This window comes from Hyperolius riggenbachi, chromosome 3 (assembly GCF_040937935.1).
Source record: "Hyperolius riggenbachi isolate aHypRig1 chromosome 3, aHypRig1.pri, whole genome shotgun sequence".
NCBI lineage: Eukaryota > Metazoa > Chordata > Amphibia > Anura > Hyperoliidae > Hyperolius > Hyperolius riggenbachi.
In genome coordinates, this window is record NC_090648.1 from 43,939,262 (window position 1) to 44,227,619 (window position 288,358).

General features: G+C 46.8%; 1 protein-coding gene across 4 annotated transcripts; it reads left to right on the forward strand.

Moving 5' to 3' along the window:
- Window positions 1-45,049: 45,049 nt before the first annotated feature.
- On the forward strand, window positions 45,050-221,432 carry LOC137562574 (NXPE family member 3-like). 4 transcript variants are annotated; one of them, XM_068274058.1, is made up of 6 exons: window positions 45,050-45,094; window positions 170,547-171,075; window positions 191,462-191,682; window positions 192,713-192,783; window positions 193,823-194,038; window positions 219,234-221,432. In XM_068274058.1, the coding sequence occupies exons 2-6, from the start codon at window positions 170,557-170,559 to the stop codon at window positions 219,764-219,766; spliced, it is 1,560 nt and encodes a 519-aa protein (XP_068130159.1). In that variant the 5' UTR covers window positions 45,050-45,094; window positions 170,547-170,556; the 3' UTR covers window positions 219,767-221,432. The 4 variants fall into 4 exon arrangements, with proteins under 4 accessions (XP_068130159.1, XP_068130157.1, XP_068130158.1 ...); XM_068274056.1 differs by having other exon boundaries at window positions 45,054-45,094; window positions 170,536-171,075; XM_068274057.1 differs by lacking the exon at window positions 45,050-45,094 and adding an exon at window positions 63,965-64,049 and having other exon boundaries at window positions 170,536-171,075.
- Window positions 221,433-288,358: the final 66,926 nt, after the last annotated feature.

Here is a 288,358-nt window from a genome sequence, read left to right on the forward strand (position 1 = left end):
TTACTGTCTTTTATTCAGACCACATCTCCTCTACACATTTGCTATTGGGGTCAGTGATGAGCGAACAAATCAATATTCTTTTCGCATACATTTTAAATCCAATTTTTGAGTGAAAATGCCAGAGAAAATAAGCTTTGTTCATTTTTTCTCTTTTTGTGGTAAAAATATAGATTTTTCAAGTTTTTCCACTACAATTTGTTGTGGTGAAAATATAGTTTCTATGGGTGTGGTCACACATAAGAGGAGTACATTTCTGGTCCAGTCCTTTCAGTTATGTTTCAGTCTTCTATGGGTGTGGTCACACATAAAAGGTGTATAGATCCAGTCCTGTCAGGTAAAACTGATGCAAACTGGCAGGACGGGATTGGAACTGTACACCTTGTTTGGTAAACAATAGAAGTGTATCCAGCTGTGGAGTAATCTCAGCAGCAAACTGTGTTCTGCTGTCAGAACTGAAGCCAGACTGAATTAGCTGCATGCTTGTTTCAGGTGTGTGATTCAGCCACTACTGCAGCCAAATAGATCAGCAGGACTGCCAAGTAACTGGTATTGTTTAAAAGGAAACATCCATATCTATCTCTGTTAAGGTTCCCTTTAAGTCCCTCTGAATATGTGTATCGGTCTTTCTTAACTTTTTTTTGATTAGTCTGAGTTAAGATGAACTTTGAATAAAAATAAGATGCATCATGCTTGGATTCAGGGTTGTAACACTAGACCCTGCAAATGCTGCAGCTGCAGAGGGGCCCAGAAGCTGAAGGGTGCCCCGTGGGGGAAGAAGTTTCTTTTTTCTGAGAGACTGACAACACAAAAAAAGGCCTGAAAAAAAGCTTATGGCTCTCTGCACAATTGTTCTAATGGCTGACTGCTCAGCCACTGATAAGGAATCCTACAAAGTTTTGCAGACAAAGATTTGTAGACAGTCCCTATTCAGTGTACAACAGGCTTTTGTGTACAGCCCCCAGCCTCTCCTTCCCCTCCCCAAGTGCTCTGTACTGTTGTGATGCTGGAGGAGTCTGCAGAGCCAGTTCTACTCCATCAGAGGAGGACAGAGTGAGTGTAATAAGCTAAGGCTGGGAGCACACTCGTCCATAGGATTTCCGTGTGCGTTTTCTGCACGCCATGTGTGTCTGTATGTGTGAAAACATGCACATTTTATCACAGAAGCTAATGCCATTGATAGGGAAAATGCCTGCAGTGCTTCACTGCTGCCTGTTTTTATCTGCATGGGGAAAACACATTCAAATGTGCACTAGCCAATTGAATAACATTGGTTCTCAGTTTACCTGTGCAAAAGGGGGGGGAGGGGCATTCAAATTTCGCAGAGGGGCCCACTGATTTCTAGTTATGGTCCTGCTTGGATGATCTCACGGTCACCGGTTGCTCCTCGGCATCTTGGAGCAGGAGTGTAAAGGGTTAACCTTTACAGGGCTGCAGGGGAATCCGCTTCCTGTACCAGCTCTCTTCTCTTCTGGGGAGAGAAACTTGTCCCGCCTGACACAGTATATTATGTCCCTAGTACAATGTATGGTGACAATGTTTTATTTGTAAATAAATGTGTATTCTTTCTAGGTTATGTTTCTTTATTAGTGATGAGTAAACATGCTAAACATTTTTTTGCATTGTAAAACCTTGCCGCATATGGCGGCGGAACGTCAAGCCCCACACTGAGGAGCAAGCCTCTGGGTCTCGGCGAAGCTCTGATGTCAGTGGAGCGCATGGCGCTCCTTCCCTATTGGCCAAGCGGCGGACGCTTCCTCAGTACGCGCTCCGCCGCTGTAAACAGTAGCAGCATGCGTACCGGCGAGTCAGCTGACTTGCTGACACACCACAGGATGATTGGCTGTTTTGGATTCCGTTGCTTTTGATTGGTTAGTCTCAGTATAAGAGAAAGGTGAGCGCCCTCTGTCTACGCCTGTGATAGCCTATGCTGGGCTTGTAGCTGAGATTGCGCTCACACCAAGTGCCTTGTCTTGCTGCAGATTTCTGTCTGTCTCTTGACCAAGCCTCTTGCAGATCTGATCACGTGTTGCCTGACCCGGATTGTACCTGACTACGTTTCTTATGATCACCTGTTATCGACCCGGCTTGTACCTGAGCTTGCATCTACTGGACTCCCTGTTGTCAACCTCGGATTGTTAAAGGACCTTACATGAACGCTGCCTGCTCTGATCCCAGCATGCTTTGACTACGCATCTGTATTGTGACTACACTTTCGTCTGGATTGCCTCAGCCCATAGGCCTGCAGGGTATTGTAGTTTGTTATTAGGCAGGGGTTTACGCAGGTGTTAGGGCTGGGTTATAGGTCAGTCATATGAGCATACAGTCTGACCTATAGCAAGTAGCCAGACAAGCCTGACACGCATACATTTTCACAAAAATATAGTAAAATTTGATTTTCGAGTGCAAATTCCATCAAAAATAAGTTTACATATTTTTGTGAATTTTCACAGGAAAATATAGTTTCTTTTGCAATTCTTTTTGCAAATCGATCTAAATGCATTATTGGACCATTAGATCTAATGCAACTCTATGGGCCATCGATCTGCTGCCAGCAGCACATCGACCTAGATTTTCCATCCTGTCAGATAGATCAAATTGAAATCAGCTGCAAATCGATTGATCAGCTAATTCGATTGAGTCCGTTTCCGATCGATTCTATAGAATCGATCGAGGGCTGAAATCGACCAGTGTATGGGCCCCTTAACCACTTGCCGACCGCCCACAGTCGATGGGCGGCGGCAAAGTGGACGCCGAAAGGACCGCAATACGCCCATGGGCGTCGCATCCTTTCGGCATGCCGGGGAAGCGATCGCGTCACTGGTGATGCGCGCTTCCCCCGGCAACTGGCTCTGCCCACCCGTGACGACAACCCGTTCGGCCGTTGTTAACCCCACGATCGCCGCTACAAAGTGTATAATACACTTTGTAATGTATACAAAGTGTATTATACAGGCTGCCTCCTGCCCTGGTGGTCCCAGTGTCCGAGGGACCACCAGGGCAGGCTGCAGCCACCCTAGTCTGCACCCAAACACACTGATCTGCCCCCTGATCGCCCACAGCACCCCTCAGACCCCCCCTGCCCACCCCCCAGACCACTGTTTGCACCCAATCACCCCCCTAATCACCCATCAATCACTCCCTGTCACTATCTGTCAAAATAAACTGCCCCCTGGGGGCTCCTGATCACCCTCCACCCCTCAGATTCTCCCCAGACCCCCCCTGTGTACTGTATGCATCTATCCCCCCTGATCACCTATCAATCACCTGTCAATCACCCATCAATCACCCCCTGTCACTGCCACCCATCAATCAGCCCCTAACCTGCCCCTTGCAGGCAATCTGATCACCCACCCACACCATCAGATCGCCTGCAGACCCGACGTCAGATCACCTCCCAAGTGCATTGTTTACATCTGTTCTCTCCTCTAAACACCCACTAATTACCAATCAATCACCCCCTATCACCACCTGTCACTGTTACCCATCAGATTAGACCCTAATCTGCCCCTTGCGGGCACCCAATCACCCGCCCACACACTCAGATTGCCCTCAGACCCCCCTTATCAATTTGCCAGTGCATTATTTACATCTGTTCTTCCCTGTAATAACCCACTGATCACCTGTCAATCACCTGTCAATTGCCTATCAATCACCCATCAATCACCCCCTGTCACTGCCACCCATCAATCACCCCCTGTCACTGCCACCCATCAATCAGCCCCTAACCTGCCCCTTGCGGGCAATCTGATCACCCACCCACACCATCAGATCGCCTGCAGACCCGCCGTCAGATCACTTCCCAAGTGCATTGTTTACATCTGTTCTCTCCTCTAAACACCCCCCCACTAATTACCCATCAATCACCCCCTGTCACCACCTGTCACTGCTACCCATCAGATTAGACCCCTATCTGCCCCTAGGGCACCCAATCACCCGCCCACACCCTCAGAACGCCCTCAGACCCCAGCCCTGATTACCTCGCCAGTGCATTGCTCGCATCTATTCCCCCCTCTAATCACACCTTGAGACATCCATCAATCACCTCCTGTCACCCCCTAGCACACCTACCCATCAGATCAGTGTGGGCTCCTGATCACTCGGCCAAACCTTCAGATCCCCCTCAGACCCCCTTCCGATCACCTCCCCAGCGCATTGATTGCATCTATTTTCCCCTCTAACCACCCCCTGAGACACCCATCAATCACCTCCTATCACCCCTCTAGCACACCTATCCATCAGATCAGGCCCAATACAACCTGTCATCTAAAAGGCCCCCCTGCTTATGACCGGTTCCACAAAATTCGCCCCCTCATAGACCAGCTGTCATTAAAATTTGCAGATGCTTATACCCCTGAACAGTCATTTTGAGACATTTGATTTCCAGACTACTTACGGTTTTGGGCCCGTAAAATGCCAGGGCAGTATAGGAACCCCACAAGTGACCCCTTTTTAGAAAAAAGACACCCCAAGGTATTCTGTTAGGTGTATGACGAGTTCATAGAAGATTTTATTTTTTGTCAAAAGTTAGCGGAAACTGATTTTTATTGTTTTTTCACAAAGTGTCATTTTTCACTAACTTTTGACAAAAAATAAAATCTTCTATGAACTCACCATACACCTAACGGAATACCTTGGGGTGTCTTCTTTCTAAAATGGGGTCACTTGTGGGGTTCCTATACTGCCCTGGGATTTTAGGGGCCCTAAACCGTGAGGAGTAGTCTAGAAATCAAATGCCTCAAAATGACCTGTGAATAGGACGTTGGGCCCCTTAGCGCACCTAGGCTGCAAAAAAGTGTCACACATGTTGTATTGCCGTACTCAGAAGAAGTAGTATAATGTGTTTTGGGTTGTATTTTTACACATACTCATGCTGGGTGGGAGAAATCTCTCTGTAAATGGACAATTGTGTGTAAAAAAAAATCAAAAATTTGTCATTTACAGAGATATTTCTCTCACTCAGCATGGGTATATGTAAAAATACACCACAAAACAGATTATACAACTTCTTCTAAGCACGGCAGTACCACATGTGTGGCACTTTTTTGCAGCCTAACTGCGCTAAGGGGCCCAAAGTCCAATAAGTACCTTTAGGATTTCACAGGTCATTTTGCGACATTTGGGTTCAAGACTACTCCTCACGGTTTAGGGCCCCTAAAATGCCAGGGCAGTATAGGAACACCACAAATGACCCCATTTTAGAAAGAAGACACCCAAATGTATTCCGTTAGGAGTATGGTGAGTTCATAGGAGATTTTATTTTTTGTCACAAGTTAGCGGAAAATGACACTTTGTGAAAAAAAAAAAACAATTAAAATCAATTTCCACTTACTTGTGACAAAAAATAAAATCTTCTATGAACTCACCATACTCCTAACGGAATACCTTGGGGTGTCTTCTTTCTAAAATGGGGTCATTTGTGGGGTTCCTATACTGCCCTGGCATTTTAGGGGCCCTAAACCGAGAGGAGTAGTCTTGAAACCAAATGTCGCAAAATGACCTGAGAAATCCTAAATGTACTCATTGGACTTTGGGCCCCTTAGCGCAGTTAGGGTGCAAAAAAGTGCCACACATGTGTTATCGCCGTACTCAGGAGAAGTAGTATAATGTGTTTTGGGATGTATTTTTACACATACCCATGCTGAGTGGGAGAAATATCTCTGTAAATGGACAATTGTGTGTAAAAAAAATCAAAACATTGTCATTTCCAGAGATATTTCTCCCACCCAGCATGGGTATGTGGAAAAATAAACCCCAAAACACATTATACTACTTCTCCTGAGTACGGCAATACCACGTGTGGCACTTTTTTGCAGCCTAACTGCGCTAAGGGGCCCAAAGTCCAATGAGCACCTTTAAGCTTTACAGGGGTGCTTACAATTTAGCACCCCCAAAATGCCAGGACAGTAAACACACCCCACAAATGACCCCATTTTGGAAAGTAGACACTTCAAAGTATTCAGAGAGGAGCATAGTGAGTCCGTGGCAGATTTCATTTTTTTTTGTCGCAAGTTAGAAGAAATGGAAACTTTTTTTTTTTGTCACAAAGTGTCATTTTCCGCTAACTTGTGACAAAAAATAAAATCTTCTATGAACTCACCATACCTCTCAGTGAATACTTTGGGATGTCTTCTTTCCAAAATGGGGTCATTTGGGGGTATTTATACTATCCTGGAATTTTAGCACCTCATGAAACATGACAGGTGGTCAGAAAGGTCAGAGATGCTTCAAAATGGGAAAATTCACTTTTGGCACCATAGTTTGTAAACGCTATAACTTTTACCCAAACCAATAAATATACACTGAATGGATTTTTTTTTATCAAAGACATGTAGCAGAATACATTTGGACAAAAATGTATACAGAAATTTTACTTTATTTGAAAAATGTCAGCACAGAAAGTAAAAAAAAAAATCATTTTTTTGACAAAATTCATGTATTTTTTGATGAATATAATAAAAACTAAAACTCGCAGCAGCAATCAAATAGCACCAAAAGAAAGCTTTATTAGTGACAAGAAAAGGAGGTAAAATTAATTTAGGTGGTAGGTTGTATGACCGAGCAATAAACCGTGAAAGCTGCAGTGGTCTGAATGGAGAAAAAGGCTCTGGTCCTTAAAGAGGAACTCCAGTGAAAATGTAGTAAAAAAAGTGTTTCATTTTTTACCATACTTATGGATAAATGATTTAGTCAGTGTTTGCTCATTGTAAAATCTTTCCTCTCCCAGATTCACATTCTGACATGTATTACATGGTGACATTTTTACTGTGGGCAGGTTATGTAGTTGCTCCTAGCTGTTTTGGCTGTTAGAGACAGCTGTAAACAGCTAATTCCTGTCTGTGAACATTGTTACATTGTGGCAGTTTGCCCAGAGTACCGCGGTACTCAGAGCTTCTTGTGGGAGGGGTTTCAGCACAAAATCAGTCATACAGCGCCCCCTGATGGTCTGTTTGTGAAAATCATTATATTTCTCATGTAAAAGGGGGTATCAGCTACTGATTGGGCTAAAGTTCAATTCTAGGTTGGAGTTTCTCTGTAAGGGGTAGAAAGACTGTGGTCCTCAAGTGGTTAAGCATATATTGTATTGCTGAGATTTGCGGTTATCAAATCTCTGCAATACATGACATGCAATACACTACATGTTTCGAGGTGACCCCCTTAAAGGACAACTGAAGCAAAATTAAAGTAATGAAATAAACGATTGTATCTATCTCCCTTCACCTAAAAATTACTTTTTATTTAAGATATTCCACAGTATTATTTTATGTTTAAATCTACTATTTAAGTTTTAACTGTTTTATTGTTTTTGCTCAATGACACATTCATTGAAAAATGCCAGAGCTAAAATCTATGAACTATTGAACCTTTTTATCTCTTTCCAGCTCTCAGAAGCCATTTTCTGTTAGGAAAGTGTTTTATAGTAGGAATTTCTTATCAGTGAGTGTCACACTGTAGTCACTTCCTGTCTGAGTCAGGACTGAGTCAGCCACTTATATACCTGATATTTAACTCTTTCAGGCAGAGAAAGAAAAAAAGGAACACAGCATAGTTATCTGTGTGCTAGGCACTGTACATACACATGTCTATCTCATCATGTCACCTCGGGTATCCTTTAAAGGTCAGCTGCAACGTTTGGAAAAAAAAATGAGATACTCACCTAAGAGGAGGGAAGACTCTGGATCCCATAGAGCCTTCCCAGTCCTCTCTGCATCTCCTTGTTCCACCGCTGTCCCCCATTCAAATCTCCTGCCAGCTGCCTCTTCTGGCCTCCTCAGAAGGACCTGGGTCTCCAAGTACTTCTGAAGATGAGCAGCTTGTACTGTGCACACCCGAGTCTGCACTCACATGGGCAGTACGGAGCCGCTCGTCTTCAGAAGTACTCAGAGACCCAAATGTCAATAGCTGACTGTAGACCAATATTTAAAATATTTAATCCAATATCCAAAAAATGTACTCCATCATATCTGAATAAATCTTGTAAACCGCAATAGAAGGTAATATATTTGCTATTGTTCTCTTAACTTCCTTCCTGCTTGGAAGGAGGAGCTCCGCTTCACCTTCAGTCTCCCAGCGGCGATCGCCTCTTGGAGACTGTTAGACGGCGAAATTGCCGTCTTATATACCTGTACAGCGCTGCAATCTAAGGCAGCACTATACTGGGGACAGCTGTGTGACGCGGCTGTCCCCTCTGTAGTGCAGGAAGTGATTGGCTGTCATAGGCTGAAGCCCATGACAGCCGATCACGCTGATTGGCTGGCCGGGGGGAGGGAGGGATAGGAGCAAAAAAAAAATTACTAAAATTTAATAGAAAAATAATAAAAAAAATATTTATAAAAAAAAAACAAAACACATTGGGGGAGCTCTGTTGGTGGGGAGAAAGGGAAGGGGGGGGGGGGGGGGGGAGAAGGGGGGAAATCACTTGTGTACTGAGTTGTGCGGCCCTGCAGCTAGCCCTTATAGCTGCAGTGGCCAAATTTAAGAAAAATGGCCTGATCTTTAGAGGGTTTAACACCGCGGTCCTCAAGTGGTTAAAGGACAACCGAGGTGACATGTGACAGGAGATAGACATGTGTATGTACAGTGCCCAGCACACAAATAACTAGGCTGTGTTCCTTTTTTTCTTTCTCTACCTGAAAGAGTTAAAAATCAGGTATGCAAGTGACAGTTTCTGTCTGGGTCGGGACTGGGTTGGACTGGGTCAGACTATAGCATAACCCGCACTGATAAGTGATTACAGCCATAAAACACTTTTCTGTCAGTAAATGGCTTCTGAGAGCAGGAAAGAGATAAAAAGAATCATTAATTCATAGATTTTAGGTCTGACATAATTCAATGAAGGTATCATTGGGCAGAAACAATGAAGCAGTAAAAACTCAAAAAACTAGATTTAAATATAAAATAAAAAACTGTGGGATATCTAAAAAAAAAGTCCTTTTTAGCAGAAGGAGGGTGGATACAATTATTTTTCTCATCAGTTTATTTTCACCTTGAATGCCCTTTAACTCATTTCCATTTATAAAATTTACCTGCAGGGCTAATCAAACAACATCACCTGGCAATTGCTATCTCATTTGCTTACAATCCTATTTTATAAAATGTAATAAATCAAGTGTAGCCATCTTATCCAAGTCACTTCCTCCCAGATGAATAATTAGAATGTCCACACAAGGAAACGAGTCACCCATAGATATCATAACATCAATTAATCCCACCCTTGAAGGCTATCAAAATAAAAGATACCTCTAATTAAAAACTGCGCAGTTATATAAAGAAATAGCAGTAAACAAATGTTTTGGGCTTTTTTTAATATATATATATATATATATATGAATGAATATGGCCTAACGTAAAGCTTAAAATAACTTTATTCCCATCTCGCAATTCTTTAAAGAGTAACTGTCGGGCATAAAATAAAAAATCAATTCTTTATTTGTATCTGGTAAACAAGGAATAAAGATGCTAACCAGGCAATCCAAAAGTTAAAATCACTATTACTTTTCTTGTTGATTAATTATCATTCCCCAGTTTACCTGACTTATTTGGTACACAGAAAATTTGGTACACAAAAGAGAAGTTGCAGGGCATGCTGGGTTGTTTTTTTGCTTCTCTACTTCCCCTCAGACTTAACTAATGCAGCCTGATTGGTTGACGCCTCTTTCCCTCCTGTTTTCCCCTCCCACACCTCTGTTCCTCTGTGATTGGCTAAAATTTCTCATGTTGACACAATGCACTTTCTATAATGAAGGGCGGGCAAATCAGGCAGAGGAGACTAATAAGGGTGGATATTACATCAGGACTGGCTTTAAAATAGCCACAGAAAATATGGAAACTGTCTAGAATAGGATTCTCTACTTTTCCTTTACAAAATTCACAGGAATCATAACGTGGACAGTGCAATACATGTGTTATGTAAGTAGAGCACGTATTTATCTACATATATATATATTTTTTCCCTGTGATAGTATGGCTGACAGCTCCTCTTTAACCATTTACCGCCATCCTAACGTATTAAAACGTCATGCTTACCGCTATTAACAGCAACATGACGTTTTAATACGTCGCGCATTCCCGCCGCTGCTACCGCCGTGTGTCCGCCGCTACCGCCGCCATTACCGTCGGGATCCCGTGCTGGGCGATTGGGGAAGAGGACTGAACAGTCCTCTACCCAATCGCAGTGCCTGGAGTGAATGGACGTGACCGCGAACAGCGGCTACGTCCATTCACATAAACAGGAAATGTAACAGTTTAATAAAGTGTGTAAAAAAAAAAAAAAAAAAAAGTGAACACGTCCTATGAGTGTTCACTAGCGCCATCTTGTGGCCAAAAAGTATATTACATCTACAAAATACATACATTTTCAAGTATATACACATCATTAATAAAATTACACTTCCAACCCTCCCCCCCAAAAAAAACACTTGTAAAAAAAAAAATCAGCTTAAAAAAATAAATAAATAGTTGCCTTAGGGACTCAGCTTTTTTTATTCTATATTTTATGGGGGAAAATTAATTTTAATTTATTACATAGGGGCTTGTAATTATGGCCAGAACAAACAGAAAAATAACCACTTATATTTCAAAATAATATACTGTCGCCATACATTGTGGTAGGGACATAATCTAAACGGTTTAATTATCGGGACCACTGGGCAAATAAAACGTGTTTGTTTTATCCACAGGAGAATGTTTAATTTTAAAACTATAAAGGCTGAACACTGAGAAATAATGATTTTTTTTATTTTTTTTCTGTTTTTCTCATTAAAATGCATTTAGAATAAAAAAATTCTTAGCAAAATGTACTATCCACAGAAAGCCTAATTGGTGGCGAAAAAAACGAGGTATAGATCATTTTCTTGTGATAAGTAGTAATAAAGTTATTAGGGAATAAAAGGGAGGAGCGCTGACAACTGAAAATTGCTCTGGTCCGTTAGGATAAAAACCCTTGGGGGTGAACTGGTTAAAGGATACCTGCCCGAGCAAAGCTACCTAAGGTGAGCACGGATGTACCGTATTTTCCGGCCCATAAGATGCTCCTGACCATAAGACGCACCTAGGTTTAGAGGTTTTATCAGCCTCTTTCCACCTGTATCCCTGTTTTTCTCCCCCATGTGTCCGCCTGTCCCCGTTTGTCCCCATGTGTCTGCATCTGCCCCCCTTCATCCCTGATTTTGTCCCCATGTGTCCGCTTTTGACCGCCTGCATTCCCGTTTTTGTCCCCATGTGTCCACATCTGCCCCCATGTTCCAGTTTTTGTCCCCCTGTGACCTCTGCTCCCTTGTGCAATGTAATTACAAGCAGCATGTGCCTCACCTGATCTGAGGGAGCCCGTGGTGATCAGCTGCATCTTCTTTTTGTTGCTCTTACCCTAATGCTGGTGTAATGATGTGATCACAAGCGGAAGAGCGATGGAGATTAGATGCAGCTGATCGCAGCGGGCTAGAATGCAAGTTGTGTTCATTTTCACCAGTGGAAGATATTCACTTCTAAAATGGATTGCTTGCAAAAGCATTATGAACTAAACCCTTTCATCAGCGTTGAGGTTGCCTGCAAGTCAAAAGGATCCCTACTCTACACACACCGATCAGCAAATAAAGTCCATGCTCTCAAAACTGAAATTCACGCTGAGCAGGGCCGGCTCTAGTAACAATGAGGCCCCCAGGCAAAATTAAGCCATGGGCCCACTAATGCACACCCCAACCAAAAATAGCGTCAGTAGCAGACCTTGGTCAGGTCCCGTCTCTGCTAGCATGTTGCAGGGCTGGGTCCTGACAAGCAGCACTCTCGGTGTTTGGAGGCTGTACAAGCTCTACACAGTCCAGAAAATGAACCTAAATCCCCCCCATGAACTGCAAAGTGAACCTAAAGTAAACAAAACATGCCCATCTACTTACCCAGGGTGATACAAACCTGAACGGAAGAACAGGTGATGACCACAGTGTGCAGCAATACAGACACTGAAACAAGGAATAATGTGCAATAATGGTTTATTATGACCGGATTGTGCAAACAAACAGATAAATGCAAATAAGATGCAAATACTTGTGCAACACACTGTATACAGAGCAGATGCACAACACAGTATATACAGAGCAATCACCATACAAATAAATGTGCAAAACCCTATATATATATATATATATATATATATATATATATATACACATACATACATACATACACACACATATATATATATATATATATATATATATATATATATATATATATATATATATATATATATATATATATATATATATACAGTGGTGTGAAAAACTATTTGCCCCCTTCCTGGTTTCTTATTCTTTTGCATGTTTGTCACACTTAAATGTTTCTGCTCATCAAAAACCGTTAACTATTAGTCAAAGATAACATAATTGAACACAAAATGCAGTTTTAGATGATGGTCTTTATTATTTAGTGAGAAAAATAACTCAAAACCTACATGGCCCTGTGTGAAAAAGTGATTGCCCCCCTTGTTAAAAAATAACTTAACTGTGGTTTATCACACCTGAGTTCAATTTCTGTAGTCAGCCCCAGGCCTAATTACTGCCACACCTGTTTCAATCAAGAAATCAATTAAATAGGAGATATCTGACACAGAGAAGTAGACCAAAAGCACCTCAAAAGCTAGACATCATGCCAAGATCCAAAGAAATTCAGGAACAAATGAGAACAAAAGTACTGTAATTAAGATCTATCAGTCTGGTAAAGGTTATAAAGCCATTTCTAAAGCTTTGGGACTCCAGCGAACCACAGTGAGAACCATTATCCACAAATGGCAAAAACATGGAACAGTGAAGAACCTTCCCAGGAGTGGCCAGCCGACCAAAATTACCCCAAGAGTGCGGAGAAAACTCATCCGAGAGGCCGCAAAAGACCACAGGACAACATCTAAAGAGCTGCAGGCCTCACTTGCCTCAATTAAGGTCAGTGTTCACCAGGGACGGATCAAGACCAAGTTGCGCCTGGGGCAAGGTCAGGTTTTGGCGCTTAAACTGCCATTCATTTTGCCGCCTTTTTAAGAATTCAACAAACTGCGCCTGGGGCAAGATACCCGCTCGCCTCCCCCTAGATCCGTCCCTGGTGTTCACGACTCCACCATAAGAAAGAGACTGGGCAAAAACGGCCTGCATGGCAGATATCCAAGGCGCAAACCACTTTTAAGCAAAAAGAACATTAAGACTCGTCTCAATTTTGCTAAAAAACATCTCAATGATTGCCAAGACTTTTTGGAAAATAACTTGTGGACCGACGAGAAAAAAGTTGAACTTTTTGGAAGGTGCGTGTCCCATTACATCTGGTGTAGAAGTAACACAGCATTTCAGCAAAAGAACATCATACCAACAGTAAAATATGGTGGTGGTAGTGTGATGGTCTGGGGTTGTTTTGCTGCTTCAGGACCTGGAAGGCTTGCTGTGATAGATGGAACCATGAATTCTACTGTCTACCAAAAAATCCTGAAGGAGAATGTCCGGCCATCTGTTCGTCAACTCAAGCTGAAGCGATCTTGGGTGCTGCAGCAGGACAATGACCCAAAACACACCAGCAAATCCACCTCTGAATGGCTGAAGAAAAGCAAAATGAAGACTTTGGAGTGGCCTAGACAAAGTCCTGACCTGAATCCTATTGAGATGTTGTGGCATGAACTTAAAAAGGCGGTTCATGCTAGAAAACCCTCAAATAAAGCTGAATTACAACAATTCTGCAAAGATGTGTGGGCCAAAATTCCTCTAGAGCGCTGTAAAAGACTTGTTGCAAGTTATCGCAAACGCTTGATTGCAGTTATTGCTGCTAAGGGTGGCCCAACCAGTTATTAGGTTCAGGGGGCAAATTCTTTTTCACACAGGGCCATGTAGGTTTTGAGTTATTTTTCTCACTAAATAATAAAGACCATCATCTAAAACTGCATTTTGTGTTTAATTATGTTATCTTTGACTAATAGTTAACGGTTTTTGATGAGCAGAAACATTTAAGTGTGACAAACATGCAAAAGAATAAGAAATCAGGAAGGGGACAAATAGTTTTTCACACCTGTATATATATATATATATATATATATATATATATATATATATATATATATATATATATATATATATATACATATATAGAGGAATATTATACGACAATCGCGGTACAAGAGGGAGCAGGCAGAAATCAGTCAATCAGTCAGACGTAATACAAGTCAGGCAACAGACCAATCGAAGTACAGAGGAGCAGGCAGGTATCAGAGTCAGACAAGGTATACAGGGTTCAGTAACAGAAAGGCAAATATAATCTCAGGGCAAAGAAGAGGTCAGGTAGCAAGTTGTCCAGAAGCTCAAGGCTGCAAAGAACTGCTAAGCTCTGGCAACCAGTAGGAAAAGGCAGTTCTTATATAGTCCAGGTAGCAAACAGGATGCATGTGGGAATTGCTGAAGGGCTGCTCACAGTCCACAGAGCGCTCTGCTGGTGGAGGACAGAATCCCAGGGCTGCTACATGTCCATAAAGGCCCTGCTGGTGGCATAGTGCAAAGTCCAAGGAAGTCCAAGTAAACACAACCACCAGCAGGCAGGAACAAAGCAGCACACAGTTCGTAACACAGGGCTTATTTCAGCCCCCTGAAGTTCTCCTGGTCCCTCGTCGTGACTCCTTGCTCAGCCGTTTCTCCGCTGCTCCCCTCTGTTATTGACTGACGAGTTGGCCAGCCACTGCGCATGCACAGCGCCGGGCACATGTGTCCTCTATTGAGCTCCTGCAGGCAGTAACATTCTGTGCATGCGCTGTAGCAATTTTTTCTTAATGTGCAAGCCCAGAGCACTCCTGGTCATGGGAGCGCATTGGAGGGGACGAGCGGCACAGGGCTGGGAATCCAACATTGGGCGGGGCAACACAGTGACAGAAACGGCTGATGGCAGACGATGACTAGATACCTGGAAGACTTCAGGGGGATGGAAGAAGCCCCAGGTCAGTAAAGGGGCATTTTTTAATTTTAGGTCCCCTTTAATGGTGATTGAATTAAATGTTGGCTTGGCCTGAACAATATCGGCTTGATCAATTGAATGTCCAGTGAATCAAACACAGCAACACTGATTATAAATGAATAGCTAGATAGCCAGGCCTAGTAGTAAAACTGACTGGAACAATCAATTAAACAACCATAATTCGAAATGAATGGTTTGCGCATATGCAGAAGCAAAAACCGCTTGTGCATTTTTATCCATGCTTCTGGACAGGGGCGTGGCTACCAGGAAGGAGGCGGCTGCAGCCAGCAGTGGAGGGTCCCTGGAGGATGAGGGAAGCCTTTGGAGCAGGGGTCCCCAAACGTTTTCGGTCAAGGACTGGTTCAACATACTTCAGATTGCTGGGAGGCCGGAGTATACATAAAACATAAAATGATGTAGAAAACATTACACTGTACCTAGGCAGGGTAAACTATTACCTGTTAACACATACAGCCCTTATGTCTCCCATTTAACAAAAGCAGAGAGTATGCCCCCAACACAGCATGTGTAGATATTATGCCCCCAACACAGCATGTGTAGATATTATGCCCCCAACACAGCATGTGGAGATATTATGCCCCCAACACAGCATGTGGAGATATTATGCCCCCAATATAGCATCTGGAAATAGTATGACCCCCGACACAGCGTGTGCATATATTATACCCCCAACACAGCAAGCACAGATAGTATGCCCCCAACCAGTGGTGTTCCTACCATTGGGCGCAGGGGGCGTGGTGCACCAGGTGATTGACAGCCAGGGGGTGTTGCCACGACCCTCCGTGGTAGGCAGAGCAGGAGGGAAAGCAGGGCTATAAGGAGGGGCAGCGGGGACAGCGGTGGGGAGGGGGAAAGATCCCTCTCCCTCACCTGGGTCCCCTCCTTCAGCGCTCTCTCCCTGCAAAATACGGCGGAAAACAGGCAGGGTGGGCGGCGTGAGGAGAATAACTAACCTCACTTCCGCGTTCCAGCCGCTGGAACGATGCGTCGCCATCATGTGCCACTTCTGCGCCTTCAGTGCCGCCCACTGTGTTCCCTTATGAATGGAAGCACAGTGACCGCGGAGATGTGGCTTGTGACAGCGATGCATCGTTCCAGCGGCTGGAACGCGGAAGTGAGGTGAGTTATTCATTCTCCTCCCGCCCGCCCTGCCTGCCTGTTTGTTGCCACATTTTGGAGGGGGAGAGCGCTGAAGGAGGGGACCCAGGTGAGGGTGCGGGGATCTGTACCCCCCTCCCCACTGCTATCCCCGCTGCCTCTCCTTGTGCTGCCCACCCCTCCTGGGGCCACTATACTGGGGGCCACTATACTACCTACACTGGGGCAGCTATACTGGGGGCCACTATACTATCTATACTGATGGGCACTATACTACCTACACTGGGGCAGCTATACTGGGGGCCACTATACTAGCTATACTGGGGGCCACTATGCTAGCTATACTGGGGGTAGCTATACTAGCTATACTGGGGGCAGCTATACTGGGAGCCACTATACTACCTACACTGGGGGCAGCTATACTGGGAGCCACTATACTAGCTATACTGGGGGCCACTATACTAGGTATACTGGGGGCCACTATACTAGGTATACTGGGGGCCACTATGCTAGCTATACTGGGGGTAGCTATACTAGCTATACTGGGGGCAGCTATACTGTGGGCCACTATACTACCTACACTGGGGCAGCTATACTGGGGGCCACTATACTACCTACACTGAGGGCAGCTATACTGGGGGCCACTATACTAGCTATACTGGGGGCCACTATACTAGCTATACTGGGGCAGCTATACTGGGAGCCACTATACTACCTACATTGGGGAAGCTATACTGGGGGCCACTATACTACCTACACTGGGGGCAGCTATACTGGGGGCCACTTTACTAGCTATACTGGGGGGCCACTATACTAGCTATACTGGGGGCCACTATACTAGCTATACTGGGAGCAGCTATACTGTGGGCCACTATACTAGCTATACTGGGGGCTGCTATACTGGGGGCCACTATACTAGCTATATGGGGGGCAGCTATACCGGGGGCTACTATACTAGCTATACTGGGGCCACTATACTGGGGGCCACTATACTACCTACACTGGGCAGCTATACTGGGGGCTACTATAGTAGCTACACTGGTGTCACTATACTACCTACACTGGGGGCAACTATACTGGGGGCCACTATACAAGCTATACTGGGGGGCACTATACTAGCTATACTGGGGGCAGCTATACTCTGGGGCCACTATACTAGCTATACTGGGGGCAGCTATACTGGGGGCCACTATACTAGCTATACTGGAGGCCACTATACTACCTACACTGGGGCAGCTATACTGGGGGCCACTATACTAGCTATACTGAGGGCCACTATATTACCTACACTGGGGGCAGCTATACTGGGGGCCACTATACTAGCTATACTGTGGGCAGCTATACTGGGGGCCACTACACTAGCTACGCTGGGGGCAGCTATACTACCTACACTGGGGGCCACTATAGTAGCTATACTGGGGGCCACTATACTACCTACACTGGGGGCAGCTATACTACCTACACTGAGTGGCCACTATACTAGCTATATTGGGGGGCCACTATACTACCTATACTGGCGGCCACTATACTAGCCATACTGGGTGCCACTACACTAGCTATACTGCAGGCCACTATACTAGCTATACTGGGTGCCACTATACTAGGCTAGCTATACTGGCGGCCACTATACTAGCTATACTAGGGGCCACCATACTGCCTAGACTGGGAACTACTATACTGGGGGCAACTATACTACCTACACTGGGGAAACTATACTAGCTATACTGAGGGCAACTATACTACCTTCACTGGGTGCAACTATACTACTTAAACTGGGGGCAACTAGCTACCTATACTGGGGGCAACTATGCTAGCTACCTATACTGGGGGTAACTTTATTACATATAGTGGGGCAACTATATTACCTATATAAGGGGCACCTATACCTGGCATTACCTGTCGTGGCACGCTTAGTATGCCACCCAGCACCGGGTGTCACATGCCCTAGGTACACCAACTGACCCAACACAGCATGTGCAGAAATTATGTCCCCCAACACAGCATGTGCAGAAATTATGTCCCCCAACACAGCATGTGCAGACAGCATGCCACCAAAAAGTTATCCCCTCCACCTGTAAACCACTTTTCTAAGCTGCCTGAAAAACAGTCCCCCCACACACAAAACAATCAATGTTCAAAATACATTTTTAAAAGCCACCTCCCCCCAAAACTACCCCCTTTCCCCAATAATCGCATGAAGTGCATTTGGACAGCAGCGTCACCTGATGCGGAATTGGATTCAAAGCCAGCGAAAGACTGCTCGCTGGCTTCCCTGTGGATGGGTGGAACCAGCAATGCTATTTTATATACGGACCACCGATATTTAGAGATGCAGTGGACCGTATCTATAAGTAATATGATCTGTGACTGGGGGCCGGTAAGAAAGCCTCAGGGGGCCGCATTCTGCCCGTGGGCCTTAGTTTGAGGACCACTGCTTTTGGAACATCCCTCTACGGATGTAAGTATGAAACTTTTTTTTTGCAAATCTTCAGGTTTACTTTAGTCTTCCTGGCAGTAACCCTGAGTCAGGCTCGGGGTGGAAAAAAAGAAGCCAGGAGCGGTAATCCAGAGCCTGACTTCCGGTTGTTGCTAGGAGGTCTATGCAGAGCCTGAAGCGCAGTGGGCTTTTCAACTCACCTCCCCGGCACCCAGACTCTGGCAACCATTCTTCTTCTGGTCCTCGGAGGCTCTGGATCCCTCTGGTGAGATCACTGTTTGTTGTTACACTGCCACCTTGAGGATGGAGGGAGAATTGCAACGGTGGATCCAAGGGAGGTGAGTAAGTGCAGCGCTGCTGCAGATCTCACTACAATATGATTTTTTCCAGGTGTTTTCAGTCTAAAAGCATGCAAAAAAATAGACTGTGTTGCCAATCGTCAGTAAATGTACGGGCAATCCATAAATTTACATACAAATTTAGCTGCCCACCGTGAATTCTGTAAGAAATTTGCCAGTCGGCCGCCCTGTGAACATGAGGGGTGGCAACGCAGTGAAGGGGGAGCGGCGGGCACAGTGGCCACTGGCCGGGAAGGGGGGCCATCTTCCCCACCTTCCCTCACCTGGGCTTCCCCTTCCTCGCTCTCTCTTCTCCAGAATTAGGCATAGTGTCTGATTTATTGGTGATACTGCAGATCACACAATAACCAGACTTCTGTTTGCTACACCAATCGTTACAATAAGGTGAAAAATGACTGAAGGCTGAAGTGGTTAAATGCCGCCCGCTGCTGTGAAGTATCGCGACCGTGATACTTCACAATTTTAATTAATTAACACAGTTACTAACATAATAACTATGTCAAGTAACATAGTGGCGGCTACGCTAGTGAAGTACCACAGTACCACAGCAGCGGACGACATTTAAAGGAGCGCGCGTTGCTATCTAAGCAACATGCGTAACTAAGGAAGGCACGCTAAGCTGCACAACAGCACGTAACGTGCAGCCCTGGATTTAGGTCGTGCTGCTGTCATGGAGCTGGTGTTGCTATAGCAACGCAGCTTCATTAATCAAGCCCCATATCTGGCCTTCCCTTGGCTGCGTACAGTCCAGGCCTCTGCTAGAGAAACTCAGAAATAGTTAATGATTAACCAATGTTTGATGTACCATTTAATGTCTACAGGATAAAGTTTATTTCATGTAACTATAAACTCTGAACTTTGAACATCATGACGATTCATATAATATTCACCTAATATATTTTGAGGTGTTTTATAACTGTGGTACTTATGTGAAAATTAAAAAGGAGTAAAATATGAAAAACAAGTGCATTTTCTGCATTTATGCCTATTTTTCCCTTGGAAAATACCTATAGGATTAAACAAAAAAAATGTCTCACTTTGATGGCATAAGTGGTGATAAAGTTATGAATATATAAAGTCAGCGCAGGTCTATAGTAATACAGCTTTCATCATTTTTTGGTATACAGGATCTTTGAACAAAAGGGTAAAGAAGCAAGGCTTACCAGATTCCAACAACCCACATTATAAGGTTGTAAACGAGTTTGATAGGTGGTCCGCAGAACTTTCAAATGGTGTCGTTTCACCAGCGATGTTGCACACTACAGATTCCTCCGGAATATAGTAGATATCCTGAGAATGCAGAGACTCACCAAAGGGGAGTCCAGTAGGATAGTGACATGAAAGAGATGTACGGCACATCTAAGTGTAAACCGTCTTTATTACATAACAAGTAAAACAATTAAAAACAAGGATAAAAGAAAACTCACATACGGGGCCCGTGCACTGGGAACCCCGAAAAAGTAGCGCGCATAAAATGGTCAATAGAAGACCTCAAATAAAATGGTGCCGCCTGTCGCCTTCCCGACCGGTTTCGCAATCTTGCGTCATCAGGGGAGAAAGGCGACCAGGCGGCCAGCACCAACTTTATAACATTTTTTAATTAAAAAGTGGGAGTGGTTAGGCTCCACCTTATTCAGACTACACTAGTCAAAGGCAGAAAGCATCAAACATGAAATAAAACATTGTGACAAATTGCATTGTGTCAGAGAGACAGTAGCAAAAGATCTCTCAGATAGTGTGAATAAAAAGAGGTGAATGCAATATTACCTGCATATTCAATTCGTAGTAGGCTAGTTAAGGCTAAATTAAAAGCTAGATTGATTACTCTGCCCTAGGGCATATCTTTCCTATGTAAAAACTTCTTTCTAGATGAAAAGCAGGCACTTCCTGCACCAGAAGTAGTCACTGGAACTCAGGAAGTAGCCTTGCACTCCACCAGGGTCAAGTGGAGCACAAGTTCTTCCTGTGAAGGGAAAAAAAAAAAAAATCCAATGCGTATGCAATGACGCATACGATCATAAAAACGTAAAGAATGAAGCACATAGCAGTGCAGTGCGGCTATAAATATGCATGAAGTGTACTCAGGTGTGCAATGAAAAGCGCGTCTAATGTACTATACTAAGAAGGTGCATAAATCTGTATGCATAGTAAAAACAATGAAATGATAAAACAGCCTCCATGGGAGCTCCAGGGACCTTAAGTGGTGAAAGTGAAGAAAATCCATAGTGATCATGCAAGACAGATCCCATAGGTATCCGATAGATGGAAATTATGCAAAGTTATGCAAATGTATATACACAGCAGTGTAGTGCGGCTATGATTACGCATAAAGATTACTTAAGCATGCCATAAAGAGCACATCTAAAGTGAAAGCGGTCTCTACTACAATGTAGAACACGCATGCGGCGAAGCATAAAACAACAAAAAGCGCACATAGGGACAAAAATCCACTGCGAGCATCTAAACCGACATATGGAACAATAAAGAAAAATAATTGATATTATGCTGCAATAAAGTCGCATTTAGTAAAAAAAAAATAAAAAATAAAAAAAATGCAATGCGTATGCAGTGACGCATACGATCATAAAAGCGTAAACAATGAAGCACATAGCAGTGCAGTGCAACTATACATATGCATGAAGTGTGCTTAGGTGTGACATGAAAAGCACGTCTAATATACTGTACTAAGAAGGTGCATAAATCTGTATGTATAGTGGAGACAATGAAATGATAGAACAGCCTCCGTGGGAGCTCTGGGGACCTCAAGTGGTGAAAGTGAGTAGCATCCATAGTGATCATGCAAGACAGATCCCATAGGTATCCGATAAATGGAAATTATGCAAAATTATGACTGTATCAATAGTATCCCAGCTGAAATACCAGAATTGTCAGGAATCTTACAGGGATTGCGAATGGGAGATGGTTGAACAACCACAACTGAAACGTGTGTGACTAGCATTATGTGGACTGATATTCTTAAAATATCAATAAATAAAAAAAACAAACTGCAAAAGAATCTACAACAATTAATTGATTGTTTTAAAAAACAAGTGCTGCACCGCAGCAGAGCAGCTGCCTGGACATGAGGATCACGTCCGGGCGGCTGAAATGGATAAGGACCAAGAACCAGCGTACTGATTAGTATTAAGGCCGATGAGCAAGTGAATGCTCTGGTCTTTTATACCCAAAGGATAGATCCTACGCCCACCCCCAGCAAAGATAGCACCTCCTGCTAAAAAGGTGTCAGCTGATGACATCACAGCTGACACCTATGGACACGCCTTCTCAGCCTGTAAAGGCTGCTCTGTGCTGTGCAAGTCCGTCTGTTCCCACTGCGCATGCTTGCATGCCGAACCCCCGCCGCAGGGGTTCTGGGGATGCGACAGGAGGACGGCAGAGCGGAAGTCCCAGTACGCGAACGAGTCCCGCCGGAGATGCCATGGGAGACATCGCTGGACTTGCCGCTGGCAGGTAAGATTATTACATTACCTAATAAATAATCTACAAAATTTTGACATCTCTGCACATACAACATATAGAATAATTAGTTTCTGAAAGTTTTACTGTTGGAAATTGAGATACTTACATATTTGTTGTTGAAAAATTCAGAAAATTCAATTTCTTTTCATTTTTAAGCATATTATCTCTTTAAAACACAAAAAAATTCCAGATTTACTATAATTAAGTGATATCAAAAGAAACTCCTAATTTGTCCTGAAAAAGCAAGATTTAAAGAGACACTGAAGCGAAAAAAAAATGATGATATTATGATTTGTATGTGTAGTACAGCTAAGAAAAAAAACATTAAGATCAGATACATCAGTCTAATTGTTTCCAGTACAGGAAGAGTTGAGAAACTCCAGTTTTTATCTCTATGCAAACAAGCTATTAAGCTCTCCGACTAACTTAGTCGTGGAGAGGGCTGTTATCTGACTTTTATTATCTCAACTGTAATTGAACTGTTTACTTTTCCTCTGCTAGAGGAGAGTTCATTACTTCACAGACTGCTCTGAAAGACTTATTTTGAATGCTGAGTGTTGTGTAATCTGCACATATTATAGAATAATGCAATGTTAGAAAAAACACTATATACCTGAAAATAAAAATATGAGAATATTTTATTTGCTGCTAATCTTCTAGTAATTATTCATAGTACACAACCAATTCATTATATCATATTTTTTTTTCACTTCAGTGTCTCTTTAATTAATGGGCTCGATTCACAAAGCGGTGCTAACCCAGTTAGAGACTTTAGGCATGATAACCATTGCACCACGCTGGTGAAAAGCCAGTTTAGGTGTGATAAGTTTAGGTGTGATAAGTTTAGGCATGATAAGTTTAGGCATGATAAGTTTAGATAAGTTTAGATCGCGCGCAAAGTCCCGCAAGCAAAGCAGCGCCATTAAACTCTATGCGAAGTGCACCAGACTTTGCTAGGGCAAAACTTTTGATCAGCTGTGCACTGCGGTGCTAACCCAGTTGGTGCTTAAACTTATCACGCCTAAACTAATCACATCTAAACTTATCATGCCTAAACTGAGTTTAGGCGTGATAAAGGGCTTTTCACCAGCGTGCTAACTGTTAGCACCACTTTGTGAATCAGGCCCAATATGTTTGGGTAGACTAAAAATTGCCAGAGAGCTGGTAACTTAAGCAAAGACATGGCAGAATTATGAAAATTCGCTTGGTCCTGAAGTGGTTAAGTGAAAAAACAAAAAAGACAACCACAATTCATGTAAAGTCATGCATTTTAGTCATACCAATGTTCTAGCACCATAAAAAATAAATAGGAAACAGATGGGGTCATCAAACTCAGAGAAGGACTTAGGAGTACTCATCAACAACAAGTTAAATAATTGTATTCAATGCCAAGCTGCTGCAGCTAAAGCATATAACATTTTGGAATGCATCGAAAGGGAAATAAAAACTTGAGATGCTAGCATAATACTGCCCCTGTTTAAAGTGTACCTGAGATGAAGAAAAAAAAAGGATTATACATTCCTGGGGCTTTTTCCAGCCCCCTTCGGCCTGATTGCTCCCTCGACGTGTTCCTCCGCCACCTGCAGCCCCCGCAATCCAGGTCGGTAAAACGGCAAGTCAGGGTCAGTTGACGCAGTGCAGCCAAGCGTGAAAGAGGAGGAAAGGATAGAGATGCAGGAGGAAGGAAAAACAAGGGAAACAGCCAGATCAGAATGACACTGCCACAAGTAAAAGCAGGTAATCAGTAGGGGAATACATTTGTTATATTCCCCGATATTACCTGGCACAGGAAGACCCGTCTTTTGGGTTCCCCCTGCGTCAATTACCAGATGGCTGGATCATTATGTAATAACCAGTCAGATAGCTGCAATATACTACAGATAAGCCGACATGGCAGCTGCTGCTGAATGTTTTGTATCAGCGTGCCTGACTTATTGCCTATACTCTCTCGTGTGACATGCGAAGCGCCCCCACACTCTCCCTCTTTTCCTCACCCATCTTGTGCCCTCTTTCCCTTGTTTTTCCTTCCTCCCCAATCTCCATCCTTTCCTCCTCTTTCACTCTTCTTCCTTCCTCTCTCTCATCTTTCCTCTCTCCAGGGCCGGAGCTACCATAGGAAAAAATGGGCAATTGCCCCAGGACCCCAGAGCCTGTAGGGGCCCCCAAGGTATCCCTCCCCAATTTAAGCTGTTGCTCCCCAGGGACTCTGCAGAGTCTGTTAAGTAGGGAGGTGACTGGGGAGAGTCAGCAGCCAGCTCAGGGGCCCAGGAGGGAAATGTGACTGCAACAAAGGGCCTCTAATGACGCTTTTTGGTCAGGGGTATCTGTTGGGGGGCCCCCAGGCTAATTTTGCCCTAGGGCCCAATTGTTACTTGAACCGGCCCTGCCTCTCTCCCCTCTCCCACCCTTCCCTTTGCTACATCTTCTCTACCAAGCCCTCCCCTTTCCTCTACTCATTCTTTCCCTCTCTTACTCTCCCTTCCCTCTTTTCCTTTCCTTCTTTTTACCCTACTCCTCCCCTGCCTTGCGAACGCTGTTAAACAGTGCAGGCGCCACCATAGGCCATAATAGGAATTACAGCTATAACAGTGCACAGTGAATAACTTTGGCGCCGTCGGAAGATGGAGCTGAAGTTCCTTTTAAAACACTGTAATTCGTCCTCCAGAAAGAGCTGGAAGCCGAATTACATCATTTCTCAGCATCCACGTGGACCTGGAGGGGGAATAGTAATTAACGCCACCAGGACTGTGCAGGAGCAGGGTAAGCCGTATATCGTCTGTATCCTGCGCCCAAGTCTCCCGGTGGCATATTCATAGGTACACCTGCCTCGATCTTTTTCGAATCCTCCCTTTTCTGGTTCTCTCTTCACTTTCCTTGAAGGTAACTCAGCGCAATGCGCGAGCTGCCTGAGTTGGGTGCTTCAATAGCAGTAATACTACAGTGCACTCACTGCCTGTGCAAAACGGAAATCAGAATTCTGCAGAAATTCGATTTACCGCAACTCAAGCCTAATCACAGAACTCGGTAGCATTGGACCAATCAGAGAAAGCAGAACTTTTCTTGAAAATTTCAATTTTAGACCAATCAAATTTTTCCATTTTCCGTTTGTTTTAGAGGATAAGTTAGGGGATATTGGCGTGGGATTACTTCCGAGGATATTCTAGTGGGAACATTTTTTAATGGTACAAGTAAGTTCCCATTCATTTATCTAAGTCTCCGTGTGAATGACCGCCACCGTCTATGAGACGGCGCTGCCATTCACAAAGATCGCCCACGCATCACTTCCTCTTTGTGTAGTAATACTACGCAAACGGAAGTCAGCTGCAAGGACATCATGTGGCCAAATAGTAAAATTATATCTACTTTTTTTTTTAATAAAGGACCTATTTTTTTACCTTAATTCTATATTTTAAATTAACCCCTGACCTCCCATACTCCCCAGTAGTTACCAACATTTTTTTCTGTTGAAAAAAAAAAATGTACAAATAAAAAAATACATAGTTACCTTAGGGACTGATTTTTTTAAACCATTTATGCCACCTGGACGAGATGCACAGCTGCCCCTGTGCGGGTGGGTGCTCCCGCGCATGTGCATGTGGTGCCCCTCATTAGCCCTGAGATCAATGAATGGGAATATAATTCCCATTCATTAATCTAAGACCCCACAAGAAGGACAGATGGCTTGTTTTCAGAAACCGCCGTCTTTCTGAAGAAAAAAAAAAGTTTCCCGTCTTCCTCGTAAAAAAAGAGAAAATGCTCTACATCTACTTACACTTTTTAATGAAATAAACCCACATTATTACATTTAAAATTAACTGTTTACCTCCCACACCAAAAATTACCCAAATAAAATGTTTAATAAAAAAAAATTACAATTAAAAAAAAAACAAATAGTTACCTAAGGGTCTGAACTTTTTATATATGCATGTGAGGAGGGTATTTTACGAACATTTTTTAAATTATAAGCTTGTAAATAGTGATGGACGCAAATCTGAAAAAATGCACCTTTATTTCCAAATAAAATATTGGTGCCATACATTGTGATAGGGACAAAATGTAAATGGTGTAATAACCGGGACAAATGGGCAAATAAAATACATACATTTTATTTATGGTAGCATGTATTATTTTAAAGCTATAACGGCTGAAAACTGAAAAATAATGATTTTTTTTCCATTATTTTCTTAATATTCCAGTTAAAATGCATTTATAAAAAAAAAATTCTTAGCAAAATGTACCACCCAAAGAAAGCCTAAATGGTGGTGGAAAAACAAGATATAGATCAATTAATTGTGATAATTAGTAATAAAGGTATTGGCGAATAAATGGGAGGGGAAAATTGCTCTGATGCATAAGGTAAAAAATACCCGCAGGCTGAAATGTTTAACCACTTGAGGACCACAGTCTTTTCGCCCCTTAGGGACCAGAGCCTTTTTTTCCATTCAGACCACTGCAGCTTTCACGGTTTATTGCTCGGTCATACAACCTACCACCTAAATGAATTTTACCTTCTTTTCTTGTCACCAATACAGCTTTCTTTTGGTGCTATTTGATTGCTGCTGCGAGTTTTACTTTTTATTATATTCCTCAAAAAAGACATGAATTTTGTCAAAAAAATGACTTTTTTAACTTTCTGTGCTGACATTTTTCAAATAAAGTAAAATTTCCTATACATTTGAGCGCGAAAGTTATTCTGCTACATGTCTTTGATAAAAAAAAAAAAAAACATTCAGTGTATATTTATTGGATTGGGTAAAAGTTATAGCGTTTACAAACTATGGTGCCAAAAGTGAATTTTCCCATTTTCAAGCATCTTTGACTTTTCTGACCCCCTGTCATGTTTCATGAGGGGCTAGAATTCCAGGATAGTATAAATACCCCCCAAATGACCCCATTTTGGAAAGAAGACATCCCAAAGTATTCAGTGAGAGGCAAGGTGAGTTCATAAAAGATTTTATTTTTTGTCACAAGTTAGCGGAAAATGACACTTTGTGACAAAAAAAAAAAAAAGTTTCCATTTCTTCTAACTTGCGACAAAAAAAAAATGAAATCTGCCACGGACTCACTATGCTCCTCTCTGAATACCTTGAAGTGTCTACTTTCCAAAATGGGGTCATTTGTGGGGTGTGTTCACTGTCCTGGCATTTTGGGAGGTGCCTAATTGTAAGCACCCATGTAAAGCCTAAAGATGCTCATTGGACTTTGGGCCCTTTAGCGCAGTTAGGCTGCAAAAAAGTGCCACACATGTGGTATTGCCGTACTCAGGAGAAGTAGCATAATGTGTTTTGGGGTGTATTTTTACACATACCAATGCTGGGTGGGAGAAATATCTCCGTAAATGACAATTTTTTATTTTTTTTTACACACAATTGTCTATTTACAGAGATATTTCTCCCACTCAGCATGGGTATGTGTAAAAATACACCCCAAAACACATTATACTACTTCTCCTGAGTACGGCGATACCACATTTGTGGCACTTTTTTGCACCCTAACTGCGCTAAGGGGCCCAAAGTCCAATGAGTACCTTTAGGATTTCACAGGTCATTTTGCGACATTTGGTTTCAAGACTACTCCTCTCGGTTTAGGGCCCCTAAAATGCCAGGGCAGTATAGGAACCCCACAAATGACCCCATTTTAGAAAGAAGACACCCCAAGGTATTCCGTTAGGAGTATGGTGAGTTCATAGAAGATTTTTTTTTTGTCACAAGTTAGCGGAAATTGATTTTAATTGTGTTTTTCACAAAGTGTCATTTTCCGCTAACTTGTGACAAAAAATAAAATCTTCTATGAACTCACCGTACTCCTAACGGAATACCTTGGGGACATTTGATTTCAAGACTACTCCTCAGGGTTTAGGGCCCCTAAAATGCCAGGGCAGTATAGGAACCCTACAAGTGACCCCATTTTAGAAAGAAGACACCCCAAGGTATTCCGTTAGGTGTATGGTGAGTTCATAGAAGATTTTTGTTTGTCACAAGGTAGCGGAAAATGACACTTTGTGAAAAAAAAAACAATACAAATCAATTTCCGCTAACTTGTGACAAAAAATAAAATCTTCTATGAACTTGTCATACACCTAACAGAATACCTTGGGGTGTCTTCTTTCTAAAATGGGGTCACTTGTGGGGTTCCTATACTGCCCTGGCATTTTACAGGCCCAAAACCGTGAGTAGTCGGGAAACCAAATTTCTCAAAATGACTGTTCAGGGGTATAAGCATCTGCAAATTTTGATGACAGGTGGTCTATGAGGGGGAAAATTTTGTGGAACCGGTCATAAGCAGGGTGGCCTCTTAGATGACAGGTTGTATTGGGCCTGATCTGATAGTTAGGAGTGCTAGGGGGGTGACAGGAGGTGATTGATGGGTGTCTCAGGGGGTGGTTAGAGGGGAAAATAGATGCAATCAATGTACTGGGGAGGTGATCGGAAGGGGGTCTGAGGGTTTGGCTGAGTTATCAAGAGCCCACACGGGGCAAATTAGGGCCTGATCTGATGGGTAGGTGTGCTAGGGGGTGACAGGTGGTGACAGGAGGTGATTGATGGGTGTCTCAAGGTGTGATTAGAGGGGGGAAATAGATGCAAGCAGTGCACTGGCGAGGTGATCAGGGCTGGGGCCTGAGGGCGTTCTGAGGGTGTGGGCGGGTTTTTGGGTGCCCTAGGGGATAATAGGGGTCTATTCTGATGGGTATCAGTGACAGGGGCTGATTGATGGGTGAACAGATGTAAACAATGCACTTTGGAGGTGATCTGATGGTAGGTCTGGGGCAATCTGATGGTGTGGGTGGGTGATCAGATTGCCCGCAAGGGGCAGGTTAGGGGCTGATTGATGGGTGGCAGTGACAGGGGGTGATTGATGGGTGGCAGTGACAGGGGGGGATTGATGGGTGATTGACAGGTGATTGACAGGTGATCAGTGGGTTATTACAGGGAAGAACAGATGTAAATATTGCACTGGCGAATTGATAAGGGGGGGTCTGAGGGCAATCTGAGCGTGTAGGTGGGTGATTGGGTGCCCGCAAGGGGCAGATTAGGGTCTGATCTGATGGGTAACAGTGACAGGTGGTGATAGGGGGTGATTGATGGGTAATTAGTGGTAGTTTAGAGTAGAGAACAGATGTAAACACTGCACTTGGGAAGTGATCTGATGTCGGATCTGCGGGCGATCTATTGGTGTGGGTGGGTGATCAGATTGCCCGCAAGGGGCAGGTTAGGGGCTGATTGATGGGTGGCAGTGACAGGGGGTGATTGATGGGTGATTGACAGGTGATTGGCAGGTGATTGGCAGGTGATCAGGGGGGATAGATGCATACAGTACACGGGGGGGGGGGGGGGGTCTGGGGAGAATCTGAGGGGTGGGGGGTGATCAGGAGGGAGCACGGGGCAGATTAGGGTTAAAAAAAAACAGCGTTTATAGATAGTGACAGTAAGTGATTGATGGGTGATTAGGGGGGTGATTGGGTGCAAACAGGGGTCTGGGGGTGGGAAGGAGGGGCTCTGAGGGGTGCTATGGGTGATCAGAGGGAAGGGGGGGGGGCAGGATCAGTGTGCTTGGTGCAGACTAGGGTGGCTGCAGCCTGCCCTGGTGGTCCCTCGGACACTGGGACCACCAGGGCAGGAGGCAGCCAGTATAATAGGCTTTGTATACATTACAAAGCCTATTATACTGATTACATGCGGCGATCGAGGGTGCTAGTAACCCGCCGGCGCTTTCGAACGGCTGGCGGGTTACAGCGCGAGGGGGCGGAGCCAGTCGCCGGCGGCTAATCGCGCCGCCGCATAACCACGCCCGCAGCCGCCCCCGCCGATGGGCGTATTGCGGTCATTTAGACCCGGACTTTGCCGCCGCCCATCGGCTGGGGGCGGTCCTTAAGTGGTTAACATGTATGTAAAGAGGGTATATTACTCTTACTTTATAAATTATGGGCTTGTAATTAGGGATGGATGCAAAACTGAAAAAAATGTACCTTTATTTCCAAATAAAATATTGGCACCATACATTGTACAAGAGAAAAATGTTAAATGTTGCAATAACCGGGATAAATAGGCAAATAAAATGTGTGGGTTTTAATTACGTTAGCATGTATTATTTTAAAACTATAATGGCTGAAAACTGAGAAATGATTTTTTTCCATTTTTTTCTTATATTTTCTGTTAACACACTTTTAGAATAAAATAATTCAAAGCAAAAAGTATCCCCCATAGAAAGCATAATCGGTGGCGAAAAAAAACAAGGTATAGATACATTTGTTGTGATAAGTAGTAATAATGTTAAAGGCGAATAAATGGAAGGAGCATTGACAGGTGAAAATTGCTCTGAATTTTTTAAGGGGAAAATCCCTTGGAGGTGAAGTGGTTAATTGACTTCCACATTGTTGTGTTTTTATTTCACTTAACCCTTTGTGGAAATGGGTAACTGGTATACCCATTTCTATACCAATTTCTCCTGGAAGGGGGCTTCTTAAAAGGGGATATATATATATATATACATATACTGTATGTATGTATCCCGCCCGCCGCTCACGCACACCCGCCCACCGGGCCGGCCCCCTCGGCCCGACCTGCTTCTGTCTCAGGCTGTCCCTGCGGCACATGTGCAGTAGCGCAAAGTAGGAGCACACACACACATGGACAGGACACAGAGACATAGGGGTTTTATTATATAGGATATATATATATTCTATACATATATCCAATCCATACAGTAAGCTATATATATATATATATATATATATATATATATATATATATATATATGTGTAATATTAATGAAAATTATTGAAGTGTTTGTGCAGACGTAGTTTGGGCCACCCCACAACTCAGACAGCCCAGTTTTCATCCCACACACCTCCAAATATTATATATATATTTTTTTGGGGGGGGGGGGGGGGAGACACAAGAGCTATTGCAGTAACACAATAGCAACAGCAGTGGTGTGTGGCAACGGCGTAGACTGTGGACCCTATCAGTGGGAATACAGACAGCAGGAGGGAAATGAAGCAGGACGAGTAGCATGTGGCAGCAGCAGCGTAGGTTGTGGCCCCTGGTGGTGGGAGCACAGCTGTAAAAAAGACAACAACACCATGAGGTTCTGGGAAGTGGTCGTGCAGGCACAATTACAATACAATACAATAACATTTCTATAGCGCTTTTCTCACATAGGACTCAAAGCGCTTAGGCTCTCTCAGATTCAGTAATTGGTAGTAGGATGAAGTATTCACACAACAAAAGTTATAATTCTGCAAATGCCAAACTGAACAGGTGGGTTTTCAGTCTGGATTTAAACACGTCCAGGGATGGAGCTGTCCTGATCTGTAGAGGTAAGGAGTTCCAAAACGTAGGGGCAGCATGACAGAAGGCTCTGGGACCAAAAGTTTCCAAGTGGACTCTGGGTATGACTAGATTATTAGAACCTGTGGTCTGAAAATGCGGGGATTGCTACGTAGCTGCAACATATCTTTCATGTATCCAGGGCCTAGATTATTCAGGGATTTAAATGTCAGTAGGCCGATCTTGAATAGGACCCTCCATTCTATAGGTAGCCAGTGAAGGGAGTGCAGGACTGGCGTTATATGGCAGTGACGTGGTTTGTTGGTTAGCAGTCTGGCAGCAGTATTCTGTATCAGCTGTAGGCGGTACAAGACCTTTTTTGGAAGGCCACTGTAGAGAGCATTACAGTAGTCCAGTCGGGATGTGATGAAGGCATGGACTAAGGTTGGCAGATCTTCTAGGGGGATGAGGTGCTTGATTTTTGCAATGTTCTTCAGGTGAAAATAGAATGATTTTACCACAGCAGAGATTTGAGTTCTGAAGTTTAAATCCCCATCAATTAGAACTCCCAGGCTACGCACATGATCAGAGCTGCGTAGATCCGTGCCTCCTATTCCCAGTGGTGAAGACTGCAAGTTAAGTTGTTTTGTTATCATGCTCTGCCCTCCAATCAGACGGATTTCAGTTTTGTCTGCATTTAGTTTCAGCCAGTTGTCATTCATCCATTGCTGTAGTTCACATAAGCAGGCGTTTATAGTTAGAGTTGGGTCTGTCACACCAGGCTTGAAAGAAAGATATAGTTGGGTGTCGTCTGCATAGCAGTGGTATGTCAGGCCATGTTTTTGGATTAGTTTTCCCAACGGTAGCATGTAAATCGTGAAAAGCAGGGGAGAGAGGATTGAGCCCTGGGGCACCCCATACTTAAGTGTTACAGGGGTGGACAGGAAGGGCCCCATAGACACTTTGTGGGTTCTGCCACTCAAGAAGGATTGGAACCACTGAAGAACTATGCCATCAATGCCGCAGTATTCCTGTAGCCTGTTTATCAAGATGTCATGGTCAACTGTATCAAAGGCTGCAGAAAGGTCTAGCAGTATGAGGATCGAGCACTCTCCTCTGTCTCTTGCCATGAGCAGGTGGTTGCATATTTGGATGAGGGCAGTTTCAGTGCTGTGGTGTTTCCTGAAGCCAGACTGGAATGGGTCATAACTGTTATTTTGTAGGATTTTGGCTTCTAGCTGGAGGTAAACAGCTTTTTCAATTAGCTTGCCCAGAAAGGGGAGGTTAGAGACAGGTCTGTAGCTGGTCATTGCATCTGGGCCCAGGGAGGGTTTTTTGAGGAGAGGCCTGATATTTGCTTCCTTCAGTAATGCAGGAAATATCCCTGATTGTAAGGAACAGTTAACAATTTTGAGGAATACCGGTACGAACAGGTCGGGGCAGTTCAACATGAACTGTGTTGGGCCAGAATCCAGGTCACAGGTAGTTAGGCAGAGGTGAAGGAGGATGCTTGATGTGACTTCTTCATCAATTTCTTTGAAGTTTGACCAAGGTGTTACGTTGTCTCTGCTATATTAGGCTCAGATTTATTATTTATTTATTTATTTATTGTATTTATAAAGCGCCAACATATTACGCAGCGCTGAACATTAATTTAGGTTACAGACAATATTTAGGGGTGACATACAGCAATATGACAATACAGGAATACAAGAAAACCAGATCACACAGCACAGTATGAGTACAAGGTAATGCTTAGTCAGTCACTGGATGGGAGCATGGAGATTAGGCAAGTTAGGTTCACTCAGATGCATAGCATGGGTTCACAGTAATGGAGGTGCATGATCAGGTAGGACACAAAAGGAGGAGGACCCTGCCCAAAGGCTTACAATCTAGAGGGAGAGGTAAGGACACAAAAGGTAGGGGACCAGAGTTCAGCTGTGGGTTTAGAGCACTTGTGAGGGGTAGTAGGCCAGCGTGAAAAGGTGAGTTTTGAGGGCTTTCTTGAAGATGTTGAAGTAGGGGGCTGCCCTAATGGGTGGAGGTAGGGAGTTCCATAGTGTTGGAGCAGCTCTTGAGAAGTCCTGGAGGCGTGCATGGGACTGGGTGATGTGGGAGGCGAAGTTCATTGGAAGAGCGGAGTGAGCGGCTAGGTGTGTACCTCTGAGTAAGATCGGAAATGTAGGTTGAACAGGTTTTGTGGACAGATTTGTAGATCAGACAAAGTATCTTGAATCTGATTCTGGACTGGATAGGAAGCCAGTGGAGGGATTCTAGGAGGGGATCTGCCGTGGTGGAGCGATGGGAGCAGTGGATAATTTTGGCTGCCGCATTCATGATGGACTGCAGTGGGGCTGTTCGAGTCATAGGGAGACCAGACAGCAGGGCATTGCAGTAGTCAAGGCGGGAAATTATGAGGGCATGGATGAGGAGTTTGGTGGTGGCAGAGGTCAGGAAAAGGCGAATCTTACAGATGTTACGAAGGTGGAAGTTGCAGGACTTTGTGAGGTTTTGGATGTGGGGAGCGAAGGAGAGTGCAGAGTCCAGGGTGACACCCAGACAGCGGGCTTGAGAGGTAGGGCGAATGGTAGTGTGGTTAACAGTGACATGCACATCTGGGAGGTTCGTGTGGCCGGGGTGGGAAGATCATAAATTCCGTTTTGTCTAGATTTAGTTTCAGGAACCTAGCGGACATCCAGGAGGAGATGGCTGATAGGCAGGAGGAGACCTTGTCCATGGTAGTGGTGGATATGTCAGGGGTGTGGAGGTAGATCTGGGTGTTATCTGCATACAGATGATAGTTAAAACCCAAGGAGGAGATAACCTTGCCAATGGAGGATGTGTATAGGGTGAACAGTAGGGGGCGAAGGACCGAACTTTGGGTGACTCCCACCGAGAGGTGGTTGGGGGTGGACAAGGACTCATTGAAGGTGGTCGTGAAGGAGTGGTTGGAGAGGTAGGATGAAAGCCAGGACAGGGCGAGATCGTGAATGCCCAAGGACTGGAGGGACTGGAGGAGTAGAGAATGATCTACTGTGTCAAAAGCTGCTGAAAGGCCAAGGAGGAGGAGAATGGAGTATTTACCTTCAGCTTTAGCTAAGGCAAGGTCGTTGACCACTTTGGTGAGAGCAGTTTCGGTTGAGTGGGCAGGCCGAAATCCAGATTGCAGTGGGTCTAGCAGTGAGTTGGCATTGAGGTACAGATGCTGTAAGTTGGATGGCGGACCCTATAGCGGAGACTTTGTCTGTGAAGAAATGGACAAATTGGTCACAGAGGTCCTTTGAAGACTCGATAGTAAGTTTTTGACATGCCAGGTTGCAGAGTTTTTCCACTGTGCGGAACAGTTGGGCTGGTTTGTTAACTGCATTTGCAATCTCTTGTGATAGAAAGGATGATTTTTTTCCCGTGATTTCCTTTTGGTAGTTCTTCAAGTGGAGGATTAAGGCATGTTTGTCTTCTGGGGACTGAGATTTGCGCCACAGCCTCTCAAGTTTTCGGCTTTGTCTTTTCAGCTCTTTTATAGCGTTATCAAATCACAGTGCATGATGGTGTGGAGTAAGATATTTGGTGCACAGAGGAGCAATGGTCTCAAAGGTGGAGGACACACATTTGTTGTATTTAAACACCAGAGTATCAGGGTCCAAGCTGGAGTCAGTCAATTCATCAAAGCTAAGGTTATCTCGGATATATTGAGGTGTTAGCCCTTTTAAGCGGCTGTATTTTATTTGATTCTTGACCTGGTGTTTGACAGCTGGTATTGAGAGGGAGAAGTGGATAGTGTGATGGTCTGACCAGGCAACAGGATTAATTTCCACATTGGCTATTGACAGCCCAGTATGGAATATAAGGTCCAGATTGTGACCTTTCCTGTGAGTAGCAGAGCGGATTGATTGGAAGAAGCCCAGTTCATGTAAGGCACGAGGTAGCTCTATTCCAAATTGTGAAGAGGAGTCATCCACCCATGTATTGAAATCTCCAAGAACAATCCATCTGGGGTGTTCCAGTGTTAGGTTGCATAGGAGATCTACAAGTTCCTTAAGGAGGTCTGAGTATTTTTCTGGTGGGCGGTAGATCAGCAATATGTTAATGTTTTTCTCAGCTGAAAGTTGCACCCCCAAGCATTCAAACAAGTTGGTAGGTCCTACAGTAGGTGGTCTGATTTTCAAAGCTGATCTAAAGCAAAGTGCAACCCCTCCTCCCCTGCGTTCTTTCCTGTTGCAGTACATCACGGAATAGTTTGTTGGCACGGCGGCCTCCAGGGTGGGGCCAACAGGTTCAGAAAGCCAGGTTTCAGTCAGGCAGGCCAGATCAGAAGACTCTATTAGATCATGTATGATTGCTGTTTTGTTGTTTATCGATCTGACGTTACAGAGGACAGCCTTGATGGGGCTACCCTGGGAGCTGAGGTCTGCGATTGAGCACTCCAGGACAGAACAGTCTCCAGATGTGTGGCTGTCATCTCTGCTGGATTGTGCTGGAGCTATTAGGGTTGCTGCCTGGGTGTACTCTGTAGATTTTTTCACAGAGTTATTTTGGTTCTGCGGTGAAGAACGTCTTTTCCCACGTCCTCTGGATCCTCTTTTTGTCTTTCTGAAGATTCCAACAGATTTAAGTAGAATTATTGTTGATTTGTCAATTGGATAGATATTTCTTTGTTGGTATACAGTGAGAAGTGTCTTTGCTGAATATTGATGTTTACACATTAGAATGGACAAAAGAGACAGCTCAGGGCTCCTGCTGAGAGAGGCCCTATTTAGAGTCAAGGTGTGAACTTTCTCAGCTGTGGCTGGTATCCTGCAGAGATCAAAGGGCCTGTATAGACTGAATTGTCCTTACACACAGATGTTTGGATGGACAGCATGGATTTGAAAACACAGTCCTTTGTTTGAAGATATATTATATATGTAGAAAAATATAGTCTATTGAGCATAGATGCTGTAGATAATCCATGAAAGTTACTCACGGGATGGAAGAGGGCGGGCAGAAAGAGGCAGAAAGTCTTTAAGGTCTCAGGTCAATTCCAAGGAAGGTGTGCAGTGTTCAGCCGTGTGTGATACCAAGGAGGATCCAATCCATCTTAAATCTTTGCCATCCCAAGTAATCCAGATGTTCTGAAAGGTTATAGGTGTTGCTGGAGAAGTGATACATTAGAATCCACTGAAATTTCTATCCAGTCTTTCCATTAAGAGGTTTAAAGTAGCAGAAATGAGATGTAATGTCTGGAGCAGCCTTAGAGAGCAGCAGCACCAATCTGGGCGCGCTCAGTTTAGTTGGGCCACCCCAAAATTTAGACTGCACAGTTTTCATCCCAGACACCACAGCTATTGCAGTAACACAATAGCAACAGCAGTAGTGTGTGACAACAGCATAGACTGTGGACCCTAGCAGTGGGAACGCAGACAGCAGGAGGAGAAGAGTGTGGCAGTAGCAGCATATCCTGTGGCCCCTGGGGGTGGGAGCACAGCTGTAAAAACACAATAATAAAACCATGAGATTTATATAGCGCTGACATCTTCTGCAGCACTGTCGCTTAACTTGTCGCCTAACTGTACCTCAGAGAGGCTCACAATCTAATCCCTAGCATAGTCATACAGTGGGAAGCGAAAGTTTGGGCAACCTTGTTAATCGTCATGATTTTCCTGTATAAATCGTTGGTTGTTATGATAAAAAATGTCAGTTAAATATATCATATAGGAGACACACACAGTGTGTTATTGTATTATTGTATCGATATTTGAGAAGTGAAATGAAGTTTATTGGATTTACAGAAAGTGCAATAATTGTTTAAACAAAATTAAGCAGGTGCATAAATTTGGGCACTAAAAAAAAAAAAAAAATTAAATCAATATTTAGTAGATTCTCCTTTTGCAGAAATTACGGCCTCTAAACGCTTCCTGTGGGTTCCAATGAGAGTCTGGATTCAGGTTGAAGGTATTTTGGACCATTCCTCTTTACAAAACATCTCTAGCTCATTCAGGTTTGATGGCTTCCGAGCATGGACGGCTCTCTTTAACTCACACCAAAGATTTTCAATTATATACAGGTCTGGGGACTGAGATCGCCATTCCAGAAAGTTGTACTTGTTCCTCTGCATGAATGCCTGAGTGGATTTTGAGCAATGTTTACGGTTGTTGTCTTGCTGAAAGATCCAGCCCCGGCGCAGCTTCAGCTTTGTCACTGATTCCTGGACATTGGTCTCCAGAATCTGCTGATACTGAGTGGAATACATGCGTCCCTCAACTTTGACAAGATTCCCAGTCCCTGCACTGGCCACACAGCCCCACAGCATGATGGAACCACCACAATATTTTACGTAGGTAGCAGGTGTTTTTCTTGGAATGCTGTGTTCTTTTTCCTCCATGCATAACGCCCCTTGTTATGCCCAAATAACTCAATTTTAGTTTCATCAGTCCAAAGCACCTTATTCCAAAATGAAGCTGGCTTGTCCAAATGTGCTTTAGCATACCTCAAGCTGCTCTGTTTGTGTTGTGGGCGTCACTGCATCACTCTCGCATACAGCATCTCCTTGTGTAAAGTGCGCTGAATGGTTGAACGATGCACAGTTCCTCCATCTGCAGCAAGATGATATTGTAGGTCTTTGGTGCTGGTCTGGGGGTTGACTCTGACTGTTCTCACCATTTGTCGCTTCTGTCTATCTGAGATTTTTCTTGTTCTGCCACTTCAAGCCTTAACTTGAACTGAGCCTGTGGTTTCCTCAATATGTTCCTAACTGTGAAAACAGACAGCTGAGAGACAGCTCTGAGACAGCTTTCTGTATCCTTACCCTAAACCATAATAGTGAATAATCTTTGTCTTTAGGTCATTTGAGAGTTGTTTTGAGACCCCTATGTTGCTACTCTTCAGAGTATTGTTGTGTTTTTTTAACGCTGCTGCTGCCACATGTTGCTACTCTTCAGAGACAATTAAAAGAGGAGGGAAACTTACAATTGACCCCCTTAAATACTCTATCTCATAATTGGATTCACCTGTGTATGTAAGTCAGGGGTCACGGAGCTTACCAAGCCAATTTGAGTTCTAATTATTAGTTCTAAAGGTTTTGGAATCAATAACATGACAACAGTGCCCAAATTTATGCACCTGCCTAATTTTGTTTAAACCATTATTGCGCACTTTCGGTAAATCCAATAAACTTAATTTCACTTCTCAAATATCACTGTGTGCATCTCCTATATGATATATTTAACCGACATTTTTTATCGTAACAGCCAACGATTTATACAGGAAAATCATGACGATTAACAAGGTTGCTCAAACTTTCACATCCCACTGTATGTCTATGTATGTATGGTGTAATAAAATATCAAGGGGTAAACAGCACAAACCAACTTTAATGCAATTTTTTTGCAAAGCATGCCCGCAGCAGTGGAGACCCCAATCCCCACAAGAAATATATATAACATACAAAGGGGCTGCAGCACACAACAGGAAAACAGTGACAGGGGCTCTTGGTTACGCTTTAACGCGCTTAAGCTCACCAACTGCGCCAAAGTGTCCCCGATCTGGTGAGTCCTACTCTAACCATTCAATGCTAGTTTTTATCAGCAGTCTAGTGGGAACTAATCCAAAAACCCAAGAGACAACTAAATGGGAGAAAAGGAAATTAAAAACACCTCACCTTTTCACTAGCTACCAAATGAACTCTCTGAACATGTGCAATCCGCTCATTTATATGTTTAACTGTGCTAGAGGTGGGCGTGGTTATGCAGGCTCACTTGGGTGACACTACCCATACAGGAGCCAGTGACACATCTGGATAAAGTCCTCCATGAGAAAAAAGGAGGGAGGGGGTGGGGACTGCTTATTCTCCACAGAATGCTACAAACTTCCTGCTGCTGCTGCTTCATCGGCTGATTGGCTGCTTAATCCACCATTTGCTAACACTCCAATCACAGGGACAGAAACCTTTACCTCTGCCTGACAACCTCTAACCTGCCCAACTACCTGCCTTTCAAGGTAAGCTCGTGCCTGTGCACGTTACCCTCTGCACTACCTCACTGCTCCCTCTATCACTAGCTACATCTATCCCTGACTCCCTAGCACATCCATAACACCCAGAGGCTGGGCAATGGGGGGAGGACAGTCCCATGGGGCAATTGGCTAGACACTGCTGTCGCCAGTGGCGTAGCTACAAACCTCTGGGCCCCGATGCGGAATCTGGATGTGGGCCCCCCCCCCCCGGCAACAACAGCCCCCCCTCCCCCGACAACACCCGACGGATGCACACACATATCAAAATCCCTATAGCCAGCTATAGGCAGAGGTGGGACAAGGTTCTCCAGCACCCAAGGCTGAGACACCAAAGTGCGCCCCTCCATCCCTACCACCCCAGCCGTCACACACTGATTGCTATTAGAGTAAGAGGCGCCACAGGGCCCACAACCTCCCCAACACCTTAATATCTAGTTATCTGGCTTGCAGTCACTGCTATGTATCCCCTTTTCTTATTTATTTCTGTTTCAAACACAATTAGGAATGACAGCTGAATGAATTGTGTGCCCCCTCCTACACTGCGCCCTGAGGCTGGAGCCTCTCCAGCCTATGCCTCGGCCCGGCCCTGGCTATAGGTACCCCCAGTATAGGTAGTCAGGCATAGGTAAGCCAGTATAGTTGCCCCCGGTATAGGTGAGATAGGCAGGCGCCGCCGGTATAAGTTAGATAGATAGGTGCCCCCAGTACAGGTTAGCTAGGTGGATGCCTCTAATATAGGTAGCCAGAATAGTTGCCCCTAGCGTAGGTTAGATAGGTAGGTGCCCCCAGTATAGGTTAGTTAGGTAGGTGCCTCCAATATAGGTAGCCAGTTTAGTTGCCACCTGTATAGGCTAGCTAGGTGCCCCCAATACAGGTTAGATAAGTAAGTGCCCCCAGTATAGGTTAGATAGGTAGGTGCCCTCAGTATAAATTAGATTAGGTCGGTGCCCCCTAGTATAGGTTAGATTAGGTAGCTGCCCCCCAGTATAGGTTAGATTAGGTAGCTGCCCCCCAGCATAGATTAGGTAGCTGCCCCCAGGATAGATTAGGTAGGTGCCCCCCAGTATAGGTTAGATGAGGTAGCTGCCCCCCAGGATAGATTAGGTAGCTTCCCCTCAGGATAGATTAGGTAGCTGCCCCCCAGGATAGATTAGATAGCTGCCCCCCAGGATTAGGTTAGAATAGGTAGGTGCCCCCCAGGATAGATTAGGTAGCTGCCCCCCAGGATAGATTAGGTAGCTGCCCCCCAGGATTAGGTTAGATTAGGTAGCTGCCCCCCAGGATAGATTAGGTAGCTGCCCCCAGGATAGATTAGGTAGGTGCCTCCCAGTATAGGTTAGATTAGGTAGCTGCCCCCCAGAATAGATTAGGTAGCTGCCCCCCAGGATAGATTAGGTAGGTGCCCCCCAGTATAGGTTAGATTAGGTAGCTGCCCCCCCAGGATTAGGTTAGATTAGGTAGGTGCCCCCCAGGATAGATTAGGTAGCTGCCCCCAGAATAGATTAGGTAGGTGCCCCCCAGTATAGGTTAGATTAGGTAGCTGCCCCCCAGGATTAGGTTAGATTAGGTAGGTGCCCCCCAGGATAGATTAGGTAGCTGCCCCCAGGATAGATTAGGTAGGTGCCCCCCAGTATAGGTTAGATTAGGTAGCTGCCCCCCAGAATTAGGTTAGATTAGGTAGGTGCCCCCCAGGATAGATTAGGTAGCTGCCCCCAGGATAGATTAGGTAGGTGCCCCCCAGTATAGGTTAGATTAGGTAGCTGCCCCCCAGGATTAGGTTAGATTAGGTAGCTGCCCCCCAGGATAGATTAGGTAGCTGCCCCCAGGATAGATTAGGTAGGTGCCTCCCAGTATAGGTTACATTAGGTAGCTGCCCCCCAGAATAGATTAGGTAGCTGCCCCCCAGGATAGATTAGGTAGGTGCCCCCCAGTATAGGTTAGATTAGGTAGCTGCCCCCCAGGATTAGGTTAGATTAGGTAGGTGCCCCCCAGGATAGATTAGGTAGCTGCCCCCAGGATAGATTAGGTAGGTGCCCCCCAGTATAGGTTAGATTAGGTAGCTGCCCCCCAGGATTAGGTTAGGTAGGTGCCCCCCAGGATAGATTAGGTAGCTGCCCCCAGGATAGATTAGGTAGCTGCCCCCCAGTATAGGTTAGATTAGGTAGGTGCCCCCCAGGATAGATTAGGTAGCTGCCCCCCAGGATAGATTAGGTAGCTGCCCGTCCCCATAATGGAGGGGGGGGCCGCAGCCGCGGGGAGGGCAGCCCGACCTCTCCCTCGCTTCCTCTCCCCGGGGCCCCCCCTCAGATGCAGAGTAAGCGGCTAACGGAAGCGCTATAGGCAGAACTCACCTCCTTCCCTGGTTCCAATCGCCGCTGATCTCCTCTCTGGCTGGCTCTGCATAGATGCTTACACACGCAGCTTCCTGTTTAGCCGGAAGCTGCGTGTGTAACAACATCTATGCAGAGCCAGCCAGAGAGGAGATCAGCGGCGAGTGGAACGCAGGGAGGTGAGTTCTGCCTATAGCGCTTCCGTTAGCCGCTTACTCTGCATCTGAGGGGGGGCCCCGGGGAGAGGAAGGGAGGAAGAGGTCGGGCTGCCCTCCCCGCGGCTGCGGCTCCCTCCTACCAGCGCGAACGGGCGCATGGCCCTCCAAACGGAGATGGGCCCCCCGGGCCCCTCCCCCGCCTCCTCAGGAGCCGGGCCCAGTCGCCAAGGCGACCGCTGCGACCACGGGCCCTACGCCCTTGGCTGTCGCCCTAACAGCTCCACAACTGCCTCCGCCTGCCTCTCCTAAATGGCTGCAATGTCCAGAAAGTCCAAAATCACTATTCACAAATCAATAGTACAATACACTTTTTACCGATGTCCATTGCTGATTGGCTATAGATCAGCGATTTCAAGCATCCATATATAAGGTGTGACGTCTCTCCAGCGTAATCTTGCTGGATTGCCTCAGGCAGCACAAAGTATAGAACCGGCCCTGTGCATATGCACAAGTTGCAAACATATAAATGGTAGCAGCTAGCTGTAAAATAAACGAAGATAGTTTTATGTACACAACGGAGAAAGGCAGCACTTTTTAGAATAAACTCCGTACAAATAACATTGCATAGGTGTGTAGAGCCTACTTATAGACAACATGCACACGTTGCATTCAAACCAGATGCACCAAATTACCATTAAGGCCCGGTTCACATTAGCGTTCGCTGTCCGGATTCGCCGGGCCAGATCCGGACCGTATACTGTACAAACGGAACGGACGTTCGGCATAGCAATGCAAAGTCTATGCGACCGTACACACGCGTCCGTTCCGTACGGGCCGGACCGGATCCGGACTCTGGACACTTTTCCAACATGCGCTATTTTTAAGGTCCGGATCATCCGGCCGAGGCACCCGGACCGGAGCCTGACTGCACCGTCCAGCAATAGAAACCAATGGGAAACGGAAAGCACAGAACACACTGGCTATAAAAACCTGACGTTCTACCCCACTTCCTATGCGTTTTCTAGCGGCCATTTTGGATGGGGACACATGGGCACAGCATTTCTGGAGTAGAGCAGCAGTGACTTTAGTACTGGAGCTGTTGGCAGTATGTCGGGCGTGGAGGTGAGGCCCTACACAGCGGAGGACCTGATTCTACAGGTGCACCTTCTGCTGACCTCCCAGACCCCAGGAATTTATATAGTGAGTTATCTCTTTAAAAAAACGGATCCGGATCGCAGCCGTATTCATACCTGATTGAAAACGTATGCAAACGGACTGGATCCGGATAGGAACCGTACGGGTCCAGTCCGGTACGGTCCGGATCCGGTCCGGACATCCGGTCCGTTTTTCCCAAAAACGCAAGTGTGAAGTGAAGCCTTTCCAAAATAGTTTGCATGCAAAATACTCTCTACTGGACCCCTCCCGCCACGATGAGGCTATCCCCTTTTGAAGGGCCGCTAACCTTTAACTGACTTATCAAACATTCATATGCATAATCTGGGAGCGACTGGCCATATACATTTTTTCTACTTACAAAAAGGATAAAAACAGCGCATCACCAGGCTGCCTCTGAATGGGTAGCTACAGAGATCTGCTGAGCCCCCCCCAAAGACAAAATACACACCTTGGGCTCGATTCACTAAACTGTGATAACTCAAATATCGCACCTTATCAAAGATATCACACCCAGGGCCGGATTTAGGCCTAGGCCACCTAGGCCATGGCCTAGAGCACCACAGGAGCAAGGGCACCAAAACAGCAGGCTAAACTGGTGCAGCATTTGCAAGCTTGCAAATGCTGCAATGCAGGGAGATCAGGCGAGTGCCTGACTGCAGTACTCTGCTGCTAGCCGCCTGTGCAGCGGCCACCTTGCTCTCTGTGCACGTTTGCATTGTGGCTGGCTGCTATGGACTTGGGCAGTATTGGAGATGGAAAGGAAGAGAAAGCTTCTGCACTAGAGATGAGTGAAGAAATGAGTGACACAGATAGCTGCTGTGATGTGAAGGCGAGCTAGCTACCTATACTGAAAGGTGGGGGTGGGGGGTGGGAAAAGGAGGGATTAAGGGAGTCATCTGGCTACCTATACTGGAGGGAAAGGGGGAGGAGTCATCTTGCTACCTATACTGGAGGGAAAGGGGAAGGAGTCATCTGGCTACCTATACTGGAGGGAAAGCGCTACGAACCCGCAGGGGCTCAGGGCAGGACGAGTGCCATTGACAATTAGCAGGCATAAGTTTGTAGCGTTCGCTATGCTACTCTGATAACGCAAGTTAACTTTAATAAGGTGTGATATCTTTAAAGGGGTTCTTTCGCGAAAAAAGTAGGCAGTTAAAAAATGTGACAGATGACAGGTTTTGGGCCAGTCCATCTTTTTAAGGGGGATTCTCAGGGCTTTCTTTGTTTTCAACAGCATTTCCTGAACAGCAGTTTAACTGCCAAAATAGCAAGATACCAGCCGGCCTCCCTAATCACTTGCACACTATTATGTCAGTTAGATTTTGCAACTGTTGTTCAGGAAATGCTGTTGAAAACAAAGAAAGCGCTGAGAATCCCCCTTAAAAAGATGGACTGGCCCAAAACCTGTCATCTGTCACATTTTTTAACTGCCTACTTTTTTCGCGAAAGAACCCCTTTGATAAGGTGTGATATCTTTGATAAGGTCTGATATTTGAGTTATTACGGTTTAGTGAATCAAGCCCCTTGTATCCAACAGAAGTAATACATATGTACTAGTTGCACACATATAAATGGGAGCAACTTATAAATAAAAGTTTATTTCTCTGTCTGGCTGACACATCCATGAAACGACGTCACAGAGCTGCATGTGACAGGCAGAGTGTATGAGTCTGGCTCACAGGAGGAGCTCACAGCTCAGGTGTGTCAGAGTCAGGTAATAACCAGCAGCAATCAGCAGGTGACATCAGTTGCAAGGATGATGAGTTGGAAACAGTGCTGCCTCCTGCTATGCTGTGCTTTCTGCATTGGAGGGGTGAGTACAACCGAAGAATGCTATATTATGTAGATAAGGGGGTTTGCATGCTAGTAGCTAGGGTGGGGGGGCGTACGTTAAAAAGGGGAGCTGGGAAAAAAGGGCACGGGGTTTTAAACGATAAGCATAGATAACGTTTAAAAATATATTGTACTGTATTTCGTTTAAAATGAATGTTTTATAAAGTTATAAATCATTAAATAATGTGCATGAAATCGGCAATTGTAAAAACGTTAATCTTCCATTTAAAAAGTGAAACGTATAATAACGTTTAAAAAAAAATACTAAGTAACCCTCCCTGTACCTACCCCTAACCCCTAGACCCCCCTGTTGGTGCCTAAACCTAAGACCCCCCTGTTGGTGCCTAAACCTAAGACCCCCCTGTTGGTGCCTAAACCTAAGACCCCCCTGGTGGTGCCTAAACCTAAGACCCCCCTGGTGGTGCCTAAACCTAAGACCCCCCTGGTGGTGCCTAAACCTAAGACCCCCCTGGTGGTGCCTAAACCTAAGACCCTCCTTAGTAATCACATAAAATATATTACAATTTACGTTACGTACTGATTGCTTTGTTTCGTGAATAATAATGTTTTACAAACACTAAGGGCCCTTTTCCACTAGCAATCGCAATCACAAATCACAAACGCCAGCGATTGCGATTGCGATTTTTCATTAATTCTGTTATGCGATTGCGATTTGTGATTTTCATTTGTATTGCATTATCATTGTAAAAATCGCTCCAGCAAGCGATTGCGATTTGCGATTAGCGATTTCCAAATCGAATCACTGTAGTGGAAAATACTTCTCGTGATTTCTATGATAAAGTAACAACTCTAGCGATTTTAAAATCACTAGCGATTTGCGATTTTGCGATTCAGCAATCACAATCGCTCTAGTGGAAAAGGGCCCAAAGGGATAACATTTAAAATAATGTTTTATTGAAATAGAAAACGTAAATCATCACAAGCAGTTAGGGCCCTTTTCCACTAGCAATCGCTAGCGTTCACGCTGAACGCTAGCGATTGCTGAATCGCAATTACCGCCGATTCCCCGACGTTCGCGGCCGCGATTTTGCTATGCTATGCACTGCATAGCAAAATCGCGGCAAAAGTCGCTCCGCGGCGCGATCGCGATCAAGTAAAAAACGAATCGCGGTAGTGGAAATTACCTACCGCGATTCCTATGTTAAAAAGCAAACCGTAGCGATTGTAAAATCGCTAGCGGTTTGCGTTTTTGCGATTCAGCCAGCGCAAACGCGCTGGTGGAAAAGGGCCCTTATAAAGCATGAAAAATCTTCAGGCACCGTTGGAAAACGTTATTATTCTCGGGCGCCCTTTTTTCCTGTTCGGCGCCCAGTAAACGATAATTAATATGGGAGTGAATGGCGGCGCCCGATTTGTCCACTAGCCACCTGCGCCCTTTATTACCATCGTAATCACTGTTGTAATGCTGCTATATATGTAAAGATTGTATTGCAGTCTTCTTCAACTATCGATTTTTAACATAATCAAAAAGAAACTAAACACCTAGTTATTGTTTGAAATAATCTTTTCCATTCAATTAGGTTGGGTCACACTCATGAAAATGTGCAGAGCTTTGCTGCAATGCGAAAACGCAACTAATGTTTTCCTATGGGGCCACTGCGTTTCCAGGAGCCATCTGTTATTCTGTATAGAACCTGCTCAAATTTTCCACACAACGCATTCAATTCCTCATTGAAGCTTGGAAACTGCAATAAACGCAGATAAAAACACAGACAGACACATCCATGGCTACAATTAGACATCTATGGCTACAATTACTAGGTTATGCCTAATGATGTTGATCCAGGGATTTTATCTGATTGCCATCTGGAGTCAGGAAGGAATTTTTCCCTTTAGGGGCTAATTGGACCATGCCTTGTAAGGGTTTTTTCGCCTTCCTCTGGATCAACAGGGATATGTGAGGGAGCAGGCTGGTGTTGTACCTTATACTGGTTGAACTCGATGGACGTATGTCTTTTTTCAACCAAAATAACTATGTAACGTATAGTGCGGAGGTAGGCTTGCAAGGAATTGTCTACATTTACCACGGACACAAACGCGATCCCTCCCTAAGGCCCTTGTTCACATTTCATTCGGTGGTCTTTTTTTTCCGTGTTTCTGTAAGCGTTTTCTCGCTATTTTTTTAGCATTCACCCGTTTTTGTGGGCGCTTTTGCAGAGCGCTTCTGTCTTTTGATCCGGAAAAAAATCCTAAAAAAAGAAATACAAATGTATTTTTTTTTTTTTTAAAAAAAAGCTCACGCTATCGCTTGCCAAAGCGATTTTGTGAGCGTTTTTCCGATACCTTTCAAAAATGGCCCAAGCACCGCTTTACAAAGCGGATCGCAAACGGGCTGCTCTGATATGAACTCTCTCATAGAGAATCATGGCACAAGTGCTTTCAGGGCGATTTTGAAAATTGTCTGCGCTTAAAATTTTACAAAAACGCCTATAATGTGAACAAGGCCTCACATATACATTTTCTCACTTTCCCATCAGCTAAAAAAAATAGATTTAATTGATCGTTTTTTACCTTTCAATTTAGCGTAGATGCACTTCTTTCATTGGATCGGAAGTCCCTTTAAACATTTAAGATTCCTGGTCATGACTCTCATGTCCTAATCGGTAGATTCCAGGATGTGAGAGTCCTGCACTAAAAGTCGCCTGCTCGTGCGCGCTTGGGCCCCCATCATCACTGTGCGTTCACCCCATTAAAAGTGAACGATTGCTGCTGTAGCAAATAGAAGCAATCATTCATTGAAAATAAAAAAAATAAAAAATTAAGAAGCTTAAACAAAAAAATTGTCTTTTATTCCTCCCCTGTGGTTAAGTTTTAACCAGTAGCTAACTATTTAACCGTTGTGTCAACTATACTTGGACTTAAAGTGGGCTGAAAGCCAGAATATCTACTTTGCTCTAAACGATTCCTCATAGCTTGAAAGCTACTATACCAGAAATTTGTTTTAGCAGAACATCACTGAAATGGTTGAACAAAAGCACTTTGTCCTCCTATTCAGCTGCAATCTTGTGATGATCAGCAATAGCTCTAACACCACAATAGTCAGTATTTTATTTAGAGTGTAATCACACGTGATTTGGTGCACCGTAATATTCACGAGAAAGTGATAGCCCCTAGTGTTGGGGCTATCCCTAGCAGGAGAGTGGTCGTACAGGCAATGTCATCACGGATCGGTCAGTCAGAGGTAGGCCTCTTGCACACTGCAAGCAATTCAGATTCAGATTCCGCTTTTTAATCTGTTTTTACATCCGATTCCGATTCAGATTTTTAATCTTAACTGCATGCTGCGTTTTTTGATCCGTTTTTCTGTTGAATGTATTCAAGGAAAATCGGAAACGGAATCGGAATCGGAATCGGAAACGGAATCGGAATCGGAAAACGGATTTGCAGTGTGCAGGGAGCCGTACAAAGTCGTGAGGCAAAATCAGCGTGAGTATACAGGCAATAGTCGGCAACAGATCAGATTGGCAGAAGTACAGAATCGCAAGACAAGCTCAGGGTAACTATTCAGGCAGAAGTCGGCAGCAGATCAGATTGGAAAAGGTACAGAATCGTGAAGCAAAGAGTAGTCAGAGGTACAGGCAAATGGTCATACACAGTAATAAACAACAATAGAAATAATAATCCTAAACTAAGTGCGAATCCCCGGGGTATGTCGGTTCAAGCACACACGGATCTGACTAGGGTCTGAGAGCTTTCACTGCGAAGTTTCAGCAACAACAGACGAAGAGCAACTGACAAGCAGGTCCTTAAATACTGTGGAAGATTCAAACAGCGCTGCCCCAGAAGCCCAACCAATCAGAATACTGGGAATGACAGGCAGCTGTCAGCTGACCACCAAGTCAGCTGACACATCTCCTCAAGCCATAAATACGCTGGCACTCAGCGCGCACGTGAGCTTGTCGCTGCCCATGCAGCCTGGACAAACCGGACCTCCCCGATATCGGCGGGAGGCCCGGAGACGCCGCCGCGAGCACAGGCGTGACGTCAGACGCGGAAGCGGCGGTCGCGCCGCTATCAGCGTCTACAGTATTTGTTACAAATCTACAACCAAACTGTAATAACAAATCTTTGTTTACATTCCAATGTTGTTACAATGTGTGTAAACACAGTCTAACAAGTGAAAAGGAACCCTCTGTGCTTCAGACACACACACACACACACTTCAGAAATGCTCATTAGAAGATGTTAATATATAATAAAAAGCAGTTTGAATAAAATGCAATGGCAGCTTTCAGGGTACGATAAACTGTACTTTGGAAACTTGTAATTTGTAAACAGACAATATTACATATGCACAAAAGCAAATATGATAACTGTATGAGTAATAAAAAGTAGGAAAACACATTTTTATGTCGGAGTTTCAGACCACTTTAAGATTAGTGGACACCTGTAATGGCTGTCGGACACCCGTAGAGATCGGATGCAATCGCTAGGGCAACAGTTCGAGGACCCAATGCTGTATAGCTGCATCACTAGGCTATTGCCTAGCAGTGTATCTGTACAGAACTGGTGACCCCAAACTTGATATGTGGTCTAATTTTAATCTGGACAAGCCACATAATATATTTTGAGGAGTTAAAACTGTGGTACTTGAAAATTAAAAATTGTAAAATATAAAAAAGTGTATTTTCTGAAATCATTCCTATTTTTCCTTTGCAAAAGACTAGTAGGATTAAACAATTCTTGTAAAAAAATATTTCCTGAAAAAAACTTAAATTGCCCCCCCTCCCTCCCCCCAAAAAACACATAAAAATATGACTCGCTTTGATGGCATTAGTGATGATAAAGTTATGGCTGTATCAATAGTGACAGAGCTGAAATACCAGAATTGTCAGGAATCTTACTAGTATAAAATCGAACTTTATCCCAATTAGTAGCTGATACCCCCTTTTACATGAAGAATCTATTCCTTTTCACAAACAGCCCATCAGGGGGCGCTGTATGACTGATATTGTGGTGAAACCCCTCCCACAAGAAACTCTGAGGACCGTGGTACTCCTGGCAGTTTCCTGTCTGTGAACCTTGTTGCATTGTGGGAAATAGCTGTCTACAGCTGTTTCCAACTGCCATGCAGCAGCTACATCACCTGTCAACAGTAAAAATGTCACCATGTAATAAATGTGAGAATGTAAATCAGGGATTGAAAAGATTTTACAATGGGTAAACACTGACTAAATCATTTATACATAATTATTGTAAAACATGAAGCACTTTTTTATTACATTATTTTCACAGTTCCTCTTTAAACAACCTCAACTGAAACGTGTGTGTGGCTAGCATTACGTGGACAGGCTACAAATAGAGTTGATGCAATATTCTTAAACCATCAATTTAAAAAAAAAAAACTGCAAAAGAATCTAACAGAGTGATCAAGCAGCTCGGGGTGACCCAAACCACTAGGAATGTATAGGGGACTAAAAAGGAGAAGAAAAGCCCTTCTACTAAAAAGCAAGGCTTGGTGTGATTTGCCTTCTTAAAACAGAAGGAAACTTGCGATAATTCAGCTTTTAACCACTTCGCATCCAGACCTTGTTTTCCCCCAATGGACCAGAGCAGTTTTGCCGCTTTAGCGGTGTCCCTTTTTAATCACCAATAACATCATCTGTACTCGTGCCACTTAAATGATCTATATATCGTTTTTTTCAAGACAAACTAAGCTTTCATTGGGGGGTATTTGGTCCCAAATAAAATGTTCCTCTCTATGCATTTTAATGGGAAAAAGGGGGAAAAATAAAAAAATGCATTATTTCTCAATTTTGACCATTTTCTGTTTAAAAAATAAAAAGTGCGATTGACATAAAAACTGTGCCACCAGTTAAAGTCGCCCCAGTATAGATATCCAGATGTGTCCCCAGTATCACCCCCCCCCCAGTGTAGCAAGATGTGTCCCCAATATCAGCCCCCCCAGCATAGCCAGATGTGTCCCCTGTGTTTGCCACCCCCAGAATATTGACAGATGCACCCCCAGGAATAGTGCCCCTCTTTATAGCCAGATGTGTCCCCGGGATCAGGATTACCCCATTATAACCAGATGTATCCCCCAGGATTAGCGCTGCCCCCCATTATAGCCAAATGTGCCCCCAGTATTAATTTATGGCCCCCCAGGTGCCCAGTTGTGCCAAATTTTTAAACCCCCCTCCCCTTGGTTACGCAGATGTCCCCCAGTTTAACACCCCCCCCTTGACATATCTTCCCCCCCAAGAATCGATAGCCAGATGGCCCCCTGCCCCCCATCAGACGTCATCAAGCCGGGACACAGGTTTCCGGCAATATGCGGCTGAATGCAGAGCGGTGATCGGAGGCTCGGGCTTCAGGATAGTCGCAGGACCGAGGTAAGGTGAGTGAGACTGCTTGTTTGTGCATTTTTTTTTAACTATTTCTGCACGGAGGGGGACAGATGAAGGATCGCTGCAGTTTACTACTGCAGCGATCATTCATGGGAGGGGGGTGGACTAATTAGCCAAAAGGGAACATGTTCCTTTCCACCAATTAGTAATGCAGCTGACAGTGCCGGGGGGTGCGCTCTAAAGTGCACCCAATCGTGCACAGCAGGGCTGCAAACAGGTCAGTATATCTATGTTGCTGTGGCTTGGAGGGTGCCACAGCTGACGTAGATATACTGTAGTGGAGGGGAAAGTGGTTAAGCGAACATCTGTGGTTAGTTACCCACAATGCACCGCTGCTGAATATGCAAATTATCACTTTATGCCCTTGTAAAAACAATCTTTTGAATGTTTTAAAACAATAGGGTATATACACAAAGCAATGCTAAAACTGCCGTTCAATGTGCGCTGTGCAAGGGGGTGAACATATTGCTTTGCCCGACTCACGCACAGCAATTTTTATTTTGTTTTGTGGATATTTCCCAAATTATTCTGTTGAATGCACTCAACCTTTTAGGCCCGGTTCACATTAGCGGTGGCTATCCGGAATCGCCGTGCCGGAGCCGCACCGCATGCGGAACGGACGAAACGGACACACGGCATAGCAATGTAAGTCTATGCCACCGTTCACATGCGTCCGTTTCGTCCGGACCGGAGCCGGACCGGATCCGGACTCCGGCGTCCGTTCCAACATGCGCTATTTTTTGGTCCGGCTCCTCCGGCAGCCGTATCCGGGGCGGAGCCGGACTGCACCATCCGGCCAATACAAATCAATGAGAACCGGATAGCGCACAACACACTGGCTAAAAATCCGGATGTTCTACCCCACTTCCTATGAGGATTGTTGCGGCGATATTGGATCGGGGACACATGGGCAAGCATTTTGGAGTGGAGCAGCACGAGCTGGAGATGTTGGCAGCATGTTGGAGGTGGAGGTGAGTGCTAAACAGCGGAGGGCCTGATTCCACAGGTCCCCCTTCTGCTGACCTCCCAGACCCCAACATTTTTTTTGTTTTTTACGTAACTTTTGCCAAACGGATCCGGATCGCATCCTGATGAACACCTGATGCAACCTGACCGGATCCGGATCGGATCCGGATCAGAACCGTACGGTTCCGATCCGGATCCGGTCCGGATCCGGTCAGGTCATCCGGTCCGTTTGGCAGACAACCGCAAGTGTGAACGGGGCCTTACAGCTCTCCCAGTGAATAGATCTGTAGCATTTGGTCAAAAAATACAAATGCTATGGCTCTATTGGTTGGTCTGGCACCACACAAAATAAAAGGGATACAGTTGGGGACATCAAACTTGGAGAAGGACTTAGAAGTACTTAACAACAAGTTAAGCAATCGTATTTAATGCCAAGCCCCTGCAGCTAAAGCAAATACAATTTTTAGGATGCATTAAAAAGGGAAATAAAAACTTTGCAAGCATAATATTGCCTCCATTTAACTGTCTAGTAAGGCCACATCTGGAATATGGCATTCAGTTCTGGGCACCGCATTTCAGGAAAGATAATGCAGTTTTAGAGCAGGTGCAGAGACGAGCAACAAAACTGATTAGAGGGATGAAAGGTCTCACTTACCAGGAAAGGTTAGTGATTAAAATGTGGAATGCAGGAAGTAGTTATGGCAAATTCTATATCTGTGTTTAAGGGGTGCTTAGATGCTTTCCTTACGTTTACGTTTAACCCCTTATTACCGCATCACACTCCCCCAGGACTGCGTAACGGCGATTGGCGCCAAGTCCTGAGAGTTGTTTTTTTTTGCAGGAGATCGCGCACTCCGCTCCGTCATCAGTCTGCCAGTGGTGATCGCCGCTAGGAGACTGTTAGACAGTGAAAACGCTGTCTATTTACATTGCACAACGCTGCGATCTAAGGCAGCGCTGTACTGGGGACAGCCGCGTCACTCGGGAAGGCACAGGAGCAATTGGCTCTCATTGGATGATGTCTATGACAGCCGATCGCTGTCATTGGCTAGCGGGGAGGAAGGGAGGGGATAGAAAAAAAAATTAAAAAAATAGGCAAATTTATAACCCCCCCCCCCCCACAAATAAATTAAAAAAAATAAACATCCCTGCATCAATCGGAGCCCACCAACAGAAAGTTCTGTTGGTGGGCAGAAAAGTGTGCGTGTGTGTGTGTGTGTGGGGGGGGGGGGGGAACACTTTGGTGCTGAGTTGTACGGCCCTGCAACAAGCCCTTTAGGGCCCGTTTCCACTATCGCGAATCTGCATGCGTTTTCTGCATGCAGATTCCCATAACCAATACAAGTGAATGGGCCTGTTTCCACTTGTCAGGAATTCTTTGCGGTTTTCTGTGCAGGAAAAATCTGCACAGCAGAGCCATCAGAATTCGCACAACACAAGGCAGTGTGCGATTCGCATACAATGTACTTAATAGGAAATTTGCATGCGTTTTCGGTATGCGAATTCGTGTACATTTTCGCCTAAAAATCAATGTAAAAGCACAAAGGCACTCACATTGTTAAATTTGCATACTTACACAAAAACGTATGCGAATTTGCGGTAAAATTCGCTTTAAGATTCACATTAGCGTGCGAATTGGTTTTTCGCATTTTTCCAACGAATTTGCACTGTACAAGTGGAAATGGGCCCTAAAGCTGCAGAACCCTGAATTGTAAAAAATAGCCTGGTCACTAGGGGGGTGCAAGACTATGGTCCTCAAGTTGTTAACCTCCCTGGCGGTATAATTCCCGCGGCTGCTCGGCCGCGGGAGGTTTTTTTTCACTTTTTTTTTTTTAGCATGTAGCTAGCCTAGCGCTAGCTATATGCTTCCCCCCTCCCTGCGGCATTCCCCGTATCCTCCGATCGCTGCCGGTGCCGCTTGCCCATAAGGAAATCCCGTTCTGACCGGGATTTCCTTGAGGGCTTCCCCCATCGCCATGGCGATGAACGGAGTGACGTCATCGACGTCGTGACGTCACAGGGAGTCCCGATCCACCCCATAGCGCAGCCTGGTGGCGATTGGCCAGGCTGTGCAAGGGGTATGCGGGGGGGCCTGTATCGTGGCGGGTAGCGGCGCATCGGCGGCGATCAGACCAAACACGCAGCTGGCAAAGAGCGGCACCCTCCGGCGGTTTACCCCGTGTCACACACGGGGTTACCACCAAGGAGGTTAAAGACATTCATGGCAATAATTACTAGGTAATTCCTGTTGAAACAGGGCTTCCCGTTGCCTGCTGCTAGGAAGCGTAGCGCCAAAGACCCCGAGTTACATCTCCCTCCAAGTTGCAACGACTCGGAGGGTTAATAGTATTTAACATCTCCCCAAATTTGTGCAGCAGCAGGGAAAGTCGTCATTCGCTCACCCTGCACTGAAAAGCCCTGGGCCCCAGAACGCCATGTATGCAAGCCCCCTGCTAACTTATGTGAAATGCTGCCTAAACATGTTTGGGGAACATGCTGCCTAGTAATAAGCAAAAATGCTAATATTCTTTTTGCAGTAAAAATGTTTGCAAAGATGTTCAATTCAGAAAATTATGGTTATCGATTTTCGCACTCAATTTTCATGGTAAAAACATGAAATGTGAAGATAATAATTCACAAAAAGCACAAAAAAATTCGGCAAAATGATATTTTTACTACAACAATACAAGCTATTTTTTGCAGAAATTTTCTTAAAATCGAAAATAGCATTTTCAATACAAAAAAATGACTGTCGAGGGGGGCGGAGCCTGCTATGCCCGCGTGAAGACATCTTTCAAGAGGGCTCCCATTCCCACTCGCCTAAATTGAGCTAAAAAGGCACATACACTCCTGATTGTGCGGTCCCAAACAATGTCCAGGAGATCTAAGAAGGTCCAGGACACATCCCCGCTGCACAAAACTTCAAAAGCCAAGCAACCTTCGGTACTGCAGCTTCTGACGAGAAACTCTGCAACACAAACATCAGCCAAGATGGCCGCCGCTGCCTCCTCCATGGCCCCATCGCAGCAGCCCACAGAAACTGACTGCCACAACCAAGTCTCTAAACGAGATAAAAGATTACCTGCATAGCCTCGCTACAAAAGAGGATCTCTCTGACCTCGCCGACTGCATCAACTCGACCACCCGTGCAGAACTGCAGGGGATCCAGGAGACTTTAGAAGAACATGGCGGGAGAATACATGTGCTTGAAGAGGAATCCGCCGCCATGCGTGCGGAACTAACATCGATGAAAACGGAGCTCCAGGAGGCGACGGCGGAGAAAAAGCAACAGGCGGCCACTAATTCGCTACTAAGAACGGGGCTCGAAGATCTACAAAACAGGAGCTGCAGAAACAATATTCGCGTATGAGGCCTCACAGAGGAAGTCCTTCCTCAGCAACTGGGCGCAGCTCTCTTGACCATTTTCAACAACCTCCTAGAGCATCCAGATGGCCCGGAGATTAAATTTGATAGGGCACACAGGGCCCTACGACCTAAACCAGCGGAAGATGAGCCGCCCAGAGACGTCATCTGCAGGCTGCAATGCATCACTACAGCACTAAGGAGGCAATCATGGTAGCAGCACGGCAGGCAAATAGTATTGAGTACAACGGCAGTCAAGTATCCTTATACCAGGACCTGGCACCAAGCACACTAGCGCAGAGAAAAGCGCTCCAACCTCTGCTAAAGGTTCTGAGGGAAGAGGGAGCAACATATCACTGGGGCTTCCCCTTCCAGTTACACATTAAGAAGGATGACCAAAACTTCTCTCTGAAACTTCCGTCGGAGCTCCCGGAGCTTTTCCAGAAGCTGAGTATCCCTACCGTGGAACTACCAGAGTGGCAGCCGGAAAAAATGCTGCTGGGCCTACCGCAAAGAGTGAAGCGCCAGAGAAATGGGTCTCGAAACCCACAACCGGAGGTGCATTAACTGAAGAGAGTTAGTCCTGAAGTACTCTCCTGGACTCACAGATAAGTACCTGGGCGTTTCGCCCCAAAATAACACTTTGCTTACTCAAATCTTGCTAGACTTCCCCCCTGTGTGCTGATGGGACATAGACGCTCCTTCTATTTCATGCTCTTCAAGATGCACAAGCCTGCTCTCATTAACTCATATCTGAGAGACGAGAGGAGCGGGAAATGTACCTGGCATGAGGAGGGTGAAGGGGCTCTTCTCCGTTTGGGGTGGGGGGGACCTCTATGGGGGGCCCGTGAGATCCAGAACTGCCTTCCATTCGGATGCAGACAAGGTCACTACTGCAAGAAATATATCATACACGGTTCCTGACCTTCTCAGGCTGATAGCCAAAAGATGCGCCCGCAGTCTAATAAGACCTACTTATTTCTGTGCAGTCAGTCCCCGTTGATTTTATTGCAGGACGCTGCTTTTCAGCTAACTTTATGAGCCTCTATGATGCAATTTTCCTAATCTGTATGTCCTCATACGTACTTTTGCCTACAAAAGCTGTATATATATATATATATATATATATATATATATATATATATATATATATATATATGTATATATATATATGTGATGTCTAAGCTTACAACGAATGCTGGTTTCAGACAGGCGGACATATATCAGGGTGGGTCCTTCCGCACACTAGATCTCCTAGCAGCGGGCTTTATCGGGAATAAGTTATATTTCCCTATACCGACACCTCACAGGGAGGACACTCTACTGTCTGTGGACTCATATGAGATCTGTTTATTACTTGCGATAGAGTCTACGGTAGTGGTCTGTCATCCCGGTGGATATACCGAACACTGTAGATAACTGGAGAGCCAGAGTAGGGTGACCAACATGGTAGACCTGGGAGTCATATGCTCCGCCCCATCAAACTCGGTTTCAACAGAGGGGAGTCTACCCTCACCGTGGTTCATCTGAATTCGGGAGTACGGGTCCCATGGGATGCATAGGGGGGCCAGAATAACTACCCATACGAAGGGCCTTGTGTGGTGTCTAGGGGAGGTCCAGAAGGACACATCTTCAACGGAGTCAATTGTATTTTGTGTTTAAAAGTTAGTAAATCCACATGGAGCAGGCACCAGCGAGGAAAAAAGTCATCTCTTTATTGATCACATGGATTAAAATCAGCAGTGATATTACAACAACAGACCGCTGTTTCGAGCCATAGGGCTCTTTATCAAGTTGTCAAAAAAACTGCAATACAAACAATCACCTTCCACCATTCCTTATATACACAAGTAGCACCAATCGGTGGTCAGTGTTTGAATCAACGAATCACAGTGCATAAACAGCATGGAGGACCTGATGGGGAACTGTGTGATACACCAAAATGCACACCCCTTCAGATCAGACCACTCCCACCGAATATGAATATGGTAAAAAAAAGTGTTTAAAAGTTAAAATGGCGAGTGGGAAGGGAGATCCCGGTCTCACGTTCGTGGTATGGTATCTCACATCCCACATAGGTACACCCTGCAAGACAGGGGAATGCTCGTAGCGAAAGCTTATGTTGTATTTTTCTTCATGTTGAAGACAAGGATCTGGTTACAAGATCCCACTTTCCTGTATGTTTGTTTACATGGGGTTAATATGTTGGGGTTTCCTCTGGACGTAGCTCTAGGTGATAGGCAAAACAGAAACACATTAAAATGGCTCATATGAAAGTTATTTCCATTAACTCAAAGGGCCTTAAAGAGAACCCGAGGTGGGTTTGAAGAATATTATCTGCATACAGCAGCTGGATCTGCCTATACAGCCCAGCCTCTGTTGCTATCCCAAACCCCCCTAAGGTCCCCCTGCACTCTGCAATCCCTCATAAATCACAGCTGCGCTGCTGACAAACAGCTTGTCAGAGCTGGCTGTGTTTATCTCTATTGTGTCAGTCTGCTGCTCTCCCCGCCTCCTGCAGAACTCCAGTCCCCGCCTGCATCCCTTCCCTCCCTGCTGATTGGAGGGAAGGGACGGGGGCAGGGACCAGAGCTATGCAGTAGGCGGGGGAGCAGCTGAGACTGACACTACAGATGTAAACACAGCCTCACAGCACGGCTGTGATTTATGAGGGATTGCAGAGTGCAGGGGGACCTTAGTGGGATTTGGGATAGCAACAGAGGCTGGGCTGTATAGGCAGATCCAGCCTCTGTATGCAGATAACATTCTTTAACCACCCTGGTGTTCTATTAAGATCGCCAGGGCGGCTGTGGGAGGGTTTTTTATAAATTAAAAAAAAACAATTTCATGCAGCCAACTGAAAGTTGGCTGCATGAAAGCCCACTAGAGGGCGCTCCGGAGGCGTTCTTCTGATCGCCTCCGGCGGCCAAAAGTAACACGGAAGGCCGCAATGAGCGGCCTTCCGTGTTTTGCTTACTTCGTCGCCATGGCGACGAGCGGAGTGACGTCATGGACGTCAGCCGACGTCCTGACGTCAGCCGCCTCCGATCCAGCCCTTAGCGCTGGCCAGAACTATTTGTTCCGGCTGCGCAGGGCTCAGGCGGCTGGGGAGACCCTATTTCACCGCTGCTAGCGGCGGATCGCCGCAGAGCGGCGGCGATCAGGCAGCACACGCGGCTGGCAAAGTGCCGGCTGCGTGTGCTGCTTTTTATTTCAACAAAATCGGCCCAGCAGGGCCTGAGCGGCAGCCATCGGCGGTGATGGACGAGCTGAGCTCGTCCATACCGCTAAGATGGTTAAACACACCTCGGGTTTTCTTTAATATCCCTGAGAAGAATACTGCTAACAGACATGTGGAAGCAGAAAGCTAGGGATGCTCATTCCGATTCCGCGGAAATTGCATTTCCGCATCGGAATACGGAAATCGGTAATGCAAGTGCGTTAGGCGATTTCCTCCGGAAATCGCGGAAATTTCCACAGGAAATCGTGAAAATTCCGCCCGAATTTAACATTGATTTTCTCAAAAACTATAAGGTCTTTTTGAAAACTTTTTTTTGCATCTTGTTCAGGAGATTCTGTTTAATAAACCCTGAAAATTTGATGTTTCTAGGACTTACGGGGGCTTTGCTATTAACCGCTAAAGTCGGCGGATTTTTACTGCAATGTAAAATGCAGAAAATCTGCATCTTCCTATTTTCTGCATTTACATTACAGTAAAAATCCGCCGACTTTAACGGTTAATAGCAAAGCCCCCGTAAGTCCTAGAAACACCAAATTTTCAGGGTTTATTAAACCGAATCGTCTGAACAAGATGAAAAAAAAGTTTTCAAAAAGACCTTATAGTTTTTGAGAAAATCGATGTTAAAGTCGGGCGGAATTTCCACGATTTCCGGCGGAAATTCCGCACTGGAATGCGGAATTTGGTAGCGGAAAGCGGAATCGGTATTTGGCAATGGCGGAATGCGGATTTACCGCGGAATCGGAAATTGGCATTTCCGACCATCCCCACAGAAAGCACACATAGTTATGATACAAGAGACGCATTTCAAGGAAGATAATCATCCTAATTTAAAAAATAAGCACTTCCCTATCTCATACAGCAGTGCTGATTGCTGGCACACTCCCCTTCACTGAAATTGATGTCAGACGAGATAAGCAGGGTAGATTTGATCTGGTGAAAGGGCTCATAAAGGACCAAAAATACACTCTGGGCTCAGTTTATGCCCCTAATGAGGACCAAGATAAATTTATGATGAAGTTCCTTTCAGAGCTGGATAATTTCATGGAGGGCAGTGTTATTATTGGAGGGGACCTGAATGTGGCACTAAATCAGCAGGCAGACAACTCACATGGCAAATCCGCGGTGGCACCCGCAAAACTAAATAGAATTAAAAGGGCACTCCACGAGAGACAACTGGTGGACGTATGGAGGGTGACACACCCGGACGCAAGAGATTACACATACTATTCAAACGTACATAACGTGTACACAAGAATCGATTATATCCTTCTTTCACATAATCTCCTGTCTGAGCATGTGGCTGCGGACATTGGCATCATTTCATACTCGGATCATTTGCCAGTAAGCGCAGTTCTTAAAGAGTAACTGTCAGGCTGCAGAAGCTAATTTAAACCTCTATTCTCCTGTGTTAAACAGTTTAGAAGGAAGCCCAAAAGCCATTAGTGAAGATAAAAATCTCAGTTACCTTTGATGTGTGCTTATCAGCAAACTGTTAGACCTAAGCAGGACGCAAGCCGCATACTATACTGCAAAGCATTCTGGGGCCCTCCCCTCGGCTGCTAATGAGACGTTACAGCAGCTTGTGTAATCAGTCCAGCGTGTAGCACTGATAAATCTCGGGCAGAGTACACTGCAGGAGTCAGCTATTGTTCCTAGCCAGCCCACATGGCTCATTAATATTCACTGCACACTGTGTTATTTAGTACCAGCTTTTCTGTGATCAGGAAGCAGGCAGGACATGACGACACATTTGACAGAAAAACATGGAGCCTGCCATGAGCTGTCAGGAGCATCTATCTCTGCATATACTATATACAAATTCTGTGAAATCCAAACGTGGACAGTGAAATGCATATGTAATGTAAGTACAGCCAATCTTTAGCTACTGATATATGTGTTTATTTTCTCTGAGACCTTATACCTTACAGCTCCTCTTTAACTGCAAATCCAAAAGAGAGAAACCCTTTTCATGGAGGCTAAATGTCACTATGCTGCAAGATGACTGGGTTAGAGAGGCGATAAAAGAACAGATACGAAACTACTTTCATCTCAATGATGTCCAGGGTGTGTCCCCCTCCATCGTATGGGAGGCACATAAGTGCGTATTACGAGGCTTTCTGATATTCAAGGGCTACTGCAGGAAATACGCAACCTTGAGTGCAAACACAAAAACAGCTCTGGGGGAGACATCTTGATACAGCTTCAGACAGCAAGAAATAAACTCAATGCCATGTAGCGTTGGGCCGAACCTCCGATTTTAGGTTCGCGAACCGGGTTCGCGAACTTTCGCGGAAGGTTCGGTTCGCGTTAAAGTTCGCGAACCGCAATATACTTCAATGGGGATGCGAACTTTGAAAAAAAAAAATTTATGCTGGCCACAAAAGTGATGGAAAAGATGTTTCAAGGGGTCTAACACCTGGAGGCGGGCATGGCGGAGTGGGATACATGCCAAAAGTCCCCGGGAAAAATCTGGATTTGACGCAAAGCAGCGTTTTAAGGGCAGAAATCATATTGAATGCTAAATGACAGGCCTAAAGTGCTTTAAAACATCTTGCATGTGTATACATCAATCAAGTAGTGTAATTAAGGTACTGCTTCACACTGACACACCAAACTGTTCACTGAACAGAACAGGTATACAGTGGCAGGTTCACTGAACAGAACAGGTATGGTTGGAGTGCATCGTGGGAGGCAACGCGTGTCTCCCGGGTCGGATTTGAGCATCCCTGTTACATTGCCTAGGGCCTATTAGATGTTCAGATTGCACATGGAGAATGTGTAAGGCCTGGTTCAAATTAGCGTTCGCTGTCCGGATTCGCCTGATCGGATCTGGACCGTATACTGTACAAACGGAACGTACGTTCCGCATAGCAATGCAAAGTCTATGCGGACGTTCACATGCGTCTGTTCCGTACAGAACGGAGCCGGATTGGATCTGGACTCCGGACACTTTTCCAACATGCTCTATTTTTTGGGTCCGGATCATCCGGCCCACGCACCCGGACCGGAGCCTGACTGCACCATCCGAAAATAGAAAACCAATGGGAAACGGAAGCACAGAACACACTGGCTATCAAAACCAGACGTTCTACCCCACTTCCTATGCGTATTCTAGCGGCCATTTTGGATGGGGACACATGGGCCCAGCATTTCTGGAATAGAGCAGCAGTGACTTTAGTACTGGAGCTGTTGGCAGTATGTCGGAGGTGGAGGTGAGGCCCTAAACAGCGGAGGACCTGATTCTACAGGTGCAGCTTCTGCTGACCTCCCACACCCCAACAATTCTAATCGTTTATTTATCTATTTTTACCAAACGGATCTGGATGGCAGCCGTATTCATGCCTGATGCAAATGGACCGGATCCGGATCGGAACCGGTCCGGATCCGGTCCGTTTGCATCCCAGAACGCAAGTGTGAACGGGGCCTTATAGAGGAATAACCGCCTCATTCTCCTGCAGAGTATCTGCACATTCTTACATGTACTCACAGTCACATTGCCTAAGTCTATGACTAAAGAGAATAAATATGGCAGTCTCCATATCCTTCTCACTTCAGTTGTCTTTTAAAATTCCTAAGCGTTGGCAGTTAAGAGACGAATTTTGTTACATACTTTCAATCAATAAGATTGTAATATGCAAATTAGAGGAGTCGAAGTCGAGGAGTCGGTGAATTTTTGTACCGACTCCACAGCCCTGCAGAAATCTGTGACACACAAGTGCCTAGCAAAATGTGACTCTGTGAGGGAAAGGCAGGTCTGAGCATTGCATTTCAATAAAAAAAAACGCATTATTTATTTCTGGACTGGGTCAAAATGGAGCAGTAGCGTTCGGCTGCTATAGTGCGATGTTTTCCCTGCTCTCTGTAGATGCCGCCCCTCCAACCTGTGCTATAAGTGAGGCAGGTTTTCAGTGTTCTGGCCTGCCCTGAACTAATGCCTGGTACACACGATGACATTTTCCCATCAGATCGATGAATCAATCGATAAATTACAGCATGTCCAATCTGCTCATGATCGAGAAAGGGATCGATTTTGGGAAGTACTGATCTGAAGATCAGCAGAACGGACATACCAGAAATTATCAAACAACCCATCAATCTGATGGGAAAATTGCAATGCCTGCATACCTGAGAGGTTGTGGGGGCTGTGATACTGCAGGCCAGGCTACCCAGGGCCGGGCCGAGGCATAGGCTGGAGAGGCTACAGCCTCAGGGCGCAGTGTAGGAGGGGGCGCACAATTCATTCAGTTGTCATTACTTATTGTGTATGAAGCAGAAAAAAAATAAGAAAAGGGGATACATAGCAGTGACTGCAAGCCAGATAACTAGATATTAAGGTGTTGGGGAGGTTGTGGGCCCTGTGGCGCCTCTTAGTCTAATATCAATCAGTGTGTGACGGCTGGGGTGGGAGGGATGGAGGGGTGCACTTTGGTGTCTCAGCCTTGGGTGCTGGAAGACCTTGTCCCTGCTCTGAGGCTACCTGACACAGAAAAGCCTGCTTTGCCTCCAATCCACCACCAAAATAAACAAACCAGCACAGTGTGACACTCACACAGTCCACTCTCCACCTCCCGCCCCCGCCACCTCCCCCCATCCAGGTGACAGGCTTTCTCCTCAGTATAAGGGAGGGCTGCGAATTCTCCAATTCTCCGAATTCTCCGTCTGCTCCTCAGCCCTCTACAAAACAAAACATCCTCCTCCCCTCCACGCTGGCCAGGACTTGCAAAAGTTCAGCATGAGAGAGCCCATCCCCCCTCCCTGGCACTCACAGTCAGCAAGAGTCTCTGACAGACCTGCAGACCGCGCACAGGCTCAGACTGCACTCAGCACTGCTTCCCCTGCACCCGACCTCCTGAAGCTGCCCGGAGTGCTGTGCAATGATCAGCACTTTCCATTTGAAGTTCGGGCTGCTCTCCTCCGCCTCAATATAAGCAAGCTGCCAGGCACTAACAACGCTGCAGAGTAGTGATGGGTCGTTCGCGAACGAGCTGGCTCTAAAGGTGACCACACACCATACAATTTTTTAAATATCTGTTCAATTTAAGAATTGCAATCAATTTTTTCTGACTGATTGTAACATTTGGCTGGATAGTGTAGTGGTGCTCAAATACCCCTTTTTAAAATTCGAGTTTGGTCGAATTCGAATAGTAAATTATTCGAGGTCAGTCGAATATTCGAGTCGAATAAATTTTACTATTCGATTCGACCTCGGACTTCGAGCTCACTATTCGAGTCGGTATTCGAGCTCATTATTCGAGCTGACTATTCGAATTGGCCTTAAATAGCTTCCCAACACTTGTTTTGAGGGTGAATGATGCAAGAAACATATTTTTTTCCAAGTAACAACAGCAAGTGATTATGTGGGGATGTTCCTTTAAAAAAAAAAAGGTGAAAAGAGAAGTTGTGTCCAGAATTTTGTTCAGTACTGTATATACTTCTTCTTCTTCTTCTTCTTCTTTATCTTCTATATCTTCTTCTTCTTCTTCTATATCTTCTTCTTCTTCTTCTATATTGTCTTCTTCTTCTTCTTCTTCATCTTCTTCTTCTTCATCTTCTTCATCTTCATCTTCTTCATCTTCTTCTTCATCTTCTTCATCTTCATCTTCATCTTCTTCATCTTCTTCATCTTCATCTTCTTCTTCATCTTCATCTTCTTCTTCTTCTTCATCTTCTTCTTCTTCTTCTTCTTCTTCTTCTTCTTCTTCTTCTTCTTCTTCTTCTTCTTCTTCATCTTCTTCTTCTTCTTCTTCATCATCTTCTTCTTCTTCTTCTTCTTCTTCTTCTTCATCTTCTTCTTCTTCATCTTCTTCATCTTCATCTTCTTCATCTTCTTCTTCTTCATCTTCTTCATCTTCTTCTTCATCTTCATCTTCTTCATCTTCTTCATCTTCTTCTTCTTCTTCTTCTTCTTCTTCTTCTTCTTCTTCTTCTTCTTCTTCATCTTCTTCTTCTTCTTCTTCATCTTCTTCTTCTTCTTCTTCTTCTTCTTCTTCATCTTCTTCTTCTTCATCTTCATCTTCTTCTTCTTCTTCATCTTCTTCTTCTTCTTCTTCATCTTCTTCTTCTTCTTGTTCTTCTTCTTCATCTTCTTCTTCTTCTTCTTCTTCTTCATCATCTTCTTCTTCTTCTTCTTCTTCTTCTTCTTCTTCTTCTTCTTCTTCTTCTTCTTCTTCTTCTTCTTCTTCATCTTCTTCTTCTTCATCTTCTTCTTCTTCATCTTCTCCTATATCGTCTTCTTCTTCTTCACTTATTTCTCTTTTCATTTTTTTTTTTTAAAGAAATGCAGCTATTTTTGAGCGTAACAACAAATAGCTGGTGGCGCACGCATGTTGGAAGCGCCATTGTATGTGCTCCCTGGCAGTGGAAACACACAGACAGCAGGAGGTAAATTCAGCAGCAGGAGGAGGAGGATGAGTGTGTGGCAGCATGCAGTCAATGAGGCAGGCAGCGTGACATAATAGCCCTGGTACCTAGCGGTGATACCAGGGCTGTAAATAAACACAACAGGAGGTCCCAGACAGCGGTCGTGCAGCCCACATTGTGTCCAATACACAACTGGGACAACACAGTTTTCAACCCGGGCACCTCAGAAAAATTAAACCTTTTTTTGTAATGGTTTTGTAGTTTTGGTTTTACAACCAATTACACAGATATATAGCTATTTTTTGACGTAATAGCTGGTGGCAGAGTGGCAGCAGAAGGTAAATCTGTGTACCCTGGCGGTGGGAAACACAGACAGACAGCAGCAGCAGCAGGAGGAGGAATGGAGGAGTAATTATGTGAGCAGCTATTGTTTGACGTAATAGCTGGTGGCAGTGTGGCAGCAGAAGGTAATTCTGTGTACCCTGGCAGTGGGAAACACAGACAGACAGCAGCAGCAGGAGTAATGGAGGAGTAGTGTGAGTGTGGCAGCAGGTAGACAGCGTGACATAATAGCCCTGGTACCTAGCGGTGATACCAGGCCGTAAATAAACACAACAGGAGGTCCCAGACAGCGGTCGTGCAGCCCACATTGTGTCCAATACACAACTGGGACAACACAGTTTTCAACCCGGGCACCTCAGAAAAATTAAACCTTTTTTTGTAATGGTTTTGTAGTTTTGGTTTTACAACCAATTACACAGATATATAGCTATTTTTTGACGTAATAGCTGGTGGCAGAGTGGCAGCAGAAGGTAAATCTGTGTACCCTGGCGGTGGGAAACACAGACAGACAGCAGCAGCAGGAGTAATGGAGGAGTAGTGTGAGTGTGGCAGCAGGTAGACAGCGTGACATAATAGCCCTGGTACCTAGCGGTGATACCAGGCCGTAAATAAACACAACAGGAGGTCCCAGACAGCGGTCGTGCAGCCCACATTGTGTCCAATACACAACTGGGACAACACAGTTTTCAACCCGGGCACCTCAGAAAAATTAAACCTTTTTTTGTAATGGTTTTGTAGTTTTGGTTTTACAACCAATTACACAGATATATAGCTATTTTTTGACGTAATAGCTGGTGGCAGAGTGGCAGCAGAAGGTAAATCTGTGTACCCTGGCGGTGGGAAACACAGACAGACAGCAGCAGCAGCACACAGCAGCCCACTGTAGGTGTAAAATGTGTGGCTGCAGGCGACGTAATAGTCAAAGTGAACCAGGCTGGCTTAGTGAGCAGGAGCCAGGAGGTGGTAAAGGGTGGTAAGGCACATTAACGATGGTTCTTAGCCAGTTCATGTCCCCCTCTCGCCGACAACAGGGGCCAGGAACTCGCCTTCCACCCACGCCTGGTTCATCTTGAGAAACGTCAGTCTGTCCACAGACTTGTGAGACAGACGTGAGCGTTTCTCGGTGACCACGCCACCAGCTGCACTGAAGCAGCGCTCGGACAGCACGCTGGAAGGGGGGCAGGACAGCACTTCCAGGGCGTACTGCGCCAGCTCGCTCCAGATCTCCAGGCGCTTGACCCAATACTCCATGGGATCAACAGGGGCATCGCTGTCAAGCCCGCTGTAGGACCCCATGTAGTCAGCCACCATGCGGGTCAGGCGCTGGCTGTGACCGGTGGAGGATGCTGCTGCATGCACCTCCTCTCTAGTCACTGCTGCCGGAGCCTCTACAGTCCTGTAGAGCTCGTGGCTGAGAGACAGCAGGTCTGTGGGGCGCTTGCTGCTGGATGCAGGCACCTGCTGCTGCCTCTGTGCTGGCTGCTGGACAGTGGGGGTGGAAGGCTGGGGGAAGGCTTCCTCCAAGCGCTCAACAAGGGCCTGCTGCAAGCTCCTTATTTGTTGCGCTGGGTCTCCTCCTGCAGGCGGCAGGAACTGGCTCAACTTCCCCTTGAGGCGTGGGTCCAACATCATGCTGATCCAGATGTCCTCCCTCTGCTTCATCTGGATCACCCTGGGGTCTCTGCGCAGGCACGTCAGCATGTGCGCTGCCATTGGGAAGAGGCGGGCCACGTCTGCTGGCACATCGACGGCAGTGCTGCTGTCCTCATCCTCCTCCTCTGCCTCGTCAGCCTCATCCTCTCTCCACCCCCGCACCAACTCAGCTGCACTGTGCTGCTCCCCCTCATCAGCAGCAAGGTCAGGGACCTCCACCAAGTCCTCCTCCTCCTCCCCCTCAGAGGTGGACTGTGCAGCTGCTTGCCGCTCCTGCTGGTCCAAGGCTGCCGCTCCCTGTTCCAGCAAAGCATCGAGGGCCCTGTTCAGCAGACAAACCAGGGGCACCCACTCGCAGACCATAGCATGGTCCCTGCTCACCATGTTAGTGGCCTGCAGAAAGGGAGCCAGCACTAAGCACACCTGCTGCATGTGCCTCCAGTCATCATCGGGGACGATGGACGGGATGTTGCTGGTCTTGTCCCTTCTCTGAGCGGCGGAAACAGTGGCCAGGGCAAGGTACTGTTTGACAGCGCGCTTCTGTTCAACCAGACGCTCCAACATCGCCAGGGTGGAGTTCCAGCGAGTCGGAACGTCAAGGATCAGCCGATGGCGTGGCAGATCCAGCTCCTTTTGCACGTCTTCCAGGCTCGCACAGGCTGCAGCCGAGCGCCGGAAGTGACGCACAACGTTCCTTGCCGTTTCCAGCAGTTCGCCCATCCCCTGGTAGGTGCGCAAGAACTTCTGCACTACCAGGTTCAGCACGTGGGCAAGACAAGGGATGTGGGTCAGGTTTCCCCTGTCTATTGCGGCAACCAGATTGGCCCCATTGTCGGCCACCACCTCTCCGACTCTGAGGCCTCTGGGGGTCAGCCAAATCCTCTCCTGCTCCTGGAGTTTGGCCAACACATGGGTTGCCGTCAGCTTGGTCTTCCCAAGGCTGACCAAGTGCAGCAGCGCTTGGCAGTGGCGGGCCTTCACGCTGCTGCTGAGGCGGGGGGTTTGGCCAGGTGTGCCGGAGGATGGCAGAGGATCGGAGGAACCTGCTGCAGTTCCCCTGACCCTGCGGGGTGGCACCACCCACTGTGTTGCTGCTGCTGCTGTGCCCGCTGCTGCTCTCCCATCCTCACCCCCTTCCACCAAGCTGACCCAGTGGACAGTGAAGGACAGGTAGCGGCCTGTCCCGAAGCGGCTGCTCCAGGAGTCCATGGTGACGTGGACCCTTTCACCAACCGCGTGCTCCAGCCCTCGCTCCACATTGGCCATCACAAAGCGGTGCAGTGCAGGAATGGCCTTGCGGGAGAAAAAGTGTCTGCTGGGGAGCTGCCAGTCTGGGGCTGCGCAAGCAAGCAGCGCACGAATGTCGCTCCCCTCCTGCACGAGCGTGTACGGCAGGAGTTGGGAGCACATGGCCCGTGCCAGCAAGCCGTTCAGCTGCCGCACGCGACGGCTGCTGGGAGGCAGAGCCCTAACCACCCCCTGGAAGGACTCGCTCAAAAGGCTCTGGCGTGGCCTTTTGCTGGCACGGGAATCAGCAGACACAGCGGAGGAGGCCACTGAGGACTGGCTGCCAGAACAGGCCTCAGTGTCGGCGGCAGGAGTTGCAGAGGGGGGAGGAGCAGTGCGTTTCCGCACTCCTGCTGGTGCTGCTGGAGGAGCAGGAGGGCGGGTGGCTGCTGTTGCTGCTGCTGCTGAAGGCTGTGCAGTGATGGGTGTGGTGCCACTGCCAGCACCAGATGCCTTCAGCCTCTGGAACTCCTGATGCTGGTGGAAATGTTTCGCAGCAAGGTGGTTGATGAGCGAGCTGGTGCAGAACTTTAAGGGGTCTGCACCTCTGCTCAACTTCCGCTGACAGTGGTTGCAAGTGGCGTACTTGCTGTACACTGTGGGCATGGTGAAAAAGCGCCAGATTGGTGACAGAAACATCCCCCTACGGCATGGAAGCGCTGCTGCCTGTCTCCCTGTGGTGGTTGGGGGTGGGGCTTGGGGGGCTTGGGTGCGGCTGGTGGTGGTACTGGCAGATGCTGCTGCTGCTGAGCCTGAGACACCAGCAGGCTGTGGGACCTGCCTACTGCTGCTGCCAATGCTTGCAATGATGCGCCTCCTTGCAAGGCCCACAAGAGCATCCTCCTCCTCCTCCTCCTCAGAGCTGCTGAGGACGACATCCCCTGGAGGTGGTGGCACCCAGTCTCTGTCTGTCACCGGGTCATCAACATCCTCCCCCTCCTGAAACATGTCCTGCTGGGATGAGGACCCCCCAAACTCCTCTCCTGATGCATGGATGGGCTGCTTGACTGTCGCCACAGTCTTGCTGTCCAATCCCTCATCCCCCAAAGTGCCCATCAGCATCTCCTCCTCAAGATCGCCAACAACAGCAGACAATTTACTCATGATGCCTGGGGTCAAAAGACTGCTGAATGACAGGTCGGCGAGTGACGGTGAACTGGCCTCCTCCCCAGACCCTGCTGGGCGGCTGCTGCGAACAGGGGTGGTGGTGGTGGTGGTGAGGGTGGAGGCCTCAGATGCAGAGCTGATGGCGGGCTGCTCATCCTCCGTCATGAGTTGCACCACAGTGTCTGCATGCTTTTCCTCAATGGGACGTTTCCGACCCGGCTGGAGGAAAATCGGAGCAGGTGCTACACGCTGCTGCTGCTGTGTCTCTGCAGCGTGAGTTGCAGATGCTCCTGCTGGGCGGCGCCCAAGGCGTCCACGGCCAGTGGCTATGGGAGGAATGTTAGCCACTGACGCTGCTGCTGCTGCTGCGGAACTGTGCATGGTGGCGCGCCCGCGCCCGCGGCTTGCCACAATGCTGCTCCCTCTCCTCCTGATTCCCTTGCTGCCCTTCCCCTTGCCCAAACCGCGCTGGCTGCCACTTCCAGACATCTTCGATGTTTTGGGCGTATAGACAAAAGTTTTTTAAAAGGGCGGGTGAAAAGTGGGGTACTTTAATGGAGTGGGTTGGTGGGTGAGGTGACTGAGTGAGTGTCCCTAGTACAGTAAGTAAGTAGTAACAGTCAGGAAGTACAACTAGCAGTTACAATAATCAGTAATCACAAGTAAATTTAGTGTGTGTACACTACAGACAGTGAGTGCACGCAAGCGCAAACACGCGCAGGAGCTAGCCTATGAACAGTGACTGAGTGAGTGTCCCTAGTACAGTAAGTAAGTAAGTAAGTAGTAACAGTCAGTAAGTACAACTAACTAATTACAATAATCAATCAGTTATCAGAAGGAAATAGAGTGTGTGTAGTGTGTACACAGACAGTGAGTGCACACACGCAGGAGCTAGTAGCCTATGAACAGTGACTGAGTGTCCTAGACTCCTAGTACAGTAAGTAGTAACAGTAAGTACAACTAACTAATTACAATAATCAATCAGTTATCAGAAGGAAATAGAGTGTGTGTAGTGTGTACACAGACAGTGAGTGCACACACGCAGGAGCTAGTAGCCTATGAACAGTGACTGAGTGTCCTAGACTCCTAGTACAGTAAGTAGTAACAGTAAGTACAACTAACTAATTACAATAATCAATCAGTTATCAGAAGGAAATAGAGTGTGTGTAGTGTGTACACAGACAGTGAGTGCACACACGCAGGAGCTAGTAGCCTATGAACAGTGACTGAGTGTCCTAGACTCCTAGTACAGTAAGTAGTAACAGTGAGTACAACTAACTAATTACAATATTCAATTACAATAATCAATCAGTTATCAGAACTTGGAAATAGAGTGTGTGTAGTGTGTACACAGACAGTGAGTGCACACACGCAGGAGCAGCTAGTAGCCTATGAACAGTGACAGTGAGTGTCCTAGTACAGTTACAGTATATAACTACAATACTAATACAATCAGTAGTAAAGGACAGCAGAAATACTGGTATAGAATAGAGAGAAATAAACAGAGGACAGGAGGACAGCTGCCCACACAGGCAGGCCCTGAGGCCTAAAGCTGTAAGCCTGCAGCAGCTGGCCTGTCTCTATGTAACACAAAAGCCTACTAACTAAAATACAATGTCTAACTAACTAACAACAATATAGGTGTGTATAGGAGGTGTATGTGAGCAAAAACGCTAGGTAAATGACCACAATAAAGCTCTTGCTAAGCCAAAGCACAAAGGAGCAACTCTCTCTCTATGCAAGTCTCAGGCAAGGACGGAGAAACGTAACATGGTGGCCGCTATTTATAGGGTAGGGGCTGGCCAGGGTCCCCCTCTGTGATTGGCTGCCGTCAGAGGGCCTGGGAGCCCTCTGATTGGCTCTAAGGACATCAATCTGGGCTATGACGCTATTCGAGCTCGGTACCGAGCTCGAATAGCGCCGTTTGCTCGAATAGCTCGAATAGTGAATGGGCTATTCGAGTGTACGCGAATAGCCCATTCGAATAGCTACAGCTATTCGGAGCTCGAATACCGAGCTCGAATAGCTGGAAAAGAGCTCGAATATTCGAGCTACTCGAATATTCGAGCTCTGCTGAGCACCACTGGGATAGTGTACTGGTTTGAGGGCTCTGCCTTTGACATGGGAGACATGGGTTCGAATCCTGGCTCGGTCAAGTTACCTATTCAGTAAGGAGTTCAAGGCAAGACTCCCTAACACTGCAGGGTGGCCTCTTGAGCGTGTCCCAGTGGCTGCAGCTCTTGAGCGCTTTGAGTCCAACAGGAGAAAACGCTATACAAATGTTCAGATTATTATTATTATTATTATTTCAAAAATCGGACCAATGTACCACACACCTATGTTAAAGAGAATCTGTATTGTTAAAATCGCACAAAAGTAAACATACCAGTGCGTTAGGGGACATCTCCTATTACCCTCTGTCACAATTTTGCCGCTCCTCGCCGCATTAAAGTGGTTAAAAACAGTTTTAAAAAGTTTGTTTATAAACAAACAAAATGGCCACCAAAACAGGAAGTAGGTTGATGTACAGTATGTCCACACATAGAAAATACATCCATACACAAGCAGGCTGTATACACCCTTCCTTTTGTATCTCAAGAGATCATTGTGTGTTTCTTTCCCCCTTCTGCTCTCATGCACTGAAGTTTCAGGCTGCTCTTTTCTTCCTGCAAACAGCTTTGCCCTTGTCTGTAATTCCTCAGTATGTGAAAGCCCAGCCAGCTCAGCTTTATCCAGCTTGTAAAAGATAAGAGAGAAGAGAGAAGCTGCTCTAATCTAAATAATACACAGGCAGTGTGCAGAGAGGGGCCTGGAGGGGGAAGATGCATCACAGAACCCCAACACTGAAGAACTTGGCAGCCTTCCAGACACAGACCGACAAGTCTGACAAGAGAGAGAGAAGTTGATTTATTACAGAGATGGTGATAGTAGAACGTGCTGCAGTAAGCCAGAACACATTAGAGTAGCTTTTGGAACTTGTAGGATGATAAAAAACAGGATGCAATTTTTGTTACGGAGTCTCTTTAAATTTTTTCCCCAATTTTGATAAAAATGATTGGAAACTCTGAGAAAATTGCTAGGGTGTGTATATTAATAAATTGGCAATCTATCACACACCATACAATCTTTAGAAAGATTGAAGAAAAATATCTGGCATTCCGGATCAATAAAAATCGAAGAAAACGGGAAATCTGATCGGATTTTTCAGTCGAAAGAAAAAAAAGCTTTCGATTTTTTTCAGGAGATCTGATCGTTTTTATCGAATTGCCGTAAAATCGGATCATTTTATTGTATCGTGTGTGGCCACTGTAAGAGCCGGCTCTTTGCTGCGAACGACAAGAGCCGGTTCTCAGTTTCAAAAGAGCCGATGCCTCAGCCGCCCCACACAGCCCCGCTTTGGTCTGTAGTAAAGGGCGCTGAGGCATGCTGGGAGATGTAGTCCTCCTCTCGCAGCTTGTAGGAGTGTATGGAGCAGAGCAGTAGCAGGAGTGATTGCACCAGTCAGAGAAGCAGTCTGGAGTTGTCATGGAGACGGGGGCGGGGCTTTTACTCCGATTCCGAATAGTGTCTAGTGATATTTAATGAATAGCCGATTGAGAGCTCTTTAATGGGAGCCGATTCAGAAGAGCCGATTCTCTGAGAAGAGCCGGAATTCCCATCACTACTGCAGAGTGCAGACTACAGGAAGTAGTGTTGTCCGGATCATGAACGATCTTTCGTGAGTCGAATCATCAAAATGAGTGATTCGGATCACAAAGTGGGCGGGGCCAGGAGCGACACGCCCCCTCTCTCAGCGGGGTCCTGGAAGCAGAGCAGAGATGGATCGCTCTGTTGGAGGGGAGCCAGCCTTGCAGGGACAGGTAGATGAGAGAGAGGGGACATCGGTGCCACTGCCAGATATGTGTAGAGCACACATACTGGCTATAATGTGTTGCTCATTATAGGCTGTCTGTTCGGTAGTTGTGCAGTGAACAAATGGGAAACTTTTGGCTCAGAAGCACAGCTAAGTAACTTTGTAGATAGCGTGCTGGGCTAGAAGGGCAGGCACTGTGATTGCAGGGCAATATGATCCTCCTGCACTGCTCTAAACAGCTGCACCTCACTTCTTGGAATGCTTTCTTTCACTGTGCGACGTTTGCATTCAGAGTATACAGATGAACATATAGGTGAAATACATGCAAAGCATATGAGTGCAACACGTGGGTATTGTGTGCAAACAAACATTTCTGCTCCCTGCTCGTCCCTCCTCCCTTCTCTGTCCACTCCCTGTCCTCTGTCCATCTTCTCCCCTTTTCTGTGTGTCCACCCCCCTCCCCTTCTCTGTCCACCGCAGGGAAAGACCTGTCCTGATATTCATTTCACCCCCGAATGCTTCCATAGTAAAATGATCCGAGATTCGGATCAAAGATCCGGATCTTTTCAATGATCCGATTCGAATCATCCGGATCATTGAAAAGATCCGAACTTCGCATCTCTACAGACTACAGGAAGTAGTGTTGTCCGGATCATGAACGATCTTTTGTGAGTCGAATCATCAAAATGAGTGATTCGGATCACAAAGTGGGCGGGGCCAGGAGCGACACGCCCCCTTCTCTCAGCGGGCAGCGGGGTCCTGGAAGCAGAGCAGAGATGGATCGCTCTGTTGGAGGGGAGCCAGCCTTGCAGGGACAGGTAGATCAGAGAGAGGGGACATCGGTGCCACTGCCAGATATATGTAGAGCACACATACTGGCTATAACGTGCTGCTGATTATAGGCTGTCTGTTCCGTAGTTGTGCACAGTGAACAAATGGGAAACTTTTGGCTCAGAAGCACAGCTCAGTAACTTTGTAGATAGCATGCTGGGCTAGAAGGGCAGGCGCTGTGATTGCAGCGCAATATGATCCTCCTGCAATGCTCTAAACAGCTGCACTTCACTTCTGGGAATGCTTTGGGGAATGCTTTCTTTCACTGTGAGATGTTTGCATGTAAATTATACAGATGAACATATAGGTGAAATATATGTAAAGCATATGGTTGCAGCATGTGGGTATTGTGTGCAAACAAACATTTCTGCTCTCTGCTCGTCCCTCCTCCCTTCTCTGTCCACTCCCTGCCCTCTGTCCATCTTCTCCCCTTCTCTGTGTGTCCACCCCCCTCCCCTTCTCTGTCCACCGCAGGGAAAGACCTGTCCTGCTATTCATTTCACCCCCGAATGCTTCCATAGTAAAATGATCCGAGATTCAGATGAAAGATCCGGATATTTTCAATGATCCGATTCGAATCATCCGAATCATTGAAAAGATCCGAACTTCGCATCTCTAGTGCACATGTCCTTCCTTGATGACAGCGAGGACCACGTTTTTTTCCCCAAAACTACTGCTTGTGATGCTACTACCCAGAGGGCAGTGCGCACAGCTAATTAATATACTGCCGCGGGTCTAGCTCTTGAGGGGGCGTGGCTTAGCTTTTAAAGGTGCAATTCCAGCAAAATGCTGGATTTATATCAGAATATACAGGGTTTTGCCCCTATAAATGGGGTATAGGCTATCTGCTGACAATGAGTTTTTTTTACCTTACAGTACCTCTTTAAGGAATGAAGAGATAAGCTAACTCTCTCATTGTGTGGTGGTAAGTTTTCTCTTGCCCTATTATCTCCAGCGTGATCTTAGTGAATTGAGGCCAATGCATTACAGCTTTTGCCTCTGATATTTAACATGAAAAGTAGGAAAAGGTTTACACAGCTACTTAGACATGATTTGCACATTGTCATTTTAGAACACTTAGTTTTATCGCGTTCCTTTAACATACGTAGCTGATATTTTGGTGTCAATGGCATGTATCCCGGCTTTGCTATTAAACGCTAAAGTCGGCACAAAATTAAGTGAAAATAATCCAAAAATTATGCAAAATTACAGATGGATTACACAAAATCAATTGAATGTCTAAATTGTAGTTATGCATTGCTGTAATTGGAAAATTTTGTGTAACTAATTAGCAGATTACGATGATAAGTGCTAATGATGTTGTATGGTGCACACTGATGAATGTTATATTTTGGATAAACATGCTACATCATTATTGTGTGAAGGAAATTTCTGCTTAAAGTGACTCTGTAACAAAAATTGCATCCTGTTTTCTACCATCCTACAAGTTCCTAAACCTATTCTAATGTGTTCTGGCTTACTGCAGCACTTTGTACTATGACAGTCTCTGTAATAAATCAATGAATCTTTCCCCTGTCAGACTTGTCAGCCTGTGTCTGGAAGGCTGCCAACTCTTCTGTGCTGGTCTGTTCCTCTATGCACACTCCAGTGTGTGTTTTATTTACATAAGCCAGCAGCTTCTCTGCTATCTTATCAGTGATAGAAGAGAGCTGGATAAAAATCCTCCTCTGTTAGGCTGTGAAAGTAGCTGGTCTGTCACACACTGAGGAATTACAAACACAGGCACAGGCAGAGCTGTCTGCAGGAAGCCTGTAATGTTCAGTGCATGAGAGAAGAAGGGGACAGAAGGTAAACACACAAATGATCTTTTGAGATTCAAAAGGAATGCTGTATACAGCCTGCTTGTGTATGGATGTATTTTCTATGTGTGGACATATTGTACATCAATCTACTTCCTGTTTTGGTGGCCATTTTGTTTGTTTATAAACAAACTTTTAAAAACTGTTTTTGACTACTTTTAATGCGGCGAGGAGCGGCGAAATTGTGGCAGAGGGTAATAGGAGATGTCCCCTAACGCACTGGTATGTTTACTTTTGTGCGATTTTAACAATACAGATTCTCTTTAAAGAGGAACTCCAGCCTAAACACACATACAGTCATTAAGTTACATTAGTTATGTTAATTAAAATAGATAGGTAATATAATCTCTTACCCACCCTGTTTTAAAAAAGAACAGGCAAATGTTTGTGATTTCATGAGGGCAGCCATCTTTTTGGTTGAAAGGAGGTGACAGGGAGCATGAGACACAGTTCCAACAGTCCTGTGTGCTGCTCACCCCTCTCAGTTGCTAGGCAACGTGAATAACAACATAGGAAATCCCATCATGCTTTGCTCAGCATTAGGGGAAAAAAGCCCGGGCAGTTTTCTTTGATGGGGTGGAGCTTAGCTAAAAATGTGACTTCTATAAGAAAAACAAAGTTCTGATGCTGTGAAACTGTTAAAGAAACACCAAGCCTTTTCAGTGCTGCTGAGTCGATTTTTAGTCTGGAGGTTCACTTTAAATATAATCTATGAAGTGGTTGCTGTGGAAAATACCTATCTTACCAAATCTTATATGTCTATATGTCTGTTTGTACAATATTAAGGGTTCCTTTCCACTGCAAACCGCGCTATATGGAAACAAGCCGTTAGGGTAGTATTTTTTTCTTCAAGGAGAGACGGCTCACTGCTGGTAGGTTTCTGTACATTTGACTCCGCCCACAGTGTCTGATGTAGCAGCTACATCCAATAGGCTAAAATGGTAAAGATCGAATTTTTGCAAATCTTACCTTGTGCAAATTGAAGCAGTTTTGGAACCAGTTTTGCACCAGCCGTAGTGATGATCCTAATTTGCAATTACTATTACTAATTACTACTACTACTAAATTTGCATACTTTTTTGTATTTACAGCCATACATAATTCAATGAATTGTGCGGAATTTATTTGTAATTTCAATGAAATTATGTAAAATTTCATGTAATTTTGTGATGATTTTAGAGGTTAAAAGAAACGTTCCCATACATGCTATAATTGCCAAACAAAATGTCTACATATGTTAAGGAGAATAGTGGCAAAAAGACCTTGTAGTTTTGGGGAAAATCGATTTTAAAAATGCACAGGAAAAATGTTTTTTAAACCCAGAAAAATTACAATTTAAAAACTATTTTTCTTTGTATTTTCAAAACAGGTTTTCTCAAAAACTACATGGTGACTACAAGGTAATTTTGGCAACGATAGCATGTATGGGGTCTTTGCTATTAACCACTAAAGTTGGCACGAAATTAAAGGGAATCTGAAGTGAAAATAAACGTATGAAATAATAAATTGTATGTGTAGTACTGCTAAGAAATAGAGCATTAATAGCAAAGAAACAAGTCATTTGTTGTTTCCAGTACAGGAAGAGTTTAGAAACTTCAGTCAGATAAGGTTAAGTTCAAAGGGTCATAGCTCTGCAAACCACACTCCGTATTTTACTATAAAGGTCCGTACACACGCCGGACTGGAGGCAACGACGGGTCTGTCGTCACCTCCCGCTGGGCGGGTTTTCAGCAGACAGTCCGGCGTGTGTACAATCTGTCGGAGGACTGATAAGGCTGTTTCTGAGCGATCCGCCGGGTGGATCGCTCAGAAACAGCCGTATCAGTCCGCAAACAGACCGTGCACACGTCGGACTGTCACTGGAACGCCCACCCAGCGGGAGGTGACGACGGACCCGTCGTTGCCTGCAGTCAGGCGTGTGTACGGACCTTAAGACAGAGCAAACTGCAAATATGACAACAAGACGCAATGCTATAAAAAACGCTATATAACTGAAAATAAAAACATGAGGCTCTTTTCTTCGCTACCAATGTTCTAGTATTTTTCTGTACTACACATACAATTCATTATATCATAAGGTTATTTCGCTTCAGTGTCACTTTAAGTGAAAAAGTGAAACTGAATTTTGCATTCAACTGCGAATTACGACGCAAAATTACAGTTATGCGAAATGTGTGCTCATCACTATCCAACTGTGGATTCGTAATGTCCCACTTTCAAGCTGCCTACATTCAGGGCCAGTCTTAAGGTGGCCAAACATGGTACAATTTTTCATTTTTATTCGATTAGATAATTTAGTTCGATTACTCCGTTAGATCGAATATAAAGATTTTTCCAGCATGTCCGATCAGATTTTTCTCGAAAAAACGGGATAATCGTTCAAATTTCTTGAACGAAAAAATAAAGGTGGCCATACATGGTACAATTTTTCAATTAGATAATTTAGTTCGATTATTCTGTTAGATTGAATATAAAGAGTTTTCCAGCATGTCCGATCATTTTTCCCGAAAAAACGGGATAATCGTTCAGATTTCTTGATCGAAAAAAAAAATATTTTCAACTTTCATTCAATTCGATCATTTAGATCGAATAAACGGGAAAATCGAACGTTTTTATTGTATTGTGTGTGGGCACCTTTAGGTTTCACAAGCCCTGAATACATCCGTTTGCTGCACGCATTGAATAGGCTGCGGTGTGTCGTCAGGATGTTGCGGTGCGACGCTGAGTAGCGACGGTAGTAATTAATTAACCTGATGGGAAAACGCAGATTCCCGACGATAAAGTGCTCCCGAGTGTGTCGTACCGCAACGCATCGAGACGCAGCGTCGGGTGTGAAAGGTAAAATGAAAGTCTATGGACTTTCATTTTACCTTGGTCAACGCAAAGTTTCGACTTTGCATTGAAACACTGAAAAAGGGCTCCAGTGTGAAAGAGCCCTTAGCCCAGTGGCGTAGCTAGAGACTCAGTGGTCCCATAGCAAAATTTTCATGGGGTCTTAAGATCTAGGCACTCTTGAGCAATGCCTCCTGCCCCTACTCAATGGATATGAGTTTGACTGGGCAATTTCCATTTCCATGCAATGTATACTGCATATAGTCCATGGGCACTACGACAAAGTCAGAAGAGGGTAGAGAGAAATAGGAAAGGTAATAGTGAACACATCAAGTAGCATCTGGGCCACCTCATCTCTAGGGCCCCATAGCAGTTGCTAGAGATGGCCCGAATGGTTCGCATGCAAACTTAATCACGCGAACATCCCCTCGTTCACGTTCGTGATCAAATGCAAACTTTGTGCGAGTTTGACCCGCCCCCTATACTACATCATTGGGCTAAACTTTGACCCTCTACATCACAGTCAGCAGACACATGGTAGCCAATTGGGCTGCACTCCCTCCTGGAGCTCCCCCCCCCTTATATAAAGCAGCAGCATCAGCCATGTTCTCACTCTGTGTGCTGCAGCAGGGCTGTTTCTTGGGCAGTGTGGGCAGGGCGACCGCCCTGGGCGCAGACTGGCAAGAAGAAGAAGGGAGGCGCAGGCAGAAGGACATAATCGCTAGGGAGCTGGTGACACGGGGTGCAGCCAAATGAAACAAGAAAGAAGATTACCAGTCCTATCACCTTCCTTGACTCCTCCTTGGCTGCCTGCATCCAACATCAAGTCATCATCACGTCAGCACCGTGTGATGACACCTGATGCCCTGTAGCGGTACTGCAGGCTGTCAGTGCGCAGCGCCCATAGAGGAGTCAGCTTTCTTGGCTCTCTTTGCCTGTGTGTTCTCCTGGTCCCTGCTTCCTCCTGGATGAGTGGCTAGTTGCTAGTAAGTAGGCAGATCTACTTGTGAACTGTGGCTGTGTGACTGTCCCTAAAGAGTAAGGGTTCGCGAGTCCACAGGGTGGGGGGGGCGCAATTTTCACACACTCGTCCTGGGTGCAATTTAGCCTAGAAACTGCCCTGTGCTGCAGTATTAGTGAAAGAAGGGAGAGACATTGGAGAGATAAGGAAAGCGATAGTTAGGAGGTCTGTTAGCTTGATCCTTGCTGATATTTGTTGCTAAAAAGCACCCCAAAACAGCTCTTTTGAGAGCTAATGTTCTTGTGATGTGTTTTTTTTTTGTGTGGTACACTGACACTTGCATATACAGCCCTGTCTGTCGCAGCTGGCCCTTGCTAATTGCTATACTGTGCCAGGCCCAGCACATTCAGTGCCTACCTTTTCACTGCACCTGTGTGTGTGACAGTTGTACATTTGTAATACCAGTCCATGCATACCTGTTCATGTTCACTGCACCTGTGTGACAGCACGCAGTGTTATATACCAGTCACTGCATACCTGTTCGCGGTACCTGTGGGTGTGATAGCTGCACATTGTATTGATACCAGTCCGTGCATACCTGTTCACTGCACCTGTGTGACAGCACGCAGTTTTATATACCAGTGAATGCAATAATATTTTTTTCTGGTGAGTGTACATGCCTGCCTAATTTTTGTGGCTGCACTGCGGCTGCAACAACAAAACAAAAGGCATGTACATGTGTCATTTCCCCTTTGTGATCGTTACCTTGCCGTGGTGAAGGGGCTTGCGTATCACAATGACCGGCTATATGTGTTGGGGAGCACACCGAAGAGAATAAGGTTGTTGCTAGTTGCTTCATTGTGGACAGACCAAATTCGATCAGCTGGACAGTCACTGTTGTTCTGTCATTGAGCTACCTCAGCCTGGTGACCATATGGGCACGGCCGTCACTACGCAAACAGCTGTGTGCGGTGCGTTACACAGTGAGTTTGGTCTGTCAGTGTGAAGCAGTACACTAATTACACTAACTGATTGCTGAGTACACACGCAAGATGTTTTAAAGCACTTTATGCCTCCAATTTAGCAATGCATTGTGATTTCTGCCCTTAAAACCCTGCTCTGCATCAAATCCGTAATTTTCCCCGGGACTTTTGGCGGTCTGGGAGGGGGGACCCCACGTCGTTTTTTTTTTATATTTCCCACACTCAGAACGAAGTAAGTAAAACTCTTCCCACTTGGGGGAATCTATGAAAATAATACACTATTGTTACCTGTGCAAAAAAAACTGACATTTTCCGCATTTAAAAGACATTTTCGCCCTTGATACTTAAAAATCGATTTTCTCAAAAACTATAAGGTCTTTTTGAAAAAAAATTTTTTCCTCTTATTCCCACTGATCCCCTTAATATACCCTGGGAATTTGGTGTTCCTAAACTTTAAGCAGGCTTTGCTATTAACCGTTAAATTCGGCGGGTTTTTAAATGTTTACATTTTTCCTTTGAAACTTTAACATCGATTTTCTCAAAAACTATAAGGTCTTTTTGAAAAAAAAATTTTTCCTCTTATTCCTCCTGATCTCCTTAATATATTCTCCAAATTTGAGGCTCTTAGCATTTAAGGGGGCTTTGCTATTAACCCTTAAAGTCGGCGGCTTTTTTATAGTATACGGAGCGTTACGGTTTAACGCGAAATTACGGTAGCGTTTAATGCGAAATTACGGCATGATACGACTGTAATGCGAAAATTACGCGAAAATTACGCTTACGCGAAATTTCGCGAAATCCTTCTTCATTACGATTATGTACTTACGGCCATAATCGTAATTACACTAATTACGCGAAATTTCGCAAAATCGTAATTAGGTCATTACGCTCATCTCTACGCACAGCAGCGTTTTAAGGGCAGAAATCACATTGCATGCTAAATTGGAGGTCTAAAGTACTTTAATTGATTGTATACATCAATCAGGTAGTGTAATTAGTGTACTGCTTCACACTGACACATCAAACTCACTGTGTAATGCACTTCACACCAGGGATGCTCAGCAGAGCTCGAATATTCGAGTAGCTCGAATATTCGAGCTCTTTTTCAGCTATTCGAGCTCGGTATTCGAGCTCGAATAGCTGCAGCTATTCGAATGGGCTATTCGAGTGAACTTGAATAGCCCATTCACTATTCGAGCTATTCGAGCAAACAGTGGTATTCGAGCTTGAATACTGAGTTTGAATAGCGTCATAGCCCAGATTGATGTCCTTAGAGCCAATCAGAGGGCTCCCAGGCCCTCTGACAGCAGCCAATCACAGAGGGGGACCCTGGCCAGCCCCTACCCTATAAATAGCGGCCGCCATGTTAGGTTTTTCCGTCCTTGCTTGAGACTTGTACAGAGAGAGATCTGCTCCTTTGTGCTTTGGCTTAGCAAGTGCTCTATTGTGGTCAATCACCTAGCGTTTTTGCTCACATACACCTGCTATACACACCTATATTGTTGTTAGCTAGATGGTATTGTATTTTAGTTAGTAGCTTGTGTGTTACATAGAGACAGCTGCTGCTGCAGGCAAGCTTACAGCTTTAGGCCTCAGGGCCTTTCCTGTGTGGGCAGCTGTCCTCCTGTCCTCTGTTTATTTCTCATCTATACCTGTGTTTGTACGGTGTATTCTACCCTGTCTTGTCCTTTACTAGTACTGATTATTGTATTTTGTAGTTGTACTGTACTAGGGACACTCACTGTCACTGTTCATAGCTCCTGCGGGTGTGTGTGTGTGCACTGTCTGTAGTGTACAGTACACACACTCTATTTCCTTCTACTGAATCTGATTACTACTGATTATTGTATTTTCTAGTTGTACTAGTGTACTAGGGGACACACTCACTGTTCACTGTTCATACTCACTGATCACTGATTATTGTATTTTGTATTTGTACTGTACTAGTAATCACTTAGCGATCTAATCACTTAGTGATTAGTGTCACCTCACCCACCAACCCACTCCATTAAAGTACCCCACTTTTTCACCCGCCCTTTTAAAAAACTTTTTTGTTTACGCCAAAAACATCCAAGATGTCTGGAAGTGGCAGCCAGTGCGGTTTGGGCAAGGGGAAGGGCAGCAAGGGAATCAGGAGGAGAGGGAGCAGCATTGTGGCAAGCCGCGCCACCATGCACAGTTCCGCAGCAGCATCAGCTGCGTCAGTGGCTAACATTCCTCCTATAGCCACTGGCCATGGACGCCTTGGGCGCCCAGCAGGACCATCTGCAACTCATGCTGCAGAGACACAGCAGCAGCAGCGTGTAGTACCTGCTCCTATTTTCCTCCAGCCGGGTCGGAAACGTCCCATTGAGGAAAAGGATGCAGCCACTGTGATGCAACTGATGACGGAGGATGAGCAGCCCGCCATCAGCTCTGCATCCGAGGCCTCCACCCTCACCACCACCACCACCCCTGTTCGCAGCAGCCGCCCAGCAGGGCCTGGGGAGGAGGCCAGTTCACCGTCACAAGTTGGTGACCTGTCATTCAGCAGTATTTTGACCCCAGGCATCATTAGGGAATTGTCTGCTGTTGTCGATTTTGAGGAGGAGATGCTGGTGGGCACTTTGGGGGAGGAGGGATTGGACAGCAAGACTGTGGCGACAGTCAAGCAGCCCATCCATGCATCAGGAGAGGAGTTTGGGGGGTCATCATCCCAGCAGGACATGTTTCAGGAGGGGGAGGATGATGATGATGACAGGGTGACGGACAAAGACTGGGTGCCACCAGCTCGTGGGGATGTCATCATCAGCAGCTCTGAGGAGGAGGAGGAGGAGGATGCGCTTGTGGGCCTTGCAAGGAGGCGCATCATTGCAAGCATTTGCAGCAGTAGGCAGGTCCCACAGCCTGCTGGTGTCTCAGGCTCAGCAGCAGCAGCAGCAGCAGCATCTGCCAGTACCACCACCAGCCGCACCCAAGCCCCCCCCCCCCCCCCCCAACCACCACAGGGAGACAGGCAGCAGCGGCTCCAGTCCATAGGGGGGCTTTCACGTCACCAATCTGGCAATTTTTCAACATGCCCACAGTTGACAGCAAGTACGCCACTTGCAACCAATGTCAGCGGAAGCTGAGCAGAGGTGCAGACCCCTTAAAGTACAGCACCACCTCTCTTCTGAACCATCTTGCTGCTAAACATTACCACCAGCATGTGGAGTTCAAGAGGCTGAAGGCATCTGGCGCTGGCAGTGGCACCACACCCACCACTGCACAGCCTTCAGCAGCAACAGCAGCCACCCGCCCTCCTGCTCCTCCAGCACCACAAGCAGGAGTGCGGAAACGCACTGCTCCTCCCCCCTCTGCAACTCCTGCCGCCGACACTGAGACCTGTTCTGGCAGCCAATCCTCAGTGGCCTCCTCTGCTGTCTCCGCTGATTCCCGTGCTAGCAAAAGGCGATGCCAGAGCCTTTTGAGCGAGTCCTTCCAGGGGGTGGTTAGGGCTCTGCCTCCCAGCAGCCATCGCGTGCGGCAGCTGAACGGCTTGCTGGCACGGGCCATGTGCTCCCAACTCCTGCCGTACACGCTCGTGCAGGAGGGGAGCAACATGCGTGCGCTGCTTGCTTGTGCAGCCTCAGACTGGCAGCTCCTCAGCAGACACTTCTTCGCCCGCAAGGTCATGCCTGCACTGCACCGCTTTGTGATGGCCAATGTGGAGCGAGGGCTGGAGCACGCGGTTGGTGAAAGGGTCCACGTCACCATGGACTCCTGGAGCAGCCGCTTCGGGACAGGCCGCTACCTGTCCTTCACTGTCCACTGGGTCAGCTTGGTGGAAGGGGGTGAGGATGGGAGAGCAGCAGCGGGCACAGCAGCAGCAGCAACACAGTGGGTGGTGCCACCCAGCAGGGTCAGTGGAACTGCAGCAGGTTCCTCCGATCCTCTGCCATCCTCCGGCACACCTGGCCAAACCCCCTGCCTCAGCAGCAGCGTGAAGCCACGCCACTGCCAAGCGCTGCTGCAGTTGGTCAGCCTTGGGAAGACCAAACTGACGGCAACCCATGTGTTGACCAAACTCCAGGAGCAGGAGAGGAGTTGGCTGACGCCCAGAGGCCTCAGAGTCGGAGAGGTGGTGGCCGACAATGGGGCCAATCTGGTTGCCGCAATCGGCAGGGGAAACCTGACCCACATTCCCTGTCTTGCCCACGTGCTGAACCTGGTGGTGCAGAAGTTCTTGCGCACCTACCAGGGGATGGACGAACTGCTGGAAACGGCAAGGAATGTTGTGCGTCACTTCCGGCACTCGCCTGCAGCCTCTGCGAGCCTGGAAGACGTGCAAAAGGAGCTGGAGCTTCCACGCCATCGGCTGATCCTTGACGTTCCAACTCCACCCTGGCGATGTTGGAGCGTCTGGTTGAACAGAAGCACGCTGTCAACCAGTACCTTGCCCTGGCCACTGTGTCCGCCGCTCAGAAAAGGGACAAGACCAGCAACATCCTGTCCATCGTCCCCGATGACGACTGGTGGCACATGCAGCAGGTGTGCTTAGTGCTGGCTCCCTTTCTGCAGGCCACCAACATGGTGAGCAGGGACCATGCTACGGTGTGCGAGTGGGTGCCCCTGGTTTGTCTGCGGAACAGGGCCCTCGATGCTTTGCTGGAACAGGGAGCGGCAGCCTTGGCCCAGCAGGAGTGGCATGCAGCTGCACAGTCCACCTCTGAGGGGGAGGAGGAGGACTTGGTGGAGGTCCCTGACCTTGCTGCTGATGAGGGGGATCAGCACAGCGCAGCTGAGTTGGTGCGGGGGTGGAGAGAGGATGAGGCTGAGGAAGCAGAGGAGGAAGATGAGGACAGCACTGCCGTCGATGTGCCAGCACACGTGGCCCGCCTCTTCCCAATGGCAGCGCACATGCTGACGTGCCTGCGCAGGGACCCCAGGGTGATCCAGATGAAGCAGAGGGAGGACATCTGGATCAGCATGATGTTGGACCCACGCCTCAAGGGGAAGTTGAGCCAGTTCCTGCCTCCTGCAGGAGGAGACCCAGCGCAAAAAATAAGGAGCTTGCAGCAGGCCCTTGTTGAGCACTTGGAGGAAGCCTTCCCCCAGCCTTCCACCCCCACTGTCCAGCCAGCACAGAGGCAGCAGCAGGTGCCTGCATCCAGCAGCAAGTGCACCACAGACCTGCTGTCTCTCAGCAACGAGCTCTACAGGACTGTAGAGGCTCCAGCAGTGACTAGAGAGGAGGTGCATGCAGCAGCATCCTCCTCCGGTCACAGCCAGCGCCTGACCTGCATGGTGGCTGACTACATGGGGTCCTACAGCGGGCTTGACAGCGATGCCCCTGTTGATCCCATACAGTATTGGGTCAAGCGCCTGGAGATCTGGAGTGAGCTGGCGCAGTACGCCCTGGAAGTGCTGTCCTGTCCCCCTTCCAGCGTGCTGTCCGAGCGCTGCTTCAGTGCAGCTGGTGGCGTGGTCACCGAGAAACGCTCACGTCTGTCTCACAAGTCTGTGGACAGACTGACGTTTCTCAAGATGAACCAGGCGTGGGTGGAAGGCGAGTTCCTGGCCCCTGTTGTCGGCAGAGAGGGGGACATGAAGTGGCTGCCGGAACCATCGTTAATATGCCTTACCACCCTTTACCACCTCCTGGCTCCTGCTCACTAAGCCAGCCTGGTTCACTTTGACTATTACGTCGCCTGCAGTAGTGTTGGGCGAACACCTAGATGTTCGGGTTCGCGAACGTTCGCCGAACATCGCCGCGATGTTCGGGTGTTCGCGCCGAACTCCGAACATAATGGAAGTCAATGGGGACCCGAACTTTCGTGCTTTGTAAAGCTTCCTTACATGCTACATACCCCAAATTTGCAGGGTATGTGCACCTTGGGAGTGGGTACAAGAGGAAAAAAAATATTTGAAAAAGAGCTTATAGTTTTTGAGAAAATTGATTGTAAAGTTTCAAAGGAAAAACTGTCTTTTAAATGTGGAAAATGTCATGTTTCTTTGCACAGATAACATGCTTTTTGTCACCATGCAGTCATAAATGTAATACAGAGAAGAGGTTCCAGGAAAAGGGACCGGTAATGCTAACCCAGCACAAGCAGCAGAACACGTGATGGAACAGGAGGAGGCGCAGGAGGAGAAGGCCACACTTTTTGAGACACAGCATCCCAGGCCTTGCATGAGGACAAATAGCGTGTGGATATAGCAATGCTTTTTGCCGCCATGCAGTCATAAATGTAATAAAGATGAGAGGTTCAATAAACAGGGACCGGAAACGCTAACCCAGCAGCAGCAGCACACGTGATGGAACAGGAGGAGGCGCAGGAGGAGAAGGCCACGCTTTTTGAGACACAACATCCCAGGCCTTGCATGAGGACAAATAGCGTGCGGATATAGCAATGCTTTTTTCCGCCATGCAGTGATAAATGTAATAAAGATGAGAGGTTCAATAAACAGGGACCGGAAACGCTAACCCAGCAGCAGCAGCAGCAGCAGCACACGTGATGGAACAGGAGGAGGCGCAGGAGGAGAAGGCCACGCTTTTTGAGACACAACATCCCAGGCCTTGCATGAGGACAAATAGCGTGCGGATATAGCAATGCTTTTTTCCGCCATGCAGTCATAAATGTAATACAGATGAGAGGTTCAATAAACAGGGACCGGAAACGCTAACCCATCACAGATGGTCATTGTTCATGTTACTTGGTTGGGGTCCAGGAGTGTTGCGTAGTCGTTTCCAATCCAGGATTGATTCATTTTAATTTGAGTCAGACGGTCTGCATTTTCTGTGGAGAGGCGGATACGCCGATCTGTGACGATGCCTCCGGCAGCACTGAAACAGCGTTCCGACATAACGTTGGCTGCCGGGCAAGCCAGCACCTCTATTGCGTACATTGCCAGTTCGTGCCAGGTGTCTAGCTTCGATACCCAATAGTTGAAGGGTGCAGATGGATTGTTCAACACAGCTACGCCATCTGACATGTACTCCTTGACCTTCTTCTCCAGGCGATCGGTGTTGGAGGTGGATCTGCACGCTTGCTGTTCTGTGGGCTGCTGCTGCATGGGTGTCATAAAATTTGCCCACTCCAAGGACACTGCCGATACCATTCCCTTTTGGGCACTAGCTGCGGCTTGTGTTGTTTGCTGCCCTCCTGGTCGTCCTGGGTTTGCGGAAGTCAGTCTGTCGGCGTACAATTGGCTAGAGGAGGGGGAGGATGTCAATCTCCTCTCTAAAGTCTCCACAAGGGCCTGCTGGTATTCTTCCATTTTGACCTGTCTGACTCTTTCTTCAAGCAGTTTTGGAACATTGTGTTTGTACCGTGGATCCAGAAGGGTATAAACCCAGTAATTGGTGTTGTCCAGAATGCGCACAATGTGTGGGTCGCGTTCAATGCAGTCTAGCATGAATTGAGCCATGTGTGCCAGAGTCCTGCCAGAATCCTCATCATCCTCTTGTGAGCGTTGTGATAGTTGTTGTGATGCATCATAGTCGTCACCTTCTTCCTGGTCTGCTTCTGCTGACCATTCGCGCTGAATTGTGGAAGTCCAACGTGCACCGCTCTGGCCCTCGTCAGTGGTGGCCTGAAATTCCTGCTCCAACTCCAGCTGTTCCTCCTCCTCTTCTTCGTCATAGCTGCTGGGGCCAGCGTTTCCTGAGGCGGATGGCCTGATGTTGGTACCATCACGCTGATCGTTTTCTCCTTCAGATTCCCCCAGTTGCATCATGACAGCTGTTTCCTTGATTTTCAACATTGACTTCTTCAGTAAACACAGCAGTGGTATGGTAATGCTGACTGAAGAGTTGTCACTGCTCACAAGCAATGTGGATTGCTCAAAATTTTGGAGGACTTGGCAGAGGTCCAACATGTTGGCCCAATCGGATCCACAGAAGCTTGGCAGCTGTTCGGATGCGCCTCGGTACTGCGCCGTCATGTACTGGACCACTGCACTCTTCTGCTCGCAAAAACGGGCTAGCATGTGCAGTGTAGAATTCCAGCGCGTAGGGACATCACACAGCAAGCGATGGTGGGGGAGATTGAAGCGCTCTTGCATCTTGGTGAGTGCCCCCGAAGCAGTACTGGAATTTCTACAATGTTTGGCCACTCGTCGCACCTTCAACAGAAGATCGGCCACGCCTGGGTATGTCCTCAGGAACCGCTGAACTACTAGGTTCATCACGTGCGCCAGGCAAGGGATGTGTGTCAGCTTAGCCAACCTTAAAGCGCGAATGAGATTACTCCCATTATCACACACAACCATGCCCGGTTTTAGGTCCAGCAGTGCCAGCCACAAATCCGTCTGTTCCTTTATTCCCCTCCAAATTTCCTCCCCTGTGTGCTGCTTATCCCCAAGGCAGATCAGCTTCAGCAACGCTTGCTGACGCATGCCAACAGCTGTGCTGCACTGCTTCCACGATCCTACTGCTGCTGGGTTAGCGTTTCCGGATGAGGTACAGCTTTGAGATGCGTTGGAGGAGAAGGAGTCAGAGAGGTAGGTGCTGCTGTTGTTATCCAGTGGGAGGGACGGCGGTGCAGCTGTTTGCGGCGTGGGCAACACCCGCGCCGTAGCAGGTGAGGAATCGCTGCCAGGCTCCACAAGGTTCACCCAGTGCGCGGTAAGGGAGATGTATCGACCCTGGCCGAACGCACTTGTCCAGGTGTCAGTGGTGAGGTGAACCTTGCAGGCAACGGCATTCTTCAAGCTTCGGGTTATTTTGCTGACCACGTGCTCATGCAACTCAGGCACTGCAGAGCGCGCAAAGTGGTAGTGGCTGGGAACCACGTAACGTGGGATGGCCACTGACATCATGCCCTTGAAGCTGTTTGTCTCCACCACTCGATATGGCAGCATTTCGCAGGCCAGAAGCTTGGCTATGCTGGCTGTTACTGCCACGGCCCGGGGGTCATTTGCTGGCAATTTCCTCTTGCGATCAAACATCTCCGAGACAGACAACTGAATCGTAGGGCTGCACACTGAAGGGCTGTTGGTTGTTGTGTTTGATGAACACTGGGAGACCTCAAGAGCACTACTCCGGAAAGTGACAGTGTCAGCGTCTGATGTTTGTGAATGTTGTGAACCACGCAATGACTGGGCTACTGCTGCTGCTGAGGTGGGTCTGGTGGTGAGTCTGGTGACCCCAAGGGAGGCAGTGTTGCTGGTACCCTGTCCTGCCGCGTTTGCCCACAGAGTGGGATGTTTGGATAGCATGTGGCGGCTCATGCTGGTGGTGGAGAGGTTGTTAATACTTTTCCCCCTGCTCAGGCGGGTCTTGCACACCTTGCAAATTGCCATAGTACCATCCTCAGTGCAGTCTTCAAAGAAAGCCCAGACTTTGGAGCACCTGCCTTGCTGGGGATTTCTGTTTGCGCCTCTTTTGCCTCTCACTTGAACTTCCACGCTTGTGGTGCCTGAAATTGCGCGCCGCCTACCTTGTGGCACAAGGCGAACTCGTGCAGCAGTGGGTTCTTCAACAGATTCATCTGTGCTGCTGCTATGACAGCGATGTTCTCGTTCACAAACAAAATCTGGGTCTATGTCCACATTGTCCATACCCTCCTCTTCCATCTCCTCAAACTCGTCATATGTCATTGTGGGGGGCCGCCGCCGTGGAGTAGAGCTCCCCAGAACAACCTCTGCGCAGCTCACTCCAACGTCGTCTTCCAGATCTTGTCGGCCGACCTCCTGCAATTGCAACCCCTCCTGCCCAACTTGCTCTGGGATTTGGGTTTCCGAGTCCTCCTCGGACTCGCCTTGTATTTCAGTGCGCGGTGCATTTCCCACAGTTAATGGTTGTGAATCCAGGCACAACATTTCTGGCTGTTCCTCCATTGACCTTTGAAAGGTGGAAGTTTGTTGGGCTGGGAATAGCTCCTGCGAATACCCCATTGTGTCCTGAGGTAATTCATCGGACTGGTTATCTGGCAGTTGTGTGCGTGGTGTCGCTGCCGGTTGTGTCAGCTTTGTGCCCACTGGCTCCTTGTAACTGGCTGAGGACTCGGACCTCGTGCGTGATGTGCTGGTGCTGCTTAACCCACTGCTGGACGCTTGAGAGGTCATCCAAGTAATTATCTGGTCCTGTTCTTTTGGATTTGTGAGGATTGTTGTCCTGGACAATATGGGCGGTATTGAGTGGGTTTTCTTGGGTGCTCCCCTGTGGCCTGTACGTGAACCGTCAGGGGAAACACCTCTTCCCTTGCCCCTCCCTCTTTCACCGGATTTCTTCCTCATTTCACTTATCCTTAAAGTACACGCTGACTGGCAGCAGTACAGTGGCAGTACAGAAATGCTATACAGTGGTGGGTGAGCGGTGTACCACTATTCCCAGCAGCGACACAGAGCACAATGCTATACAGTGGCGGGTGAGCGGTGTACTACTGTTCCCAGCAGACACAGAGTGGCAGTAAACACAATGCTATATAGTGTGGCTGAGCAAGGTACACAGAGTGGCAGTAAACACAATGCTATATAGTGTGGCTGAGCGAGCGGTGTACTACTATTCCCAGCAGACACAGAGTGGCAGTAAACAGAATGCTATATAGTGTGGCTGAGCGAGTGGTGTACTACTATTCCCAGCAGACACAGAGTGGCAGTAAACACAATGCTATATAGTGTGGCTGAGCGAGCGGTGTACTACTATTCCCAGCAGACACAGAGTGGCAGTAAACACAATGCTATATAGTGTGGCTGAGCGAGGTACACAGAGTGGCAGTAAACAGAATGCTATATAGTGTGGCTGAGCGAGCGGTGTACTACTATTCCCAGCAGACACAGAACAGTAAACAGAATGCTATATAGTGTGGCTGAGCGAGGTACACAGAGTGGCAGTAAACAGAATGCTATATAGTGTGGCTGAGCGAGCGGTGTACTACTATTCCCAGCAGACACAGAACAGTAAACAGAATGCTATATAGTGTGGCTGAGCGAGGTACACAGAGTGGCAGTAAACAGAATGCTATATAGTGTGGCTGAGCGAGCGGTGTACTACTATTCCCAGCAGACACAGAACAGTAAACAGAATGCTATATAGTGTGGCTGAGCGAGGTACACAGAGTGGCAGTAAACAGAATGCTATATAGTGTGGCTGAGCGAGCGGTGTACTACTATTCCCAGCAGACACAGAACAGTAAACAGAATGCTATATTGTGTGGCTGAGCGAGGTACACAGAGTGGCAGTAAACAGAATGCTATATAGTGTGGCTGAGCGAGCGGTGTACTACTATTCCCAGTAGACACAGAACAGTAAACAGAATGCTATATAGTGTGGCTGAGCGAGGTACACAGAGTGGCAGTAAACAGAATGCTCTATAGTGTGGCTGAGCGAGCGGTGTACTACTATTCCCAGCAGACACAGAACAGTAAACAGAATGCTATATAGTCTGGCTGAGCGAGGTACACAGAGTGGCAGTAAACAGAATGCTATATAGTGTGGGTGAGCGAGCGGTGTACTACTATTCCCAGCAGCGACACAATGACTGGGGGGACCCTGGCTAGCGTGGCTGGAGCGCGAACTACCCTGCCTGCCTACCCAAAGCTAAACCCACAGACAAATGGCTGAGATATGACGTGGTTCGGGTATTTATTTACCCGAACCACGTGACAGTTCGGCCAATCAGTGCGCGTTCGGTTCCGAACCACGTGACCCGTTCGGCCAATCACAGCGCTAGCCGAACGTTCGGGGAACGTTCGGCCATGCGCTCTTTTTTTTTTAAAGAGAATTTTTATTGAGATTTTGCACAAAAAATACAGAACATATCCGTTAACCCCCTTCCCCCACCCCAAAATCCCTACAGCACCCAAACCCCAAAGGGCCCATACAGACATGCTAAAGATAACAACATCAGCTATATAGAAATATAAATACCAAAATATACGGGCACCAAACATATTAATGGCATAGTTTGTACCCGAACCAGAGTTGATATGCTCAACTGAATGAATGAACATTACAAATGTAAGTCTGAGACATTGACTGTGATATCCAGGTGGGGGACTACCGAGCTAGAATTCTCTACCCATAGGCCCCAGACCTTATCAAACTTAGAAGGATGGCCTCTGGTCTGGTAAGTAAGGCAGTACAGAGGTAAGTTCTGATTTACCAAGTCCTTAAAGTCATTTACGGTGGGGGCATTAGGAGATTTCCATTTGAATAGCAAGCATTTCCTTGCATAAAAGTATGCTAACCTGAGGAATAATTGTTTGTGTTTACCGCAGGTAGCGTTATCAATGATACTCAGCATTGAGGCCTTAAAGGAAAAATCCACCGGTCTTTGCAGAATTTTAGCGAGTAGCTGGGTGACCCGGTGCCAGAATCTTTGCACCGGCTCACATTCCCACACACAGTGAAAAAACCCTGCCTCCGGATGTCCGCATCTATTACACTCCGAGCTGATACCACGTCCCATTTTTGACAATTTAAGAGGGGTATAGTAGATTTGGTGCAACCACTTGATCTGGATTAATTTGTCATTAGCACTAATTACACTAGACATGTAACTAGATTCAACCTCTGACCAGTCTGCTGCATTGAGTTCGCAGAGCTCGGTCTGCCATCTAGATTTAGCGATTTCAAATCTCTGAAAACCCACTTTAAGTGATAGGGCCAAATATAATCTTGATATTTGTTTAGAAGTGTCTTTGTTTAAGATCAGGAGTTCCAGCTCGGAGGGTTCGATGCAGACCCCCGAGGTACCCATTTGAACTCTAACGGCATCCCGGAGCTGGAAGTAAAGAAATAAAGAGCGGCGCGGAAGACCCCACTCAGATCTAAGACTGGAGAATGATTTTAATTCACCCCTTTCAAAAATATGGTTAATATATTTAATCCCGTGTTTAATCCAAAAGTGACTATCCTCCATCTTGAAAAGTTCAGGTAGACGCGGATTTGCCCATAACGGAGTGCTGGGAGATATCGTGTTTTTATTAATGGGGAATATTTTAGATATGGAGGTGTAGACTTTGAGTGATGAGTTAAGCAGAGCGGAGCCTTGTTTGCAAGGGACAATACCTCTGTACATAATGTTAGACAGAGCTTCAAAAGATGTGGCAATATCTGCTTCCAAATTCATAGAAGTGTCTGTCCTGTCTGCACTCATCCATTTCTGAATATAAGTGAGTTGAGCTGCATAGTAATATAGGCGAAAGTTAGGGAGCGCCAGACCACCAAAAGCTGTTGGTAGGCGCAAAGTAGATAACGCTAAGCGTGGTGTGGAGCTACCCCAAAGAAAATTAGTCACCATTGAATCTATTTTGTTAAAAAGACGTTTTGGTATATAAATCGGTGAGGCTTGCAGAATGTATAACAATTTAGGGGCACATACCATTTTTACTATTGTAGCTTTGCCTACTAAATTGAGTGGAAGCTTGCCCCATACTTTAAATTTATCTCCCAGTGTACCCATTAAGGGGATGAGATTAAGTTGAATGAAGTCTTCTACATTCCTAGATATGATCACCCCCAGGTACCTAAAGGTGTCTGCTACCATTAATTGAGACGAGGAGTCTATAACATTCACCGCGGGTGGGTCTATGGGAAAGAGGACCGATTTGGACCAGTTTACCCTAAGGCCTGAAGCCTTCTGGAAAGCCTCATATATCTTAAAAACTTCCACCAGCGAGGGGCCCGGATCTTCCAGATAGAGGAGCACATCATCAGCATACAGTGAGATGCGCTCCTCTAATTTATGAACACGGAGGCCCCTAAGAGAGTGGGACGACCTAATATGTTCAGCAAGGGGTTCCATTGCTATGGCAAATAAGAGTGGAGATAAGGGACACCACTGCCTAGTGCCCTTATGGATTGTAAAAGGTTCTGAAAAATGTGAGTTAACCTTAATTCTAGCACGTGGACGTGCATATAAGATGTCGAACCATTTCCCGAACGTCTCGCCGAAACCCATTCTGCCCAACACCGCCCTGATGTACGGCCACTCAACCGAGTCGAAGGCTTTATGTGTGTCTAAGGACAGTATAACTCTAGAGCCCTTATTACTGTGTGGAAATTGTATGTTTGAGAACAGACGCCTGATATTGGATTTTGTAGACCTACCAGGAATGAATCCTGTTTGGTCCTCGTGGACTAGCTGAGTAATAAATTGGTTAAGCCTATTGGCTAAGACTTTCGCTAAGATTTTTGCGTCAGTGTTTATCAGGGATATGGGTCTATATGACTCACATAAATCAGGGTTTTTGTTAGGCTTAGGCAGCAGAATAATAAGTGCCTCGTATAACGAATCAGGGAATGACCCGACATCTAAAGAGTGAGCAAACATCTTGGCTAGTTTAGGGACAGAAATTGATTTGCTCTTGAGGTACCATTCGGCAGGAATACCGTCCGGTCCTGGGGTTTTACCTTTTTGAAAGATTCTATGGCTATAAAAATTTCAGACTCCGAGATGGGCAAATCCAACGCCTCTCTAGCCTCATCATCTAGACATGGGAGGTCTATTTTATCTAGAAATGAGGAAATAGCTTCCGAACAGTCACCAATTTTACTGGAATACAGGTCTGAGTAAAACGCAAAGAACTCACTGGCTATTTCAGCCGAGGTAGTACAGAGTGCGCCCGAATTTGAGAGGATTCTAGGAATGGCGCTCACTGAGTCATTTGATCTCAGCATATATGCAAGTAGCTTGCTGCACTTATTGCCGAACTCAAAGGATTGTTGTTTAAATATTACATCCCTGCGCTTTGCTCTTCTCATCACTTCCAGCTCATATGATCTCCTAGCTACTGCCCATGTCTCATAGGTGTCAGGGCCAGGGGCAAGAATCAGCTGATTTTTAGCTTCATTGGTTTTGCGCTCAATAAACTCTTGCGATGCTTGGTCGTTTTGCCTGATTATTGACATAGAAGCTCTGAACGACCCTCTTAAAACCGCCTTACTGGCGTCCCAGCAGATATTAAAATCAGCTGACCCTGTGTTCTCAACCCAAAAGTGTTCCAGCGATTCCTTGCATGGATTTAGAATTGAATGATCCTCCAACCACCAGTGGCCCATTCTCCAATAGCCTGATTGCCCCGAGTTAAAACAACGGAGGTCGCAGACCATCGGAGAGTGGTCTGAGATACCGTGGGAGAGATATTTTATCTCTTCCACTAACGGTAAAATGTCCCTGGTGCCCAGACACATGTCAACCCGCGACATGGATTTGAATTGGTCAGAATAACAGGAGAAGTCAGATCCCTCTGGGAAGCGCCATCTCCATATGTCTGTTAGTTCAAGTTTGAGCATCCATTCATTTAACGCAGGGAAAGCTCTAGAGCTTTTTGACAGTTTATCTTTCTGTGGGTCAATAACCGAGTTGAAATCACCGGCAATTAGGATAGGGTTATCCAAATTGTCACGGATTTTGTTGGTCAGGGCATCCAGGACCGAGGCAGAGAAGGGAGGGGGGACATACAGGGATACAATGGTGAGTTTTCTACCTTCAATGCTAACTGTTACCACTGTAAATCTACCTGCTGTGTCTACCTGTACATTAGATATTGAACCTGGGAAATTTTTGCTAATCAGTATTGCTGTTCCCCTTGAGAAGGAAGAGAAGTGTGAGACATGGTAACTAGCTATCCAGGGTTTCTTTAATGATAGAACTCTACCGCCAGTGAGATGTGTCTCTTGTAAACAGATTATATGGGGTGCTAGCTTTTTCAAATAGTCGAAAACCAATCTGCGCTTTATAGCGTTGTTCAAACCTCTGGTATTCCAGGTGACTACCCGTAAATTAGCCATAATCGAAACAGAGAGAACATAATTGAGCGTCTGGGCAGTAATTCAAAATAGCTGAAACATTAAGTATATCTGAGTAGAACTGTAGGGCCCCCCCCCTCCACTATACTACCTACCCCAACCCCCCTAAACCCACCCCGCTCCCTGATAATAACTCCAGGCAGCTTCATTCCCCGAACTTACTTAACTTGGGTAATTTAGGTGGCCAGCCCTCCCCACCCGCGTTAAGTAGAATATACATTAACCAGCATTGAGATGAGTTTACAACATACTGAGTAAACGACCTGACTGTGGGAGGTGTACTTCCAGGTAGACCAGGCTACTAGTGTCGCAGGGGTGACCTAAGTCGGGCATATTGAATTAGTATACTATATATGTGCGGATTAATAGTGTTATAAAGCCCGTAAACAAAGGCCTAATACCATTAGATAACTAGGTGAAATACACCCATGCCACTGTATAGCATTATGAAGTAGTAGGCTATGACTGTTTAGTAAGTAGGCATAGGTACCTGAGCGTATTAACAAACATTTTGAAAACTGAATTTGCATATAAAAGTCACATAGCACATGAGTACTTGAACAAGTAAAACAGTTCCCATTGGATTAAGCAGTTATTTTAAAGCTATAACTGTGGGCAGTGTGTTACAAGAGGCTAATAATGCCAGTCCTCCTCATCCTGGTAGGCCCTGTTCATCGAGCCATTGAGAGACTTCATCTGGTGTGAAGAAGAAATGAGCCTTATTTTCTTTCATAATTTTCAGCTTTACAGGAAACAGCATGCTATATTGCATTTGATTATCTCGCAGGCGTTTTTTAACATGGTAGAAGGTGGCTCTTTTCTTTTGAATTTCCAGTGAGAAATCTTGATAGATTGAAATTTTGACCCCGTTTATTAAAAGATCGGGGTGATTCCTGGCTTCACGCAAAATGGCGACCTTGTCCCTGTAGTTGAGAAACTTCATCACAATGGGGCGCGGGGTTGCCCCGGGTTTTGGAGGACCTCCAGGCACTCTGTGTGCCCTTTCTATGGCATATGCATGGGAAACAGTTAAATCAGGTAAGGATTCTTTAAACCAGTTTTCAAAAAATATTTCAGGTTGAGTACCTTCTGCTTTCTCAGGAACGTTCACAAGCCTAAGGTTACATCTGCGGGCCCTGTTCTCTAAATCATCAAGTTTGTCAGAGTGAGAAGTGGAGGAATTAGTCACTCGCTGAAACTTTTGTTGCATAGGAGCGACAGAATCTTCCAAATCACTGATTCTGCGTTCCACCTCTTTGGTACGATCTTTCACCTTTGATAAATCATGTTTGACAAAGGAGATATCAGTCTGGATGGAATCCAGCCTTGATGTTATGGTAGTTTGCAGAAACTTTATAGCTTCCATGATTTCTGCTCTGGAGGGCTCTTGTGCTGCTGGCGAGTCTTCCTCCATTGCATTGTCGCTTAGAGCTTCACACACTCTATTAGTCCCCATGGTTGTGGAGGGTGATTTTGAGGCTTGGGGATCGGATGGAGAGCGGGGGGAGGTGTTGTCAGCAACAAACTGCGGACTGAGGCCTGGGCTAGGAGTCCCCCCCGCGGCCTGTACTATCTCCTCCATGTCTGTCTCCTTTCTTCCTTCCCCCTCCTGCAGCGTTTTCTTCCCCTTGGGTTTATCCCCTTTGGGCAGTGGTGTAGGGGTGGTCTGAGCCTTACCAGATGGGCTCCCCGTTTTCCTGGCTGGTGGTGAAGTGGAGCACGTACCAGGGACGGAATCCGTCTTCTGCGCTGGTCCGACATGCGTGGCTGCAGAGGTGCCGGCGCCATCTTGGCCTGTGGAGCAGGCGAACCGCGCGAGTTTTTCAGCCGGCCCGGCTGCTTTCTGATTGCTCCCAGCAGCCATCCTGACGTTCCTCGGTGTACTCCTCAGCCTCTGGGACCAGACTGAGGGCAGTTTCGCTGGTTTGGACAGCAGGATACCGGCAGACTTTCGCGGGTAAGGGAGAGCTGGAGAACGATGCTTCTTCACAGCTCCATGGCTGGCCACGCCCCCCCGGCCATGCGCTCTTAGTTCGGCCATGTGGCCGAACGGTTTGGCCGAACACCCCCAGGTGTTCGGCCGAACTCGAACATCACCCGAACAGGGTGATGTTCTGCAGAACCCGAACAGTGGCGAACACTGTTCGCCCAACACTAGCCTGCAGCCACACATTTTACACCTACAGTGGGCTGCTGTGTACTGCCCTTCTGCTGTCTGTCTGTGTTTCCCACTACTAGGGTACACAGAATTACCATCTGCTGCCACTCTGCCACCAGCTATTACGTCCAACAATAGCTATATGTGTAATTTGCTGTAAAAACAAAAAAAAAAAAAGGTTTAATTTTTCTGAGGTGCCCGGGTTGAAAACTGTGTTGTCCCAGTTGTTTATTGGACATGATGTGGGCTGCACGACCGCTGTCTGGGACCTCCTGTTGTGTTTATTTACAGCCCTGGTATCACCGCTAGGTACCAGGGCTATTATGTCACGCTGCCTGCCTGCTGCCACACTCACACTACTCCTCCATTCCTCCTGCTGCTGTCTGTCTGTCTGTCTGTGTTTCCCACTGCCAGGGTACACAGAATTACCTTCTGCTGCCACTCTGCCACCAGCTATTACGGCCAACAATAGCTATATGTGTAATTTGCTGTAAAAAAAAAAATAAAATAAAAAAAAAAGGTTTAATTTTTCTGAGGTGCCCGGGTTGAAAACTGTGTTGTCCCAGTTGTGTATTGGACACGATGTGGGCTTCACGACCGCTGTCTGGAACCTCATGCTGTGTATTTACGGCCTGCTACCACCGCTAGGTACACCACAGCCTATTATGTCTCGCTGCCTGCCTCATTGACTGCCTGCTGCCACACACTCATCCTCCTCCTCCTCCTCCTGCTGCTGAATTTACCTCCTGCTGTCTGTGGGTTTAAACTGCCAGGGAGCACATACAATGGCGCTTCCACCATGCGCCACCAGCTATTTATTACGCTCAAAAATAGCTGCATTTCTTTAAAAAAAATTTTTTTATAAGAATAATAATAATAAGAGCAAGAAAAATAAAAGGAAAAAGAAAAAAGATATAGAAGAGAAAGAAGTGAAGAAGAAGAAAGAAGAAGAAGAAAAAGATATAGAAAAAGAAAAAGAAGAAGAAGATATAGAAAAAGAAGAAGAAGAAGAAGATATAGAAAAATAATAATAATAAGAAGATATAGAAAAAGAAGAAGAAGATATAGAAGAAGAAGAAGAAGAAGATATAGAAGAAGAAGAAGATATAGAAGAAGAAGAAGAAGAAGAAGATATAGAAGAAGATATAGAAGAAGAAGATATAGAAGAAGAAGACGATATAGAAGAAGAAGAAGACGATATAGAAGAAGAAGATATAGAAAAAGATATAGAAGAAGAAGAAGAAGAAGAAGAAGAAGATATAGAAGAAGAAGAAGAAGATATAGAAGAAGAAGAAGATATAGAAGATAAAGAAGAAGAAGAAGTATATACAGTACTGAACAGAACTTTCTCATTCACCTTCTCAAGACACACCTTCTCATTCAAACTGTTTTTGTTTTGTTTTTTAAAGGAACATCCCCACATAATCACTTGCTGTTGTTACTTGGAAAAAAAGGATGTTTCTTGCATCAGTCACCCCCAAAACAAGTGTTGGAAGCTATTTAAGGCCAATTCGAATAGTCAGCTCGAATAATGAGCTCAAATATCGACTCGAATAGTGAGCTCGAATACCGAGGTCGAATCGAATAGTAAAAAATATGCGACTTGAATATTCGACCTAACTCGAATAATTTACTATTCGAATTCGACCTAACTCGAATAATAATAAAAAGGGGTATCCGAGCATCCCTGCTCCACACAGGGAAATTGCCACAGGTGTTGAGGAAACATCCGGTTCTGCTGAGAATTGATCCCACAACTCTTCCTCCTGTTCCTGTAACTGTTCCTGTTCACGCTCCTCCACAGCTTGATCCACCACTCTACGCACGGCACGCTCCAGGAAAAAAGCATATGGGATCAAGTCGCTGATGGCGCCTTCACTGTGACTCACCATGTTTGTCACCGCCTCAAACGGCCGCATGAGCCTGCAGACATTTTGCATGAGTGTCCAGTACTTCGGCCAGAACATCCCCATCTCCCCAGAGCTTGTCCTTTCACTGTAGTTGCAGAGATACTGGTTGAGGGCTTTCTCCTTTTGTAGCAGGCGGTTAAACATCAGAAGCGTTGAATTCCAGCGAGTCGGGGTATCGCAAATCAAGCTCCTCACCGGCAAGTTATTTCTCCGCTGAATATCGGCCAAGCATGCCATGGCCGTGTAAGACCGCCTGAAATGCCCACACACATTCCTAGACTGCTTCAGGACGTCCTGTAAGCCTGGGTACTTATACACAGATCTCTGAATTATTAGATTCAGCAAATGTGCCATGCAGGGTACGTGTGTCAACTTTCCTAAATTCAAAGCCGAAATGAGATTGCTGCCATTGTCACACACCACGTTGCCGGTCTCCAGTTGGTGCGGGGTCAGCCACTGATCCACCTGTTTGTTCAGAGCAGCCAGGAGAGCTGCTCCAGTGTGACTCTCAGCTTTGAGACAAGACATGTCTAAGATGGCGTGACACCGTCGTACCTGGCATGCAGCATAGGCCCTGGGGAGCTGGGGCTGTGTAGCTGGAGAGGACAGAGGAGATCGCAGCACCAGTAGAGTTGCACTGCCACTTAGCCAAGGAGGAGGAGGACGACGACAGCAAAGAGGATATAGCAGGAGTATGAGGAGAAGGAGAGGAGGTGGCAGCAGGCCTGCCTGCAAGCCATGGAGGTGTCACAACTAGGTCCGCTGCACAGCAACGTACTCCTCCCTGCTTGCCAGCGGTCACCAGGTTGACCCAATGGGCTGTGTAAGTAATGTTCCTGCCCTGACCATGCTTGGCAGACCAGGCATCTGTAGTGCCACAGCTTTTATACTCCACTATTTTGTATTAGTGACGCTGTGGTAGACATCTTGTAGTATGTGAATCTTTTTATTCAGGTCTGTATCTGATCATTTGAGTCTGGTGGACTTCCCTAAACACTTGTTTACTAGAAGTTGATACCAGATGTGTGTATGACTATTATGCCTTCTGGGTCACACTAACACAAAGTAGAATTATAAGTACTGATATGGGATGAGTACTAATATAGCTCAGGGCGTATTGCCCTTGTTTAACTGATAATAAGCTTTTAAGCTAGTGATTATGTTCAAGTATGACTACTTAATTGTGTTGATAACAGAAGGATCACTTACGAGCAGGCTGTAAATCTGTCCATTGCATGGATGGCTGAGAGATGGCTTTTGCTTTGTATCCAGCTATTATGTTTTATGTAAGAATTTCAAGAGGGCTTTCTTATACTCCATGGTTTGCTATGGAGTAGGAAGGGTATAAAAACTTTGTCCTTATTTCGGACTTTGGAATTCTCTCGACTCTTGCTGGACTGGCCATCCAGCATTGACGTGACTGCCTATTCTGCCCGAGGAGCTTCTGGTCGATCGCGAGGGAAGGGTAGCTTTCGTAGGAAGATTAGAAGTTAACAGCAACCTTGAGCAGACACCTAGAAACACAAGGAGATGTGATGTGTTTATAATACTGTATTTTATTATACAGTACTCTTAATCTTTGCCTTCTTTAACCACTTAAGGACCTAGCCTTTACCCCCACTTAAGGACCAGCGCTGTATTTTCAGATCTGTGCTGGGTGGGCTCTACAGCCCCCAGCACAGATCAGCTGGCATGCAGAGCGATCAGATCGCCCCCCCCTTTTCCCCCCCTAGGGGGATGATGTGCTGGGGGGTCTGATCGCTTCTGCATGCTGTGGGTGGCGGGGGGGGGCACCTCAAAGCCCCCCTCCGCTGTGACATTCTCCCCCTCCCTCTTCTCCCTCCCTGCCCGAGAGATCGGAGGCTGCACAGGAACGGATCTGTCCTGTGCAGCCTCTAATAGGCTCCCCGCTGTCATGTGACAGCGATCCCCGGCCGCTGATTGGCCGGGGATCGCTGATCTACTACAACGCTGCTACTGTAGCAGCGTTGTAAAAATGTAAACAAAGCAGATTATTTCCGCTTGTGTTTACATTTAGCCTGCGAGCCGCGATCGGTGGCCCGCAAGCTATTCACGAAGCCCCCGCCGTGAATTGACAGGAAGCAGCCGCTCACGCGAGCGGCTGCTTCCTGATTAATTAGCCTGCAGCCGGCGACGCAGAACTGCGTCGCTGGTCCTGCAGCTGACACTTTGCCGACGCGCGGTATGAGTGCGCGGTCGGCAAGTGGTTAAGATAATTTTGTATTTTGCATCAATAAACTTGTTAACTTTGTTAATTGTGTCTGATGATTGGAGGGATCATAAAGAACCTGCAATTGCTGTCTGTTTAAGTGGTGTCACTTTTCTACAGCAATACAGCATCCGTGGTCAGATGTACCCTTGACCCAACGCTGTGTGCCAGAGATGACACCACTTGCCTTTCAACTTCACGGTACAATTTGGGTATCGCCTTTTTTGAGAAATAATTGTGGCCTGGTATCTTCCACTGCAGTGTCCCAATGGCCACAAATCTTCGGAAGGCCTCAGAGTCCACCAGATGGTATGGTAACAGCTGGCGAGCTAACAGTTCCGCCACGCCAGCTGTCAGATGCCGGGCAAGGGGGTGACTGGCAGACATTGGCTTCTTCCGCTCACAGATTTCCCTCACGGACACCTGGCTGCTACTGTGTGCAGAGGAGCAGGAACCGCTCAAGGTGAGAGGCAGAGTGGAGGAGGGTGGCTGTGATTGTGAAGGTGCAAGGGAGAAAGCGGATGAAGATGATGCACCTGAAGGAGGAAGAGGAGAAGGAGGGTGGCTTTGCTTTTGTGTGCTGCTTTTCCTCAGGTGGTCTTCCCATTGCAGACAGTTTGTGTCTTTTCTCCATGTGCTTTCGTAAGGCAGTTGTCCCTATGCGGGTGTTGACCTTTCCACGGCTCAATTTTTGCTGGCAGAGAGAGCAGATGGCATTGCTTTCATTTGAGGAAGACACACAATAAAATTCCACACAGCTGAGCCCTGGGGTGTGGGCACTATGGTGGCATCAGCAGCTGACATTGAAGGGCATGTTGGCTGGCTGTCCATAGGTGGCGATACATGGCGCCGGACACTACCTCCAGCTGTTTCTGACAACGAGCTCCCCCTGCTTCTTTCAGGAACTCATCTCCTCCTACTCCTCTCTGACCCCCCCTCTGAACTGTCCCCCTGTTCATCTCCTCTTTTGGGAACCCAGGTGACATAGGTATCATAATAATCATCATCATCATAATCATCCTCCCCAGCTTGCTTGCATCAGACACCTCCAAAACTGCACCAACAGCAGGTACTTCATCATCCTCCTTCTCACACCTTACGTCCATAGTGTCGCCTAACTCAGACATATAAGGTGGTGTAACTTGCTTAGCTCCTTCATCTTATTGTAACAATAATGGCTGTGAATCAGTGAATTCCCCACCAAATAACTCCTGTGAAGTGTCAAATGTAGTGGATGTGGTGCTTGGAGTAGATGAGGTGTTCTGCGTTAAATAATCAAAAACGTCCTGACAATCTTGGGAGTTGATGGCACGTGCCTTCTTCTGAGCACTATACTTTGGTCCAGGGCCGCACGAAATCACGTCAGCACGACCTCAAACAGATCTGCCAGGTGGCCTGCCTCTGCCTTGTGTTTTGTCCATATCGGGGGGGGGGGGGGGGGGGGGGGGATATAGTGAAATGTATGCACTGACTTGACTAATACAATGTGCAGTCACACAGGTGCAGTGAAAGGTATGCAGTGGCTGGCATTACAATACAATGTGCAGCTGTCACACAGGTGCAGTTAACAGGTATGCACGGACTGGCATTACAAATGTGCAGCTGCCATACAGACAGGTACCCTGAACAGGAATGCAGTGATTAGTATTACAAATGTACAGCTGTCACACACACACAGGTACCCTGAACAGGAATGCAGTGACTAGTATTACAAATGTGCAGCTGTCACACACACAGGTACCGTGAACAGGTGCAGTGACTGGTATATAATATAACACTGCGTGCGGTCATGTAGGTAGGTACACTGAACAGGTATGCAGTGATTGGTATTACAAATGTGCAGCTGTTACACACACACGCACAGGTACCGTGAACAGGTGCAGTGGCTGGTATATAATATAACACTGCGTGCGGTCACGCAGGTAGGTGCACTGAACAAGTATGCAGTGATTGGTATTACAAATTTGCAGCTGTCACACACACACATGCAGTGGCGGCTCCAGCTTCAGATTTTTGGGGGGGCTCAAAGGGGGCACAAGGGCTGGCAGGCGGGGCTATGGGCGTGGTCATTACATCATGTGGGCGGGGCTAACTGTAATGTAGTTGTACCAGCTAATGTAGTTACATAAACAAATATAGTAGAAGAAGAGGAAGGTCCGCACGTTGTCCTAAACGAAGTCCTTTATTATGGACGTATCCAAAAAATCAGTACACACAATCACACATCTCCAGCTGACATGTTTCAGACCAGGTGGTCCTTAATCATAGCTGAGGAAAGGTTGACACAGGAAAAGCCTATATACCCTCCTCCTGTGGGGGAGGCGGCCCTAAAACCAGGGACAACCTTCAACTCCACATGTAGAGGGGATATTAACAATAATAGGCATGTTAAAAATAATAAAATCAACTATATACGATAATAATAATACAGATAATAAAAAGAGGGAGAAAATGAAGTGGGCTCAAGTGCAAAATTAGGTAATTAAGGCCAAATCCCACCGGGAATTTAGACTGTTAGGGAGTCTCGTGCCCAACCTATAGATCCATAAGGCCTCGCGGCTTTTTAATTGTTTGATGGCATCCCCACCCCTAACACTTTGGGATATCCTCTCTAGGCCATGATAGAAAAAAGAGGACATGTCGCCATGGTGGACTTGGCGAAAATGTTTCGCCACATTCGAAACATTAGTACTCAACCAACCTGGGCCGCAGTAATGTTCCCCTATTCTGGCACGCAAAGGTCTGGTGGTGCACCCTACATATTGTATGGCACACTCACCACAGTTAACCAAATATATGACGTAACGGGTGCCACAGTTAATAAACTGTTTAATGGGGAACCTATGGCCGTTTGCCGCGGAGATAGCTTCCTGAGTTCGAGTATGGACATTACAATAGCGACATGTCCTCACCCCACATCTATATGAGCCTATCATATTAAGCCAGGTGGGATTCCCAGGCCTAGAGTTGAACAGACTTGGGGATAATGATTGAGCCAGAGTGGGAGCACGCCTGCTCGCAAAACGTACCCCCTGCTGTATAACATTACGTAAATCTTCATCCCCCTCCAAAATCGGGAGGTATTTTTTAAGGATTGAAACGATCTTGTTATACTCTACACTGTAGGTTGTCACAAAAGTGGGTCTAGGAGGTTTTGTACCACTCCGGTCTACATTCTCCAGAAGTTGGTTCCTATCCCTGGAGAGCGCCCGGGCCTTGCCCCTCTTAATCATCGATTCAGGATAACCTCTCTCCCGCAATCTATCCTCGACTTTCCCAAACTCCTCCTCGAGCCAAGCTGCCTCCGAACAATTACGACGGGCTCTAATAAACTCCCCCACAGGGACCCCGCGAATAGTATGTGTCGGATGACAGCTAGTGGCTCGAAGAGTGGTGTTACCACTACTGGGTTTCCGATAGGTCTTGGAGAGTATCTTCCCTCCAATTGGGTCACCAACCAGGGTGACATCTAAATAATCTATGGAATTTTTGTGCCAACTAAATGTAAACTGCAGATTGAGGGTGTTGGAATTGAGATAACTCAAAAATGTAGGGATACCCTCGGATGCCCCTTTCCAGATGACCAAGAGGTCGTCAATGTACCTCCCGTACCACGCAACATGCCCCAGAAGGCGGCTCCCACCCCCAAAGACGCGGCACTCCTCCCACCACCCCATATAGAGGTTGGCTAGGGACGGGGAAAATTTAGCCCCCATGGAGGCGCCACATCTCTGGAGGTAGAAGCCGCCATCGAACATGAAATAATTGCGGGCCAGGAGGTACTCGACGGCCATGCAGATAAAGGTCTGAAGATCCTCAGGATAGGCAGAATATCTAGTGAGGTGATGCTTAATGGCTTCAATGGCAAGATGGTGGGGTATACATGAATAAAGGGCCTTAACATCAATGGTGATCCAGAAATAATGTTCCTTCCAGGTAAACCCCCCCAGGCTCGAGAGAAGATGCTTGGTGTCTCTAATAAAACCCGGAAGACGTCTCACCAAGGGTTGGAGCAAAGAATCAACCCACTCACTCAGGCGCTCCCCCAGAGACCCAATGCCGGCCACAATGGGCCTACCTTCCGGGGGAACGCCCGGCTTGTGGATCTTAGGGAGATGGTGAAAAACCGGGGTCACTGGATGGGTAACACCCAAGTAATCCACCATTTTCTGATCTAAAACTCCCAAACTACGACCAAAGGATAACAGATCCAGAAGCTCCTTCTGGAACACTGTCTTGGGGTCCCCTCTTAGCTTTTGATACACGGCAGGATCATTTAGCTGTCTTAATGCTTCGGCTCTGTAACTGTCGCTATCGAGAACGACAACCGCTCCCCCCTTATCGGCACTACGAATGACAATATTAGAATTATTTTTAAGGTTACGGAGGGCCTGCCGTTCCCGGTGCGACAGATTAGAGCCACTAAAATTCCGGTTACTTTCCAGCTCGACTAGATCCCTCTCCACCAACTCCTGAAAGGTCTCAACATGATGGGTTCTACTCATTAGTGGATAGAAATCAGGGTTACGGGTCAGGACCGGCTTAACATCATCAAGGGAGATTATTCCAGTACTTTCAGACGCCAGGTGATCCAAAGCCCATCTAGCATCTGTTTCCTTAAAATCTCCAATATCAGCAACGCCAGTCCCTATCCCCTGTTCGCCCAATCCCTCCATATTAGAGTCGGAAAAATATTTTCGCAATAAGAGACTCCGCACGAACCTATTTACATCTACAATGGTGTTAAACACATCCATATGATTGGTCGGTGCAAAAGAAAGACCTCTACCTAAAATTCGTGTTTCCACTTCTGAGAGCACATAACGAGAAAGGTTGACAACACTGAGCACTTCACCCCCCACCAGTCTAGATCTACCGGTTCTATGCTTTAGTCCCGCCCGTCTAGTCTTCCTTCTCCTCCCCTCCTGTCTTTCTTGCGACCCTTTCTCTGTCTCCTGTAGTACGTGGCCTGGCCCTGAGCGTTTTTTGAGGAACCAAAAATGGCAGCAGCCTGTGTGGATCGACTGTCCCCAGTGCGATCAGAGGTGTCCGAAAATTCAGAGGCCTCTGGTGAACTGAAGCTCACTCGTCTTGGCTGCTGTCTGTGGGGCCTGTGCAGGATTGGTCTTGGTGACTTGGGGGATCTCGCCATAGATTCCCACCTACCCCACTCATATACAACATTAGATCTGTAATCCTCCACATCTCTCAGATACTTTGATCTCTTAGTTTCCGTAATGATAGATTCTAATTTAGCAATGTTCTCCTGCATTCTTTTGTTAAGAGCATCAAACTGATCAAAACTTCTAAATTTTGAAATGTTCGTTTTTAGATCTGTGATTTTAAATTTGAGATCAATGAGCTTATTTTCCTCATAAGAAGAAAAGTGTTGCCAGGCATGTTGGTAACGTGTGAGCTAGCTCTTTTTGAAAAGGAAACAAAGGTGTGGTGGGACTTAACCACCCTAAAACAGTATGTGGCTGAGAAAATTGTGCCTAGGGGCCTCCGCATTAAAAAAGTGCCGACCACAATATATTCCGAACAATTTACAGTGGAGTGGAATGCCATCCTAACGGATTGTTCTCTAGCCCTGATGAAGTTAATAATTTCTTATGAGGAAAATAAGCTCATTGATCTCAAATTTAAAATCACAGATCTAAAAACGAACATTTCAAAATTTAGAAGTTTTGATCAGTTTGATGCTCTTAACAAAAGAATGCAGGAGAACATTGCTAAATTAGAATCTATCATTACGGAAACTAAGAGATCAAAGTATCTGAGAGATGTGGAGGATTACAGATCTAATGTTGTATATGAGTGGGGTAGGTGGGAATCTATGGCGAGATCCCCCAAGTCACCAAGACCAATCCTGCACAGGCCCCACAGACAGCAGCCAAGACGAGTGAGCTTCAGTTCACCAGAGGCCTCTGAATTTTCGGACACCTCTGATCGCACTGGGGACAGTCGATCCACACAGGCTGCTGCCATTTTTGGTTCCTCAAAAAACGCTCAGGGCCAGGCCACGTACTACAGGAGACAGAGAAAGGGTCGCAAGAAAGACAGGAGGGGAGGAGAAGGAAGACTAGACGGGCGGGACTAAAGCATAGAACCGGTAGATCTAGACTGGTGGGGGGTGAAGTGCTCAGTGTTGTCAACCTTTCTCGTTATGTGCTCTCAGAAGTGGAAACACGAATTTTAGGTAGAGGTCTTTCTTTTGCACCGACCAATCATATGGATGTGTTTAACACCATTGTAGATGTAAATAGGTTCGTGCGGAGTCTCTTATTGCGAAAATATTTTTCCGACTCTAATATGGAGGGATTGGGCGAACAGGGGATAGGGACTGGCGTTGCTGATATTGGAGATTTTAAGGAAACAGATGCTAGATGGGCTTTGGATCACCTGGCGTCTGAAAGTACTGGAATAATCTCCCTTGATGATGTTAAGCCGGTCCTGACCCGTAACCCTGATTTCTATCCACTAATTGAGTAGAACCCATCATGTTGAGACCTTTCAGGAGTTGGTGGAGAGGGATCTAGTCGAGCTGGAAAGTAACCGGAATTTTAGTGGCTCTAATCTGTCGCACCGGGAATGGCAGGCCCTCCGTAACCTTAAAAATAATTCTAATATTGTCATTCGTAGTGCCGATAAGGGGGGAGCGGTTGCCGTTCTCGATAGCGACAGTTACAGAGCCGAAGCATTAAGACAGCTAAATGATCCTGCCATGTATCAAAAGCTAAGAGGGGACCCCAAGACAGTGTTCCAGAAGGAGCTTCTGGATCTGTTATCCTTTGGTCGTAGTTTGGGAGTTTTAGATCAGAAAATGGTGGATTACTTGGGTGTTACCCATCCAGTGACCCCGGTTTTTCACCATCTCCCTAAGATCCACAAGCCGGGCGTTCCCCCGGAAGGTAGGCCCATTGTGGCCGGCATTGGGTCTCTGGGGGAGCGCCTGAGTGAGTGGGTTGATTCTTTGCTCCAACCCTTGGTGAGACGTCTTCCGGGTTTTATTAGAGACACCAAGCATCTTCTCTCGAGCCTGGGGGGGTTTACCTGGAAGGAACATTATTTCTGGATCACCATTGATGTTAAGGCCCTTTATTCATGTATACCCCACCATCTTGCCATTGAAGCCATTAAGCATCACCTCACTAGATATTCTGCCTATCCTGAGGATCTTCAGACCTTTATCTGCATGGCCGTCGAGTACCTCCTGGCCCGCAATTATTTCATGTTCGATGGCGGCTTCTACCTCCAGAGATGTGGCGCCTCCATGGGGGCTAAATTTTCCCCGTCCCTAGCCAACCTCTATATGGGGTGGTGGGAGGAGTGCCGCGTCTTTGGGGGTGGGAGCCGCCTTCTGGGGCATGTTGCGTGGTACGGGAGGTACATTGACGACCTCTTGGTCATCTGGAAAGGGGCATCCGAGGGTATCCCTACATTTTTGAGTTATCTCAATTCCAACACCCTCAATCTGCAGTTTACATTTAGTTGGCACAAAAATTCCATAGATTATTTAGATGTCACCCTGGTTGGTGACCCAATTGGAGGGAAGATACTCTCCAAGACCTATCGGAAACCCAGTAGTGGTAACACCACTCTTCGAGCCACTAGCTGTCATCCGACACATACTATTCGCGGGGTCCCTGTGGGGGAGTTTATTAGAGCCCGTCGTAATTGTTCGGAGGCAGCTTGGCTCGAGGAGGAGTTTGGGAAAGTCGAGGATAGATTGCGGGAGAGAGGTTATCCTGAATCGATGATTAAGAGGGGCAAGGCCCGGGCGCTCTCCAGGGATAGGAACCAACTTCTGGAGAATGTAGACCGGAGTGGTACAAAACCTCCTAGACCCACTTTTGTGACAACCTACAGTGTAGAGTATAACAAGATCGTTTCAATCCTTAAAAAATACCTCCCGATTTTGGAGGGGGATGAAGATTTACGTAATGTTATACAGCAGGGGGTACGTTTTGCGAGCAGGCGTGCTCCCACTCTGGCTCAATCATTATCCCCAAGTCTGTTCAACTCTAGGCCTGGGAATCCCACCTGGCTTAATATGATAGGCTCATATAGATGTGGGGTGAGGACATGTCGCTATTGTAATGTCCATACTCGAACTCAGGAAGCTATCTCCGCGGCAAACGGCCATAGGTTCCCCATTAAACAGTTTATTAACTGTGGCACCCGTTACGTCATATATTTGGTTAACTGTGGTGAGTGTGCCATACAATATGTAGGGTGCACCACCAGACCTTTGCGTGCCAGAATAGGGGAACATTACTGCGGCCCAGGTTGGTTGAGTACTAATGTTTCGAATGTGGCGAAACATTTTCGCCAAGTCCACCATGGCGACATGTCCTCTTTTTCCTATCATGGCCTAGAGAGGATATCCCAAAGTGTTAGGGGTGGGGATGCCATCAAACAATTAAAAAGCCGCGAGGCCTTATGGATCTATAGGTTGGGCACGAGACTCCCTAACGGTCTAAATTCCCGGTGGGATTTGGCCTTAATTACCTAATTTTGCACTTGAGCCCACTTCATTTTCTCCCTCTTTTTATTATCTGTATTATTATTATCGTATATAGTTGATTTTATTATTTTTAACATGCCTATTATTGTTAATATCCCCTCTACATGTGGAGTTGAAGGTTGTCCCTGGTTTTAGGGCCGCCTCCCCCACAGGAGGAGGGTATATAGGCTTTTCCTGTGTCAACCTTTCCTCAGCTATGATTAAGGACCACCTGGTCTGAAACATGTCAGCTGGAGATGTGTGATTGTGTGTACTGATTTTTTGGATACGTCCATAATAAAGGACTTCGTTTAGGACAACGTGCGGACCTTCCTCTTCTTCTACTACAGTTTCAAGGATCTGGCCATCCTGGTTCCAGCACTGTCCGGTTCTGGTTGAGCGGTGTTTCCGAGTGTCCCTCTACATAAACAAATATGAAGTAAATACACATAATGACAGACAGCTTTTCACCAGTAAATGCACGTAATGAGAGACAGCATTTCCCCAGTAAATGCACGGAATGAGAGACAGTGTTTCCCCAGTAAATGCACTTAATGAGAGACAGCGTTTCACCAGTAAATGCACATAATGAGAGACAGCTTTTCACCAGTAAATGCATGTAATGACAGACAGCCTTTCACCAGTAAATGCATGTAATGAGAGACAACGTTTCACCAGTTAATGCACATAATGACAGCCAGTGTCCCCAGTATAGGTAGCCAGGAGTATAGATGTCCCCAGTATATGTAGCCAGGCGTATAGCTGTCCCCAGTATATGTAGTCAGACTGGTGGTGGTGGGCTGGGGGCCCTAGGGCAGCTCAGGCCTGGCTGGTGGTGAGCTGGAGACCTCAGGCCTGGCTGGTGGTGGGCTGGGGGCCCCAGGGCAGCTCAGGCCTGGCTGGTGGTGGGCTGGGCAGAAGGCCTCAGGCTCAGGCCTGGCTGGTGGTGGGCTGGGGGCCTCAGGCCTGGCTGGTGGTGGTGGGCTGGGGGCCACAGGGCAGTTCAGGCCTGGCTGGTGGTGGCCTGGGCGGAAGGCCTCGGGCCTGGCTGGTAGTGGTAGGCTGGGGGCCCCAGGGCAGCTCAGGGCTGGCTGGTGGTGGGCTGGTGGCCTCAGGTCTGGCTGGTGGTGGTGGGCTGAGGGACCCAGGGCAGTTCAGGCCTGGCTGGTGGTGGCCTGGGCGGAAGGCCTCAGGCTCAGGCCTGGCTCGTGGTGGGCTGGGGGCCCCAGGGAAGCTCAGGCCTGGCTGGTGGTGGGCTGGAGACCTCAGGCCTGGCTGGTGGTGGGCTGGGGGCCCCAGGGCAGTTCAGGCCTGGCTGGTGGTGGGCTGGGCGGAAGGCCTCAGGCTCAGGCCTGGCTGGTGTTGGGCTGGGGGCCCAGGGCAGCTCAGGCCCGGCTGTTGGTGAGCTGGAGGCCTCAGGCCTGGCTGGTGGTGGTGGGCTGGGGGCCACAGGGCAGTTCAGGCCTGGCTGGTGGTGGCCTGGGCGGAAGGCCTCAGGCTCAGGCCTGGCTGGTGGTGGTAGGCTGGGGGCCCCAGGGCAGCTCAGGCCTGGCTGGTGGTGGGCTGGTGGCCTCAGGTCTGGCTGGTGGTGGTGGGCTGAGGGACCCAGGGCAGTTCAGGCCTGGCTGGTGGTGGCCTGGGCGGAAGGCCTGGCTGATGGTGGTGGGCTGGGGACCCCAGGGCAGCTCAGGCCTGGCAGGTGGTGGGCTGGAGGCCTCAGGCCTGGCTCAGGTGGTGGGCAGAAGGCCTCAGGCTCAGGCCTGGCTGATGGTGGGCTGGAGGCCTCAGGCTCAGGCCTGGCTGGTGGTGGTAGTCTGGGGACCCCAGGGCAGCTCAGGCCTGGCTGGTGGTGGTGGGCTGGAAGCCCCAAGGCAGCTCAGGCCTGGCTGGTGGTGGGCTGAAGGCCTCAGGCCTGGCTGATGGTGGGGGCTGGAGGCCCCAGGACAGTATAGACCTGGCTGGTGGTGGTGGGCTGCTAGGGGCCTGAGGGCAGCATAGGCATGGCTGGTGGTGGTGGGCTGCTGGGGACTCCAGGGCAGCATAGGCCTGGCTGGTGGCGGTGGGCCCCAGGGCAGCAGAGGCTTGGCTGATGGTGGTGGGCTGGGGGCCCCAGGGCAGCATAGGCCTGGCTGGTGGTGGTGGGTTGGGGGCCCACCAGGGCAGCATAGGCCCAGCTGGTGGGCTGGGGGCCACAGGGCAGCTTAGGCTTGGCTGGTGGGCTGGAGGCCCCAGGACAGTATAGACCTGGCTGGTGGTGGTGGGCTGCTAGGGGCCCCAGGGCAGCATGGGCTTGCCTGGTGGTGGTGGGCTGCTGGGGACTCCAGGGCAGCATAGGCCTGGCTGGTGGCGGTGGGCCCCAGGGCAGCAGAGGCTTGGCTGGTGGGCTGGGGGCCCCAGGGCAGCATAGGCCTGGCTGGTGGTGGTGGGTTGGGGGCCCACCAGGGCAGCATAGGCCCGGCTGGTGGGCTGGGGGCCCCAGGGCAGCTTAGGCTTGGCTGGTGGGCTGGGGGCCCCAGGGCAGCTCAGGCCTGGCTGGTGGTGGTGGGCTGGGGGCCCCATGGCAGCTCAGGCCTGGCTGGTGCCAACATCACATGTAAAAAACATCATTAAAGTTGGCTGGCTTGGCTGCCCACCCACCTTGAGTCCTCCTCCTGCTGCTGCTGTGCTGAGCGGCTGTCAATGGCTGGCTGTCCTCCTCCTCGTCCTCGGACATAGTGTGCCGCGTGCTGGCCGTGAGTGAGTCACTCACTAGTAGTGAGTGACGCAGTCTGGTCTGGTGTGGCTGGCGGCTGCAAAGTCCCCCGGTTCTGCCTGCTGCTGTTTAACTGCTGGCCGTCGTACCAAAAGCGGCGGCAAGCCTCTCTGAAGCTGGGCGGGCAAGCGGGTCAGGCAGGCGACTGAGGCGAGGCAAGCGCATTGCACACTGTGTGCGTGTAACGTGACGGACGTCTTCACCGTCACGTGACACACAAATGTAACCGCTAGGAACGTTCCCTTGCGGGCCGCTCTAGACTGTGCCTGGCTGCGTGCGTCTTTATTACCTGGGGCGGTGTTACGTCTTATCTGACAGCCAGCAGGCCAGCCCCCCTCCAATCCTCCTTCTCTTCTTCTGAAACTACGCAAGTACAGACTTGCGGTGGCCACGGCCAGCGGGAGGGGGGGGGGCTTTAAGAGGGGCTAACAAGTTGCCAGCTGGGGCTAAAGCCTGGGCAAGCCCCAGCGTGGCGCCGCCACTGCACACATGTACCCTGAACAGGTATGCAGGGATTGGTATTACAACTGTGCAGCTGTCACACACACACACAGGTACCGTGAACAGGTGCAGTGACTGGTATATAACACTGCGTGCGGTCACGTAGGTAGGTGCACTGAACAGGTATGCAGTGATTGGAATTACAAATGTGCAGCTGTCACACACGCAGGTACCGTGAACAGGTAGTCACTGAATGTGCTGGGCCTGGCAGTGGCACAGTAGGAATTACCTAGGGGCCAAAGGCCCGCTAAGACTGACTGACAGGGCTGTATATGCAAGTGTCAGTGGGACACACACACACAAAAAAACTAGATCACAAGAACAACATTAGCTCTCAAGAGCTGTTGAGGGTGCTTTTTAGCAATAAGTATCAGCAAGGAGCAAGCTAACAAGCCTAACAAGAGCCTAACTAAGCTTTCCCTATGTCTCTGCAGCAACTCTCCCTTCTCTAATTACTGCAGCCACATGAGTGAGGGAAATCGCCGACATTGCCTGCCTTTTATAAGGGGGGGGGGGGGGGAGTGTAGCCTGATTGGCTACCATATGTCTGCTGACTGTGATGTAGAGGGTCAAAGTTGACCCTAATGATGTAGTATAGGGGGCGGGTCGAACTCGCATATAGTTCGCGTTCGATCGCGAACCACCAAAGTTTGCGTGTTCGCGTTCGCGTGAACCCAAACCCAAAGTTCACGAGAACCCAAACTTTTGCGGAAGTTCGTGTTCGAGGTTCTCAAACCTAAAATCGGAGGTTTGAGCCATCTCTAGTAGAAACACAAGAAACTCAATAGTGAATACATCAAGTACCACCTGGGCCCCCTCTGCTTCAGGGCCCCATAGTAGCTGCTATGGCTATCGCTATGCCCCTGCCTTAGCCACCCAGGTATTTTGATCCCCCCACAGGGTCATTACACAATACCGACAAATGAGCGGCAAACGTGCACATTGGGGCATATTCACCAAACAGAGGTAAAACTTCAGTGCAGTGGCGTAGCAATAGGGGGTGCAGAGGTTGCAGCTGCATCGGGGCCCATGGGCTAGAGGGGCCCTAAGGGGCCCTGCCTCAACCACAGTATTCACTCTTTATTGTTCCTATGCTGATAATAATCACTTCTAGAGATGCTTTTAATAGTAGTAATCATTAATACACTTTCCCATCCCCTACTTGCACCTCTGACACTGTAGTTGCCATTGGCAGGTTTTGGTGTGCCTTATAATTTGTTATGTATATAGCACTTGGGGGGCCCCATGTAAAACTTGTACTGGGGCCCTCAGCTTCTTAGCTACCCCCACTGCTTCAGTGTGTATGAAGAGCATGAGTAACGCTGCCTGGGCATGGCAATTTTAAGGCTATTTAGTGAATATGCCCCACTGTGCACTCATGCCCCAAACTGCCGCCCCAACAATCAATGCACAAATTCTGGAGATATTTTTGATATGGAAGTAGCAGGAAGTTGTTAATGTGTTAAAGCGGAACTGTAAAGTCCTGCAAAAAACAAACAGTGTCACTTACCTGGGGCTTCCCCAAGCCCCCAGCAGCCACCCTGTCCTGCGACGGTCCTGCACGATCCTCCGTTCTGCTGCTGCCAGCTTGTTTTATTACCGTCGACTTGTAAGTCGACGGCAACTGCGCCTGCGCGCCCCAGGGTATGCGAAACTTTCTTTGCGTTCCAGCCCGCAATAGCATCCTGGGCAGGACAGGACGGCTCCTGGGAGCTTTGGGAAGCCCCAGGTAAGTGAAACTGGTTTTTTTTTTTTTTTGCAGGACTTTATAGTTCCACTTTAAACTGTGGTTTAAATAAGAGCTCAGAGTCCCGAGCTACACCCACGACAGTGAGCCTTTGGATTTGAGGTTGTTGGGGTGTAATAATGTTAATAGGTGGGGAGCAGAGAGACAAGGTGGAAATACTTCAATCGCAATTTTACTAATGTTAACTTAGAGGAAATGGATGAATGAAGAAAAAGCCGATAAACAGAAGATCAATATAATAATGTTAACAGATTGGGAGCTAACATTTTTGGCTCTATACACAACCACAAAGGATTTGAAATGAAACGAACACAATGGACCCGATTCTATTCACTTTTTCTCATAAGTGTTCTAGGAGATCATTTTCATCTTCTTTTTAAAATAACTTCTCAGTACTTTGCAATTGAAAAAGTACCAAACTGTAGGTGAAAAAAGTACTGTTAAAATTATTCTGAGTATTTCCTTGCTTGCTGGGGGCTTAAAGGGACTCCGAGCTCTGAAAAAAAAGGAAAGTTGTACTCACCAGGGGCTTTTTCCAGCCCAGTGCTGGTCGGGAGGTCCCACGCCGGCGTCCTGGCTCCTCTCCTTCTCCCCGCTCCGGAATGGCTGGCAGGCCGCAGCCCGGGCGACACTCTCCCGAGTGTCGGGCTGCTTCTTCCGCATATGACGCGGATTACGTCACACGCCGGCCGCCTCGCGTCATCACGGCGGCCGGCGTGAAAGTACTGCGCATGCGCGAACAAAGCGCGCATGCGCAGTACTTTCACGCCGGCCGCCGTGATGACGCGAGGCGGCCGGCGTGTGACGTAATCCGCGTCATATGCGGAAGAAGCAGCCCGACACTCGGGAGAGTGTCGCCCGGGCTGCGGCCTGCCAGCCATTCCGGAGCGGGGAGAAGGAGAGGAGCCAGGACGCCGGCGTGGGACCTCCCGACCAGCACTGGGCTGGAAAAAGCCCCTGGTGAGTACAACTTTCCTTTTTTTTCAGAGCTCGGAGTCCCTTTAAAGAGACTCTGAAGCCTCTTAAAAATGCTTTTTTTTTTTAAACAATCCTGTTTAATACATTAGTCCTACCTAAATCGTCGCATTCCCGCGGCTGTACACTATCTTAATCCCCCCAAACTCCTCGGGGGGCAATCTGGGCAGTGCTTCCGTGTGAGGCAGAGCTATGAGCCGCAGCCCTGCCTCTCAGCATGTCTGTCAGCCTGGATCTTCCTTCGCTGAGAGGGGCGGGGAGAGGCGGAGATCCGCCGCTGACAGATGCGTGTGAGGCAGGGCTGCAGCTCATAGCTCTGCCTCACACATAAGAGCTTAGGGCAGCAAAATCCATGACCAAGAAAGTCGTGGATTTTGCAGGGGAGAGGGAGGGCGGGTTAGGGGGGTTTTAGTTTACAGCTGTGGGAATGTGGTGGTTTAGGTAGGGCTACTGTATTAAACAAGATTGTTTAATAAAAAAAGGATTTTTAACAGGCTTCAGAGTCTCTTTAAAAGGCATTTTATTGATAGGATATGAAATATCGCCTAGGAGAAAACGTGGAAGAAAAAGTGAATACAATCAGGCCCAATGTGCTTTAACTGCAGACTGTCAGCTTAAATTTGAGGGTATTTAAAGAGAATCTGTATTGTTAAAATCACACAAAAGTAAACATACCAGTGCGTTAGGGGACATCTCCTATTACCCTCTGTCACAATTTCGCCGCTCCTCGCCGCATTAAAAGTGGTTAAAAACAGTTTTAAAAAGTTTGTTTATAAACAAACAAAATGGCCACCAAAACAGGAAGTAGGTTGATGTACAGTATGTCCACACATAGAAAATACATCCATGCACAAGCAGGCTGTATACACCCTTCCTTTTGAATCTCAAGAGATCATTTGTGTGTTTCTTTCCCCCTGCAGCTATCTTCCACTGAAGTGGCTGTTTCTTCCTGCAGAGTGCAGACAGCTCTGCCTGTATGTAATTCCTCAGTATGTGAAAGCCCAGCCAGCTCAGAGGACGATTTATCCAGATTGTAAAAGATAATAGAGCAGAGAGAAGCTGCACTAATCTAAATAATACACAGGCAGTGTGCAGAGAGGGGCCTGGAGGGGGGAGATGCATCACAGAACCACAACACTGAAGAACTTGGCAGCCTTCCAGACACAGGCTGACAAGTCTGACAAGAGAGAGATAAGTTGATTTATTACAGAGATGGTTATAGTAGAACGAGCTGCAGTAAGCCAGAACACATTAGAATAGCTTTTGGAACTTGTAGGATGATAAAAAACAAGATGCAATTTTTGTTACGGAGTCTCTTTAAATCCAAATCAGGTGAACGGTGTAGGAATTACAACAGTTTGCATATGTGCCTCCTACTTGTTAAAGGACCAAAAGTAATGGGACAGAATAAGAGCCGTCCAATGAGTTCTGAACCATTTGGCTGAATATGAACAGATAATATTGCCAAATGCTTCAGAACTCATTGGACGGCTCTTCACAGTGCAGATGAGCAATGACCCAAAGCATACTGCAAAAGCAACCAAAGAGTTTTTGAAGGGAAATTAGTGGAATGTTATGCAATGGCCAAGTCAATCACCTGACCTGAATCCGATTGAGCATGCATTCCACTTGCTGAAGACAAAACTGAAGGAAACATGCCCCAGGTGTTCATTACCAGCATAGCACCAATGAAAAGCTAAGAAGATGGATGAAGGCGGGCCCCCCTGGCCCAAGGGCGCTGATGCAGCCGCAACCCCTGCATCCCCTATTGCTACGCCACCGTAGAGATGGCCCGAACAGTACGCTGGCAAACAGTATTCTGCGAACATCAGCTGTTTGCATTCGCAACGAACATTTGGTGTGTTCGATTCACCCCCATCATCATCATTGAACTAAACTTTGACCCCTTACCTTACAGTCAGCAGACACATGGCAGCAGGCTCGTACTGCGCCACCAAAGTGCCGGTGGTCCCATCGGTGGGCCCCGGCCGCCCCGCCTCCTGGGGGCCCCAGATGCTGAAAAGGAGGGGGCTAGCGCAGGAAGGGGGGAAAGTGGGGACAGAGTGGCGGGGAGGGGGGGAAGCCTCCCCCCTCCCTCACCTAGGGGCCCCCCCTTCCGCGCTCCCCCTCCCTCCAAAATTGCAGCCAGCCAGTGGCAGCAGTGGGGAATAGCTTACCGACTGAGAGTCAGATCCATAGCTCTGCCTGCCGCTGGCTGGTCTGGGCTTCTGCACTGACTGTCCAATCACGCTCTCGCAGTACTTCCTGTGAGAGCGTGATTGGACAGTGCAGTGCAGGAGGCCAGACCAGCCAGCGGCACGCAGAGCTATGGATCTGACTCTCGTATGGTAAGTGATTCCTGCGCTCGCTGCTGCTGCTGGCTGCTATTTTGGAGGGAGGGGGAGCCCAGAAGGGGGGGGCCCTATTTTAGGGAGGGGGGGAGGCTTCCCCGCCGATCTGTGCCCGCTGGCCGCTGCCCTCCCTTCCAAGCTGGGGGGAACTTGCATTTTGTGGGGATATCTGCCACCAACCTGATTGCAATTTGTGGGGGTATCTGCCACCAACCTGATTGCATTTTGTGGGGGTATCTGCCACCAACCTGATTGCCTTTTGTGGGGGTATCTGTCACCAACCTGATTGCATTTTGTGGGGGTATCTGCCACCAACCTGATTGCATTTTGTGGGGGTATCTGCCGCCAGCCTGATTGCATTTTGTGGGGGTATCTGCCGCCATCCTGATTGCATATTGTGGGGGTATCTGCTGCCAACCTGATTGCATTTTGTGGGGGTATCTGCCGCCAACCTGATTGCATTTTGTGGGGGTATCTGCCACCAACTTGATTGCATTTTGTGGGGGTATCTGCCGCCAGCCTGATTGCATTTTGTGGGGGTATCTGCCACCAACCTGATTGCATTTTGTGGGGGTATCTGCCGCCAACCTGATTGCATTTTGTGGGGGTATCTGCCGCCAACCTGATTACATTTTGTGGGGGTATCTGCCGCCAACCTGATTGCATTTTGTGGCGGTATCTGCCGCCAACCTGATTGTATTTTGTGGCGGTATCTGCTGCCAACCTGATTGCATTTTGTGGGGGTATCTGCCGCCAATCTTATTGCATTTTATGGGGAAATCTGCTGCCATTTGACTACTTGATGAATTATCATGAGGCATGTAACTACTTGAATATTTTATCTAAAATGCATCTGGTCGGACCCAATCTCTGTGAATAACACCGCTACTTACTTTGTGTTTTGTTTTTTTTCTCTTAAGTCTGCCCATGACTCATCATGAGCACGCCGATGTTCCAATGCGTGGTGACATTTTGCTGCGTGCGCCGCATGTGGACATATTCCTATTGGAGACTGTCCTCAGAAGTGCTCACAATCTATTCCCTACCATAAAGTCATGCAAAATTTGTAGAGTACATGTGAGCCCAAAATGGGGGGAAGGAGAGGGGAGGAGGAGAGGGGGTGGGCCCCAGGCTGAAACTTCCTTGGTGGGCCCTTAGTGTCCCAGCCCGACCCTGCATGGCAGCCAATCAGCTACCACCCCTTCCTGGACTCCCCCCATCAAAAAGCAGTTTGCAGTGGCCATATTAGATCAATTCTCTGCTGGCTGCTGACTGTTAGTGAGAGCAGGGTCAGACTTGCTGCAGAAAGGTAGGGAAAGCATTAGCTAGGCCTGTGTCATTATTCCTTACTTGCTGTGAAAGCACTCCAGACAGCCCTTTGGAGGGTTAGCACATCGGTCTCCTGTGCTTTTTTTGTGTGTGACACTCCACAGCCCACTGACACCCAGAGCTGTACATAATGTGATTCCTGCCTATTAGGGTTTAAAACAGGGGCGTAACAATAGACCCTGCAAGGGATGCAGCTGCAGGGGGACCCAGAAGCCACAGGGAGCCCCATGGGAGGAGAAGTTCCTTTTTCCTGTCCTGAGAGACTGACAACTAATGCTGGGCATACACGGTTCATTTATGCGTGTGTCACCGCTCGACCGCGCGTGCGCGCGGTTCGATTCCCGCTCATCCCTGCGGGCGCTTCTTACCAGCGCTTCATTTTTTTCTATTGTCCGCCCACGGGGATCGAGCGCGGTATCGATCCGCCGTGGTGATTGGAGAGGTTGGATCTTATCAATCGAGCCATCAGCGGCTCGATTGATAAGAACTATCTAACCGTGTATGCCCAGCATAAGGGCACAGAGAAAAAAAGGTTTCTGCTCTCTGCACTATTGTTCTAATGACTGCATCTGCTCAGCCACTGATAAGGAATCATACAAAGTTTTGCAGACAAAGATTTGTAGACCTTTCCTATTCAGTGTTCAGCAGGCTCTTGTGTACAGCCCCCAGCCCCCAACCTCTCTACCCCTCCCCAAGTGCTCTGTACTGTAGTGATGCTGGAGCAGTCTGCAGAGCCAGTTTTGCTCCAACAGAGATGGACAGAGTAAGTGTAATATGCTGAGGTTGGGAGCTCGTCTGTCGGTTTTCTGTGTGCGTTATCTACACACCATGTGTGTCTATGTGTGTGAAAACATGCACCTTTTATCACAGAAGCTAATGTAATTGATAGAGAAAATGCGTGCAGTGCTTCACTGCTGTATATTGTTATCTGCATGGGGAAAACACAGTCAGGTGTGTACTAGCCAATTGAATAACATTGGTTCTTAGTTTACATGTGCAGAAAGTGAGGGGGGGGGGGCATCCAAATTTTTGCAGGGGGGCCCAGTGATTTCTAGTTACACCCCTGGTTTAAAACCCGACTTTGCGTCAACTCCATAATTTTTGGCAAGACTATTGCCATGGATCCCCCTCCGGCATGCCCCTGTCCAGGTGTTAGACCCCTTGAAACAACTTTTTCATCACTTTTGTGGCCAGAAACAGACTTTGTAGTTTTTAAAATGCGCCTGCCCATTGAAGTCTATGGCGGTTCACCAGATTTGCCTGTTTGGGAACATTTTGCGGAAGTTCGCGTTCGCCGTTCACGAATGGAAAATTCTATGTTCGCGACATCTCTACGCCACTGCAGCTAATCTTGTCAGATTTGTCATAGACGTCTGATCTGCATGCTTGTTCAGGGTCTATGGCTTAAAATATTAGAGGCCAAGTATCAGCAGGACAGCCAGGGAATGTGCATTATTGAAAAGGAAATAAACGTGTCAGCCTCCATATCGCTATCACCTCGGGTTCCCTTTAAACCCCTAAATGAAGTTATATCCTCACCGACAGTTAAAAATCGATAGTATTCTGTGATGGCCATATCTCTGTCATGAAAGGCTTACTTTAGGGCCCTTTTCCACTAGCAATCGCAATCACAAATCACAAACGCCAGTGATTGCGATTGCGATTGCATTGCATTATCATTGTAAAAATCGCTCCAGCAAGCGATTGCGATTTGCGATTAGCGATTTCCAAATCGAATCACTGTAGTGGAAAATACTTCTCATGCTTTCTATGATAAAGTAACAACCCTAGCGATTTAAAAATCACTAGCGATTTGCGATTTTGCGATTCAGCAATCACAATCGCTCTAGTGGAAAAGGGCCTAATGTGGGAAAATCTCTAATCATCTTTTTTTACAGGGTGTGCACAACCAGAAACTGAGGGCTTGTCCTGGTATTTAGATATCTCAAACACAAGCCTGTTTTCCCACACTGGTGCCTCCCTACACGTCCGCTATTGACTATTCTATTGTACTGTGACAGGTTTGTAAAAAATATTGTAGATGGTAACATCAATATCCAGGGTGTTGTCTACTTTCCATAGAAGGTCAAAAAAAGCACTCTTTACTTAACCAGTTCTGGATCCTAGGTACGTATGTATATGCCCCTGTGTACGTCACTTGCAGATCAGGGGCGTATAGATACGCACTGTTTACTTACCGCCGCCAATCACAATCCCCACGCCATCTCCGTTTGCCTTTGCTGCATCCCCGTCCTTCTGTGATCAGGGTATGAGAATCAGCTGTTCCCAAACCTGATTGCCGTGCCTGTGATGAATGAGAGCTTGCGGCTAGAGATGGCCCGAACCTCCGATTTTCCGTTGGCGAACCGGGTTCGCGAACTTCCCCAAACCGCAATAGACTTCAATGGGGAGGCGAACTTGGACAACTAGAAAAATTTATACTGGCCACAAAAGTGATGGAAAAAATGATTCAAGGGGTCTAACATCTGAGTTTTTGCAAGGATGAGTGGGATAGACGCCAAAAGTCCCAGGGATTTGACTTAACGCAAAGCAGCGTTTTAAGGGCAGAAATCTCATTGAATGCTAAATTGCAGGCCTAAAGTGCTTTAAAACATCTTGCATGTGTATACATCAATCAGGGAGTGTAATTAGAGTACTGCTTCACACTGACACACCAAACTCACTTTGTAACGCACCGCAAACAGCTGTTTGTGTAGTGATGGCTGTGCTGGACTGGTGCGCACCATAGCGAGAGTGCTGGCAATAGCGGTTTTCAAGCCCATATGGTCGCCGGGCTGAGGTGATTGTCCAGCTGATCGAATTTGGTCTGTCCACAATGAAGCAACGACCTTATTATCTTGGGTGTGCTGTCCCCCCCGAGACACTTATATAGCCGGCGGTCATTGCTTCATTGTGATACGCAAGCCCCTTCACCGCTGCCAGGTAATGATCACGAAGGGGAATTGACACATGTACATGCCTTTTGTTTTGTTGTTGCAGCCGCAGTGCAGCCAGAAAAATTAGGCAGGCATGTACACGCAGACACGGATCTAGAAGGGTGCAGGCATGCCATGTGCCCCAGGCGACCTCCCTCTTTAAACATCAGGGGGGCGCAGTGCATTCCTGAGTCTAAGGGAGTAACAATCATCCAGCAGCCTGGCAGTCTCAGTCTTTGTCATATATCTACATTATAGGCTATTGAGAGGTGAGCTCCTAACTTTTCCCACTCTCCCTAACAGATCATGGGCCTGATTCACAAAGCGGTGATAACTCAGTTATCACGCCTAAAAGACTTTAGGCGTGATAACCTTTGCACTAGCAAAGTTATCACCGCTTTGTGCTCTAACTCGCGCGAAGCTCCCGCGCGCAAAGTTTTGCGCGCGTACGCGCGCGCGCAAAGTCCCATAGGGCTTAATGGGCACTTCGCGCGAAGCACGGTGCGCTGCGCGCGTAGCGCACCGCGCTACGAGCGCAAAACTTTGCGCGCAGGAGTTTGCGCGAATTCCTTCAGATCACGCCTAAACTAAGTTTAGGCGTGATAAAGGGCTTTTCACAGGCGTGCAAAGTGTTTGCACCGCTTTGTGAATCAGGCCCCATGTCTCAGTCCCCTGAGATAGTGGCAGATGCTCCTGGTCTAGAGGTTACAAGGTCTCCTATTAATTCTCCTCTCTGGCATTCACACATTCCTCAGCCTTATCTCAGTGTGCTGTTTACTTACTTTTATTTATGACACTCTCTGCACTTTAACCATTACCCTGCTGGAATATCTGTGACTAGTTTTAACAACGTCTCTCTTGTACAGTGTACCTCAATAGTTAAAATTCATTATATTTCTAGCTCAGTATCTATCTACTGATATTTAATAGGTTGTCAGGCTTTTCTTATGTTATAATCGTCACTGCAAATGTTTCATTGCTTTTATTCATATGAGAGTGGTGGCTGCCATATTTATTTCCCTATAATTAAACAATACCAGTGGTATGGAAATCGTGCTGATCTTTCTGGTTACCTGAAACAAGCATGCAGCTAATCTTGTCAGACGTGTTACAGACCTTTGATCTGCATGCTTGTTCAGGGTCTATGGCTAAGGCAGGGAACACACTTGCCTTTCAGTTTTCAGCTCATGTTTTTCTGCATACCAAGTGTGCTTCTATGCAGAAAAACATGTGAGTTTTTTTTCAAAACGGCTAATGTAATTGATACAGAAAACTGACAAAATGAGCAGATTATCATGCAGAGTGTCCGTTTTTTTTCTGTGCAAGAAAAACACATGGGGCTTGATTCACAAAGCGGTGCTAACTGTTAGCACGCCTGTGAAAAGCCTCTTAGCATGTCTAAACGAGCGTTTCGCGTGCAAAACTTTATGCGCGTAATACTTTACACGCGCACTGCACAGAGCGCAGGGCGCTCCGCGCGAAGTGCCCATTAAAGCCTATGGGACTTAGTGCACGCATAGGAATTTGCGCGCGTAAAACTTTACGCGCAAAACTTTGCGCGCGATCTGATTGAGAAATCTGGTGCTAACCTACTTAGCACCCTGGTTAGCACTAGTGTTGGGCGAACAGTGTTCGCCACTGTTCGGGTTCTGCAGAACATCACCCTGTTCGGGTGATGTTCGAGTTCGGCCGAACACCTGATGGTGCTCGGCCAAACCGTTCAGCCATATGGCCGAACTAAGAGCGCATGGCCGAACGTTCCCCGAACGTTCGGCTAGCGCTGTGATTGGCCGAACGGGTCACGTGGCTCGGACCCGAACGCGCTCTGATTGGCCGAACGGGTCACGTGGTTCGGGTAAATAAATACCCGAACAACGTCATATCTCCACCATTTGTCTGTGGGTTTAGCTTTGGGTAGGCAGGCAGGGTAGTTCTCTCTCTAGCCAGGCTAGCCAGGGTCCCCCGGTCATTGTGTCGCTGCTGGGAATAGTAGTACACCGCTCAGCCACACTATATAGCATTGTGTTTACTGCCACTCTGTGTGTCTGCTGGGAACAGTAGTACACCGCTCACCCTGTATAGCATTGTGCTCTGTGTCGCTGCTGGGAATAGTAGTACACCGCTCAGCCACACTATATAGCATTGTGTTTACTGCCACTCTGTGTGTCTGCTGGGAACAGTAGTGCACCGCTCACCCTGTATAGCATTGTGCTCTGTGTCGCTGCTGGGAATAGTAGTACACCGCTCACCCACACTATATAGCATTGTGTTTACTGCCACTCTGTGTGTCTGCTGGGAACAGTAGTAAACCGCTCACCCTGTATAGCATTGTGCTCTGTGTTGCTGCTGGGAATAGTAGTACACCGCTCACCCACACTATATAGCATTGTGTTTACTGCCACTCTGTGTGTCTGCTGGGAACAGTAGTGCACCGCTCACCCTGTATAGCATTGTGCTCTGTGTCGCTGCTGGGAATAGTAGTACACCGCTCACTCACACTATAAAGCATTGTGTTTACTGCCACTCTGTGTGTCTGCTGGGAACAGTAGTGCACCGCTCACCCTGTATAGCATTGTGCTCTGTGTCGCTGCTGGGAATAGTAGTACACCGCTCACCCACACTATATAGCATTGTGTTTACTGCCACTCTGTGTGTCTGCTGGGAACAGTAGTGCACCGCTCACCCTGTATAGCATTGTGCTCTGTGTCGCTGCTGGGAATAGTAGTACACCGCCCACTCACACTATATAGCATTGTGTTTACTGCCACTCTGTGTGTCTGCTGGGAACAGTAGTGCACCGCTCACCCTGTATAGCATTGTGCTCTGTGTCGCTGCTGGGAATAGTAGTACACCGCTCACCCACACTATATAGCATTGTGTTTACTGCCACTCTGTGTGTCTGCTGGGAACAGTAGTACACCGCTCACCCTGTATAGCATTGTGCTCTGTGTCGCTGCTGGGAATAGTAGTACACCGCTCACCCACACTATATAGCATTGTGTTTACTGCCACTCTGTGTGTCTGCTGGGAACAGTAGTACACCGCTCACCCTGTATAGCATTGTGCTCTGTGTCGCTGCTGGGAATAGTAGTACACCGCTCACCCACACTATATAGCATTGTGTTTACTGCCACTCTGTGTGTCTGCTGGGAACAGTAGTGCACCGCTCACCCTGTATAGCATTGTGCTCTGTGTCGCTGCTGGGAATAGTAGTACACCGCTCACCCACACTATATAGCATTGTGTTTACTGCCACTCTGTGTGTCTGCTGGGAACAGTAGTGCACCGCTCACCCTGTATAGCATTGTGCTCTGTGTCGCTGCTGGGAATAGTAGTACACCGCTCACCCACACGATATAGCATTGTGTTTACTGCCACTCTGTGTGTCTGCTGGGAACAGTAGTACACCGCTCACCCTGTATAGCATTGTGCTCTGTGTCGCTGCTGGGAATAGTAGTACACCGCTCACCCACACTATATAGCATTGTGATTACTGCCACTCTGTGTGTCTGCTGGGAACAGTAGTACACCGCTCAGCCTGTATAGCATTGTGCTCTCTGTCGCTGCTGGGAATAGTAGTACACCGCTCACCCACACTATATAGCATTGTGTTTACTGCCACTCTGTGTGTCTGCTGGGAACAGTAGTACACCGCTCACCCTGTATAGCATTGTGCTCTGTGTCGCTGCTGGGAATAGTAGTACACCGCTCACCCACACTATATAGCTTTGTGTTTACTGCCACTGTGTGTCTGCTGGGAACAGTAGTACACCGCTCACCCTGTATAGCATTGTGCTCTGTGTCGCTGCTGGGAATAGTAGTACACCGCTCACCCACACTATATAGCATTGTGTTTACTGCCACTCTGTGTCTCTGCTGGGAACAGTAGTACACCGCTCACCCACCACTGTATAGCATTGTGCTCTGTGTCGCTGCTGGGAACAGTAGTACACCGCTCAGCCACACTATATAGCATTGTGTTTACTGCCACTCTGTGTCTCTGCTGGGAACAGTAGTACACCGCTCACCCACCACTGTATAGCATTGTGCTCTGTGTCTCTGCTGGGAACAGTAGTACACCGCTCACCCACCACTGTATAGCATTGTGCTCTGTGTCGCTGCTGGGAACAGTAGTACACCGCTCAGCCACCACTGTATAGCATTGTGTTTACTGCCACTCTGTGTCTCTGCTGGGAACAGTAGTACACCGCTCAGCCACCACTGTATAGCATTGTGTTTACTGCCACTCTGTGTCTCTGCTGGGAACAGTAGTAAACCGCTTACCCACCACTGTATAGCATTGTGCTCTGTGTCTCTGCTGGGAACAGTAGTACACCGCTCACCCACCACTGTATAGCATTGTGCTCTGTGTCGCTGCTGGGAACAGTAGTACATCGCTCAGCCACCACTGTATAGCATTGTGTTTACTGCCACTCTGTGTCTCTGCTGGGAACAGTAGTACACCGCTCACCCACCACTGTATAGCATTGTGCTCTGTGTCGCTGCTGGGAACAGTAGTACACCGCTCAGCCACACTATATAGCACTGTGTTTACTGCCACTCTGTGTCTCTGCTGGGAACAGTAGTACACCGCTCACCCACCACTGTATAGCATTGTGCTCTGTGTCGCTGCTGGGAATAGTAGTACACCGCTCACCCACCACTGTATAGCATTGTGCTCTGTGTCGCTGCTGGGAATAGTAGTACACCGCTCACCCGCCACTGTATAGCATTTCTGTACTGCCACTGTACTGCTGCCAGTCAGCGTGTACTTTAAGGATAAGTGAAATGAAGAAGAAATCCTGTGAAAGAGGGAGGGGCAAGGGAAGAGGTGTTTCCCCTGATGGTTCACGTACAGGCCACAGTGGAGCACCGAAGAAAACCCACTCAATACCGCCCATGTTGTCCAGGAAATCAACCCTCACAAATCCAAAAGAACAGGACCAGATAATTAATTGGATGACCTCTCAAGCGTCCAGCAGTGGGTTAAGCAGCACCAGCACATCACGCACGAGGTCCGAGTCCTCAGCCAGTTACAAGGAGCCAGTGGGCACAAAGCTGACACAACCGGCAGCGACACCACGCACACAACTGCCAAATAACCAGTCCGAAGAATTTCCTCAGGACACAATGGGGTATTCGCAGGAGCTATTCCCAGCCCCACAAACTTCCACCTTTCAAAGGTCAATGGAACAGCCAGAAATTTTGTGCCCGGATTCACAACCATTTAGTGTGGGAAATGCACCGCGCACTGAAATGCAAGGCGAGTCCAAGGAGGACTTTGAAACCCAAATCCCAGAGCAAGTTGGGCAGGAGGGGTTTCAATTGCAGGAGGTCGGCCGAGAAGATCTTGAAGACGACGTTGGAGTGTGCTGCGCAGAGGTTGTTGTGGGGAGCTCTACTCCACGGCGGCGGCCCACAATCACATATGACGAGTTTGAGGAGATGGAAGAGGAGGAGGGTATGGACAATGTTGACAGAGACCCAGATTTTGTATGTGAAGGAGAACATCGCCGTCGTAGCAGCACAGATGAGTCTGTTGAAGAACCCACTGCTGCACCAGTTCGCCTTGTGCCACAAGGTAGGCGGCGCGAAATTTCAGGCACCACAAGCGTGGAAGTTACAGTGAGACGCAAAAGAGGCGCAAACAGAAATCCCCAGCAAGGCAGGTGCTCCAAAGTCTGGCCTTTCTTTGAAGAGTGCAGTGAGGATGGTACCATGGTGATTTGCAAGGTGTGCAAGACCCGCCTGAGCAGGGGGAAACATATTAACAACCTCTCCACCACCAGCATGACCCGCCACATGGTATCCAAACATCCCACTCTGTGGCCGCGAGGACAGGGTACCAGCAACACTGCCTCCCTTGGGGTCACCAGACTCACCACCAGACCCTCCTCAGCAGCAGCAGTAGCCCAGCCATTGCGTGGTTCACAACAACATTCACAAACATCAGACGACGCTGACACTGTCACTTTCCGGAATAGTGCTCTTGAGGTCTTCCAGTCATCAAACACAACAACCAACAGCCGTTCAGTGTGCAGCCCTATGGTTCAGTTGTCTGTCTCGGAGATGCTTGAGCGCAAGAGGAAATTGCCAGCAAATTACCCCCGGGCCGTGGCACTAACAGCCAGCATAGCCAAGCTTCTGGCCTGCGAAATGCTGCCATATCGAGTGGTGGAGACAAACAGCTTCAAGGGCATGATGTCAGTGGCCATCCCACGTTACGTGGTTCCCAGCCGCTACCACTTTGCGCGCTTTGCAGTGCCTGAGTTGCATGAGCAAGTGGTCAGCAAAATAACCCGAAGCTTGAAGAATGCCGTTGCCTGCAAGGTTCACCTCACCACTGACACCTGGACGAGTGCGTTTGTATTGCCTCTGTAGGTGGTCATGGGCTTCCCTTAGGTCCCGGTTGTTGGGGTCTCTGTGCTTTTGGTTAGAGGCTGTCCTTAGAGAATTACGTAGAGCCTTGCACTCACTGTCAAACCATTTTTGGGACTGTTTGTGGATCTCTTAAAGTTGGTCTGCTTGAGGCCAGCGAGTACTGCCATGTTATATAAGATGTTGCTGAAGTCCTTCACTGCATGGTTGACACCTTGTTGGTTTGGTTCTTATAGGTTGGTATGAAAGTTTGTCAGCAGTTCTTGGATTTTGGCAGTGTTGGTCATGTTGGTGAATTCGATGGCAGACTGTTTGGGCCATTTGAAGGATGGTGGAAGCTTGTAGAGACCGGTCTGGTGAGGCTGCTGTGTGGTTGGTTTATCGGTGGATTTCAGGTACAACAATATTTGGTTGTGGTCTGACAGGTGTGTTTCATGGGTGACTATGAGGAGAGAGTCACCCCTAGTTCGCCCATTCATTATGTGTAGGCTGAGGCTCCAACAAAGGTTCAATAGGGCTTTCCCACTTTTGTTTACTGTCTAGGGATGGTCAGAATGCCAATTTCCGATTCCGCGGTAAATCCGCATTCCGTCATGTACCGATTCCGCTTTCCGCTACCAATTTCCACACTCCAATGCGGAATTTCCACCGGAAATCGCGGAAATTCCGCCCGACTTTAACATCGATTTTCTCAAAAACTATAAGGTCTTTTTGAAAACTTTTTTTTGCAACTTGTTCAGAAGATTCTGTTTAATAAACCCTGAAAATTTGGCTTTGCTATTAACCACTAAAGTCGGCGGATTTTTACTGTAATGTAAAATGCAGGAAATAGGCAGATGCAGATTTTCTGCATTTTACATTACAGTAAAAATCCGCCGACTTTAGCGGTTAATAGCAAAGCCCCCTTAAGTCCTAGAAACACCAAATTTTCAGGGTTTATTAATCTTGTGAACAAGATGCAAAAAAAAGTTTTCAAAAAGACCTTATGTTTTTGAGAAAATCGATGTTAAAGTCGGGTGGATTTTCCGCAATTTCCGGCGGAAATTTCCGCGATTTCCGGCGGAAATCCGCCTATGGCGCTTGCATTACCGATTTCCGCATTCCGATGCGGAAATGCAATTTCCGATCGGAATTTCGGAAATTGCATTTACGCGGAATCCGAAATGAGCATCCCTACTGTCTTATCATAGCTATTTCTTGCTGTCTGCATTGGTTCCTGGTAGTAGCTCTCCCCTCCAAGTATGTATGTGTTTCCCTCAGAGGTCAGATAGTCCTTCTCTGTGCCTGTTCTGGCATTAAGGTCTCCATAGATGAGCACTCTGCCCTGAGACTGGAATTGACTGGCTTCTCCTTGTAGGACCTCATAGATGTCAGGTTTGTAGTAAGGGGACTCTGTTGGGGGGATATATGCTGCACACAGGTACATGTCGGACTGAGAGGTTAGGATGGAGCTGTTTATTTTGATCCAGATGTGGCTGTCTCCTCGTTTGATTGCTTTGATGTGCTCTGTAAGCTCCTCCTTGTACCAGATTAGTATGCCTCCTGAACAACGACCCTGTTTAACGTTCTTGTTTTTCTGTGAAGATACAGAAAATTCCCTGTATCCCATGGGTACGAAAGATTCATCCTCTGCCCGGGTCCATGTCTCCAGGAGGATTTGGATATCAATGTTTTTAAATCTCTTTTTAAAATCTGGATCATTGGTTTTGGATCCAAAAGCTGAGACGTTCAGCCCTTGGATGTTCCAGCTACTGATGATAAGGGATGTCATTTTGAATCGGTTTACCTTGCAATGAGCAGAAATTTTCATAGGACTCAGTATTTTCGGGGGGAGGGTGGAGACTATTGTGGGCGTCACCTCAATCTGCTTTGTAGGTTGATAAGCAAAGTTCCGATTTCCGCCATGATGCTACCCTCTGTTGCTTTGTGTTGCCATTGTGGGGCAGGCGGTTTCCTACATGTTTGCCATGCTTGTGGGCTCTCTCTCTGGTGTTGGGACATTGTGGTTTGCTGTCTGATTGTTGAGTTAGGACTTTCTTGGAGTCTCTGGGGTCTATTTAGCACCATGTCCTTTAGTTCCTTTGCTAGGCGGCTGACTCCTTGTTTGTCAAGGTGCTTGTTGTTGTACAGCTGGTTGGTTGTGATTGTGGTATGCTGTGCCAGTTGTATGTCTGGTGAGGATCTGAGATGGGAGGCCAGCTCTGCCCTTAGACTCAGGAATGCTGCCAGCAGCACTGCGCCCCCCCCCTGTTGTTTGAAGAGGGAGGTCGCCTGGGGCACGTGCCATGCCTGCATGCCTCCAGATACACGTCTGCATACAGGGGGCACCTATACCTGGCTACATAGCTACTTATACTGGGGGCACTTTTTTGGTTGCACGGCAACTATAGCATGTGGTTCAAATTGTTGGGTGCTGTGCGATCATTCCAAATCGGAGGGGAGCGCATCCTCACTAGTTTGCTTCAGGCTGCAAAGTCTAGTACCGGCCCTGGATGTAAGAGGTGTCTCTGATGCTGTAACCAAGAAAATTACTTTAAAAGTGGGTATGCTAATTAATTAACTGCATTCTACTATATGTCATTACAGGGCCTCTTTAAATTTATAGAGAGCCCATGTACAACATATACTTACTGTACAAAAAAAGCATGGAATGGATTTGCCATACAGGCCAGAGATAACACCATCCATTATTAATGAATTCTTCATCACTCTGGCACCTAAACAACCACAAAAGCCTCTTTAATCTACTAAGCTTCACAGCTCCAATGCAGAGACAACAAGTCATTATAGATAATTCTGATATTGTTTTACAGGGACATCACTGGTTTAACGTAACACTCTGTAATGGCCCATACTCACGAGGGACTTTTGTCGCCTCAACACGCGGCGCGCGCGTGTTGCGGCGACAGGTCGCCCGTGAGTATGGGCCGTCGCACACGCGCGCACCCCGAACTGTCGCCCGCCGCTCATGTCGCCATGCGATTGAAACTTTCAATCGCATGGCGACAGTCGCCGCTGCCCCCCCGCCGCAACTGTCGCTAGTCCGCGTGAGTACGCGGACTAGCGACAGCAACCTCCATGTAGGTACATGGAGCTTCCGGCGGGGGGAGGAGGAACGTCAGCGACAGCTTCCGCCTTGCCGCTGGTCCCTCTTCCGCGTGTGTACGCGGAGGGACCTGGCGAGAAGCTGTCGCCGGCCTGTCGCCCACACGCTCACGTGTGCTGGCGACAGGCCACATTTCTCGCCCATGAGTATGGGCCATAAGGCTGTGACCTGTTATATTATTCATAGTCTCCACTCCACTACTCCCCCTCCCCCTCCCCAGGATGCATTATAGGAAAAATGGAGAGTTGCCACACAAGCTTCTTCACTTTACATACTGTATATATGTTACGGCCAAAACCAGAAATCAGCCAATTCTAGGATTGGCCGACCGTTTTTAGAAATGGCCGATTTGACGTCGGTCAAAGTCCAAAATGGAAAATGCACAAATTTCGGATCATTAAAGAAAACCTGGAATGTCTTTTTTTTTAAAGTTTCACTTCTGCCAGCCCCCTGCAGCCACCCTGTGCCTGCGACGGTACTTGGGGATCCTCCGGTCCACCGCTGCAGCTCAGTTTCATTCACTTTTGCCAACTTGTAAGTTGATGGACACTCCGCCTGCGCTGCCCTGGCCACGTGCGTCCTCGTTCACACTCTCGTCGTCGGAAGAGTCCTGCACACGATTTTATACTGCACCTGTGAAGCACGGTAGCACGAACAAGGACGCATGCGGCCAGGATGAAACAGGCGCAGTGGCCAGCGAATGAAGAAAGCAAAACTGAGCCACAGCGGGGACCAGAGGATCATTAAGTACACACGTGGGTACAGGGCGGCTGCAGGTCGTTCCCTCTCACCTATCAAATTCCCCCCCCCCACCACCACCACCATTCTCCGTGTCCACCCCTCTTTTTTTCCCCCACCCCGTGTGTCACCTCTGCCCCTACATTGTCAGTGCTAATCCCCCCCCCCCCACACCCTTTTTATTAGATTTCATGGACCACGTGTCACCTTTGTACCCTCGGGTCCTGAGGAGGTGGAAGGTGGAGGACAAAGCAGCTGGCAGCATGGGTACTTGCAGGAGAGCGGCAGCAGAATGAAAGGCGCCCCGGGTCCTTTCAGGCCACTCTCAGAATCAGCTGGCGGCGGGCAGAGCTCAGCGGGACTTTGCAGCTGAATCAGGTGACGGCGGCAGGAGAGTTACAGAATGAGAGGAAGAGGAAGCCCGGGTCCTTTCAGGCCGCTCTCAGAATCAGCTGGCGGCGGGCAGAGCTCAGCGGGACTTTGCAGCTGAATCAGGTGACGGCGGCAGGAGAGTTACAGAATGAGAGGAAGAGGAAGCCCGGGTCCTTTCAGGCTGCTCTCGATCTTGGCTGGCAGTGGGGAGAGCTGAGTGGCAGCGGAGAGAGCACTAGCTGAGCGGAACTTAGCATAGACTGAGCATGACTTGGCCCGACAGCAGGAAGAGAAGAGCAGCTGGCGGCGGGGGAGCGGTGAGCAAAATTTCGGGACTTGGCCAGCCATGTTAAGTCACAACGCGTTCTGGTTGGCCAAAGTCCGCAATTCATGCCCTTGTATATTGGCCGAATCAGCCGGCCACTTTGCGCTTTGACCGGCCAGAACTCGAAGTGACCAGACTTCGGGTTCTGGCCGTTACATATACACTGTACAGGCGACACGGTGGCCATAGGAAAACACAGGGGGAATTACAGCTGCCCAGAATCCCCCTCAGACCAGGGCCGGTGCAGTGTCTGGGGACAGGCACAAGGTGAGACACCAGCATATCTGCAGGTATCCTGCAGCTCACAGCACAGCACTGCCCCCTTTCTCTCCATGATACAGATAATGTTGGATGAAGCAGCAGCATGTGTACAGAGCATGGAGCAGCAGCATGTGTACAGAGCATGGAGCAGCAGCATGTGTACAGAGCATGGAGCAGCAGCATGTGTACAGAGCATGGAGCAGCAGCATGTGTACAGAGCATGGAGCAGCAGCATGTGTACAGAGCATGGAGAAGCAGTGTGTGTACAGAACATGGAGCAGAAGCGTGTGTATAGAGCATGGAGCAGAATGGAGCAGCAGCGTGTGTACAGAGCATGGAGCAGCAGTGTGTGTACAGAGCATGGAACAGCAGCATGTGTACAGAGCATGGAGCAGCAGCATGTGTACAGAGCATGGAGCAGCAGCATGTGTACAGAGCATGGAGCAGCAGCGTGTGTACAGAGCATGGAGCAGCAGCATGTGTACAGAGCATGGAACGGCAGCGTGTGTACAGAGCATGGAACAGCAGCATGTGTACAGAGCATGGAGCAGCAGCATGTGTACAGAGCATGGAGCAGCAGCATGTGTACAGAGCATGGAGCAGCAGCGTGTGTACAGAGCATGGAGCAGCAGCATGTGTACAGAGCTGGAGCAGCAGTCTGTATAGAGCATGGTGGAGCAGCTGCGTGTGTACAGAGCTTGGATCAGCAGCGTGTGTACAGAGCATGGAGCAGCAGAGTGTGTACAGAGCATGGAGCAGCAGCATGTGTACAGAGCATGGAGTAGCAGCGTGTGTATAGAGCATGGAGCAGCTGCGTGTGTACAGAGCATGGAGCAGCATCATGTGTACAGAGCATGGAGCAGCATCATGTGTACAGAGCATGGACCAGCAGCATGTGTACAGAGCATGGACCAGCAGCATGTGTACAGAGCATGGAGCAGCAGCATGTGTACAGAGCTGGAGCAGCAGTCTGTATAGAGCATGGAGCAGCTGCGTGTGTACAGAGCTTGGAGCAGCAGCGTGTGTACAGAGCATGGAGCAGCAGCGTGTGTATAGAGCATGGAGAAGCAGTGTGTGTACAGAGCATGGAGCAGCAGTGTGTACAGAGCATGGAGCAGCAGCGTGTGTGCAGAGCATGGAGAAGCAGTGAGTGTACAGAGCATGGAGCAGCAGTGAATGTATAGAGCATGGAGCAACTGCGTGTGTATAGAGCATGGAGCAGCAGTGTGTGTACAGAGTATGGAGCAGCAGTGTGTGTACAGAGCATAGAGCAGCAGCGTGTGCACAGAGCATGGAGCAGCAGCGTGTGTACAGAGCATGGAGCAGCAGCATGTGTACAGAGAATGAAGCAGCAGTGTGTGTACAGAGCATGGAGCAGCAGCGTGTGTACAGAGCATGGAGCAGCAGCATGTGTACAGACAATGAAGCAGCAGTGTGTGTACAGAGCATGGAGCAGCAGCGTGTACAGAGCATGGAGCAGCAGCATGTGTACAGAGCATGGAGCAGCAGCAGCATGTGTACAGAGAATGAAGCAGCAGCGTGTGTACAGAGCATGGAGCAGCAGCGTGTGTACAGAGCATGGAGCAGCAGCATGTGTACAGAGCATGGAGCAGCAGCATGTGTACTGAGAATGGAGCAGCAGTGTGTGTAAAGAGCATGGAGCAGCAGCGTGTGCACAGAGAATGGAGCAGCAGCATGTGTACAGAGCATGGAGCAGCAGCATGTGTACAGAGAATGGAGCAGCAGTGTGTGTAAAGAGCATGGAGCAGCAGCGTGTGCACAGAGAATGGAGCAGCAGTGTGTGTACAGAGCATGGAGCAGCATTGTGTGTACAGAGCATGGAGCAACAGCGTGTGTAAAGAGCATGGAGCAGCAGCGTGTGTACAGAGCATGGAGCAGCAGTGTGTACAGAGAATGGAGCAGCAGTGTGTGTACAGAGCATGGAGCAGCAGCGTGTGCACAGAGAATGGAGCAGCAGTGTGTGTACAGAGCATGGATCAGCAGCATGTGTACAGAGAATGAAGCAGCAGTGTGTGTACAGAGCATGGAGCAGCATTGTGTGTACAGAGCATGGAGCAGCCACGTGTGTAAAGAGCATGGAGCAGCAGCGTGTGTACAGAGCATGGAGCAGCAGTGTGTACAGAGAATGGAGCAGCAGTGTGTGTACAGAGCATGGAGCAGCAGCGTGTGTACAGAGCATGAAGCAGCAGTGTGTGTACAGAGCATGGAGCAGCAGCATGTGTACAGAGAATGAAGCAGCAGTGTGTGCACAGAGATTGAAGGAGCAGTGTGTGTACAGAGCATGGAGCAGCAGCGTGTGTACAGAGCATGGAGCAGCAGCATGTGTACAGAGCATGGAGCAGCCGCGTGTGTACAGAGCATGGAGCAGCAGTGTGTGTACAGAGCATGGGGCAGCATCCGGCCCTGGCTTCTGATCGATCTCGTTGTCAGTCTGTCGGAAATTGCATGATGTGTACCCAGAATGATGTCCTACCATATTATTATACTGTGTTGTGCGTGGCTGAGGTAGACCTTTCAGGACCCCCCCCCCTCCGCCTTGAAAATCCTGGGCTTGCCCCTGGTGGCATAGTGGTTAGCTCTGCAGCACTGGCTCCCCACTCCCCAGTTCGACTCCCATCCAGGGCACTAGCTGCATGGAGTTTGTATGTTCTCCCCATTGTCTGCATTGGTTTCCTCTGGACACTCTGGTTTCCTCCCACATCCCAAAAACATACAATACAATACAATACAATAACATTTCTATAGCGCTTTTCTCCCATAGGACTCAAAGCGCTTAGGCTCTCTCAAATTCAGTAATTAGTAGGATGAAGTATTCACACAACAAAAGTTATATTTCTGCAAATGCCAGACTGAACAGGTGGGTTTTCAGTCTGGATTTAAACACGTCCAGGGATGGGGCTGTCCTGATCTGTTGAGGTAAGGAGTTCCAAAACGTAGGGGCAGCATGACAGAAGGCTCTGGGAGCAAAAGTTTCCAAGTGGACTCCGGGTATGACTAGATTATTAGAACCTGTGGATCTGAGAATGTGGGGATTGCTACGCAGCTGTAACATATCTTTCATGTATCCAGGGCCTAGATTATTCAGGGATTTAAATGTCAGTAGGCCGATCTTGAATAGGACCCTCCATTCTATAGGTAGCCAGTGAAGGGAATGCAGGACTGGCGTTATGTGGCAGTGACGGGGTTGGTTGGTTAGCAGTCTGGCAGCAGTATTCTGTATCAGCTGTAGGCGGTACAAGGCCTTTTTTGGAAGGCCAGTGTAGAGAGCATTGCAGTAGTCCAGTCGGGATGTGATGAAGGCGTGGACTAAGGTTGGCAGATCTTCTGGGGGTATTGCAATGTTCTTCAGGTGAAAATAGGATGATTTCACCACAGCAGAGATTTGAGTTCTGAAGTTTAAATCCCCATCAATTAGAACTCCCAGGCTACGCACATGATCAGAGCTGCGTAGATCCGTGCCTCCTATTCCCAGTGGTGAAGACTGCAAGTTAAGTTGTTTTGTTATCATGCTCTGCCCTCCAATCAGAAGGACTTCAGTTTTGTCTGCATTTAGTTTCAGCCAGTTGTCATTCATCCATTGCTGTAGTTCACGTAAGCAGGCGTTTATAGTTAGAGTTGGGTCTGTCACACCAGGCTTGAAGGAAAGATATAGTTGGGTGTCGTCTGCATAGCAGTGGTATGTCAGGCCATGTTTTTGGATTAGTTTTCCCAACGGTAGCATGTAAATCGTGAAAAGCAGGGGAGAGAGGATTGAGCCCTGGGGCACCCCATACTTAAGTGTTACAGGGGTGGACAGGAAGGGCCCCATAGACACTTTGTGGGTTCTGCCACTCAAGAAGGATTGGAACCACTGAAGTACTATGCCATCAATGCCGCAGTATTCCTGTAGCCTGTTTATCAAGATGTCATGGTCAACTGTGTCAAAGGCTGCAGAAAGGTCTAGCAGTATGAGGATCGAGCACTCTCCTCTGTCTCTTGCCATGAGCAGGTGGTTGCATATTTGGATGAGGGCAGTTTCAGTGCTGTGGTGTTTCCTGAAGCCAGACTGGAATGGGTCATAACTGTTATTTTGTAGGATTCTGGCTTCTAGCTGGAGGTATACAGCTTTTTCAATTAGCTTGCCCAGAAAGGGGAGGTTAGAGACAGGTCTGTAGCTGGTCATTGCATCTGGGTCTAGGGAGGGTTTTTTGAGGAGAGGCCTGATGATTGCTTCCTTCAGTAAAGCAGGAAATATCCCTGATTGTAAGGAACAGTTAACAATTTTGAGGAATACCGGTACGAACAGCTCGGGGCAGTTCAACATGAACTGTGTTGGGCCAGGATCCAGGTCACAGGTAGTTAGGCGGACGTGAAGGAGGATGCTTGATGTGACTTCTTCATCAATTTCTTTGAAGTTTGACCAAGGTGTTACGTTGTCTCTGCTAATGGTCTTCGGCGCTATATTAGGCTCAGATGCTGTAAGTTGGATGGCGGACCTTATAGCGGAGACTTTGTCTGTGAAGAAATGGGCAAATTGGTCACAGAGGTCCTTTGAAGCCTCGATATTAAGTTTTTGACATGCTGGGTTGCAGAGTTTTTCCACTGTGCGGAACAGTTGGGCTGGTTTGTTAACTGCATTTGCAATCTCTTGTGATAGAAAGGATGATTTTTTTCCCGTGATTACTTTTTGGTAGCTCTTCAAGTGGAACATTAAGGTATGTTTGTCTTCTGGGGACTGAGATTTGCGCCACAGCCTCTCAAGTTTTCGGCCTTGTCTTTTCAGCTCTTTTATAGCGTTATCAAACCACTGTGCATGATGGTGTGGAGTAAGATATTTGGTGCGCAGAGGAGCAATGGTCTCAAAGGTGGAGGACACACATTTGTTGTATTTAAACACCAGAGTATCAGGGTCCAAGCTGGAGTCAGTCAATTCATCAAAGCTAAGGTTATCTCGGATATGTTGAGGTGTTAGCCCTTTTAAGCGGTGATATTTTATTTGATTCTTGACCTGGTGTTTGACGGCTGGTATTGAGAGGGAGAAGTGGATAGTGTGATGGTCTGACCAGGCAACAGGATTAATTTCCACATTGGCTATTGACAGCCCAGTATGGAATATAAGGTCCAGAGTGTGACCTTTCCTGTGAGAAGCAGAGCTGATTGATTGGAGGAAGCCCAGTTCATGTAAGGCACGAGGTAGCTCTATTCCAAATTGTGAGGAGGAGTCGTCCACCCATGTATTGAAATCTCCAAGAACAATCCATCTGGGGTGTTCCAGTGTTAGGTTGCATAGGAGGTCTACAAGTTCCTCAAGAAGGTCTGAGTATTTTTCTGGTGGGCGGTAGATCAGCAATATGTTAATGTTTTCCTCAGCTGAAAGTTGCACCCCCAAGCATTCAAATGCGTTGGTAGGACCTACAGTAAGTAGTCTGATTTTCAAAGCTGATCTAAAGCAAAGTGCAACCCCTCCTCCCCTGCGTTCTTTCCTGTTGCAGTATATCACGGAATAGTTTGTTGGCACAGCTGCCTCCAGGGTGGGGCCAACAGGTTCAGAAAGCCAGGTTTCAGTCAGGCAGGCCAGATCAGAAGACTCTATTAGATCATGTATGATTGCTGTTTTGTTGTTTATTGATCTGACGTTGCAGAGGACAGCCTTGATGGGGCTACCGTGGGAGCTGAGGTCTGAGATTGAGGACTCCAGGAGGGAACAGTCTCTAGATGTGTGGCTGTCATCTCTGCTGGATTGTGCTGGAGCTATTAGGGTTGTTGGCTGGGTGTACTGTGTAGATTTTGTCACAGAGTTATTTTGGTTCTGCAGTGAATAACGTCTTTTCCCACGTCCCCTGGATCCTCTCTTTGTCTTTCTGTAGATTCCAACAGACTTAAGTAGAATTATTGTTGATTTGTCAATTGGATATATATTTCTTGGTTGGTATACAGCGAGAAGTGTCTGTGCTGAATATTGATGTTTACACATTAGGATGGACAAGAGACAGCTCAGGGCTCCTGCTAAGAAAGGCCCTATTTAAAGTCAAGGTGTGAACTTTCACAGCTGTGGCTGGTATCCTGCAGAGATCAAAGGGCCTGTATAGAGTGAATTGTCCTTACACAGAGATGTATGGATGGACAGCATGGATTTGAAAACACAGTCCTTTGTTTAGGAGTTTGAAGATATAATATATAATATATGTAGAAAAATATAGTCTATTGAGCATAGATGCTGTAGATAATCGATGAAAGTTACTCACAGGATGGGAGACGGCGGGCACAAAGAGGCAAAAAGTCTTTAAGGTCTCAGGTCAATTCTAAGGAAGGTGTGCAGTGTTCAGCCGTGTGTGATACCAAGGAAGATCCAATCCAGCTTAAATCTTTGCCATCCCAAGTAATCCAGGTGTTCTGAAAGGTTATAGGTGTTGCTGGAGAAGTGATACATTAGAATCCACTGAAATTTCGGTCCAGTCTTTCCATTAAGAGGTTTAAAGTAGCAGAAATGAGATGTAATGTCTGGAGCAGCCTTAGACAGCAGCAGCACCAATCTGGGCGCGCTCAGTAATCATGCAGATAAATTAATCGGCTTTCCCCTAAATTGGCCCTAGACTGTGATACAGACACTACACCATACATACTGTACATAGACATATGACTCTGGTAGGGATTACGGTAGATTGTAAGCCCCTCTAAGAGACAGTTAAGTGACAACAAGGCAATATACCCTGTACAGAGCAGCTGAAGGTGTTGGCACTATATACTTTTAATGATAATAATAATAATAATAATGTACAAAAGAAGGTAAATGACTCGCACACCAGCAATGAAAATAAATGCAGAATAGTTTTGTATTAAAAAGCTATAAAGCAGTATATAGCAGGGCCGAGGCAGAGGCAGGAGTGGCTCCAGCCTCAGGGTGCAGTGTAGGAGGGGGCGCACAACTCACTCAGCTATCATTCCCCTATTGTGTTTGCAGAGAGTAACAAGAAAAGGGGATACATGGCAGTGACTGCAAGCCAGATAACTAGAGATTAAGGGGTTGGGGGCCCTGGGGAGCCTCTTAGTCTAATAGCAATCAGTATGTGATGATTGGGGTGGGAGGGATAGAGGGGCGCACTTTGGTGTCTCAGCCTTTGGTGCTGGAGGACATTGTCCCAGCTCTGATACATACGTACATACAGTATATAGAACTAATGCAATTCAGCTCCGATCAGACACAGTGTTAATAGGAGCTGAATTGTATTAGTTCTATATAAGTACCTAAGTACTGCCAGTGCCGGATTTAGGCCTAGGCACCCGAGGCCATGGCCTAGGGCACCACAGGAGGAAGGGCACCAAAGCAGCAGGCTAAACTGGTGCAGCATTTGCAAGCTTGCAAATGCTGCAATGCATGGAGATCAGGCGAGCACCTGACCGTGGTATTCTACTGCTAGCCGCCTGTGCAGCAGCCACCTTGCTCTTTGTGCAGTTTGCATTGTAGCCGGCGGCTATAGAATTGAGCAGCACTGGAGACAGAAAGGAAGAGGAAGCTTCTGCACTGGAAATGAACGGAGAAATGAGTGGCACTGATGGCTGCAGTGGTGTGAAGGCGAGCTGGCTACCTATACTGAAAGGTGTGTGTAGGGGGGGGGGGATGAGGGATTAAGGCAGTGATCTGGCTACCTATACTGAAAGGAAAGAGGGGAGGAGTCATCTGGCTACATATACTAAAGGGCAGTGGCGGCACCAGGGGGGTGCTTGGGGGTGCTCAAGCACCCCCTAAATTTGTCCAAGCACCCCCAAAGCACCCCCTGGCGTGAACTGACTTCAGGCGTCTAAGAGACGCCGAGTCAGTTCACAGCGGCAGCCCGGAGCAGCAGGCAGGGCTACGGTAAGATGGCTGCCCGAAGCCCTGCTCTGTAGACTTGGAGTCTGCAGTGCAGGGCTTCGGGCGGCCATTTTCCCGTAGCCCTGCTCGCCGGGTAATGCAGGCTGCTGCAGGAAGGAAGAGGATCGTGGGAGCTGAGCTGCGCGCCACAAGGAGGTCGAAAGAGGAGGAGGTCGGAACAGGAGGTCTTCTGACTAGGTGATTAAATGGGTTTTTCTTTTCTTTTTCAGGTGGTGCTGCTGATTGTTGCATTGTGCATATTGGGGTCAGAACTGCTGAGCAATGTGCATATTGGGGTCAGAACTGCTGAGCATTGTGCATATTGGGGTCAGATCTGCTGTGCATTGTGCATATTGTGGTCAGATCTGCTGAGGATTGTACATATTGGGGTCATATCTGATAAGGATTGTGCATATTGGGGTCATATCTGATAACGGTTGTGCATATTGGGGTCATATCTGATAACGGTTGTGCATATTGGGGTCATATCTGATAACGGTTGTGCATATTGGGGTCATATTTGATAACGATTGTGCATATTGGGGTCATATCTGATAACGATTGTGCATATTGGGGTCATCTATATATATAAAATCGTGTGTGTGTGTGTGTGTGCCGCAATCACGCGAAAACGGAACTTGGTATACAGATCCCTTACTACCTGGGATGATATGTTCTGTGGGTCTCGCGTCCCCCCTGCACACCTGGGCGGAGCTACAAACAGCAAATCAGATTCCACCCATTCAAGTCAATGGAAAAAATGTAAAAGGCTGCCATTCTCACAGTAATCAAGCCAGAGTCCCCACACTGGCACAGTTGGTCACTTGGTGACTGAGGTTACAAATCCAGGAAAAGTAGGCGGAGCATAAAACAGCCAATCAAATTTCAGCCGTTCATTTTAAATGGGAAAATGTCAACTGCAGCCATTCTTAGACTGTTAATGGCAGGGTTCTCAAACTTGCCACACTTGGTCACTGAGTGAATGTGATTAAGATTCAAGAAAATGGGTGGAGCCTACAACAGCCAATCAAAATTCACCTATTGATTTCAAGGGGAATATTTAAACTGCTGCTATTCTTACACTGTTAATGGCAGAGGCTTCAAACTTGCTACAGTCGGTCATTGGATGACTGGGGTCCAAATTCACTAAAGGGGTGGGGCCACATACAGCCAATCAGATTTCCTTGGTGGATAAACTGCTTCCATTCACACATTTTTGATGCCAGGAACCTGACAGCTCACAAACTTGGTCATTGAGTGACTGTGTGTCAAGGTTACAAAAAGTGGGTGGAGCCAAAACAACTTTTACTGGGAAAATATAAACTGCAGCCATTCTTACACCGTTAATGGCAGGGTAACTAGGGTCCAAATTCCGGAAGGGGGTGGAACTGCAAACAGCCAGATTTGGTTATTTTTCAATGGGAATATACAAAGTATTGATACCAAGGACCCCAAAGCTGATAAACTTGATAATTGAGTGACTATGTCAAGGATAGAAAAAGTGGGCGGTGCCAACAACTTCATTTTTTACATTGCAGAGTTTCCCAAATTTTACACAATTGGCCACTGGGTGACTGGGATGAATATTCAGAAATGTGGGTGGAGCCTACAACAGCCAATCAAAATGTACCTATTGATTTTCAAGGGGAATATTCACATTGCTACCATCCTTACACTGTTAGTGGCAGAGGCCTCAAACCTGATACAGTCAGTCATTGGGTGACTGTGGTCCAAATTCACTAAATCGGTGGAGCCACAAACAGCCAATCAGATTTGTTAGATTGATTTCAGCCATTCTGTTATTGGCAGGGTTCTCAAACGTGACACAGTTGGCCACTGGGTGACTGGGACTTATATTTAGAAAAGTGGGTGGAGCCTACAGCAGCCAATCAAAATTCACCTTTTGATTTTCAAGGGGAATATTTACATTGCTGCCATTCATGCACTCTTAATGTCAGAGGCCTAACATTTGCTACAGTCAGCCACTGGGAGACTGGGGTTTAAATTCTGAAGGGGGCGGGCCAAAAACAGCCAATCAGATTTGTTTAATTTCAATGGTAAAATGCAACTTATTGATGCCAAAGACCCCAAAGCTCATAAACTTGGTCATTAAATAACTGTATGTCAAGGTTAGAAATAGTGGGCGGAGCCAAAAACAACTAACTTTTTACATGGGGAAATGTAAACTGCAGCTTTTCTTACACTGTTAATGGCAGGGTTCTCAAACTTCACACAGTTGGTCACTGGGTGACTAGGATTAATATTTGGAAAAGAAGGTGGAGCCTACAAGAGCCAATCAAAATTCACCTATTGATTTTCAAGGGGAATATTGAAACTGCAGCCATTCTCACACTGTTAATAGCAGAGGCCTCAAACCTACTACAGTCGGTCGTTAAGTGTTTGGGGTTCAAATTCAGTAAAGGGGCAGAGCCAAAAACAGCCAGATTTTTTTGCTGGATAAACTGCTTCCATTAACACAATTTTGATGCCAGGAACCCAAAAGCTCACAAACTTGGTCATTGAGTAGTGACTGTGTGTCAAAGTTACAAAAAGTGGGTGGAGTTAAAAACAGATTTTTCTGGGAAATTGTAAACTGCAGCCCTTCTTCACTGTTAATGGCAGGGTTCTCAAACTTAGCATAGCTGGTTACTGGGTGACTGGGATTAATATTCAGAAAAGTGGGTGGAGCCTAAAATGGCAATCAAAAATCTCATGTCACTTTTCAAGGAGAATATTAAAATTGCTTCCATTCTTGCACTGTTAATGGCACAAGCCTCAAACCTGGTACAGTTGGTCATTGGGTCACTGAGGTTCAAATTCAGAAAAGGGGACAGAGCCACAAACAGTGAATCAGATTTGTTTCCTTTCATGGGAAAATACAAATGATTGATGCCAAGGACCCCAACACTCACAAACTTGGGCATTGAGTAGTGACTTTGTGTCCAGGTTACAAAAAGTGGGCGGAGCCAAAAACAAATTTCACTGGGAAAGTATAAACTGCAGCCCTTCTTACACTGTTTATTTCAGGCCAGGGTTCCCAATCTTTGCCCAGATGGTCACTGAGGGACTGAGGTTAATATTCAAAGAAGTGGGTGGAGCCTATAATAGCCAATCAGAATTCACCTGTTGATTTTCAAGTGGAATATTTAAATTACTGCCATTTTTACACTGTTAATAGCAGATGCCTCAAACCTGCTACAGTTGGTCATTGAGTGACTGGGGTTCAAATGCTGGAGAGGGGTGGAGCCACAAATAGCCTATCTGATTTGTTTAATTTCTATGGGAATATACAAATTATTGATGCCAAGGGCCCCACAGCTCACAAACTTGGTCATTGAGTGTTTGTGTGTTAGGGTTAGAAAGTGGGTGGAACCAACACCATCCCAATACATACCCGGGCAACGCCGGGTCATCAGTGGGTGGAGACAAATACAAATTTCACTGGGAAAATGTAAACTGCAGCCATTCTTACACTGTTAATGGTAGGGTTCTTAAACTTTGCACAGTTGGTCACTGGGTGACTGGGATTAATATTCAGAAAAGTGGGTGGAGCCTACAAAAGTGAATCAAACTTCACCTGTTGCTTTTCAAGGGGAATATTTAATTGCTGCCATTCTTGAACTGTTAATGGCACAGGCCTCACACCTGGTACAGTTGGTTATTTGGTGACTGGGGTTCAAATTCAGAAAAGGGGGAGGAGCCACACACAGCCAATCAGATTTGTTTCATTTCAATGCAGATTATTGATACCAAAGACAGCAAAGCGCACAAACTTGGTCAGTGAGTAATTGTGTGTTAGGGTTAGAAAAAGTAGGCGGAGCCATCACCAGCCAAATACAGTTTACACTTTCCCAGTGACATTTGTTTTTGGCTCCGCCCACTTTTTGTAACCTGGACACAAAGTCACTACTCAATACCCAAGTTTGTGAGTTTTGGGGTCCTTGGCATCAATAATTTGTATTTTCCCATGAAATGAAACAAATCTGATTCACTGTTTGTGGCTCTGTCCCCTTTTCTGAATTTGAACCTCAGTGACCCAATGACCAACTGTACCAGGTTTTAGGCTTGTGCCATTAACAGTGCAGAATGGCAGCAATTTTAATATTCTCCTTGAAAAGCGACATGTGATTTTTGATTGGCATTTTTAGGCTCCACTTACTTTTCTGATTATTAATCCCAGTCACCCAGTAACCAGCTATGCTAAGTTTGAGAACCCTGCCATTAACAGTGAAGAAGGGCTGCAGTTTACAATTTCCCAGAAAAATCTGTTTTTAACTCCACCCACTTTTTGTAACCTTGACACACAGGCACTACTCAAAAGATTTTGGGTTCCTGGCATCAAAATTGTGCTAATGGAAGCAGTTTATCCAGCAAAGAAATCTGGCTGTTTTTGGCTCCGCCCCTTTACTGAATTTGAACCCCAAACACTTAACGACCGACTGTAGCAGGTTTGAGGCCTCTGCTATTAACAGTGTGAGAATGGCTGCAGTTTCAATATTCCCCTTGAAAATCAATAGGTGAATTTTGATTGGCTCTTGTAGGCTCCACCTACTTTTCCGAATATTAATCCTAGTCACCCAGTGACCAACTGTGTGAAGTTTGAGAACCCTGCCATTAACAGTGTAAGAAAAGCTGCAGTTTACATTTCCCCATGTAAAAAGTTAGTTGTTTTTGGCTCTGCCCACTATTTCTAATTTTGACATACAGTCACTTAATGACCAAGTTTATGAGCTTTGGGGTCTTTGGCATCAATAAGTTGCATTTTACCATTGAAATTAAACAAATCTGATTGGCTGTTTTTGGCCCGCTCCCTTCAGAATTTAAATTTCAGTCTCCCAGTGACTGACTGTAGCAGATGTAAGGCCTCTGCCATTAAGAGTGCATGAATGGCAGCAAAGTAAATATTCCCCTTGAAAATCAAAAGGTGAATTTTGATTGGCTGCTGTAGGCTCCACCCACTTTTCTGAATATTAGTCACAGTCACCCAGTGGCCAACTGTGTCATGTTTGAGAACCCTGGCAATAACAGAATGGCTGAAATCAATCTAGCAAATCTGATTGGCTGTTTGTGGCTCCACCCCTTTAGTGAATTTGGAACCCAGTCACCCAATGACTGACTGTATCAGGTTTGAGGCCTCTGCCACTAACAGTGTAAGAATGGTAGCAATGTGAATATTCCCCTTGAAAATTAATAGGTACATTTTGATTGGCTGTTGTAGGCTCCACCCACATTTCTGAATATTCATCCCAGTCACCCAGTGGCCAATTGTGTAAAGTTTGGGAACCCTGCAATGTAAAAAATGAAGTTGTTGGCACCGGCCACTTTTTCTAACCTTGACATACAGTCACTCAATTATCAAGTTTATCAGCTTTGGGATCCTTGGTATCAATACTTTGTATATTCCCATTGAAAAATAAACAAATCTTCCTGAATTTGCACCCTAGTCACCCAGTGACCAACTGTACCAGGTTTGAGGCATCTGCTTTTACCAGTATAAGAGAATGGTAGCAGATGAAATATTCCCTTTGAAAATCAAAAGGGGAATTTTTATTGGCTTTTTTAGGCTCCACCCACCTTCCAAAATCTTAATCTGTGACCCAATGACCAACTGTGCAAAGTTTGAGAACCCTGCCATTAACGGTGTAAGAATGGCTGCCGTTTATATTTTCCCAGTAAAAGTTGTTTTGGCTCTGCCCACTTTTCATAACCTTGACACACAGTCACTCAATGACCAAGTTTGTGAGCTGTCAGGTTCCAGGTCTCAAAAATGTGTGAATGGAAGCAGTTTATCCACCAAGGAAATCTGATTGGCTGTATGTGGCCCCGCCCCTTTAGTGAACTTTGACCCCAGTCACCCAATGACCGACTGTAGCAAGTTTGAAGCCTCTGCCATTAAAAGTGTAAGAATAGCAGCAGTTTAAATATTCCCCTTGAAAATCAATAGGTGAATTTTGATTGGCTGTTGTAGGCTCCACCCACTTTCTTGAATCTTAATCTCATTCACCGAGTGACCAACTGTGGCAAGTTTGAGAACCCTGCGATTAACAGTCTAAGAATGGCTGCAGTTTACATTTTCCCATTTAAAATGAACAGCTGAAATTTGATTGGCTGTTTTATGCTCCGCCCACTTTTCCTGGATTTGTAACCTCGGTCACCAAGTGACCAACTGTGCAAAGTGTGGGGACTCTGGCTCGATTACTGTGAGAATGGCAGCCTTTTACATTTTTTCCATTGACTTGAATGGGTGGAATCTGATTTGCTGTTTGTAGCTCCGCCCAGGTGTGCAAGGGGGCCGCGAGACCCCCAGAACATATCATCCCAGGTAGTAAGGGATCTGTGTACCAAGTTTCGTTCAAATCGGTCAAGCCGTTTTCGCGTGATCGCGGCACATACACACACACACACACACACACACACACACACACACATACATACGCGTACGTTAAAAAGGGGTGCTGGGAAAAAAGGGCGCCGGGTTTTAAACGATAAACATGGATAACGTTTAAAAATATAATGTACTATATTTCGTTTAAAAATAATGTTTTATAAAGTTAGAAATCATTAAATAATGTGCATGAAATTGGCAATTGTGAAAACGTTAATCTTCCGTTTAAAAAGTGAAACGTATAATAACGTTTAAAAAAAAATAGTAAGTAACCCTCCCTGTACCTACCCCTAACCCCTAGACCCCCGTGTTGGTGCCTAAACCTAAGACCCCCCTGGTGGTGCCTAAACCTAAGACTCCCCTGATGGTGCCTAAACCTAAGACCCCCCTGGTGGTGCCTAAACCTAAGACCCCCCTGTTGATGCCTAAACCTAAGACCCCCCTGGTGGTGCCTAAACCTAAGACCCCCCTGTGATAAGCATTAATAACGTGTGAAAAAAATATTGTGCTGTTTTTCGTTTAAAAATAATGTTTTAAAAAAGATTGTACTGTTTTTCGTTTAAAAATAATGTTTAAAAAATTATAAATCATAAAATAATGTGTAATCATGAGAAGCAGTTATAAAACAGTAAAAGTCTCCGGGCGCCGCTTATAAAACGTTATTTTTCTCCGGCGCCCTTTTTTCCTGTCGGGCGCCCATTAAACGATATTTATTATGGGAGTGAATGGCGGCGCCCGATTTGTCCACTTGCCTCAGGCGCCCGAATTTACTGTTACCCATACATACATACATACATACATACATCCGATTTTATCCTACTAATATAATAAATAGAGTTGGGCCGAACGGTTCGCCGGCGAACGTGGTTCGCGCGAACGTAGGTGGTTCGCGTGCGGGTACCGCACGCGAACCTTTTGCGGAAGAAGTTCGGTTCGCCCATATAATGCACTGAGGGTCAACTTTGACCCTCTACATCACAGTCAGCAGGCCCAGTGTAGCCAATTAGGCTACACTAGCCCCTGGAGCCCCACCCCCCCTTATATAAGGCAGGCAGCGGCGGCCATTACGGCCACTCGTTTGCCTGCATTAGTGAGAGTAGGGCGAGCTGCTGCAGTCTCTCATATAGGGAAAGATTAGTTAGGCTTAACTTCTTCCTGGCTGCATACCTGTTCTGTTCAGTGAGCCCTCAGCCCACTGCATACCTGTACTGTGATCCTGCCACTGCATACCTGTTCAGTGATCCTGCCACTGCATACCTGTTCAGTGATCCTGCCACTGCATACCTGTTCTGTTCAGTGAGCCCTCAGCCCACTGCATACCTGTACTGTGATCCTGCCACTCCATACCTGTTCAGTGATCCTGCCACTGCATACCTGTTCTGTTCAGTGAGCCCTCAGCCCACTGCATACCTGTACTGTGATCCTGCCACTGCATACCTGTTCAGTGATCCTGCCACTGCATACCTGTTCAGTGATCCTGCCACTGCATACCTGCTCTGTTCAGTGAGCCCTCAGCCCACTGCATACCTGTACTGTGATCCTGCCACTCCATACCTGTTCAGTGATCCTGCCACTGCATACCTGTTCTGTTCAGTGAGCCCTCAGCCCACTGCATACCTGTACTGTGATCCTGCCACTCCATACCTGTTCAGTGATCCTGCCACTGCATACCTGTTCAGTGATCCTGCCACTGCATACCTGTTCTGTGAACCCGCCACTGTATACCTGTTCTGTTCAGTGGACCCGCCACTGTATACCTGTTCTGTGAACCCGCCACTGTATACCTGTTCTGTTCAGTGGACCCGCCACTGTATACCTGTTCTGTTCAGTGGACCCGCCACTGTATACCTGTTCTGTTCAGTGGACCCGCCACTGTATACCTGTTCTGTTCAGTGGACCCGCCACTGTATACCTGTTCAGTGAACCCGCCACTGCATACCTGTTGTGTTCAGTGAACCTGCCACTGCATACCTGTTGTGTTCAGTGAACCTGCCACTGCATACCTGTTCTGTGAACCCGCCACTGTATACCTGTTCTGTTCAGTGGACCCACCACTGTATACCTGTTCAGTGAACCCGCCACTGTATACCTGTTCTGTTCAGTGGACCCGCCACTGTATACCTGTTTAGTGAACACGCCACTGCATACCTATTGTGTTCAGTGATCCTGCCACTGCATACCTGTTCTGTGGACCCGCCACTGTATACCTGTTCTGTTCAGTGGACCCGCCACTGTATACCTGTTCTGTTCAGTGGACCCGCCACTGTATACCTGTTCTGTTCAGTGGACCCGCCACTGTATACCTGTTCTGTGAACCCGCCACTGTATACCTGTTCTGTTCAGTGGACCCGCCACTGTATACCTGTTTAGTGAACACGCCACTGCATACCTATTGTGTTCAGTGCTCCTGCCACTGCATACCTGTTCTGTGGACCCGCCACTGTATACCTGTTCTGTTCAGTGGACCCGCCACTGTATACCTGTTCTGTTCAGTGGACCCGCCACTGTATACCTGTTCTGTTCAGTGGACCCGCCACTGTATACCTGTTCTGTTCAGTGGACCCGCCACTGTATACCTGTTCTGTGAACCCGCCACTGTATACCTGTTCTGTTCAGTGGACCCGCCACTGTATACCTGTTTAGTGAACACGCCACTGCATACCTATTGTGTTCAGTGATCCTGCCACTGCATACCTGTTCTGTGGACCCGCCACTGTATACCTGTTCTGTTCAGTGGACCCGCCACTGTATACCTGTTCTGTTCAGTGGACCCGCCACTGTATACCTGTTTAGTGAACACGCCACTGCATACCTATTGTGTTCAGTGATCCTGCCACTGCATACCTGTTCTGTGGACCCGCCACTGTATACCTGTTCTGTTCAGTGGACCCGCCACTGTATACCTGTTCTGTTCAGTGGACCCGCCACTGTATACCTGTTCTGTTCAGTGGACCCGCCACTGTATACCTGTTCTGTTCAGTGGACCCGCCACTGTATACCTGTTCTGTTCAGTGGACCCGCCACTGTATACCTGTTTAGTGAACACGCCACTGCATACCTATTGTGTTCAGTGATCCTGCCACTGCATACCTGTTCTGTGAACCCGCCACTGTATACCTGTTCTGTTCAGTGGACCCGCCACTGTATACCTGTTCTGTGAACCCGCCACTGTATACCTGTTCTGTTCAGTGGACCCGCCACTGTATACCTGTTCTGTTCAGTGGACCCGCCACTGTATACCTGTTCTGTTCAGTGGACCCGCCACTGTATACCTGTTCTGTTCAGTGGACCCGCCACTGTATACCTGTTCTGTGAACCCGCCACTGTATACCTGTTCTGTTCAGTGGACCCGCCACTGTATACCTGTTTAGTGAACACGCCACTGCATACCTATTGTGTTCAGTGATCCTGCCACTGCATTCCTGTTCTGTGAACCCGCCACTGTATACCTGTTCTGTTCAGTGAACCCACCGCATCAGTGCGCATACCTGTGCAGTTAAGTGAACCCACCTACCTACGTGAGTGTACGCAGTGTGATATACCACTCCGTGCATACCCAATATGGACAAAACAGGTAGAGGAAGAGGAAGAGGTAGTGGCAGAGGCAGAGGAAGGCCACCCGGCAGGTCTGCGCGAGGTCGTGTAAATGTAATTTCGTGTGGACCTGGCCCACAGTACAGTGCTCGGAAGAAGGCACGTCCCATCACCTCCCAAGATTGTCAGGACGTGGTTGAGTATTTAGCGACACAGAACACCTCATCTTGCTCAGCCACCAGCGCTACTACTAGCACCACTTCCGCTGCATTTGACACTTCGCAAGAATTATTTAGTGTTGAAATCACTGATGCACAGCCATTGTTGTTACAGCCAGATGAATTTTCACCAGCTAATATGTCTGAGTTACGCGGCAACACTATGGATGTAACGTGTCAGGAGGATGAAGGACCTACTGATGGTGCAAGTTTGGATTTGTCTGAGGCAAGCGAAGCTGGGCAGGATGACTACGATGATGACGGTAATAGGGATCCTCTGTATGTTCCCAATAGAGGAGATGAAGAGGGGGACAGTTCAGAGGGGGAGTCAGAGAGTAGTAGGAGGAGAGAAGTTGCTGAAAGAAGCTGGGGCAGCTCTTCGTCAGAAACAGCTGGTGGCAGAGTCCGGCACCATGTATCGCCACCTATGTACAGCCAGCCAACTTGCCCTTCAGCATCAGCTGCTGAGGTCCCCATAGTGCCCACATCCCAGGGTGGCTCAGCGGTGTGGAAATTTTTTAATGTGTGTGCCTCAGATCGGACCAAAGCCATCTGTTCGCTCTGCCAACAAAAATTGAGCCGTGGAAAGGCCAACACTCACGTAGGGACAAGTGCCTTACGAAGGCACCTGGAGAAAAGGCACAAACAGCAATGGGATGGCCACCTGAGCAAAAGCAGCAGCAGCACACAAAAGAAAAGTCACCCTCCTTCTCCTCTTCCTCCTTCAGGTGCATCATCTGCTTCTGCCGCTTTCTCCCTTGCACCTTCACAGGCACCCTCCTCCACTCCGCCTCTGCCCTTGAGCGGTTCCTGCTCCTCTGCCCACAGCAGCAGTCAGGTGTCCGTGAAGGAAATGTTTGAGCGGAAGAAGCCACTTTTGGCCAGTCACCCCCTTGCCCGGCGTCTGACAGCTGGCGTGGCGGAACTGTTAGCTCGCCAGCTGTTACCATACCGGCTGGTGGACTCTGAGGCCTTCCGTAAATTTGTGGCCATCGGAACACCGCAGTGGAAGATGCCAGGCCGCACTTATTTTTCGAGAAAGGCCATACCCCAACTGCACCGTGAAGTTGAGAGGCAAGTGGTGTCATCTCTTGCGAAGAGCGTTGGGTCAAGGGTACACCTGACCACGGATGGCTGGTCTGCCAAGCACGGGCAGGGCCGCTACATTACCTACACAGCCCATTGGGTGAACCTGGTGGTGAACGATGGCAAGCAGAAAGCGGCGGACCAAATTGTGACACCTCCACGGCTTGCAGGCAGGCCTCCTGCCACCTCCTCTCCTCCTGCTACATGCTCTTCGCTGTCCTCCTCCTCCTCCTTGGCTGAGTGGCAGTTCTCCTCTCCAGCTACACAGCCCCAGCTCCGCAGGGCCTATGCTGCATGCCAGGTACGACGGTGTCACGCCATCTTAGACATGGCTTGTCTCAAAGCGGAGAGTCACACTGGAGCAGCTCTCCTGGCTGCTCTTAAGAAACAGGTGGATGAGTGGCTGACCCCGCACCACCTGGAGATAGGCAACGTGGTGTGCGACAACGGCAGCAATCTGCTTGCCGCTTTGCATATGGGGAAGCTGACACACATACCCTGCATGGCACATGTCATGAATCTAGTGGTTCAAAGATTTGTGGCAAAGTACCCTGGCTTAGCGGATGTCCTGAAGCAGGCCAGGAAGTTCTGTGGGCATTTGAGGCGCTCTTACACAGCCATGGCACGATTTGCAGAAATTCAGCGTAAAAACAACATGCCGGTGAGACGCCTCATTTGCGATAGCCCCACTCGCTGGAACTCGACCCTGCTCATGTTCTCCCGCCTGCTAGAACAGAAGAAAGCCGTCACCCAGTACCTCTACAACTGGAGTAGAACGAAACAGTCTGGGAAGATGGGGATGTTCTGGCCCGACAACTGGACACTGATGAAAAATGCATGCAGGCTCATGCGGCCGTTTGAGGAGGTGACCAACCTGGTGAGCCGCAGTGAGGGCACCATCAGCGACTTAATTCCCTACACGTACTTCTTGGAGCGTGCTGTGCGTAGAGTGGCGGATGAAGCTGCGAATGAGCGTGACCAGGAACCGTTACGGCAGGAACAGGCATGGGACCAATTTTCATCAGACCCAGCTGTTTCCTCAACACCTGCGGCAGCACAGAGGTGGGGAGGAGGAGGAAGAAGAGAGGTCGTGTGCAGAAGACGAGTCAGACTCAGAGGATGATGAGCAAGGTGTTTCTTTGGGGGAGGAGGAGGAGGAGGAGGAGGGGACAGCGGCAGGAGAACAACCGCAGCAGGTGTCGCAGGGGGCTTGTGCTGCTCAACCTTCCCGTGGTATTGTTCGCGGCTGGGGGGAGGAGGTTGACTTACCTGACGTCACTGAGGAAGAGCAAGAGGAGATGGAGGGTACTGGATCCGACTTTGTGCAGATGTCGTCTTTTATGCTGTCCTGCCTGTTGAGGGACCCCCGTATAAAAAACCTCAAGGGGAATGAGCTGTACTGGGTGGCCACACTACTAGACCCTCGGTACAGGCACAAAGTGGCGGACCTGTTACCAACTCACCGGAAGGTGGAAAGGATGCAGCACATGCAGAACCAGCTGTCAACTATGCTTTACAATGCCTTTAAGGGTGATGTGACAGCACAACGCCAGCAAGGTACCACTGCCACTAATCCTCCTCCCGTGTCCACGCAGTCAAAGACAGGACGCTCCAGCGATCTCATGGTGATGTCGGACATGCGGACGTTCTTTAGTCCAACGCCTCGCCGTAGCCCTTCCGGATCCACCCTCCACCAACGCCTCGACCGGCAGGTAGCCGACTACCTGGCCTTAAGTGTGGATGTAGACACTGCTGTGAACAGCGATGAGGAACCCTTGAACTACTGGGTGCGCAGGCTTGACCTGTGGCCAGAGCTGTCCCAATTTGCCATCCAACTTCTCTCCTGCCCTGCCGCAAGCGTCCTCTCAGAAAGGACCTTCAGCGCAGCTGGAGGCATTGTCACAGAGAAGAGAAGTCGCCTAAGTCACAAAAGTGTTAAGTACCTCACCTTTATCAAAATGAATGAGGCATGGATCCCGGAGGGCTGCTGCCCGCCCCAAGACTAAGTCAGTCCCCGCACACACAGCATCTCTGCCTGCACGCCGTGTGACTGGCTGCCTGGCCTGCCCCAAAAAGACTAAGTCGCTCCCAGTCCCTCCACACAGCATGTCTGCCTGCAGGCCGCTTCACTACCTTCTCCGCCACCACCAACAGGGTCCGGGACTCCAGGCGGATTGCTGAATTTTTTAGGCCGCTGCTAGCAGCGGCCGCTGTAATAATTTTTATGGTGCGTGTACATGACTGCCTAATTTTTCTGGCTGCACTGAGGGCAGCTGCAACAACAAAAGAAAAGGCATGTACATGCGCCCATTCCCCTTCGTGATCATTACCTTGCCGTGGTGAAGGGGCTTGCGTATCACAATGAAGCAATGACCGGCGCCTAGATGAGTGTCTCGGGGGGCACACAAAAGATAATAAGGTCGTTGCTTCATTGTGGTCAGACCAAATTTGATCAGCTGGACAGTCACTGTTCTGTCATTCAGCTACATCAGCCAGGCCGACCATATGGGCTGTAAAGCCACCAAAACCTGCACTCTCGCCATGGTGCGCACCAGTCCAGCACGGCCGTCACTAGTACAAACAGCTGTTTGCGGTGCGTTACACGGTGAGTTTGGTGTGTCAGTGTGAAGCAGTACCTTAATTACACTACCTGATTGATGTATACACATGCAAGATGTTTTAAAGCACTTTAGGCCTGTCATTTAGCATTCAATGTGATTTCTGCCCTTAAAACGCTGCTTTGCGTCAAATCCAGATTTTTCCCGGGGACTTTTGGCGTGTATCCCACTCCGCCATGCCCCCCTCCAGGTGTTAGACCTCTTGAAACATCTTTTCCATCACTTTTGTGGCCAGCATAATTATTTTTTTTTTTCAAAGTTCGCATCCCCATTGAAGTCTATTGCGGTTCGCGAACTTTAACGCGAACCGAACGTTCCGCGAAAGTTCGCGAACCCGGTTCGCGAACCTAAAATCGGAGGTTCGGCCCAACTCTAATAATAAATGGGAAAGTTCGGATGTTTGGATGTTTGGATGTTTGGATGTTTGTTACTCGATCACGCAAAAACGGCTGAACGGATTTGAATGAAATTTGGCACACACATAGTACATTACCTGCAATAAAGTATAGGATACTTTTTATTCCCATAACCAAAAAGAGACAAATACAAATTTCACTGGAAAATGTAAACTGCAGCCATACACTGTTACACTGGAGGTGTGTTTAGCTTCTAAGGGTAGAATGGTTAATTTGCATATATTCAGCAGTGATGCTCTGGGAGACATCTCAAGCTCACTCCAACCTGAATTATCACAAATTCTTTCTGTTTTAAGAAAGCAAACGTTTGTTTTTCTTAAAGAGAACCCGAGGTGGGTTTGAAGAATATTATCTGCATACAGAGGCTGGATCTGCCTATACAGCCCAGCCTCTGTTGCTATCCCAAACCCCGCTAAGGTCCCCCTGCACTCTGCAATCCCTCATACATCACAGCCACTCTGCTGACAAACAGCTTGTCAGAGCTGGCTGTGTTTATCTCTATAGTGTCAGTCTGCTGCTCTCCCCGCCTCCTGCAGAACTCCAGTCCCCGCCTGCATCCCTTCCCTCCCTGCTGATTGGAGGGAAGGGACGGGGGCAGGGACTGGAGCTATGCAGGAGGTGGGGGAGCAGCTGAGACTGACATTACAGATGTAAACACAGCCTCACAGCACGGCTGTGATTTATGAGGGATTGCAGAGTGCAGGGGGACCTTAGTGGGGTTTGGGATAGCAACAGAGGCTGGGCTGTATAGGCAGATCCAGCCTCTGTATGCAGATGACATTCTTTAAACACACCTCAGGTTCTCTTTAACATCTTAGTAAGGGGGCTTTTAGGACCATTGTAGTCCCTTACACACTCCAATGAGTTCTGGGTCACCATGAGTTTGCTGGGTAGCATGTCCCTCTCGGTGTTACAAGCCCTTCTGCATAGAGCCAAATTAATCTATGCCATGCACTGATAAGGATCAAACAATCCAAAACAGTCTGTATGCGTGTTTTATTATGGCTCTGTGCAATTTAACAAGCTGACACATCATTGCATTCCAGCGGTTCTGGAGGTGTGTTTAGCTTCTAAGGGTAACAATGGTTAATTAGCATATTTTCAGCAGTGATGCACTGTGAGACATCTCAAGCTCACTCCAACCTGAATTATTGCAAATTCTTTCTGTTTTATGAAAGCAAACTTTTGTTTTTCTTACACTGTTAATAGTATGGTTCTCAAACTTTGCACAGTTGGTCGTTGGGTGACTGGGATTAATATTCAGAAAAGTGGTTGGAGCCTATAAAAGCCAATCAAAATTCACCTAATGATTTTCAAGGGGAATATTTACATTTCTGTCATTCTTGCACTGTTAATGGCACAAGCCTCAAACCTGGTATAGTTGATCATTGGGTGACTGGGGTTCAGTTTCAGAAAGGGGGTGGAGCCACAAATAGCCAATCAGATTTGTTTCATTCCAATGCAAATTATTGTTGCCAAACACCGCAAAGCTCACAAACTTGGTAATTGAGTAATTGATTAATTGTGTGTTAGGGTTAGGAAAGTGGGCACAGCCAACACCAGCCAAATACATAAGCGGGCAACGCCGGGTCATAAATGGGCGGAGACAAATACAAATTTTACTGGGAAAATGTAAACAGCAGCCATTCTTACACTGTTAATGGTAGGGTTCTCAAACTTTGGACAGTTGGTTACTGGGTGACTGGGGTTAATATTCAGAAAAGTGGGTGGAGCCTACAAAAAACAATCAAAAATTACCTATTGATTTTTCAGGGGAATATTTCATTGCTGCCATTCTTGCACTGTTAATGGCACAAGCCTCAAACCTGGTACAGTTGATCATTGCGTGACTGGGGTTTAAATTTATATAAGGGGGTTGAGCCCCAAACAGCCAATCTGATTTGTTTCATTTTAATGCAGGTTATTGATGCCAAAGACCGCAAAGCTCACAAACTTGGTCATTGAGTAATTGAGTAATTGTGTGTTAGGGTTAGGAAAAGTGGGCGCAGCCAACACCAGCCAAATACATAATCGGGCAATGCTGGGTCATCAGTAGGCGGAGACAAATACAAATTTCACTGAGAAAATGTAAACTGCAGCAATTCTTACACTATTAATGGTAGGGTTCTCAAACTTTGCACAGTTGGTCACTGGGAGACTGAGATTAATATTCAGGAAAGTGGGTGGAGCCTACAAAAGCCAATCAAAATCCACCTATTGATCTTTAAGGGGAATATTTAATTGATGCCATTCTTGCACTGTTAATGGCACAAGCCTCTTGCACTGTTAATCACCTGTACCTGGTACAGTTGGCCACAAACAGCCAATATGATTTGTTTCATTTTAATGCAGGTTATTGATGCCAAAGACCGCAAAGCTCACAAACTTGGTCATTGAGTAATTAATTAATTGTGTGTTCAGGTTAGGAAAAGTGGGCGCAGCCAGGACCTGTAAAATACATAATGTCGGGTCATCAGTAGGCGGAGACAGTAGGCGGTCATCCATTCTTACACTTTTAATGGTAGGGTTCTCAAACTTTGCACAATTGGTCACTGGCTGACTGGGATAAATATTTAGAGAAGTGGGTGGAGCCTACAAAAGCCAATCAAAATTCACGTATTGATTTTCAAGGGGAATATGTAATTGCTACCATTCTTGCACTGTTAATGACACAAGCCTTAAACCTGGTACAGTTGGTCATTGGGTGACATGGGTTCAGATTCAGACAAAGGGGTGGAGCCACAAACAGCCAATCAGATTGGTTTAATCTCAATGCAAATTATTGATGCCAAAGACCGCAAAGCTCACAAACTTGGTTATTGAGTAATTGTGTGTTAGGGTTAGAAATAGTGGGCGCAGCCAACACCAGCCAAATACATACCTGAACAATGTTAGGAAATAAGTGGGTGGAGAAAAATACAAATTTCATTGTGCAAATATAAACTGCAGCCATTCTTACACTGTTAATGGTAGGGTTCTCAAACTTTGCACAGTTGGTCACTGGATGACTGAGATTAATATTCAGAAAAGTGGGTGGAGCCTATAAAAGCCAATCAAAATCCACCTATTGATTTTTAAGGGGAATATTTAATTGCTGCCATTCTTGCACTGTTAATCACCTGTACCTGGTACAGTTGGCCATTGGGTGATTGGGGTTCAAATTCAGAAAAGGGGTGGGGCCACATCCAATCAGATTAATTTTATTTCATTGCAAATTATTGATGCCAAAGACCACAAAGCTCACATACTTGGTCATCAAGTAATTGTGTGTTAGGGTTAGGAAAAGTGGGCAGAGCCAACACTAGCCAAATACATACCAGGGCAACGCCGGGTGTCCAACTAGTTAACTATAAGTATCGGTGGGTGAGCGGGCGGGCAGCGGCTGTACTCTGAGACACACTGTCTCCCTCTCACTCTATGACCCGGTGAGTGTTTACAAATGACGCGCCGGGTCATAGAGTGGGAGGGAGACAGCATGTCTCAGAGTACAGCCGCTGCCCGTCCGCTCACCCGCTGGGACTAATAGGTATTTATGGCTGCTTGCAGGGCCCCGGGGAGCAGAGGGGTAATAGCGGGGGGGGGGAGCTTTGCGCTGGTTGGCCCCAAATCTATAGTTTGCCCCAGGGCCACAGGGCCCCTTAAACCGGCCCTAGCCTGACTTATAGACTGAGCACCCACTAGTACTCCTATGCTTTAGGCTGGGTGCACACTTAGCAGAAATGCTGGCGTTGTGGAAAACGCTGCATTTTTGCCGCTAATGGAAGTCTATGCGCTTTGTATGCATTTTAAAACATGCGTTTTTAAAAACGCTGGTTTTGTTGCATAGTATTTAAAAACACATAAAAAAATCACACATATCTAAAGTCAATGGGAATTAATGTATTGCGTTTTTATATGCGTTTTTTTTTAAATTATATTCTGATGTATTTCCGCTTCCTAGTGATCTGCATAAAATGCAATTGAAAAACGTATGGAAAACGAATACAAAACGCATATACGTTTGTATATGCCAACCGCAAATGCGTAAAAACGCACGCAAAAGCTAGAAAAACTCATATATGGGGAAAAACGCAAACGCACAACAAACGCACTGAAAATGCACACACAAAAAATGCACATGACAGAAAACGCAAGCTTTCACGCTCTGTTATGTGTGTACCCAGCCTCATGCATTTTATTTCTGGGTGTGCATACCTTTTAACTTAAATAATAATAATGTACTCTTACTAAAGGTGACCATACATACCGTAATACTATCAGATTGTTGAAAAATTACTGTTCACTCCTGTGGCTTTTACAATTGCTACTTATGGCTGCAGTGTAGTAGTTTAGGGTGTTCAGGTTAGGCAGGTGGTGGTGGTGGGGGGGGGGACTCAGCAGCACTGAAAAGGCTTGGTGTTTCTTTAACAGTTTCACAGCATCAGAACTTTGTTTCTCTTATACAAGCCTCATTTTTAGATGCACAGCAGAAAACTGCCCGGGCATTTTTCCACTGATGCTGTGCAAAGCATGATGGGATTTCTGATGTTGTTGCTCTCGTTCTGCTGTTTTGGTGCAAATCTTTTTTTCTTACATTTTAAATTTGACATTTGAAGCCTAGTGTGAGCAGCTGGGAGGGGTTATCAGGACACAGGACAGCTGGAACTGTGTCTCCTGCTCCTTGTCACCTCCTTTCAACCAAAAAGATGGCTGCCCCCATGACAAAGATGGCAGCCCCCATGAATCACAAACATTTGCCTGTCTTTTTAAAACAGGGCGAGTAAAAGATTATATTACCTATCTATTCTAATTAACATAACTAATGTAACTTAATGACAGTATGTTTGTTTAGGCTGAAGTTCCCCTTTAAGTGTAGAAAGGGGGAGTGGTTAAGAGTTAGGCAAGTGGGGAGGGGGGGGGGGGTTGGTTAGGGTTTGGCAGTGTTGGGAGTGGTTAAGGTTGGAGTACCAGGTGGGTTCTTAAGGCTAGGTAAAGGTAGAGGGAGTGTTCAGTGTCAGAGTAGGCAGTAACTATACACTAACTTAAAGGATTATTAGGACCACCTGTTCAATTTCTCATTAATGCAATTATCTAATCAACCAATCACATGGCAGTTGCTTCAATGCATTTAGGGGTGTGGTCCTGGTCAAGGCAATCTCCTGAACTCCAACCTGAATGTCAGAATGGGAAAGAAAGATGATTTAAGCAATTTTGAGTGTGGCATGTTGTTGGTGCCAGATGAGTATTTCACAATCTGCTCAGTTACTGGGATTTTCACGCACAACCATTTTTAGGGTTTACAAAGAATGGTGTGAAAAGGGAAAAAACATCCACTATGCGGCAGTCCTGTGGGCGAAAATGCCTTGTTGATGCTAGAGGTCAGAGGAGATGGGCCGACTGATTCAAGCTGATAGAAGAGCAACGTTGACTGAAATAGCCACTCATTACAACCGAGGTATGCAGCAAAGCATTTGTGAAGCCACAACACACACAACCTTGAGGCTGATGGGCTACAACAGCAGAAGACCCCACCGGTTACCACTCATCTCCACTACAAATAGGAAAAAGAGGCTACAATTTGCACGAGCTCACCAAAATTGGACAGTTGAAGACTGGAAAATGTTGCCTGGTCTGATGAGTCTCGATAGAGTCAGAATTTGGCGTAAACAGAATGAGTACATGTATCCATCATGCCCTGTTACCACTGTGCAGGCTGGTGGTGGTGGTGGTGTAATGGTGTGGGGGATGTTTTGTTGGTACACTTTAGGCCCCTTAGTGCCAATTGGGCATAGTTTAAATGGCACGGGCTACCTGAGCATTGTTTCTGACCATATCCATCTCTTCATGACCACCATGTACATATCCTCTGATGGCTACTTACAGCAGGATAATGCACCATGTCACAAAGCTCTAATCATTTCAAATTGGTTTCTTGAACATGACAATGAGTTCACTGTACAAAAATGGCCCCCACAGCCACCAGATCTCAACCCAATAGAGCATCTTTGGGATGTGATGAAACGGGAGCTTCGTGCCCTAGATGTGCATTCCAAAAATCTCCATCAACTGCAAGATGCTATCCTATCAATATAGGCCAACATTTCTAAAGAATGCTTTCAGCAGCTTGTTGAATCAATGCCACATAGAATTAAGGCAGTTCTGAAGGCGAAAGGGGGTCAAACACGGTATTAGTATGGTGTTCCTAATAATCCTTTAGGTGAGTGTACTTTGCTTGCTCACAGCGATCACATCTCCTCCACTTCCTGGTTATCTTGTAAGTGCCCTGCAGCCAGCCAATCACCATGCGGCTTCAGTTCCCACATGGTGATTGGTTGGCTGCAGAGGACACTTTCAAGCTAACCAGGAAGTGGGGGAGATGCGATCGTCAGGAGCAGTTAATGCACAATAGGTCATAGTAAAAAAAAAATGGTAACGGTAAAGATTACCGATATTTTACTAGAGGCATTTTCCGGCCCTATTTTTGTAATGCTAAATAGCTAAAAAATAACCCCAAAAAACCCCTGTCACAATTGCACATTAAATGCTGTATGTACACCATGCAATTTTCCCTGCACTCATTGATACTATCATGATGTATTCGTTTTATATATCTGTCCTCACAAGGCTCTTATATGATGTATTATGTTTACCTCACAGAACTTTCATTTCAATTATCAATACAGATTTGGTGACAATATTATGACTTTGCTGTTAAAGGACATCTGGGCAGGGCCGGCCTTAGGTTTCACAGCGCCCTGAGCGTAACAAGATTTTGGTGCCCCCCCCCCCCATTCATCCTCTTCATGCGCATACACACACACACACACACACACACACACACACACACACACACACACACACACACCACACACACACCACACACACACACCACTACACACACACACACCACACACATACACACACCACTACACACACACACCACACACACACACACACCACGCACGCATGCACGCACACTACACAGATCAAATATACATGTGCAGACCACACACACATGCACACACAGCTTCCCTCCCTCCAATAAAAGTGTTTTCCCCCACGCACAGCTTCCCTCCTATTAGGGCCCGGTCAGATCACAAATGCGGATGGCCACGCGTGCGGAACGCGTGCGGACCGCAACGCGTACGAACGCACGCCATTCGCGTTTGTGTGCGTTGCGTGGCTGATCCCATCACTGAAAAGTGAATGGGCCAGCCGCGCGTTTTGACAAAATCTGCGTGCAGCATGCGTTCCCGGACCGCACAGGTCCGGAACGCATGCAGTGTGAACATCAGACAGTGCACTCAATGCACTGTCTGATGTCGTGCGTGTCGGCCTTCTGCACGCGTTTCCAAAACGCGCCTGGAAACGCGTGCAGTCTGAACGGGCCCTCAATGTTCCCCCGCTCTGAGCTCTTAGTTCCCTTCCCTCCCTCCCTCCCTCCGATGTAAAGAACAGTGCAGGCAGTGGCTCTCACCGGGCATCTTGCAAACAGCAGCTCTGCTCAGCTCAGCTCCCCGGGCATTCTTCTGAATTATAATAAGGGCTTTGCTTGATGACCTCATCAAGCGAGGACCCTTAAAACTACAATTTAGAAGAATGCCGGGGGAGCTGAGCTGAGCAGAGCTGCTGTTTGCAAGATGCCCGGTGAGAGCCACTGCCTGCACTGTTCTTTACATCGGAGGGAGGGAGGGAAGGGAACTAAGAGCTCAGAACGGCGGAGCATTAATCGGAGGGAAGCCGTGCGTCAGGAAAGCATGCGCCCCCTGGAAGACGGCGCCCTGAGCGACCGCTCCGGTCGCTCAGGTCAAAGGCCGGCCATGCATCTGGGTGACTTCAATCAATGTGTCATTGAGAAGAGACAATGAAACAGCAAAAACTTAAAAAGTAGATTTAAATATAAAATAAAATTGTGTGATATCTAAAAAAAAAAGTCATTTTTAGGAGGGTGAGGACAGGTAAAATTGCATATCTCATCACTTTATTTTTACTTTGGATGCCCTTTAACTTTGGATGAGATCCAAGATTGCACCCCATAGATTGTAATGCAAAGTTGTACTTCCGATAAAATCAGATGCCAAGTCGAATAGCCAATGGTAAATACAGGTAGACCTTGGATAACGAACGAGATATTGACTGTAGGTTCGTTCTTAACCTGAATCCGTCCTTAAGTCGGGACGCTGTGCCAGCCACCTTTGCCCCCATTCTATAAGCAGAGTAAGCGCAGCGGAAGGCAGATAGGGGACATCTCACCTGTTCCACGGCAGTGTAAGGTCCCATTGTGCTGCCCGGAAGCTGCGCGGCCCGTCCTCTATCTTCGTTCACTGTCCCCCCGGGCAGCATCACATGCGTCGCATAATGATGCATCAGGAGGAGCCGCCACTAGGCAATGCAGGTGAAGCTGCCGGGGGGACAGTGAACGAAGAGAGAGGACGGGCCGCGCAGCTTCCGGGCAGCACAATGGGACCTTACACTGCCGTGGAACAGGTGAGATGTCCCCTATCTGCCTTCTGCTGCGGCTACTCTGATTTAAAAACGGCAGCAGAAGAGGTAGTCGCCAGTTGCCTGACGTCATTGCGGCGGGTCGGCGAGTGTTCGTATCGGCGGGTCGTTCGTAAGTCGGGCGTTCGTAAACCGGGGACTACCTATACAGAAATTTGACAAAAACAGAATTTGCCATTTCCGACCATGTCTACAGGAAATCGTAGGATTAAGCCTCCTTTCACAGTACGCCAATTGTGTTGTGGCGCTACAGATGATATAATAGCATCAAAATACGATGCAATTATATTTCAATGCCACTTCCACACTGCTGAGTTTGCAGGATAATGTTTTCTGTCAGGATAACGTACCACATGCAGTGCGTTCCCAGGGAATGCACGCAGTCAAGGTGCAGTGCAAGCATAAATCTACAGTATGGACTGTATGCGGACTCTATGGACTATATGTAATTAAAGAGGAACGTCAGTGAAAATAATGTTATAAAAAAGTGCTTCACTTTTACAATAGTTGTGTATAAATGATTTAGTCAGCGGTTTCCCATTGTAAAATCTTTCCTCTCCCTGATTTACATTCTGACATTTATCACATGGTGATATTTTTACTCCTGGCAGGTGATGTCACTGGAAGTAGCTGCTGCTTGCTTTCTTGACAGTTGGAAACAGCTGCAAACAGCTATTTCCCACAATGCAATGAGGTTCACAGACAGGGAACTGTCAGGACCATGGTCGTGACATCACACTGTGCGAGGGGTTTTCTGTATCAACCATACAGACTCCCCCAAAGATCCGTTTGAGAAAAGGAAAATATTTATCATGGGAAAGGGGGTATCAGCTACTGATTGGGATAAAGTTCAATTCTTGATTACGGTTTCTCTTTAAAGAAAACCTGAACTGAAAATTAACCTCCCTGCCGGTTATCCCGAGCTCAGCTCGGGGTAACCTGCCGCGGAGGATTCCTCAGGCCCTGCTGGGCCGATTTGCATATTTTTTTTTTTGTTACACGCAGCTAGCACTTTGCTAGCTGCGTGTAACTTACGATCGCCACCGCTCCGCGCCGATTCGCCGCCGCATCAGAGGGTGCCCCCCCCCCCCTCCCCGAGACCCGTGCGCTGCCTGGCCAATCAGTGCCAGGCAGCGTCGAGGGATGGTTCGGGACTCCCTCTGGTCGGTGACGTCATCGCGCCCATCGCCATGGCGACGGGGAAGCCCTCCTGGAAATCCCGTTCAGAACGGGATTTCCGGATGGGTAAATGCGCCGGCGGCGATCGGCGCATTCGGGGGGACGCCGCAGGGAGGGGGGAAGCATGTAGCTAGCGCTAGGCTAGCTACATGCTAAAAAAAAAAAAAATGCCAAAAAACACCCTCCCTGCCGTGCGCAGCAATTTTTTATAACAGCAGGGAGGTTAAAAGTCAAAATAAGCATACACAAGTCATACTTACCTTCCATGTAGTCTACTCCTCAGTGTCTTTCTCCTGTCCTGTTTGTTCACTGTGAGCAAGGGAATTTTCCGTCCTCCATTTTGAAAATGGCCATTACCCATAACAGCTTTCTGGTCAGCACACAGTTAAACTGTAACATCGCCCACTTGAGCCATAGGGAAACATGGACATTACCTGGTACATCAGTCTTCCTCTCAGCTATAACTGACAGCAACTGATATTTTACTGACAGCAACTGATATATTTCAGATCTGACAAAATATTGTCAGAACTGGATAGGAATTATTGTCAGAAGAAAATGGTGAGCTTCTGAGAGGAACTGATGGCGAGGTAACTATGTAATGTTCACTTGAAGTTACCTCATGTGTTTATTTTAAATATTTTTACTCAGTACAGGTTCTCTTTAAAGGGGAACTGAAGAGAGAGGTATATGGAGGCTGCCATGTTTATTTCCTTTTAAGCAATACCAGTTGCCTGGCAGCCTCTAATACTATTAGCCATAGCCCCTGAACAAGCATGCAGCAGATCAGGTGTTTCAGACTTTAAAGTCAGATCTGACAAGACTAGCTGCATGCTTGTTTCTGGTGTTATTCAGACACTACTGCAGAGAAATAGACCAGCAGGGCTGCCAGGCAACTGGTATTGATTAAAAGGAAATAAATATGGCAGCCTCCGTATACTTCTTACTTCAGTTCCCCTTTAACTTTTTCTCCTGAGTTATCTCCTAGGAGATAATTTTCATATTCTCTTTTAAATAACTAAAAAATGTTACAATTGAAAAAAGCCCTAAAGGCTGGTGAAAAAGTGCTATAACAATTATTTGGGCTATTTTCTTGCTCTCTGGTGGTTTAAAAGTCATTTTATGACAAGGTGTGAAAAAATATCCCCTAGGAGAAATCTCAGGAGAAAAGGTGAATTTGTATACGGGCCTATGTGTCGCATAGCATCCATCACTGTTGAAATTCAATTACATTTTTTGGGATGAATAACACAGATACAAGGGCTGATTCAGAAAGATTTTTTGTTGAATTATCTCACCTTACTTATTAACTCACAATGGCCTCAATTGGTAACAGTAAAAAAGGGCGCAGGAGGCTAGTGGACAAATCGGGCGCCGCCATTCACTCCCATAATAAATATCGTTTAATGGGCGCCCGATAGGAAAAAAGGGCGCCGGAGAAAAATAACGTTTTAAAAGCGGCGCCCGGAGCATGATTATACATTATTTAATGATTTATACATTTTTTAATATTATTTTTAAACGAAAAACAGTACAATATTTTTTTCAAACATTATTTTTAAACGAAAAATAGTACAATTTTTTTTTTTTTACATTATTTTTAAACGAAAAAACCGCACAATATGTTTTTGAAACGTTATTAATGCTTATCACAGGGGGGTCTTAGGTTTAGGCACCAACAGGGGGGTCTTAGGTTTAGGCACCAACAGGGGGGTCTTAGGTTTAGGCACCAACAGGGGGGTCTTAGGTTTAGGCACCAACAGGAGGGTCTTAGGTTTAGGCACCAACAGGGGGGTCTTAGGTTTAGGCACCAACAGGGGGGTCTTAGGTTTAGGCACCACCAGGGGGTCTTAGGTTTAGGCACCAACAGGGGGGGTCTTAGGTTTAGGCACCAACAGGGGGGTCTTAGGTTTAGGCACTAACAGGGGGGTCTAGGGGTTAGGGGTAGGTACAGGGAGGGTTACTTAGGCACCAACAGGGGGGGTCTTAGGTTTAGGCATCAACAGGGGGGTCTAGGGGTTAGGGGTAGGTACAGGGAGGGTTACTTAGTATTTTTTTTTTAAACGTTATTATACGTTTCACTATTTAAACGAAAGATTAACGTTTTTACAATTGCCGATTTAATGCACATTATTTAATGATTTATAACTTTATAAACCATTAATTTTAAACGAAATACAGTACAATACATTTTTAAACGTTATCCATGCTTATCGTTTAAAACCCCGCGCCCTTTTTTCCCAGCGCCCCTTTTTAACGTACGCGCCTCAATTCACTAATTCACTCAATTCTCCTGTCTTTAATAACGTTTCTATAGTTATCACCATGGTGATGAGGCATGTAGTATTCAGGAAACATTTTACCTCAGGCAAACCTAAAGTTAACTCTTCTGTCTTTAAGTTAACTCTTCAATCCTTAAAATAACTCCAGAGTTAGGGCTGGTTCACACGGGCGTCTGCTGAGCTTTTGCTTGGCATTGCGTTCAAACGCCAGCGTTTAAAAGCTAGCTTTTGAAAGCTTTTGAAAAGCGTTCAAGGCTAGCAGCTCTGGTCTCTGCTATTGTTTCCTCGCGTTTACTGCCTCTGAAAGCAGCATGTTGCTTTTGAGACTAGACGCAACGCTGGGATCTACTGCCAGGCTTTCATGAAAGCCTGCAAAAGCCAGCTCTAAACGCTCCCATTCACTTGCATGGGATGGCAGTAGATCCCAAAAAACGCTGCGTCTGAAACGCTGCGTTAAACGCCACAAAAACGCCCGTCTGAACCAGCCCTTAAAGACAGGCTGTTAATTAACTGCGTGTGAAAATAACTACAGAGGAGGTAATTTAACTGCAGAGGAGGTAACTTAAGGAATGAAGAGATAAGATAACTATCTTACTGTGCAGTGACAAGTTTACTCTTGCCTTATTATCTCCAGCATGATCTTAGTGAATTGAGGCCAATGTATCCCTCCTTAAAGGGGTTCTGTGGGGGGTTTTGAAAACAAAAACGGACACTTACCTGGAGCTTCTACCTGCCCCCTGCAGCTGTCATGTGCCTGTGCCATCCTCTATGATCAGTCATTCTCCACCGCTGTCACCGGTCAATTATTCGCCTAACCAGACAGTTGTGGCCGTGCGCGTCCTTGTTCCCAATCGCGTCTCCGGGAGCTTACTGCGCAGTAAGCTCCCGGAGACGCGATTGGGAACCCCTTTAAATTACTTAACTCATAATTTATCTCTCCTTAGCCCATATGCAATAAAATTGTTCTCCAGAGTTTGATGTTAATTATAACTACTTACAAATATAGTTATGGGACCATGAGGAAGTTAAATTAAATGGCCAGACTTGATTAAGTTTAAATGGAAAAAAGTGAACCTAACAAAAAAAATGTTTTAATGGTAATTATTTTAGTTTTTCAGTAGATACTCCACAATGGAAATTTTGGAAAAACTCAAGTATCCCATCCTCGAGACCTTTAGATGTCCCAGTGAAATGAACCAGTCCAGAGTGGATTTGCCTGTTGATTCAAGACTCATGGAGCCAGAAATGAAGACTGAGTCAAGAAAGGATCTCCTCAAACTGATTAATTGGCCGGAACCACCAACCATCCTGCAAAATTTTAATTTGTCAACTAGTCCTAAAAAATGTGAATACCACCTTCGGAACCCTCAGGGCACATACAAGCTTGGTGAGACGCTGGAAGTGGTCATCACAGCTCATGATCATAATGGTAGACCTAAGACATACGGAGGAGACTTCTTCCAGGCCAAGCTGCACTCTCCGGGATTGAAAGCTGGGATCACGGGACAGGTGAAGGACAACGGTAATGGCAGCTACTCAGCCACGTTCTTGCTTGCGTGGCCGGGGGAAGCTCAGGTCCACATCCGACTCATCCACTCCAGCGAGGCTGTAGATGTTTTAAAGAAGAAGAGGGAGAGCGAACCTGGGAAGGTAATTCATATGATTTTAGCCTAAAACTCAACTCAAATACTTGTATGGTCTATACATTCGAGGCATCACTTCTTCCTATTACAGTCCCTAGTATCCGGCACCAACAGGGAACGCCTGATGCTGGACACATGTGCTTGCCGGTTGCTTGAGCAACAGACGAAGAAGCAAAAACCTCCCTCTGGAAAGCCAGAAGGGAGCTGCAGGAAGGGTAGAAGATGGTGTCTGGAGGCTTTTCTGCCCTGAAAACCCCAACATCCTGTAGCTCCTAGCAGAAACCGGGCAGCTTTCTGACGTCCTCCGTGCAAGGCTACTGGTGTGTCACCTGACCCGCGTCGAGTCACATGGCATGCTGGAAGCTGCTAGCAGCCCGCTAGGAGCTACAGGACATTGCTGGAGGCTCAGTGAGTATTTTATCGCAGGCAAACCCACCAAAAACTTTCAGAAAAGCCCCTGTTATCCCCTCAGGCATGCCGGTTTCTAGTCGTGAGACATCTCTAACCCGATTTTGGCCTCCTCTTCCGATTAGACTTTCACGACAACCTGCTTTACACCAGTGGCATAAGTACCAATTGTTAAGTCTGTTAGTGCATGTGCCTGTAAAACTCTAAAGTTATTCAAAAAAAAGGTCAATACAACATTAACTTCTACTCATAAAAAGGTATTCACATAATCACTTCTCCAGTCCCCACCTTACATGGAAATTCCATTTCAGGAAGCTCAACTTTTGTTGCCATTTAAAGAATCTCTTCAGTTAGAGGGTTAGTGGGGGAATTCCAACTTTTGCTTGAAAAAATTTTTGTGCTACATAAGTCATACTGGCATTTAACCACTTAAAGCGGACCCAAACCAAACTTTTTTTAATTAAAAATATTTAGTTGTACCACTCTGACACATACAAAGATAAACAAACACTCCTTCAAGCCTATGAGCATTTCAGTGCATGCTTTTCACCCTTCTCTTTTCATAGCTAGGGTTATACTGGGGGCAGCCATTAGCAATTCCTCCATTGCCGGACAACATCTACTCCACCAGTTTGCCGGAAAAATCCCGGCAATTTGAAAGGAAGGGAGGGGTTCCTCCATAAATGTAAAATATTTTATATTGGTCATCATGCAGCTGAAAAAAGGCTGCTATTTATTATTATAATTTAGAAAATAGATTTTATTTTTGAAATCTTGTATTTTTAATTTGGGTCCACTTTAAAGAGACACTGAAGCGAGAATAACTCTCGCTTCAGAGCTCATAGTTTGCAAAAACGCCGCCATCCCGTGGCTAAACGGGGGTCCCTTCACCCCCCCCCCCCCCACGCAAAATCAACGATCAAATTGGTCGTAAATTTTGCTCTTCCTGGAGGCAGGGCTAACGGCTGCAGCCCTGCCTCTCAGCGCATCCATCAGAGGTGGAGGTACGCGTCTGATAGACGCGCGGGAGGCAGGGCTGTGGCGGTTAGCCCTGCCCCAATGCGGAAGAGATTCCGCGATGTACGGAGGGGATTTGGGGGTGAAGGGACACCTGTTAAGCCGCGGGATAGCTGCGTTTTAGCAGGGGCACACATGCCCCTGCTAACTATGAGGTCTGAAGCGAGATTTATTCTCGCTTCAGACTCTCTTTAAAGGAGTTATCAGGCTTACAAGAGCAAAATAAGGGCTACTTACCCGGGGCTTTGTCCAGCCCCAAGCTCCCAGCACGTCCCTCGCAGCTCTACCCGCAGCCGTTCGCCGCCTCTGCCTCCCGCTCCGCGGTAATGACGCGCCTGCGCGAGCGGCGCTGTCAATCACCGCCACGTGGACCGGAGCATACTACTGGATGAAGCCCCGGGTAAGTAGCACTTATTTTGCTCTTATAAGCCTGATAACTCCTTTAACCACTTGAGGACCACAGTGTTAAACCCCCCTAAAGACTGTTATTTCTGTAATTGGCCACTGCAGCTTTGAGGCCAAGCTGCAGGGCCGCACAACACAGCAGACAAGTGATTTCCCCCCCCTTTTCCCCCACCAACAGAGCTCTCTGTTGGTGGGGTCTGATCTTGCCCCATCCCCCCCCCCCAGTGTTTATTTTTTTTATATATTTATGTTATTTTTTAAAACAATCTTTTACTATTTTTTTTTTTAAACCCTCCCACGTCCCAGCTGACCAATCCTGGCGATCGGCTGTCATAGGCTTCTGCCTATGAGAGTCGATTGCTCTCGTCCCCTGCTGCCGATCGCAGCGCTGTACATGTAAATAGACAGCGATTGCGCCGTCTAACAGTCTGAGCGGCATCCTGCGCGCGATCTCCTGCAAAGTGCAGCCCCAGGACTTGACGCCAATTGGCATTAGGCGGTCCTGAGGCTGCCGCCGCAGCCACGCCCGTGGGCGTGGAGCGGTCTTAAGGTAGTTAAGGTCCCCAGGCTTAACCCCCCCTAACGACCAGGCTCTGTTTTTGCTCAGCTGGGCTGTGCAGTTTTTTCAGCCTCCTGCACAGCCCAGCTATGGAGCCCAGTGATCGGACTCACCTCGTTGTTTTGTCCCTAAGGGGACATGCCGCCGGAGGTGTCCGATCGCTGTGGCAGTTTTTTGTTTTTTTTTCAGCCTGCATGAGGCAGTTTCTCCCTCCTCCCTCCTCTTCCCTCCTCCCCTCCGTGTTCTGTATGGAACAGGATGGTAATCCATCCTGTTCCGCGACTCATAGGCATCAGCCTATGAGAGCGCGGCAATCCCGAGCCAATCAGAGGCCGGGGATCGCCGATCTCGTACAGCACTGCTGGAGACCACAGCACTGTACGGATGTAAAAAGAGGGGCTTTCTTTCCCCTTTCATTTACAAACAGCCTGCTACCTGCGATCAGCGGCTAGCAGGCTGATCACGGAGGTCTGCTCTGTGAGCCGGCAGGAGACAATCAGGCATGTCTGCGGCCGTTCCCTGGGAAACTGCAGCTCCAGGACCTGACGCCAATCTGCGTTAGGCGGTCGTGGGGCTGCCTCCACGGTCACGCCCATTGGCCGTTATGTAGGTAAAGTGATAATGACGGGAAAATAAACTTATGGGATAATGAATTGTATGCGTAGTACTGATATTGAATGGAACGTTAGCGGCAAAGAAAAGAGTCTCATATTTTTATTTTTAGTTATATAGCTTTATTAATAACATTGCATCGTTCTGTCATATTTGCAGTTTAAGAACCACACTCTGCATTTTAAGCTGTAAAACAGAGCAGAGCGTATGACCCTTTGAACTTTCCTGCAGTAAAACCTTGTCTCAAGCTGTCTTTTACTGTTTCTTGGCTGTTTAAGGTATTTAGAAAACAGGACTAAGTTTGACCAAGTCGGTCAATAGCTCAGAGAAGCTCTTTTGCAATGATATGAGAACGACTCAAGTGTTTTAACCCTTAGGTTGTGTTCCCACTAGAGCAGAGAGTAGATATATTTTGTTCTGCTTCCCGCACATCGCTAAACGGGCAGTGAATGGCTCCTATTTTATAAATAGGAGCTGGTCACACTTGTCACGCTGTAACCAGTCCGCAGGATCCGTTGCAGTAAGCGGACCGCACTTCTATACAGTCCGCGATAATCCCAGGCAGGCGGATGCGTTCCCCATATAGCCTATGGGGGACCGCATCTGCCCCAGGCTCCAGCCAGACCATCGGAGTGGATATTCACTGTCCGCTCCCGCTGATCTGCCGCAAGTGGAAACCCTTCATGTACTGGGAAACATAAGGCTTTTTTCTTTGCTACTAATGTTCTATTGGTTATCTGTACTACACATACAATTCATTATATCATAACTTTATTTTCGCTTCAGATTTGCTTTAAAGTCAATAACCTTTTGGGGACCAGCTGCAGGGTTGCCAACCCAATTTCTAATTTTTGACAGACAAAAGGCCCAAAAAGCAGGACACACAAAATTTTGGACCGACAGGGGGCGGAGTCATAAGCTCACTTTTAAGTAGAGTTGTGTGGGTGGGGCTAAGCTCTGGGCATTATTATTTGTTAGTATTTATATAGCACTGACATCCTCTGCAGCACTTTACAGAGTACATAGTCATGTCACTGACTGTCCTCAGAGGAGCTCACAATCTAATCCTACCATAGTCATAGTCTAATGTCCTACCATATTATTATTATGTATTTATATAGCACTGACATCCTCTGCAGCACTTTACAGAGTACATAGTCATGTCACTGACTGTCCTCAGAGGAGCTCACAATCTAATCCTATCATATTCATAGTCTAATGTCCTACCATATTATTATTATGTATTTATATAGCACTGACATCCTCTGCAGCACTTTACAGAGTACATAGTCATGTCACTGACTGTCCTCAGAGGAGCTCACAATCTAATCCTACCATATTCATAGTGTAATGTCCTACCATATTATTATTATGTATTTATATAGCACTGACATCCTCTGCAGCACTTTACATAGTACATAGTCATGTCACTGACTGTCCTCAGAGGAGCTCACAATCTAATCCTATCATATTCATAGTCTAATGTCCTACCATATTATTATTATGTATTTATATAGCACTGACATCCTCTGCAGCACTTTACATAGTACATAGTCATGTCACTGACTGTCCTCAGAGGAGCTCACAATCTAATCCTACCATATTCATAGTGTAATGTCCTACCATATTATTATTATGTATTTATATAGCACTGACATCCTCTGCAGCACTTTACAGAGTACATAGTCATGTCACTGACTGTCCTCAGAGGAGCTCACAATCTAATCCTACCATATTCATAGTCTAATGTCCTACCATATTATTATTATGTATTTATATAGCACTGACATCCTCTGCAGCACTTTACAGAGTACATAGTCATGTCACTGACTGTCCTCAGAGGAGCTCACAATCTAATCCCTACCATATTCATAGTCTAATGTCCTACCATATTATTATTATGTATTTATATAGCACTGACATCTTCTGCAGCACTTTACATAGTACATAGCCATGTCACTGACTGTCCTCAGAGGAACTCACAATCTAATCCTACCATAGTCATAGAGATCATCCCCTGTGCATAAATAAAGGCTTGTGGCACCCCCTAAAAACACACGGTATACGATTACCCTTAGAGAACTGTAGAGAGAGAGGTATATGGAGGCTGCCATATTTATTTCTTATTAAGCAATACCAGTTGCCTGGCTATCCTGCTGATCCTCTGCCTGTAATACTATTAGCCATAGCTCCTGAACAAGCATGCAGCAGATCAGGTGTTTGTGTCATTTTTGTCAGGTCTGACATGATTAGCTGCATGCTTGTTTCTGGTGTGATTCATACTACTGCAGGCAGATAGCTCAGCAGGACTGACAGGCAACTGGTATTGCTTAAAAGGAAATAAATATGGCAGCCTCCATATACCTCTCACTACAGTTCTCCTTTAAGGAGAGGCTTGCTTCAAATTATAGTGGTCAAGTGTGCCTGTGGGTGGGGGAGCACTACACTGTGATTGGAGGATAGGATACAGGAGCTCAGTGATGCAGACCCCAGCTTCTACAGCAAATATAACTTAATAGGAGCTTTCTGATCCAGCTGGGGGAGAAACAGCAGAGTAGTAGAGGTGATTTGATTCAGCATCAGAACAGAGGAGCAGTGCACAGCAAGCAGTGACAGGAAGAACAGGCCTGGAAGCGTAGAAAAGCGCAGTCTGGAAGGCCACACATGATAGTGTGGCCTGCATAGGAAGGATAGGGTTAATAAAACGAAGGGGGTGGTTATGGGAAGTGTGTGAGGTTGATAGGAAGTGGGGGGGCGGAGTTCTATCAGTCAGGCTCGAGGAAACGAAGCTGGCTGGACGCACCCCTTTTGCCTGCTTCATGGAGGGAATCGAGGCCTTGGTGACCAGGATTAGGGAGGAGGCGGCTTCCAGGGGGCCAGACTGGGTAGCCGAACAGATCGCCGCCATGTCCGCTGGCCCCAGCGGGCAGCAAGAGGGTGGTGGGCGGAGGGCATCCAGGCCGCCCAATCGCCTCAGCCCGGAGCCGACCGGAGGGTCGCAGAGGAGGAGCGGGAGTCCAGCACGGGATCCCCAAGCGCCCCCGGCGAAAAGGCATTCCACGGGGGGCACGGCCAAGGGGAAGCCCAGAGGCAAGAGTGGAGGATCGAGCGGCAGCGGGCGGGGGAAGACGGCGCAGAAGCCGGGAGCGGCGGCCGCTACGCAACAGGCCTCCCACGCGGCCAAGAAGTCGAGAGGCGACAGCTCCAGCCGCACGGGCACCGCCTCGTCACAAAGGGGGGCGGTGGCCCCTAGTTCACCCCAGAGAGACGCTCCGGCCACCAGAAGCAGGAGCCAGGAGGCGGTGGCAGGGAGCAGCTCGGGGAGCCTCCAGGCACAGCACGTTGCGCCCCCCACCATCCAGGGAGGGCAGGAGATCGGTCAGCAAACCGGTGCTACAGGAGGAGGCAGCAGTATGGCGACAGCAGCAGTGGGAGTGCCAGGAATCCCAACAGGATCCGGACAAGCGGTCGGGCAGGGCGCCCCCCCTGCGCCACCAGGTGAGGCCAACTCCAGCACTAATTTTACTATTATGCCTGATAATGTGGGTTTGGGATGGCAAGCGGGGAGGGCACAGGCCGCGGGAGTGATGGCAGGCAATGCACAGGCCGTGATTCTCCCTGCGCTGGAATCATTCCTAGCGGGCATGCGGTCCCTGTTGGGGGGGGTGCCAGCGGTTCAGGGGACACCAGCAGGGGTTTGGACGGGCCCAGTGCAAGCACAGGCGCCTGCGGTGCTACATTTGTCTGAGCGGCAGGCCGCCATCTCTGGTGGGGCTGTAGTCGGGGTACCTAGTCAGCAGACAGGTACGGTTAGCTCCCCGGGGGTTATGGGGGGGGCAGCAGCGCATCAGGGGCAGTCTAGGGTGACGTTGCCACTATCAGAGTTAGGAAGCTCTGAGGTGGCAGTGCAGACCAGTGAGGGCGAAGTGGAGACGGAAAAAGCAGGGGAGGCTGAGGTGATAAGGCTAGCTGATGCGTCCAAAGCTGAAATGTATGTTTGCCTCAGTGGTCCTTTAGGTGTTCATTTAAAGGCAGAGGTTCGCGAAAAAATTTGGAAGGGAGAGTTTGTTGAAATTTTCTCCCTTTTGCACCTGGCCAAGTTTAACTTGGATAAGGTGAAGTCGACCGAATCCAAAAAAGAGGAGGAAGAAAGGCGCAGATACCGTTTGATTCCGCGCACCTTTCAGAATTGGCTGCAGGCCTTTGAGATCCTGGCATGCGTCATTGGGGAGAAGAACCCAGAGTGTTGTTCAGCCCTCTTTTGCTATCAGAATGCTATAGGTGAAGCGTATAGGAGGTATGGAGGGGATGCTTGGCTGAGATACGATGAGGCATTCAGGCAGAGGAAGGCGGTTCGGCCGTCTGTGTGCTGGAACCACAAAGATATAGAACTGTGGATGAGCCTGATGATCCCATCCACCGGGCAGCAGTCCTTTCGGGGCCAAGAAAGTGCAGGGTCCTCGGGAAAATCAGCCAGTAGGACAAAAGGGTTGTGCTGGCAATTCAACGACGCCACATGTAAGTTTGGGTCATCCTGCCGGTTCAAGCACGAGTGCTCGGGCTGCGGCGGGTCCCACCCGGTGTCCAGGTGCTACAAACAGAAACGAGGAAGGACTTCGGAGGCTGGTAACAAGAGGGAGGACGCCGGTGACAGTTCTAAGGATGGAGCCCTTTCTATGTAAGTACCCGCGTACGGAGGATGCTAATTTCTTACGGTTGGGTTTCACGGACGGCTTCGTTATTCCCAGCCAATGTGCATCGCGTATTGAGGTATCGCATCGAAATTTAAAGTCGGCATGTGCATTGCCGCAAGTTGTGTCAGGTAAACTATGGAAGGAAATCAGGGCGGAAAGGGTGGCGGGTCCGTTTGAGTTATGCCCCATAGATGGCTTAATTGTTTCGCCGCTGGGGGTGGTCCCTAAGAAGGAACCAGGTTCCTTCCGCCTTATACATCACCTGTCTTTTCCAAAAGGGTCGTCAGTTAATGACGGTTTGGCGGAACAAGACGTATCTGTGGTATACACGTCATTTGACGTTGCGATCAGATGGGTGAGAAGGTTGGGGCGGGGTGCCCTCTTAGCCAAGACCGACATCGAGTCGGCTTTCAGATTGTTACCAGTTCACCCTTCTAGTTTCAGGTTATTGGGAATTTTCTGGCAAGAAAATTATTTTGTTGATTTATGCCTTCCCATGGGCTGTTCTATCTCATGTTCATTTTTTGAGAAGTTCAGTTGTTTTGTGGAGTGGACGGTGAAAGAAGTTTCTGGGGTCCGCTCGGTTATACATTACCTGGACGATTTTTTGTTCATGGGTGCAGCGGGCTCAGCTGATTGTTCTGCTGCACTACATGCGATGTATCAGGTTTGTAATGATTTTGGGATTCCGCTCGCCCTTTCTAAGACGGAGGGTCCTTCCACGTCGTTAAAATTTTTGGGGATCCAAATCAATACGGATACCATGGAATGCAGCCTTCCACTAGACAAGGTCGGTGACCTGCAGGTTAACATTCAGGCAATGGTAGGTAGGCGAAAAACCACATTGCGGGAACTCCAGTCCCTGCTGGGTAAATTGAATTTTGCCTGTAGGATCATGCCTATGGGTCGCATCTTCTGCAGACGGTTGGCGAGCGCGACGGCCGGAGTGCTTTCCCCCCATCACCGCATTCGTCTGACGGCGGACATGAGGGAGGACTTAACGGTGTGGCTCACCTTCTTGCAGGATTTTAACGGCAGGGCCTTATGGATGGAGGAGGAGGTGAGTAACTTTGCGATTGAGTTATTTACTGACGCCTCCGGTGCTCACGGATTTGGGATTTTCATGGCAGGCGAATGGTGCTCGGCCCCATGGGATCCGTCGTGGGTTCAGGCTGGTTTTACGTCTAACATGGTGTTATTGGAACTGTTCCCCATTGTGGTAGCGATTCAACTATGGGGACGGCGCTTGGCAAACAAGCGCATACGTTTCAATTGTGACAACATGGGTGTGGTATTAGCCGTGAATAAATTCTCAGCTTCCTCACCGCCAGTGATTCGTGTAATGAGACAGTTGGTTCTTTTGTGCTTGCAGTTCAATATTTGTATTTTTGCTGTGCATTTGCCTGGGGTTGACAACATCATTGCTGATGCCCTCTCTCGATTCCAGTGGGACAGGTTTCGGGAGGCAGCTCCTACAGCGGAAGAGAGTGGGGTTCCTTGTCCAGAGATGATGTGGTCGATTCCTTTCAAATGATTTCCGTGCTGATTCAGAGATCGTTGTCAGAGTCGTCATGGGCAGCGTACGCGCCGGTGTGGAAGGCGTGGGACGTTCTGGCGGCTCAGGTGGGCGATTGTACATCGGATGAAGATCGATCGTGCTTGCTCCTATACTTAGTAGGAAAGAATTTTGCGGAAGGCACGTCAGCTGCGGCCATGGCTAAAAAATTGGCGGCATTGGCTTTTATGTTTAAATCTAGGAATCAAAGGGATGTCACAAAGGATTTTAGGGTGATGCAGGCCATGAAGGGATTCAGGGCCGGAACGATATCAAGGGATTCCAGGCGCCCGGTTTCGTTTGAGATACTGGGAAAACTGGTGGCGGCGCTGCAGGGAATTTGTTATTGCCAGCAGGAGGTGGTGCTTTTTAGCACAGCATTTGTGTTAGCCTTCTTTGGGGCTTTTCGGGTAGGCGAGCTGGTCAGTAGGTCAAAAGTTCAGGTGGGGGGCATTCTCGCTGAGGACGTATCTGTGCAGGAGGAAGCGGTTTCAATAATACTCAGGAAATCTAAAACGGATCGTCTGGGAAGGGGTAAGGTGGTCACGCTTTTTAAAGTTGGGGGTCTGCTTTGCCCCAGGGAAAATGTTTTGCGTTTTCTGCCTATTCGTCCGGCCTCCTCCCCTGTTTTTCTATCTCACGCGGACGGTTTGCCGCTTACCCGATTTCAGTTTTCGGCAATTTTACGTAAATGCCTGGTTAAAGCGGGGTTTACCCCCAGCGAATTTGCCCCCCACTCTTTTCGGATTGGAGCAGCAACAGAGGCGTCGCGTTGGGGGCTCAGCGAGGAAGTAGTAAAAAGAATAGGACGTTGGGACTCCATGAGATACAGGTCTTATGTTAGAATGCATTTGTTGTAAAGTAGTTATTTTGTTGGAGACCGGTTTTCTTTTGTTCTTTTTCTCCCCCTCTTGTTGTTTTGTTTTCTTGTCTTGCAGGTCAACCAGCCCTGGTGTGGATATTCGGGCATTCTTATGTCTCTAGAGGGGCACGAAGAGCTGCGGTTCGCCCTGAAGGGCGCCAGCTGGGATTCCCGAGGCAGGAGGTCCGGATCCGGTGGCTGGGTTTTCCTGGCATGTTGTGGGCTCGGGCTTTGCCCGAAATTAGGAAATATGCTCAATGGGATAGGGCACCAGATGTATTGGTGCTACACGTAGGTGGAAATGACGTGGCAACAAAATCAACTAGGTGTATCATACGGGATATAAAGTTTGACTTCCTTAGATTTAGACGAGAGTTTCCGGCCACGGTTTTTGTATGGTCGGACGTGATTGCCAGGTCCTCTTGGAGGGGGGCTAGATCAGTGCAGAAAGTTAACAGGGCAAGAGTCAAGTTGAACAAGGAGGTGGCAAAGTTTGTGACTCAGAATGGGGGCGTGGCGATTAGGCATGTTGAGTTAGAGAGCGATCTCCATTTGCTACTTAGTAGGGATGGAGTTCATTTGAATGACATAGGAACGGATTTGTGGGCTCTAGGGATAGAAGAGGGTATTCAGAGGGCGCTGAGGGTGTGGGCCTCTCTGGCATGAGGGGTCACGCCGGTTCGTGGTGGAGGGGTAAGGGGCTCCAAAAAAGTTATCGATTCTGGGGTGATTTGCCTCAGGTGCAAATCTACCCGTGGTGATTAGCAACAAGTGAGAGTGTCTCGGTGGGCAAGCAGCTGTCCCTGAGCCGGTGACCGCGGCGGGGGCCGGTTACAGGCTGCTTGCCAGTTATCCTGATCTTCTACAGGTGGTGATTATACGGACCCCTTACCTCAGCTCTCTGAAGTGATCTGTCTTTTAGTGCTAATATTGTTAAATAAACGGGCTGCTCTGGCCTATTAAATCCAGCTGGCTATCCGTGTGTTTTATTGGGTTTATTCAGGGTGGGGGTGTTTCAATATCCAGGGAGGCTAGGCCACTGACACTATCAAGAACAGGCCTGGAAGCGTAGAAAAGCGCAGTCTGGAAGGCCACACATGATAGTGTGGCCTGCATAGGAAGGATAGGGTTAATAAAACGAAGGGGGTGGTTATGGGAAGTGTGTGAGGTTGATAGGAAGTGGGGGGGCGGAGTTCTATCAGTCAGGCTCGAGGAAACGAAGCTCCCTCCCTCCCTCCCTTATGTTATGTTTGTTCTCTACATATGTTTTCTTGCAGGTTTTTGTTCTTGTATGGACTCTTCGTCATTGCAGCCGGAGGGGTAAGGGGCTCCAAAAAAGTTATCGATTCTGGGGTGATTTGCCTCAGGTGCAAATCTACCCGTGGTGATTAGCAACAAGTGAGAGTGTCTCGGTGGGCAAGCAGCTGTCCCTGAGCCGGTGACCGCGGCGGGGGCCGGTTACAGGCTGCTTGCCAGTTATCCTGATCTTCTACAGGTGGTGATTATACGGACCCCTTACCTCAGCTCTCTGAAGTGATCTGTCTTTTAGTGCTAATATTGTTAAATAAACGGGCTGCTCTGGCCTATTAAATCCAGCTGGCTATCCGTGTGTTTTATTGGGTTTATTCAGGGTGGGGGTGTTTCAATATCCAGGGAGGCTAGGCCACTGACACTATCATGTCTCTGAGGCAGCACATATGCTCTGCTGCAGAAAGTAAAAGTGCATTGCTCTGACAGTAAATCACCTCTCCTACTCTGACTTACATGATTCCAGTTACCTGCTTCCTGGGGAAGAAGGGAGACCGAGGAAGATGGAGAAAACCTCACACATTCCCTGACTAATTGACACCCTGTCCTGACCGACTCCCTGACCCTTCCTTCATTTATCTGCAGTTCAGCATGCGTGCCACATGGGCCTGTAGACAATACCCCCCTCCCAACCCTTTAACTTGAACTAAACATAAATGACAAACAAATAAAAACTCCAGAGCTGGCATTTTAACCACCCTGGCGTTCTATTAAGATCGCCAGGGCAGCTGCATGAGGGTTTTTTTTAAATAAAAAAAAAAATATTTCATGCAGCCAACTGAAAGTTGGCTGCATGAAAGCCCACTAGATGGCGCTCCGGAGGCGTTCTTCTGATCGCCTCCGGCGCCCGGAATAAACAAGGAAGGCCGCAATGAGCGGCCTTCCTTGTTTTGCTTAGATCGTCGCCATAGCGACGAGCGGAGTGACGTCATGGACGTCAGCCGACGTCCTGACGTCTGCCGCCTCCGATCCAGCCCTTAGCGCTGGCCGGAACTATTTGTTCCGGCTGCGCAGGGCTCAGGCGGCTGGGGGGACCCTCTTTCGCCGCTGCTCGCGGCGGATCGCCGCAGAGCGGCGGCGATCGGGCAGCACACGCGGCTGGCAAAGTGCCGGCTGCGTGTGCTGCTCTTTATTTCATGTAAATCGGCCCAGCAGGGCCTGAGCGGCACCCTCTGGCGGTAATGGACGAGCTGAGCTCGTCCATACCGCTAAGGTGGTTAAAGGCCGTGGCCAATTTTATTTGGTAACCAATAAATATGATAAATTGAAATAAATAAATTGAGGTCGATAAACCAACTTTATTAAACATTGTATAAACACTCTTTATTCATATCAAACTACCACAGTTCCGATATGCTCTTCCTTATCACCAAGAAATACGACCCCAGTACTTGCCGTCAAAGTTCTCCAAATAAACGTGACCACGACGAAATCCTTAAAAGAAGGGAAGGGTGGGTGGGGAGCTCACCTATGCCACAGGGGTGACAGGCAGCTAGATGGGGAAACGGACCTCCTTTATATATACCTAACTCTTCTCTGATTGGTCGGCCTAATCTTCTCTACGGCCTAGCAACACCTGGCCAAGCATTACACCTGCCCTGTCGACCAATCAGAGCCTCATTCTGCTCCCCTGCAATGCAGTGTTCAGGCAACCAATCAGCATCCAGCTCACCTCAGAGAGGGAAACTTGAGCTGGATGCTAAGGCAAAGGCTCCTTGTAAGCCTAATAATTTACCCGCAAACCTAACTAGTGGAGATTGCCACAAGCCCATGTGTGGCCTACCTGATTGTTCGGCCCTTGTCATGGGCCTGTAGACAATACCCCCCTCCCAACCCTTTAACTTGAACTAAACATAAATGACAAATAAAAACTCCAGAGCTGGCATTTTAAAGGCCGTGGCCAATTTTATTTGGTAACCAATAAATATGATAAATTGAAATAAATAAATTGAGGTCGATAAACCAACTTTATTAAACATTGTATAAACACTCTTTATTCATATCAAACTACCACAGTTCCGATATGCTCTTCCTTATCACCAAGAAATACGACCCCAACCGCCAGGCACCTAGCCTGGCACCTACCCCACGACCATCTCAATGCAGCTCTGAAGACCCAAATTAAAAATGTCCAAACCTATCTCACTCAGATGCACACCATCCTGTCTGTACAGACCAGGAAGGCCACCTTCTAGATCAATATGCCTGTATGAAAACATTCCTAACTGCCGCAAGCACTTGGACAACTGATTATTTAGCTTCTTCCGGATCCTCTCACAGTGGGTTAAGCCAGAAGGTGCCAACCATAACAATCTGGGTACAATTTCAGAAAAAATAATCTTTGTGTGCTTGGAAAAAGCCTGAAAATTACATAAATCATCTCTAATGTTGAAAAACAGCTCCAAAGATTTCATCTTCCCAATGTCATTACCCCCAAGGTGTACGATTAAAATATCCGGAACAGGAAAAAACTTAAGTAACCTGAATAGCTCAGCCTTTAACTGGGGCCACAGCATCCCCCTACAACCATACCAATAAATGGCATACTTGCTTATGTCCAAATCCAAGTTTGACTTGTAGGGACGATTACATGTCCTTTGGTGCGCCCAAAAAATAAAAGAATGCCCCACGATCCATATCACAGATTTTTTACCTGTAAAACAAGAAAAATAATCAAACACGCACATACAGTTTATAAGCTGAAGAACTCCAACGACCCATCTTTTTAATAACCCCTTCCTCCAGGCCCAACCTAGCTGCCTCTGTGGCAGCCCCTATTCGGAAGGAATGTGCAGAAATTTTTTGATGACTATAACCTGCTTCCGAAACACAACGTTGTAACACCATGTTAAATTGAAAGCAAGTAAGAGGAGAACCCAATTGATGTTGCAGTAAAGCTCCTTTGTCTTTGCCCCTGACTGCTATATAATTATCAAAATTACCAAGTGGACAAAGTTTATTGTTAGGCCAAGCCCTTAATTCCACCTGAGTTCCCCTACCCTCCTGGTCAGTTTTTGAAAATGTTAAATGCATAGTCAGTTTTTCACCAGATCTACTAACATCCTCATATCTCAAGCCTGAAGCGTTAGACTTACTCTGAGAAATCAGCTCCGAAATACGGAAAGCTGCAAAAAACATAAGAGAAAATGCACAACGAAAAAGACATACTTCAAATTGAGACTCGCAGACCAACGCAGCTACGTCCCATAGCGCTGACAAAATTTCAAGCGTAATTGGGCTTCTACTATCTGGGACATGGGACTGTCTCCTATAACCCTTAAGAAATTGCTGAACTGAAAAATACGACTTACAATGTGGGAGATTGCGTAATTTTAAAAAGAAAGAAATGCCCGCCAAAGACTTGGAGATATGAGAATGCGAGTAACCCATCTTAACCTTGCTTATTATGAATTTCAACACTAAATTCTCTGTAATAGTCCACGGATTAACACCTAAATTTTCATTAAAACTACTCCACTCCCTCCATGAGCTGGAATAGGCCTGCCAGGTGGCTTTTGACAACGATTGCTGTATCCCGTACTGAACTAATTCCATATCATGTTCCACATAAATGCAGGAATTTCCTCCCCCACTGGGTGAGCATGTGGAGCCAGAAGCCGAAATCTCCCCATCTGAAATCGTGATAGAGAATCAGCAATGTCATTTTGTAAACCCGGAACGTGCTGTGCCTTAATCCATATATTAAATTTCAACGCATAAAGAACTAAAACTCTTAATAATTTGGGATCAGTGAATAATGGCGCACAGCGCCTATGCATAAGAATGGCGCCGCATTAAAAAGATACGCTTATCGCTATTTATCGTTAGTACTGCATAATAATGGCGCACAGGGAAAAAAGAAGAAAAACGGCACACACTAACGTTATTTATCAATAGTGGCACACACTAACGTTATTTATCAATAGTGGCACACACTAACGTTATTTTTCAATAGTGCCCTACATAAGCCAAACTGCAGACATTATTTAACTGCAAAACGGGGAATGGATTTAATGTAACACTGTCAAGGTTAGGGTTAGGCACCACTGGGGGGGGTCTTAAGGTTAGGCACCACCAGGGGGGTCTTAGGGTTAGGCACCACTATGGGGGTCTTAGGGTTAGGCACCACCAGGGGGGTCTTAGGGTTAGGCACCACCAGGGGGGTCTTAGGGTTAGGCACCACCAGGGGGATCTTAGGGTTAGGCACCACCAGGGGGATCTTAGGGTTAGGCACCACCAGGGGGGTCTTAGGGTTAGGCACCACCAGGGGGTGGTTAGGGTTAGGCACCACCAGGGGGTGGTTAGGATTAGGCACCACCAGGGGGGTTTAGGGGTTAGGGATAGGTACAGAGAGGGTTCTGTGTGTTAACGGTAAATAACAATAAGGCTTTAACGTTAAATAACAATAAGGCTTTAACGTTAAATAGCGATAAGCGGCAAACGGATTAGCGGCAACACCGTGCGCCATTATTCACAGGCGCCATTTTCAGATGGATGCTAATAATTTAACTACTAGAGGTGACTTTGAGGTCAAACAATTGAAAGCATATACTGTACCTTTATTATCAGAGTGAACAATTATTCGCCTACCTTCGAAGCTCTTTCCCCATATGAATAGCGCTGCTACTACCGGAAATAATTCAAGAAGTACCATGTTCCTCAGTATTTCAGGCTGCTGCCATGTTAAGGGCCATTTTGCAGAAAACCATCTACCTGCCCAATAAGCGCCGCAGCCCACGCTGCCGGACGCATCAGTATAAAATTCAAGTTCAGTGTCACTCATAAATTCTTTTTGCCATATAGACTTACCATTATATGAATTCAAAAATTCGGCCCACACCAGCATATCAGCCTTCAAATTTTCTGTCACTCTGATATGAGAATAAGGTGATTTTAAACCCGCCAAACAAGCAAATAACTGACGTGAAAAAATTCTGCCCATGGGTATGATCCTAGTCGCAAATGTAAGGTTACCTAATAAGGATTGCATTTCCTTCAATAAAACTTTTTTGCGACGCAAAAAGGTGGATAACATACTTTTAATTTTCTCCAATTTGGCATCTGGTAAACGAAATTCCATCAGCATCGTGTCGATCACAATGCCAAGAAATTCCAAACTTGGGCAAGGGCATACAGTTTTTTCGTTTGCTAATGGGACCCCGAAATGCTCACAGACTACTGAAAAAATTACTAAAAGTTGCTTACAAATGTCTGAACCCGGTGGACCTATAAATAAAAAATCATCCAAATAATGAATCAAAGATGACTGATTAGCTAAAAAGGAAACCACCCATTCCAAAAATGAGGAAAAACTTTCAAAGTAGTTACATGAAAGTGCGCAGCCCATTGGCAAGCATCTATCGAAGTAATACTGACCTTTAAACTGAAAACCTAACGAATTAAATGAATCGGGGTGAATTGGAAGTAACCTAAATGCTGACTTTATATCGGCTTTTGCCAATAATGCACCTTGCCCAAGTGGTCTAAGAATTTTCAAGGCGTCTTCAAACGATGCGTAAGATACCGACGCTAAGTCATCTGGAATATCATCATTTAAAGAGTGACCTGCTGGGAATGAAAGATGATGTATTAACCTATACGTGCCTGCTTCCTTCTTAGGAACAATACCTAGAGGTGAAAGCCTAAAATTATCAAAAGGCGGACTAATGAAAGGGCCTGACACTCTTCCTTCTTGCAGTTCTTTGTCAATTTTTTCTTGTACAATATCTTCTAATAAAGCAACTGACTTTAAATTGTTTACCCAGCTGCAGCCGCTCCCCTTGAAAACTGGCAAACGAAAACCAGACCTAAAACCTTCAGTTATTAGTTGAGCTCTCACCCTGTTTGGAAACAGCTGCAGCCATGGCAACATGTTTTCCAGGTTCACTGGCGTGACCGCCTTTGAGAAAAAGCTCCTTTGTGCTAGGGTGACTAGCATTCGCCTTCTTAAAGCACCTGACAATAGGATGGGATCCACCACAGAAACCGCATTCGTGTCTATATTTGCAGGTTCCTGGCCACTTACACTGGGTATCGTTAAAGGCGTAACACACCCCTTTTCTGTAACTTATGCTGGAATTGTGGTTGGACTGCTTAAAACCCAACACCTTTTGCGGCATCATCAATTCCAACCACAATCCCACATCTTTAGAGCTCCATTTCATGTTTGGGTATACTGACAGTCGCTGACGAAAAGCTTCGTCATACTGATACCATGCAAAACCGCCAAAGGATCTGTATGCCTCCAAAATAGAATCCAAATATCTAAACATGAGAGGACATTGTTCAGGATGCTTTTCGCCTAAAACACTGGCATACACGCAAAAGGCCTGCAGCCAATTGTTAAATGACTTTGATACATGCTTTTTCCTGTCCTCTTCTTTTTCATCTTTATCTTTTTTGACAGATTCTTTGGCAGCCGGAAGCAACGTCAATAACTCAATAAATTCTCCCTTCCAAATCTTTTCTTTTACATTAGTAGGAAGATGAAAACCAAGTGGTGAAATGTCACAAGACATGTTCTCTTTATAGCTGCTTTCCGCCACCCCGGGTCTACTGATTGGGACGCAGGGGTTAACAGCTGCTGCTGGGAGGGAAGGAGAAGCCACATTAGGTGTAACAGCTGAAGGGGGCACCATATCTGCATTGTTCTCAACCCTATTGCCACCCCAAACTGAGCTTGCACTGGCTACATCTGCCCTCTGTATCCCAGCCCGCTGAAAAGCCTGTGCTAACATTTGAATAAATGGTGAGATAACATCATACTCACCGACTACAGGAATATGTTGAGCAGGGGCAGGAGGTTGTCCCAGGACAGTTGCTTCAGCAGGAGCACCAGCATGAGACCATGCAGCACCCGCAGCAGCAGCAGGGCGATGAGCTTGTGACTGCCCTGAACCATAGCCATACGCTGTTGCTGCAGGCCCGCACACGTCCCCACCGCCAGGCTCACTGCACCCATCCGAAAGCGCCGAATGCGCTGGCTCCCCGCTGGCCAAGGAGCGGCGCCAATCTTGCAGCCCACTGGTCCCCGGTCCTGTTGCCGCCGGGACTGGATTGGGCGGCGATGACAGCCCAGCCGATGGTCCCGCCTCCTCTGCTCCCTGATTGGCTGGGTTCAAACTGGCCGCCGCCACCAAGCCGATGCCGCTGGATCCCTTCTTCTTGGCCGCCTTACTCTTGCTAGAGCTCCGCCGGACCCGACTGGCGTGGCGCCTCTGCCCCGATCACCGCCTCGCTGCGACCTCTGCTGCTGGGCACTTCCGCTGGCTTCGTCCGGCGAATAGGATCTCGTGGCCGTCCTCTTCCTCTTCTCCCGCAGACCAGAAGCACTTGACCCGCCGCCGCTGTTCGCCTCTTGATCCCGCTGGGCTCTTTCTTCCTCCACAATCTGCAGGCATCGGGCTAGGATTGCTTCTCCGCCAGGTTCTTCAGCTCGCCGGGCTAACTGCCGCAACACCTCCATAATGGCAAGGTAAGCGCTGTATTACAAGCTCACGTATTACAGCTCTGAGCTCACCTATGCCACAGGGGTGACAGGCAGCTAGATGGGGAAACGGACCTCCTTTATATATACCTAACTCTTCTCTGATTGGTCGGCCTAATCTTCTCTACGGCCTAGCAACACCTGGCCAAGCATTACACCTGCCCTGCCGACCAATCAGAGCCTCATTCTGCTCCCCTGCAATGCAGTGTTCAGGCAACCAATCAGCATCCAGCTCATCTCAGAGAGGGAAACTTGAGCTGGATGCTAAGGCAAAGGCTCCTTGTAAGCCTAATAATTTACCCGCAAACCTAACTAGTGGAGATTGCCACAAGCCCATGTGTGGCCTACCTGATTGTTCGGCCCTTGTCATACTTCTTCAGTTCAGACTCACAAACTTTCCGAGCTGCTATGAGTAATGGAGCCATGGAGGAGCCTACCTGAATGACTGAGTCTGAGGGGCGAGGGATGGCTGATGAGGGCGGGAATCTCTGAAACACACACGTCCCCGGGGAGAGAAGTCACAGCAGCTCCTCTTGCAGTGCAGTCTCCCTGGAGGAGTCTATACTCTCTGCACCCACAGAAACACTGGTGATTAGAGTCCGGGCTCAGCACTTTGCTGTGCTTTCTTCAGACAGGACCACAATTCACGTGCGCGCTGAGGAGCGTGTGGGGGGGTGGGCTGGCTGCACTGCCTTAATTGGCAAGGAGAGAGACGTCATGCAAGGCTGCCTGTCACTGATTGGAGGGAGCTCAGGGAGGGACAGAGCAGCTCTTCTGGCTCAGCTGCTCGGTGATCTGCGGCTTTCTAAAGCGAAATGCACATGCGCATCAGGATCATTGAGAAAATGACACATTTTAAACGGACGCCTGTTGCAAAGTACGGACAAGTTTTGGGGGTCATTAGGACGGATTGTCCGTCCAAATACGGACGCTTGGCAACCCTGACCAGCTGTCTAACCCCCCTTAACCATTTATCGACATCCTAACGTATTAAAACGTCATGCTTACCGCTATTAACAGCAACATGACGTTTTAATACATCGCACGTTCCCGCCGCTGCTACCGCCGTGTGTGCGCCGCTACTGCCGCTGTTTCCGTCGGGCTTCCGTGCTGGGTGATTGGGGAAGAAGACCGAATGGTCCTCTACCCAATCGCAGTGCCTGGAGTGAATGGACGTGACCGCGAACAGCGGCTACGTCCATTCACAAAAACAGGAAATGTAACAATGAAATAAAGTGAAGGAAAAAAAAAAGTGAACACTTTCTATAAACTTCTATATAACTTAATATAAAAAGTATATTACACCTACAAAATACATATATTTTCAAGTACATACAGATCATTAATAAAATTACACTTCCAACCCTCCCCCCCCCCCAAAAAAAAAACCACTTGTAGGTCTCCTACTACTTGGAAGTGGTAAACTTGGCCAATCGAATGTGTGTACAAAACTTAGCTATGTTTTTCTTATGTTTTGTACTTCTCAGGTCTATTTTAATGGCTATTTCCAGTTTAATGGAAGTAGTGAAACGATGGAGTGTAACCTGGAGTTAGATGGAGAGAACCTCTGCAAGTACAAAGACCCCATCAGTGGTGATTCATGGCAATGTGTCAAACCACAGAAGCTGCCCTGTGATTCGCTAATCCATCATTCCATGGGTGGCTATCGCAGAGTCACCAACACCCTGGAGGACTCCCTGCTTAGCAGGTAAGGGCCAGGGCAGGATTTCTGGACATGCAACAGAGAGCATGACTTTGAGAGCTGAAAAAGCAGAAGGGCGGCAGGACTTGGAGAGAAATAAGAGGCCACATGTATAAATCAGATGATTTGCATATTCGGGAGTGATGCATCATGGAAAACTTATCGCTAAACTGCAAGCGTCCAGGAGCTCCAAACAATGCTCAAAAGCAAACAGTTGGTGTGCCCAGGTCCTCACCCCGGTACCTGGGGGTCACAGCAATGAATATCCCACGAAGGACCGGCACCACACAAAGTAAGTATAGCTCTTTAAGGTTTTATTGATGCAGGCATGACTACAACAACAAACAGTTGTTTCGGCCTCCTCTGGCCTTTCTCAAGTTGTGAAATGGTCATATAAAACATCATACATCAAACATACATATTTATAAGAAAGATCCACCCCTCAGGTGAAGCCCCTGACCAATCACAGGAGGCAAGCAACGGAGGACCTGATGGGAGACTGTTACGTCCAAAGAGGACCAATAGATACTGCATATTTCAAAAAGAACTCACCAATCAGGTGTGCAGGAGGGAACCCCGCCGTAAGCAGCCAATGTGAGGGCAAACGGGCGCATCATAGCAGCATATCCGCCGCTTCCATCCACTGAAGCGAGCGGTCTGGCGTCAGAGTCATGTGAGAAAGTCACATGACTCGGTCAGCTGATGACCCAAGAGCCAACCCTATGCGCCCCAGCCGTCACTCAGCGCAGAAGCAGCCCGCGCATCATCACAGTAGGTGGTGCTACAGCGGCCAAAACGTTGCCATGCCAACATAGACAAAACACATAAACACAGACCGCAGCACTCACCATTGGTGCTATACTTACTTTGTGTGGTGCCGGTCCTTCGTGGGATATGGAAAACTTATCGCTGAATTATCGCAAATACCTTCTGTTCTAAGAAAGCAAATTTCCATTTTGCATCTGTAATCACTAGTGTTTGATTCTGGTGTGACGTTAGTAATATGTCTAGTCTTCTCCCCCCCCCCCCTTCATAGCCCTGTGACAGCCCAGACGATACCAGGATCAGTTCCTCCAATCACCATCGTGGCAAACAATCACTCCGCAGGTAAGATAGCCACAGTGTCTGTGATGCATTCTGGGAGAGTTTATCCTCTGTCTTTTCTCATGTCTATAAGCACATTTCTATAAGCACAGTTACAGCCAAAAGCCACATATGTATAATCAGACATGCCCCCACTATTAGGTAGTACCCTCCTCAATTATAGATAGTCAGATACTCCTCCTGGATTAGGCAGCCCCCTCCTCAAGTGTAGATAGTCAGATGTGCCCACAGTACTAGCCAGCACCCCCCCCCCCCCCTTCCCCAAATCTTTGGGTGATTTAAAATGTAGGTTAAGGTGGGGACCCTGAGAGAAGCCTGCACGTGGCATCCTTGCTAAAATGCTCTGCAGCGTGGAACTGATGTTGCCCACAAAAAGAGAAGGGTAGGGTTCATTGCATAAGTTTGCATCCATGATTAGTAGTGTGAGTTGCATTAGTTCGTATTGTACCTGTTCAACTGCAATTGAGCACAATTGTGCCTTTAAAGTAAACCTTAACCCTGGGGGGGTGTGGGAGTTTAGCTTACTTGGGGCTTCCCCAAGCCTCCTGCAGCTGTCATGTGCCTTCACAGCTCCTCAAGTGTCCTATGGTCCCAAACTGTGGCTTAATTTCCTTTTCAGCCGACTGATAGTTGGCCCCCGGCAACGCATCCTCTTCTAGTCTTCTTAGCCTTCCCCACCATCAAGCGCGTCATGAACAAAATTACACAAAAATGACTTGAAATTACTAATAGATTACACAAAATCAGTTGAATGTCAAAATCGTGATTACATATGGCTGTAATTGTTTTTCACGTAATTACACATGGCCGTAATTCCACGTAATCGTACTTAGCAGATTAGATTACGATCATCAGTATCCCACAACACCTGAACAAGGAGACAGTCCCCTTGTATTGGGGAGAAGCAGGGAAAGCAGCTCCCCCCACCCAACTTGTGATTGCTCCCTCCATAGTTACACCCTTGCTTATTACACTAGGCCAACCTTTACAAACCAATCACTGACTAGCTCACCTCTTCCTCTCTCTCCCCACCCATTGGCAGACCTCACCTCCATGCTACCACCCTGCAGGTCCGGCCAGGAGTCCAAGCAACCTTCTGGCTTCTACTACCAGGACACATGGACATCACTGATATGCTCGGCAAGACATTTCCCACAGCCAAAGGACGCTCTAGCTTGCCTGAAAGGAAAAGACATCCACATGCTCGGAGACTCCACTCTGCGTCAGTGGTTTGAATACCTGGAGAGATTCATCCCAAGTAGGCTGTCGTTTTACTCTACCACCATAACTGTGTTCCAGTAATATAGTGATGAGCAGAAATTACGCCTATGCGTAATTACGCATCCTAATTCACAATTACACATTGTAATCATAAAGTGAAATTTCGGGGAAAATCGTAATTAATTTTGTATGTAATTGTAATCAATCATAATTTTGTGTAATTTTTGCGTAGTTTAATGTAATTTTGTACTGACTTTAGCAGTTAAAGGACATCTGAGGTGAAAATAAACTGATGAATTAAACAATTCTATCTATCCTTATCCTCCAAAAAATGACTTTTTTTTTAGATATCCCAAAGTTTTTTTTATCTTTAAATCCAGTTTTTAAGTGTTTACCATTTCATTATCTCTGCTCAATGACACCTTCATTGAAGTGTGCCAGAGCTCAACTATGAACAGTTGACCCTTTTTATCTCTTTCCTGCTTTCAGAAGCCATTTATGGACAGGAAAGTGTTTTATAGCTGTAATTACTTATCAGTAATGTAGTCCGACCCAGTCCCGACCCAGGCAGAAACTGTCACTTGCATACCTGATATTTAACTCTTTCAGGCACAGAAGGAAAAAAAAGGAACACAGCCTAGTCATTTGTGTGGTTGGCACTGTACATACCCATATCTATCTCATCATGTCAAAAGTCACCTCGGTTGTCCTTTAACCTTCCTGGTGGTAAGCCCGAGCTGAGCTCAGGCTATGCCGCGCAGGAAGATATCTCAGCCCCTGGTGGGGCGATTTGGGCCATTTAAAGTGCTGTGCGCGCAGCTAGCACTTTGCTAGCCGCGCGTACAGCTTGATCGCCGCCGCTCTGCGGCGATCGCCCGCACACAGTGGCAGAAGAGGGCACCCTCCCGCCAGAGCCCTGCGCTGCCCGGACCAATGAGTTCCGGGCAGCGCTATGGGCTGGATTGGAGGCGTCTGACGTCAGGACGTCGGCTGACGTCCATGACGTCATCATTCCGATCGTCGCCATGGCGACAGGAGAAGCCAAACAGGGGAGTGTGTTATATACGTGTTCCCCTGTTTGCTATTGATGGTGGCGACGATCGCACTAGAGGGACACATGCGCCCTCTAGTGGTGTTTCATGTAGCTACCACTGGTAGCTTTACATGAAACAAAAACAAAAAAAAATTAAAAAAAAGGATTTTTGCCTATTTGGCAAAAAAAATTAACCGCCAGGGAGGTTAATAGCAAAGCCCCCAGACATGCTATTGCTACCAAATTTGCTACGTATGTTAAGAACAATAGTGGGGACAACTCAAAAGAAGAATTTTGTTCAAAAAGACCTCATAGTTTTTGTGAAAATTGATTTTAAAGCTGCAAAGAAAAATGGTTTTTAAACGGTCTTTTTTCTGAGTTTGAAAACCATTTTTCTTTGTATTTTTACAATCGATTTTCTCAAAACGACAGTCTTTTTAAACAATTATTTTCCTGTCTTGTACCCACGATTCTTCCTAACATATGTAGCAATTTTGGTGACAATAGTATATATGGGGGCTTTGCTATAGTCGGCACAAAATTATTATTAAAAGTTCATGCGAATGATTGTACAAAATCAATTGAATTAACAATTTGTAATTACGTACAGGCGTAACTGAATAAACGTATGCGTTTTGTAATTCTGCGTAAGGATAATTAGATGATTTTGATCTTCACTGCATTTCAGCCATAAAGGACAGACATAAGCCTTTTACCACTTGCCGACTGCCTAACTCAGATTGGCAGAGGCAGAGTGGCTCAATCGTTCCTCCATGATGCCACATGGCATCTCGCGAGGATCGAGATTTGACGGGAGCTTGCACCCGCACGAGCGCGAGCTCACGTCACTGTAAACAGGTGGCTGCAGTGATCAGCCTGCCAGCCAGCGATCGGCGTTAGCAGGCAGATATTTTAATATAACAGCAAAACAACGTTTATATAGCGCTGCCATCTTATGCAGCACTGTACAGAGGATTGCCTTGTCACTTAACTGTCCCTCGGAGGGGCTCATAGGCATATGTCTATGGATGATTAGTTTAGTGTCTAGGGCCAGTTTAGGGGAGAGAAAAGAAAATATATATATTTTTTTTTTTTACAAAAAGAGAGGTCTTTTTTTATTACTAAAAAATAAATAAAATAAGAATAGCAGCAGCAATCAAATCCCACCAAAAGAAAGCTCTATTAGTGGGAAGAAAAGGAGGTAAAATTCAATTGGTTGCTAAGGTGTATGACTGAGCAATAAATTGTTAAAGTTGTGGAGTGCAGAATTATAAAAAAATGGCCTGGTCACTAAGGGGGTATAAACCTCTGGTCCTCAAGTGGTTAAAGGAAATTAAGTCAAATTAAAATGTAAAAAAAAAAAACAGATACCACTAGAGAAGGAAGTCTCTGGGTCCTATAGAGCCTTACTGTTCCTCTCACGGTCCCCTCGTTCCAGCGCTGTCAACTAGGCATGCTCATTCGGATTTTGTGGAATTGAAATTTCCATCTTTCCGACCAGAAAACGGAAAATGGAATTCCGTGGAAATTGGATTTACCACAAACTGGTAATTTTAGCCCAATCAAAGAACTCGGAAGCATTGGACCAATCATAGAATGCTGAATTTTTCTGCAAAAAACACAGATCACCATGGTAATTTTAAGCCATGGAAATAGGTAAAACGGAAATTGGTATTGGTGGAAATCCGAATTTCTGTGTAATCGGAAATAGGCATTTCCAAAAATCCCTACTGTCAACCCCCATTCAAATCTGCTGCCACGGGTGGCTTAGGGAACCCAAGTGCTCCTGAAGACGGACGGCTTCGTACTGTGCATAAGCGAGTGCGCAAGAGAGAGAGCAGTTACGCATGTGCAGTAGGGAGCGGCCTGTTTTCTGGAGCCTTCTGAAGCTTCACAGAACAGTATTCAATCACTGGGTCAAATAACTCTAACAGGGAAGGGTTCGGGTGGAGAGAGCGGGGGGGGAGGTCAGCGCCGGATTAAGGGGACCGTGAGAGGGAAAGGAAGGCTCTATAGGACCCAGGGCCTTTCCTCTCCATATCTGTGTATCTGTTTTTTTATTTGTCATCTTAAAGAGACTCTGTAACAAAAATGTCAGCCTAATTTCTTCTATCCTATAAGTCCATATACCTGTTCTAATGTGCTCTGGATTACTGCAGCCTTTTCTAGTTGCACTGTCTCTGTAATATATCTAATCTTCTTTTCTTTGTCAAGCTTTGTCGACCCAGGGAGGAATGCATTGCCTCTGCTGTGATAGGGAGAAGTTACTGTATGCACGCCCCCTCCACACACCCTGCAGGCTCTGTGTGTGTGCTTTGTTTATTAGTCACAGACAGGGTCTCTGCTCTCAATTTCAGATTGTCTGAGGGGGAGGAAGCTGCCCATGCTGAGAAACTGTGAGAATCCCTGACTGGAGTGCAGATAATTCACTATGGAATAAAAACTTGTAGTATACTGTAACATGATATATACATAAATATCACTTCCTGGCTAGCGGCCATAATTTTTGTTTGTAAACACTGCCTAAAACTGGTGATTAAAAGCAAGAATCGCGTCAAGGGGCGGCGGGAATGGCAAATAGGGACCCAGGAGATCACAGTCACTTGACTGGTATGTTTTATATTGTACAAATCGGACAGTACACATTCTCTTTAATTTGACTTAAGATTTGCGTTAAACAGCACCATTCGATGGATACGGAAAATGTAACAACAATATTCAATCACCATACATAATTCACAATTCATGCTTATATTACAAGTTATCAGTAAAAAGAATCCCCATAAAAAACATGTTGCTGGAACTCATATATTTCCAATAAATTATAAATCATAGACAAAATTATCAGTGAATAAGCATAGAATCTTTTTTTTTTTTGGACCTGGGAGTCGAACTCATGACCTCATGCTTCACAGGCAGAGGCAGCACCTCTGGTCTAATCATCATGTGAACCCCTTTGTGATTCGAACCCAAGTTCAGTAAAGGATATAAGGTGCTAACAATAATTCATGTGTAATAAAGTGCTAAACAATTGAAAAACAATGCATACATATAAGCATAAGCAATACGTCCCAACACTTTGAGATAATAAAGAGGGACACCTTTACAGCACTCCTCTGCCATACCCCTAGCCAGGCCCCATGACACCCCTAGTCAGGCATGCCTTAAAGTGAACTAAATCTGAAGAAAAATAATGACTTTAACTTACCTGGTGCTTCTACCAGCCCCCTGCAGCTACCCTGTGCCCGTGCAATCAAAAGCCATCCTCCGGTCCCCCGCAGCGACCCTCTGTCATTTGGATGCACGGCCCTGGTCCACACGCCTCCTGAACGCGCTCCCGCAGTATGAAAAAATCTCTACATGCGCAGGACACTCCCGACGATGGGAGCAAGATCAAGGATGTGCACGGCCGCACGTGCGCAGTGGCTGTCACTCGCTAGTCGGCCAGTGGGAAGAGGGTTGCTGCAGGGGACTGGAGGATCCTTAGGGACAGCGCTGGCACAGGGCGGCTGCAGGGGGCTGGTAGATGCCCCAGGTAAGTTAAACTTGGGGAGCTCCCTAAGTTAGCGGTCTAGAGACTGTTGGCACTTTTATTGGCCTGAGGAAGCGGGCTCAGACCTGTGAAATGCGTTGCCTGTGCTTTGTTATTAAAAATTCTTTGTTTAAGAATTTCGTCTCTGAGGTAAGCCACCTGACTTCACTTGTTTCTTTTTAGTTGCTTTTAACATATTTTATACAACCAGGGCGCCTCTTTATCCCCTATATGTTCCTCAGAACCAGGACTGTAAAGTGACTCTGTTGGGGAGTTTTTTTATGGCACCCTCTCCAGGAGGAGATAGATAAACAACCCTTTCCTGTGTAGCAGAGGTCTGGTTTGAAATAAACACAGTTTTCTAAAAACAGGCTAATGAGTTAAAGGGACGCTACAGATGATATTTTGTGCGCATTATCATGTGATTGCACGGAGGCCGTAGGCAAAACCATGGCACTTATTTGTCCCTCTTTCGGGACTCATGTACAGAAATATGTAAGCATATGTATTTTCTACTTCTGAGAAATGTGTTTAACCACTTCAGCCCTCAGCCATTTTACCTTATGCATCCGAGCAAGTTTCACCTCTCATTCATTCGCCAATAACTTTATCACTACTTATCACAATGAATTGATCTATAGCTTGTTTTTTCCGCCACCAATTAGGCTTTCTTTGGGTGGTACATTTTGCTAAGAATTATTTATTCTAAATACATTTTAAGAGGAATATTAAGAAAAAAATTGAAAAAAAATCATTTCTCAGTTTTCGGCCATTATAACTTTAAAATAATACATGCTACCATAGTTAAAAACCACGTATTCTATTTGCCCATTTGTCCCGGTTATTAAACCATTTAAATTATGTCCCTATCACAATGTATGGCGCCAATATTTTATTTGGAAAACCAAAATTAGCTTACCTGGTAATGCTGTTTTTAATAACCCTCCAGGACAGGTGCTACATATGAGATCCTGCCCCGCCCCCAACAGGAAACACAAAAGACTAGCTCTCTATAAGTTCCACCTCTAACCTCTAACTGCCAGTATGTTCCAATTAACTGTTCCGATAAACTATGTTACTTCACATATTACTTAAATACATGCTTATAGCTTAAAACCTTTACATGATCACATGTTTAAACATACAGTTACTTACATGCAAATATAAGTTTTAGGGTGGGTCACCTGTCCTGGAGGGTTATTAAAAACAGCATTATCAGGTAAGCTAATTTTGTTTTTTTCAAATAACCCTCCAGGACAGGTGCTACATATGAGATGATATGCAATAAACAACACTAACCTTAGGGAGGGATCACAGCCTGAAGAACTTTCCTTCCAAAAGTCTGTTCTTCTGCCGATAGTAGATCCAACCTGTAGTATCTGATGAAGGTGTTCACCGTCTTCCAGGTGGCCGCCTTGCAGATATCGGTCGCCGTAGCTCCAGCTCTGTAAGCCCAGGAAGTTGCAACTGACCTAGCCGTGTGTGCTGTTATTTCTCTTGGACATGGAACTCCCTTAAAGAGACACTGAAGCGAAAAAAAATGATGATATTATGATTTGTATGTGTAGCACAGCTAAGAAATAAAACATTAAGATCAGATACATCAGTGTAATTGTTTCCAGTACAGGAAGAGTTGAGAAACTCCAGTTGTTATCTCTATGCAAACAAGCCATTAAGCTCCCTGACTAAGTTAGTCGTGGAGAGGGCTGTTATCTGACTTTTATTATCTCAACTGTTCCTGGACGATTTACTTTTCCTCTGCTAAAGGAGAGGTCATTACTTCACAGACTGCTCTGAAAGACTCATTTTCAATGCTTAGTGTTGTGTAATGTGCACATATTATAGAATGATGCAATGTTAGAAAAAACACTATATACCTGAAAATAAAAGTATGAGAATATTTTCTTTGCTGCTAATCTTCTAGTAATTATTCATAGTACACAACCAATTCACTATATCATATTTTTTTTCGCTTCAGTGTCTCTTTAAGTCTATGGGCCATATCCTATTCCAGGTGATAAGTAGCTTGCAGATGCGAGCTACTTATCACCTTGCCATCGCGCGAGGATTACCGGCAAATCCTATTGCCCATATCCTTCGCGCGATGGCCGATCGTTAGGGAGCATTACTCAGGCGAAAGCCTGAGCGATGCTCCCTTTTACCGAGCGATGGGGAGTGAGGTTTACGCTGTGGTGCTGTCCATCAGCACCACGGCCTCACTCCCCACACAAGCGCACTCGCCCGCCGAACATCGCCGACATCTTCCGCCGCAGCATCTGGGGGTCTCCTTTAATAAGGAGACCCCCAGAGCTCCCCGTCGGGTCGCCGCACAGTTTAGAAGCCCCCGCGCAGCTCTGCCGGGCTCCCCTCTCATACGTACCGCCGCCGATCACCCGCCGCAAAATCCGTCACGTAATTACAGTGTATCTAACACTGTAATTACTGTGCGCATAGAAGGAGCCCGGGCAAAGCATCTTTGAATCTGCAGCCTGGGCTCCCCATTGGTCTGCTGTCTGAACCAATAAAATGGCTCAGACAGCGGACAAATGGGGAGCCCGGCTGCAGATTCAAAGATGCTTTGCCCGGGCTCCTTCTATGCGCACAGTAATTACAGTGTTAGATACACTGTAATTACGTGACGGATTTTGCGGCGAGAGGCGGCGGGTGATCGGCGGCGGTACGTATGAGAGGGGAGCCCGGCAGATCTTTGAATCTGCAGCCGGGCTCCCCATTTGTCCGCTGTCTGAGCCATTTTATTGGTTCAGACAGCAGACCAATGGGGAGCCCAGGCTGCAGATTCAAAGATGCTTTGCCCGGGCTCCTTCTATGCGCACAGTAATTACAGTGTTAGATACACTGTAATTACGTGACGGATTTTGCGGCGAGAGGCGGCGGGTGATCGGCGGCGGTACGTATGAGAGGGGAGCCCGGCAGAGCTGCGCGGGGGCTTCTAAACTGTGCGGCGACCCGACGGGGAGCTCTGGGGGTCTCCTTATTAAAGGAGACCCCCAGATGCTGCGGCGACGACGTGCGTTAGCTAGTTTAGACCTGCTTTTTGCAGGTCTAAGCTAACGCTCATGTCTGCCGGGAAGCATCGCTTCCCGGAGACATGATAAGGGTAATTGGATTCTGTGTTAAGAACTCGCTGGGCGATTATATCGCCCAAGCGAGTTCTTTTCCGCCTGGGGGGGTCTAAAGTTTAATTAGATTAGGCGATGCCCCCATCGCCTAAGTTAAGAACTCGCCAGTGCTTAGCGCTGGCGAGTTCAGCAATAGAATATGGCCCTATATGCTTCATTATTGCAGGATTTGATCCATCTTGCTATAGAGGCCTTAGACATGCTTTCACCTTTTGCCGCTCCAGAAAAATTAACACATAATGCTGTAGACTTTCTAAAATCTTTTACTCTATCCAAATAAAACAGTAAACCTCTTCTGACGTCTAACTTATGCCATCTAATCTCTCTTGGATCAGTGGAGTTTTTGCAAAAGGATGGCAATACAATCTCTTGCATCCTGTTGGACAGGGTAGCAACCTTTGGCAAGAATTCACTTGTCGTCTTCAGGACTACTCTATCATGAAAAATTAAACAAAAAGGTTCAACAGAACGTAGAGCCTCCAGCTCACTTATCTTCCTTGCTGAGGTAACTGCTACCAAAAAGTTGTCTTCATTGTTAATAATTGTAACGTAATCTCACTTAAAGGCTCAAACTCCTCACTCATTAAGGTGTTTAGAACTAAAGTTAAATCCCATCTTGGATATGAACGTTTTATTACTGGCCTAGAATGTTCTACTGACTTCAGAAACCTAATAACTAGTGGTTCCAGAATCAGAATCAGAATTTATTTCGCCAAGTGCAACAGAGTTATACCCGGAATTGATTTTGGCACAACAGGGTCGGTGGTGGTACAGTAGAAATGCATACAGTAGATATACAGTATATACATAAAGTGCATACAGATACATACAGTAGGTTCAGTGCTTATGCAGGCATAAAAATATAAAGCATAGATAGAGAGGGATACATAAGGGATAGACCAGGAGAAGGACCAGGGGGTAATCCGCTGCCGTACAAGGCTAACCGCCTATTAAGAAAGACTGAAAGAGCTGCAATCTGCACTTTCAAGGTACTTAATGCCAGCTTCTTGTCAATACCATCTTGCAAAAATTCTAATACTGTAGCCAGTCTATTGGATTTCAGACCTGATTCCTTTTTCCAATTACAAAAGGTCTTCCAATACTTTAAGTAGATTGCCCTTGTAACACTTTTTCTACTGTTCAATATCGTTTTCGTCACTCTGTCAGATAATCCTCTTCTTTTCAAGATCTGCCCCTCAGAAACCACGCTGTCAGCTGAAGATTGGGAATCTGAGTCCACTCGCCTTCTTTTTTGAGGAGGTTGTGTCTGTCTCTCAACTGGATCGGTTTGTCCACCAACATCGATTTTATCATTGGGAACCAGACTCGTTTTGGCCAATTGGGTGCAATCAATATCATATACATTGCAGTTGATCTTAGCTTCTGTAATACTACTGATAATAGAGGAATCGGAGGGAAGGCATAAGCGATCTGAAAATCCCATGTCTGAGCCAAGGCATCTACTCCTAAAGCTCCTCTTGGATCTAGAGAGAAAAACTGGTTGCAGTGTGTGTTCTCCCAGTTGGCGAACAGATCTACTTGAGGATAACCCCATTTCTGTGTCAACTCCCTGAATATCTTTGGATTTAGACTTAGCTCTGAATTTGATAGTTTTTTCCTGCTCAATAGATCCGCCATGGTATTCAGCGAACCCTTGAGATGCACTGCCGAAATTGACTGAAGGTTCTGCTCTGCCCAATCTAATATCTGCAGCACTAGTCTTAGAAGCTGTTCTGACCTCGTACCTCCTTGTTTGTTCAAATACATCACCACTGTAATGTTGTCTGACCAGACCTGGAGATGGTGGCTGTTTATTTTGTCGGCTGCTTGAATTAGTGCCTCCTTCACTGCCAGCAATTCTCAAAAGTTTGATGAGTGAGTCATTATTTCCTTTGACCAAGTGCCCTGTAAATAGATGCCTTCTATATGAGCCCCTCAACCTGTGAGGCTGGCATCTGTCGTCAACACCCTTGTTATTGGATATCTCCATAAACGACCCTGTGTTAGATTGTCCTCCCGGGTCCACCAATCCAAGGTCTGCTTTATCTCTGCTGGCATGCAAAGAGTTCGATCCATGGCTGATTGAACTCCCCTCCAATTCTGCAAAAGCCACTGCTGTAGATGTCTTATATGCTTCAGTGCCCAATATACTGATGGAGCTGTGGAGGTTAAAAATCCTATCAGCTTCATTACTTGTCTTACTGTTGTAACTGTTTCTTTCTGATACTGCTGTACCATTGTCTGAAGCTTTACTATCTTGTCCTGAGGGAGATATAATCTTTGGGATACAGAATCTATCTTGAATCCAAGAAATTGAATCTCTTGTGTTGGAATCAGGTATGACTTTTGAAGATTCACTAGCCATCCTGTCTGCTCTAAGAGTCTTATCACCATATCCTTGTGCCTCTCCAGATTTTGTAAACTGTCGGCTAGCACTAACAAATCGTCCAAATATGGGATTATGAGAATGCCCTTCAGATGTAGAGCCCCCACAATTTCTGCCATTACCTTTGTAAAAATTCTGGGTGCCGAAGAGATTCCGAATGGGAGACAGCAAAATTGAAAATGTTCTAGACCTGAACTCGTCATTATGCTGAAACGAAGGAAAACTTGAGATTCTCTTCTTATTGGGATATGCCAATAAGCATCTGTTAGATCGATATTGATCATAAAACAATTTGGGGATAGCAGGTTCCGCATCGTAAATACTGTCTCCATTCGGAATCTCTCGTACCTTATATAAGGATTCAGAGGTTTGAGGTTTAATATCAACCGATATTTCTCCGTGAGCTTTTTTACCAAAAAGACTCGAATAAAATCCTTGTTTTTCCTGATCGAATGGAACTCTGCAGACTACGTCTCGTGCGAGCATATCCTGCACTATTTGTAACATGGCCCTCCTTTCCTCTGGTACTCTTGGGGCCTGAGTGACTATAAATCGCTTGGGAGGAGACACTGAAAATTGGATCTTGTATTCATTCTCTACTAGATCTAAAATAAATTAGTTTTTTGTCATTTCTTTCCAACCTAGTAGGAATGTCTTTAACCTTCATCCCACTTTGTTGGCGTCATGGTTTGTCTTTATTTTCCGTTGATTTGAACAACGGATTTTTCTTGGTAAAACCTCTATTGCCTGCCCAGGGTTTACGCCTCTGCTGTTCTCTCCCCTCTGCCTGTTTTTTCCGAAAAAATGGCTTCTTTTTTGGCTCAAATTTCCTCTTTTTTGGAAAGGTTGTCTTTTTTCTGGCTGTACGCTCCAACACCTCCTGGAGTTGTGGGCCAAACAGTAAATCTCCTGAGAAGGGAAGACTACACGCCCTAGCTTTTGATGTTTGACTGCCATCCCATGTTTTTAACCATAAATTCCTACGCGCACTGTTTATTAGAGCCGTGGACCTCGCCGTAATTCTTAAGGATTCTGAGGCTGCATCAATAACGTAATCGTTACCTCCCTCAACTACCTCAATAGCTTCAAGAATATCCTTCTTAGGTGCATCTTCCTCAACCAGTTTCTTTATTCTTTCCAACCACACTGACATCGTACGTGATACACAGGTCGTTGCAGCGGCTGGTTTGAAGTTGGTTGCACAGGCTGACCAAGCCTTCTTAAGAGAAAATTCAATTCTCTTATCCCCTGCATCTTTAAGCCGACCTAAATCCTCGAAAGCTAACTCGTTATCTTTCTCGACTTGGCTGAAAGCTGCGTCAAGCTTGGGACATGACTCCCATAGCTTGGCATCCTCTTCTGAGAATGGAAAACGTCTTTTAAACCCCTTTGAAATAAATAATCTCTTCTCAGGTTCTCTCCATTGCAATGTAATTAAATTTTTCATTGAACTATGGAAAGGAAAACACAGTTGTTCCGAGGGTTCCATACCCATATATAACTTGTCATGTAAAGATTTTTCAGATGTCTTTTTCTGTGGTATGTCAAGGGTTGAGTAAATTGCCTTAAGCAATTCCTCTGTTTCTTCTGAAGCAAATTTAAACTTAGATGCTTTACTTGCATCTTCCGTTTCATCCTGTTCAGATAGTTCCTCAGAAGATCCAGAGTCTGGTTCACCAGCTTCATGGTGACTCTCCTGCTCTTCTTCTGATGAATAAATTATTCTAGGTGATTTACTTGAGGCCTTTTTGGGTTTAACTAACTGCATCGACTGCAGACCTTGTGCTGAGGTGGCCGTCAGACTCTCTCTAAAGGCCTTAAAGGTCTCCACCATCTCTTGGCGCATGGTAAACATAAAATCTTTACAAGAGGCCGTATTATCCGAATTGATGATACTCGATATACAGGGGCGTCTCTAGCCATTTTGTCACTCCAGGCGAGAAAACCTGTGGCGCCCCCCCCCCCCCCTCCCCCCCTGGGTTGCCCCCCTGATGAAAAGAATCGTAACGCAGCAATGTTTCTTCATGAGATAAAAGTAATGCGGCAATCTTTCACCAGAAAATAATCATAACGCAGCAATGATTCGCCATAAAATAATCGTAATGTGGCCAGCATTCACCATAAAATAATCGTAATGCGGCAGCGTTTCCAGAAAATTATCGTAATGTGGCCAGCGTTCACCAGGAAATAATCGTAATGTGGCCAGCGTTCACCAGAAAATAATCGTAATGTGGCCAGCGTTCACCAGATAATAAATCATAAAGTGGCCATCGTTCCCCAGGAAATAATCGTAATGCGGCAGCGTTCCCCAGGAAATAATCGTAATGTGGCCAGCGTTCCCCAGGAAATAATCGTATGTGGCCAACGTTCCCCAGGAAATAATCGTAATGTTGCCAGCGTTCCCCAGGAAATAATCTTAATGTGGCCAGTGTTCCCCAGAAAATAATCGTATGTGGCCAGCGTTCCCCAGGAAATAATCGTAATGCGGCAGCGTTCCCCAGGAAATAATCGTAATGTGGCCAGCGTTCCCCAGGAAATAATTGTATGTGGCCAGCGTTCCCCAGGAAATAATCGTCATGTGGCCAACGTTCCCCAGGAAATAATCGTAATGTTGCCAGCGTTCCCCAGGAAATAATCTTAATGTGGCCAGTGTTCCCCAGAAAATAATCGTATGTGGCCAGCGTTCCCCAGGAAATAATCGTATGTGGCCAGCGTTCCCCAGGAAATAATCGTAATGTTGCCAGCGTTCCCCAGGAAATAATCGTAATGCGGCAGCGTTCCCCAGGAAATAATCGTAATGCGGCAGCGTTCCCCAGGAAATAATCGTAATGTGGCCAGCGTTCCCCAGGAAATAATCGTAATGTGGCCAGCGTTCCCCAGGAAATAATCGTATGTGGCCAGCGTTCCCCAGGAAATAATCGTAATGTGGCCAGCGTTCCCCAGGAAATAATCGTATGTGGCCAGCGTTCCCCAGGAAATAATCGTAATGCGGCAGCGTTCACCAGAAAATAATCGTAATGTGGCCAGCGTTCCCCAGGAAATAATCGTAATGTTGCCAGCGTTCCCCAGGAAATAATCTTAATGTGGCAGCGTTCCCCAGAAAATAATCGTATGTGGCCAGCGTTCCCCAGGAAATAATCGTCATGTGGCCAGCGTTCCCCACGAAATAATCGTATGTGGCCAGAGTTCCCCAGGAAATAATCGTAATGTGGCCAGCGTTCCCCAGGAAATAATCGTAATGTGGCCAGCGTTCCCCAGGAAATAATCGTATGTGGCCAGCGTTCCCCAGGAAATAATCGTAATGTTGCCAGCGTTCCCCAGGAAATCTTAATGTGGCAGCGTTCCCCAGAAAATAATCGTATGTGGCCAGCGTTCCCCAGGAAATAATCGTCATGTGGCCAGCGTTCCCCAGGAAATAATCGTATGTGGCCAGCGTTCCCCAGGAAATAATCGTCATGTGGCCAGCGTTCCCCAGGAAATAATCGTATGTGGCCAGCGTTCCCCAGGAAATAATCGTAATGTGGCCAGCGTTCCCCAGAAAATTATCCTAATGCAGGCAGTGTTTCACTAAACCTGTAAAAAGAAAAGTATTTACTCACCTGCAGAAGACTCCTCTCCCCGACCGACGATCTATCTGCAGCGGCGGCGACCACGTGTGACAGGCGGGGGGCGGAGGTAGGGGCAGCGCCGACGTGTCAAACTAGCGTGCGACGATCGCACGCTCTGTACAGAGAGGGGGCGGGTAGAGGGGGCGGACCAGTAGGCGGCGGCATCGCACATAATACCTAACGTGCGTGCTGCTCGCTCTGAGGAGGAGAGGAAGGGGGCGGACCAGTAGGCGGCGCCGGGCACAGGCTGAGCTGCCTGTCACAGCCGGCGCCGACCTGGCTGAAAGAGAAAAAAAAAAAAAACACGCACAGAGCGGCGAGAGAGCGCCCACTACCACCAACGGCGCCATAGGCAAAAATCTATAGTTGCCTAATGACACAGACGCCCCTGTCGATATACATTTCTGACATGATGCTTTGGGCCAGTGCAGTTGAAAGGGCTTATTACACAGAATGCAACTCCTGGGCCTATCAGAGCTGTCAGACTCCATAGCATCCTAAAAAACATACAAATATCACAATCAATATGTTATCCTATTACCCCTTTCATATATCAACAACATAACCATTTGATATAAAAAGAAGAACTGGACCATACTGTCCTAATGGCACATCAAAATGAAATGTAAATAGACCATTAGGACTAATTGTCTCATAGGTATCCCTTATTTCCTGCTAAAATATGAGCAGCCATCTATTAATCAGACTGTGGAAATATAGAGACCAACATTTAATAAGCCCCATATAGAAGACTTGATCAAGGCGCTACATAAAATTTATCATTATCGTAAAAGCCATCCTTAATATGGTGACAGAGACAAATGTAATCATATAAGCAATATACTTAATAAAAGTTCTGCTTAAAGATCACCTTAGCCGACCTGCTAACATCAAATAACCATCATTATAACTAGATGTTAATTATCTAATAAAGTAATCAATAGGTTAGACAAGCAGACCTCTGAGACAGACAGCGGCTTAGGATAGAAAAAAACATAAACTTTCACCCATCCGCAGACCTCAAATCAGACTGCGGCCTGTAACAAACATCAGACCTCGCAGGTCAGACGGGCGAATGTCCTCTGACGTTGCCCCACTTACCTGATCTGCCGTCTTCTGTTTAGCGTCTATCTCTTCCGACAACACCTCCGCATGTGGGGATGAACGCCGCGGCCTCTAAGCAGGCGCCCGACCTGGAACCAGAAGTGACATCACCGGACGTGACGTCACCGTAAGGGCGGAAGTTCCGCATTGACATCGCTACTGCCCTCGCTTCCGCCTGGACACGCTGCCATGCTCACCGCTTTCTCCAGAGGCCACCATTACGCCTCCGCTTGGTGCCAGCCTCCTCCGTCGGGCGTATGGCCTCCGCCTCAGCTGCCTCCGATGCCGCTCCCCTGGCTGCTGCGCACCTGCCGACCTACATCAAGGGAATACACCAATCGATGGATAAAGGTAACCTCTTCAACCCCACCAGGACAGGGCTACCCAAACTAGTTCTCCATGGCCTCAGCACTGCCTGGCTGCTGACCATTCTCCTAGCTTCCCCGGAACAGGAAACACAAAGAACTGGCAGGTAGAGGTTAGAGGTGGAACTTATAGAGAGCTAGTTCTTTGTGTTTCCTGTTGGGGGCGGGGCCGGATCTCATATGTAGCACCTGTCCTGGAGGGTTATTTGAAAAATAAGAGCGCATTTTTGCAGTTTTGCGCCCATCACTATTTACAAGCTTATAATTATAGTAATATACCCTCTTGACATGCATATTAAAAAAGTACACACCCTTCGGTAACTATTTATGTTGTTGTTTTTTTTTATTGTAATTTTTTTTTAATTAAAGATTTTATTTGGGTATTTTTGAGACAGTGTGGGAGGTAAACTGTTAATTTTAATATAACTGATTATTTTATTTTTTTTAAAAAGTATGTAGATGTAATTTTACTATTTTGTCACAAGATGACCACAGTTTTATTTTTTTTTGGTGGGTCCTGCAAGCGTAACACGTATGCTCACATACCCAATTCCTTTCTCCCCTCCCTAAGCAGTATTATTACCCACCAGTTTTATTATAGGTGCCATACTTAGGAATATTTACACACCTTATAAGACAATGGCCTCGATTCATAAAGCATTCCCGCATTCGGAAATGCTGAAAACGGCTCACACAGCAAAATCTGTATTCATAAAGGCTTTTTCCACATGAAAAGCCGTCATTCGCGAGCAGAGTGATGAATCACCGCCTTGCGCGGTGATTATCATAGCAAAAGTAACAAGTAGTCAATTCATAAAGATTAGAGGTAGCGGTATGCGGACAGGTATTACCGCTACCTCTGATGTGGCGAGAAGCGTGCGGAATACAGTGCAGTGAATGGGACAGACCTCCCAAGCAGCTGCAGAGAGAACACCGCACGGAGGGACTCCGCCTGCTTCTCCTGTTTCCACATGTCTCCCGACAGCCTTACGCCAGCCTACAGCGGAATATCTCCGCACGCCTGTCACAACTAGCAAAATTTTTATGAATTACCACCCTGAAGGCGGAAATACCGACAGCGGTGTTTCCCCGCTCGACGTTACCTTCCCCACAGCACTTTTATGAATCGAGGCCTATATGTATAAATATTTAGATCTTTGTGAGTATAAAAAAACTTTTTCATACACATTCATGGATCTGCTGAGATAATTGTACAGAACATTGTGAACAGCAATTCTAGGCCACTTATCCAGGTTTTGCTTCAAAATTAATGACTGTATTATATTATATTATATGAAAATGTTACTTTCATTGCATATCGTTTGGTAATAAGTGAGCCCTGTGCATATTATGTAATCCACACGCTTAATGTTAGTTGACTAGATCCCCTCATGTATAAGTCACTCCCCTCAATGCTGCACTGTTGCTTTACAGCTACGCCACACATGTTTGTCTGATTGTCGCTTTTTATCTCTGTCATTTCTAGTGTATCACTCCTGTTTATTGCCTGATGAAGCGGGATTTTGCCTGCGAAACGCGTTGCAACTTGTTATAGGAATTTGTGAATAAATTGTCTACTACTTTAATCGGCAGTACTTCTGTCTGTTTTGGGTTGACTGGTCCACCACCGCATCCCGAATGTTTTAAAAGTTTTTAGTGACTTTTATCCTACTGGCGCCTCTGTACATCTCCACATACATGAAGTGCAGAGGGGACATAACACTTAGAAAGATTGCCGCTTCTCATAGAAGCTTTTCGGTCTTTCAGGGACTTAGATCAATGAATGGGAACTGTGTTCCCATTCATTGATCTCTGGGCTAACGGGCGGAAGCATGGAAGGGCACGGGCGATCGTCCGCGGGAGCGCGCAGAAGCACGGCAGCAGCCTTTTGGAAGTAGCAGCTACGTCCAAAAGGCTTAATTGGTTAATGTTTTTTCTATCAGTTAAATTGGTTGGTTGAAGATGAACTAATGATGATAGAGGACCAGTGTGGTTGAATTTTAAAAATTTTGTCTTTTGCTTCTGAATTTTTTTTGTGGTGTGGGTGTGGCAGTAGAGATGGCCCGAACTGTTCACCAGCAAGCAGTAATCTGTAAACCATCGGCTGTTTGCATTCGCGGTGAATAGCGAACATTTGGTGTATTCAATTTGCACCCTATACATCATCATTGAGCTAAACTTTGACCCCTTACCTCACCGTCAGCAGACACATGGCAGCCAATCAGCTAGCACCCCTTCCTGGACCCCCCACCCCCTATCAAAAAGCAGTTGCGGTGGCCATATTGGATTAATTCTCTGCTGGCTGCTGACTGTTAGTGAGAGCAGGGACAGACTTGCTGCAGATAGGAAGGGAAAGCATTAGCTAGGCCTGTGTTCTTGTCCCTCATTTGCTGTGAAAGCATCCCAAACAGCCCTATTGAGGGCTAGCACATCGGTCTTCTGTGTTTTTGTGTGTGTGACACCCCACAGCCCACTGACACCCAGAGCTGTGTGCACACTACTGCTGTTGCCTCATTAAGTTGCAGGCACAGAACCACTCCAGTGAATAATTATTTCACTGTATTCTGATAGTACTATTGCATATTTCTGTGTGTGAGACACTCCACAGCCCACTGACACCCAGAGCTGTGCATAATGTGATTCGTGATTCCTGCCCATTAGGGCTTAAAACCCGACTTTGCGTCAACTCCGTACTTTTTGGTGAGACTTGCTATGCTATGGATCTCCCTCCGGCATGCCCCTGTCCAGGTGTTAGACCCTTTGAAACAAGTTTTCCATCCCCTTTGTGGCCAAAAACAGAACAGTGTTTGTAGTCTTTGTTTTAAAATTAGCCTGCCCATTGAAGTCTATGGCGGTTCGCCCAGATTCGCCTGTTTGTGAACATTTGCGGGAGTTCGTGAATGAAAAGTTCTATGTTCGCGACATCCCTACGTGGCAGGGCTGTGTCTTAAAGTGCCCCTCTTTCTTATCTCAAAAAGTTGAGATGTATGAAGTATTAATGAACCAAGTACACACTACGCAGATACTGTGCTAGTGGAGCAGTCTATTATACAGGAATAAAGTGCATACTGGAAATTGGAAGGTACATGTCACTCAGAAGGTACATGTCACTCAGAAGGTACATGTCACTCAGAAGGTACATGTCACTCAGAAGAAAGTCCATGATTAGGCGAGTTAGCTGGCAGGCAGAGACTCCCCTACAACCCTGACTAGTATTTTAGAGTTTAATATACTTTTTCAAGAGGAGGTAGCGACCCTGTATGACTGTATTCCATGTATGAGAATGCCTGTATTTATACTGGATGAGGTGGAGGTGTCGATCAGTGACAGTGCCACAGACAGGAAGTGCCCTTTCACACAGGAAGCTCAAAGGCCCATCCAATAATTCTCCCTGTAATGCATAAGACAGGAAGTGAAAGGAACAAGCTAATTAAATGACCAACAGCCAGGGGCAAACCCAGGATTTTGAAAGGGGGGATTCCACGAAGGGTCTCTTTCAGAAAGCCGCTCACTACTGTGCATGTGTGCAATCTAGACCACCTGGCTGGAACCTAGCACAGAGGGTGAGTGAGCTAGGAGGCAGGAGGTGCAGTGAGAAGGCAGGACAGTGGATTGTAAACAGGGGTGGCTTCCAAGATGTTTTTTTTTTTTTGCGGGTGCTATGCAAGTGCTAGATCCACTGCTGGGGTAGCGGACCTGCATCGAGGCAAAAAATTGGCTTGTCCGTGCATTGGAAAGTGGGCGCGGTAATGACGGGTTATGAGCAGGGCCAAATGTTCATGAACATAGCAGCAGTTAGTAATTCACTGACAGTGGACATCAACAGGAAACTTTATATGAAGCCCCCTCTCCTAATAAAAAAGGATATCCTACGTACTATACATATAGCAGAGATTAGATTGTAAGATCCTCTGAGGACAGTCAGTGACATGACTATGTACTCTGTAAAGTGCTGCAGAAGATGTCAGTGCTATATACATACATAACAGTAACATGGTAGGACATTAGGCTATGACTATGGTAGGGATTAGATTGTGAGCTCCTCTGAGGACAGTCAGTGACAGGACTATGTAATCTGTAAAGTGCTGCAGAAGATGCCAGTGCTATATAAATACATCATAATAATATGGTAGGACATTAGACTATGACTATGGTAGTATTAGATTGTGAACTCATCTGAAGACAGTTAGTGACATAACTATGTACTCTGTAAAGTGCTGCAGAAGATGTCAGTGCTTACCGATATTGTCCGACCATGGTGCTTGCTTGATCAGTCCGGAACAATGGCCTCTGGTCTGTCTGCGCCTGGACACTTAAGGTGGGTGGGCTAACCAATTTCCAGAGAGGGTTGGTTGGTATGGGCTAAACAAATGCCAGGGAGGGTGAGTCTGTGGGCTAAACAAATGCCAGGGAGGGTGGGTGGTTGGCAAATGCCAGGAAGGGAGGGAGGGTGGGCTAATAGGTAGGTAGCCTGGTGGGAGGGTGGGTGGGCTAATAGGTAGCCTGGTAGGTGGGTAGGTAGCCTGGTGGGAGGGGTGGATGGGTAGGTAGGTAGCCTGGTGGGAGGGATGGGTAGGTAGCCTGGTGGGAGGGATGGGTGAGTGGTTAGGTACCCTGTTGGGAGGGGTGAGTAGCTTGGTGGGAGGGGTGGGTAGGTAGCCTGGTGGGTGGGTAGGTAGCCTGGTGAGAGGGGTGGGTAGGAAGTTAGCCTGGTGGGTGGGTAGGTAGCCTGGTGGGTGGGTAGGTAGGTAGCCTGGTGGGTGGATAGGTAGGTAGGTAGCCTGGTGGGTGGGTAGGTAGCCTTTTGGGAGGGGTGGGTAGGTAGGTAGCCTGGTGGGTGGGAAGGTAGGTAGTCTGGTGGGTGGGTAGGTAGCCTGGTGGGTGGGTAGGTAGGTAGGTAGCCTGGTGGGTGGGTAGGTAGGTAGCCTGGTGGGTGGGTAGGTAGGTAGGCAGCCTGGTGGGAGGGTAGGTAGGTAGGTAGCCTGGTGGGTGGGTAGGTAGCCTGGTGGGTGAGTAGGTAGATAGCCTGGGGGGTGGGTAGGTAGGTAGCCTGGTGGGTGGGTAGGTAGGTAGGTAGGTAGCTTGGTGGGTGGGTAGGTAGCCTGGTTGGTGGGTAGATAGGTAGGTAGCCTGGTGGGAGGGGTGGGTAGGTAGTAGCCTGGTGGGTGGGTAGGTAGGTAGCCTGGTGGGTGGGTAGGTAGCCTGGTTGGTGGGTAGGTAGGTAGATAGCCTGGTGGGTGGGTAGGTAGGTAGCCTGGTGGGTGGGTGGATAGTTAGGTAGCCTGGTGGGTGGGTAGGTAGGTAGGTACCTGCTACTCCAGGAGTCCATGGTCACATGGACTCGCTCACCCGCATGATTCAGCCCACGCTCCACGTTGGCCATCGCGAAGCGGTGCAGTGCTGGGATGGCCGTGCGTGAGAAGTAGTGCCGGCTGGGTATTGGCCAATCCGGCGCTGCGCTCTGCAGGAGCGCACACATGTCGCTCCCCTCTTGCACAAAGGAGTACGGGAGGAGCTGGGAGGACATGGCCCATACAAGCAGGCCGTTTAGCTGGCGGATGCGACGGCTGCTGGGAGGCTGAGCCCTGACCACAAAGGACTCACTCAAAAGGGTCTGTTGGCGTTTCTTGGTTGCACGGAAAGAGGAGGAGGGAGCAGAGGAGACCACTGAGGAGGACTGGCTGTCTGAACTGGCAGGAGTGTCACTGGCAAAGGGAGTTCTGGTGGTGCTTTTGGTCGGAACACTGCCAGTGCCAGCTTCCTTCAGCCTCTTGAATTCCTCATGCTTGTGAAGATGTTTGTTGGCCAGGTGGTTGATGAAGCTGGAGGTGCCATAGTTGGAGGGGTTGCAACCTCTGCTCGGCTTCACCTGGCACACGTTACAAGTGACAAACTTGCTGTCCACTGAGGGCAGATCAAAAAACTGCCAGAATGGGGATTGTAATTTTCCCTTACGCCCTGATTGGGCTGCTGTTGCTTTTTTTCTCCCTTCAGTGGTTGGCCCTGCGGTGGTTGGGGCCTGGGGTTGAGTGGTGCGGCTGGTGGTAGTGGTAGCGGCAGAAGATGAAGCAGCAGGCTGTGGGCAGTGGCGTAGCAATAAGTATAGCAACCATAGCGTTGCTATGGGGCCCTACGCCACAGGGGGCCCGCCTGCCCGTACATCAGTTTGTGGTTTTTTTTTTGTTTTTTTTATGTCTGTCGGACTCTGTCCTGTCTGGGGGCCCCCACCCCACCCCCTGATAATTTTAGAGCTGCGGGCCCCCCCTCCCCGGCCCCCCTCCTCTGATAAGGTGGCTTTGAGGAGGGGGACTACTTGGGCGCAATGATACCCCTGGCGGCCGGTCCGACAGTTACTCTATAGTTCCGGCTTCCGGGCCGGCCAGCCAGGGAGAAGGAGGAGTGACGTCCTACGCGCGCGCGTGCGAGGGAGGGAGCGGACTGCTCAGGGTGCTGTGCCTGTTGGACTGGAGGAGGCCAGAGTGGAGGAGTGGAGGAGAGCGGAGCGACCCGACCCGACCCCACCGTGACCGTCCCACACAAGCTGCCTGCAAGTAAATTAATACATGTGCCTGGCTGGTGCTGCTGGCTGCTGTGGAGCATGGTCGGAGGTGGGTGGGTGCTGGAGTGGCCTGGCCGGGGGACTTGCTGTCTGCTGTGTGTGGGGGGGATGGGGGAGACAGAAGTGCTGACTGCTGTGGGGGTGAGAGAGAGGTGCTGTGTGTGTGTGGGGGGGGGGGATGGAGGAGAGAAGTGCTGGCTGCTGTGGGGTGGATGGGGGAGAGAGAGAGGTGCTGGCTGGTGTGTGTGTGTGTGGGGGGGGGGGATGGGGGAGAGAAGTGCTGGCTGCTGTGGGGTGGATGGGGGAGAGAGAGAGGTGCTGGCTGGTGTGTGTGTGTGTGTGGGGGGGGGGGGATGGGGGAGAGAAGTGCTGGCTGCTGTGGGGGGGATGGGGGAGAGAGAGAGGTGCTGGCTGCTGTGTGTGTGTGTGTGGGGGGGGGGGGGGGATGGGGGAGAGAAGTGCTGGCTGCTGTGGGGTGGATGGGGGAGAGAGAGAGGTGCTGGCTGGTGTGTGTGTGTGTGTGGGGGGGGGGATGGGGGAGAGAAGTGCTGGCTGCTGTGGGGGGGATGGGGGAGAGAGAGAGGTGCTGGCTGCTGTGTGTGTGTGTGTGTGTGGGGGGGGGGGGGGATGGGGGAGAGAAGTGCTGGCTGCTGTGGGGGGATGGGGGGGAGAGGTGCTGGTTTCTGTGTGTGGGGGGGGGGATGGGGGAGACAGAGAGGTGTGGCTGCTGTGGGAGACAGAGAGGTGCTGGCTGCTGCCCCCACATAACGATTATTGTCTGGTGAATCCCCCCCCCTCCCCCATAGCGAGCGATTGTCTGGTGAATGCTCCCCCCACATAGCGATTATTGTCTGGTGAATGCTCCACCCACATAGCGATTATTGTCTGGCGAATGGTCCCCCCCATAGCAATTATTGTCTGGTGAATGCCCCCCCCCATAGCGATTATTGTCTGGTGGATGCTCCCCACATAGCAAATATTTTCTGGTGAATGCTCCCCGCATAACGATTATTTTCTGGTGAAATGCTGCCCACTTTACGATTTCTAGTGAAATGCTGCCCGCATAACGCTTATTTTCTGGTGAAATGCTGCTCTCTTTAGTATTATTTTATGGTGAAATACTGCCCACTTTACGATTAATTTCTGGTGAAATGCTGCTCTCTTTACAAATATTTTATGGTGAAATGCTGCTATCTTTATGATTAATTTATGGTGAAATGCTGCTATCTTTATGATTAATTTATGGTGAAATGCTGCTCTCTTTACGATTAATTTATGGTGAAATGCTGCTCTCTTTATGATTAATTCAGTGCTGTAGAGTCGCAGTCAAGGAGTTGGAGTCGGGGTAATTTTGGGCACCCGGAGTCGGAGTTGGAGTCGTTGATTTCATAAACGTCGGAGTCGGATGATTTCTGTACAAAATCCACAGCCCTGTTAAGTATTAGACTAAGGAGTCGGAGTCGAGGAGTCGGAGCCATTTTGGGTACTCGGAGTTGGAGTCGTGGTTTCATAAACTGAAGAGTCTGAGTTGGAAGATTTTTATACCGACTCCACAGCCCTGGATTAATTTATGGTGTAATGCTGCTCTCTTTACGATTAATTTATGGTGAAATGCTGCCCTCTTTACGATTATTTTATGGTGAAATGGGGGGTGGGGATGGCGGCGCGGGGGGGGGGCCCATACAAAAAATTTGCTATGGGGCCCAGTCATTTCTAGCTACGCCCCTGGCTGTGGGTCCCGCATTCCATGCCCACTGCTGCTCCTGCCAATGTCAGCCATGCTGACCCTCCATGCCAGACCCACGGATGCCTCCTCCTCTTCAGACTCAGAGCCAACATCCACCTCCTGTGGTTGGTAGTCACGGTCCTTCATCTCGACATCATAATTATCACTAGCATCATACTCCCCCCTCCTCAAACAATTGCTGGGATGTTGATGACCCCCAAACTCCTCTTCTGCTGACACTTCAGGCAAGGAATCACCCCCAACAATAACCGTCACCATCTTTGACTCCTCCGCAAACCCCAATGTGGCCAGAATGTCCTTCTCAAAGTCAGTGGTGGTAACAGACCTGATTGCGCTCGCGGTGTCTGGGCTACAGAGCGCGCTGACTGAGGCTAGGCTGCCCGCTGGGGTCGACATGATGACTGATGAGTCCCAATGCACTGCTGGGCGGCTGCTGCTTCTCCTGCGAACAGGAGTGGTGGTGGGGGTGGAGCTCTCTGTTGTAGAGCTGGTGGTGCCCTGCTCATCCACCATCAGCTGCATAACAGGCTCGGCGTCTTTCTCCTCTAATTTGCAGCGCCGACTATGCTGAAAAATGGCCGCTACACACTGCTGTGCCTCTGCAGCGTGACTCCCCCTAACAGCTGAGCACCCAGTGCGTCCACGGCCAATGGCTAGCGGCGGAATGGACACTGGTGCGGCAGAACTACTGGCGATGACGGTGCCAGCAATGTTCCCTCTCTTCTTGGCCTTGATTCCCTTCCCCCGGCTGCCAGTGCCAGCAGACATAGTGCAAGTTTGTGTGATGATTGATGATATGGATGTTGGGGTACTTGCACTTTATTGAAATCAGGGTAATTGGTGTTGGACTTGAATGAATCTGCACGGAGTGACAGAATGAATCTGCACGGAGTGACAGACAGCAGAGTAAAACACAGTGTGCAAACTAACGGTCTGTCACACACACCGACACTCAGTCAGCAGCACAGCAGAAATGCAGTAATCTGTACTAGTAAGCTAACACAGACACTGTACTACTATAACAACTAGCACTGCAGTACTAAATAACTACACAATTATACAGTAATCCTATTCCCTAAACTACACTGTAGCTAAGGCAATAGCACAGGCCTAGCCTGTGTGCAAAAACAGCACAAACAGCACACAGACACCTAACTAGCAGAGCTGCTGCAGGCTGCAGCAGAGACTGTCACACACACTAACTAAAATCACAATACAACAAACTAGTTAAACAACAATGACAGAGTGTTATAGTACAGATGTTAATGTGCAAAAATGCTGGGTTTAACACAATACAATGCACTTGCTTTAACCAAACAGCACTGGAGTGTCTCTCTCAGTGTACAGTCAGCGACGAGTTGCCTCAACATGGCCGCCTCTTTATTTACGGGGGGGCTGGCCAGAGTTCCCCTCAGTGATTCGTTGCTAGGGCTTCTGCTGGGAGCCCTCTGATTGGCTCAAGGACATCTCCTTAGTTACAGTATTCGGATTCGGATATCCGACGGATATCCGGGTATGTAACCAAATATCTGCAGATAGCTATCCGGATTTCTGCAGAAATCCCGAATCCGACCCGAATAGCTAAAGAAAAGTTTGGATATCCGGGTTACCCGGAATCCAGATGAGCATCCCTGGTGGTAAATTCACTGGCTTTAGCTGCTCAAATAAAAGAGGCCTAACACTGTATAAATATACCTAGTTCCACACTAACATTCATGATGAAATCAATAATGGATACTTATGATATTTTTATTTCAGGTCTCAAGAGGATAGACTTGCACGGTAACTACCAGGCAGGTCCTCTACTAGCAGTGGATGCTGATGCCGGTTTGGCCATACGATGGCGTGCTCATGGCCTGCCCTTGAGGACCACAAAGACCCTAATGTCTGATCTACACTACGAAGCTGCCCACTTGGCTGGAATTGGAGGAGGACGTCATACGGCTATCGTGCTGACCCTCTGGGCCCACTTCACCACCTACCCCATCAGGGTGTACTTGGAGAGGCTGGAGAGAGTCCGTAAGGCAATTGCTTCTCTGCTGTTACGCAGCCCCGAGACCACAGTCATATTTAAATCAGCCAACACAGGTTACAAGTCAATTTATGGAAGTGACTGGTTGTCCCTTCAACTGGACATCTTGCTGAGGGCGTCCTTCAGGGGAATGGCAGTGACTATTATAGACGCCTGGGACATGACGTCCTGCCACTACTTACCAGACGACATCCACCCTGGTGCTCCCGTTATCAGGAATGAGGTGGACCTTATGTTGTCTTATATATGCCCGAAATGAGTTCAAAGACACCCGTTGATAGATCGAAAACAATACTTGCCTATATTCCTGGTATGGAAGTCTTTTAAACGTTTGTAGTGAACCCAGAATATTTTACAGCCTGGTATCTGGGCAGTGTTTTTATGCTGTTTTAAATGAAGAACTTTAATCGCAAGGGATTCATCAAATATAATGTAATCTGTGAACATGTTAAACATGTTAAGGACACATGTGCTTAAAGGGACCCTATCGATTAACATGTTTTTTAATTGAGATAGGAAATGTTTGAGAAGTGCTGCTAAGTACTGGTGTGTACATTTGAATCTTTATCTCTTTGTTTACTCTTATCTAATTCCTTTCACTCTTCTCTGACCACAGTCTGCTGTAACTCTGACGGCAGACTCAGCCATGAGGGGAGGGGGAATTCCCTCACCGTGTATCTGTTAACTCTGTGTGTGCAGAGAGCTCAGTCAGAGACAGGCATAGCTTTCTCTCACAGAGAGCAGAGGAAATGTATCTTACTGTATGTGCAACATAAACATTTGTAATTGTGTGTGTGTGAAACCTGATACCGGTTTTCATATAATCTGCTTCAGTATTACACTGTTTTTAGCATGTCAGACTGCAGAGATTCACCTCTGCAAATGAGACATTCCAAACGTAACTAAAATCCACACACAATGAATTACAGCTTTTGCCTCTGATATTTAACATGAATAGTAGGAAAATGTTTACACAGCTACTGAGACATTATTTGTACATTGTCTTTTTAGAACACTTGGGTATTGATAGTGTTCCATTAAGGAGAACCCCGAGCCGAAGCCTGGATTTGGAAGCACATACTAATTACCTAAGTAGAGAGAAGCCTCTGGATCCTAATGAGGCTTCCTTACCTGCCCTCCGGTGCCCCGTTGCTGCCCGCAGACCCTCCAGCTCAGGGGTGCCCACACTTTCGGCTCGCAAGCTACTTTAAAATTCACCAAGGCCAGGAGATCTACCAACGTATGCACCCCCCCCTTCCCGAAAGGTAGTTAGGTATAGGTCCCTTCAGTATAGGTTAGCCAGGTATACTGTACGTGCCTTCAGTTAGATATAGGTGCCTTCAGTATAGATTAGCTATGTATATGTGCCTTTATTATAGGTAGCTATAGGTAGCGGCTAGTCTACAAACCAGGAGCAACGACCTCTTGGAAAGAAATAGGAGCTCACAGGCAACTATTTCAGAATACTCGTCAGAAAAAAGTCAAACACAGATAACAGCAACATGACCAGTGTAGAATCTAAAAACTCAAGACAACAGCAGCTCCAAATGCCAACACAAACTTAATAAACAAGACCCAATGATGAATAATAAGTCCAGTGCATTCTAAAAGCACTTCAGTAGGATACTTACATCATAATAAGCCTCTTTTCGAAGTCCTTTACTGCTCCTCAACCAACCCCTGCTTAGCTCGCTCCGTTCTGGAATGGGCTGAACTTTAAGCCTTAACCACTTGAGGACCACAGTCTTTTCGCCACCAGAGCCTTATTTTCCCATTCAGACCACTGCAGCTTTCACGGTTTATTGCTCGGTCATACAACCTACCACCTAAATGAATTTTACCTCCTTTTCTTGTCACTAATACAGCTTTCTTTTGGTGCTATTTGATTGCTGCTGCGAGTTTTACTTTTTATTATATTCATCAAAAAAGACATGAATTTTGTCAAAAAAATGACTTTTTTAACTTTCTGTGCTGACATTTTTCAAATAAAGTAAAATTTCCTATACATTTAAACGCGAAAGTTATTCTGCTACATGTCTTTGATAAAAAACAAAACATTCAGTGTATATTTATTGGATTGGGTAAAAGTTATAGCGTTTACAAACTATGGTGCCAAAAGTGAATTTTCCCATTTTGAAGCATCTCTGACTTTTTGACCACCTGGCATGTTTCATGAGGGGCTAGAATTTCAGGATAGTATAAATACCCCCCAAATGATCCCATTTTGGAAAGAAGACATCCCAAAGTATTCAGTGAGAGGCATGGTGAGTTCATAGAAGATTTGATTTTTTGTCACACGTTAGCGGAAAATGACACTTTGTGACAAAAAAAAAAAGTTTCCATTTCTTCTAACTTGCGACAAAAAAAAATGAAATCTGCCACGGACTCACTATGCTCCTCTCTGAATACCTTGAAGTGTCTACTTTCCAAAATGGGGTCATTTGTGGGGTGTGTTCACTGTCCTGGCATTTTGGGGGGTGCCTAATTGTAAGCACCCCTGTAAAGCCTGAAGATGCTCATTGGACTTTGGGCCCCTTAGCGCGGTTAGGCTGCAAAAAAGTGCCACACATGTGGTATTGCCGTACTCAGGAGAAGTAGTATAATGTGTTTTGGGGTGTATTTTTACACATACCCATGCTGGGTGGGAGAAATATCTCCGTAAATGACAATTTTTTTTTTTTTTACACACAATTGTCTATTTACAGAGATATTTCTCCCACTCAGCATGGGTATGTGTAAAAATACACCCCAAAACACATTATACTACTTCTCCTGAGTACGGCAATACAACATGTGTGGGACTTTTTTGCACCCTAACTGCTCTAAGGGGCCCAAAGTCCAATGAGTACCTTTAGGATTTCACAGGTCATTTTGAGGCATTTGGTTTCAAGACTACTCCTCACGGTTTAGGGCCCCTAAAATGCCAGGGCAGTATAGGAACCCCACAAATGACCCCATTTTAGAAAGAAGACACCCCAAGGTATTCCGTTAGGAGTATGGTGAGTTCATAGAAGATTTTTTTTTGTCACAAGTTAGCGGAAAATGACACTTTGTGAAAAAAAAAACAATACAAATCAATTTCCGCTAACTTGTGACAAAAAATAAAATCTTTTATGAACTCATCATACACCTAACAGAATACCTTGGGGTGTCTTCTTTCTAAAATGGGGTCACTTGTGGGGTTCCTATACTGACCTGGCATTTTAGGGGCCCTAAACCGCGAGGAGTAGTCTGGAAACCAAATGCCGCAAAATGACCCTTGAAATCCTAAAGGTACTCATTGGACTTTGGGCCCCTTAGCGCAGTTAGGGTGCAAAAAAGTGCCACACATGTGGTATCGCCGTACTCAGGAGAAGTAGTATAATGTGTTTTGTGGTGTATTTTTACATATAACCATGCTGGGTGGGAGAAATATCTCTGTAAATGACACATTTTTGATTTTTTTAAACACAATTGTCCATTTACAGAGAGATTTCTCCCACCCAGCATGGGTATGTGTAAAAATACACCACAAAACACATTATACTACTTCTCCTGAGTACGGCGATACCACATGTGTGACACTTTTTTGCAGCCTAGGTGCGCTAAGGGGCCCATCGTCCTATTCACGGGTCATTTTGAGGCATTTGTTTTCTAGACTACTCCTCACGGTTTAGGGCCCCTAAAATGCCAGGGCAGTATAGGAACCCCACAAGTGACCCCATTTTAGAAAGAAGACACCCCAAGGTATTCCGTTAGGTGTATGGTGAGTTCATAGAAGATTTTATTTTTTGTCACAAGTTAGTGAAAAATGACAATTTGTGAAAAAAACAATAAAAATCAATTTCCACTAACTGTTGACAAAAAATAAAATCTTCTATGAACTCGTCATACACCTAACAGAATACCTTGGGGTGTCTATTCTAAAATGAGGTCACTTGTGGGGTTCCTATACTGCCCGGGCCCAAAACCGTGAGTAGTCGGGAAACCAAATTTCTCAAAATGACTGTACAGGGGTATAAGCATCTGCAAATTTTGATGACAGGTGGTCTATGAGGGGGCAAATTTTGTGGAACCGGTCATAAGCAGGGTGGCCTCTTAGACGACAGGTTGTATTGGGCCTGACCTGATGGATAGGAGTGCTAGGGGGGTGACAGGAGGTGATTGATGGGTGTCTCAGGGGGTGGTTAGAGGGGAAAATAGATACAATCAATGCACTGGGGAGGTGATCGGAAGGTGGTCTGAGGGTTTGGCCGAGTGATCAAGAGCCCTCACAGGGCAAATTAGGGCCTGATCTGATGGGTAGGTGTGCTAGGGGGTGACAGGTGGTGACAGGAGATGATTGATGGGTGTCTCAAGGTGTGATTAGAGGGGGGAAATAGATGCAAGCAATGCACTGGCGAGGTGATCAGGGCTGGGGTCTAAGGGCGTTCTGAGGGTGTGGGCGGGTGATTGGGTGCCCTAGGGGCAGATTAGGGTCTAACCTGATGGGTATCAGTGACAGGGGCTGATTGATGGGTGATCAGTGGGTGATTTGATGGCAGAACAGATGTAAACAATGCACTTTGGAGGTGATCTGAGGGTAGGTCTGGGGCAATCTGATGGTGTGGGTGGGTGATCAGATTGCCCGCAAGGGGCAGGTTAGGGGCTGATTGATGGGTGGCAGTGACAGGGGGTGATTGATGGGTGATTGATAGGTGATTGACAGCTGATCAGTGGGTTATTACAGGGAAGAACAGATGTAAATATTGCACTGGCGAATTGATAAGAGGGGGGGGGTCTGAGGGCAATCTGAGCGTGTAGGCAGGTGATTGGGTGCCCGCAAGGGGCAGATTAGGGTCTGATCTGATGGGTAACAGTGACAGGTGGTGATAGGGGGTGATTGATGGATGATTGATGGGTAATTAGTGGGTGTTTAGAGTAGAGAACAGATGTAAACACTGCACTTGGGAGGTGATCTGATGTCGGATCTGCGGGCAGGTTAGGGGCTGATTGATGGGTGGCAGTGACAGGGGGCGATTGATGGGTGATTGACGGGTGATTGACAGGTGATTGACAGGTGATCCACAGGTGATCAGGGTGATAGATGCATACAGTACACAGGGGAGGGGGTCTGGGGGGGGGGGTCTGGGGAGGATCTGAGGGGTGGAGGGGTGATCAGGAGGGAGCAGGGGGCAGTTTAGGGTTAAAAAAAAATAACGTTGACAGAAAGTGACAGGGAGTGATTGATGGGTGATTAGGGGGGTGATTGGGTGCAAACAGGGGTCTGGGGGGTGGGCAGGGGGGGTCTGAGGGGTGCTGTGGGCGATCAGAGGGAAGGGGGGGGCAGGATTAGTGTTCTTGGTGCAGACTAGGGTGGCTGCAGCCTGCCCTGGTGGTCCCTCGGACACTGGGACCACCAGGGCAGGAGGCAGCCAGTATAATAGGCTTTGTATACATTACAAAGCCTATTATACTAAGTACATGCGGCGATCCGGGTGCTAGTAACCCGCCGGCGCTTCCGAACGGCCGGCGGGTTACAGCGTGAGGGGGGCGGTTAAGGTAGCCATACACTGGTCGATTTGCCATCAGATTCGACCAACAGATAGATCCCTCTCTGATCGAATCTGATCAGAGAGGGATCGTATGGCTGCCTTTACTGCAAACAGATTGTGAATCGATTTCAGCCTTAAACCGTTCACAATCTGTGGTGGTGGTGGTGCTGCCGCCACTCCCCCCCCACCCCCACAAACATTACCTGCTCGCTGCTCCGGCCGGCGCGATTCCCCTAAGTCTCCGCTGTCTTCTTCTACACTCTGGTCTGGTCTCCGGGTCCGGCAGGCTTCACTTCTACCTGTCTGGGGGAAGTTTAAACAGTAGAGCGCCCTCTACTGTTTAAACTTCCTGCCGGGACAGGAAGAAGTGAAGCCTGCCGGACCCGGAGACCAGCGCGGAGAAGAAGACAGCGGAGACCATGGGAGTCACGCCGGCGGAGCAGGTAATGTATTGCAGCTGTATTGCGTCGGTTGTCGAGCACTCGAACGCCGCTAGCGACGCGCTCCCTACCCGAGGGCGATCGACGGTAATTTCCCGCACAGAGAAATCGACGGGACCGATCTATTTTGGGACGAAATAGATCGAAATTTAACGTTAATGATTTGACAGTAGATTCGATCCTAGTGATCGAATCTGCTGTCGATCGGGGGGAAATCGGCCTAGTGTATGGCCAGCTTTACTCTGTATCTCCAGACTGGTGAATCATCTCCACAATTTCATCCCGAGATTTGTTTTCCACATTACGGCGGCGCGAGTGGAGGTGGAAGTGTTGCCTCCTGCGCCGCCCCCAGTCATGACGCTGAGTCATGGCAGAGCCGCCCCTGACCTCTCAGCCTCGCCTCTCTCCTCCCCTGAGTAGCCGCGAGCAGCAAAATCTGATGTGGGCAAGCGGCCACGTTCTACAGCTGCCGGCCGCAAAATTCAATGGGACGCGGCCATGAGGCCACGATCTACCGTGCAGGCGGTCACGATCTACCGGTAGATCGCGATCGACTAGGGATGGTCGGAAATGCCAATTTACGATTCCGCGGTAAATCCGCATTCCGCCATTGGCAAATACCGATTCCGCTTTCCGCTAACAATTTCCGCATTCCAGTGCGGAATTTCCGCCGGAAATCGCGGAAATTCCGCCCGACTTTAACATTGATTTTCTCAAAAACTATAAGGTCTTTTTGAAAACTTTTTTTTGCATCTTGTTCAGAAGATTCTGTTTAATAAACCCTGAAAATTTGGTGTTTCTAGGATTTACGGGGGCTTTGCTATTAACCGCTAAAGCCGGCGGATTTTTACTGTAATGTAAATGCAGAAAATAGGCAAATGCAGATTTTCTGCATTTTACAATGCAGTAAAAATCAGCCGAATTTAGCGGTTAATAGCAAAGCCCCCGTAAGTCCTAGAAACACCACATTTTCAGGGTTTATTAAACAGAATCTCCTGAACAAGATGCAAAAAAAGTTTTCAAAAAGACCTTATAGTTTTTGAGAAAATCAATGTTAAAGTCGGGCGGAATTTCCGCGATTTCCGGCGGAAATCCGCCTAACGCACTTGCATTACCGATTTCCGCATTCCGATGCGGAAATGCAATTTCCGATCGAAATTTCGGAAATTGCATTTCCGCGGAATCCGAATGAGCATCCCTACGATCGACCTATTGGGCAGCCTTGCTCCGGCTGATGGGGGTCATCCTCCTCTTCCGGCATGAGCACGGTCGCACCTGCTCAGTAGTAAGGATGATCAATGAGATACAAATATTTCAGAGTTCATGCAGATTTATGTACATTTTTATGCAAATATATGCAGCTTAAAAATGGACCACTCAATTTAAACCTTGCCGGGCCTTGATTGGTCTATTTTCAAACTGCATAAAAAATTGACATAAATCCTGCATGTACTCAGAAATATTTGCATTTCATTGATCATCCTTACTCAGTAGCACTTGTGCACAGTGGCATAAATGGGGAGCTTGTGGCCCTAGTGCGATGTTTACATGGGCCCCAAGCACTCGATTGATGTGGAGCCCCAAAACCTACCAAGGACAGCTGCAATGTCAGAGAGGTGTAATCAGAGTAATGCTAGGTATACACCATACGATTTTGTGTTAGATACATCCGAACATTTGTATAGAGCTTTTCTCCTGTCGGACTCAAAGCGCTCAAGAGCTGCAGCCACTAAGGACACGCTGCAGTGTTAGGGAGTCTTGCCTTGAACTCCTTACTGAATAGGTACTCACCCTAGCCAGGATTCCAACCCTGGTCTCCCATGTCAAAGGCAGAGCCCTTAACCAGTACACTATCCAGCCACATGGTTCAATAGATAATTTCCGACATGTCCGATCTTATTTTCGATCGTTTTTCTGACTGATTTCTCATAGAAGTGAATGAAAATAAATAAGAAAAGTTAATAGAATCGAATTGGAAATCGATCAGAAAATCGAATCAGAAATCGATCGGACGGAACATCGACCGAAAAAAAATGCATCGTGTGTACCCAGAATTAGATCCAATGCAACTCTATGGGCCATCAATCTGCCAGCAGCAGATCGACCTAGACTTTCCATCCTGTCAGATAGATTAAATTGATCGAAATCGGCCGCAAATCGATTCATCAGCTGATTCAAAAGAATCGTTTTCCGATCGATCATTCGATTCCATAGATTCGATTGATTGCTTGATGGCTGAAATCGACCAGTGTATGGGCCCCTTAAGGGAATGGCCACCTTAAGGGGTTAAAGATTCCACCGATGTGTGTTTATTGTCTTCACTTCTCTGACTGTTTACAAAGGCATTATCCGGATGTTTATCATTATGGGTATCATTCATAAAGCATTTCTGCATGCGGAAATGCTAAAAACAGCTGACTTTACCGACCACTCGGCAAAGTCAGCATTCATAAAGGCTCTTTCCGCATGAAAAGCTGACACTCCCGTGCAGAGCGATACATATCCGCCTTGTGCGGAGTTTTTCTAGATTTATCTAGAAAAAGTAACAAACACGTCCATTCATAAACATTAGAGCAAGCGGTATCTGGAAGGAAAATACCGCTTGCTTGACAGTAGCGATAGGCGGGCGGATTACGTGTAAATGAATGGGACGGACCTCCCAAGCAGCATCAGACAGAGGAGCGCACGGAGGCAATCGGGCAGCTTTTATGTTTCCACATGTCTTCCGCCACGCTACCGCCAGCTTCCTCCAGAAAACCTCCGCACTTGTATCGCAACAGGCAACTTTTTTATGAATGACCACCCAGAAGTCTTAATTACCGGTTGCGGAGAAGAACGGTGTTTTCCCGCACTACCGACAGCCTCTTTATGAATGATACCCTATGTCTCTCCCTCCCAGCATGGACAGCACACAGCAGCCTAGGAAGTACATGCAGACAGCCAGGAGTGTAACATCTCAAACAGACAGTTAGTCAGGAGTGGTGTATATGTTACGGCCAGAACCCGAAATCTGGCCACTTCGGGTTCTGGACGGTCTAAACTAGTGGATGGCTGATGCGGCCAATGTGCAAAATTAACCTTTATTGCGGACTTTGGCTGGCCAGAATGCATTGTGGTGGCTAAATGTGGCCGGCCAAGTCCCGAAGTCCAACTCACCTCTTCCCTGCTGCCAGCCCTAAATCACTGAATGAAAGGCGGCCTGGGGGGAGATTGCCCCTCTTCCCCCCTGGCCAGTGTGGGCCTGCCTGCCACTGCAGCTGAGCTGAACATGCAGGTATATGGAAGCAGTCAGAAAGACCACCTGGGGGGGCCAGCAGAGGTCGGGGGCAATTGCCCTCTTTGCCTCTATGGTAGTGCTGGCTCTGGCTGCCACTCTATTTAGACCTCATATCAGGGCGACCGGACCGGAGAGGCGGAAAGACGCAGAGCAGCGCACACGCAACCCGCAGGACGCTTCAATGCAGAAGTGATGTCATTGCTCACTTCCACATGTGAAGTGCATGGATCCGGGCGGGTAGCATGCGCGCTGCTCTGCCTCTCTCCACCTCTCTGGTCGCCTGCATCTGAGGTCTGTACTAGTGTTGGGCGAACAGTGTTCGCCACTGTTCGGGTTCTGCAGAACATCACCCTGTTCGGGTGATGTTCGAGTTTGGCCGAACACTTGATGGTGTTCGGCCAAACCGTTCGGCCACATGGCCGAACTAAGAGCGCATGGCCGAACGTTCGGCTAGCGTTGTGATTGGCCGAACGGGTCACGTGGTTCGGAACCGAACGCGCTCTGATTGGCCGAACTGTCACGTGGTTCGGGTAAATAAATACCCGAACCACGTCATATCTCCGCCATTTGTCTGTGGGTTTAGCTTTGGGTAGGCAGGCAGGGTAGTTCGCGCTCCAGCCACGGTAGCCAGGGTCCCCCCAGTCATTGTGTGTTGCTGCTGGGAACAGTAGTACACCGCTCGCTCAGCCACACTATATAGCATTGTGTTTACTGCCTCTCTGTGTACCTCGCTCAGCCACACAATATAGCATTGTGTTTACTGCCACTCTGTGTCTGCTGGGAACAGTAGTACACTGCTCGCTCAGCCACACTATATAGCATTGTGTTCACTGCCACTCTGTGTACCTCGCTCAGCCACACTATATAGCATTGTGTTTACTGCCACTCTGTGTCTGCTGGGAACAGTAGTACACTGCTCGCTCAGCCACACTATATAGCATTATGTTTACTGCCACTCTGTGTACCTCGCTCAGCCACACTATATAGCATTGTGTTTACTGCCACTCTGTGTACACCGCTCACCCAGCACTATATAGCATTATTGTGTTTACTGCCACTCTGTGTCTGCTGGGAACAGTAGTACACCGGTCACCCGCCACTGTATAGCATTGTGCTCTGTGTCGCTGCTGGGAATAGTGGTACACCGCTCACCCACCACTGTATAGCATTGTGCTCTGTGTCGCTGCTGGGAATAGTGGTACACCGCTCACCCACCACTGTATAGCATTTCTGTACTGCCACTGTACTGCTGCCAGTCAGCGTGTACTTTAAGGATAAGTGAAATGAGGAAGAAATCCGGTGAAAGAGGGAGGGGCAAGGGAAGAGGTGTTTCCCCTGACGGTTCACGTACAGGCCACAGGGGAGCACCCAAGAAAACCCACTCAATACCGCCCATGTTGTCCAGGACAACAACCCTCACAAATCCAAAAGAACAGGACCAGATAATTACTTGGATGACCTCTCAAGTGTCCAGCAGTGGGTTAAGCAGCACCAGCACATCACGCATGAGGTCCGAGTCCTCAGCCAGTTACAAGGAGCCAGTGGGCACAAAGCTGACACAACCGGCAGCGACACCACGCACACAACTGCCAGATAACCAGTCCGATGAATTACCTCAGGACACAATGGGGTATTCGCAGGAGCTATTCCCAGCCCAACAAACTTCCACCTTTCAAAGGTCAATGGAGGAACAGCCAGAAATGTTGTGCCCGGATTCACAACCATTAACTGTGGGAAATGCACCGCGCACTGAAATACAAGGCGAGTCCGAGGAGGACTTGGAAACCCAAATCCCAGAGCAAGTTGGGCAGGAGGGGTTGCAATTGCAGGAGGTCGGCCGACAAGATCTGGAAGACGACGTTGGAGTGAGCTGCGCAGAGGTTGTTCTGGGGAGCTCTACTCCACGGCGGCGGCGGCCCCCCACAATGACATATGACGAGTTTCAGGAGATGGAAGAGGAGGGTATGGACAATGTGGACATAGACCCAGATTTTGTTTGTGAACGAGAACATCGCCGTCGTAGCAGCAGCACAGATGAGTCTGTTGAAGAACCCACTGCTGCACGAGTTCGCCTTGTGCCACAAGGAGGGCGGCGCGCAATTTCAGGCACCACAAGCGTGGAAGTTCAAGTGAGAGGCAAAAGAGGCGCAAACAGAAATCGCCAGCAAGGCAGGTGCTCCAAAGTCTGGGCTTTCTTTGAAGACTGCACTGAGGATGGTACTATGGCGATTTGCAAGGTGTGCAAGACCCGCCTGAGCAGGGGGAAAAGTATTAACAACCTCTTCACCACCAGCATGAGCCGCCACATGCTATCCAAACATCCCATCTGTGGGCAAACGCGGCAGGACAGGGTACCAGCAACACTGCCTCCCTTGGGGTCACCAGACTCACCACCAGACCTGCCTCAGCAGCAGCAGTAGCCCAGCCATTGCGTGGTTCACAACATTCACAAACATCAGACGACGCTGACACTGTCACTTTCCGGAGTAGTGCTCTTGAGGTCTCCCAGTGTTCTTCAAACACAACAACCAACAGCCGTTCAGTGTGCAGCCCTACGGTTCAGTTGTCTGTCTCGGAGATGTTTGAGCGCAAGAGGAAATTGCAAGCAAATGACCCCCGGGCCGTGGCAGTAACAGCCAGCATAGCCAAGCTTCTGGCCTGCGAAATGCTGCCATATCGAGTGGTGGAGACAAACAGCTTCAAGGGCATGATGTCAGTGGCCATCCCACGTTACGTGGTTCCCAGCCGCTACCACTTTGCGCGCTCTGCAGTGCCTGAGTTGCATGAGCACGTGGTTAGCAAAATAACCCGAAGCTTGAAGAATGCCGTTGCCTGCAAGGTTCACCTCACCACTGACACCTGGACGAGTGCGTTCGGCCAGGGTCGATACATCTCCCTTACCGCGCACTGGGTGAACCTTGTGGAGCCTGGCAGCGATTCCTCACCTGCTACGGCGCGGGTGTTGCCCACGCCGCAAACAGCTGCACCGCCGTCCCTCCCACTGGATAACAACAGCAGCACCTACCTCTCTGACTCCTTTTCCTCCAACGCATCTCAAAGCTGTACCTCATCCGGAAACGCTAACCCAGCAGCAGTAGGATCGTGGAAGCAGTGCAGCACAGCTGTTGGCATGCGTCAGCAAACGTTGCTGAAGCTGATCTGCCTTGGGGATAAGCAGCACACAGGGGAGGAAATTTGGAGGGGAATAAAGGAACAGACGGATTTGTGGCTGGCACCGCTGGACCTGAAACCGGGCATGGTTGTGTGTGATAATGGGAGTAATCTCATACGCGCTTTAAGGTTGGCTAAGCTGACACACATCCCTTGCCTGGCGCACGTGATGAACCTAGTAGTTCAGCGGTTCCTGAGGACATACCCAGGCGTGGCCGATCTTCTGTTGAAGGTGCGTCGAGTGGCCAAACATTGTAGAAATTCCAGTACTGCTTCGGGGGCATTCGCCAAGATGCAGGAGCGCTTCAATCTCCCCCACCATCGCTTGCTGTGTGATGTCCCTACGCGCTGGAATTCTACGCTGCACATGCTAGCCCGCTTTTGCGAGCAGAAGAGTGCAGTGGTCCAGTACATGACGGCGCAGTACCGAGGCGCATCCGGACAGCTGCCAAGCTTCTGTGGATCCGATTGGGCCAACATGTTGGACCTCTGCCAAGTCCTCCAAAATTTTGAGCAATCCACGTTGCTTGTGAGCAGTGACAACTCTTCAGTCAGCATTACCATACCACTGCTGTGTTTACTGAAGAGGTCAATGTTGAAAATCAAGGAAACAGCTGTCATGATGCAACTGGGGGAATCTGAAGGAGAAAACGATCAGCGTGGTGGTACCAACATCAGGCCATCCGCCTCAGGAAACGCTGGCCCCAGCAGCTATGACGAAGAAGAGGAGGAGGAACAGCTGGAGTTGGAGCAGGAATTTCCTGCCACCACTGACGAGGACCAGAGCGGTGCACGTTGGACTTCCACAATTCAGCGCGAATGGTCAGCAGAAGCAGACCAGGAAGAAGGTGACGACTATGATGCATCACAACAACTATCACAACGCTCACAAGAGGATGATGAGGATTCTGGCAGGACTCTGGCACACATGGCTCAATTCATGCTAGACTGCATTGAACGCGACCCATGCATTGTGCGCATTGTGGACAACACCAATTACTGGGTTTATACCCTTCTGGATCCACGGTACAAACACAATGTTCCAAAACTGCTTGAAGAAAGAGTCAGACAGGTCAAAATGGAAGAATACCAGCAGGCCCTTGTGGAGACTTTAGAGAGGAGATTGACATCCTCCCCCTCCTCTAGCCAGTTGTACGCCGACAGACTGACTTCCGCAAACCCAGGATGACCAGGAGGGCAGCAAACAACACAAGCCGCAGCTAGTGCCCAAAAGGGAATGGTATTGGCAGTGTCCTTGGAGTGGGAACATTTTCTGACACCCATGCAGCAGCAGCCCACAGAACAGCAAGCGTGCAGATCCACCTCCAACACCGATCGCCTGGAGAAGATGGTCAAGGACTACATGTCAGATGGCGTAGCTGTGTTGAACAATCCATCTGCACCCTTCAACTATTGGGTATCGAAGCTAGACACCTGGCACGAACTGGCAATGTACGCAATAGAGGTGCTGGCTTGCCCGGCAGCCAGCGTTATGTCGGAACGCTGTTTCAGTGCTGCCGGAGGCATCGTCACAGATCGGCGTATCCGCCTCTCCACAGAAAATGCAGACCGTCTGACTTAAATTAAAATGAATCAATCCTGGATTGGAAATGACTATGCAACACTCCTGGACCCCAACCAAGTAACATGAACAATGACCATCTGTGATGGGTTAGCATTTCCGGTCCCTGTTTATTGAACCTCTTATCTGTATTACATTTATGACTGCATGGCGACAAAATGCAAATTGCTATCCGCACGCTTCTTGTCCTCATGCAAGGCCTGGGTTGTTGTGTCTGAAAGCGTGGCCTTCTCCTCCTGCGCCTCCTCCTGTTCCATTACGTGTGCTGCTGCTGGGTTAGCGTTGCCGGTCCCTGTTTATGGAACCTCTTATCTTTATTACATTTATGACTGCATGGCGGTAAAAAGCATGCTATCCGCACGCTTCTTGTCCTCATGCAAGGCCTGGGTTTTTGTGTCTGAAAGCGTGGCCTTCTCCTCCTGCGCCTCCTCCTGTTCCATCACGTGTGCTGCTGCTGGGTTAGCGTTTCCGGTCCCTGTTAATTGAACCTCTCATCTGTATTACATTTATGACTGCATGGCGGCAAAAAGCATTGCTATATCCGCACGCTTTTTGTCCTCATGCAAGGCCTGGGTTGCGTCTCAAAAAGCGTGGCCTTCTCTTCCTGCGCCTCCTCCTGTTCCATCACGTGTGCTGCTGCTGGGTTAGCGTTACCGGTCCCTTTTCCTGGAACCTCTTCTCTGTATTACACTTATGACTGCATGGCGACAAAAAGCATGTTACCTGTGCAAAGAAACATGACATTTTCCACATTTAAAAGACAGTTTTTCCTTTGAAACTTTACAATCAATTTTCTCAAAAACTATAAGCTCTTTTTGCTAAAAATTTTTTCCTCTTGTACCCACTCCCAAGGTGCACATACCCTGTAAATTTGGGGTATGTAGCATGTAAGGAGGCTTTACAAAGCACGAAAGTTCGGGTCCCCATTGACTTCCATTATGTTCGGAGTTCGGCGCGAACACCCGAACATCGCGGCGATGTTCGGCGAACGTTCGCGAACCCGAACATCTAGGTGTTCGCTCAACACTAGTCTGTACCCAAAGAATCCAATTACTGCAGTCCGGAAGTGGTTAAACTTATATGTAAAAAAAATGTTTATTTTTACGTTTTGACTCCTAAATGGTCATTTTTTAATTTTACTGTATGTCACATAAACGCTCATATATTGATGCTGACTCTCAGACCACTTTAAGGTTAGGCGCCCTCCAGGTGATGTTAAGGTTAGGCATCACCGGAGGGGTTTGGGACAGGCACCACCAGGGGGGGTCTAAGGGTTAGGCACCACCGGGAGGGGGGTTAGGGTTAGGCACCACCGGAAGGGAGGGTTAAGGTTAGGCACCACCAGGGGGTAGTTAGGGTTAGGCACCAACAGGGGGGTTAGGGTTAGGCACTACCAGGGGGTAGTTAGGGTTAGGCACCACCAGGGTGTTAGGGTTAGGCACTACCAGGGGGGTCTTAGGGCTGTTTCACATCTGAGCCCGTTTTACGCGTTTTTCACGCAAAGTCAAAACTTTGCGTTACCAAAGTACAATTAGGTTATAGTAAAATATCGCTAAAGTAAAGATATTTTACTATAGAAATGAAAAAGTACAATATCGGTAAATTAAACAATATTTTGTTACCTTTACTGGTGCTCATTTTACTAAATGTAAAAATAGAAGTAACAGTGGGGAGTAGTAGAATATCAGTCGTTTAAATTATATTTTACGGCATATCCTGGTGCCCATTTTACTAAACAATAACTTGAATATCGTTTTGTCTGGTGCTCCTTTTTAACAGAAGCCTTTATAATAAGAGCGCCTAAATGCAGCAGATTTCATAAAATGGTGCAGTATCACTCATTGCCACTAGGTGGCAGCATAACACTGTTACATCGTTACCAGGCTCAACAAATCCCCAGTGCAAAACAAAGGCAACTTATTGTAAATACGTAGCTACTATACAGCTCATGGATATGTGGTATGAGCTGCCGGTGCCCGTGTATTCAAATGTCACCTGCTCCAGCTGCCGCGAGTGTCCTGGTGCTCCAGGTCTCGTCCGCGGCTTCCCCATGATTCACACAGACGCAACGCTTGTGAGAAGCAGTGAGTGAGACCGGTAGCCATACCTTCCAACTTTTTGAGATAAGAAAAAGGGATACTTAAGCCACACCCCTGCCACGTCCTTAACCACGCCCCAAACACACACCAGTAGTCCCACATACCAAAAAGATTTCATAATAAAAACAGGGACAGTTGGGCACTATGTGGTAGCAGCTGGACATTCCCAGGTGGAGCAGGTGAGATTTGTATGCATGGGCACCACATTTAAGTTCGGGGTGACAGCGGGTTGGAAAGTGACATGTTTGTCTGTTGTCGCAATATCACACGCCGGTACCTCCACTCACCAGATCAACTATGTCAGATATTCCAACATGTTAGATCGGTACATTAGACCAGGGGTCAGGAACCTTTTTGGCTGAGAGAGCCATAGACGCCACATATTTTAAAATGTAATTCCGTGAGAACCATACAATATGTTTCAAACTGGGACAGTACTCACGTCCCTGTTGCTATGGTGATGTATATACAGGGAGTGCAGAATTATTAGGCAAGTGAGTGGTATTTTTGAGGAATAATTTTATTATTGAACAACAACCATGTTCTCAATGAACCCAAAAAACTCATTAATATCAAAGGTGAATATTTTTGAAAGTAGTTTTTAGTTTGTTTTTAGTTTTAGCTATTTTAGGGGGATATCTGTGTGTGCAGGTGACTATTACTGTGCATAATTATTAGGCAACGTAACAAAAAACAAATATATACCCATTTCAATTCATTATTTTTACCAGTGAAACCAATATAACATCTCAACATTCACAAATATACATTTCTGACATTCAAAAACAAAACAAAAACAAATCAGTGACCGATATAGCCACCTTTCTTTGCAAGGACACTCAAAAGCCTGCCATCCATGGATTCTGTCAGTGTTTTGATCTGTTCACCATCAACATTGCGTGCAGCAGCAACCACAGCCTCCCAGACACTGTTCAGAGAGGTGTACTGTTTTCCCTCCTTGTAAATCTCACATTTTATGATGGACCACAGGTTCTCAATGGGGTTCAGATCTAGTGAACAAGGAGGCCATGTCATTAGTTTTTCTTCTTTTATACCCTTTCTTGCCAGCCACGCTGTGGAGTACTTGGACGCGTGTTATGGAGCAGTGTCTTGCATGAAAAACATGTTTTTCTTGAAGGATGCAGACGTCTTCCTGTACCACTGCTTGAAGACGGTGTCTTCCAGAAACTGGCAGTAGGACTGGGAGTTGAGCTTGACTCCATCCTCAACCCGAAAAGGCCCCACAAGCTCATCTTTGATGATACCAGCCCAAACCAGTACTCCACCTCCACCTTGCTGGTGTCTGAGTCGGACTGGAGCTCTCTGCCCTTCACCAATCCAGCCACAGGCCCATCCATCTGGCCCATCAAGACTCACTCTCATTTCATCAGTCCATAAAACCTTAGAAAAATCAGTCTTGAGATATTTCTTGGCCCAGTCTTGACGTTTCAGCTTGTGTGTCTTGTTCAGTGGTGGTCGTCTTTCAGCCTTTCTTACCTTGGCTATGTCTCTGAGTATTGCACAACTTGTGCTTTTGGCCACTCCAGTGATGTTGCAGCTCTGAAATATGGCCAAACTGGTGGCAAGTGGCATCTTGGCAGCTGCACGCAGGCACGTGCACAGGGGGGTGCTCTGGGTGCCCAGGCACCCCCCTTTTTAAAATCTTCAAAAAAGGCCCCTCTCGCTGCACAAAATAAGCTCCGCCCCCGACTGCGATAAGCCCCGCCCACCCGCTGGAAGCTCCGCCCCTGCCTGGGACACTTTCAAGTGAAGAGGCCCAGACAGGAATCCTAGTGTGGCATACTAACCTCTCCCTCCACCTAGGACCCATACTGACCTCTACCTCCCCCAGCACCCATAGTGACCTCTCCCTCCACCTAGTACCCAGTGACCACTCCTTTCCCTAGCACTCACAGTGACCTCTCCCTCCACCTAGGACCCATACTGACCTCTCCCTCCCCAGCACCCACAGGGACCTCTCCCTCCATCTAGCACCCATAGAGACCTCTCCCTCCACCTAGCACCCACAGTGACCTCTATCTTACCCAGCAGCCACAGTGACCTCTTCCTCCACCTAGCACCCACAGTGACCTCTCCCTCCACCTGGGACCCATAGTGACCTCTCCCTCCCCCAGCACCCACAGTGACCTCTCCCTCCATCTAGCACCCACAGTGACCTCTCCCTACACCTAGGACTCATAGTGACCTCTCCCTCCCCCAGCACCCACAGTGACCTCTCCCTCCACCTAGCACCCACAGTGACCTCTCCCTCCCAAGCTCTAGCAGTGATCCTGCCTACCCTAGCACCCACACTGACCTATCCCTCCCCCAGCACCCACAGTGATTTTTCCCTCCCCTAGTGGCTACCCTCCTGTCCCCTGCAGCACCCACAGGGACCTCCCATCCCAAAAGCAGCACCTACAGTGACCTCTCCCATTGCCAGCGCCCACAGTGGCTTCTCCCAACACCCAGCATCCACTCCTTCCTCCAGTAACCACACTGCCTTCTCCCAGCACCCACAGTGGCCTACCCTTCCCCCAGCACCCACACTGACCTCTGCCTCCCAAGACCCACAGTGATCTCCCCCAAAGGACCCACAGTGACCTACTCCCTTTCCTCCAGCACCCATACTGACCTCTACTTTCCACAGTACCCACAGTTACTTCTCCCCCCAGCACCCACAGTGACCTACCCTTCCCCCATCAACCACACTGACCTCGACCTCCCCTAGCAGCAACTATGCCATTCATAGCAGTACCCAGGGGAGGACTGGGACCTTTTGGCCTGGGGGGAAAACACAAACTAGAGGCCCGTTTTCACAGCAGCCCCAGCCCAAATGACATCCCACACGTGTCCCACTTGCTATATGCAGGTAGTCACGTGGGAAATACAGCAAGGACACTCAAGGGACAGAGTGACAAGTAAAGTATAAATGCACTGGCACCGGGGGGCACATAATACATTTTGAGTTACAACGGTCGGGGTTTCTATCTCTTACACAAGTCCTGCAAGCAGCCCTTCTGGAGTCTAGGGACTGTCAAAAACTTTTCAACCTAGACAATATCTTATGCAGCTGTGCACATGCAGTTAACAATGGTGAGAGACAGATTTTTTTCCCACGGACCCTGCAGGCAAGCCTCTGCTCTGTATCATGCTGTGTATATTTACTAGCTTGCCCGCCCTGCAATTGCTCTGTAATTGGGCATTTATTTCTCTCATTCAGCCTAGTGTTTCACATTGCCTTATACAAAAACCTATCACCAAGCACAGTGCCAGCCCTAAATCATTAAATGAGAGGCAGCCTGGGGGGAAATTTCCCCTCTTCCCCCCTGGCCAGTCCTCCCCTGGCAGTACCCACAGTGACCTCCCACCCCCTGCACCCACAGCAATCCCACCAATATTCAGCACCCACATTACACTCAACCAGTAACCCCCACTATAGCAAGCACCCAGTACTTGCACCCTGCACCCAATACTCACATCCGGCCTCAATATGGCACTTAGTACTTGCATCAAACAGCCACATGACACCCAATACCTGCACCCCTTTACCCTATAGCTGGCACCCAGTACTCACACCTACATGGCACAGTACTTGCACCCAGCTCTGACATGTCACTCACTACTCATACCTGCACACAGCCTCCACATGGCACCCACTCACATAACCAGTACTAGCACCCGATGTACCTGCACTCAGAACCCACGTGACACACAACACCCACCCAGAGCTAGCACCCAGTGCAGGCATGGCACCAAGTATTTGCACCTATATGATACCCAGTACCTGCACCCAACACCCACATGTTTCATCTGCAGTAGTTCCAGTTGCACTAAGCCTCCACTTGGTGCCCAGCACCCACAGCAAGCACTCACATATCACATCCAGTACTTGCACCCAGAACACAGAAGGGACTGAGTACCTGCAATCAACACCTACATGATGGTTGATACACACCCATACAGCCAGAATCCACATGACACCCTGTGCCAGCACCCAGAACCCACATGGCACCCAGCATCTGCCTTTAGCACCCACATGACAACAAATATCCCACTAGCCAGCACCCATCACCCATATGTCACCATGTACTCACTCCCAGTACCCACTTGGCACTCAGTATTTGCACCTAAGACCCACATACCAATAATCAATACCCACATAGCACAGTACTCACATGTCACCAAGTTCCAAAGCCATTATATGCACCTAGGCTAGTACCCATCCATGGCCAGCACCCAAATAGCACCCAGTACCCATCCTTGGTCCGAACCCATATGAGACACAGTACTCTCCCATGGCACACATCCAGACCACCATGGCACTCCCTACTCACTCATGTCCAACACTCACATGGCTCCCTGTACCAATTAGCACTCACATGGCACCCACTATTGTTTATCACCATCTGCTACTCATTCAGCACCCAATACTGGGTTGGGTGCTGATCAAGAGGGACAGAGGTCCCAGTAATGAAAGGTGAGTCTGTGCCTCCACAGTGGGCTCCACCTATCACTGCTGATTTGAGGGTGGTAACACCAAAAGAGTTGGAAGGAGACACACAGTCTACCTATAAAGGTGTGTGTGTGTGGGGGGGGGGGGGGGGGGGGAGGGGTTAAGACTGCCTTATGCTTTATGGAGAGGGGGTATTACATGCACAATTTAGCACAATTTATCAATTTCAAATTTGAGCATCTCATCCTTGAGGATCCTCTGCATGGCCCTGCCCCTTCCTGCAGCACCCACACTGACCTCTACTTTTCCCATCAGCCACCCCTTCCCCTCATAGCTGGCACCCAGTACTCACACTCACATGACACCAAGTATCTGCACCCAGGCCTAAAATTGCACCCAGTACTCACACCTGCACACAGCTTCCACATGGCACCCACTATCTGCACCAAGTATCCACTTAACCCGTAACCGCACCCAAAGTACCTGCATTCAAAACCCATGTGATGCCCGAAGCCCACCCATAGCCAGCACCCAGTACAGGCATGGCACCAAGTATTTGCACCATGTCACATTCAGTACCTGCACCCAGCACCCACATGACATCCAGTACATGCACTCAGATCTTACATGGCACTAAGTTCTTGCAATCAACACCCGCATGACACTCGATATCCAACCATAGCCAGAACCCACATGACACTCTGTACTCACACCCAGAACCCACATGGCACTCTGTACTCACACCCAGAACCCACATGGCACTCTGTACTCACACCCAGAACCCACATGGCACTCTGTACTCACACCCAGAACCCACATGGCACTCTGTACTCACTACCAGAACCCACATGGCACCCATCATCTGCATTCAGCAGCATGACAATCAATACCCCCCTAGCCAGAAATGAGGAGGGGGGGGGCATGCGGGGGAAGGCATTTCCAGGCCCCTTTTTTAAATTTGAGCACCCCCCACTTAAGGACCCTCTGCACGGCCCTGGCTGCACGCTTGACTTTTCTCAGTTCATGGGCAGTTATTTTGCGCCTTGGTTTTTCCACACGCTTCTTGCGACCCTGTTGACTATTTTGAATGAAACGCTTGATTGTTTAATGATCATGCTTCAGAAGCTTTGCAATTTTAAGAGTGCTGCATCCCTCTGCAAGATATCTCACTATTTTTGAGTTTTCTGAGCCTGTCAAGTCCTTCTTTTGACCCATTTTGCCAAAGGAAAGGAAGTTGCCTAATAATTATGCACACCTGATATAGGGTGTTGAGGTCATTAGACCACACCCCTTCTCATTACAGAGATGCACATCACCTAATATGCTTAGTTGGTAGTAGGCTTTCAAGCCTATACAGCTTGGAGTAAGACAACATGCATAAAGAGGATGATGTGGTCAAAATACTAATTTGCCTAATAATTCTGCACTTCCTGTACAGTTGATCCGCCGGGCAGCGGAAGTTTCAGACACGTCTTCAGCTTCTCTTGGGTTTCAGCAACATCAGCAGCAGTTTCTCCGAGAGCCAGACAGGAGAAATACCGACTAACAGCTTGTACAATTAGCTAGCTGACTTGGGGGTTGATCCACTTTGTAGGACGAGACCCCCGCACTTTGTGTCCAATAGGCTGCCTGTCAAGTGACAGGCAGTTTATTGGGCCAATCAAAGTTCAGGGATCTCATCCTACAAAGTCTCTGGACCTGACAGGATACAGGGTGGGACATTTGGAGTAGCCGTTAGTTTTGGGGTAGCGTGAGTAAGTTAGTAGTGCATGCTACAGTAGTAGTGTGCCTACTCTGAAAATTTTACTTGCGCTGCCACACTAAGCTGCGCTGCTTGAGCAGTGTAGCTTATTGAATCAACCCCTACTGATTTGTATGTGAGCCAGATGTAGCCATCAAAACAGCCACATCTGGTTCCCGAGCCATAGGTCCCCTACTCCATTAGACCAATTTTGGTCCAAAATCAGTTGAATTCTTGATAGGGCATGCTTGTTGCGGAACCAATTTTCAGCCGATTCGATAAAATTATTGAACCGGATGGTCGATTGAGCCACAGAATCAATAAATGTATGGATGCCTTAACCAATTAACCCCCAAGGGTTCTTCCCCTTAAAAAACCAGAGCAATTTTCACCTGTCAGTGCTCCTTCCAATCATTCGCCTATAACTTTATTACTACTTATCACAACAAATGTATCTACACCTTGTTTTTTCGCCACCAATTAGGCTTTCTTTGTGGGGTACTGTTTGCTAAGAATTATTTTATTCTAAACTAGTGACTTAGCCCGTTTAAAAATGGGCTAGGTCTGTCACTAGTACCGCCACGCGCATGCACGCGCCTGCTGCGTGCCCAACGAGCATGTGCACGCCCGACGCACGGGCCTGCTCGCCGCGCGCGCACACGCACGCCCGCCCCTTCTGGCCCCGTCCTCTTCCGGCTCTCCGCAATGTCTCTGCACATGCGCAGTGCAAAAAAAGCACTGACACGGACAGACGCAGGCACATTAAGTTTTTTTTTTTATATAGGATGTGTTTTAACAGTAAAAATAAGAAAATAATGGAAAAAAATCATTATTTCTCAGTTTTCAGCCATTATAGTTTTAAAATAATACATGCTACCATAATAAAACCCACACATTTTATTTGCCCATTTGTCCCGGTTAGATTTTTATTCTAGTGATACTGCAATGGTTCCAGACAGAAGCCCCCATTCCTGTGTGCTGGTTTCACCTTGTTGCTGTTTCGCTCCACATGCACAAACTGTTATGTACATGCAAAGACACTGCTCGGCAAACTTTGAAAGAGTGTGATCTCCTTGGCTGAACTACATGAAGGACCAAAGTAACGATTATGAAGCAATGTGTTGATAAACTTTGCCGTATCATCCTATTGACCTGTATGTTTGGGGTTTGATTGTGGGCTCTGGGGCAGACCGCATGGGAAATGGTTGGGTGGGGCAGGGAAGTGGGTTTGTTTTTATATGTTCTGTATTTTTTACGGTTTTAAAAAAAAACTCAGTAAACTTTCTCTCTAGTCTTTTCCTTTTCTTCTTTCTAACCTTTTGTGTTCTGACTAGAGATGAGCGTAATGACCTAATTACGATTTTGCGAAATTTCGCGTAATTAGTGTAATTACGATTATGGCCGTAAGTACATAATCGTAATGAAGAAGGATTTCGCGAAATTTCGCGTAAGCGTAATTTTCGCGTAATTTTCGCATTACAGTCGTATCATGCCGTAATTTCGCATTAAACGCTACCGTAATTTCGCGTTAAACCGTAACGCTCCGTATACTATAAAAAAGCCGCCGACTTTAAGGGTTAATAGCAAAGCCCCCTTAAATGCTAAGAGCCTCAAATTTGGAGAATATATTAAGGAGATCAGGAGGAATAAGAGGAAAAAATTTTTTTTCAAAAAGACCTTATAGTTTTTGAGAAAATCGATGTTAAAGTTTCAAAGGAAAAATGTAAACATTTAAAAACCCGCCGAATTTAACGGTTAATAGCAAAGCCTGCTTAAAGTTTAGGAACACCAAATTCCCAGGGTATATTAAGGGGATCAGTGGGAATAAGAGGAAAAATTTTTTTTTCAAAAAGACCTTATAGTTTTTGAGAAAATCGATTTTTAAGTATCAAGGGCGAAAATGTCTTTTAAATGCGGAAAATGTCAGTTTTTTTTGCACAGGTAACAATAGTGTATTATTTTCATAGATTCCCCCAAGTGGGAAGAGTTTTACTTACTTCGTTCTGAGTGTGGGAAATATAAAAAAAAAACGACGTGGGGTCCCCCCTCCCAGACCTCTTTAACCCCTTGTCCCCCATGCAGGCTGGGATAGCCAAAATGCGGAGCACCGGCTGCGTGGGGCTCCGCACCCTGACTATACCAGCCCGCATGGTCCATGGATTGGGGGGTCTCGGAAGGGGAGGGGCAGCCAAGCTTTCCCCTCCCCCTCCGAGCCCTTGTCCAATCCAAGGACAAGGGGCTCTTCTCCACCTCCGATGGGCGGTGGAGGTGGAGGCCGCGATTTCCTGGGGGGGAGGTTCATGGTGGAATCTGGGAGTCCCCTTTAAAAAGGGGTCCACCAGATGCCCACCCCCCCTCCCAGGAGAAATGAGTATAGAGGTACTTGTACCCCATACCCATTTCCTTTAAGAGTTAAAGTAAATAAACACACAGACACTTAGAAAAAGTATTTTAATTGAACAAAAAACATAACCACGAAAAAAGTCCTTTAATATTCTTAATTAACCATTAATACTTACCTGTCCCTTTAAATAAATGATCCCTCGCAATATCCTCTGAAATGTTCTATCAGTTACAATGTAACAAAGTTATTACAATGTAACAACTTTGTTACATTGTAACTACGCCGCACCCGACGCCACTCGCCGCTCAGCCGCCTCATACGCGTCCGTGCAGGACGCTAAGTCCCCGCAGCTCCCGCTGTCCACCCCGCCCACATCTGTCACCCACATGTCACCCACATGTGGGTGACATGTGGGTGACATGTGGGAGAGGCGGGGAGGGCAGCGGAGCCGGCGGGGACTTAGCGTCCTGCACGGACCCGACAGAGCTCTGAGCTATATAGCTCAGAGCTCTGAGAAGCATCTTTGTATTTGGGCTCCAAGGAGCCCCATTGGTCCTTAGCAGACCAATGGGGTTCCTTCAAATCAGAAGGAACCCCATTGGTCTGCTAAGGACCAATGGGGCTCCTTGGAGCCCAAATATAAAGATGCTTTCGAGAGCTCTGAGCTATAGCTCAGAGCTCTGTCGGGTCCTGCAGCGCAGACGCGGCGGCGGCGGCGGCGGTGAGTGACGTCGGGTGCGGCGTAGTTACAATGTAACAAAGTTGTTATATTGTAATAACTTTGTTACATTGTAACTGATAGAACATTTCCGAGGATATTGCGTGGGATCATTTATTTAAAGGGACAGGTAAGTATTAATGGTTAATTAAGAATATTAAAGGACTTTTTTCGTGGTTATGTTTTTTGTTCAATTAAAATACTTTTTCTATGTGTTTGTGTGTTTATTTACTTTTAACTCTTAAAGGAAATGGGTAAGGGGTACTACAAGTACCTCTATACTCATTTCTCCTGGGAGGGGGGTGGGCATCTGGGGGACCCCTTTTTAAAGGGGACTCCCAGATTCCACCATGAACCCCCCACCCAGGAAATCGCGGCCTCCACCTCCACCGCCCATCGGAGGTGGAGAAGAGCCCCTTGTCCTTGGATTGGACAAGGGCTCGGAGGGGGAGGGGAAAGCTTGGCTGCCCCTCCCCTTCCGAGACCCCCCAATCCATGGACCATGCGGGCTGGTATAGTCAGGGTGCGGAGCCCCACGCGGCCGGTGCTCCGCATTCTGGCTATCCCAGCCTGCATGGGGGACAAGGGGTTAAAGAGGTCTGGGAGGGGGGACCCCACGTCGTTTTTTTTTTATATTTCCCACACTCAGAACGAAGTAAGTAAAACTCTTCCCACTTGGGGGAATCTATGAAAATAATACACTATTGTTACCTGTGCAAAAAAAACTGACATTTTCCGCATTTAAAAGACATTTTTGCCCTTGAAACTTAAAAATCGATTTTCTCAAAAACTATAAGGTGTTTTTGAAAAAAAAAAATTTCCTCTTATTCCCACTGATCCCCTTAATATACCCTAGGAATTTGGTGTTCCTAAACTTTAAGCAGGCTTTGCTATTAACCGTTAAAGTCGGCGGGTTTTTAAATGTATACATTTTTACTTTGAAACTTTAACATCGATTTTCTCAAAAACTATGAGGTCTTTTTGAAAAAAAATTTTTTCCTCTTATTCCTCCTGATCTCCTTAATATATTCTCCAAATTTGAGGCTCTTAGCATTTAAGGGGGCTTTGCTATTAACCCTTAAAGTCGGCGGCTTTTTTATATTATACGGAGCGTTACGGTTTAACGCGAAATTACGGTAGCGTTTAATGCGAAATTACGGCATGAACGAAACGTGAAATTTCACGTTGAAAATTACGCTTACGGTATTTTCAATTACGATTTTAATGGCAATTTCGCTACGCTAATTTCGCATCGTAATCGCAAATTTCGCATGCGTAATTATAGTAATGCGAAATTACGAAAATTTCAGCTCAACTCTAGTTCTGAACAACAAAAGAGACGGCACACCACTGGCTACAACAAACTTGTTGTATTCACGAACAAGTGCACACTACATGTTACGGAACATTACTTCCTTCATCAGGTGATAAACAGCAAGTGAATAAACAAGCACCAATATATATACTCATAAGGTCACCACACCCATGGTGACTCCACCCCCTTCATCAGTTAACCCATTGTCCAGAATCCCAGTCTATAGTCATATGGCACTCCATTACGGCTACCAAACTTTAGATAAATGACTGACCGTGATTCAGGCACTTCCGCAATGGACTGCCACTGACCCACCTAAAGGAGGGAGCAAACAAACAATAACATGTAAACAACCATTAATCCAACTTGCACATTATACATACAAAGTTTTGCATCACTGATCCTTATTGCACTATTGGCCCGAATAACTTAATCTATAAAAAACATTTAAGGGGCAGCCTCTCGTTCATACCTCTAGGGGCCACCACATCTAGATCATGAATCCATTTCGCCTCTTTTTGCTTTAATAACTTTTCTAAGTTACCTCCTCTAATTGAGGGATCCAGGGCCTCCAATACGCACCACCTCAGTTGCGCCGCACCATGGCCTGCCACACCAAAGTGCCTCGCAACTGAGGTGTCGTAACTTTTTCGTTCTCCCATGGCATACCTAGTAATTGCTCTCTTGTGTTCTTGAATACGTGTTCTGACTGGTCTCGTAGTCTCCCCTACATACATTAGGCCACATGGGCATTTAAGCCCATATATGGCCCAAGGGGTAGAGCAATAATGTCTCTCCCTGATCGCAATTTTTCGCCCAGTATGTGGATGGCAAATGGCTTCTCCTTTTATTATGCCACTACATACATTGCAATTCAAACACGGGTGGGTCCCTGTTTTTCCTGTGCTCAACTCCCTTTTGTTAGGGGCAGTATCTGTGTGCCTAACTCTATCCAGGATGGTCCTACCTCTCCTAATCGAAAAAAAGGGTTCATCCTTAAATAAAGGTCCTAGTTCTTTATCCGTGCTCAAGAGGGGCCAGAATTTACGTACGGAATTTTTTATGAGCATTGTATTTTTTCCTAAGTTAGTTACAAACGGTATCCCTCTCTGATCTCTAGTTCTACCTGTTTTGTACAGCAGCCTAGACCTATCTAGGGTGGATACTTCCTGTCTGATTTCCTCAATTTTATTTGCGTCATAACCCTTCTGTACAAATTTATCACTTAATAAGCGACTGGCTTAAATGCCCATGTGGCCTAATGTATGTAGGGGAGACTACGAGACCAGTCAGAACACGTATTCAAGAACACAAGAGAGCAATTACTAGGTATGCCATGGGAGAACGAAAAAGTTACGACACCTCAGTTGCGAGGCACTTTGGTGTGGCAGGCCATGGTGCGGCGCAACTGAGGTGGTGCGTATTGGAGGCCCTGGATCCCTCAATTAGAGGAGGTAACTTAGAAAAGTTATTAAAGCAAAAAGAGGCGAAATGGATTCATGATCTAGATGTGGTGGCCCCTAGAGGTATGAACGAGAGGCTGCCCCTTAAATGTTTTTTATAGATTAAGTTATTCGGGCCAATAGTGCAATAAGGATCAGTGATGCAAAACTTTGTATGTATAATGTGCAAGTTGGATTAATGGTTGTTTACATGTTATTGTTTGTTTGCTCCCTCCTTTAGGTGGGTCAGTGGCAGTCCATTGCGGAAGTGCCTGAATCACGGTCAGTCATTTATCTAAAGTTTGGTAGCCGTAATGGAGTGCCATATGACTATAGACTGGGATTCTGGACAATGGGTTAACTGATGAAGGGGGTGGAGTCACCATGGGTGTGGTGACCTTATGAGTATATATATTGGTGCTTGTTTATTCACTTGCTGTTTATCACCTGATGAAGGAAGTAATGTTCCGTAACATGTAGTGTGCACTTGTTCGTGAATACAACAAGTTTGTTGTAGCCAGTGGTGTGCCGTCTCTTTTGTTGTTTGGAGATTCCATTAGCCGTGGGGGCAATCCGGCTGAGACAAGGCACCGGCAGTCATTCAGGATCAAGACCTGATTCACGTATTCTCCGTGCACCAGTTGATGCAACTCTAGTTCTGACCTTCTCTTTCAAAAACTGGATACATTCTTGGAAAGCCCACTTATTGTCGGGAGGAATGAACCCATGTCTCCTCTATCTATTATGTTTACATATTATGGTTAAGATACCTGCTGGTGCCTTGCTTGCAATCTATATGTTTCATCGTTTTTTATTGTTGTCAATAAGACTTTGTGAGTTTTTCAATAAAACTTTAACCACTTCAACCCCAACCCTAACAGACCAGAGAAATTTTCACCTGTCAGTGCTCCTCCCGTTCATTTGCCATTAACTTTATCACTACTTTTCACAACAAAACGATCTACACCTTGTTTTGTTTGCCACCAATTAGGCTTTCTTTGGGTGGTACGTTATGCTAAGAATTATTTTATTCTAAATGCATTTTAGCCAGAAAATTAAGAAAGAAAATGGAAAAAAAAACATTATTTCTCAGTTTTCGGCCATTATAGTTTTTAAATAAAACATGCTACTGTGAATAAAACCCACATATTTTATTTGCCCTACTGCTTCCTGTAAGCGTCCGGAAGGACGCTTACAGGTCGCATGTAAACAAACACACTGTGGCCATCTTGTGGCCAAATAGTAAACTACACCCTAAAAGCATTTTACATAAACAAACATTACATTTACACAATAAATTAACTCATTACCTCCCACACTCCCCAATTTTTTTATTTTTTTTTTGTAATTAAAAAAAAAAAAATACAATAAAAAAAAAAAACATAAATAGTTACCTTAGGGACTGAACTATTTAAATATTTATGTCAAGAGGGTATAACACTGTTACTTTATAAACTGCGGGCTTGTAATTAGGGATGGATGCAAAACTGAAAAAAATGCACCTTTATTTCCAAATAAAATATTGTCGCCAAACATTGTGATAGGGACATAATTTAAATGGTTTTATAACCGGGACAAATGGTTAAATACATTTCATGGGTTTTAATTACAGTAGCATGCTTTATTTAAAAACTATAATGGCCGAAAACTGAAAAGTATTAATTTTTTCCCACATTTTTCCTATTTTCCCATTAAAACACACTTAGAATAAAATAATTCTTGGCATAATGTCCCACCTAAATAAAGCCTAATTGGTGGTGAAAAAAACAAGATATAGTTAATTTCATTGGGATAAGTACTAATAAAGTTATAGACGAATTAATGGAAGGAGCGCTGAAAGGTGAAAATTGTTCTGGTGTTCAAGGGGTAAAACCCCTCAGTGGTGAAGTGGTTAAATTATGTCCCTAGGACAATATATGGCGACAATATTTTATTTGGAAATAAAGGTGCAATTTTTCAGGTATGCATCTGCCGCTAATTGCAACTCCATACAAGCAAATATAACAGGAATATACCCTCACTAGACTCAGAGTCTAGAGTAGAGTGCTAAGCTGTTTGAATTTATGAATTATATATAACTGTGGTGATCAAGTTTTTATGTGTTTGATTCAAATGAGTGAATCACCACCCCATCCTCAAGATGGAGCACTCACCATTGACCCTCATGCCCCTGATGAGGCACAGGAAGTGACGAAACCGGTAGGGCCAGGACACGTGGACATGGAACAGGGAACCAGAAGCAAGGGGGTGAGTGGTCCATCTTAGTGATTCATTCATTTGAGGCAAACCTGTGTCACAAACTGCTCCTACTTACCTTTAGGGATACACCTAAGACCAGATTGGTCGGGGTTCTTGCTTTTAAAATACAAAAATAAAAAAGATGTCCACTTGAACCAGCTTCGAAGTGGTAACTGCAGAAGCACAGGAAGGGTTCTTCTGGTGTTCCTCTCTGGTTAAACCCCAGAGGGGACCACCAGCAGGATCCCCCTGTGCTACTGCACTGCACCCTATGAGGTTTGGGACACCGGACCTTGTGAGTGATTTCATGCAAGCAAGCAGTGAGGTTTTTAGCAACGATTCTCGTCATTCCGTGGCATTTTGACCCCCTTAGGGGGACACGGAAGCTCCATGTAGCATCCAAGAAGAAACAAGGCGATGGTATTGAGCTTGGCGTTTACGCCAATGATGCAAAAAGGCGGTATTCTATGTAGTAAACAGCCAAAAGAGTAAAAAGAACTAAAATTGTTAAAAATTGCTTGGAAGGCAGCAGTGGACTTACCTCCTTAAAGCAGACACATAAAATGTAAATTTCAAAAAGACATAGATTTATTAGATAATCCACAAAGTGTTGCAACGCGTTCACATGTGTAACCAGGGATGGATCAAGACCAAGTTGCGCCTGGGGCAAGGTCAGGTTTTGGCGCCTAAAGGTCAGGTTTTGGTGCCTAAACTGCCATTCATTTTGCTGCCTTTTTAAGAATTCAACAAACTGCGCCTGGGGCAAGATACCCGCTTGCCCCCCCCTAGATCCGTCCTTGTGTGTAACCCTTCTTCTTCAGGCAAAAAAAAGGAGTATAAACAGTGGACGGTCTAGAATGCTCCAGGCGCCTCAAAAGGCGGTGTTGTTGCTTAAAAACCACTACCATGCACTTTAATGGGAGCAGCGCTTAGTCCCGTATATCGTCCCTGTCATTGCCTGCTGAAAATGCCATGTTATGCGAACCAGCCCTGACTGACTTTTTCTGTAGATGTAAAACAAACATAAATGCTTTTTAGGTTAAAGGGATACTGCAGGGGGGTCGGGGGAATATGAGTTGAACTTACCCGTGGCTTCTAATAGTCCCCCGCAGACATCCTGTGCCCGCCCAGCCACTCACCGATGCACCGGCCCCGCCTCCTGGTCACTTCTGGAATTTCAGACTTTAACATCCCTGGCGGTTAATTTTTTTTTCAAATGATGAAAAAAACTTTTAAAAAATTTTTTTGTTTGTTTCATGTAAAGCTACCAGAGTGGTAGCTACATGAAACACCACTAGAGGGCGCATGTGGCCCTCTAGTCCGATCGCCGCCGGCAACAATAGCAAACAGGGGAACGCGTATATAACGCGTTCCCCTGTTTGGCTTCTCCTGTCGCCATGGCGACGATCGGCATGACGTCATGGACGTCAGCCGACGTCCTGACGTCAGGCGCACTCGATCCAGCCCATAGCGCCGCCCGGAACTCATTGGTCCGGGCAGCGCAGGGCTCTGGCGGGGGCCCTCTTCTGCCGCTGCATGCGGGCGATCGCCGCGGAGCGGCGGCGATCAAGCTGTGCGCGCAGCTAGCAAAGTGCTAGCTGCGCGCACAGCACTTTACATTGTGAAAATCGCCCCACCAGGGGCTGAGATATCTCCCTGTGCGGAATAGCCCGAGCTCAGCTCGGGCTTACCGCCAGGGAGGTTAAAGTCTGAAAACCACTGTGCCTGCGTTGACGTGTCCTCACTCCCGCAGATGTCACCAGGAGCGCACGGTGCAGTCACAGACCATATTGGGCCTGTGCAGTACACTCCTGGTGACATCAGTGGCAGCTAGGACACGGCAACGCAGGCGCAGTGGTTTTCAGACTTTAAAGTCTGAAATTCCAGAAGTGAACCGGAGGCGGGGCCGGAGCATCGATGAGTGGCTGCGCGGGCACAGGATGTCTGCGGGGGACTATTAGAAGTCCCGGGTAAGTTCAACTCATTTTCCCCCAACCCCCTACAGTATTCCTTTAAAGCAGGCATGGGCAAACTTGGCCCTCCAGCTGTTAGGGAACTACAAGTCTCACAATGCATTGCAGGAGTCTGACAGCCACAGTCATGACTCATAAAGGCAAATGCATTGTGGGACTTGTAGTTCCGTAACAGCTGGAGGGCCAAGTTTTCCCATGCCTGGGTTAGAGGGAACTTTCTACTGGGAGCTGTGAGTCAGAATTAAATGTTGGCTAAACTCCATGTTTAACTTTCCTAAATAAAACTTTTTACAGTGTACCGGTGATGAAAAAACTGGCCATAGGGGGTAGTTACCTCCTGTGCAGCCCTGATCCAGCTCTGGTTCCCTCGAAAAGCAGCAGATGGCAATATTAATCTCTGAGCTCCAGGCACAGTACCAGTTTCCTCCTCGGGTTCCGGTGGATATAGCTGAGCCTGAACAGGGTTGCTCTACCATGCAGGAGAGAAACACGCGTAGTAGAGAGGACCCGATCATGTTCTGCTATTTCTGCCAGAGCCTGAGGGGAGACGCTTCTGTGCCTATGCTGGATCCACAAGGTAAATATCCCCATCTGCAGCTGTCCAAAGGCCCCAGCGCTGGATCAGGGCTGCTCAGGAGGACGGGGGAAGCCTCATTAGGATCCAGAGACTTCCCCGTCCCAAGGTAAGTAAATCCCAGGGGCACTTTTCTTTATTACAGATAGTGGTAGTAGAATGAGTTAATGTGCTGTCAGGAGAGAAGGAAGGAGTGAGAGAGACCGAGAAAGAGAGAAAGAAAGAGACCTCTACTTTAAGAAAATGATGGACATAATGCCACACATTAGAAGATGAGAGCAGTGGTGCTCACCGCCAGGTTGTGATCACGCTTACGCGTGGATTCACGACCATTTTGACGCATTCCGCCTCGGACACGCTAAGCCGTGAATAGATTTTCAACCACGAAAATCTACTTCGGCTTTGCGTGAATGCGGACAGAAATCCGCATTCACGCTCGTGAAACCCGGCGCTGAAGTCGTGATTAGTGGAAATGCGTCAAACTATGCGGAAGTGACACATTGCAGGCCAATCAGAGTGCCCCAGCCAGGCCCTAGCAACCAATCACAGGAGGGGAGCTATGCCCTCCCCTCCTGAATATAAAGCGGCGGCCATGATGGAAAAGCTCTGTCCTTGCTAGACTGTGGTGCTGAGAGGATTATCTCCAGGCCATTGTTGTTTGAGCAAGTGCATTTATTGTGTTAAAAACAAAGCGTTTTTTTTGCTAACACTGCTCTTATACTGTACACAGTTAGCTAGTCAGTGAGTGATTGCTGTAGTTAGTTGTAGTCAGTGTAGTGTAGTGGGAGTGTGAGAGTTTAGTGATTATTTAACTGTGTGTAGTGCAGGCAGGTTCAGTGCTGCAGTGTAGTCAGTGTAGTGGGAGTGGGGATTATCTGTGTGTAGTGCAGGCAGGCAGGTTAGTGCAACTGCAGTGTTCACTTGTATATTCCAGTGACAGTTATACACTTGTACTATTTGCAGGCAGCCAGTCACACCGCCGGCGCCGCCACTCTCTGCCAGCGCTGTTCATTCATTCTGTCAGTGACCTTGTGCCGTGCGCAGTGCCCACTGCTCGCTCGCTGGCATATGAGCATCTCATTACACAGTGTGACATCCTTGTGTGCCCACTGCATCCTTCAGTGACCGAGTTGTATATCCAGTGCCCACTGCTGTGCCCACTGCATCCTTCAGTGACCTTGTACTGTGCCCACTGCATCCTTCAGTGACCGAGTTGTATATCCAGTGCCCACTGCTGTGCCCACTGCATCCTTCAGTGACCTTGTACTGTGCCCACTGCATCCTTCAGTGACCTAGTTGTATATCCAGTGCCCACTGCTGTGCCCACTGCATCCTTCAGTGACCTTGTACTGTGCCCACTGCATCCTTCAGTGACCTAGTTGTATATCCAGTGCCCACTGCTGTGCCCACTGCATCCTTCAGTGACCTTGTACTGTGCCCACTGCATCCTTCAGTGACCTAGTTGTATATCCAGTGCCCACTGCTGTGCCCACTGCATCCTTCAGTGACCTTGTACTGTGCCCACTGCATCCTTCAGTGACCTAGTTGTATATCCAGTGCCCACTGCTGTGCCCACTGCATCCTTCAGTGACCTTGTACTGTGCCCACTGCATCCTTCAGTGACCTAGTTGTATATCCAGTGCCCACTGCTGTGCCCACTGCATCCTTCAGTGACCTTGTACTGTGCCCACTGCATCCTTCAGTGACCTAGTTGTATATCCAGTGCCCACTGCTGTGCCCACTGCATCCTTCAGTGACCTTGTACTGTGCCCACTGCATCCTTCAGTGACCTAGTTGTATACTTGAACTCGCCTTCACCTCTTTGATTGCTTAACGCGTATATCCCTTTTTAAAACCACTTATTACCAATTAATAGCCCCATTTAAAGTGTTGATTTCACTTTAAAATCCATTTTCTCTAGAGCAAAAAAATTTTGGGAATTTTTTATGTTGAAGTTATGTTGCCCCTTATCACCTCGATAATCCATGCAATTTGGGGGATTGTAGCATGTATGGGGCTTTGTTATTAATGTTAAAAGAAAATCCGCCTCCGGGCGGGAATCCACGCGTGATTACGCCATTCACGGCAAAAAATCCGCGTGGTTGCGTGGACGCGGACGAAAATCCGCATGCGGCGGGGCCGAATGCAGATTTTTTTTTGCAACCACGCGGATTGCCGAATTCGTGGATGAGGCACATCCGAGCATCCCTGGATGAGAGAAACCTCTACATTCTACTGGGAGAACAAGAACACGCAGTGGCAATCGCTGTACACTATGTCACAGCATACCACAGACTGAGAGGAGAAATCCACAGTGACAATCATTGCACACTATGCCACAGCATGCCACAGACTGAGAGGAGAAATCCACAGTGACAATCATTGCACACTATGCCACAGCATGCCACAGACTGAGAGGAGAAATCCACACTGACAATCATTGCACACTATGCCACAGCATGCCACAGACTTCAGTGAAAGTTAGGCTAGCACACCTGCTTGAAAGTGCAAATATTCTCTTTTATTGCTCCATCAGCACAAAAATTGACAATTGTTTCAGATCCACGGTGGGTCTCCTTCTTCAGAATGTGCAGACAAAACGATGCATGCCACACACAGAGGAGAAATCCACAGTGACAATCGTTGCACACTATGCCACAGCATGCCACAGACTGACAGGAGGAATCTGCAGTGACAATCACTGCACACTATGTCACAGCATGCCACAGACTGAGAGGAGAATTCCACAGTGACAATCGCTGCACACTATGCCACAGCATGCCACAGACTGAGAGGAGAAATCCACAGTGACAATCATTGCACACTATGTCACAGCATGCCACAGACAGAGGAGAAATCCACAGTGACAATCATTGCACACTACGCCACAGCATGCCACAGACTGAGAGGAGAAATCCACACTGACAATCATTGCACACTATGTCACAGCATGCCACAGACAGAGGAGAAATCCACAGTGACAATCATTGCACACTATGCCACAGCATGCCACAGACTGAGAGGAGAAATCCACACTGACAATCATTGCACACTATGTCACAGCATGCCACAGACAGAGGAGAAATCCACAGTGACAATCATTGCACACTATGTCACAGCATGCCACAGCATGCCACAGACTGAGAGGAGAAATTCACAGTGACAGTCATCGCACACTATGTCACAGCATGCCACAGACTGAGAGGAGAAATCCACAGTGACAATCATTGCACACTGCCACAGCATGCCACAGACTGAGAGGAGAAATCCACAATGACAATCATTGCACACTATGTCACAGCATGCCACAGACAGAGGAGAAATCCACAGTGACAATCATTGCACACTATGTCACAGCATGCCACAGACTGAGAGGAGAAATCCACAGTGACAATCATTGCACACTATGTCACTGCATGCCACAGACTGAGGAGGAGGAATCCACAGTGACAATCGCTGCACACTATGTCACAGCATGCCACAGACTGAGAGGAGAAATCCACTGTGACAATCATTGCACACTATGTCACAGCATGCCACAGACTGAGGAGAAATTCACTGTGACAATCATTGCACACTATGCCACAGCATGCCACAGACTGAGAGGAGAAATCCACTGTAACAATCATTGCACACTATGTCACAGCATGCCACAGACTGAGAGGAGAAATCAACAGTGACAATCATTGCACACTATGCCACAGCATGCCACAGACTGAGAGGAGAAATCAACAGTGACAATCATTGCACACTATGTCACAGCATGCCACAGACAGAGGAGAAATCCACAGTGACAACCATTGCACACTATGCCACAGCATGCCACAGACTGAGAGGAGAAATACACAGTGACAACCATTGCACACTATGTCACAGCATGCCACAGACTTCAGTGAAAGTTAGGCTACACACCTGCTTCAAAGTGCAAATATTCTCTTTTATTGCTCCATCAGCACGAAAATTGACAATTGTTTCTGAGCCACGGCGGGTCTCCTTCAGAATGTGCAGACAAAACGATGCATGCCACAGACTGAGAGAAGAAATCCACAGTGACAATCGTTGCACACTATGCCACAGCATGCCACAGACTGACAGGAGGAATCTGCAGTGACAATCAATGCACATTATGTCACAGCATGCCACAGACAGAGGAGGAATCCACAGTGACAATCACTGCACATTATGTCACAGCATGCCACAGACTGAGAGGAGCATAACGGAACTGTAAGCCTAAGGGTCAACACACACCATACAATCTTGGTTGTTCAATCTTACCACTTTCATGTAGTATAAGAGCTTATCCAATCAATCTTTCAAGGTAATTTCAATCTGTTGGCCCTTATACTACATAGATTTGGTAAATCTGTACAACCAAGATTGTATGGTGTGTGTTGAGCTTAAACATGTCCATAGACTGCTTACCCATTGTACCCCTATCCCACCCCCAACACCCAGGACTTACTCCCTTCCATGTCCCCCATTGGCCCCCCTGCCTTAGCAATGCCTGTATGCATCTTGGTCATGCCAATAAAGCTATTTTTGATTTGATTTGATTTGATGTGAGAGAGGAGATGTATCGCTGGCTCCTGCTGAGTAGACTGCAGCTTGACCACAACCGGCTCACATGGAAAATGAGTCTGCCTAACCAGAGGCAGCTGGCAAGGCAAGCGGCGGTTTCAGATTCTCCGCCACAAAGCTGAGCGCGGCTGTTGGCTGCACTTCTCGGCTAATGGGGGCCGTGTGCACAGTGTTATGGTAATTCCAGACATCGGAGACGGAGGGGCCCCTGTAATGATCCCCCAGAGGGAGCAATGTCTTACTATGCTGGATGTCCACATGTAGGCTGGCCTCATTAATATAAACAAGCTAACGCTGCTAAATTATTGAATACAAGCAGTTAAAGCAAAACTGAAGGGAAAATAAACTGACGAGATAATGAATTGTATGTGTAGTACAGCTAAGGAATAGAATATTGGTAGCAAAGAAAGGAGTCTCATGTTGTTTTTCAGTACAGACAGAGTTAAAAAAACACTTCAGTTATCTATGCAAAAGAGCTTCTCTGAGCTCGTCGGCCCACTGGATGGAATACAGTCCTGTTTTTCTGAAGCACTTAAAGAGACTCTGAAGCGAGAATAAATCTCGCTTCAGAGCTCATAGTTAGCAGGGGCATGTGTGCCCCTGCTAAACCGCCGCTATCGCGCGGCTAAACGAGGGTCCCTTCACCCCCCGAAATCCCCTCCGTGCAGCGGGGGATTACTTCCTGCTTGAGGCAGGGCTAACCGCCGCAGCCCTGCCCCACGCGCGTCTGTCAGCGCGTATCTCCGCCTCTTCCCCGCCCCTCTCAGTCTTCCTTCGCTGAGAGGGGCGGGGGAGAGGCGGCGATGCGCCGCTGATAGACGCGACTAGAGGCAGGGCTGCAGCCGTTAGCCCTGCCTCTAGGTGCAGCAAAATCTACGACCAATTTGGTCGTTGATTTTGGGGGGGGGTTTGGGGGTGAAGGGACCCCCGTTTAGCCGCGGGATAGCGGCGTTTTAGCAGGGGCACATGTGCCCCTGCTAACTATGAGCTCTGAAGCGAGAATTATTCTCACTTCAGTGTCTCTTTAAAGGGGAACTGAAGAGAGAGGTATATGGACGCTGCCATGTTTATTTCCTTTTAAGCAATACCAGTTGCCTGGCAGCCCTGCTGATCCTCTGCCTCTAATACTATTAGCCATAGCCCCTGAACAAGCATGCAGCAGATCAGGTGTTTCAGACTTTAAAGTCAGATCTGACAAGACTAGCTGCATGCTTGTTTCTGGTGTTATTCAGATACTACTGCAGAGAAATAGACCAGCAGGGCTGCCAGGCAGGTATTGATTAAAAGGAAATAAATATGGCAGCCTCCGTATACCTCTTACTTCAGTTCCCCTTTAAACAGCCAAGAAACAGTGAGAGACAGTTTGAGATAAGGTTTTACTGCAGGAAATTTCAAAAGGTCATTATTTCTGCTTTTCTTTATAGCTTAAAAGACAGAGTGTGGTTTTAAAACTGCAACTGTGTCAGAATGACGCAATTTAATAAAACAAAACAAAACACACAAATACACATAGAGGAAATGTTTCTGATGCTGAAAACAAGAAATTTACTGTTAAAATGGGCATCCTGAATAATTTACTGCCTTCTACTATGCATCACTACAGGGCCTCTTTAAAGCATTTTCAATCATTTTGATTTTAGGCAGCGCTGAATAAATTTTAATGGCATTATCACCTCAAGAAGACAACAGAGTGGATGCACCTGGCGTGAGCTCCGTCCAACAGGCAGCATAACCATCTGGGAAACGCCAGTTGCCAGCCTGCCCGAGACGCTCGGACGTGAAGGGCACGGTTTTGTGCTGTCTCTGCACAAAGGAGACAATGATGAATATTCAGTGGGCTGGAGAGATTACAAAGGCCGTCCAGCAGAGAGCCCAGCACACAAAGGCCGGCATCTATCTGCCTGTATCTCTCTGGTTACAACTGGTAGAGAGAGAGAGGGAGATCCCTGTGGTTAGGGGAGGCGGAGGGTTCCCTCTGTATCAGGTGGCTGGGAATCTGGGACAGCGGGTCACGGGTGGCAGAGGTGGCAGACAACATGAGCGCGGCATTCAGGAGAAGAGAGAATGAGGACGTGATATACAGTATCTAGTGCTGCCAATGGGAAGTCAAATTAGAGAAAAAGAGGGCAAGATGGAGATAAGATAAATGTCAGAAGAATTAAAGCGCACCTGAACTCAGAACTTCCTCTCTGCTCTAAGAGATAAGCAACAGCATAATAACCTTTACAGAAAAACATTTCTTTGTTACAGCTGATACATATCCTGCAATAAATCTGCAGTGTTCTTCATGGAAGCAGACATGGGAAGGGGCTTAACAATAGACCCTGCAAAGGATGCAGCCGCAGAGGGGCCCAGAAGCCGAAGGGGCCCTGTTGGGGGAGAAGTTTCTTTTCCCAGTCCTAAGAGACTGACAACTAAGGGCACAAAGAGAAAACACTTTCTGCTCTCTGCACAGTTGTTCTAATGACCGCATCTGCTCAGCCACTGATAACAAATCATACAAAGTTTTGTAGACAGGGGTCTATTCACTATTCAGTGTGCAGCAGTGTCTTGTGTAGAGCGCCCATCCCCCAATGTATGAAGTTTTACTGTCCAGATGGGAACGGAGAGAACAATATGAAAGTGAACTCCAGATATGAATCTTCCTAGTCCTTTGTAAGCACTCACAGACAAAATGTCATTAGCTGGGAAATAAACTACCTTTGACAGCCACAAAATTAAATTCCATTTACCCACTTCTCTGTGTATATTATGCAGTCTGCAACCTGACCCTGTATTGCAAGCATTCTAATGTCATCAGAAATGTGTCTGCTGTAATGAATCTTATCTACCAGAGCCTGTAGGGGCCCCCAGTGGCTACAAGAGGAAAAAATTTATTTCAAAAATACCTTATAGTTTTTGAGAAAATCAATTTTAAAGTTTCAAAGGAAAAAAATACACATTTAAAAACTCGCCGACTTTAACGGTTAATAGCAAATCCACCTTAAATGCTAGAAACCCTAAATTTGCAGAATATGTTAAGGAGATCTTTGGGAATAAGAGGGAACATTTTTTTCTTCAAAAAGACCTCATATTTTTTGAGAAAATCGATTTTAAAGTTTAGAAGGAAAGAAGTATAGTTTTAAATGCGGTAAATGTCACTTTTAGTAGCAAACCTAACGGTAGTGTAATCTTACATGTATCAAACGAAAGCGCAATGAATTTCCTGACGGTGTTTCCAGGGGGTCCATACGCAGCCACAGCGCTTTGGCCAGGGATCGCTATACAGCCGCAATATGGCTGTATGAAGATCCCTGGCATTTTTTCCTATTTTCCCAATTTTTTTTTATGTTTAGAGTGTGGGAAATGTTTTTCAAAAAATTATGTGGGGTGCCCCTTTTTAACCCCTTGTCCCCCATGCAGGCTGGGGTAGCCGGAATGTGGCGCTCCGACCGATTGGGGCTTCACACCCTGACTATACCAGCTGCAAAAAAGGTCCCTTAATGCCGATTGTTGTTCCGGTGGTATTTGTCGGGGGACCTCCCAGGTTTATTTTGCCCTGGGGCCCCATTGTTGCTAAAATCGGCCCTGACCAAGGCCAATTTTTTAACACAGGTTTTCTTCAGGAAAATTCTCTTTTGATGAGAAAAAAAAATGATATTCACCTTAGAATGGGTCCCTACATTACCTACGTCAGAAGCCAGCCAAAGTACCCCTGTGTTAAAAAATTAGACTATAAACCAGAGTGCGTGCCCAGCATACAAGACTATAAAAGAATGCTTTGCATACTTCAACCACTGCCCTAAAATGATGAATCATGGGAGTTCCTTCTCGCTCATATGCACAGAGAAATTGCAAATACGTTCTGTTTTATGAAGGCAATATTTTAACCTGTGGTGTATAAGAGACACATCCTGATGCAAATGTTTAAAGTAGCAAAGAACAGCCATACTGTCCCAGGGCAGAAAAAAACACATATATAAGTAGATAAATACTTGTTCTACTTACATAACAGATGTATTGTACATTCCAGGCATTTTCCATCTTTAATGACTCTGACTGAAGCCAATCCTGTTGTCATTTCCTCCCTTACTATTTTTTTTCCTCTTAAAAACTGCACTGTCATAACTAGCTTGCTTTGTAAACACATGTGAGCACAGCATAGAGATCGTATTTTAGCTGCTTCTGCAGAGGAGTGAGGTGTATTTCCCTTCTCAGCCTCGTGACACACTGAACTGCCCTCAGACAATCAGTGAGGAGCAGGAATGTGGGAGGGGAGGTAACAAGCTTCCCTTTCCTCGGCAATGTACCAAATAGAGCCAGGCTGACTGAGATAAGATTCATTACAGCAGAAACATTTTTGATTATATTGGAATACTTGCAATGCAGGGTCAGGTTGTAGACTGCATAATAAACACAAAGCAATGGGTAAATGGAATTCGATTTTATGGCTGACAATCCCACTTTAAAAAGCATGGACGATCCTGGGAAATCAGGGATTTTGACCAGATTCTACATCTGAATCAGCTGTGAGCAGCGTTGGCATAAAGTCGGCCATTTTGTTGTCTGTTGTGTTCCTTATGTCTCTCATGATCAGGCAGAAAGCACCACATGGTAGTCTTTACATCAAGCCAGAACTATCACTACCTATACTGGGAGGGGGGAGTGTCTACTTATACTGGGGGACACCAGCCAAATCTATACGGGGGGGGGGGGGGGTTACTTATACCGAGGGGAACCTCTGATCACCTATACATAGGGACTACTTATACTGGGGGACACCAGCCAAATCTATACAGGGGGGTTACTTATACTGAGGGGAACCTCTGATCACCTATACTGAGGGACTACTTATACTGGGGGACACCAGCCAAATCTATACGGGGGGGGGGGTTACTTATACCGAGGGGAACCTCTGATCACCTATACATAGGGACTACTTATACTGGGGGACACCTGCCAAATCTATACAGGGGGGGTTACTTATACTGAGGGGAACCTCTGATCACCTATACTGAGGGACTACTTATACTGGGAGACACCAGCCAAATCTATACAGGGGGGGGCTACTTATACTGAGGGGAACCTCTGATCACCTATACTGAGGGACTACTTATACTGGGAGACACCAGCCAAATCTATACAGGGGGGGCTACTTATACTGAGGGGAACCTCTGATCACCTATACATAGGGACTACTTATACTGGGGGACACCAGCCAAATCTATACAGGGGGGGGGGGGGTTACTTATACTGAGGGGAACCTCTGATCACCTATACTGAGGGACTACTTATACTGGGGAACACCAGCCAAATCTATACAGGGGGGGGGGGTTACTTATACTGAGGGGAACCGCTCAGTACCTATACTGAGGGACTACTTATACTGGGGGATACCTCTTACCACTTATGCTAAAGAAGGCTACTTATACTGGGGAGACATCTCTAACTACATATACTGGGAGGGTAACGTAAACATGGGTCTACTTCTACTGGGTGAACTACCTCTGGATACCTATACTGGGGTGCTACCTCTGGATACTTTTACTTGGGGGTTTAAAGAGACACTGAAGCGAAAAAAAATATATGATATAATGAATTGGTTGTGTACTATGAATAATTACTAGAAGATTAGCAGCAAAGAAAATATTCTCATATTTTTATTTTCAGGTATATAGTGTTTTTTCTAACATTGCATCATTCTATAATATGTGCAGATTACACAACACTCAGCATTCAAAATGAGTCTTTCAGAGCAGTCTGTGAAGTAATGACCTCTCCTCTGGCGGAGAAAAAGTAAACAGTTCAATTACAGTTGAGATAATAAAAGTCAGAAAACAGCCCTCTCCATGACTTATGCTGGGAATACACGGTTCGTTTTTGCCTTCGTTTAAACCTTCGTTTCGATTGTGCCTTTTGTCCTTTTCGATCCCGAAATAATCGGTCATATAGTTAATATCACCACCCACGGTTTCGTTTTTTTTTTCGATTCTGATGGTTTCGTTTTTCCAATGATCGAAGGCTGCAAAGAAACGAAACGAAAATCCCTTTTTACAGGGACGGACTAGCATAAACAAATATATAATCGATCTGAACAGCCATCAAGCCTACCAATGGCTCGATTAGATGGATAAAGAGAGATAATATCAAACATGTTCGATCACTAGTCGTTCGTTTTTGGGGTCTATTAATCGAAACTATAATGAGATTATGACTATTTTCACATACGTTTTCAACACTCGATTCGTTTACCGAACGAATCGAAGGTTTAAACGAAGGCAAAAACGAACCGTGTATTCCCAGCATAAGACTTAGTCGGAGAGCTCAATGGCTTGTTTGCATAGAGATAACAACTGGAGTTTCTTAACTCTTCCTGTACTGGAAACAATTAGACTGATGTATCTGATCTTAATGTTTTATTTCTTAGCTGTACTACACATACAAATCATAATATCATCATTTTTTTTCACTTCGGTGTCTCTTTAACTCTAGCAACCTATACTGGGAAGACTTGTATCATTGCAAGAAAAGAAGCTGGTATTATGGGACAAGGTGGGGGAAATTTCAGTGTTTGCCATAGGCGCTATGTCACCCAGATACGCCCCTGGCTTAGATGTAGCATTCTAGATTGTGGACAGAAATAGAACAGCTGGAAGCATCGGCCTGGCTTCAGCGCTGGATAGGAAAACATCTCTTGGTGACCAAGAATCCACTTCATCCCGTTGTTTGTAAACACCTTCTTTCTTCCAAGAGTCCAATTCAATGGCAAAACAGAGTCAACCCATCTCAGAACCACAGTACTTTCCTTAAAGAGGAACTTCAACCTAAGATTGAACTTCATCCCAATCCCCACAGTGTGATGTTAGACCATGGTGCTGACAGTTTCCTGTCTGTGAACCTCATGCATTGTGGCTGTTTTCAATTGCCAAGCAAGCAATATCTCACTTTGTACATAGAACTCTCAGTAACGAACATCGCCTGACAAGACTAAACAAGTAATCACCAGTGATAAATGTGGGAAATATAGTTACATACAGTAGTTATTTTGGTTGAAAAAAAAAGACATACGTCTATCGAGTTCAACCAGAGAACAAAGTACAACACCAGCCTGCTCCCTCACATATCCCTGTTGATCCAGAGGAAGGCGAAAAAACCCTTACAAGGCATGGTCCAATTAGCCCCAAAAGGGAAAAACTCCTTCCCGACTCCAGATGACAATCAGATAAAATCCCTGGATCAACATCATTAGGCATTACCTAGTAATTGTAGCCATGGATGTCATTCAACGCAAGGAAAGCATCTAAGCCCCCTTTAAATGCAGGTATAGAGTTTGCCATAACTACTTCCTGTGGCAATGCATTCCACATCTTAATCACTCTTACTGTAAAGAACCCTTTCCTAAATAAATGGCTAAAACGTTTTTCCTCCATGCGCAGATCATGTCCTCTAGTCCTTTGAGAAGGCCTAGGGACAAAAAGCTCATCCGCCAAGCTATTGTATTGCCCTCTGATGTATTTATACATGTTAATTAGATCTCCTCTAAGGCATCTTTTCTCTAGACTAAATAAACCCAATTTATCTAACCTTTCTTGGTAAGTGAGACCTTCCATCCCACGTATCAATTTTGTTGCTCGTCTCTGCACCTGCTCGTGTCAAACACTGACTAAATAATCTATAAGGCTACACTATAAGCGCTTTTCTGAGCGCTTGTGATTGATAAGCGCTTTCTGAACGCTTTTTAAAAATCGCTCCAATTCACGTTTATTAAAATCACGGTAAAATCGCATAAATACTGCAGTGATTTTTCTCATATGCGATTGCGGCAATTTTTACGGCGATTTTAATGAAAGTGAATGGGGGCCATTTTTAAAAAGCGCTCAGAAAGCGCTAATCAATCACAAAGCGCTCAGAAAAGTCCTAAATGAATGCTGTAAAAAAAAAAAAAGCAATATTGTTCATTATGTTATTTTCACTACAGTTCCTTTTCAAGGGATTTTATGTGGGCTATTTTACATTTTAATTATCGCCGCTATTATTTTTGCCCTTTATTGCACTTCAGGAGAGGAGGGAGGGTGAGCAGAGTGAAGAGATCAGGCAGAGATCTTTTAGCCGGCAATGATTACATTTGCCGATTAGAACAGTACTGCTCTATGCAGTTAACGTAAACGTTTTTACACACAGGAAATGCTCTCAAATGTTATTATAGGTACTTCAATTTTTAGCTAAAGGACAACTGAAGTGAGAATACTATGAAAGCTGCCATATTTATTTCCTTTTAAACAATACCAGTTGCCTGGCAGCCCTGCTGATCTATTTGGCTGCAGTAGTGAACAATCGGAAACAATTGTTTGTGACAAAATGGACAAAAATCTCCTTTGTTTGTGACAAAATGGACAAAAATCTCCTAACCAATCCGGTAAGATTAATCGATCCAATTTTTGGATCAATCTCATCAATCTGATCAGATTGGTTAGGAGATTTTTGTCCATTAGTGGTCCCAAACGATCATTGTACATCGTTCATATGCAGAATCTTTTGTAAACCATTGTTAGACAATTTGTTAGTTGCCACCATAACATACATTTATTGTTTATGAGGCACCTGTATGTTTTTATTATAAGTGTATTTATAACATATTTTAAATACAATAAAGTGAAACTCGAAAAATTTGAATATTGTGCAGAAGTCCATTTATCTCAGTAATTCAACTTAAAAGGTGAAACTAATATATGAAATAGACTCATTACATACAAAGGGAAATATTCCAAGCCTTTATTTGTTATAATGTTGATGATTATGCCTTACAGCTTATGAGAACCCCAAAACCAAAATCTCAGACCATTAGATTATTGTGAAAATGTTCCATATTCTCAGGTCAACGTGTCAGACTCTAATCGGCTAATTCATCCAAAACACTTGCAAAGGGCTCCTATTACCTATATTAGCATACCTCTCAACTTTTTGAGATGAGAAAGAGGGACACGTAAGCCACACCCCTGCCACACCCCTGATCACGCCCCCGGCACACCCCTAGTCACACGTACTATAAAGATTTCATAAGAAAAACATGTTGTTTTCTAATTCAAACCACATTGGTCCTTTTCTATTTCATTTTTCTTCATATTAACACTTGAAAATCCTACCAATATAATAAATGGGAAAGTTTGGATGTTTGTTACTGGATCACGCAAAAATGGCTGATCGGATTTGAATGAAATTTGGCACACACATAGTACATTACCTGCAATAAAGTATAGGATACTTTTTATTCCCATAACCAAAAAGGGGGTGGAGACAAATACAAATTTCACTGGAAAATGTAAACTGCAGCCATTCTTACACTGTTAATGGTAGGGTTCTCAAACTTTGCACAGTTGGTTACTGGGTGACTGGGATTAATATTCAGAAAAGTGGGTAGAGCCTACAAAATCCAATCCAAATTTATTTATTGCTTTTCAAGGGGAATATGTAATTGCTACCATTCTTGCACTGTTAAGGACACAAGTTTCAAACCTGGTACAGTTGGCCATTGGGTGACTGGGGTTCAAATTCCGAAAAGAGGGTGGAGCCACAGCCAATCACATTTGTTTAATTTCAATGAAAATGATTGATGCCAAACACTGCAAAGCTGACAAACTTGGTCATTGAGTGATTATGTGTTAGGGTTACAAAAGTGGGTGAAGCCAAGACAGCCAAATACATACCGGGCAATGCTGGGCCATCAACTAGCAAGAAATATATTGATTTAACCATTTAATGGCAATGTATCATATTAAAACGTCATGCTTTTGCCTGTTAATGGCAACATGACGTTTTAATACGTCGCGCGTTCCCGCCGCCGCTCCGCACGTGTGCGCGCCGCTACCGCCGCCATTACCGTCGGGATCCCGTGCTGAGTGATTAGGGAAGAGGACCGAGCGGTCCTCTACCCAATCGCACTGCCTGGAGTGAATGGAAGCGACCGCAAACAGCGGTTGCGTCCATTCATAAAAACAGGAACTGTTACAGTTTAATAAAGTGTAAAAAAAAAAAAGTGATCACTTCCTATACGGGAGAGTGTTCACTAGCGCCATCTTGTGGCCAAAAAATATATATTACACATACATATACAAGTACATACACACTACTAATAAAATTACACTTCCAACCCCCCCCCCCCCCCAAAAAAAAAAAAACACTTGTAAATAAAAATCAGCTTAAAATAAATAAATAGTTGCCTTAGGGACTCAGCTTTTTTTAATCTATATTTTATGGGGGAAAATTAATTTTAATTTATTATATAGGGGCTGGTAATTATGGCCAGAACAAAAAAACAAAACAGAAAATTAACACCTATATTTCAAAATAATATATTGTTGCCATACATTGTGATAGGGACATAATTTAAACGGTTTAATAATCGGGACAACTGGGCAAATAAACAGTGTTTGTTTTAACCACACAAGAATGTTTAATTTTAAAACTATAATGGCTGAAAACGGAGAAATAATTTTTTTTTTCATTTTTTTTTCCCCATTAAAACGCATTTAGGATAAAAAAATTCTTAGCAAAATGTACTACCCACAGAAAGTGGTGGTGAAAAAAGCGAGGTATAGATCATTTTCTAGTGATAAGTAGTAATAAAGTTATTAGGGAATAAAAGGGAGGAGCACTGACAAGTGAAAATTGCTCTGGTCCGTTAGAGTAAAAACCCTTGGGGGTGAAGTGGTTAAAAGATGGGAATAAAGTTTAGAGGCAATTAAACATATTTTTTTAGTAGAGAAATACATATATTTACCTAGAAATAGGGACAAAGTCCTGAAAGAGGGACAAATGAGGAGGAAGGACAGAGGGACAAGGTTCATAAAGAGGGACTGACCCTCCAAAAGAGGGGCAGTTGGGAGCTATGTATTAGTTTCACCTTTTGAAGTTGAATTACTAAAATAAATGGACTTTTGCACAATATTCTAATTTTTTTGTGTTTCACCTGTAAGGAGTGAGTTCTTCCAGAAATCTTTTTACAAATTACATTGGGTCATTATACCCTCCTGGGAAGGACATTTTTGGGTTACTTAGCCTGTAGTAGCCATGAGAAGCCTGTCAGGCCTCAGTCTCTCTGAGAATTATGCTAAACATGAAGTTATTTGTAAGGCGGGAGCCAAAATATGATGACAGCAGAGAGGAGAGTAAACAGAACAGAGCAGTAACTTGGCAGACGGAACCTATGTGGTTTGTTGGCCTGTCTATGTGCCAGGATGGCCATTTGGCTGCCATGTCTCCCCCATATAGTCTAGTCTGATGTGCGTAGCGATCGGAACTCGTGTAGGAGGACTCCTCTCACTGCTTGCAAACATGATATTTGGCCAACATTCCGGGCTTCCTTAGGAACACTGCTGTCTGTAGCTAATAAAGTGCTAAAAGCCAGAGCAGCAGATTTAGTGAGGCAGTGAGGGCCGGGGCAGGGAGGGGCAAGCCAGGCGAAGACAGGGACCATTTGGATGGGGGAGGGCAAAAAAAAGAATTGGACCAGGTGGAAGGGAGAAATAGGCATGGACAAAAATAAGCGATGGAAAGAAGTTCAGTTTACCTTAAAGTGAACCTCCAGACTAAAAATCGATTCAGCAGCACTGAAATGGCTTGGTGTTTCTTTAACAGTTTCACAGCATCAGAACTTTGTTTCTCTTATACAAGCCTCATTTTTAGCTGCACAGAAGAAAACTGCCCGGGCAGTTTTCCCCTTATGCTGTGCAAAGCATGATGGGATTTCTGATGTTGTTGTTCTCATTCTGCTGTTTTGGTGCAAATTTTTTTTTTTACATTTTGAATTTGACATTTGAAGCCTAGTGCATGCAGCTGGGAGGGGTGATCAGGACACAGGGCAGTTGGAACTGTGTCTCATGCTCCGTCACCTCCTTTCAACCAAAAAGATGGCTGCCCCCATGACAAAGATGGCAGCCCCCATGAATCACAAACATTTGCCTGTTCTTTTAAAACAGTTGTGAGTAAAAGATTATATTACCTATCTATTCTAATTAACATAACTAATGTAACTTAATAACAGTATGTTTGTTTAGGCTGAAGTTCCTCTTTAACTAGGGCTTTTTCCCGCCCCCTGCAGTCCTTCAGGCCACTTGCTGTCCTGCTGGTGCCACCGGTCATACCGATGTATGGGGTATAGCCAGGAGCTTTCTGCCCATGCTGAATTTGGAAACCTTGCAACTGCGCACGCACTGAACGTTCCCAGTGACAGGAGCGTAATCAAGGAGGCATGCGCCCTGGGATGCACACATGCAGAGGCGTAGCTATGGGTGGGCAAGAGGGGACATATGTCCCCGGGCACAGCACTGTAAGGGGGCGCAGAGCATGGCCACCGGCGCACCCCAAGTGAGTGAGAGGCAGATTGATGGCTGCCCGAAGTGCCCCTGCTTCTCTTCCTCCCTCTGCAGAGGAGTGCAGAAGCATTAACAGCAGCAGAACAAGGGGGGCACATCTGGCTATATAAACAGGAGGAAGGGGGCACATCTGGCTATCTAAAGGAGGGCACATTTAGCTATCTAAATGGGGGAAGGGGGCACATCTATCAATGGGGGGGAAGGGGGTCACATGTGGCTATCTAAACAGCAACTGTACATCTGTCTCCACCCATGACCACTCTCACATTCTAATGCGTGCCCACGGCCATTTTGTCTAGGGGGGGGGACGACAAAAAGTGTCTCTGTCTCCAGGCACTGAAAATCATAGCTGTAAGAATTTTTTTTTTATGAATTCACTGCAAAAACCCTAATTTATTGCTAGCGGTAATTTCCCACCCGGCTCTGAACTACCACACTCATTTTTATGAATTGAGGCCATACAAGGAATGCCATGTTTGGTAAATATTGGCTATGTTTACCTTTCTGACGACTAACAGTCTGGGGCAGCTCAGACCTATGGCCTTTCCCCAGAGTAACTTAATGCATCATCTCTGCGAGAAACCCGTCTTAAAGGTATATTCTGCGGACCAAGCCTTTTACCTCACATCAGTTCAGGCAACTGAGGCCTATATATAATACTTAAATTATAACCATAGCCACGCCTCTGCACACATGCAGTAGTCTGTGACTGCTTTTGATCACCCAAATGGGGCCCATCATCCAGCCATCGTGCCCCCTTTGTGCCCCCCTCACAAAAATTTGAAGCTGGAGCTTCCATTGGCTATAGCTGTAACTCTCATTATGGCTTACGGCGACGCCCAAATAGCGGAGTTTGCTGCCCACCCAATTGACCTTGTTTTGTACGTAGATTGAGCTGTGTGCGCATTAAAATCTTGCTGTTGTTTTGCGAATCCGGCCCAGAATGTGGAAACCTCACCCTACACACTACTATTAACTGTTTCAGCTCAGGCTGTTTCAGGTTATTTAGTTACAGAAAGCTAATTTGTCATTTAAAAAAGCATAATTTTTTGCTTACTAAGCACTCAAATGATGTATACAGATCTGTCCCTGGTGACGACCTTCTCTGAAGAGGGCAGCTGGAAGCAGTAATAGGGGAATTGTTTCCAAATGTCTCGCAATCTGGAATCAATCATTGCTGCACGATGTGCCTTGGTCCTTACTCCTTACCGAGAAAAGATAAATGGGAGCTGAAATCTACGGTCACATTCTTAGGAAGTGCTGGGTAAGCAGGCCGCACCGCGGTAATAACCGTATAACAGATTGCTACAAGGACTACAGGCAAGGGGGCCACTCTGATGAAAATCACCCTAATTATAGCAGGCAGCTGAGCTCCCTACCAGATACTGCGGGCTGCAAGACGCCACATTCCAGAGGATGCTGGGAGTCCTGCGGGGAGCCTGGGATATTTTACTAGATTTCATCATTGCTTAAAGTGTATCAGAGACCTCGGAAACTAAAGATTTTATACATACCCGGGGATTCCTCCTAAACCATAAACACATCTGAGTCCACGCCGTCCTCACGCGGACTGTCGTTCAGCCACGATCAGCCACAGTAACAGGCTCAGTCTGGTCCAGTCTGGGTCTTCTGCACATGTGCGGAACCTCCTGCGCATGCGCAGTAGACCTGGACTGACGCGACTGATCCAGTTACCGGGGCTGATTGCAGGTGAATGGCAGACTGCAGTACGACGGCATGGGACTCAGACGTGTCAGACGCAGGAGGAAGCCGCGGGTAAGTATCAAATCTGTAGTTTCCAAGGTCTTTGGTTTACTTTAAAGAGACTCTGTAACAAATCCCCCCCCCCCCCCCCCTTCCACAGGGAATACTTACATTTGGAGGGTTGAAGCCTCTGGATCCTAATGAGCCTCCCGTATCCTCCTGAGCCTCAGGGATCTAGTGCTGTCTCCCCCGAAAATAAAGCCAACAAGGATGTCGGCTGTGGCGCAGGTGCGGTAACAATTACCTTCTGTTTTCCTGCGCAGGCGCAGTAGTGGCATTCTGATCAAGCTCAGGCTGGCAGAAGTAGCTGAGCCCGATCGCACCCGCTTTACTGCGCAGGCACAAGTCGGATCCGGTCTATTGCTCAGTAGAGCGGATTAAATCGGGCTCGGCTATTTCTGCCTGAGCTTGATCAGAAAGCCACTACTGTGCCTGCGCAGGATCGCATATTTACCTCGCTCATGTTCAATGGCTTCCAACACTGGATCCCCTCTGCAGAGGAGGACGGGGGGAAGCTTCATTAAGACCCAGAGGCTCCAGCCTTAGGGCGCAGTGTAGGAGGGGGCGCACAATTCATTCAGCTGTCATTCCTAATTGTGTTTGAAGCAGAAAGAAATAAGAAAAGGGGATACATGGCAGTGACTGCAAGCCAGATAACTAGAGATTAAGGTGTTGGGGAGGTTGGGGGCCCTGGGGCACCTATTAGTCTAATATCAATCAGTGTGTGACGGCTGGGGGGGAGGGATGGAGGGGCGCACTTTGCTGTCTCAGCCTTGGGTGCTGAAGGACCTTGTCCCGCCTCTGGGGGGGGGGGGGGTTACAGATTTTTTTGAAGCTGAAGCAACATGTGACATGATGAGATAAACACACATACAGTACCAGCACCACTTAGAAACTAATAAAAGTCCTTTTCTGTTTTCCAGTACAGCAAGAGTTTAAAAAATCAAGTTGTTATCTTTGCAAAAGAGCTTGTTGACAGCTGGCACTTTGCTAGCTGCGTGTTGGACGCAATCGCCGCTGCTCGCCGCCGATCCGTCGCTACCTGACGCGTAACAGGCCACCCTCCCCGAGACCCCTGCGCACCCTGGCCAATCAGTGGCAGGCAGCGCTGAGGGGTGGATCGGCACTCCCTCTGACGTCACGGCGTCAATGACGTCAGTGACGTCATCACAATCGTCGCCATGGCGACGGGGGAAGCCAAACAGGAAATCCCGTACTGAACGGGATTCCCTGTTTGCTCTGATCGCCGGCGGCGATCGGAGGGGGTGGGGGGATGCTGCTGCTTAGCGGCTATCATGTAGCTAGCACTAGGCTAGCTACATGATTTAACAAAAAAATAAATAAAAAAAACAGTGCTGCGCAGCCACCCTGGCGCAATCAATAGAACGCCAGGGTGGTTAAAACGCAAATAAAAACACATCCATTTTCACAAATTAGCATCCCAACCACATATCCGCAATCGTACTCAAATCACATGCGAAACAGTAGACTCGGTTCCTTTAAGGGCCTGGGTCCACTAACGCAGTTGTGTCTGCTGTTATAGATGCTGAAAAGCAGACAGAAGTGGACACAGCTGCGTTAGTGGGCTCAGGCCCTTAACCACTTGCCGACCAGGGGATTTTTCACTGATCGGTGCTGCTTGGGCTCTACAGCCCGCAGCACCGACCAGGAGTGCAGCAGGGCGATCAGACTACCCCCCATTTTTACCCACTAGGGGGATGTCCTGCTGGGGGGGTCTGATCGCCGCCGGCTGCATTTGCTTAGCAGGGGCTCTTCAAAGCCCCCCTCCGCAGCGTTCTACGCCGTCTCTCCCGCTCCCTCCCTCTCCCTCCCCCTGTGAGCTGCGCAGGACGGATTTCCGTCCTGCGCATTGAAGGATAGGCTTCAGCCTATCATATGCCGGCGATCCCCGGCCAATCAGAGGCCGGGGATCGCCGATCTGCCTTACGGCGCGGCTGCGCAGCAGCGCCGTATGATGTAAACAGCGGAGATTACTTCCCCGCCTGTTTACATTTTGCCGGCAAGCCGCGATCGGCGGCTCTCCGGCTGTTCACGGAGACACCCTCCGTGAATTGACATGGAAAGGCCGCTCCGTTTCCATGGTAACCCGCAGACGACCAGTTTACGCCAATCGGCGTTAGCTGGTCGTCAAGAGGTTAAAGTGAGAGCTGACAGGCCCTTAAAGTGAGAGCTGACAGGCCCTAATTCGCACATCTCGCAGCTGTTCCTCTATGATCTGATCTGACCAGGCTTCAGGTGTCAACCACTAGTTATTCACCAGCGGAAAAGCTTTTATTCGCCCGGGCGAGGATTGCTGGATGACTCATTAGTAATTCAGGCGCTACGTGTCACACAGGTGAAATCGGCCCACTTCCGGGTGTGTTGCTGCCTGTCCCCTCGGGGAGGTCACCTGAGTGGGGGAATGGGTTTATTGCGGACATGAGTGGCACTAAGATCTCGCTGGAACAAGGTGTCCCCGTGTAGCACCACTTCAGATACACTCAGGCCATGGAATAAGTATGTTGAATGCTTCCCATCTACGCATTTTGAGGACTCTGAACAGCTCTTCATCAGGGGAAAGCAAACATTAATAAGAGGAGATTGACAAAAAGAGTATTTGAGAAGCCGGTCAGATGACGTCTTCAAATCCATTAGCAATAATTACCTGGCAACAGGCAGTTGTTATATGAAGGGTAAACAGATAAAAAATAAGCAGCATGAAAATAAACCTGGGCAGATTTATCATCACTTTAATGTGCAGCCCCCTCTCATGCATAGAAGCGGACCCCCCCCCCCCCCGCCTTTCATATACAGTACCCCTCTTCCATGTGCAGCAGCAGCACCCCTTTCATGTCTACCAGCCCCCCTTGCATGTACAGCAAGCCCCATCTGTGTACAACAGCTTCCTGTAGCGGCGATGTATATCGCCATTGCCATGGGAACCGCTCTCCTTCTTCCTGCCTATTCACAGCAGCCGGGGGACGCACTGCTGTGAAACAAGAAGACGGAGCAATTATACTACCTATACTAGGGTAACTATACTTACTGGGGGAAAATATGCTCCCTATACTGGGGCAACTATACTCCCTATACTGGGGCAACTATACTCCCTATGCTGGGGTAACTGTACTACCTATACTGGGGTAGCTATACCTAGATACCCTACCTGTACCTGGCTACCTACATACCTATACACTCCAAATAGTTTTGCTGCCACACCCAACTCTTACCCCACGCCTATCCCCAGGGATAGCGGCCCCCGGGCCAAAAAACGGTGGGGGACCCGTGACCTAGACAATAGGCTTTCAATTTATATCACTGTGTAAACTCTTCAAATGGAGGGTGAGATTTAATTACCCTCCGGTCATAATGTCCTTATCTTATCAGAAATAGACTTTCTGTTACATGTATATTGAGATAAACTTGTTACGGTAAAAAAAATTCCCACAATCCTGCTGGCACTGCACAGTTCCTACAATTAGGCAAAGGTAACCAGACCAGGTAAAAAGAAAAAAAATGGGAACATATAAAGGACCTATTTTAGGAAACAATAGGGGTTTATATATATTTTGGGGGAGCAATATTTTTGGTATTTTTTTAATTTTTGGACTAGCGGAATACCCGGCTTTGCCAGTATGTATTTGGCTGTTGGCTCCGCCTACTTTTTCTAACCTTAACACACAGACACTCCATGATCAAGTTTGTGAGCTTTAGGGTTTCTCGGCATCAATAATTTAAATTTTTCCCATAGAAATGAAACTAATCTGATTTTCTGTTTGTGGCTCCACCCCCTTTTCTAAATTTAAACCCCAGACACCCAATGACTGACTGAACCAGGTTTGAGGCCTCTGCTATTAACAGTGCAAGAATGGCAACATGGCAACAATTTAAATATTCCCCTTGAAAATCAATAGATTCATTATTTTTCTTGGCTGTTGTAGGTTCCACCCACTTTCCTGAATATTAATCCCAGTCACCCAATGTAGCTGCAGTTTACATTTTCGCAGTAAAAAATTTTTGGGCTCCACCCACTTTTTTTAACCTTGACACACATCCACTCAATGACCAAGTTTGTGAGCTTTCGGGTTCCTGGCATCAAAAATGTGTAAATGGAAGCAGTTTATCAAGCAAAGAAATCTGATTGGCTGTTGTGGCTCCACCCCTTTTAGTTAATTTGAACCCCAGTCACCCAGTCACCAACTCTACCAGGTTTAAAGCTTTTGCCATTAACAGTGTAAAAATGGCAGCAGTTTAAATATTCCCCTTGTAAACCAATTGGTGAATTTTGATTGGCTGTTGTAGGCTCCACCCACTTTCTTGAATATTAATCCCAGTCACCCAGTGACCATGGCTGCAGTTTACATTTTCCCATTTAAAATAAATTGCTGAAATATGATTGGCTGCTTTATACTCCACCCACTTCCTCCTGAATTTTTCACCTCGCTCACAAAGTGACCAACTGTGCCAGGTTTGGGGACTTTATTGCTGTGAGAATAGCAGCATTTTAATTTTTTTTCCATTGACATCATTTGAATGGGAGAAATCTGATTGGCTATTTGTAGCTCCGCCCATCTGTGCAGGGGGGACGTGAGACTCCCAGAACATATCATCCTAGGTCGTAAGGGATCTGTATACTAAGTTTCGTTGAAATCGGTCAAGGCGTTTTCAATTTTATATATCCTACTAATATAATAAATGGGAAAGTTCGGATGTTTGGATGTTTGGTTGTTTGGATATTTGGATGTTTGATACTCGATCACGCAAAAATGGCTGAACGGATTTGAATGAAATTTGGCACACACATAGTACATTACCTGGAATAAAGTATAGGGTACTTTTTATTCCCATAACTAAAAAGAGGGCGGAGACAAATACAAATTTCACTGGAAAATGTAAACTGCAGCCATTCTTACACTGTTAATGGTAGGGTTCTCAAACTTTGCACAGTTGGTCGTTGGGTGACTGGGATTAATATTCAGAAAGGTGGGTGGAGTCTATAAAAGCCAATCAAAATTAACCTATTGATTTTCAAGGGGAATAATTACAATGCTGCCATTCTTGCACTGTTAATGGCACAAGCATCAAACCTGGTACAGTTGATCATCGGGTGACTAGAGTTTAACCACTTCACCACTGAGGGGTTTTACCCCCTGACCACCAGAGCAATTTTCCCCTTTCAGCGCTCCTTCCATTCATTCGTCTATAACTTTCTTATTACTTATCGCAATGAAATGAACTATATCTTGTTTTTTTCGCCACCAATTAGGCTTTCTTTAGGTGGGACATTATGCCAAGAATTATTTTTTTCTAAATGTGTTTTAATGGGAAAATAGGAAAAATGTGGGGAAAAAAATAATTATTTTTCAGTTTTCGGCCATTATAGTTTTGTAAATAATGCATGCTACTGTAATTAAAACCCATGAAACGTATTTGCCCTTTTGTCCCGGTTATAAAACCATTAAAATTATGTCCCTATCACAATGTTTGGCGCCAATATTTTATTTGGAAATAAAGGTGCATTTTTTTCAGTTTTGCGTCCATCCCTAATTACAAGCCCATAGTTTATAAAGTAACAGTGTTATACCCTCTTGACATAAATATTTAAAAAGTTCAGTCCCTAAGGTAACTATTTATGTATTTTTTTTAATTGTAAATTTTTTAATTTTTTTTTAATTACAAAAAAAAAAATGGGGAGTGTGGGAGGTAATGAGCTAATTTTATGTGTAAAAGTCATTTATTTGTATGTGAAAAATGTGTAGGGTGTAGTTTACTATTTGGCCACAAGATGGCCACAGTAACTTTTTGTTTTAATGCGACCTCCAAGCTTCCTTCCGGAAGCTTGGAGGAAGAATAAGGAGGCTGGACACGTGAGTTTTTTCTCACAATGATCGCGCTGCCCATAGGAGAGCAGCTGATCATTGCGGGGCTTAGATCAACGAACGGGAATGGATTTTCCCGTTCATTGATCTCTGGGCGAGCGGGCGGCAGCGTGTTTACTAGCGGCGGGCGGCGTGTTTACGAGCGGGAGCGCGGGCAGCGTCGGGAACTCGGAAAGTACGTGTTTCTCCGTCCCTGGTTTTTAAAGGATGGAAAAAGGGGCGGAGAAATACGTACGCGCGGGGGTAAAGTGGTTAATTTCAGAAAGAGGGTGGAGCCACAAACAGCCAATTAGATTTGTTTCATTCTAATGCAAATTAGTGATGCCAAACACCGCAAAGCTCACAAACTTGGTAATTGATTAATTGTGCGTTAGGGTTAGAAAAGTGGGCACAGCCAACACCAGCCAAATACATAAGCGGGCAACGCCGGATCATAAGTGGGCGGAGACAAATACAAATTTTACTGGGCAAATGTAAACTGCAGCCATTCTTACACAGTTGGTTAGTGGGTGGAGCCTACAAAGGGCAAACAAAAATTACCTATTGATTTTTCAGGGGAATATTTCATTGCTGCCATTCTTGCACTGTTAATGGCACAAGCCTCAAACCTGGTACAGTTGATCATTGCGTGACTGGGGTTTACGTTTACAAAACGGGATGGAGCCACACACAGCCAATATGATTTGTTTCATTTTAATGCAGGTTATTGATGCCAAAGACCGCAAAGCTCACAAACCTGGTCATTGAGTAATTGATTAATTGTGTGTTAGGGTTAGGAAAAGTGGGCGCAGCCAACACCAACCAAATACATAATCGGGCAATGCTGGGTCATCAGTAGGCGGAGACAAATGCAAATTTCACTGAGAAAATGTAAACTGCAGCAATTCTTACACTTTTAATGGTAGGGTTCTCAAACTTTGCACAATTAGTCACTGGGTAACTGGGATTAATATTCAGAGAAGTGGGTGGAGCCTACAAAAGCCAATCAGAATTCACCTATTGATTTTCAAGGGGAATATGTAATTGCTACCATTCTTGCACTGTTAATGGCACAAGCCTTAAACCTGGTACAGTAGGTCATTGGGTGACTGGGGTTCAAATTCAGACAAAGGGGCGGAGCCACAAACAGCCAATCAGATTTGTTTAATCTCAATGCAAATTATTGATGCAAAAGACCGCAAAGCTCACAAACTTGGTTATTGAGTAATTGTGTGTAAGAATCAGAATCAGAATCAGAATCATTTTATTTCGCCAAGCATGACTGGGTCACGCCCGGAATTGGATTTGGCACAATGGAGCGGTACATAGAGAGAAAGGCAGGAAAATTGTCAGAATAACAGTAAAACATACACAAATCAGAATAACAGTAAAACATACGCAAATATACAAACAGCATCAGATATACATATAGCTCTGAATACATCTTTCAGAACCGCACTGCTGAAGACTACCGCTCCTATGCAGGTGTTAGGGCGCTGATAGAGGGTGGTAGAATGTTAAGGGAGTTCAGGAGGCTGACTGCCATAGGGAAGAAAGAGTTCTTGTGTCTGGTGGTCTTGGTGGAGATGGCCCGGAGTCTCCGACCCAGTGGAAGTGGGGTGAAGAAACAGTGGCCTGGGTGAGAGAGGTCACCTGCCATCCTCAGAGCCCTGGTTCGCAGTCTTGTTTTATACAGGTGGTCAAGTGGGGGCAGAGGTCTCCCAATGATCCTCTCCGCCGACCTGATGGTCCTCTGTAGCTTGTGTCTGTCACTGGCGGTGGCTCCCGCATACCAGACCAGGATGGCGGAGCAGAGGATCGATTCAATGGTGGCAGTGTAAAAGCATGTTTTTACACATTGGCTATCATTCATAAAGCATTCCCGCATGCGGAAATGCGTAATACCGCTGACTTTACCGAGCACTGAGCAAGTTGTGCATTCATAAAGCCTCTTTCCGTATGCGGAGCTGACATTCCCGTGCAGAGTGACAACGTACCGCCTTGTGCAGTGTGGATACGCAGTTATCCAGAAAAAGTATCAAAATGTTCATTCATAAACATTTCCGCATAGCGGTATGCGGAAGGGGATTACCGATCCCCTGGATGTAGCGGGAAGCTTGCGGAATACATGTAAGTGAATGGGACGGACCTCCCACACATCAGCAGAGAGAGCACCGCATGGAGGGTCTCGGCCAGCTTTTCTGTTTCCGCATGCCTACCGCCCGCCTACCGACACCATTCTCCAGAAAACCTCCGCACTGCTACCGCCCCAGGCACAAACTTTATGAATGACCACCCAGAAGGATAAACTACCGACGGCGGTATTCTCCCACACGGGTTCCCCTTACCGACAGCCTGTTCATGAATGATAGCCTTAATCAGTTGGTGTGCGTTAGTGTGCGTTAGTACGCGTTGATACGCGTTGGTACGTGTTTTTTCCATAGCAGTGCATTGGAAAGAAGATTTCAGTTCAAACGCGTTAAGTGTAAAAGGTGCCATGGGAAAACATGGGCATTACTTTGAAAATCAGTTTTCTTTCCGTTTTAACTGAGAGCAACTGATTAAGTGTAAAAGGGCCCTTAGGGTTAGTAATAGTAGGCGGAGCCAACACCAGCCAAATACATACCTGAACAATGTTAGGAAATAAGTGGGTGGAGAAAAATACATTTTCTCATATTTCATTGTGCAAATGTAAACAGCAGCCATTCTTACACTGTTAATGGTAGGGTTCTCAAACTTTGCACAGTTGGTCACTGGGTGACTGGGATTAATATTCAGAAAAGTGGGTGGAGCCTTTAAAAGCCAATCAAAATCCACCTATTGATTTTTAAGGGGAATATTTCATTGCTGTCATTCTTGCACTGTTAATCACCTGTACCTGGTACAGTTGGCCATTGGGTGATTGGGGTTCAAATTCAGAAAAGGGGTGGAGCCACATCCAATCAGATTAATTTTATTTCATTGCAAATTATTGATGCCAAAGACCGCAAAGCTCACATACTTGGTCATTAAGTAATTGTATGTTAGGGTTAGAAAAAGTGGGCAGAGCCAACACTAGCCAAATACATACCCGGGCAACACCGGGCGTCAAGCTAGTATATATATATATATATATATATATATACATATATATATATATATATATATATATATATATATATATATATATATATATATATATCCTACTAATATAATAAATGGGAAAGTTCGGATGTTTGGATGTTTGGATGTTTGTTACTCGATCACGCAAAAACGGCTGAACGGATTTGAATGAAATTTGGCACACACATAGTACATTACCTGGAATAAAGTATAGGATACTTTTTATTCCCATAACCAAAAAGAGACAAATACAAAGTTCACTGGAAAATGTAAACTGCAGCCATACACTGTTACACTGGAGGTGTGTTTAGCTTCTAAGGGTAGAATGGTTAATTTGCATATATTCAGCAGTGTTGCACTGGGAGACATCTCAAGCTCACTCCAACCTGAATTATCGCAAATTCTTTCTGTTTTAAGAAAGCAAACGTTTGTTTTTCTTAACATCTTAGTAAGGGGGCTTTTAGGACCATTGTAGTCCCTTATACACTCCAATGAGTTCTGGGTCACCATGAGTTTTCTGGGTAGCATGTCCCTCTCGGTGTTACAAGCCCTACTGCATAGAGCCAAATTAATCTATGCCATACACTGATAAGAATCAAACAATCCAAAACAGTCTGTATGCGTGTCGGATTATTATGGCTCTGTACAATTTAACAAGCTGACACATCATTGCATTCCAGTGGTTCTGGAGGTGTGTTTAGCTTCTAAGGGTAGCAATGGTTAATTTGCATATATTCAACAGTGATGCACTGGAAGACATCTCAAGCTCACTCCAACCCGAATTATTGCAAATTCTTTCTGTTTTAAGAAAGCAAACTTTTGTTTTTCTTACACTGTTAATGGTAGGGTTCTCAAACTTTGCACAGTTGGTTACTGGGTGACTGGGGTTATTATTCAGAAAAGTGGTTGGAGCCTATAAAAATTCACCTATTGATTTTTCAGGGAAATATTTACATTTCTGCCATTCTTGCACTGTTAATGGCACAAGCCTCAAACCTGGTATAGTTGATCATTGGGTGACTGGGGTTCAATTTCAGAAAGGGGGTGCAGCCACAAATAGCCAATCAGATTTGTTTCATTCCAATGCAAATTATTGTTGCCAAACACCGCAAAGCTCACAAACTTAATTTAATAATTAAGTAATTGAGTAATTGATTAATTGTGTGTTAGGGTTAGGAAAGTGGGCACAGCCAACATCAGCCAAATACATAAGCGGGCAACGCCGGGTCATAAGTGGGCGGGGACAAATACAAATTTTACTGGGAAGATGTAAACAGCAGCCATTCTTACACTGTTAATGGTAGGGTTCTCAAACTTTGCACAGTTGGTTTCTGGGTGACTGGGGTTAATATTCAGAAAAGTGGGTGGAGCCTACAAAAAACAATCAAAAATTACCTATTGATTTTTCAGGGGAATATTTCCTTGCTGCCATTCTTGCACTGTTAATGGCACAACAAGCCTCAAACCTGGTACAGTTGATCATTGGGTGACTGGGGTATAAATTTATATAAGGGGTGGAGCCCCAAACAGCCAATCTGATTTGTTTCATTTTAAGGCTTCTTGCACACTGCAAGCGATTCCGATTCAGATTCCGCTTTTTAATCAGTTTTTACCTCCGATTCAGATTCAGATTTGCAGTGTGCAAGGAGCAAACTGCAAATCTGAATCTGAATCGGAAGTAAAAACAGATTAAAAAGCGGAATCTGAATCTGAATTGCTTGCAGTGTGCAAGAGGCCTTATGCAGGTTATTGATGCCAAAGACCGCAAAGCTCACAAACTTGGTCATTGAGTAATTGAGTAATTGTGTGTTAGGGTTAGGAAAAGTGGGCGCAGCCAACACCAGCCAAATACATAATCGGGCAATGCTGGGTCATCAGTAGGCGGAGACAAATACAAATTTCAATGTAAACTGCAGCAATTCTTACACTATTAACGGTAGGGTTCGAAAACTTTGCACAGTTGGTTACTGGGTGACTGAGATTAATATTCAGAAAAGTGGGTGGAGCCTACAAAAGCCAATCAAAATCCACCTATTAATCAAAATCCAATATTAATTAATTAAAGGGGAATATTTAATTGATGCCATTCTTGCACTGTTAATCACCTGTACCTGGTACAGTTGGCCATTGGGTGATTGGGGTTCAAATTCAGAAAAGGGGTGGAGCCACAGCCAATCAGATTTATTTTATTGCAATGCAAATTATTGATGCCAAAGACCGCAAAGCTCACAAACTTGGTCATTAAGTAATTTTGTGTTAGGGTTAGAAAAAGTGGGCGGAGCCAGCACCAGCCAAATACATACCTGGGCAATGCCGAGTCTTCAGTGGGCGGAGACAAACACAAATTTCACTGGGAAAATGTAAACTGCAGCCATTCTTACACTATTAATTGTAGGGTTCTAAAACTTTGCACAGTTGGTCACTGGGTGACTGGGATTAATATTCAGAAAAGTGGGTGGAGCCTACAAAAACCAATCACAATTCACCTATTGATTTTCAAGGCAAATATTTAATTGCTGCCATTTTTGCACTGTTAATGGCACAAGCCTGAAACCTGGTACAGTTGATCATTGGGTGACTGGGGTTAAATATTTAGAAAAGGGGTGGGGCCACAAACAGCGAATCAGATGTGTTTCATTTCAATAAAAATTATTCATGCCAAAGACAACAAATCTCACAAACTTGGTCATTGACTATTGACAATTGTGTGTTAGGGTTAGAAAAAATGGCCACAGCCAACAGCAGCCAAATACATACCCGGGAAACATTAGGACATCAGTGGGTGGAGAAAAATACAAATGTAACTGCCAGAATGTAAACTGTAGTCATTCTTACACTGTCTGTCAATGGCAGGGTTCTTATAGAGACACTGAAGCGAAAAAAAAATGATGATATTATGATTTGTATGTGTAGTACAGCTAAGAAATAAAACATTAAGATCAGATACATCAGTGTAATTGTTTCCAGTACAGGAAGAGTTGAGAAACTCCAGTTGTTATCTCTATGCAAACAAGCCATTAAGCTCTCCGACTAAGTTAAGGTAGCCATACACTGGTCGATGTGCCATTAGATCAACCAGCTGACAGATCCCTATCTGATCGAATCTGATCAGAGAGGGATCGTATGGCTGCCTTTACTGCAAACAGATTGTGAATCGATTTCAGCCTGAAACCGATTCACCATCTGCTGAGCTGCTCCTGCCGCCTGTCCCCCCCGTATACATTACCTGACGCTGGCTCTCGGCATCTTCTCCGCATTGCACGGCTCTGTTCCGGATCCATTACGGCGCTTCCTGTGTTACTCTGTGACCAGGAAGTTCAAATAGAGCGCCCTCTATTAGAACTTCCTGGTCACTGCAGTGACACAGGAAGCGCCGGGATGGATGGAGCCGGAACAGAGCCGTGCAGCACGGAGAAGACGCCCGGGAGCCAGCCTCAGGTAATGTATACCTGATCGGATCGGCCGCCGCTAGCGACGCGCACTTTACCCGCGGGCGATCGAGGGTAATTTCCCGCACGGCGCGATCGACGGACCGATCCGATTTCGGGAGGGAATCGGATCGGCGGCTGCGTTTACCGCGAACGATTGGCAGCAGCTTCGATCCCAGGATCGAATCTGCTGTCGAAACGGCCGGGAATCGAGCCAGTGTATGGCTACCTTTAGTCGTGGAGAGGGCTGTTATCTGACTTTTATTATCTCAACTGTAAGTGAACTGTTTACTTTTTCTCTGCTAGAGGAGAGGTCATTACTTCACAGACTGCTCTGAAAGACTCATTTTGAATGCTGAGTGTTGTGTAATCTGCACCTATTATAGAATGATGCAATGTTAGAAAAAACACTATATACCTGAAAATAAAAGTATGAGAATATTTTCTTTGCTGCTAATCTTCTAGTAATTATTCATAGTACAAAACCAATTCACTATATCATATTTTTTTTTTCGCTTCAGTGTCTCTTTAAACTTTGCACAGTTGGTCACTGGGTGATTGGGATTAATATTCAGAAAAGTGGGTGGAGCCTAAAAAGCTAATCAAAATTCACCCATTGATTTTCAAAGGAGTGGAGCCACAGCCAATTAGATTTATTTCATTTCAATGTCAATTATTGATGCCAAAGACCGCAAAGCTCACAAACTTGGTCATCCTTGAGTAATTGTGTGTTAGGATTAGAAAAAGTGGACAGAGCTAACACTAGCCAATTACATACCCGGGCAACGCCGGGCGACCAGCTAGTATATATACATATATATATGTTGCAACCCCCTTTAAGTAGGACTGCTGTGATTAATTTCTAAAAGCACATATTAATCAGGTCAGTAGGTATAAACGCTGCAGCACCCACAACTGCAACCTATACCTTCACAATGATGCATGAAAACAGGACAAACAGTTAATAATCCACAGAAGATGAATAAGGCTGTGAGGTGTAAATGGACCATGATAAAGTATCTGTGTACCCTCAGCATTAGTGTGTTGGGAAACGGCCTCAGAACAGACTTGCAGTCATCCACAAACACTTTGTTATGCAGCCAACCTACAGAGCAAACATTATTAATGATGTAATTCTCGAGAGTGTAAGCTCGTAAGGGCTGGACCCCTATCCTCATATATTCCTGTTGTGGCTCTCTACGGTGTACATACAGCTGTAGGTTTTGGCCATCGGCATATTTATGTACTTGTAGCACGTCTATCACACACCCATATTTGTATCTTGCCCTGTTCAGTAAGAAATAAATAAAAATTTAGCCAAAAACACAAGTGCAAGTAAATATACAAATAAATTATTCACTCACTTCACGTGGGTGGTATTTTTCCTCTTCCTCAAGCTTGGCGTGAGAGCCTAGCATCTTTCTGGTCAGAGCTTCTTCATAGAGTATGGACAGAGCTTCTTCCTAGTATTTTTCTGGTCAGAGCTTCTTACTTGCATCTCTCTGGTCAGAGCTTCTTCCTTGCATCTCTCTGGACAGAGCTTCTTCCTAGCATCTTTCTGGTGAGAGCTTCTTCCTTGCTTCTTTCTGGACAGAGCTTCTTCCTAGCATCTTTCTGGTCAGAGCTTCTTCCTTGCTTCTGGACAGAGCATCTTCCTAGCTTCTATCTGACCAGAGCTTCTTCCTAGCATCTTTCTGGTCAGAGCTTCTTCCTAGCATATTTCTGGTCAGAGCTTCTTCCTAGCATATTTCTGGTCAGAGCTTCTTCCTAGCATATTTCTGGTCAGAGCTTCTTCCTAGCATCTTTCTGGTCAGAGCTTCTTCCTTGCTTCTTTCTGGACAGAGCTTCTTCCTTGCTTCTTTCTGGACAGAGCTTCTCCCTAGCATCTTCCTGGACAGAGCTTTTTCCTAGCTTCTTTCTGGACAGAGCTTCTTCCTAGAATCTTTTCCGGGTCAGAGCTTCTTCCTAGCTTCATTGTGGTCAGAGCTTCTTCCTAGCTTCTTTCTGGACAGAGCTTCTTCCTAGCATCTTTCTAGACAGAGCTTCTTCCTAGCTTCTTTCTGGACAGAGCGTATTCCTTGCTTCTCCCTGGACAGAGCTTCTTCCAAGCTTCTTTCTGGACAGAGCTTCTTCCTAGATTGTCTCTGGACAGAGTTTCTTCCTAGAATTTTTCCGGTCAGAGCTTCTTCCTAGCTTCTTTCTGGACAGAGCTTTTTCCTAGCTTCTTTCTGGACAAAGCTTCTTCCTAGTACCTTTCTGGTCAGAGCTTCTTCTTAGCTTCTTTCTGGACAGAGCTTCTTCCTTGCTTCTTTCTGGACAGAGTTTCTTCCTTGCTTCTTTCTGGACAGAGCTTCTCCCTAGCATCTTTCTGGACAGAGCTTTTTCCTAGCTTCTTTCTGGACAGAGCTTCTTCCTAGCATCTTTCTAGACAGAGCTTCTTCCTAGCTTCTTTCTGGACAGAGCTTATTCCTTGCTTCTCCCTGGACAGAGCTTCTTCCAAGATTCTTTCTGGACAGAGCTTCTTCCTAGATTTTCTCTGTACAGAGCTTCTTCCTAGCTTCTTTCTGTACAGAGCTTCTTCCTAGATTATCTCTGGACAAAGCTTCTTCCTAGCTTCTTTCTGTACAGAGTGACTTCCTAGCTTCTTTCTGGACAGAGTTTCTTCCTAGCTTCTTTCTGGACAGAGCTTCTTCCTAGCTTCTTTCTGGTCAGAGCTTCTTCCTAGTATCTTTCTGGTCAGAGCGTCTTCCTAGCATCTTTCTGGTCAGAGCTTCTTCCTAGCTTCTTTCAGGACAGAGCTTCTTCCTTGCTTCTTTCTGGACAGAGCTTCTTGCCCGCTTCTTTCTGGACAGAGCTTCTCCCTAGCATCTTTCTGGACAGAGCTTTTTCCTAGTTTCTTTCTGGTCAGAGCTTTTTCCTAGCTTCTTTCTGGACAGAGCTTCTTCCTAGATTCTATTTGGACAGAGCTTCTTCCTAGAATCTTTTCCGGGTCAGAGCTTCTTCCTAGCTTCATTGTGGTCAGAGCTTCTTCCTAGCATCTTTCTAGACAGAGCTTCTTCCTAGACAGAGCTTCTTCCTTGCTTCTCTCTGAACAGAGCTTCTTCCTAGCTTCTTTCTGGACAGAGCTTCTTCCTAGATTGTCTCTGGACAGAGCTTCTTCCTAGAATCTTTCCAGTCAGAGCTTCTTCCTAGCTTCTTTCTGGACAGAGCTTTTTCCTAGCTTCTTTCTGGACAAAGCTTCTTCCTAGTACCTTTCTGGTCAGAGCTTTTTCTTAGCTTTTTTTCTGGACAGAGCTTCTTCCTAGATTCTCTCTGGACAGAGCTTCTTCCTAGCTTCTTTCTGGACAGAGCTTCTTCCTAGATTCTCTCTGGACAAAGCTTCTTCCTAGCTTCTTTCTGGACAGAGCGTCTTCCTAGCTTTTTTCTGGACAGAGCTTCTTCCTAGCATCTTTCTGGTCAGAACTTCTTCCTTGCTTCTTTCTGGACAGAGCTTCTTCCTAGCTTCTTTCTGGACAGAGCTTCTTCCTTGTTTCTTTCTGCACAGAGCTTCTTCCTTGCTTCTTTCTGGACAGAGCTTCTTTCTTGCTTCTTTCTGGACAGAGCTTCTCCCTTCCTAGCATTTTTCTGGACAGAGCTTCTTCCTAGCTTCTTTCTGGACAGACCTTCTTCCTAGATTCTCTCTGGACAGACCTTCTTCCTAGATTCTCTCTGGACAGAGATTCTTCCTAGAATCTTTCGGGTCAGAGCTTCTTCCTAGCTTCGTTGAGGTCAGAGCTTCTTCCTTGCATCTTTCTGGTCAGAGCTTCTTCCTTGCTTCTCTCTGGACAGAGCTTCTTCCTAGCTTCTTTCTGGACAGAGCTTCTTCCTAGCTTCTTTCTGGACAAGGCTTCTTCCTAGCTTCTTTCTGGACAGAGCTTCTTCCTAACATCTTTCCGGTCAGAGCTTCTTCCTAGCTTCTTTCTGGACAGATCATCTTCCTAGCATCTTTCTGGACAGAGCTTTTTCCTAGCTTCTTTCTGGACAGAGATTTCTGATGTTGCTCCTGGGATCTGTTGGAGCCACTCCTCCAGCTCCGAGTGCTCCGAGTACATGCAAAAAGGGCGTCGGGAAAAAAGGGCATCGGGAAAAAAGGGCGCGGGGTGTAAATGATAAGTGGCAATAACGTTTATAAAAATGTTGTGTTGTATTTCGTTTACAATGATGTTTTACAAATTGAAAACCTTTAATAATGTCTATGAAATCACAAATTGTGAATACGATGATCTTCCCTGTTTTGAAAGTGAAACTTAGAATTACGTTTGTTAAAAAATGATAATGTATGTATAATCATTATAATTGTATAATATTGTGTATAACCTTCATGTAATAAAATCTGAAAATATTGTTTGTAACAATGAAAAATAACTAGTAAAACATTACTAAATATTACTAACATTTTACTACAACTAAACCTAACCCTACTCTCACACAGAACCCTCCCTCTACCTATCCCTAACCCTAAGACCCCCCTGGTGGTGCCTAACCCTAAGACCCCCCTGGTGGCGCCTTACTCTAAGACCCCCCTGATGGTGCCTAACCCTAAGACCCCCCTGGTGGTGCCTAACCCTAACCACCCCCATGGTGGTGCCTAACCCTAACCACCCTCCTGGTGGTGCCTGACCCTAAATCTCCCCTGGTGGTGCCTAACCCTAAGACCCCCCTGGTGGTGCCTAACCCTAAATCCCCTCTGGTGGTGCCTAACCCTAAGACCCCCCTTAGTGATCGCTTTATTGTGTGGATAATAATGTTTTACAAATAGTGACTGTAAAAAATATATTACAATTTACTTACTGATCGCTTTATTATGTGGATAATAATGTTTTACAAACAGTAAGTGATAAAATTTTAC

Excerpts from the sequence above, each read along its gene's own strand:
- LOC137562574 (XM_068274058.1), top strand. The coding sequence starts at position 170,557 with ATGGAAATTTTGGAAAAACTCAAGTATCCCATCCTCGAGACCTTTAGA. Across the intron at positions 171,076-191,461 it reads GGGAGAGCGAACCTGGGAAG|GTCTATTTTAATGGCTATTT; the intron begins GTAATTCATATG and ends TGTACTTCTCAG. Across the intron at positions 192,784-193,822 it reads GGCAAACAATCACTCCGCAG|ACCTCACCTCCATGCTACCA; the intron begins GTAAGATAGCCA and ends ACCCATTGGCAG.